Consider the following 288,358-nt stretch of genomic DNA (forward strand, 5'->3'; position numbering starts at 1 on the left):
GGAGTCTGGGGGGTGAGTGCTCTTGGGATCTGACTATAACTGTTTACCCTACCCCTGTTTCCCAAGCCCAGACCGTGCCGCTCGTGCTTCTGCTGGACCCTACAAGGTACTTTGCCCTTGGATATCGTTGGATAACAGTGCTCGTTTGGGTCCATTTATATACTGCTGCGCTTCTCGCAGTCGTTGCTGACCCTTTAATGCTGCCGTTAATGCACACAGACGACCTGCATAAGTACTGCAATGGGACACCCCGTCCTGGGGGAACTTTAGGGTGCCCTCTCTTCGCCAGGCGAGGACCACTTATCCGTTCATGATTTCGCTCTGGCGCGGAGAATGAATCTTTAGGACTGGTTAGGTGGCTCCAGGCTCATGGTGCCATTTATTAGTTGCAACAGTAGCTTTCTAGGATCTGATTTTAGCCAGACTCACTGATTGATTGGTATGTATAAGCCGGGTTTAAAACTGACAAACCTCTTCGCGGGCTGTTCAATTTTTATTTGTATTACCTTGGTTGTTTAGGTTTTTTTTAATTTGTTCTATGTATTCCTAAGCTTACATTATAGGATCAGTCGTATTCAAGGTTTATGCTATTCTCACTAAATAATGTACTCTTTCCCTGATCTCTGTGTGGCACTGCCCGGGGCCGCATGCCCCCTCCCCCCAGCTGGGTTCTCTACGTAGCATGCTCGGGCCCTCATTGGCTGGGCTGGGCCTTGTCTGCTGCGGGATGGGGGGGTGTATGGCTGCTGGGCACGTGTCACAATTGGGGCTTTCTTCTGCGTATACTGCACTCATGCCTTCTAGGATGTGAATCACCTCTAGATTGCTGTTTTTTGTTGTTTTATCATTATTATTATTATTATTAACTGACTTACCCTATGTTATCTCTCGTAGCTGAATCTCCCCAGGTTCGCATTCTTATTCACGGTTTTGTTCTGGGGTGGCATGGGACACCATAGTTGTGTGGTTTATTTGTTTTATTGTCTTATCACTTCACTTAATAAGTCTCCTGGCAGGTTTAGGCCAACCCCCGCACAGTTGTGCTTAGAGGTGTATATTCCCCTTAGAGGGGTGTGTGTGCCCTGTGTACGCTGTACCTCTCCGATTTTTTCTTTCCTTCTTAGGAGGGGGTATTCCTCCCTCTCTCCTAATCGGTTATCTGTGTGTCGGTTTGACACTCTGACATACCATTAGATTTCCTTTGAGACTACAATCCTCCTGTCCCCTACCTAAAGTCTCCCTATTCCCTCCCCCCCCCAAACATGACGGATACTGCGTGCACGACCCCCTCTGATACGCCACGGTCCCTTCCTCCGTTTAGACTCAAACTATATTCGCTGAACATTCGAGGGCTCAACACCCCTGAAAAGCGCTCCGGCTTGCTCTACACCCTCCAAAGAGAGAGGCCACATGTTGTTCTCCTCCAAGAGACTCACTTTAGAGCGGATAGTGTTCCTGCACTCCGCAACCACTACTTTCCTACAGTCTTGCGTTGAGGTGGCAGGCCCAGATGCCACCCACTGTCAAATCTTGGGTTGAAACTATTAACACAATGATTTGGAGTGAGAGAGTGACACTTACTCGACAGGGGAATTATAGCAAGTTTGTGAGGATGTGGAAACCCTGGCTAGACGAAACAGGATGTTCTATATAAAAATCGCCATTCAAATTCAATAAATATCTTAACCCGTTATCGGGCATTCCTTTATGGGGAAGGCGTACTTAATGAAGTACATTAACTTCAAAAACCTGCTCAAGGTGTGATGGGAGGGTGGGAGGGTGGGTGAGGGTTTGCGGGGTGGGGGAGGGGAGGCGAGGTATGACAGTTCAGAAACAAGTGTTTCTTCATTTATTCACAATGTCACAAAGAATGAGGGTAGGAAAAGATAAGGGGAAAACAGGGGAAAATGTATGGTTGTGTATTGTTTATAATATGTACGATGATGTATCACTTTTTTGTATTTTTTTATACGCAAACAATAAAAAAATCATTGAAAAAAAAAAAAAAAAAAAAAAAAACTTTCCTACAGTCTATCATGCTACGAACGACACGTCCAAGTCTAAAGGTGTCTCTATTCTAATCTCGAAGCATTACCCTCTACAGGTTGAGGATGTCCATCGCGACACACAAGGCAGGTACCTTTTTTTTTTTTTTTTAAAGTGTATTTTGTGCGTGTACTCGAGAGAGGAGCCGGACTGCAGGAGTTGGGAGTAGGCAGGCCTCCCCCAGAGGCAATCTGCCACCTTTCTCCATGCCCGGGTGGCAATGGCGGGTGTGTGAGGGGGTCCTCCCACACAGCCCGCCCTACCTGCTCCGCTTTGAAGCCCAACGGGGCAGAGGGACTCCCTATAAGGGAGTGAGAGGATTAGCCCGCTCAACCAGCCCCATTAGTCCTTCGCCTCTCTTTAGAGACCGCGTGGTCAAAGTGCGTGTGTTAACCCAATTTAGAGTGCGTGTGTAGGTGTGGTGGTTTTTGTGGGAGGGGGGTGGGCATACTAAGCACAGGCTTACCTTGCATAGCACACCCACCGGGAGCCGGGCTGAGACCACCAAACTCAATTCACATGAAGCCGAGACCTTTTTATCAAAGGTAAGCTACATGGCTCGCCCCTCATGATTGCAAACATTTATGCCCCTAACTCACAACATGTACCGTTCTTCCGCAATTTGTTTCAGCACTTGACAGCATTCCAAGCAGGTACACTCATTGTAGGAGGGGATTTCAACGTACCATTGGTTCCCCTGCTAGATGCATCAAATGGGTCCACATGCCTAACCTACCGTGCCCTTCGGGCTATTAAATCCCAACTGAACCTACTGGCTCTACATGACACTTGGTGTACCCTGCATCCGAATGTGAAAGACTTCACCTTTTTCTCACCAATGCACAACAAATACTCGTGAATTGATCACTTTTTTGTTATGCAGAACGACCTCACGCTACTCACTGATGCCACCATTGAACCCATGGTGCTGTCGGATCACCATCCAGTCACTATGTCCCTGTCATGGCCGAGGAATCGCCCTAGGTCCGGGATCTGGAGAATGGATGATTCCCTACTGTGTAAATGCGTCGTTAGGGGAGAAATTATCTCTTTAATGGCAAAACGACACAAACTCAAGAAGGCCCGCATCACAGAACTGTCTAACCGGGTGAAGACCCTTGAGAGGGCTCACAAGCGCACTCTTGCAGCGGACTCCCACGCTGCTCTTCTCTCAGTTAGGGAGGAACTGTTAGGTGAATTACAAATACGGTTGAAACATAAATTTGCCCTTACCCATAAATTATACTACAAGTTTGGTAATAAGGCAGGGAAGTTACTGGCCAATGCCCTGCAAAAGAAAAAAGCGAAAAGAGAAAAAAACACATAGCCCAACTCTTTGTCCGATACCTCTCCTCCCTTTACAAGCTGCCTAAACCCCTTGTGACCGAAGACACTCCTAGCTTTGATGCAACTGAAAACAAGGAAAAGCCTGGGTCCGGATGGCCTGCCCTCAGGCTACTATGAAACCTTTTCGGCGATATTGATTCCCAAATTCGTAAAAGCGTTCAATGCACTCCCCCCCCCCCAAACCAGTACTAACCTGCTCGAAGCGCATATTTCCTTAATCCCAAAACCGGGTAAAGATACCATGTTAGTCTCTAATTACCGGCCCATCTCCCTACTTAACGTTGACGTAAAGCTTTATGCAAGGATTTTAGCTAACAGACTGCTCCCTTTTCTACCTGACCTGATATCGACTGATCAAGTGGGTTTTGTCCCAGGCAGGGAGGCCAGGGACAACACCATTAAAGCGATCAATATACATCACTGGCTAACCACAACAAACAACAGCGGCTTTTTCCTGTCCCTTGATGCAGAGAAGGCGTTTGACAGGGTGGCCTGGGACTACATGTCCGCAGCCTTACACAAGACAGGTCTTCCTCTACATCTTATCCAAATGATCGTGGCACTATATTCCGCCCCTAATGTTAGGGTTAGGGTGAATGGTCAACTGTCAGACGCCTTCTCTGTTCACAACGGCACCAGGCAGGGCTGCCCCCTTTCACCCATACTTTTTATTCTCTCTCTGGAGCCGTTCCTTCGCAGGTTAAGAGATAACCAGGACATCAGAGGCATCACTATTGAGCAGAAACAGCAGAAGGTCGCTGCGTATGCGGATGACATTTTGTTGTTCTTGACCAACCCCATTATGACCCTACCAAACCTACTTAAAGATTTTCAGACATTTAAGACCCTTTCTAACCTCCAGATTAATTTTAGTAAATCCACAGCACTTAATATCACCCTCCCCGAGACAATGGTTACGCTGTGCCAACAAGATTTCCCCTTTAAATGGGAGCAACACAACATCACGTACCTAGGTATCAAACTTTCCTCCCGTCTAATTGAACTTTATTCCAAAAATGTTTTGCCTGCCCTTCAGAAAATACAGGGGGACCTGCTGAACTGGACCAAGGGAAATTTCTCATGGTTCGGCAGGGCTGCGATACTTAAGATGAACATCCTCCCTAGAATGTTGTACCTGCTTCAAGCCATCCTGATTAAGCTTCCACCTTCATTTTTTATCTCATTTAAAAATATGTGCAGAACCTTCCTTTGGGCCGGCCGCTCCCCGAGACTGGGATGGAACAGGCTTATCCTCCCTAAGCAAAAGGGGGGAATAGGCCTGCCTGATTTGCTTTTATATCACAAAGCATGCCAACTTGCGAGAATAGTGAATTGGCATGTCCACAGGGACCACAAGGATTGGGTCCGAGTGGAGGACACATTTTCGCAGACACCCGTTTCACACTTCTCGTGGATTACGCCACAATCCATCCCCAAACCCTGTTCAAGCCATTCGCTGATAGGCCCGACTTTGACCAATTTTAGGGAGTCTGTAGATCTTTTACCACAATTCCCTCCACGGGTCCTATGACCCCCCTGACTCTCAACCCTGACTTCCCGACTGGCGTTCAGACCCGGGGACACGCAGTGAACCAATCTGACTCTACGCTATGAGCACACCTCTTTTTTGATCGTGGCTCGCTTCTTTCCCATTCAGATATGACCTCCAAGTTTCTGAGATTTAACATACCTTTCTTTAAATTCTTACAACATTTTTTCATAGTGCTCCACTGCTTACACATTGGCATAGAGACCTTACACCCTTTGAACAGTTGTGCAACGCCACTGAACCCCAGAAACACCTGATATCTTCCCTGTACTTCCTACTCATATCGAAAGTGTCTCCAAACTCTGACATCCACCGGTTGTGGGACTCTGATCTCTCCACTGTCCTGTCCGATGGCGAATGGGAGTCTGTGTGGGAACACACTCACACGGGTTCCATCAAGGTCTCCGCTTAAGAAAACAGGTTCAAAATCTATTCCCGTTGGTATCGGACCCCTGACAAGCTACACAAAATCTTCCCGAGTGTCCCATCGACATGCTGGAGATGTAACTCGGATACAGGTTCACTCCTCCATGTTTGGTGGGATTGCTCAGTACTTCAGCCGTTCTGGAAAGGAGTACATGATCCAATTTCCCGAATCACCACGTATACTCCTGACTTCACACCGGCACAGTATTTATTTCACCACACCTCCTTGCCACAATCAACCTACCGTAAATCCATGATGCTACACCTTATAAATGCGGCCACCCAATGCATACCCGTTCGTTGGAAAAATTCTTTCCCTCCCACAATTACTGATTGGCACTCCCGAGTCAACAAAATTGAAGAGATGGAAAGGATCATCCATCAGGCTAAGGATATACACGACAAGTTTAGGTGTTGTGACAGGAAGTCAGGTAAATCTGTGGGTGTTGTCACAGACGGGACATACATTTCTGCCTTGTTTAGACAATACACCAATTGTTATTAGGCGTCGGCTGCAAGTAGCCAGAAAATGTCTAAGGGCGTTGGAAAACTTCAGCTGTTCAGAATGAGGCAATTAAGGCCTCTATAAGTAATCCAGAGGATTACCACTGAATTGCTTCATCCTGAGGCTTTGTGAGTAAGGAGAGCAGTGTACTGAAAGTCTTCTGAGGAGGTGAGGAGAGGATTGATTTTTCTGTGTGAAAAAAATCAAAAGACTATTGTTTTTCTGCTGTATGACCAGCAGTGTCTGCCCAGCACTAGCCAGACTCCATAGATAGGTTCCTGTGTGGTGAAGATAGACGCCCCAAGTGGCCAGGGTTTATTTTATGTTTGATTTTGTTTATGCTGTTTGGATGCTTGCACTTGTTTCCAGCAAGATGGAAGAATAAACCAAAATCTTTGTTTTCAACCGTCTTCGACTGCCTGTCTGTATAAATTTAGTGTGTAGTGAACCCATCCAAGGGGTCACACACCCCGCTACCGAGCTAACCCCTTAAACATGGTGGAGTGCCGCGGGCAGTTAAAGTAAACCCAAAATGGAGGAGATACTGAAACAGCTGGCCAAGGCAAATGCAAATCAACAACAGATGAATGCAGGTTTGCAGCGGAGCATTGCAGCTCAACAACAGAGCCTTGCAGCTCAACAACAGGCTCATGCAGCTCAACAACAGGCTCACCAAGAAAGCATTGCAGGCTTGGAACAGAGACACCAGCAGCAAATGGAGGCCATCGTGAAACAGCTTCAGAGACAGCAGACCGAGGCTGGGAGTCAGGCCAGTAACATACCGACTTTTCGGGTAAGACACTTATTGCCAAAGATGACTGCAGATGAGGACCCTGAGATGTTTCTGACCACGTTTGAGAGAGCAGCGGAAAGAGAGAGTTGGCCTAAAGACCAGTGGGCTGGACTAGTGGCCCCCCTATTATCTGGAGAAGCCCAAAAGGCATATTTTGATTTGGTGCTTGCAGACGCAAAAAACTATGATCGATTAAAAGAGGAAATATTGGCACGTTTCGTGTGTAACCCTGGATGTCTGTGCTCAGCAGGTCCATAATTGGAGTTATAAGCAGAGGAAGCCACCTCGGTCGCAGATGTATGACCTCATCTATTTGGCTAGGAAATGGCTGCAGCCAGAAACTCTGTCCAGACCAAAAATTTTGGAGTGAGTAGTCACAGACAAATTTCTTAGGTCTCTTCCTAACACCCTGCAGAAATGGGTGAACCATGGTGGTCAGGAAACCGCAGACAAACTTATAGACATGGTCGAAGGGTACCTAACAACAGAGAATTTGTCCTCTTACACCAGAGACGCACAGACTTTTCACCCCAAGACCAGACCCTCCCCACCTATAGATAAGACTGCATCAAGGAATGGGGGTGAAGAGAGGTACCAAGGAGCAACTAGAGGAATTATCGGGACTACTGCTAATATTTGGCGAGAGCGGCCTGGAAGACCCATCCTACAGGAGAGGACTGGAAGGTTGATTTGTTACCGTTGCCGGGAAGAGGGACATGTAGCAGCGGTTTGCCCAGCGGGTGATGAACCCATGCAGTGTGACTTTCTGACAGAGAGACGACAGTCCCTTTTTGCAACCACATGCACTGCAGTAAAGGGAAATGAGAAACCTTTATATAGAATGTGCTTAGATGGTAAAAATGTTGTGGTATTGTTGGATTCATGTAGCCTGGTCACCTTAGTGAAAAGTGATCTTGTGGTGGGAAAAACCTTACATCCGAGGAAAATGGCTGTAGTTTGTGTACATGGGGACACTCGAGAATATCCGGTGACTACGGTTTCCTTTGAAACCTCCCTCGGTAACTTGTGTCACCAGGTGGGTTTAGTTCCCAAACTACCACATGACGCCATTGTGGGAAAGGATTTCCCCAAATTCTGGGAACTCTGGGACTGCCCAGATTCCCCAGTAGGTGGTTCTTCTGAGTCTGAACCATCTACTCCAGAAACCTATAACTGTGAGGATTCTCCTGAGTTTCCATTCTCAGTATTAGCAGGGGAAACACCAGTCCCTAGGGAGGAGCCTGCTACCTCAGAAGAGGAACAGCGGCCGATAGGGTTTGATGACCCCCGAGGTGCACAGAGAAAATTTTGTCACTGAGCAATTGAGGGACCCCACATTGCTAAGAGCCCGGGAGAATGTAGTGAAGATAGATGGGGAGTTAGTTAACCCTGACGAGAGGGTTGCCCTCCCTTACTTCATTATTGAAAGGGACCTGTTATATTGAGTGTCACAGAGGCTGGAGGACACCATTGAGCAACTGGTAGTGCCTAAACCGTACCGCAAGATGGTTTTGGAACTGGCCCATGGGCACATTCTTGGGGGACATTTGGGAGCAGAAAAAACCCGGGAGAGGATCACCCAGAGGTTTTATTAGCCTGGGATCACTAAAGAAGTGGAATTGTACTGCTCTTCCTGTCCAGTGTGTCAGATTACTGCACCCATGCCACATTTCCGCAGTCTGTTGGTACCCCTGCCCATTATCGAGGTCCCTTTTGAGAGGATCGCCATGGACTTGGTTGGCCCCTTACTGAAGTCCACTAGAGGGCACCAGCACATCTTGGTAATAATGGACTATGCCACCGGGTACCCAGAAGCAATTCCTCTCCAAAACACCTCTGCAAAAACAATTGCCAAAGTTATTTCAGGTTTTCAGCCATGTGGGTCTTCCTAAGGAAGTCCTAACTGACCAGGGCACCCCGTTTATGTTCAGGGTGACCAAAGAACTTTGTAAACTCCTGAAAGTGACCCAATTACGTACATCAGTATATCACCCTCAGACAGACGGGTTAGTGGAAAGGTTTAAGAAAACCTTAAAACAAATGTTGAGGAAGGTGGTGGATAAAGATGGAAAGAATTGGGATTATCTGCTCCCTTATCTGATGTTTGCAAAAAGAAAGGTTCCACAATCACCCCCAGGGCCTACTGGACATTGCCTGGGAAACATGGGAGAGTGAGAGTTCCCCTCATCGAAGTGTGATTGAACATGTGGCCCAAATGCAAGATAGTGATGCCGATTGTGAAGGAACATTTAGCCCAAGCCCAATTGGCTCAACAAAGGATTTACAATCGTGGGGCCCAGGTCCGTTCCTTTGCACCTTGTGATAGGGTGTTGGTGCTGGTCCCTACGGTCGAAAGTAAATTCCTAGCCAAATGGCAGGGTCCCTATGAAGTGTTGGAGAAAATGGGGGTGGTGAATTATAAAATTAGCCAACCGGGAAGACGAAAACCTGAGCAGCTCTATCACGTGAACTTGCTGAAACCATGGAAGGATAGAGAGTCTTTGGTCGCTAAGACTACCCGATTTTCTGCTCCATTTTACCTGGCTGTCCCTGAAGTTGGGATAGCGGAGACTCTATCCAAAACTCAGAAACAGGAGGTTAAAGAATTTGTGCTCTGTAGGAGAAGTTTTCAGACCTGCCAGGTTGGGTCTCCGGAGTTGAACATGACATTATCCCCACACCAGGGGATAAGGTCAAGTTGAAGCCTTATAGAATTCCAGAAGCCCAGCAAGAGGCAATTCGCCAGGAAGAAAAAAATATGCTTGAGCTGGGGGTGATAGAAGAGTCAAATAGTGATTGGTCCAGTCCCATTGTCTTAGTGCCCAAACCAGATGGAAGTTGGTGGTTTTGTAATGACTTTCGCCGCCTGAATCAAATCACTAAGTTTGACGCCTATCCTATGCCCCGCATAGATGAACTGATTGATCGCCTAGGCACTGCCCGGTACATGACAATGTTAGACCTGACCAAGGGTTATTGGCAAATTCCTCTCTCGGAGTCGGTCAGGGAAAAAACAGCGGGCCGTATTCTCGTACTTTCTGCGGCGGCATCGCGTAAGCTATTTACACTACGCCGCCGCAACTTACTGGAGCAAGTGCCGTATTCCTCAAGCACTTGCTCCGTAGTTTGCGGAGGCGTAGTGTAAAAGGCCCGGCGTATCCCTGCGTATTTCAAAGGGGGTGGCTTATATTTAAATTAAGCGCGCCCCCATTTCGATCGAACTGCGCATGCGCCGGGCTAAAAATAGCCCAGTGCGCATACTCCAGTTCTCGGCGGAAAACGTCAATGACGTCGACGTGTGCGTCATTGACGTAAAGTCGTATTCAAGAACGACTTAGGAAAACGACGTCCCCGACGGGAAAAGACGACGCGGACCCGACGCCATACTTAACATGGCATACGTGGGACTGGCGTTAGGTTACCCCTCATATAGCAGGGGTAAACTTACGCTTACGCAAACAACATAAGTGACGGTTACGCGACGCGATTTCGTTTGTGAATCGGCGTATCAGGCTCATTTGCATAAACAAATGAGACCTGAACGTAAACGCCACCTAGCGGCCGGCGGCGAATTACATTTAAGATCCGACAGTGTAAGTGACTTACACATGTCGGATCTTCAGCGTATCTATGCGAAAATGATTCTAGGAATCACTCGCATAGATACGCGGGTCAAAAAAGAGAGATACGACGGAGTTTCCTGAGATACTCCGTCGTAACTCTACTGAGAATATGGCCCAGCATTTGTAACTCCAGACGGATCTTTCCAATATCGGAGGATGCCTTTTGGGTTACAAAATGCTCCCACCACATTCCAACGCACCATGGATAAGACCCTTTGGCGTCATCGAGCCTATGCTGCTGCATACCTCGATGACGTTGTCATCCACAGTGAGGATTGGGAATCACACTTGCCAAAAGTTCAGGCTGTGTTGGATTCCATCTGGAAAGCCGGGTTTACAGCCGGCGAAGTATCTGGGGTATACCATTGGAAGAGGTCTAATCAAGCCCCAAATAAACAAAGTTGAGGCTATTCAGGATTGGCCCCGTCCCACCAACAAGAAACAGGTTCGTGCATTTTTGGGGATCGCAGGTTATTATCGCCGCTTTATCCCCCTATTTTGCCTCACAGGCTGCTCCCCTGACCAATTTGACCAAAGGGAAGGAGTCTGTAATGACCAAATGGACTCCCGAAGCAGAAACAGCTTTTCAGGCTTTAAAACAGGCCTTATGTAGTCAGCCAGTTTTAAATTCGCCTGATTTTTCACGGGACTTTGTGGTTCAGACAGATGCGTCACATGTGGGCTTAGGAGCTGTACTGTCCCAGATTATCAAAGGGGAGGAACACCCTGTTATGTACCTCAGCCGGAAGTTGAAGGCCCATGAGGAGAATTGTGCCACCATTGAGAAAGAATGTTTGGCGGTGAAATGGGCTTTGGATTCTCTCCGGTACTACCTCGTGGGTAGACAGTTTGAACTGGTGACGGATCATACCCCATTGAAGTGGATGGCACAGAACAAAGAGACCAATAGGAGAATACATAGGTGGTTACTGGCCCTCCAGGAATTTAGTTTTGTGGTAACGCATCGCCCTGGTGCTAAAATGGGGAATGCAGATGGGTTGTCCCAAGTGCATGCCTGCCTGGCAACCTGTGTCCCAACCCTAGGGTTGAAACAAGAGGGGGGGTATGTGACAGGAAGTCAGGTAAATCTGTGGGTGTTGTCACAGACGGGACATACATTTCTGCCTTGTTTAGACAATACACCAATTGTTATTAGGCGTCGGCTGCAAGTAGCCAGAAAAGGTCTAAGGGCGTTGGAAAACTTCAGCTGTTCAGAATGAGGCAATTAAGGCCTATATAAGTAATCCAGAGGATTACCACTGAATTGCTGCATCCTGAGGCTTTGTGAGTAAGGAGAGCAGTGTACTGAAAGTCTTCTGAGGAGGTGAGGAGAGGATTGATTTTTCTGTGTGAAAAACATCAAAAGACTATTTTTTTTCTGCTGTATGACCAGCAGTGTCTGCCCAGCACTAGGCTGTGCCAGACTCCATAGATAGGTTTCTGTGTGGTGAAGATAGATGCCCCAAGTGGCCAGGGTTTATTTTATGTTTGATTTTGTTTATGCTGTTGGGATGTTTGCACTTGTTTCCAGCAAGATGGAAGAATAAACCCAAATCTTTGTTTTCAACCGTCTTAAACTGCCTGTCTGTATAAATTCAGTGTGTAGTGAACCCATCCAAGGGGTCACACACCCCGCTACTGAACTAACCCCTTACAGTGTACATGGGCTTGCTGGATACACTACAGGGAATCTTTGGGATCCGTGTCCCCCTTGGCCCCCCTGCATCCCCAGTGGCGCCAGATGGGGTCAATGTTACATGACCCAGGGGGAAGCACCGTCATGTCTAATCCCCTTTGTCCCCCCCTCTCCCTTTTTAGTATTGAACATCCCTGCTTCATACTTGCACAGACATGCTGGCTGTTAGATTTGTGGGCCACACATCCAGTCGCTTGGTCCCTCAGGCGACCGATATTGTAAGCTGCCTGATCATGCGCGCCATCACCCCTCTCCCTTCTGGCTTGCCCTGCCCTCCCCGGAGACGTCATGTTCCTTTTTCTTATAGGACCGATCATATCCTCCTATATTATCGTGCTTCCTAAGGTCCCCTTCCGATCACAGTATGTTCCCTTTTGGGGTGTTCGGGTATTGGGCTGACCTTTGCTGGTCCACTACCTTCCAGTTTACATTCATGTTTCTCAGGACCCCCCTTTTCAACTGTACCATTGCTGTACTTAGAAAAATTTTCTCTTGCTTCAGTAGGTGATTAGTCACATGTATGTAACATTGTTGAAATGTTTGCCTTCCTATGCTTACTATGTTTCACACATATTTGCATTGAATACTTTGTGAAGATGTTCTGTATGATGTTTATGTCATGCTTCTGTACCTGTTTAAAATCAATAACATTTAAAAAAAAAAAAACATGGGGAGGATGTCCCCATGTTTATGGGGATAAGCGCCTCATCCCCACATCCCTGGCCGGTGGTTGTGGGGGTCTGCGGGTGGGGGGCTTATCATAATCTGGAAGATCCCTTTAACAAAGGCGACCCCCAGATCCTGCCCCCCCTATGTGAATTGGTAATGGGGTATGTAACGAGACCCCTCGCTTCCGCTCTCCCGACACTCCTCTACTACTATTGAGTCAGCTTGCAGATCGCAACGTTTGATGGTTCGGTCATCCAAGGCTCCGGGATCCGAACTACAGCTACGTGCCATTCGGGATCCATAGGAACAAAACACCAGGCAGGCTGTATGTAAGTTCAAACAGGAAGACCTTTATTGGAAGTACACAACACACTTTTAAACAGAATTTGGAACATCCCGCCCCCAACAATCGCTTTCCTATTGGTCAATTCTAAAGTACATCGAGTTCTCCTTCAGGTCCTCATAACCATGCAAATGAGGACTTGAACATGAGTCAGCCGGGATTGGTCCGATAGCTTGAATGGAGGGACTGTTATGTGTATTGAGACAGAAGCTCCAGGGGGCAATCAATGCACACAATAGCCAGACACAGAACAATGGAGCCGTCTGGCCTTAAGACAGAGCAGAAGACCCCCCACTGTGTAACAGATTTCAAAGAGATACACTTCAGCATTCCAAGGTCCATGACAGGGTACATTGTACCCCTAGCATTTCACGAAGGAAGTGTAAATAGTTGTAAAAAACACACACACACATCGTAGAAAAAAGTCCTTTATTAATAAAAAAATAAAAAAATAAATCCAGCAGTGGTAATCCACTCTCGGTCCGGCTCCCAGCTCCAACGTTGTCTGTATCCAGTGACTGGTGATCTCCTCTCCGGTCCAGCGATGAGAAGGTCATCCGGGATCCAGAGCGCAGCATCGCCCGCCTCCTCTTTCTGCCGGACACAGCCCGGCAAATGGCGCGGCTGAAGCTGTGACATTTATTTTATTGGTGAGGCTGGGCCACCTGACCCCGTCCCCCTCTGACGCACCCTCTGCTACGTCACTGGGGAAGCCTGGCTTTCCCCTTGCATCAGAGGGGGCGGGGTCACGTGACCGGTGGCCCCGCCTCACCAATAAAATAAATGGCACAGCTTCAGCCGCGTCATTCGCCGGGCTGTGTCCGGCGGAGAGAGGAGGCGGGCGATGCTGCGCTCTGGATCCCGGATGATCTTCTCATTGCTGGACCGGAGAGGAGATCACCCGTCGCTGGATACAGACAACGTTGGAGCAGGGAGCCGGACCGAGAGTTGATTACCACCACTGGATTTTTTTTTTTTTTATTATTAATAAAGGACTTTTTTCTACTGTGTGTGTGTGTGTTTTTTACAACTATTTACACTTCCTTTGTGAAATGGTAGGGGTACAATGTAGAAAATATACACACATCCCCCTAGTAGCGCTACAACATGGTATAGTAACACACAGTTTTCTGTGAAAAATAGTATAAAAAACACAGTGCTGCTGTCAACCACTTGGAGAATGGGCAAAAAAACATACAACGACCCCTGGATATTCGGACTTATTTCAACAACAAGACTGGTATTTTTAGGTGCTGTAAAAGGGGCTGTTTGACATGTCAATCCATTCCTAAAGGTGGCACTAATATCATCAAAGTTAATGACCGCACGTTCCACATTAAACAGTTTCTTACCTGTTCTACCGAATACATTGTGTATGTACTACGATGCCCTTGTAATCTGGTGTATGTGGGACGGACGATCCGCACCCTTCGTATAAGGGTAGGTGAACATCGACGCCTTATCCAAAAAGTTTGTGATGAACATAGCGTCCCAAGACACTTTCTTTATGCACATAAGAAAGATTTTAAGGTCCTAGAAGTACTGGCCATAAAGTCTATTCCGACGGGGACTCTAACTGATAATGAGAGGTTTTCCCTCCTTTGCAAGAGGGAAACCTTCTGGATATACCAGTTAGGATCTTTGACGCCGGGTGGGTTGAATGAGGAACTTGACATTTTGAGTATTACTAGCTAATTAATTAACTATATGCGTGTACATTATCGTAGTTCTTTCATTTATTCATTTATTCATTTTTTCATCTTTTTCATTTATATTTTTTTCATTTTTTTCATTTTTTTCATTATGTCTAGAGTGGTTCTGTTTTGTGCGTGTGCACATAAGCGAGCACGCACATAGGCACAACAGATGTGCGCATATATATGCGCATATATATCTTTATATTTCTGCTGTCATCATAGATAAATTATATATTAATTTTTATAACTTTATAATTTTTTTATAATAATCTTAATTTTATTTTATCTTATTTATTTCATGTGTATAAGTTTATGTTATGTACTGTTTTTTGTTTGTTATATCAGATCATTCTTTTGCTATGCGCTGTCTATTGCTGAAGTTTAATTATGGAAGGGTAAAATCTATTTAAACTCGATAATCCCTCCCCTTCCCTCATTGTCCAATCACAGTGTTATTGGGTCTTTATTATAACTGTGGTGAAGCCGTACCGTGACTTTGACAAAGCGTCAGTGACGCGAAACATGTCAGTCACGGCTCTTCCCAAACAACAACTGATGTCCACTGATGTCCACCATTGCATCTAATTGCATTTTCATCTTCAAACCGATGTCCTGTTATCCCATACAGCGACGCTCGTGTTTGCTAACATCACTTGCCATCCGCTCTCTTGATTGGCTACAGCAGTCACGTGACTTTAGGAGGTCGGCGTCCGGACACTGTATCCTCCTCCTTCAGTGACGCTGCGGGTGTTCCGCCCTTCATCTGAACAGCTGACGCGGCTGCGTCACAACTTCAGCAGCGCTGTGCCTGGGCTTCCCCGCCGATTTACATTGCGGCGGTGATGGGGATTCCACCTCCATTGGTTCCCTGCAGTTGTCTGGGACCATCCTGCACCTCCCCAACGTTTAAACCTCCAAAAGCACTACGGTGGTGTGGACTGTTCCCCACGGGACAGTGTTCCCTCTAATTGATTGACTCCACCTTGTGGTTCTTCCACAGCACATCAATTGGAGTTCCCTTGTTGAGGTACTGTATACCAACTTCCCATACTACGATTTGCCTACTGTTCTGGTATGCACCTTGCTATCCTATCACAGTGTGACCATCATATTTAATCTTTCCATCATAAGACTGGCTCTGTGGACTCATTGTGGACTGTTTTATATTCACGTTATTCAATTGTTATTCAATTGTACTTTTTATATCAGTCTGTGCTTATACCTCCGTTATTTTATGTTTATTTAGACTATAAAGTGTTATTACAATTTTACCTATTGTACGCTGCATTTTTTGTTTGTAGGAGTACAATGTACCTCATTACCAATTCTCATAGGGGGGCAGGATCTGGGGGTCCCCTTTGTTAAAGGGGTCTTCCAGATTCTGATAAGCCCCCTGCCTGCAGACCCCCACAATCACTGGCCAGGGTTGTGGGGATGAGGCCCTTGTCCCCATCAACATGGGGACATCCTCCCCATGTCGAGGGCATGTGGCCTGGTACGGTTCAGGAGAGGGGGGCGCACTCTGTCCACCCCCTCTTTTCTGCGGCCGGCCAGGTTAACGTGCTCGGATAAGGGGTCTGGTGTGGATTTTTGGGGGAACGCCGTTTTTTTTAAAAAATTGGGGTGGAGTTCCCCTTAAAATCCACACCAGACCTGAAGGGTCTGGAATGGATATTTGGGGGGAACCCCACGTAATTGTTTTTTAAATCGACAGCGGGGTTCCCCTTAATATCCATACCAGACCTGAAGGGCCTGGTGATTGAATTTGGGGGACCCCCACGCTTTTTTTTTTTATGAATGAATTCTCTCTGAATTGCCGGGAGCCGTCAATTTATTATAGCCGCGAGTCCGGTTTTAAATGACTTTTTTTCTTTCAGAAATGACACTTTGTGCAGGGACAGTTCTAAGTACAGGAAACATGCTCTTATTCACATGCATACTTTACAGCCCCCTAGGTACAAAATGTAAAGGAATATTTCACTTTTATTGTTTCACTCTAAGAATTATTAAATTCACTGCTCCCGACATTTTTTAAACTTTTTTTTTGCATTGATACATGTCCCCTGTGGCAGGACCCAGGTCCCCAAACACTTTTTAGGACAATAACTTGCATATTAGCCTTTAAAATTAGCACTTTAGATTTCAAATGTTCGAGTCTCATAGACTTTAACGGGGTTCTAAAGTTCACACGAACATTTGGTGTGTTCGCAGGTTCTGGTGCGAACCGAACAGGGGGGTGTTCAGCTCATCCCTAGTCAGAGTAATAATGCTCTGCTGGGACATGGGTGTTTATCACGCCAAATGAATCTGATACATTTTGAACGTATGGCAAGAAAAAACATCTGTTTTTTTTTTCACAGGCAGTGCCTGCAATAAGTACAAAAGTGTAGGCATTGCATTCATTTTGAGTCTGACAAGGAGACATTCAGGACCTCTGACTTTTGCAGATTAACCATAAAATTAGACAGGGTACCATAGCGCTTCAGCTCTAGTGACAGGGAAGGTAAAGAAGTAAGAGGCTTAATAATAATAAAATAAAAGGTCATTGGCTTTGGTCGCCACTTTGTGTTGGTATTGGCCAGATTGAATACCTTAATGGACTGATTACCTTTGATATGGTGTAAAAAAGGTTCCAGGCAAAGAACGAATAGCAAAGGAGATGGGGGCAGCCCTGCCTGGTGTCGTTTGAAATGGAGAAAGGGTTGAAGTTGTAGCCATTTACCTGTACTGTAGCTGTGGGATAAATGGCCAATATCCATGACAGGATGGGATCCAGCATTCCCATGCATTTGAGCATCTCCTGGAGAAAAGTCCAGTCTACCCTGTCAAAAGCCTTCTTGGCATCTGTGGACAGGAGTAGAAGGGAAATACGGGATCGTTTTGCATTTTCGATGATGTTTAGTTTCCAAATAGTGTTTTCCCTGGCCTCACTAGTCTGGATAAAGCCTACTTAATCTGTTACAATTAGACATTGCAATAAGACATTCCTCCTAGAGGCAAGGATTTTAGTGAATAGTTTCACATCACAGTTCAGGAGTGAAATGGGCCTGTAACTGGCACATTGTAGTGAGTCTTTACCCAGCTTAGGGATCACGGATATTGAGATGTGCAGAAAACCTGCAGGAAAACTGTGTCCATCCATCACAGTATTGAAGGCTGCAAGAAAGTAAGGTGCTAAAGAGTCATGGTACATTTTATTGTAAGGGAGGGTGAATCCATTAGGTCCGGGTCCCTTGCCGGACTGAGTGTCAGCAATGGCAGATGCAAATTCCTCCACTGTAATAGACTTAGACAGGTCTTCTTGCTCTTCTGTCGTCAATGTAGGAAGTTTGGTTTCTCAAAGATAATTGCAGATATCTAGAGAGTTTAAAGGCATCATCCGGGAAGTAGAAGTTGGGTCCAAATTATATAATTTGGAGTAGATAGCAGGAAAAGTGTCTGCTAGTTCTGGAGAAGAATGGACTTTGGAGCCTGATGACAAGAGAAGTGTGGGAATGTATGTCTGAGAGCGCTTGGCACGTAAAGCATTGACCAGTAGTTGACCACATTTATCACTATTTTCGGAGAATGAACGACAGGCCTTTAACAGCACATGTTTCACTTAGTACATGGAATGATCCCTTATAGCCTCCCGAAGACAAACCAGTTCCGCTTCGATAGTACTATCTGGCCGAGTCTTGTGTTGACATTCTAAAGTGTGAAGTCGCGCCAGGAGGTCAGATTTTTCACATTGTCATTTTTCACGTTGTGAAAAACGTTCGTGTGTAGACTTTAACGACGTGAAAAAACGTGCATGCTCAGAAGCAAGTTATGAGACAGGAGCACTCGTTCTGGTAAAACTAGCGTTTGTAATGGAGATAGCACATTTGTCACGCTGCAACAGACTGAAAAGCACGAAGACTGAAAAGCGCGAATCGTCTCTCACCAAATTTTTACTAACACAAAATCAGCAAAAGCAGCCCAAAGGTTGGCCCCATCTGAATAGAACTTCTGCTTTATAGTGCAGTCGTACGTGTTGTACGTCACCGCGCTTTGCTCGAGCATTTTTTTCACGATCGTGTTTATGCAAGGCAGGCTTGACAAGAATCACGTAGAAAAAAACTTATTTTTTTCTAGAACATTAAAAATGGTGGCATAACAGACAATGTAAGAGACAAGTTATGAATTGTGTCAAATATTTGAAGCATAAAAGAGGCCTCCACTCATCAGCGAACCAAGGTAAACTGAAGATCAATTTAGAGGGGCCCCAGCTCGTAGGCCCAACACACAGTGTTATGATACCCAGAAATAACAATAAAGGTAATTTGACTCTAAAAGTTCAAACCTCTTCTTTCAGGGGTTGGAAACAGGGATCACACACCAGTCTTGCTTGCAAAGGGCCCCCATGACCACAGCAATTATAGCAAGCCCTTTGTGGTCTACCCGGGGGTTCCTGATGCTGAGGATCTTTGGAGACAACTAGTATGAGCCAGTCAGGTACTGAAATTGAATCAATTTCAGCAAAGGCAAACAAGCCTGGAAACTCCAAGGGATGACACAAAAAGAAGGTATCTGGTTATTTGCGGACTATGAGGTGAAATGGGTGACCCCACTTGTAGGTAAGACCTTTCTCGCCAAGGCCATCGGGGATAGGTTTGAGTGAAAAACACACCTCATCTCCCCGGGTTGGTAAATTGTTTGGCTGGCCTGCTGCTTGCATTGATCTATTTCAGACTCATAGCTATATAGTAAGTATGGGTGGATATTTTCCATACTTTTGTGTTTCCTCCCCCTTCCCTGCCCTGTTACATTGAGATTATTAATGTGTACAACTTATTAATTATAGATATATATCAAGCCTCTGCTTCTGATGAGTGGAGGTCATCCACGAAACGCAGAATACTAAGTTGATGCCACTATCATGTTTACAGTCAGGACCATTCCATCAATTTTATTCTGTTTTATTGCAATATGTTGTAACAATCATGTACTTTTATATATGTATTGTGTGATACATGGGTTATGTGTCTGACTTTATCATTATTATTATGGATTATTATTCTATCTTATTATGATGTTTTGATTGTACACATCATATATGGAATAAAATATTATATTATACTCTTTATGTGCATTTATTGAAATTTTGTAATTACAGTTATATAATGTTCTGGTCATACACAATTTGCATCATGGTCACCCCTCACCCCCGGCTGTATGTTTCATACAAAGTCCCAAACCTCTTTCTTTAATAAATTCACCAAGTTAATACAAAAGGATGAGCACATATTTTAATGTGGCAGTTGAATTCAATAGGGACTAAAAAAACAGTAACATTGCTAAAATAAAAGCTAATTTCCATTGTGTTAAAAGCTAAGTTCACCTTTTGCAGGCAGAATCGATTTTTTTTTATAATAAATAGAAGCCTTTTCTGTTATTTTTGGCCCAGAAATCCCAATGTGCTTATCTCTCACTTACCTCACCTACGAAAGCTTTAACATTTCATGTGTGTTTAAAACATTTTGTTTTTGCTTCCATAATCTCCTCTAGGTCATGTGACATCCAGGAAACTTTAAAGTCCAGAATGCACTGCCTTGCTGCATCACAGAAAAGGGCGTGATGGGGCCCCTCTGGACCACACCTCTCTCATTACTATACCACCTTCCACCCACTTTATGTACAATCGCCTTTAGATCTACTTCAGATAAGTAGTGCAAGAGCCTGTTTAATGTGATACAAATTGATAGATTGTTCAGGTGGTTAATCCTATTACATAGTTCTGGTAAATGGTTAACCTATCGTGTGTACGAGGCCTAAGACGAAACGTGTGATACCACTGTCACTGCCTTTTTACTACAAGCACTTTCTTATCTGCTGAAATGTGAGTATAACACCTTCATTTTTATAATAAATATTTGTTGGCTTTCTAACAGAATTACACTATGTGCCCTTTTTCTATAAATCATTTATTGGATCAATCATCCCTTTGTTTTTTTTGTCTATAACTACATCATTTGAGGTCCACCGTCTTAAATCTACCACTTATCTGGAGGTCGTGTCTGCTGACATAGCTTCCCCTGAGTTTAATATACCACAAGTCTGATTTACTCACTAGGTGTACACCTATTTGAGTTCAATCCCTCTCGTAAGCCTTTGGATTTTCTGGTGGTGGATCTTCTATCAACTTTTTGGCACAATAATGCCTAGTTTACCACTTTTTGGACAATTTTCCACTAATTTAATGTGTATGTGTTGGAATATTCTTAAGCCGCGTACACACAGTCCGTCAAAACCGATGAAAATGGACTGAAGGACCTTTTCATCGGACCAAACCGACCGTGTGTGGGCCCAATCGGTCAGTTATCCTTCGGTCAAAAAATGTAGAACTTGCTTTAAAATTGAACCAATGGACGCCTAACCGATAGGTCAAAAACAACGGTTAGTATGTAAAAGCATCGGTTAAAATCCACTCATGCTCAGAATCAAGTCGACGCATGCTTGGAAGCATTGAACTTCGTTTTTTTTCAACACGTCGTTGTGTTTTACGTTACCGCCTTCGGTTATTTAACCTATGGTGTGTAGGCACATCAGACCATCAGTCAGCTTCATTGGTTAACCGATGAGAACGGTCTGATGGACCGACCGTGTGTACACGGCCTTAAGGATTGTTTTAATATGAAGGATATATTACTTTGGGCTCTAAATATTATCACTTAATGTTTTTGTGCACATGTATAAAGTTGTCTCAAACTGTACACATATTATTTACATGCAACTTTAGTCCCAAATCGTTCTGAGACTATCCATTTTAGTGCTGCACTTATTCACCTTTACGCCATATTTTGCAATTGATCCTCTGCTGTGCTAGCTGCTACTTTGTTATTTTGAAAAGTCAGCACGGTATATGTGTTTCTCATTTCATAAAGTAAGTGGAATGACAAGGTAATAATTATTACCAATATCAGTATATCGGATTGGTGCAAGGTTTTGTGAGACTGAAAGCATGTACAAAATGACTCTTCATTGGGATCTGGCCCATAATCTAACAAAGGAAAGGCTTATTGATTTGTAGGCATTTCCTTTTTTTTGGTCAGGGCCAGTATCTATAGTTTTCATTTAGGTAAATATGAATTATTGCAAATTATAAATATACAGTCTTAAAGTCAGCTATCATATGGATCTTTGGTCTGCTTTTCACATATTTAGCTTTATCAACTTGCATTTGTACTTGGAGAGTACATCCTGGGTTAATGCCTAAATGTCTTTATTTTGTTATTACTGTTACTTTTCTTGAGTTTTGTTCAACCGTTGACTGCAAGCTGTATGAGCCATCTGGTCTGTTGTTGTATCTGATGTACTGTATACATTGCTTTACAAGGTGTTATACTTGAATTTGATATCTGATACACTGTATATCACTCTGTATCTATGTAAAAAATCTAATAACAAAACTATTGTTAAAAGAAAAAGCTTCAAAACATGTTTTACTTTCTGAGTTGTCTTTTTAGCTAACTCATAGTGCTTCAGGAATTCTTTGTGATTTATTTCATATCTGTTTGTTTTTAAAGATAATATTGTATACATTTTGAATAAAACAGATATAATATTGCATACATTTAGCAAAAACAATATAAAAAAATAAAATATAACGATCCAAAATTATAATCGTTTCCCCTGTACCAGTCTACAGCCTAACCCAAACTATAAAACACAAGGAAAATTATAACAATTTGTGGTAATTTTTCAAAAAGAATGCCCATTGCAAGTTCTTCATTTGTTGAATGCTCTATACCTGGAGAGGAGGTGTGAGTTATTTAGTTGTGTGAGTGTAACTTGCTATTAGCACCTACAACATACTGGCTTTAATAGGGTAAATATAAATTTAACATTAGAATATTTATTTCTGAACATAATGCATACATTTAAATAATAAAAATTAAAAAAACATCCATCATCCACATTAACAAAACCTTTAAGCAACTGTTTCAGTTGTGGGGAAAACCAGCACTGTCACACAGAGTGAGTGTTGTTTGTCCACATGCAGAAGTATTAATTTGTGCCTGCATGGTAAATTGACAGGTCTGCTTTAACCCCGCCCCCCCACATTTACATTTAACTTTGAGTGCTGCTTTACATTACAGTAATGAGAAGAATTTTGAGACACTGCTACTCAGTCTCCCAACTGCTATACTAGTTTCTAGGGTAGTGAACACCTCAGATGGTGAAAGGAGAAGAAGGCAGGTATAATCAAATTCCTCTAAAACACTAACACTGATATTTACTTCTTCTGAATCATTGCACTAGCATGGCAATGCAGGATTACTGATTATGGTACCATTGCATCATTCTATTAATAGCTGTAAAAATGTAATATGGACATAGAATATGTAAGGAGCTCCATGCCTAAGGCAAATTCTCTTAAGGGTATTTTCCAGTGGAAATAGCTACAAAAAGAATAATTATGATGAACTTAAGGGGAAAAAAAGATCATATAACACTAAAGCTAATCTGCATGTTTGGTTGTTGAGATTTCTCCATGACCAGTAGATGCTCAAGTTAAATCAAATCTCCAAGGGATCTTCTCTCAAAGCTCTGAAAAGAAAACTACTACTGTATATGTGTAAACTTGATGAGTACTGAAAGAACTTCCACTAATGAAAATGTTATTAATATTGGAAAAATAACTGATGCAGTAAAAAGTGACCAAGGGCCAGATTCACCAAAGAGATATGACGGCGTATCTCCTGATACGCCATCGTATCTCTGTTTCTATCTATGCGACTGATTCATAGAATCAGTTACGCATAGATATCCATAAGATCCGACAGGTGTAATTGTTTTACACTGTCGGATCTTAGGATGCAGTGCCGCAGCCGCCGCTGGGGGGGGGGTTCGCGTCGTAAACCAGCGTCGGGTATGCAAATTAGGAGTTACGGCGATTCCCGACGGATTTTCGCGTTCGCTATGTCGCTGCTAGTCTAGTTTCCTGTCGCAAAGTTAGTCGTTGTTTGACCTGCCCTAACTTTACTCAGCAATCGTATTGCTGTTTAAAGTATGGCCGTAGTTCCCGCGTCGAAATTTAAAATTTAACGTCGTTTGCGTAACACGTCCGGGAATACGGAAGTACGCTACGCGCGTCGCCGTTCGAAAAAATGACGTCACGGCGCGCAAAGCACGACGGGAATTGCGAAACTGAGCATGCGCAGTAGGTCCGGCGTGGGAGCGCGCCTAATTTAAATGGCACACGCCCATTTGAATTGGCCCGCCTTGCGCCGGAGGCTGCCTATGGAGTTTTCATCGCAAATGCTTTGTGAATCAGGCACTTGCGATGAAAACTTGCGGCGGTGTAACGTATCTACGATACGTTACGCCGCCGCTCACCTACGTGAATCTGGCCCCAAGAGCCTATATTTGGCCACACACCAGGAATTGAGAATCTTTTTCCAATTTAGTGAAAAAAAAAAAAAAAGCACAATGGAAAAAAAAAATTAACAGGGAATGTTTTTTTTTTTTTTTCAGTAAAGCTCATTCATCCCTAAATTAAATGTTCAAGCAAACAGAATGTTAAGGTACTTTCAAAGTACATTTGTCTAGTCTGGGATGGCATTATCAAACGCACAGTTTTTTTGTACAAACGGTCATAGACAAATCTACCAGTGTATGACCAGCTTAAAGTAGAACTAAAGGCACATTTTTAAAAAAAAATATTTTGGATATGGTAAGGAATAGTTTTAACCCCTGTCAGTTTTTTTATTTAGTTTGTGTCCCATTAGAGAGACTTCCCTTCACTTCCTATACCTTAGCTAAAACAGGAGGTGGCTGGAAATCCCTCCAAAGTAAAGGAACCCCTGGTTTTCACCATGGCCACCAGAATGAGTGTCCCAATTGGAAAATTTCCCCTTTGATATTGTCCCAGGGAACAACCCAACATGTGGGATTTTATTTTATTTTCACTTTTAATGATAACAGTAAACTTGATGAATAGGAAAAGTGAATCTTACTAATGGGGGCATAGACAGCAGTAAAAACCTGACATGTTTTCTAATCCCTCTCTATTCTCCAATCTAAAATGAAAAAAACATTGTTTTTCCTTCAGTTATACTTGAGGTATATAATGCTTTGTGAGTTTGCAGATATTCTTTAAATTAATTCCATATGAAGAAATCACTTTTATGGCTACTGGTCTGCAAACTGATAAAAAATATTGTCAGTACTTGTAGAATGCTGATAGGTACTAATTAATCATCTGAGATGACAAAGCCAGTTCTGGACATTCCATACCATCTGCATTCTTGCTTAGTGGAAATTAATTATTCTACTGGATTGTCAACAATTGTGACAACAAAGGGTTGATGCCGCTGACCGTGTTCTTGCTTTGATAGCTTTTGAAGGCATATTGCCTTCTAAGTAAATATCATTCCCCATGACATTCCCATGTAACCTGTTATTGATTAGGCAGTCTAATTAAATCCTGTTTTCATCTTTCACATGTATGCCAGGATGAATAAGATAGGCATATCATTCAATGGTTAAATGTATTCACAGTGGAAAGTGTAGCATCTGTTAGAAAAGCACAATGGTACCCTTCACAGATCTAGAATTATAATTGAAGATACATTTAAATACCTAACAGCTGCAGTAAGTTATACAGCACACATAGTTTGCATAATGCAAAATTTCCCATAGATCCACTTTGTGTCATAAAGTTTATTGTGTGGGACACAGAATCTAAATGCATTCTCCTTAAACTTGCTTTGCCACAAATTGAAAACCTAAATTTTCAATTTTTTTCTCTTGGGGACTTTTTTCTTGAAGTTTAGCTTTTCATAATACAGAATAAAGACACATCTAACCATCTGCATTCAGATGTTGCATTATATTGTCTGCATAATAATATCTCCTTTTCTTTTAACTAGCTCTAATAGGGTTCCAGATCTGAAAATAAAGACAAAATGGAAAATACAATTGAAAAAGGAAATGAGAAATTAGGAACCAACAACATACGGTAGCATTCTAAAATAACTCAAAATAACAGGTATTGTACTGATATTGTTTTATGGTCATGGTACTTCTCTTGAATGTGAAGATGAAACATAATGATGGAATGAATCTGAGTTATGCCTAGCACTATTAGAAAGTAATCTAGCCCTCCCTGCATTAAACAAAAAAAAAAAATCTGTGCCATTGAAAATGAACAAGCAGTATACTTCACAATCTAAAGCGTTTTCAAGTTTATGGCATTAGAAGATACACAAAGTGTCTAAGGTCAATTGCCGCAAGCTTCAAGAAATGTTATCATATCTGAGAATATAGCTTGATTTATAAAAAATAAAAGGAAACATTTTATCCATTATTTACTAAGGATGACAACATCTATCTACCTGAGTCAAAATGTGGTTCTTTTGTTTTTTCACCAGTTTTTGTGGATGATGCATGATCTTCAGTGCTTGAACTAGCAACATTTTTGGGGCATGTAGGTTAGTTGTTATATTTGTTGGATTCTGAATAATTCTTATAATTTGCTCTGAACCAAGAAACATTTGGTTAAAGTGCGTGGATACTCTCTCCTAGAAAAACCGAGCATGCAGACGCAGGTCCAATATTAAAATTTTGATAAAACAATTAAAGGTATGCAACCAATCCTAAGAATTATACAAAATAGATAAACAAAATAAACAAAATATGTAAATGTAAAATTGTGCATTTGGGCAGAACAATTAAAATAAAAGGTATATAAAGCTACAACTAAGTAGCAATAGATTCCAGTACATCATCTATTTAGTATTGTAATAAAATAAAGCCACAAAATGATTCCCAAACCTCTAACATAGGTGAGGATTCCAAATATGTGTAGTACAACAGAGGTCTGATGTATATGCAGGTATCGTAATGATACCATACATTGTGTGCATGAGACAATCATGAACGCAGAAGAGCGGAAGCCGCCTGGAAAAGAAGCTCCTCAGAGGAAAACCACGCCATCTACAAGCTAATAACAAAAAAATACCACAAAGAAATCTTCAAAGCCAAAAAAAAATCACTTTTCCAATGCCATCACAAATGCCCTAAACCGCCCCCGCGAACTCTTCAAGCTTGTCACCCAGACCATGAATCCAGTCTGTCGTGAAGCCCCCAATTCTGATACCCAAGAATTTTGCAATGAATTATCGGATTATTTCATTAACAAAATTGAAAGAATCCGTGAAAGCATTCGGCAAAACAGTACCCCCCTCAACCCCCCCATCAATCATTCGCCCAATACCCACATAATTTCACCGCAATCAATGAAGTTCACTCTTAAACCCATCTTCATCGATGCCACAAAAAATATCATTAGTGCTCTGCGAAATAGCACAGCGCCTAATGATATCTTCCCCACCAAACTGCTAAAGGAGTGTGCCGGTATTCTGGCACTGCCTATCACGCAGCTTATAAACCAACGAAGACATAGTGCCATCCCAGATGAAACAAGGTATAATCAAACCCATCTTAAAAAAACCCACCCTTGACCCCAAAGAGGTCTGATGTATATGCAGGTATCGTAATGATACCATACATTGTGTCCATAAGACAGCTATGGAAAACATCTATAAACATGACTAAATACTTTTTGTGTCATAAAGTTTATTGTGTGGGACACAGAATCTAATAGCCAGATTCACAAAGAGTTACGCCGGCGTATCAGTAGATACGCCGTTGTAACTCGGAATCTAAGCCGTCGTATGTTTAAGTGTATTCTCAAACTGAGATACACTTAAACCTAGCTAAGATACGACAGCCTGCGCCGTTGTATCTTAGCTGTCTAATTCCGCCGGCCGCTAGGTAGAAAGCGTAAATCAGCGAGATACGCCGATTCACGAACGTACGCTTGCCCGTTGCAGTAAAGATACGCCGTTTACGTAAGGCGATTCCCGGCGTAAAGTTAGTCGAACAAATAGCTGGCCTAGTCGATGTTAAGTATGGCCGTCGTTCCCGCGTCAAAATTTGAAAAATGTACGTTGTTTGCGTAAATGTCGTCCGTGAATGAGGCTGGACATCATTTACGTTCACGTCGAAACCAATACGTCCTTGCGGCGTACTTTGGAGCAATGCACACTGGGATATGTCCACGGACCGCGCATGCACCATTCGTAAAAAACGTCAATCACGTCGGGTCACGAGTAATTTACATAAAACACACCCCCCTCATCCTCATTTGAATTAGGCGCGCTTACGCCTGCCCATTGATGCTACACCGCCGTAACTTAGGAGGCAAGTGCTTTGTGAATACAGCACTTGCCTTTTGACTTACGGCGGCGTAGCGTATATGCGATATGCTACGCCGCCTCAAAAGTAAGCCAGTCTATCTGTATCTGGCTATAAATTATTTTCTAGTCAACTGTTACCAATATAATATGGTATGTTAATGGTTCTGATTCACAACATTGTGATAACATTTCTCATACACTGTCATGTTTAGTCAGGAATTGTCAAAATTGTTTCCTTGTTGCATAAAAAATGCTGGAGTTTGTTAGAGACTAAGGCCCATATTCTCTCTAAAAATCCACGGGCTGCGCTTAAGGCACTTACACTCCGCTGTCCCAACTTACAGGAGCAAGTGTTGTATTCCCCAAACACTTGCTCCATAAGTTGGGACGGCGGAGTGTAAATGCCCCGGCGTAGCCTGGTGGATCTCCAAGGGGGCGGCTTGTATTCAAATTAAGCGCGCCCCCGATTCTAATGAACTGAGCATGCGCCGGGCTTCAAAAAGCCCAGTGCGCATGCTCCAGTTCTCGGCGGAAAACGTCAATGACGCCGACGGTTGCGTCATTGACGTAAAGTCGTATTCAAGAACGACTTACGGAAACGACGTACCCGACGAAAAAACACGACGCGGACCCGACTCCATCCGTAACATGGCCTACGTGGGACTTGCGGAAATTTACTCCTCATAATAGCAGGACTAAATTTCCGCTTACGCAAACGACGTTAGCAACGGTTACGCGACGCAAACTCGTTCGGGAATCGGCGTAGAAGGATCATTTGCAAATGAGTCCTTCACGTAAATGCCATCTAGCGGCGGCCGGCGTCATTACATTTAAGATCCGCCAGTGTAAGTGACTTACAGATGGCGGATCTTAAGTGTATCTATGCGAAAATGATTCTAAGAATCAGTCGCATAGATACACGGGCCAAAAAAGGGAGATACTCCATCGTAACTTCTATGAGAATATGGCCCTAAGCTAGTTTTTAACTATAAATTATAACCGTTGTGCTATTTAAGCTAGATGAATCATTTACAATTTGCAAATGAAAGCCTAATATGAAGTATCATTAAACATTAAATTGTGGGAGCTGATGAAGAGTTTAATTTAATTTTATAAAGTGACAATTAGTAAAAGTTGCAGTAGGTATAGATACTGTTTCATAATTAGCAAATATGTACTGTATGTAAAAGATCCCAAACATTGACTTAGCCTAATAAAATGCACATCGTTCCAATGTTGTCCAAGTACAAAAGACCCTAGCCACAATCAGTGGAATTTACAAAGGGTTTCAAAGACACTATAGCATTCCACCAGACTTTTTGGTGCTTGTTACAGATTCACGTAATCCAGGCACAGGTGCATGGATTCATCCCAAGAGGTGACCGGCATTGAGCGGCTTTGTACAGAGGATGCGACTGATCATCTATCTGAATACAGGGATCAGAGATGCACTGTGCTTATAATATAGGGATCAGAGATGCATTGTTCTCAGAATACAGTGATCATCTCCACTTACACCCTAAACAGCAAACATCTTTTGCTGCTTGGGGATTTCAACCTGTGGGCCAACTCCTCACAGGATCCCGTGGCCGACGCTTGCATCGACCACCTGGAAGGACTAGGGCTGCAACAGCTAGTATGTGGGCCCACACATGCTTTTGGTCACACGCTCGATCTCATTTTCAGACAATGAGCCGTTACCATGGACAGACCACCATGTAATCAAATTCATTAGTATCAAAAATGCCCCTTTAGTAAAAACATTAAAACCAGTGACAACGCACTGGACGAGATCTCAGAAGAAGCTGCATTCTGAGCTCTTCAAAACAACATTAGGGAACAAAATAAAAACAATCCAACTACATCAAACAGCCACAGAAACCCTGGATGCTATCAACATGGCACTACTACAGTCAGCCGACGTAGTAGCGCCAAAACGCAAAACGTGCATCCGAAAAACAACTCCAGCTGGTTTAATGACCAGCTGTCATTGCTGAAGCAAGAACGCAGAAGAGCGAAAGCCGCCTGGAAAAGAAGCTCCTCAGAGGAAAACCACGCCATCTACAAGCTAATAACAAAAAAATACCACAAAGAAATCTTCAAAGCCAAAAAAAAATCACTTTTCCAATGCCATCACAAATGCCCTAAACCCCCCCGCGAACTCTTCAAGCTTGTCACCCAGACCATGAATCCAGTCTGTCTTGAAGCCCCCAATTCTGATACCCAAGAATTTTGCAATGAATTATCGGATTATTTCATTAACAAAATTGAAAGAATCCGTGAAAGCATTCGGCAAAACAGTACCCCCCTCAACCCCCCCATCAATCGTTCGCCCAATACCCACATAATTTCAACGCAATCAACGAAGTTCACTCTTAAACCCATCTCCATCGATGCCACAAAAAATATCATTAGTGCTCTGCGAAATAGCACAGCGCCTAATGATATCTTCCCCACCAAACTGCTGAAGGAGTGTGCCGGTATTCTGGCACTGCCTATCACGCAGCTTATAACCCAGTCTTTCAACAAAGGCATAGTGCCATCCCAGTTGAAACAAGGTATAATCAAACCCATCTTAAAAAAACCCACCCTTGACCCCAAAGACCCAAAACACAGTCGCCCCATAACAGGCCTAAATGTCCTCTCCAAGGTAATGGAGAAAGTAGTGGTACAACAGCTACAACAGCATTTAGATACCCATAATTTGCTTGATCCATTTCAATCAGGTTTCCATCCTGGGCATGGGACGGAAACAGCATTTCTCAAAATATGGGATGACGCTCTCGAGGCTGCAGATGAAGGAGAATCTTGTCTTCTAATACTGCTGGACCTAAGCGCAGCTTTTGACACGGTAGACCACAAACTATTACTGACTAGGCTAGCTGAAGTAGCCAGAGTTGCGGGATGTGATTTATCTTGGTTCTCCTCCTTTTTGGAAAACCGATCACAAATAGTGAAATTGGGACCGTTCACTTCTGAAAAATGCACAGTGTCATGCGGAGTCCCCCAGGGATCCCTTCTGTCGCCTGTGCTGTTCAATATCTATCTCCGCCCTCTCTTTGAAATCATCAGCAGCCAAGAGTTAATGTACCACTCTTATGCAGATGACACACAACTCTATTTTCGCATTTGCAACAAAAAGGATCATCATCTCGATCTAGAGAAATGCCTCTCTTTGATTGACAACTGGAAGACAAAGAGTTATCTCAAACTCAACGGTTTGAAAACAGAACTTATCCTGTTTCACGCCAATCAAAAGAATAAACTGGCAACAACCTGGACACCTCCGCCCATTATGGGCAAAATCATCGCCCCTAGCACCAAAGTCAAAAGTCTCGGAGTCATCTTTGACACCAACATGACAATGGATGCACAAATAGGGTCAGTAGTCAGCGGATCCCACCATCTGCTACGCCTACTACGCAGACTTACCCCTTTTTTTCCTAAAGAAGACATAGCAGTTGTGGTGGGAACAATTGTTAACTCCAGGCTGGACTATGCAAATTCCCTCTATCTCGGACTCCCAAAGTACCAAATCACTCGTCTGCAAGTCGTTCAAAACACGGCTGCTAGACTTGTGACTGGGAAAAAAACATGGGAATCAATCTCACCTTCGCTGAGATCCCTTCATTGGTTTCCAGTAAAAGACAGAATTACTTTCAAAGCACTCTGTCTGATGCATAAGTGTATTCGGGGAAACGCCCCCCAATATCTATGCGAAAAACTAAAAGCTTATAACCCCAATCGCATTCTGCGATCCACCAATCAAAATCTACTCCAAATACCCAAAGCCATATACAAGTCCAAAGGAGAGCGTAGATTTGCGGTCCAAGGACCCAGACTATGGAATGCTCTACCAGCCAGCATTCGGTTGGAGGAGAATCACTTGACCTTCAGGAGAAAGATCAAGACCCACCTCTTTTGAGTCCAAAGGAGAAATGAACAACATGCGCCCAGAGGCGATTCAGTTCACATGTGTAGCGCTATATACATTTTTTCACTCACTCACTCAGAGATGCATTGTGCTCAGAATACAGGGATCAAAAATTAATTGTGCTCAGAATACAGGGATCAGAGATGGACTGCGCTCAGAGTAAAGGAATCAGAGATGGATGCATTGTAATAAGAATACAGGGATCAGAGATGCATTGTATTTAGAATACAGGGATGGAGGGGGGGTGATGTGAAGGCCAGTAGAGTATACTGCTATTAGAGACAATTCTCATTTCCTTCAGTTGTGTTATCTGCAAGATAGAGGATTTTTTTTTAATTTGTCGCAGCCATAGCAACACAATGTGAAAGTGGCAGAAGCAATAACTACCTGAATTTGTTGTATAATGTATGTCAAAATTATTAAATAATCTGTCACACAGCTTCCATGACTTAAGTGCAGGAATTTCTAATGAATCAACACTGCTAGAAAAGTGTTGCAAACCCCTGGTTTAAAGGTAATTTGCATGAAGCAAAATACCACTATTTCATTTAATTTCCTTTGCTGATGTTAACGCTGAATATGAAATTGATCAACCTGTAAGCCACAACATTTCACAATTAGTAAACAAAAAAATCTCTTCAGTTGTTTTTCTATTAAGTTTTGTAGCCATCAAGTCCTGGGACTCACACAGCTCTGCCACAAAGCACAAATGCTTGTGGAAGGACAAAGACAAAATTGTATAGAACAGTAGTTCACTGCATTCATTTTAGTGCTACATCCAGTATTTGAAGCTAGCAAACAAAAACCCCTTGTGGTGGACTTTTTAGGCATGTAAAGAGTATAAGGCCTCATACACACGATAGGTTAACCAGAGGACAACGGTCTGATGGAACTGTTTTCATCGGTCAAACTCGATCGTGTGTGGGCCCCATAGGTTATTTAACCTCTCGGTTAAAAAAAGCCAACTTGCTTTAAATTTAACACGCATGCTCAGAATCAAGTCGACGCATGCTTGGAAGCATTGAACTTCGTTTTTTTCAGCACGTCGTTGTGTTTTACGTCACCGCGTTCTGACACGATCGTTATTTTAACTGATGGTGTGTAGGCGCGACGGACCATCAGTCAGCTTCATCGGTTAACCGATGAAAATGGTCTATAAGTCCGTTCTCATTGGATGGACCGATCGTGTGTACGCGGCTTTAAACTATTTGACTACAAATTAGTTTATTAAGTATATTGTATATAAAGTTTTGACATATAACATATGGAATGCATCTAGGACAGTATCACCATCTGTACATACTAATATACAATACTCTTGCACCCAATGCGTTTCAGAGTACACGTATCTCCTTCCTTATGTTATATTTATGGTGAATTTGTAAGTTAACATTCCATGGTATTGTAGTTAAAAGCAACAAAGGTTTTAGAGATAGGTGTGCCAACCAAATTCTCGGTTCTACAAGCTTTTGGTGCAATTTTTTAGAAAAAAGGGTTTGCATCCATGCCAAACAAAAAAATTTAAGGAAAAGGTGAAAAGCCCACAGCTGTCTCTGCCCCCCTGCATAGGCAGGGAGTGGCCTGAATATTCACTGGGGCCAAAGGGCGAGTCCTGAAAGTGGTAGTTGAAAAAAAGTCAGCAAACAGCAGCTGTATTATATAATGGCTGATTACAGCTTTACAGTGGGAGCTTGCAAAGTCCTAACAGCATGTCTCGGCATCCAGTAGCTGATGGATATTTGCTAGCTTCTGGAAGGACAAAAGACCTGATTTTTGTGAAAATTGCACTACCTCGTCATGGTTCTCTGCATGGTGTGGTCCATAACTTTAATCTAACAGAACCCCATTCTGGGGACATACACAGTAGTACAGTATGTAGACAGTAGAAAGTGTTTCCTCAGCCTCCACTACCCCAGTGATTAGAATGCAACACTGTAACTTTGTGGCAAGTCATGGTGAGAGGCTGCCACAAGGAACTGATGTGTGTCAGCTATTTACAAAACACCTGAAATGTTTAATCATCTCATCTGGCCATGCACTACAGTACTACAATCCAGGAGCAGAGTGCCATTACTAATGGCACACTTCCTGGGTACAACCTGCTATTAAAAATCCATGAAGCAGGAACTAGATATGTGCATTCCCGTTCATACGAATGTTATTTTCGTACGAAAATGTTCATTTTCGTACCCGCAGAATAATGTGTACATACGAAAAAATTAAAGCACCAAAATATGAAAACAACGGAATTACGAATGAGCCGCATAACGAACAACCGCAAATACGAACAAACGATCCGACGAAAATACGACAAAACGAAAACGGCAAAAGAACGAAAATGACATCTATAACAAAAGACTTGCATTCTGTATTTTGTTTGAATCCTTGTTCTGTTCGTATTTTGATTTTCAGTCGTATGTTCATTGTTCATATGACATCTAACAAAAGATTTTCATTCTGTATTTTGTTTGAATCCTTTTTCTGTTCGTATGTTCATATGACATCTATAACAAAAGATTTGCATTCTGTATTCTGAATTCCTTTTTTCTGTTCGTAATTTGGTTTCAAAATACAGAATGCAAATCTTTTGTTATAGATGTAATTTTCGTTTTTTTGAATGGGCAGTGAGTGTAGTTAGTTAGTGAAGCAGCTTCTCTTTTGTGCTGAGTACAGTAGTACAGTAAAGCCAAATAAACTTTTCTGTGGATTTTCGTCTGAAGGGAGATCAGTTGGCCAGACTTTTGAACCTGGAACCCAAAAATGGTTTTCTGATGGAGTTTAACCACTTGCTTACTGGGCACATATACCCCCCTCCTGCCCAGATGAAATTTCAGCTTTCGGCACTGCGTCGCTTTAACTAACAATTGCGCGGTCGTGCGACGTGGCTCCCAAACAAAATTGACGTCCTTTTTTCCCCACAAGTAGAGCTTTCTTTTGGTGGTATTTGATCGCCTGTGCGGTTTTTATTTTTTGCGCTATCAACAATAAAAGTGCGACAATTTTGAAAAAAATACAATGTTTTTTACTTGTTGCTATAATAAATATCCCAATTTAAAAAAAAAAAAAACATTTTTTTTCTCAGTTTAGGCCGATACGTATTCTTCTACATATTTTTTTGGTAAAAAAAAAAACGCAATAAGCGACTGGTTTGCGCAGAAGTTATAGCGCCTACAAAATAGGGGACAGAATTATTATTTTTTTACTAGAAATGGCGGTGATCTGCGATTTTTTATTTTTTTTTATTTTATTGGGACTGCGATGTTATGGCGGACACATCGGACACTTTTGACACATTTTTGGTGCCATTCACATTTATACTGCGATCAGTGCTATAAATATGCACTAATTACAGTATAAATGTGACTGGCATTGAAGGGGTTAACACTAGGGGGTGAGGAAGGAGTTAAATGTATTCCCTGCATTGTGTTCTAACTGTAGGTGTAAGGGGGGTGACTGGGGGGGGGGGGGTGACCGATCTATGTCCCTATGTACAAGGGACACAGATCGGTCTCCTCTCCAGAGACAGGACGCTGTCTCTGTGTAAAACGGCAATGAGAGATGATCTCATATGTTTACATATGAGATCATCTCTCATTGGCCGCACAGATCGCATCACAAACGGCCACTCTGATTGGCCGTTCACGGCGATCTGTAATTGGCTGTGTCCAAGGGACACGGCCAACACAGAGTTTCCCCGTTGCGCGCTCTGGAGCGCGCACGGGGAACACGCAAAGGGGCGGACGTCAATTGACGTCCAGTTGGATTTTCAGGTCCGCGCTGTAGCCGTCATTCGGCTATAGCGCGGGTCTGAAGCGGTTAAAAACGGTAAAACAATCGTTTTTATGTTTGTTGTTAAAAAAGTCTGACCAAGTGTATGGGGCTTAAAGTGGAGTTCCACCCATAAATATAACATTACATCAGTAGTTTTAAAAAAAATGTCATTAGTCCTTTACGAATTTTTTTTTTTTTTAGATGCCTTTAAAGTGTTGTTGCTAGGCAGAATAGTTAATCTTCCCACTTCCTGCACCTAGGTGCTTAATGCTTCCTAACCTACACCGCACAGACTCCTGGGAATTAGTGGGTGTAACTTTCCAGGAGTCTGTGCACTCCCCAGTCTCAAAGAATCATGTGACTTGGACAGCACAGGTGCTGAAACCTGATCTGACACTGCTTGTGCAGCACTGAGCATGTGCGAGATTTGCAAGGCTGAAATCCAGGAAGTCATACAGTCTGGCTTCATGATGCACACACTTAAGATGGCCCCAGTCAATTTCTATTGTATAAAGTGTCTAAATGCTGTAACAACCTAACAAAACGGACCTTAGTTTACAGACTAACTTTACTAGAATACATTAAGCTTGTGTATTACAGGGGTATTTATATTTAAAAAGTGAAATTGTGGCCGGAACTCCACTTTAACAATAGTTAATATGGATGAGCCGCGTGTTGAAAGTGCCGCGAATCCCGCGATATATTTACGAAAGTACAAAATGACGAAAATTATTGTCTAACAAGTAACGAACATGAATTAAACAGAATAACGAACCATCCCGCATGTACGAAAATAAAACGGTAACCAAAATACGAATCGATCGGAATACGAAAAAATCGCATCGTACGAAAAACGAACGGGAACGAACAGGAAAAAGGGCGTCTTACGAAAAACGAACGGAAACGAACCTACGGAACGATACAAAACGGAACAAAAAAAAAACAATTTTTTTTTCTGTGCACATGTCGAGCAGGAACCTTGTTCCAAATGAACAACATGCTTTATTTACACATACACAGCTAAGATAAGAGTCTCCCTTGCTGTCACATTTCGGACAGTGTTGACCTCAGTTGTAGACACTGAGCCAACAGTCTGAGAGGTAAAAGCAGATGAGGGCATTGTCAAGGGGAGTACTGAGATCTCTTGGAAAATTATTAAATATCTGTAAGTGTATTGCCACGTACACACAATCGGTCAAACCGATGAGAACGTTCTGATGGACCGTTTTCATCAGACCAAACCGATCGTGTGTAGGCCCCATCGGTTATTTATCCATCGGTTAAAAAAATTCAGTCTTGTTTTAAATTTTACCGATGGATACCTAACCGATAGAAAAAAAACGTCCATCATGTAGGCACGTCCATCCACACACAGCTCCCGATCCTGTCAGGGGGAGAAATGCCTGACCGTCTGTTCATACAATGTATGAACAGCGATCTGTCATTTCCCCAAGTCAGTCTCACCCCCCTTCAGTAAGAACACACACAGGGAACATAATTAACCCCTTCCTCACCCCCTAGTGTTAACCCCTTCCCTGCCAGTGGCATTTTTATAGTAATCAATGCATTTTTATAGCACTGATCGCTATAAAAATTCCAATGGTCCCAAAAATGTGTCCGAAGTGTCCGCCATAAGGTCGCAGTACCGATAAAAATAACTGATCACTGTCATTACTAGTAAACAAAAAAAATGCCATAAAACTATCCCCTATTTAGTAGACAATATAATTTTTGCGCAAACCAAACCTCCCGCCGCTTATAAGAATGATCAAGTGGCGGAACTGCCGCTATGATCGTGCTTGTGGTGCGAACAATCGCTGCCTGTAAAAAAGGATATCTGAATGATGCCTGTAGCTGCACCCATCATTCAGATATCCCCCACTGAAGTTCAGGATGTCATATGACATCCTACGGTACGGAAGTGCTTAAAATTTGCCTTGGAGTCAGGGCCGGTGCTACCACTAGGCAGCTGCCTAGGGCGCACTGGAGAGAGGCGGTGGCACTACCACTCAGGGCGCCCGGCCACCAGTGATCCTCCCCCCTCTCAGCAACTAACTCAACAGGCAGCTGCTCCACTATAGAGTCCCTCCATACAGTGTTAGAGGCGCTGGCACAGCAGCGGTGGAGGAATGGAGGAAGGAAAGAAAACATCCCCTGCGTGCCCCTGATCATCACAGTGCCACTGGCAGTGAGTGTGACCTGTCTGTGTACCTGCGGTCACATCCTTACCGTCCACCACCAGTCTGCCTCTGATGTACTGCTCCGCCTCCGCTACAGCCAGCCAGCTCTGCCTCTGAGCCTCTGCCTTTCTGCCCAGTGCTGCCTGTGCCCATACGTCGCATGCCCCCCCCCCCTTCATCATGGAGGCCACTCTCTCTCCTGTGTTTTCCTATTGTGGCAGCAAGCGCAAGATTTACAGTACCCTGTCGCTGAGAACCAGAGTGATGAGATCACGCTGAAAGTACAATAACGGCGGCAGGTACTCTATGTTCCTTAGGTGGGACCTGGGCCCCCATACCCATTTTAAGGCCAATTACTAGAAGACAAGCCAGCCAAGTGGGGTCTAGCAAAATGAACAAGTCAATTCCCATAGACTACAATGGTATTTATGGTATACCTTTTGCCCACATTAGGCTCTTTGTTTGCCCACCCGGACCAGGGGGTGTTTGTCCCATTTAGGGTGTTCACTTTGATGTATTTGCCTGTGCTGCATTATTTTGCTAAATATTTCTCAAGATGTTGTGACTAATTAATGTTTCAATCCTTAATAGATGTCTGAGTCTATTTATCCTGTTATATTTCCAAAGCATAAACCATATTATGTTTACTGTCTCAAATGAACCTATGTTTATTTTTATTTTTTATATTTATTTATTTTTGTTTGATTTTTTTTTGTTTGTTTATTTTTGCTTTCCTTGTTTTGTTGACCAATAAAATTACTTTCAAATTTTGAAGTTTGTTTTTTTGTTACTTTTTCATGCTACAGATTTTGACAGCTGCAGCTGAAATAGGCCTGATTGGCCTAACAAAACAGGTGTGATTTTTGTCTCGGAGCTCCTTTCCTGGTGCGTATGCATGGATTGTTTGCTGCCATGCCAGGAAAGGAAAATACAGAGCAGTAAGTATTTTTTCCTTTTTACTGCAGTGGTTCTCAAGTACCCCCGACAGGCCACGTTTGTGGATTTATCTTATCAAGAACTGCTGTCCAGACTGTCTTTTAAAGCACATGTGCAAGGTGAAGGAAAACCTGCAAACATAGCCTGTTGGGGGAGGTATTGGCGGACAGGCTTGAAGTGCTGATTTACAGCACTGTGCTTAAATCTAGCGCAAGGCAATCCTATTCTAATTGTGGGTGTTTGAGGGAAGCCAAGTCAGTGTTAGAACCCCTGCTTGTGTTTTTTGGGTTGAGCTTTGTGTCCCTTTTCTTAAAATTGGCTTCACTTCTTGTCACACAGCTGAACAGGAAGTGAGGTTAAAACACTACCAATGTCTTTTCTTGGGGACTCACAGGTCAATCTAACTAGTGTCCCCATTAAGCAAATTGCACTCCAGCACTGCTGTGTACACCCCAAATGATTAGTTAGTTTTGGGTTTAGTAAAGGCATAGCCACTCTGCAGTACAAGCGTAGTCGCTGAAAATTCGGAGGGGAAGCACTGATGATTTTAACATCCAATCATGTAGAAGCAAAGGTGTTTTTTTTGTTCTTTTCTTCCTTGCTTATCCACTTGTAGTGAAAATTGCATTTGCCTTTAGTAAATGGACCCCAAAGTCCAAGATCCCTAATAATTTGGGGTGTACACAGCAAAATGCTAGAGTGCAATGTACATAATGGGAAACTATTTAGATCGATCTGTCTGTCCCCAAGAAAACTGAAATTTAATACCTACCTTTCTGTAATTTTCCTTTCCTGGTGCCTATCCATGGCAGTATACATATGGTTGGTAGCTCCGCCCCATCCAACCCACAGGACCAAGTATAACTCTTTAAAAGAGAGCGACAGCCTCCCATCTGACATTCTTGTAACTAGACTCAAACAATTAAGGATTTTAAGAAAGGGAGGGCGTATGCTGCCATGGATAGGCACCAGGAAAGGAAAATTACAGAAAGGTAGGTATTCCATTTTCCTGGTGCGTTCATGGCAGCATACATATGGTAAATAACTCGCTTACAGGGAGGGTTGCTGCAAAAAGTATTTTAATCTTTATTAAGAGAAGACAGCTGAAAAGACTTTCCCCCTATGTCACTATGAGTAAGAGTAGACCCCACTGGGTCATGAATGCGGTGTAGAATGACCGGTTGCCCAATAACAGAGCGTTTGGAAGATTTAGTGTTACTGTAGCCCAAGAAGATGCCATTCCCCGCACAAGTATCTTTGACTTTGGAGCGGAGGACCACTAGCCCGGTATGTTCTCTGGATAAGATGACCCATCCTACTTGACAAATTTGTCCTTGGTGTCTACAGCCTTCCCTTTTTTTTTTTTTTTGCTTTAAGGTAAGCTGGTAGCATGCCTGTCAGGTCAAAAGATGCCTGAGGAGTTTTTCTTCTATCTGGTTCGGGCAGTCAGGAGTTGTTGGAACACACCGATAGATTTGGGACTACCAATTCCTAGTTGAGATGGCTCGCAGAGGGAGCTCTGGACCTGAACTGGTAAGACTGCCAGATGACCAATTTGTTTAAATAGATTGAAATATCGGAGTTCTCAATCCTGAGGCTTGGGTTTTTGAGGGCCTCTGGACAGATGATGCTTAGGAATATGGATAAAAAGGGAAAATTGTTTAGAGAGTAGCGTCTTACAGAGAAGATTCTTTTGTGTATGTGAAAGGAAAAGCTGCGAGTACACCGAATAGCGGAGGCAGATCCCGCCTTAGACATAGCCAATCCATTTGGAAAAAAAAGGATTGCTCTTGAGGAACGTTCTTATTGTGAATTCAGGGTCCATCTGATGTCTGCCAGGGCTAAAAAAAGGCTGAAGCCTGAATCTCCCAGTGCCAAGAATTCTATCTTTAAGATAGTTGGATTTCACAGGCCTGAAACACCATGAACAAAAGCTTTCTTCCTAATCCTGTCATAGGCGCCAATGGAGGAAGACTTTCTGGATTGAAGCGCCATTTATCTTGTGGGAGAAACTGAACTCTTTTTGTTTTTTCCTGCTCAATCTTTGATGATTAACTCCAGGGACTTCCGAAGGCGGGTTGGAGTGATCTCTCCCGGATATGCGAATGTGCGCAACTGGAAACAGAAAAAGGACCATATAGGAATGGCTCGACTAGCAGCATGTAACAAGATCTTCTAGACCAACCGAGGCTCTGTAGTTGAGGAGGTGAAACAATCCTCTATTAGGCGCTGGCAATTAGCTGGATAGGAGGGTGTCCACCCGTATTACTCTTGAGATTGGGAAATTTTGTGAAGGAATGGTGTGCCTTTGGATATGCACCAAAAAAGGGAGAAGAGGTTTTAATCAGCGGAATGACCTATGAGGACAGTCCCTTGGAAGGCAGGCTGAACCAAGAGTCGCGTATTGGAGTTGGTATTTTTCTCCATAGGTAATTGACCAGATGATTTTCTCTTTTTCTTTAAAACATCAACTGCTTGAGGCTGGTGAGATTCCCTCGGCCTTGAGCCTTATCAGGAATGTTTAAGGCTCAAGGTTAAGGCCAACTTGTTGCTTATCTGTAGGGGAATGGACTCGTCCCTCAGAGGGAATGTTCTGGCAGAATATTGATATGTCAGCGGTACCTGACTCCCGAATGTTGGATACTGAACTTTCCTTATTTAAATGCCAGTTGCCTTGGTTAACTGAGTCCCCTAAGGACGCTCCAATTCAGGTGAACTGTCACTGCTACAGGGATGGACCAAGAGGTGGGAACCAACTGGTAGTGGCTCCACCAACCTTGAAGATTTGATTATAGCGTAGGACCAGTGCTACTCGTGAAAAGTAGAATTCTCTGAGATACGGACCTTTCCTTTAGGAAAGTCTGTTGTAATGAAGTGTAGAGGTGTTGATGTTCCCACCATGCTGTCGGAGTTCAGGAAAAGGATGCTGGAGGATCCAGACATTCTGTTGTTGATATGGCTCCGTTTGTCATGTTCCCGCTTAGGCTGTGGTTGGAGAATTTCTTCTCTTTAAGGAGAGACATCACCCCCTTAGAAATATAGGGCCAGATCCACATACATAAGCCCATATATAGGCAAGCGTAGCACATCTCATTTCCGCTACGCCGGCTCATCTCAGAGAGGCAAGCACCGTATCCTCAGAGCATTTTCTTCCAACGTTGCGCCGGCGCAACATAAATTCGTAGGCGTAAGCCGGCGTAATTCAAAGTAGGAAGGAAGTGGGCGTGTACTATGATGCTCATTCCTGATGAGCAGGTGGTTGCCCAGTGTCTCCACAGGCATCAAGTGGAGGGAGTGGAGGGCTTTGACTCCATTGAGGATGCCTTGAGGACAGGTAAGTGTGTGTTTTATCTCCTATCTGGTGTGTAGCATGTGGGGGGTGGAAGGGAACACGTGACAAGTGTGTGGCTCCACCAACATGTGAATGTTTTGTGTCATACACAGATGTGCTGGAGGGAGCTGGGCCATCTGATGCTGGTGGCCAGAGGCGGCTCTCTAATTAGGCAAATTAGGCGGTCGCCTAAGGCCTTGCACTCACAGGGGGCTCGCGGCTGCCTAATTTGCCTGTGATTATACTAATGTCGGCGGCATTGGATCTCTCTATTACCCCTCTCTCTTTCTCACCTCCCCCTCTCTTCCCCCTCTTGCATTGGCTGAATATGTCTGATGGGTGAGGAGGGTGCTCTGGAAGTGGTGCTGATCACCTGTGAGCTAGATCCGTGCATTTTATGCAGCCATTTTTCTTGCTTGAATTATTTTTCTCATTATGGGTGTGAGTGGGGCCTCATGTCTAAGTTTTGCCTAGGGCCTCACAAAGCCTAGAGCCGCCTCTGCCGGTGGCCATCCCACACCATCCCCCGAACATCATTCCGAGCCTGACCCCCTGGGAAGCCATGAGTCATCGGTGGAGGGGAGTGGCCACACCTCTCCTCAGGAGGTGGTTTAGGAGGAGACAGTGAACATTGACACTGATGTTTGCCTCTACTTGGAGGAGTCTCCCCATTTGGCCGGGCCCTCTCAGACCTCCACCTCCATCAGGGGAAGCCGCTCTGGGTCCTCCCCCAACAGGTCACCCCCCTCAAGGGCCTCCCCTTATAGATGGCCCCAAGCCTCTTCTGGCCACAGAAGGCTACCAGGAAGACTAGGGGGGTGCCTGAGTTCCTCCCGGAACATCTCAAGAGGGAACAGGCCCACCAGACACGCCATCTGAGTGAGGTTGCCGTCCAGATGCAGCGAGTGGCAGACAGCATGGCTTCCTCTGCCAACATCAATGACAGTATCCTGGATGTCAGTGCCAACTGTGCTGCTGTTGTCACCTGCCTGGGGGATCTGCAGGCCACCACAGCAGGCCTCGTGGCAGAGGTTCAGACCCTGGCAGAGGCCGTACGGGACAATACTGCTGCCATCCAGGCGGAGGGGAGGCAGTCAAGGCTGCTGCAGGCCGAAACCAATGCGGTCCTCACCCGCATCGCCCTGGCATTGGAGGGCAGGCAGCCAGCCATGGAGAGACCAGGGGATGCTCCTCCTCCTCCTGATTTCCCCCACCACCTGAGGCTCCCACCATGCAGTTAAGGAGCCGGGGCCGTGGCACCAGGCGTGGGCTACGACAGGGCAGATGAGTGCGTTTTTTTTGGATGCTCAGGTTATGAGCATCCAACTGCCGCCCAAATTTTTTGGAAGCGTATCATCACCGCAGACCCAGCAAGTTTTGGGGGTGGCGGGGCGATGAGGAGAGGGATATTTTCCAGCTGAATGCAGGGAAGACCTACGGCTGTGAGGTGCGTGGGCTGAAGCAGAGTGACCACTCTTTGGGGCACCATGAGCTTTGGACCTCTTCTCCTGTGCCTCTCTGCCACTTGACTGAGGCTGTGGGATGCAAAAAAAGGAAAGGACAGAAACTCTGTTTTTCCTCCATATAAGGTACCCAAGTGCTCATTTATGTTGAACTTACCTGGTAGTTGCAGCCACTTACCTAGTGGTATGTTGAGGATCTTTTTGTAATACTGAGCTGCGGGGAAGGGCTGTTAAAGAGGAAAACCAACGGGGTTAACCTTCTTGACTTTTTATTGTGCGTTGTTGAAAATAAAATTATTATATACACACACATACACCTATACACATGTACACACACACACACCCACATTTTTTTTTTAAAACACTATGTCCCAGATTCACATAGATCGGCGCATCTTTGTGCCAGGGTAGCGCATCTCATATGCGCTACTCCGACGTAACTCTGAGAGGCAAAAGCAGTATTCACAAAGCACTCGCTCCCAAACTTGCGTCGGCTTAACGTAAATTGGCCGGCGTAAGCCCGCCTAATTCAAAGTAGGTTGAAGGAGGGAGTGATACATGTAAATGAACCATGACCCCATGCAAATGAATTGGCGAACGAATGGCGCATGCGCGCGCATGCTCAGAATCATGTCGCATATACTCCCTAAGACGTGCCTACGACATGAACGTAACCTACGCCCAGCCCCATTCACGTACAACTTACGTAAACAACGTAAAATACGACGGTTGTTCTGTCGCTGTTCCATCGTCCATACCCTAACATGATTTACCCTTGCTTTTGGTGGAATAACTTTACGCCGGACGTACGCCTTACGTAAACGGCGTAGATTACAGCGACGGGCGCAAGTACGTTCGTGAATCGGCGTATCTCGGTCTTTGCATATTCAACGCATTAAATCAATGGAAGCGCCCTTTGCGGCCAGCGTAAATATGCGCCCAAGATACGACGGCGTAGGAGACTTACATCGGTCAGATCAAGCCAAAATTCAGGCGTATCTTGTACTGAGAATTAGGCGTATAGATACAACGGCGCATCCGTGGACTTACGCGGCGTATCAGAAGATACATTGGCGTAAGTCCTTTCTGAATCTGGGCCTATATATATATATATATATATATATATATACACAGATGATATGAACCTATATATCCATATAGGCTGAAATCCATAAGGTATCGTGGATACCCTACATAAGTATAAACATACATATATACACACACATATATATATATATATATATATACATACACACCCATGCACATACCCATATGTACACATACACACTCACCCATTATATGCCCATGAATATATACAATCTATATAAACATGCACAAACCTATCTGATCAAACATGATCCTCTACATAATTTACCTTGGGCTGGATTCATAATAGGGTGAGAAGGGAAGAAAGATTATAGAAAATAATCTTCCCTAACCGAGGATGTGTTCTGCAGTGAAAAGCTGTCTCCACAATGAGGGTAATCATACTCATTATATACAGACAGCTTCCAGGTGTACCAAGATGGCCGCCATCGGCTTCCAGAGGCTACCACGCATGTGCCTGATGACGTCATATCCCTGCGACACAGCACTGTCCTAGGAAGGGATAAGTTAAATGCGTAAGGCGCGTGCGAAGCGTCGCAGAAGCTATCCAGCAGGGGAGGCGGGTCCCCCACCATGAGTGTTCGGGTGCTTGGACCGCCAAGCGAAGCTAGAAAGCCTAAAACCCTGCCATGCTGTGGCCGAACTATAGCCCAGGTATCTGCCAGACTAGGGCGGCAGCCGTGCACCCGGAAGACAGAGACAGAGGGGTGAGTCTCAGAGATAGACTGGGGGTCTAATAAAACCGGCAACATTTTTTATTATTTTAAAGGTTGGTCAAAACTCGCCCTGTATGCAGCTGTAGAAGGCATAGTAGCCATCTGTCCCAAAAGGCCATATTCTTCAGCAGTGAAAATAGCACTGTAAAATTTGTAATAAGCCATCTTTTACCTTGAAGCAGTTTTTTCAGTCACGTATGGAGAGAAATTCCTGAACTCCAGACCCAGAAAAGATCCACAGAAAAATGGGCTCCCAAACTTTTCGGCGCCTTTAGCAGCCTAAAGATATGAGACTTCATATACAGGAGAGCATGAACCTGTAATGGTTGGGCTAACACAGTGGCATAGTAAGGGCTGAATCCAGGTGATCCATGATCCTGCAGGTTTGAGGACAGAAAAAAGAATGTCAGATGGGAGGCTGTCGCTCTCTTTTAAAGAGTTATAATTGGTCCTGTGGGTTGGATGGGGCGGAGCTACCAACCATATGTATGCTGCCATGAAGGCACCAGGAAAACGGAAAATTGTATACTCACCTTTCCGTAATTTTCCTTTCCTGACGCATTTTCATGGCAGCACACACTGGGTTGTGACTCTGCCCCCACAACCTGACAGGGTTGGTTAGCTATAAATTAGAAGAGGAGACGCCCCGCACCATTCTCTGTATATATCATCACTAAACAGTAGGGTGGGCATCTCTGTGCTGTCATGAAGATGCGTCAGGAAAGGAAAATTACGGAAAGGAGTATACAATTTTCTGTTTTTCTGATGCATTCATGGCAGCACACACTGGGAAATAACTCGCAAGTCGGGAGCGTGCAAGAAAACAGTCATATTTATTCTTTATAGCACTGAGGAATTTGCTCTAACAACAGATCTGCCAAAGTCGGCAGTAGCCAAGTGAGCAGAATCCACTCTGTAGTGAGAAATGAAGGCGTGCCGGGAAGACCAAGTTGCTGCTCTGCATATGGTTTCCAGGAAAATCTCGCAATATGCTGCCCATGAAGTGGCCACTGCCCTTGTCGAGTGAGCCCTGATGCCCTCCGTAGCCATAAGTTGCTGAATGGAATAGGCCTCTTTGATAGCTTTCACTAGCCAGGAAGCGATGGTACAGGAGGTAGCTGCCTGACCTGGTCTTCTCCCGTGTGGGATAATCAAGAGATAATCTGTCTTCCTCAAATGAGATGTAGCTGTGAGGTAACTAGAGATGGTTGGCTTGACATCCAAGGCATGGGGTTTGCCCTTCTCATTAGTGAAAGATGGAAGGACAATGTTCTGGTTATAATTAAAGGAGGAAGCTACCTTTGGTCTAAACCGGTCTGAAGGCTTCAGTACCACTCTGTCAGGGAAAAACACTAAATAGGGTTCCGTAGCCATAAGTGTACCCTTGTAGCTGAAGTGATAGCAATAAGGAAAGTCAGCTTTAGAGTTAGGTTCCATAGTGAGACTACGTTGAATGGAAAAAAGGGTGGATTTGACAAGGCCTCTAGTACTACTGCAAGATCCCATATTGGAAAGGCTGGCTTCCTAGGTGGTCTGATCTTCATGCAGGCCTTCCGAAATTGAGTGACCAGAGGATGAAAAGCCCATCTAGTACCTGTCTTGGCGGAAAGGGCGGCTACTTGAACCTTCAGGGTACCCGAGCTTAGGCCTTTGTTAAGCCGTGACTGAAGAAATTCAAGAATTTGAGATGGTTCTGTGAGATAGGATTCCACTCTCTTTGCTGTGCCATCGACATGAACCTCTCCCAGATCCTAGTGTAGGTGGCATTAGTGGAGCTCTTTCTAGCTTGCATTAGGGACGAAATTACTACTTGGGAGCATCCTTGTTTCCTTAACCTAACCCTCTCAACTTCCAGGCTGCCAGATGCAGCTTCTCTGGGGCTGGATGGAAGAATTGCCCTTGATATAGGAGATCCCTGGTTACTGGAAGATGAATTGGAGGCTGCGTGCTGAGTTGTAGCAGGGTCGTAAACCATGGCCTCCTCGGCCAGAACGGTATAACTGCTATAACCGTGGCTGAAAACTTCCGCAGTCGGGACAGGAATCTCGGGATCAGAGGAGTTGGAGGAAAAGTGTACACCAGTTCGAAGTTCCATGGGTGGACTAGGCAGTCTGTTCCTTCGGCTGATGGAAAGTGGGCTCTGGACAGGAACCTCAGACACTTGGAGTTTTTCGGCGTGGCCACTAGGTCGATTTCTGGTACTCCCCAAGTTTTAGTAAGAATGGAGAAGACCTGTTGGTTCAGGAACCACTCGTTGTTGGAAAGTGTTTCTCGACTTAGGTGGCCAACAGATTCTGTGCTGCCGGGACATACACTGCCCTCAGATCTGACAGGTGCACTTGTGCCCATTCTAGTATGGGGCGGACTTCCTCCAGAAGCATCCGACTCCTGGTGCCTCCTTGTCTCTGGATATATGACACTGCTACTTTGTTGTCCATCCTGATAAGGACACTCTTCCCCTCTAGAAGAGGCGCGAAGGCCATGAGAGATTGAAAGGCCCGGCTTGAGCTCTAAAATATTCGACACTATGCCCTGAGCTCGAAAGTGCCACTGGCCTTGGACTACTTGGTCCAGGTAATGTGCTCCCCATCCCCTCTGGCTGGCGTCCGACGTTACTACTTCTGGACTTGGGGGAACTATTGGTCTGAACTTCCTGAGGTTGGACGGGTGCGTCCACCACCATATTGATTGCTTTACCCAACTTGGTATGTGAATAGTCTAAAGCATTGACGTTCCCTTCCACTGGCTGAGGAAGGAGCTTTGTAAGACTCGCATGTGCCATGGGTATGGTCGCAGACATGGATCCCAGGATACTGAGGCATGCTCTGGCCGGTATGCGTCTGGATAATAACAGATTCTGTACCTTCTGGACTAAGGGCTTCAGCTTCTCTAGAGGGAGTTGTACCCGGTTTCGTCTGGTATTTAATTCTGCCCCTAGGAACACCATGACTTGCTTGGGCTGGAGGCTGCTTTTTATTTTTTTCGTTGACTAGCCACCCAAAGTCTTGCAGGGTCGTAAGCAATGTCTTCCGGTGATGAGTCAAGGTCTCCTGATTTTCTGCCAGGAAAGTGCGATCAGGGGTAAGAGAACTTTGGTGAATGTTCTGGGTGCTGAGGAGATGCCGAATGGTAGGCACCGAAATTGGAAATTACACTGATTGATTGAGAACCGAAGGAACTTTTGGAAGGCGGGATGTATCGGGACGTGAAGGTAGGCGTCCGATAAATCTACCAATAACATCCAGTCTCCCACGTTCACCGCCAGCAAAATGGACTGAAGGCTTTCCATTTTGAAGGCCTCTATTTTGATCTTCTTGTTGAGCCTTTTTAGGTCCAGGACTGAACGTAGGTCCCCTGTATTTTTTTTTTTACCAAAAATAAAGGGGAATAATTATTATTGCCCCCTTTTGTAACAGCTCTGTTATATATTGTAAAAGTAACCTTCTTTTGTCTTGGGGAAGATGGTACTTTGGTAGGCTGGAATGTGATCTCCGGCAATGTGCCCATGAATTTCCATTTGTGACCGGTCCTGATAGTGTCCATGGATCTGATATGTGACTTGCCCATATCTGATCGAATCTCTTGAGCCTGGCGCTCACCTGAGCTGGGTGGGCGGGCGAACCCTCAAAAGGACTTCTGCTGTTCCCCGGCTGTGATAGCCTTGGTCTTCTGTACCCTCGTGAAGGAGGGTCGAGTATGAATTCCCTGCCGGGGCGGTAGGATCCAACATCCCTGTACTTGTCGGGGAGATTACGCCTGAAAGCGGGACCTTTCTGGGACCTAGGTTTCCTATCGGAGGGGATCAGCCCCGATTTTTCTCTGGTAACTTTGGAGATGGCTGAGTTCAGCTTTGTGCCAAATAAATCTGGGCCGTCATATGGAATTCTGCACCAGTTTGATTTTGATGATGCATCCGCTATCCAGGGTTTCAGCCATAAGGCTCTTCTTGCTATAAGTGAGGCTAGCATTGCCCTTGCTGAAGATCTGATAATGTCGACTGAGGCTCCTGCCATGAAGTCTTCTGCCAACTTAATTTCCTGCAGGGAGGAAATTATTTTTTCCTGGTCGGCTCCTTCTAGAATGGACTTCTCAACGTTAGCTGCCCATGCAGAGATGGCTTTAGCTACTGCAGCCGTGGTGATAGCCAGTCTACAGTCCTGCCGTGGAGTAAGCTTTTTTCAGTTCTAGATCGATTTTACGATCAAGTACGTCCCGGAAGGTAACTGCATCTTCAATCGGCAGGGTCGCGTGTCTAGCGAGTCGCATTAAAGATGAACCGACCGTAGGTGCATTGACCAAAGAATTGATTTTGACTAATTTAAGGGGTGCAATTTTGCAACTTGCTGCTAAGACTAGGTTGCTTATTCGACCTCTCCTTGGGGTAGGATCGTGCACTAGAGGAGCCGGAGTTCCCAAAATTGACCCCTGTGGTGACTCTCTTAAGAGCTCTGTAGCTACTCTGGCATTCGATTCCTTCTCTTCATTGAAGCAAGAGCAACAAGCCAATTTTCCTGGCAAGACCCGCATACCCAGCAAGCGCTTGCCGCTGGGCGGGTATGATAGCTCCGTTCATGGTGGGATGAAGGTGATCGTCTGCGGTGGGACCGACTATGACGGGAGCAGCTGTGACGCGAGCGGCTATGTCTTGAGCGATGATAGAGCGAGGACGCGGCGGTGACCCAGAAAGTATGGGCGTGCCAGAGGAACCACAGGGCTCAGCGAGGGCTGATCCAACACAAAAAAGGTACCAAATATGAATAACCCTGGATGGTAAATACATTCGTTAAAAATACATTCATGACAACACATACTGGAGAGAAAAGAGAAGGAAAGTGGGGGCCACTGCGAGAATTGAAGCTACTTTAAAGCTTGCTACAAATGTGCCAGTATATTTCCATGTGCCCCTGAGACCATCAGAATGGGGTTCCTTCAGTAAAAGCTCCTTTAGAGACTGTACAAGAGGGACTTCCAAACAGGAGAGGCATGAACCTGCTGGGGCGATGTGTGGTAAGAGGCATTACTTGCGTGTCCGTCCAATCCGTCAGGTGAGGATAAAAAAAGAGAATGCTGCGGGGCGTCTCCTCTTCAAATTTATAGCTAACCAATCCTGTCAGGTTGTGGGGGCGGAGTCACAACCCAGTGTCTGCTACCATGAATGCATCAGGAAAAGACATTAGTAAGGTTTTACCCTCACTTCCTGTTTGGCTATGTGACAGGAAATGAATGAATTTGAAGTAGAAAGTGACAAAATTTGTGAGGTGTTTTGACCCTATCAGGGGTGCAGACATCCCCAAAAAATTAGCAGATGATACTTATTTGCAAATTAATAAAATTGTTTATTTAACATTGGGTGGTGTTTGTGGGGGGTCCCTAACACACATTCATACGTATTAGCAATGCTGTATCCTGGCCTATTGGCATGGTTATATTTTCTTAGTCCTCTCAATAAAATTATCAGAAATTTGTGCTTAAAGTAGAACTATAATCAACACTTTTTTTTTTCCTTTTTTATAGAGTGAGGGAGGGAGGGTTATAGCTCCTGTCAGTTTATTTTGTACCATCCCTGTCCAATTGCGAAGATTTGCCTTCACTTCCTGCCCCATAGCCAAACAGGAAGTGAGAGAAAAACTATGCAAATTAAGGGAATCCAGTGCCCCCCCTCCCCCCAGAACTAGTGTGTGTCCCCCCCTAAAAATTTCTGGGCGGGTCATAAAAAACAGGGTGTGGCCTTGACAGGAAGGGGTGGGTCATTTTTCTATTAGGAGGTGCAGAAGTTTAGGTCGGCCTAGGGCAGCACAAAACCTAAATATACTACTGCATATTAGGGCTTATTTAGACAGGATCCGATTTACAGCATGTTTTTAGATTGTGGGAGGAAACCCACACAGGCACAGGGAGAACATGCAAACTCCAGGCAGATGGTGTCATGGGCGGGATTCGAACCAGCGACCCTTTTTGCTGCTAGGTGAAAGTGCTATCCACTACACCACTGTGCTGAACGAACATGATTGCGGCTGAAAGCATGAGATCAGTGTTTTTTTTCCGATCTCATGCTTTCCAGCCTGGAGGACAGATGTGGGGTCTTATTGACCCCGCCTCTCTCCATAAAAAGAACCTGTCACACACTAGTCCTATTACAAGGGATGTTTACATTCCTTGTAATAGGAATAAAAGTGATAAAAAAAAAGGAAAAAAAAGTGCAAAACTTAAAAAAAATCCGCAAAAAAACGCCCCTGTCCCTGGTAGCTCACACTCAGACGCAAATGCCCATGTAAGGTCCGTCCACATATGTAAACGCCGTTCAAACCACACATGCGAGGTATTGACGCGTGCATTAGAGCAAGAGCAATAATTCTAGCACTAGACCTCCTCTGTATCTCTAAACTGGTAGCCTGTAAAAAAAATTCAAGTGTCGCCTATGGAGATTTTTAAGTCCCGAAGTTTGGCGCCATTCCATGAGTGTGTGCAATATTAAAGCGTGACAAGTTAGGTATCAATTTACTCGGTGTAACATTGTCTTTCACATTATCCCTAAAAATTGGGCTCACTTTACTGCTTTGTTATTTTTTAATTCATGAAACCGTTTTTTGGGGGGAAAAAAAGGCGTTTGAAAAATTATTGCGCAAATACTGTTGGAAATAAAAAAAAATAATGACCGCCACTTTATTCCCTAGGGTGTCTGCTAAAAAATATATATAATGTTTGGGAGTAATTTTCCAGGAACAAAATATAATTTTTACATGAAGGAGAGAAGTGCCAGAATAGGAGCAGTATGGAAGTGGTTAAAGTGAAACAATAAAAGTGAAATATTCCTTTACATTTAATACGGGGGGGGGTATAGTATGCCTGTGAAGTAGCACATGTTTCCCATGCTTAGAACTGTCCCTGTACAAGATGTAATTTCTGAAGGAAAAAAAAAATAATTTAAAAGTACTCATGGCTATAAAAAAATACAGAGAGGGGGAACTCCACCTCAAATTTAAAAAAAAATGGGGGGGGGCAGGGCCCCCCCTCTCCTGAACCATACCAGGCCACATGCCCTTAACATGGGGAGGGTGCATTGGGGTCCCCCCCAAAGCACCTTGTCCCCATGTTGATGGGGACAAGGGCCTCATCCTCACAACCCTGGCCGCTGTGTGACGCTCCTGTGACCCCGCCCCCCTCTGACACCACAGGGAAAGTCATGAGAAAGTCTCTGTGTTGTACATGTGCGTCAGAGGGGGGCAGGGTCATTTGAGCATCACACAGCGGGAACTTCAATTGGAAGCGGATTGTCCGCATCTTGCATGGCTTCTTCTTCCCCGGATGATCGCTTGCAATTGAAGTTCCCGCTGTGTGACGCTCCTGTGACCCCCGCCCCCCTCTGATGCACAAGTACCACACGGGGACTTTCTGTTTTAATAAACCCTTTTTTAGGGGATGAACATGGTGGTGTCACAGCATCTACTAGTACACCTTTCTCCAGTGCTAGTGCAAAAATTGTGATACAAGAAATAATGTAATGCAGTAGTGAAATGGACATTATAAGGAATAGGATGAATGTCATTGAACAAAAATATAAAAACATAATTGACATGATGGGCCGTATAGTAGACTGACCCCCCCCCCCAAACATTTTTCTATATTGTGTTTTGCGCCCAAATTTGCATTGGATAATCCACAAGCCAAAATTTAAGATGCACACAGTGGGCCAGATCCTCAAACGAATTACGTCGGCGTATCTATGGATACGCCACGTAATTTTAAAGTTCCCCCGTCGTATCTGTTTTGTATCCACAAAACAAGATACGACGGAATCTGGGCTCGATCTGACAGGCGTACGTCTTAGTACGCCGTCGGATCGTAGCTGCATAACTATGCTGGCCGCTAGGTGGTGTTTCCGTCGAATTCTGCGTCGAGTATGCAAATTAGCTAGATAAGGCGATCCACGAACGTACATCCGGCCGGCGCATTTTTTTACGTTGTTTGCGTTTTGCTTTTTAGGGCGTATAGTTACCCCTACTATATGAAGCGTATCCTATGTTAAGTATGGTCGTCGTTCCCGCGTCGAATTTTGAAAATGTTACATCGTTTGCGTAAGTCGTTCGCGAATAGGGCTTTGCGTAGAATGATGTCACCGTCGTAAGCATTGACTTGTTCCGGTTTAATTTCGAGCATGCGCACTGGGATACCCCCACGGACGGCGCATTCACCGTTAAAAAAAACGTCATTTACGTTGGGTCACAACGTATTAACATAAAACACGCCCCCATCACATACATTTGAATTGCGCGCCCTTACGCCGCCTAAGTTTGTACATTTAAAAGTGAGTGATTATTGTGACAATTGTGGTTATTTACTAAAACAGAGAAATACATTTGGTACGACAAGTGCACTAGTAGGAGAACCAGGGAGACAGATAAAAGAAACCCAAGCAAGAATGACAAAACTGTAATTTCAAAGATCAATTTTTTATTTAATTTTTTTGTATTTTTTGGTTAAATTAAAAAGTAATATGCTCTGGCATAGCAATGGCCCCCCTACCCGTGAAGTACTCAACATATCTATCACGGGCATCTCGAGCAGTTCAGGGGGGCTAAGCCAGTATGGCCAGTGTCCAGGCCAGTAAGGTTCTCAGATGATTGTCTGGCCTCAGGCCCAATGTTGGAAATATAAGTCTCGGAATGCCTGCGCAAATAATTATAAAGAATGCATCAGGCAAAAACAACAATGTTCAGTTTATATTCCACCATGTGCATGGCTGTCTGGAACAGGCGGAACCAGCTGGTCATTATCCCAAAGGCATTCTCGACAACCCTCCGGGCTCTGGCCAGCCGAAAATTAAAAACCCTCCTTTCCCAGGTGAGGGTCCTTTGGGAAAACAGCCTCATGAGGTGTGGTCCCAGGTCGAAAGCTTCATCCGCAACAAACATGAAAAGGAGTCCCTCCACATTGCCAGGCCACCAGTCTGGAGACGTAGGAAAAACTCTGTCTGCGCGAATACTCTGCCGTCGGACATCCGGACGTTCTTCCCCACGTCCACATACATAAATTCATACTGTGCCGACACCACCGCCATCAACACAATACTATGAAAACCTTTGTAGTTAAAATAGTATGACCCCGAATGGGGTGGCGGCACTATGCGGACGTGTTTCTCATCTATTGCCCCTCCGCAGTTCGGGAAGTCCCACCGCTGGGCAAATTGGGAAGCCACAGTCTGCCATTCCTGTGGCGTGGAAGGAAACTGTCAAACAAAAAAAAATAGTACTTTGGCACATAAACATTGCAATCACAATACAAAATACATCCTTGTCCAACATCAGTATAACATTTATTATTGGAGTGAGTATTTCATGCCAAATAAAAAATAGGCCCACTTATCAGACTCCTCACCCCTCTAATGGGCCATTAAACATTTTAAGGGGGGGGGTCTAGCTGAGTTTGGGCCCAGAAAAAAATCCCTCTAGCACTCTGCCAAAATAGAATGAGAAAAAATACATTGGGACACATTTTAAGGGGGGGGGGGGGGGAGAACTACAATGGAGCAGACAAAAAACAAGTTGGAAACAGACTAGGCTAGGTGTGTTTGGGCCTAGGATAGCATGCTGGACAGGTTACTGAAGGGAAATATGCATGTAGGCCAAAAAAGGATCATTCAAAGCTTACAACATGCATGGGGACAAAGGGGACATTCATAGCATATTACAATCATGGAAAGTAGGCAAAGATGCAAGACATAAAAGACATTAGCATACATTAAAGACATAGATTGTGATGTGAAAGGAGAAAACTTACCTTAATATAGTCCTTCTGCATCACTTGTATGATGGCAGAACACGTCTCCGGGATGATGATCCTAAGCGCCTGGAGGGAGATGCCTGTTGAGAACTTGAGGACCTGCAGGCTCCTCCCAGTCGCCAGGTACCTCAACGTGGCAATGAGCCTCTGCTCGGCCGTGATGGCTTGGGCATCACAGTGTCCTGCCTCATTATATAGGGGGACACAATATCCAAAAGACGGTGGAAAACGGGGTCCCTCATACGGACAAAGTTCCTGAAATCATCAGGGTTATTCTCCTGGATTTCCCTAAGCAGAGGCATATGAGAGAATTATTCACGCTGGCGCAACCAATTCTTGGCCCATGAACGCCTCCTCGCCCTGTTCACGGCCAGAGATCTGGAAACATTATGAACTGCAGAAGACACCCCATACGCAGCACGAACTTGATAATGAGAACGCGCTTCCAACATGGCTTCAAACCAGTCGGCTGGTCAGAACGCACTTAAAACAGAAAGCAACTAAGTACAGCAAGGCCTGTAAAGAACGAACTGAAAAACAGAAAACGAGCGGACAGGAATGCACTGCAAAACAGATATGACTTGACTGCAAGCACTGAAAGACAGATACGAACCCACAAGCACAAACTGAACCCAAGAAAACGATCTTCAAAGCACGGAGACTGAAAAGCGTGAATCGGCTTTAACTAAACTTTTACTAACATGCGGTAACATGGAATCAGCAAAAGCGCCCCAAGGGTGGCGCTATTGGATTTGAACTTCCCCTTTATAGTGCCGTTGTACGTGGTTTACGTGACCGCGTTCTGACACAATAGTTTTTTTAACCGATGGTGTGTAGGCACAACTGACCATCAGTCAGCTTCATCGATTAACCGATGGAAAAATCCATCAGACCGTTTTCATCGGATGGACCGATCGCGTGTACGCGGCATTACACTTACACAACACTTACCATGCATGCACATACTGTTACAAGAAAAAAATATGAAATATTCTTATTTCATTTGAAATTGGTATTAAAGCTTCAGTAGATGATAGTGTAAGAACAGTTTATGCAGTTAGTTCATTTGCTATAAGATCTGATGCATCACACATTACCGTAGATGTATTTTGATATATTTTGATGGCGCTGAATTGATTCCTGTTTCTCAGTATGAGTTCCTATTTGAAGGAACAATTACAATGGGTACACACTTCGCTGCACATAACATATGGGGATAACATGGGTTAGATGATTAAATTGTTTCTTTCTTTACCTGAGCTGTTATGACAGATTTTCGGTACAGGAGAAATAGTACAAACGCCTTAAATTTACCAGATTAAAACATTACATTCAGTAAATATTCATATGTAAAATATGATGACATTGCTTGGTGCCTGTGTGTTACCTGTAAGGCATATTTTACAACTACATAGTTTATTCTTTAGTTTAGTTTAGTCTTTGCTTTGATACACAGAGGAATATTGCCATTGAGAACAAGTTAAAGTTGTAATTTTCCTAACTGCCTCTAACTTGTAAACTTCCCCTCACTTTATAGCAGCCCAACTACACTTACTGTAACATTATAAACCTCACTTCTCATGCATCTGAGGATGAATCCTTAGTCTTACACCTAGGTTTGGGCTTTTGCCCTCTTGATCCTTTGAAAGTCACAGATACGATCAAAGATCTTTATTCATTTGCTCGTAACCTTACGTTTAAGTTTATTTTTGATCATGACCGCACTAAAATCAATTTGGAGCATGAGCTTGCAGAATGCACGAAACAGTTTACCATGGAGGAGTTTGGGCCTTTGTACGGGCTACCATTCGGGATCTTAAGCAGCAAGAGTGGCAGAACATTTCCAATAACTTGACCACTAATCAAACCAAAGCTTTAAAATCTTTACAGAAGTGTTCAGATCTGGTTATCAAGCAATCAGATAAGGGTGGGAATATCATCATTATGACACATGATTTTTACCAAAACATGTGTTTCTCCATTTTGAACAATTCTGATTGGTATAGTCCCTTTTTTTGGGCCTCATTGACAAGGACACTCTGGAGTTCCTTATTCCTAAATTCCCTCGCACTCCTACTTTTTATTCATTACCTAAGATGCACAAACTTACCACATAGGATCGGATCACTTCAAATCATTGAAGGCATTATTAAAAAAGATAATCGCACATAACGTTGTCACTGCTAATGGAATCAAGCATCAAGAGGGTTCCGATCCAAGCATCAATCGGAACCCTCTTGATGCTTGATTCCATTAGCAGTGACAACGTTAAGTGCGATTATCTTTTTTATTCTTGCCTTCAATAATTTGAAGTGATCCGATCCTATGTGGTAAGTTTGTTTGTGCCATTGTTCTGCATCTCTCTATATATGTGATCTTACTATATATTTTATCTGCTGTTATGAATTACCATTGCTAGCATTATCTAAACATATATTGTTATATGCTGTGCTGTTACAATTTGCACCTATATTTTTTCATTAATGTTTTTCAATCTTTTGTATCCCCCCCCGTTTTGATATTTTGTAGTATTCACCTGTTCAAGCTCCTGAAGAAGCTCAATTTTGAGCGAAACATGTAGAGTGTGCAAATACTACAACAGGTTTTCTTACATTCATGACTTTGAAGCAAATTATTCAACATCTATTGGATGGTTTTTATATATATATTTATTGTTTATAAAATAAAATTACTTATTTTTCTATATTTTTCTGCTATATCGATGACCTGTTCCTGATTTGGACCGGGACTAGTGAACAATTATTGGAATTTGTCAATGCACTCAATGAGAACAACTTGAACTTAAGATTCACAGTCCAGTTTTATGATGTCCAGGTCCCTTTTTTGGACCTCGTCATCATCAAATAATTGGACGGCACCCTGAGTACTAACCTCTACCGCAAGCCAATGGCAGGTAACACTCTGCTATATGCAACTAGTGCCCATCCCAAACCACTGATATGCAGCATTCCCTTTGCGCAATATTTGCGCATTCGTAGAAATTGCACACTACAGAGTGACTTTAAGATCAAAGCCAATGTTCCACGTGCGCGCTTATTGGGCCAGATCCTCAAAAGAGATACGCCGACTTAACTGCTGTTCAGTCTGTGTGTAACTTTGGAAACGATCCTCAAAAGGCTTTTTCCAAAGTTAGGCAGAAGATCCGGCATGTGTAATTGAATTACACTGCCGAATCTTAGGATGCAGTACCGCATCCGCCGCTGGGGGCATTTCGAGTCGAAATGCCGTTTCTAGTATGCAAATTAGCACTTAAGGCGATCCACAAAGCTTTCCAGCTTAGTTTTTTCGCCGTAAGTGTTATTTTGCAAGTGTAAAATTAGGGCTGGTTCTACAAAGTGTAAACTAGTCACACCATGTAAAAGCCCATTCCAGCGACGGCATTTGGTATGCATTCCCGAGGGAGAACTCCACGGCAATTTGTAAAGACAAAACCGGCATGGGTTCCCCCCCAGGAGCATACCAGGCCCTTAGGTCTGGTATGGGTTGTAAGGAGACCCCCCCACGCTGAAAAATTGACGTAGGGGGTCCCCCTACAATCCATACCAGACCCGTATCCAAAGCACGCTACCCGGACGGTCAGGAAGGGAGTGGGGATGAGCGAGCGCCCCCCCCCTCCTGAGCCGTGCCAGGCCGCATGCCCTCAACATGGGGGGGTTGGGTGCTGTGGGGCAGGGGGGCGCACTGCGGGCCCCCCCACCTCAGAGCACCCTGTCCCCATGTTGATGAGGACAGGACCTCTTCCCGACAACCCTTGCCATTGGTTGTCGGGGTCTGCGGGCGGGGGCTTATCGGAATCTGGGAGTCCCCTTTAATAAGGGGGCCCCCAGATACCGGCCCCCCACCCTAAGTGAATGGATATGGGGTACATCGTACCCCTATCCATTCACCTGTAGGCAAAAAGTTAGTTAGTAAACACACAACACAAGGTTTTTAAAATATTTTATTATTCTGCTCCGGATGCCCCCCCTGTCTTCGTTATTAGCTCAATTAGCAGGGGGGGCTTCTTCCACTCTCCGGGGGTCTTCCGCTCTCCGGGGGTCTTCTCCGCTCTCTTCCGCTCTCCGGGGGGGGCTTCTCCGGACTCCGGGGGGGGGCTTCTCCGGACTCCGGGGGGCTTCTTCCATCTTCTCCCCTCTTCCGCTGTTGACTCGGCGAACCCCGGTTCTTCTGCAGCTCTCCGGTGCCTTCTTCTTCAGCGCTGGCTGCCTGCTATGTTTGTGTGTTAGCTCGATTTCAAACAGGCAGCCAGCGCGGTCTTCTGTGACGTCAGGGTCTTCTATTCTGTTCTTCTCCCCTCTTCCGATGTTGCCTCGTCGCCTGTTGTCGCTGTAATGATGGAAGCGCGCCTTGCATCCCATTTATATAGGCATCACCGTCCCATCATGCTCCGGTAGGTACCCACGTGGTGGGTGCACGTGGGTAGGCACCCACCACGTGGGTACCTGCCAGAGCATGATGGGACGGTGATGCCTATATAAATGGGATGCAAGGCGCGCTTCCATCATTACAGCGACAACAGGCGACGAGTCAACATCGGAAGAAGGGAAGAGAAGACCCTGACGTCACAGAAGACCGCGCCGGCTGCCTGTTACTAATTGAGCTAACACACAAACATAGCAGGCAGCCAGCGCTGAAGAAGAAGGCACCGGAGAGCTGCAGAAGAACCGGGGTTCGCCAAGTCAACAGCGGAAGAGGGGAGAAGATGGAAGAAGCCCCCCGGAGTCCGGAGAAGCCCCCCCGGAGTCCGGAGAAGCCCCCCCCGGAGAGCGGAGAAGACCCCCGGAGAGCGGAAGAAGCCCCCCCTGCTAATTGAGCTAATAACGAAGACAGGGGGGGCATCCGGAGCAGAATAATAAAATATTTTAAAAAGCCTTGTGTTGTGTGTTTACTAACTAACTTTTTGCCTACAGGTGAATGGATAGGGGTACGATGTACCCCATATCCATTCACTTAGGGTGGGGGGCCGGTATCTGGGGGCCCCCTTATTAAAGGGGACTCCCAGATTCCGATAAGCCCCCGCCCGCAGACCCCGACAACCAATGGCAAGGGTTGTCGGGAAGAGGTCCTGTCCTCATCAACATGGGGACAGGGTGCTCTGAGGTGGGGGGGCCCGCAGTGCGCCCCCCTGCCCCACAGCACCCAACCCCCCCATGTTGAGGGCATGCGGCCTGGCACGGCTCAGGAGGGGGGGGCGCTCGCTCGTCCCCACTCCCTTCCTGACTGGCCGGGTAGCGTGCTTTGGATACGGGTCTGGTATGGATTGTAGGGGGACCCCCTACGTCAATTTTTCGGTGTGGGGGGGTCTCCTTACAACCCATACCAGACCTAAGGGCCTGGTATGCTCCTGGGGGGGGAACCCATGCCGGTTTTTTCTTTGAAAATTGGCATGGAGTTCTCCCTCAGGAATGCATGCCGCTGTAATTTTTTTTTTCCCGACGCAACTTTTTTAAGCCGTCGCGATCCTCAAAACTCGGCGTAACGTAACTTCGCGCATGCGCAGTACGGCCGGCGCGGGAGCGCGCCTCATTTAAATGGGACTCGCCCCATTTGAATAGGAACGCCTTGCGCCGGCGGAATTTTAGTTACACAGCCTGAAATTTCTAGATAAGTGCTTTGTGGATCGGGCACTTAGGTAGAAACTTTAAGGCAGTGTAACTTAAATGGGATTTTTTAAGTTACGCCAGGTTTTTGTGGATCTGGCCCATTGTTAAGAGGATATTCACGCACCAACCTGAAGAAAGCCTATAACAAGACTTGTCTTCGTTACAGACACTCGTTGTTATACTGCCCCCCCAAACCCAAATCCACTAAAGAGTCAGTGAGATTTATTACTACCTTTTCTGCCCACCACAATACACTCCAAACTATTTGAACTGAACACTGGCATATACTCACTGAACATAATACTCTCCAGAAACATGTGAAATCAAATCCAGAACTAGTTTTCCGTAGAGCCCATTCATTAAGAGATTGCCTTACCCAAAGTCATTATTCAGCTCAGTGTGCTCCCAGACTCGGTTCCAATGGTACTTTCCAATGTGGTGACTGTCTGCGCTGCCCCTGGGTGTTGGAGGAAGGAAGTTTCATTCTCCCCAATGGGAAACACTTCTGCCCCTCCACGTATGCCGATTGCGGCACGAGGGGTGTTATCTACCTTATGGTATGCAAATTCCAAGCCTTTTACATAGGCAAAACTATCAGGGAATTTAGACAACGCATTGGCGACCATTTATACTACTCTGGGATTGGAAAACTTACCACCATTGAGCGAAACATTGGCCTGTACCATCGTTACAACTTATCTGTGGTTCAGTTTTTAGTACTGGAGGTTGTTGCACCAAGCCCGAGGGGAGCTGACTGGGATGGGGCTATCTTACAGTGGGAAACCCTGTGGATAGAACATCTCAATGCCACCATACCCCTGGTTTTGAATGAAATGATTTCATATAAGCCCTTTCTATAAATTCCATGGTCTTTCTTCTCCCTGTTTCCCCCCTCTCCCCCCATTTTTCCTACCCCCTTTCCCCCCTCCCCCTTAATGTTCTTCACTCTCTTTCCCTCCACCTCTTTCCCCCCTCTCCCCCCTACCCTCCCCCTTCCCCTTTGTCTTTTCTTTTCTTTTTATCCCCCTCAATTCCTTGCTACGTTCCTGCTGCTGCGATTCACCTTGTGGATGTCCTGTGTATATGCCCTTATGTTGTTCTCCAAGTGCATTATAGGATCTCCGGTCTCTTTGTTTCCCTTGTATATACCCCCCTTTTCATTTCCCAATAGTTTTTTGGTGATTTTTAGAGATTATTTCTCTAACGATATCAATGGCTAAATTATAGATTACTTTTTTCCTTGTATTTGTGTAATTATATATTTATATAACTGTCTGCAGCTTTTGTTATTGTTTACCTGCTCCCGCGTGTGACCTTGCCTCAGCTCTGTGTTTTACCCCATTCGTGAACGAGTGTCCATCCTGGTTGGGAGACCCAATAGCTACTCCCCACTTGCATCAGCATATCCGGCCTCTGTGCCAATGGGTGTCGCTGCTGCGCACATGCGCACTAGGTTCACTTACGTCGCGCAGTGTGGATGGGCTGGCCCCGCCTACGTCACATGCCGCACGTCTGAGCGGCGTGATGCACGGTGGGGCTGGGGATCTCACATTTAAACGGCTCCTCTGAGCTGTTCATGTGAGCGGTGATTATTCCCCTCCCTGGGGCTTCATTTTACACACTTCTTATCACACTAATTATCACTTGTATAGCACTACTAATGCCGCGTACACACGATCGGTTCTGGACCGTTTTCATCAGACGAACCGATCGTGTGTGGGCCCCATCAGTTTTTTTCCCATCAGTGAAAAAACTTAGGGCCAGATTCAGGTAGAAGTGCGGCGGCGTAACGTATTGTAGATACGTTACACCGCCGCAAGTTTTAATCGCAAGTGCCTGATTCACAAAGCACTTGCGATGAAAACTACGCCGGCGGCCTCCAGCGTAAGCCTGTGTAATTTAAATGGGCGTGTGCCATTTAAATTAGGCGCGCTCCCGCGTCAGACCTACTGCGCATGCTCCGTTTCGTAACTCCCACCGTGCTTTGCGCGAAGTGACGTCATTTTTTTGAACGGCGATGCGCGTAGCGTACTTCCGTATTCCCGGACGTGTTACGCAAACAATGTGAAATTTTAAATTTCGACGTGGGAACGACGGCCATACTTTAGACAGCAATACGTTTGCTGACTAAAGTTAAGGCACCCAAAACGACAACTAACTTTGCGACGGGAAACTAGACTAGCGGCGAAAAAACTTTGTGGATCGCTGTAACTCCTAATTTGCATACCCGACGCTGGTTTACGACGCAAACTCCCCCCAGTGGCGGCCGCGGTACTGCATCCTAAGATCCGACAGTGTAAAACAATTACACCTGTCGGATCTTAGGGATATCTATGCGTAACTGATTCTATGAATCAGTCGCATAGATACTCTGAGAGATACGACGGAGTATCTGAGATACTCCGTCGTATCTCCTTTGTGAATCTGGGCCCTAGGAACCTGTTTTAAAATTATCTGATGATTAAAAAACCAATAGAAAAAAACGATCGTCTGTGGGGAAATCCATCGGTTAAAAAATCAACGCATGCTCAGAATCAAGTCAACGCATGCTCGGAAGCATTGAACTTAATTTTTCTCAGCACGTAGCTGAGCTATGACTAAGCACTGATTGTTTGTGTGAAACGCGTCAGTTTTTTACCCCACTGCTGTGCTTTGTAGTGCTTTTTATCCTTTTTACATCAATAAATGTTACCTTTTTAGGTTTATTTTGGTGTGCGGCTGTCAATGAATTATTTTCATTGACTCAAACCAAGTTACTCTTGAACCAAGGTTTTACTATATCTGAAATGTTTCTATTGTGCTGTTTAAAGCGGTAGTAAACCCGCTGCCGTCTTTTTTTCACACCTGAAAAGCAAAAGCCATAATAAGCTAGTATGCACAGCATACTAGCTCATTATGAAATACTTACCTTGGAACTAGGTGTGAGGAACTTACCTGGTCCACGCCGAGGGAGATGTCATCTTGCCTCGGCGTGTCTTCCGGGTATCGCCGCTCCAGCGATTTGATTGGCTGGAGCGGCAATGTCGTCAATCCCGCGCATGCGCGAGGGAGACTTCTTTTCGGCAAGGTCCGGCGGCTGTAGTACAGAGTTTACTACCACTTTAAATGAAATTTGTTATAATGGTTTACACCTGAGAAACAAGAGTTATCTCCAATATAGGAAGATGGAGGAAGCTTTTTTGACCTACCCTAAAAGGAAAAAACAACCGAGTATCATATGGCAAAAGCCAACACCATTTAAAATTCTCTTTGGTAGAGAGTTTGGCCACTGGATGAGGTAAGGTATTTTGTGTAAGGGCCATTGCTGATTGTATTTTTTTTTTGTCACACTGGGGGTAATTTAACCAGTTCCCTACCGAGCCATAGTAATATGACATCGGCAGGAACTGTCTCTCCCTCCGGGTGGACGTCATATGAATTCCTTTGCATCGCAGCCGCTAGGGGGCGCGCGGCAATGCTCGCGACCCGGTGCGCGTACTTGGCTCCCGCGATGTCCGCCCGGCACCACCGATATGCGGCAATCACGGCAGGAGTATGGATCTGTGTGTGTAAACACACAGATCCACCCTCTGTCAGAGGTGAGGAGACCGATGTGTGTTCCCAGTACAGAGGAACACACATCAGTCTCCCCTTGTGAGTCCTCCTCCCCCTACAGTTAGAATCACTCCCAGGGAACATATTAACCCCTTCAGCGCCCCCTAGTGTTAACCCCTTCCCTGCCAGTCACATTTACACAGTAATCAGTGCAGTTTTATAGCACTAATCGCTGTATAAATGTGAATGGTCCCGAAAACATGTCATAAGTGTCCGATATGTCTGCTGCAATAAAAATCGCAGATCGCCACCATTATTGGTAAAAAAAAAAAAAAATGCCGTAAATCTAGCCCCTATTTTGTAGACGCTATAACTTTTGCGCAAACCAATCAATATACGCTTAATGCGATTTTTTTTACCAAAAATATGTAGAAGAATACGTATCGGTCTAAACTGAGGAAAAAAAATGTTTTAAAAAAATAAAAATAAATGATATTTATTAAATAAAAAAGTAAAAAATATGTTTTTTTTTCAAAATTGTTGCTCTTCTTTTGTTTATAGCGCAAAAAATAAAAACAGCAGAGATGATCAAATACCACCAAACGAAAGCTCTATTTGTGGGGAAAAAAACATAAAGATTTAATTTGGGTACAGTGTTGCATGACCGCGCAATTGTCATTCAAAGTGTAACAGCGCTGAAAACTAAAAATTGGTCTGGGCAGGAAGGGGGTGAAAATGCCCGGTATGGAAGTGGTTAAGAAAGGCAAATCCACTTTGCACTACAAGTGCACTGCAAGTGCACTGAAAGTACACTTGGATGTGCAGTCGCTGCAGTCTTATTTTACTTTTTATTCTTACACTGTCCCTTTAATTTTTTTTTCATCAGTTTTATTTCTATTACAAAGAATGTAAACATCCCTTGTAATAGATATAAGGGTGAAAAGTTCGCTTTTTTGGAGCGATCTAAAAAAAGATAAAAAAAACAAATCTCTCTTCTACTTTTAAAAGCAAAAGATCAAAAAAGCTTTCATTTTTTAACCACTTGCTTACTGGGCACTTAAACCCCCCTCCTGCCCAGGCCAATTTTCAGCTTTCAGCGTTAATGTACTTTAAATGACAATTGCGCGGTCATACAACACTGTACCCAATTTTTTTTCCCACACAAATAGAGCTTTTTTTTTTTTTTTGGTGGTATTTGATAACCTCTGCGATTTTTATTTTTTGTTAAAAAAAAATAAAGACTGAATTTAAAAATATATATATATGCTCTAGTCTTAATGAGAACGCCAGTTCCCTAATAGAAAGTTATCTCTCTCCCCATGTTACATCACTGGGGTAGATTCAGTAACATCTGCACTTTTTTTACGTAGGCGCAGGGCACCGTTTTTGCCCTGCGCCCCCGCAAATTTTCTGTGCTACCCGCGATTCACGGAGCAGTAGCTCCGTAAATTGCGTGTGCGCTCCGGCAAAATGCCCGGCGTAAGCGCGCGCAATTTAAATGATCCCTTAGGGGGCGGGAATCATTTAAATTAGGCGCGTTCCCGCGCCGAGCGTAGAGCGCATGCTCCGTCGGGAAACTTTCCCGACGTGCATTGCGGTAAATGATGTCGCAAGGACGTCATTTGCTTCAAAGTGAACGTGAATAGCGTCCAGCGCCATTCACGATTCACTTACGCAAACTACGTAAATTTTAAATTTCGCGACGCGGGAACGACGGGTATACGTAACATTGGCTGCCCCTGCTAATAGCAGGGGAAGCCTTACGCGAAAACCGCCGTACGCAAACAACGTAAATTGCGTACACAGGGCTCGCGTAACATTGTGAATCGGCGTTAGTATGCAATTTGCATACTATACGCTGAGCACAACGGGAACGCCACCTAGCGGCCATCGCAAGAATGCAGCCTAAGATATGCGGGCATAAGAGCCTTATGCCACGCATATCTTAGGCTGCAGTCGGCGTAACGAGGTTCCTGAATCAGGGGCATTCGTTACGCCGTCGCAAGTAAGCAATTGTGCTGCGTAACTATGGTTACGCAGGCGCAATTGCTCTTTGAATCCGGGCCACTGAGTTTATATGTCAAGGACACCATTGACCTATTGAAAATCATTGAAGGCATTTATCTCCCAGTCAACACTTGGCTGGTAGCACTCGACATTGAGAACTTATATAACACGTTACGACACAAAAAAGGCCTGGAGGTCATTGAAAGTTTCCTTGTCGAAAAAGGCCCTTTGGCTCTAAAGTATAACACTTTTGTTTTGGATTTGTTGGGTTATATTCTGAAGCATAATGTTTTCTTATTTGGATCCTCCCACTACCTCCAGGTGCAGGGGGTTGCGATGGGGACTAAGTGTGCCCCATCGTATGCCAACCTGTACCTGGGGGGTGGGAGAGAGATTTATTTTCAAGAGACGACCTTGCCCCCTATTTGGACAAGGTCGTTTTTTGGCACAGATATAGATGATGTACTCTATTCTGGACGGGAAGTGAGGCACAACACAATGAGTTTGTATCACTTATCTCATCCAATGCATTTAATCTCAAGTTCACAATGGAGTATAGCCAGACCAACATAAATTTTTTGGATCTGACTATCTCCATTGATGAGGAAGGACAGATCGTTTCTTCACTATTTAGAAAACCCTCAGTAGGCAATACGGTGTTACACACCAGTAGCTCCCACCCGGAGCCTTTATTGAAAAGCATTCCTTACAGCCAATATCTACGCCTTAAATGTAACTGTAGTCGCGATATAGATTTTCAAAAATCTTCCCAAGATCTGTATTACAGATTAAAAGCAAGGGGATGCAGTCATAAGTGCCTTAAACGTGCCTATAACCAAGTTAAAACTCAAGCGAGAAATTCACAAATTTTTCTCTGTGAAGGATCACAACAAGCCTAATACTGTTTGAATTATCACTCGGTATTCCAACCAACACAAGGAAATGAGAACTATTCTCAAAAAATTCTGGCCCCTTCTGGCCGCAGATCCTATAGTAAAGAAGTATGTAAAAGAATACCCAGAGATAACGTTTCGACTAGTACAGTCGCTCAGAGATCGCTTGGTACATAGCCACTACAATATGGCCCCAACAACACAAATATCAGTGAAGGGAGGTACCTCGCCATGTGACAAATGTGATATCTGTGGGTTTGTTCAAAACAAGGAGAAGTTCAAATTACCTAATGGCAAGTGGCATTCCACTAGAACATTAGTTACCTGTCAAACTACAGGAGTTGTTTCTTTAGGAGGATTAGGGACCATATCAGACCTATCCTCAAAAAGAAAATTGTTATGGCTGTCAACAGACATGTAGCCATTTCTCATAATTTCAACCCCAATGTTATTTATTTTGTAGCTCTTGATCATATTCCACCGGACTCCGGGGGGGTAGCGTGGATTCCGCCTTGCTTCAACTTGAAGCCCGGTGGATCTATGTTTTAAAGGCGACCTGTCATCCGGGGTTTAATGAAAATTTAAGTTTTAAACCTTTTCTTTAAATGTATCTTTATGTCAGGACTGTCATTTTGCTGTGTCCACATGTTTCCTCCTTGGCTCCCCCTGTTTTTAGGAGACCGGTGCTCAGTTCCCCCTCCTTTCCCCCGCTCCCCTTTTTTTATTTATTTTTATTTCCCAGTGTTTTTGGTCTCTCAAGACAACTGGGTCTCGGTGACCCGGTGTAGTTCAAATATAATTTTGAACGCTTTTCCAGATTTAAAGTTATGCCTACAGTATCTAGTCATTAAAAATGTTCTATGTTATTTTATGTATATTTTTGTTGATTCTGGTAATTAATAAATTGATATAAGAACATAAATTAATAACTTTCATTGCATGACTTCTGTCATTGTATTGTAAAAATGTATTGTACATACATATTTTTGTTGGGTGGCTCTAGTGCTCCCCAGCCGACCGGCAGGGTGTTCTCTGGCAGCTAATGGTCTGGCAGCCTAGCCCCCTGTTTTGCTGCCCTTCATTTCCCTGTTCGTCCCTGGCATGTGTCTCCTTCTTGTGACGTGAATGTGATCTCTCCCGTCTAGTGTCTGTTCTGATCACAAGGGCACTCGGGGAGCATCCCATCCTCCAGGTATCTCCCTCATCATGCCTGCTCTGATGCTCTGATCATCACCACAACCTACGTCATCCATTCAGTATGTTTTTGGCTGTATTTCATCTAGCCTTTTCCCACATTGGGTACATTTCTATCTTTCAATACCCCGCTTTATTTATTTTTTCCTTTAACTCATCCAGCGGATGACCGGTTTCTGTTGCTGGCCATCGGTTACTTGCTGTTGAGTATCGGGCCCCGCTGACGCACTGATTTATGGGTCTTGTAGTATAGATGGTCGCTGGGGGTGTTGGGCGGACGTTCAGGCTTTGATTGGCCCGCTCGGCTTCCGATGACGTCATACGTCGGACGCTAAGTTCAGGACGCTATATATTTTAGCTCACACGGCACTTGATGTGCAGAGAGCGGTGGGCTGTTTGTATGTTGGAACGTGGAAACCGGCATTATTAGGCTCTGCAGTATGTATATTCTATTGGCTTTAAAGCACTACGATTATACTTTGTTTCTAACCATAATCTTTAACCCTTTTTAGTTATACTCCCTTTTACTTAAAGTACTGCTTGCCACTAACCCTATTTATTTTGAGTTCCGTGCAAATTGTCTACAATGTCAGTGCAAAGGATATAATATAGTGGAATTTAGAGACCTTTGTGTCCACGGAATTTCCATCATTATGGAGATTTACTATATAACAAGTCCCCTTGGTTGTCATCAATGTGCATTGACTATACTACATGTCTATCCCTCACCCATCGGTGAAGGTAATATTTATCTGTACACACATAAGGCTTCCAGTTTGCCTTTCATTAATTAATGTACCCTGGAACTTTTAAATTCTCTATTTCATTCTCTGCCCCTTGTGGAGGAAAACGGCAGTTTACTAAAAATTGATATATATATATATATATATATATATATATATATATATATGTATTTATTTATTTATTTTTCATGCAGCATACATACCTCTTTGCCCTCCCTTTAAAGGAGTCAGCAGGTGATTGACGCTGTCACCGCGTCTCTTTTTCACCTCTACACTATTTATACCTTTTTCTGTAAGTATATCTGTTTATGTATCGGTATATGTGGTTCTGATTTCTAGACTGCTTATACGCTATTGTGCTAGGTTTCACTTTGCATTATACATTAATATGTATACATTTATATATACACTTATATATGCCTTTTTTGATCCATTATCCTTTTTAAATTTATAACATTTTTTATTGTTGTTTGCATATAAAAGGTACAAAAACGTGCATAGCCTTATCATAATAAATACACAAACATACATTTTCCCCCTTTTCCCCCTATCTTATCTTCCCCTCTTTCTTTATAACATTGTGAATAAGTGAAAAACCTCTTGATTCCAAATTGTCTTCCCTTGTTTCCACCCCCTTACCCACCCCTCAATCCCTCGCCCACCCACCCACCCTACCTCCCATCACACCATAACCAGTTTTTGAAGTTGATATACTTCATTAGATGAATCTTCCCCAAGAAGGGATGCCCGATAGCGGGTTAAGATATGTATTGAGTTTGAAATACGACTGTCATCTTCTTATATAGAACATCCTGTTTCATCTAGCCAAGTTTTCCACATCCTCACAAATGTTCTATAGTTGCCCTGTCTAGTGAGTGTCACTCTCTCACTCCAAATCATTGTGTTAATGGTTTCAACCCAATATTTGACAGTGGGTGGCGTCTGGGCCTGCCACCTCCACGCAATTAGCTCCATTTATCCATTATCCTTACATTGGCCCCATATAGCGTTATTTTTGTGATCCGTCCCTGGACACTTTTTGTCTCTCCACCCGAGGGGTTTCACACTTTGACCTCACGTCTCTGAAGATGGTCCACTGCTTGGTCCAGCGGGTATTTGTGGGTAAGCATACAGTAACTGTGCAGCTTGTGGAGTATTCTAGCTACCCATTATGCATTCTTTACATATGTATTTCTGCTTATATACATTTTTGCATCCATGTAGTCTCTGTATGTGACTCTATATGGTTAACGGAATGTTTTTCTCATCTAGTTGCAATTATACAAATGGATATCGCTTTCCCCTGAAGAATCGAAAATCGCGAAACATGTCGGGAATATGAGATTTCTGTATGATTTAAAATTGTAACCTTGTTATCTGATGACCACTATTATTTATTATATTGACTGGACCATAGATTTTAATGTCTTTTGTATATAATAAAAATAATAAAAGTAATTTTTATGAAAAGTAGACGATTCTCTTCTCATCATTCCCGCAATATCCAATGCACTGTAATATATCCCATTTTTCCTTTTCCTTATTTCAATATATATATATATATATATATATATATATATATATATATATATATATATATATATATATATATATATATATTTGTTATAAAACAGGTATTTTTTTCTCCTTCATTGATGTACGCTGATGAGGCTGCACTGATGGGCACTGATAGGCACCAATGGGCTGCACTGATGGGCACCAATGGGCTGCACTGATGGGCACCAATGGGCTGCACTGATGGGCACAGATAAGGCGGCACTGGTGGGCACTGATAGGTGGCACTGATGGATGGCACTGGAGGGCATTGATAGGTGGCACTTATGGACACTGAGAAGTGGCACTGATAGGTGCTACTGATAGCTGGCAGTGATGGACACTGATGGGTGGCAGTGATGGGCACTGATCAGCTCTGCTAGGTTAAACTGATAGGCATCACTGCTAGGTGGCACTGATGAGGCACTGATTGGCACCAATGGTGAGCATTGATAGGTGGCACTTGTGGGCATTGATAGGTGGCACTCATGGGCATTGATAGGTGGTACTAGTGGGCACTGTGGACACTGGCAAGTGGCACTGGCAGGGGGTACAGGTTGGCATACATGAGGCAGATGTGCCTCCTTCCTCTTCGGGACCGATGTCCCTTGCACCTATGTCAGTGATCGGCTTTTTTTCTCCTCACGCTGTCACGTGAGCAGAAAAAAAATGATTACCGAAATTTGTTTTTGTTTACATCGCATGATCAGCTCTCTTTCGCTGACAGTTGATCACGTGGTAAGGGGCCAGGATCAGATCTGTGATCACCCGAGTCTCAGCCTGGCCTGGAAGTGACATGACATTGCTCCAGTGCTCCAAAGTCATAGAGGTGATCAAAGAGTATCTACGCTTTGACCACCTATGGGACCAGTCGGCCACATCGTCGGATCCTTTCTTAGGCAAACCGACATAAATCGTAAGACCAAGAGACACCAGTCAGCCGCCAGCTGTACAAAACAAATGATATCTTCAGACATAATCCCCGTAAATGGCTTCAAAGCCAAACATGTATATATATATATATATATATACATATTGCGGTCTTGAAGTGACTAGAATATATTTTCAGCAAAGAAAAATTGGAAGAGACCAACCAGATACTTTTTTCAGTGGAAAATTTGAAAATGCTGAATCTTTATACAAATAAATTATTCATTTAACCTAGAAATCTTTGGAACCTAGTAAAAGTGTTCAGTGTTCATAAAACCCTCTTTCACTTTAGGCCTAATAACTCAGTAACACAGCTAAATATATCAAAATAAAGCAGTATGCTCAGTCAATAAAAGAGCGTTCCTTGTATATTAAGGAGCCAATAACTGAAATGCTACATACAGTATGTATTGCTTCTGTACTGATTGGCTATTATTTATACAAATGTAGAAATACATTTAATGGCTTTAACCTTAGCTTTGTGATATCAGTTCAAAGTTATGCAATGAATTATTTAGTGAATGTATTCTGAAATGCTGCCCATTGTTAATTTTAATTTATGTACTGTACCTAGGGACTGAGAAAGTTTTGTACCTTTGTCAATCATGGCAATAGCTACCATTATGCAAAATCAATAGCACACTAAATCACCATCATTGCCCTTTTAACTGAGACAAGATCCGTGTAGTCATCACTTGTTTCCGCACAATACACTTTACCTGTGTGATCTTTACCTTGATGTTTAAATTATAATTACACTTAGATAGATCATTAAATCTATGAGATTATTACCAGCTCAGTCACTCCAGACAATTGATTTCTACATTCAGGTATACGTTAGAATCATTATTAAAAGCATGCATTCCTTTTTTGGAAATGTGGATATTTTACAACCAGTTTGTGAATGGTTGTCTATTTCAAGCAGCTTATCAGTGTGAAATAAATAAAAAAGCAACAAATGACATACTAAGAAAAACTGTAGGTAATTTAAGCTTTGGAATTTGAATGCATATAATTACATGGCATAGATTTAAGCCCTTTAGGAACCTATATCTACCACTTACACAGGACCCCCCCCCCCCCAGTCCCGCTAACTTGTTGCGCATTGATCTCCCATTCTGAGCCCCAGTATAGCTGCCTCACGGGTCCGGGGCTTAGATAACCCCTCTTCATTCACGCGTCTTCTTCCCTGCTGACAGGACTATGTTGGTTCTGAGTGGTCGGCGCCGCCCATGTGATGGTGTCAAACAATTAGAATGCTTTGAAATTTCTAAGCCTCGGACCACTGACGCGGCTATACTGGGGCTCAGAATGGGAGATTGCTGTAATCCAGGTCCATGGGACTGGAAGGGGGGCGAGGAGGGGGTCCTGTGAAAGTTTTTTCTGTAAAGGTGAACTTACCCTTGAAGCACTGGCCACACCTTGCAAGGGTATAATTTAGGTATAATTTGTCTTTATAATTGGGTATAATTTGTCTTCCCTGGGTTAATCAAAGAAGGTTCTATGAAAAGAGAAAAGCAAGCTATGAGGGAACGTGTTTGTAGGACTGGAGCAGACCTAGTGAGGTCTATTTATTAGCCAGGAGGCTTAAAATTGTTTTACTGGACTTTATTTTTTTGGGACTGTTTAAAACTGTGTGGGAATCGGTTTGTTTGATGTACATACTGACCAATAAATAAGGACAGGAAGCCCTTAACCTTACAAGCGACGTGGATCACCTCTCTGAGAACTCTCCACTTGAAGCTGAGCCCCACAACTAATACTGAGAATATTTTTCATGACATCAGAGCCCATTACTTGTGTGTCAGTCAACATACATAATTCTTTTTTGGAATGAAAAACAGTGGCACAGGCACTTTTATGAGGATAGTGATGTATTCAAAGCAGAACAGATCTAAAACTACTTTTGGCTCTGGTGTGTTCAGCAACTAAATGTGAAGTTGTTGCACTGCAATACATTGCAAATAGATGTTCTTTTTGAATCTTATATACAGGTATGTATTGCTGTACATGCCAATATACAGTATGTCTGCTGGAAGCAGGTGCTGTTATATTTTGGTGCAGGGCTTTCATTACCAAAAACAAATCAGGTCAAATATTATATTTTATTATAGATATCTCTGGTTTTAAACCTCACTCTTAATGTATTGCTAAATTTACCGGAAGACTATAATGGTTTGGGACATTTATATTTTTTGCTAGGTTTATAATATTTACACTTATGTGAAAAATGCCAAACAAAGACATACATTAACTTTGCTTCCAATGTATTTAGATTTAGATTTAGATTTAAATTGGATTCAATCAAACTGAGTTGATTGACAATGTTGGAATATTATCAGTCGTGTTCCATTCATTGGCAGCACTGAGATGCTTTGTTTAGGAGTTTGATTATATTTTGACTGATCAGATTATGAGATTGTGTGGTGAAAACAGAGATGTGATTGATAACTTACTATCATATCCTCCAACTACACTGCACAAACCATTTTTACAGGTTTTTCCTCTTGAAAACGTGTGGTCTTTATGCTAGACCCTTTCAATTGTAACACAATTTAATTTCAAAGTGATTGCATCACAAAGGAATATTGAATATTGAGAAATATGAAATGAAATATGAATGACTAAAATGTATTTTGTTTCCAATGTTCTGCATGAGTTTACAATGATAAAGGTGCCTTCTGCTGATTCAATGTCTATAAATGTAAATCTCTGCACTGGTCTGAACTGAAGGAACAGCTGCTACTTAAGACCAGAAAGGAATCAAATAAATACTAACAATATAAATGGTGTGCTATTCCCTGTTTTAAAGTATGTAACACAAGATATTGTATGAACAAAGAGTGACTGATGTGTACACAATAGTATGCAAGGTAATTGCCTTGATAAATTGAGACTGATACTAAATAGATTGGTGCATACGTGATACTCTGAGGTGCTCAAAACAGTATATATAAATATACAATCTATGTATGAAAAAATTGTGCCTTGTGTGATAAACAATTATATCGCACACAATTCATATTTTATGAGCAAAGATGCAGCATGTGGAATCTTTTCAGACAGAATCCTGCATTAATCTCCTATGCTGAAAAGCGCTGAAATTTTGCAAGATGTCTACTGGATTCCACTTGTAAGCAAGGCTGGACTGGGACAAAAATTTGGCGCTGGACTTCACCCTGACTGGCCCACTTTAAAGGGGTTGTAAGGTACAATTTTTTTCCTAAATAGCTTCCTTTACCTTAGTGCAGTCCTCCTTCACTTACCTCATCCTTCGAATTTGCTTTTAAATGTCCTTATTTCTTCTGAGAAATCCTCACTTCCTGTTCTTCTGTCTGTAACCCCACCCCACTGTTGTCGTTTTTCAGAACCCGAAAAATGATGTGAAGCCCACACACGATCATTTTAAATTACATTTTTTTAAAACAACGTTTTTTTCATGCCGAAAAATTATCGTGTGTACGCGGCATAAGGAAAAGAAAATTAGTTCATGCTAATACTGCTCTAATTAGACTTGTCAGTAGAAAGCAGATCATTTATTCCTGTTCTTATATCAATTTACTGCAACTTTACATGACAAAGAAAAAGAAAGAAAAAAGAAAAAAGAAAAAAACAGTGCAGCGCTAGTGAGTGATATTGTGCTCATATAAATTAATAATAAACAAAAAAAGTCATTCTGGAATAAACTGAAAATATAGCCAGAATAGGAAAAAACATAAAAATGCAGATGGATATATGAAGAAAAAGTCTTAAAAAGCCACGAAACAAAGTTCATATGACTCTATCCAGTAATTTTCCTTGTGAAAGAGAAGTGGATTGTGCAGACAATGTGAAAGACTCTTGATTGATGTGAGGTAAGCTGTCACCAATACACCCGTGAGGAAGGATAAGATTGCCTGCTTACCAGATGAAAAGACTGTTTTGCATCAGTCTAATAGGGCCTGTGGGAAGTCTGGTCTCCCAATACCTTAGCCGTCAAGATAACCACGGTATAGCTCAGCATACAATCCAAAGAGTCATAAACCAAAAAAAAGAGAAGAAGGACCTCTCATAGCGTATAACGTTTAAAAATAAAAGAGGGTTTAATAAAAATTGCACTTACAATTAGGCAATATAAATACAGCATGGATAGCAAAACGTCTCCGATCTCTTGTTCCGATGCTTCTCGCTACTCGGTCAGGAAAACACAGCCGGCGTTCAGGACGGAACGCGATGACGTCACGGCACCCTACGATCGTTTCGTCGCTAATGGACTTCAACGGGGGAGTAAGCCGGATGTTGACGTCAGCGCGCTAGGTGTTTAAATACCCACGGGTTCCATACTGGAAAACTCGGGGAGAGTCCTCATAGTGACTGAGGGCAAAATAATTGAGTAGCGAGAAATGGAAAAGTGTTCTAATCATGTTGTACATAACGTATCAGATTAAATAACGATATATATTAGTACAGAACGCGGGGGTGTTTAATAACTGGTAGCGGAGCATCGAATAATGAAAATAAGATCGGAGGTTAACAATATATGCAAAAAGATTGTATCATAAATTTGCATAATCATAAAAATCAATCTATATTTAATTAGAAAAGATCTATATCATAAAAATCATCTATATTTAATTAGAGAAGATCTATAAATTAATTTAAATTTTGATAATGATTATGATAATTAAAATTGGAATAAAAAATTAATAATTTTTTTTTTTTTTTTTTTTTTTTTTTTTATTATGAATTATTTAAAAAGCAGTTTATATCCCAATCTACGTTAAGTCCGAATGGAATAAAAGATTTCATAGAAAAAATCCAGCGAGTTTCGAGCCTAGATATGGCCCGAACCATATTAGTACCACGCCAATGAGGACGAATGTTATCTATGGCAAAAAAACTTGTCCCCTTTAATTGTCTCCCATGGAATTTATCGTAATGTTTCGAGAGGTTATGTTTAGGGAACCCGCTTTTGATCCTGCCCACATGCTCACTAAGACGTATATGCAGTTCTCTCTTAGTACGGCCGATATATTGCTTTGAGCATGGACATTGAATCATGTAAACAACGTATTTTGTTGAGCAAGTCATAAATGAATCTATGTCATAAATTGTACCAGTAGCTGTTGATTGAAAATTAGTACATTTCCGTTCCCTAAAGGAATTTACCTTGCAGATATTACATCTGCGACATGGGAAAAAACCTTTAAGGGACTGGAAAAATGACATAGTTCTTGGTGGATCTATAGCATTTGGTGCAATTTTTAGCCTTAAAGCAGGTGCCCCCTTAAAAATCACGATTGGATTATCAGGGATAAGTGATCCAATAATCTTATCACTTTTAAGAATGTCCCAATGCTTTTTTAAGATTTTTTTAATTGAAAAATGCTGATTTGAATATTTGGTAGTTAGGGACCAGCTAAATTTTTCTGAAGGAATAGGGTTCTTACTACTGTTTTTTACCAATAAGGATTCTCTATCCATCTGTTCCACCTTTCTCATGGTTTCGTTAATCAAAACTTCTTGATATCCTTTAGTCAAAAATCTTTGTTTCAGAACGTGTGCTTGTTCATGGTAGTCCTTAATATCAGTGCAGTTCCTCCTTATGCGTTGAAATTGACCTTTAGGTACTGCGGCTAACCATGAGCTATGATGACAGCTTGTGACAGGAATAAAAGCGTTCCTATCTGTCTCTTTGAAGAACGTGTTGGTAATCAGTTTATCTTCTTTTACATAAATGTTTAGATCCAAAAAATGGATGTGGGAGGTGCTAATATCATATTGAAGAGAAATACCCCTCGTATTGGAATTTAATTTAAAAAAGAATTCCTCAAGTGATGTTGTGTCTCCCTCCCATATGACTAACACGTCATCTATATAGCGTTTCCAAAGTCGTAATTGTGAGGGTGGTTGATCATCAATAGCTTCTCGTTCCCAATGAGCCATAAATAAATTGGCTAGGCTGGGGGCGAATTTAGCCCCCATCGCCACGCCACAGATCTGAAGAAAAAAGGTACCACCGAACCAAAAATAGTTATGTGTAGTTGCAAATCTTAACAACTCCAAAATAAACTCCTTCTGTAAGGGTGGTATATCAGATTCTTGCTGGAGGTAAAAGTCCACTGCCTGCAGACCATGTTGATGTGAGATAACCGTGTATAAAGAAGCCACATCAGCAGTGGCAAGGATATAGCCATCCTTCCATTGGACCTCTTTTAATAGATTCAAGACTTCAGTGGTGTCTCTAAGGAAAGCAGGAGTCGATTTCACTAAGGGTTGTAAAAAACTATCTACATATTTACCTATCCTGGCCGTGACGGAATCTATTCCGCTTATAATTGGACGGCCAGGGGGTTTAACTAAACTTTTATGAAGTTTAGGTAAATAGTATATCACCGGTACTCGCGGTGTGATGGGTATGAGATGGGCATGTTCTTTTTTGTTAAGAATCCCCTTATGTAGGCCTTGATCCACAAGATTGGATAACAACTTCCTATATTTTACTGTAGGATTCGAAGGTAGGGGGGTGTATGTTGAACTATCAGACAATTGTCGATTCATTTCTTCAACATACTGGGACTTGTCTAAAATGACAATCCCCCCCCCTTTGTCTGCAGGTCTAATTACTATCTCATTCCGCTGACAGATCTTCTTGATGTTAGTCTGAATAGGGAAAACACCTCTAGGTTTAGTAATTTTAAGAGACAGAAGATCTTTTGTAACCAGTTCTTTAAATACTTGTATCGCAGGAGCAACAAAGCCTGGTGGATTGAATAGTGATGCATTCCTCAGATTGCTATGTTGAATAGGAGCACAAATGGTAGGTGGAACGTCGTCTGAATTGACTCCAGATCGTCGAATAGAAGATGGGGGAATCCTATGGATAACCTGAGTGCCATTTCCAATTGGATTTAAAATGAAATGTCTTTTAATATTCATCTTGCGGATGAATTTGTTAACATCAATAAAGGTCTCAAATTTATTGAGTTGATGTGGGGGGGCATATTTAAGACCGTGACTCAAAACATTTTGCTCGCCAACTGTTAATGAGGCTGAGCTAAGATTGAAAATACCAGCTAGGTCCGTGGTTTTCCTCTCTTTGGCCCGAATTCGCCTCCCCCCTCTGATGCCTCTCTGTCGTCGTACTCCTTTTTGCTCTGACTCCGTGTCATGGGAAAAAAACGAGGAGGACTAGTAATCCCATACTCCCGTGGAGATTCAATATAGTAGTCTCTCTGAACTGGGAGGCTATTTTGATATTCCGGATGCTGAGTAATAACATAATTATCTTCATATGTATCCAATTGATGGTTGGAGAGCGCAGCAAAGCGGTTTTCGAGGGGAATGCATCCTGGAGTTTGATTTCTTCCTTCAGCTCTTTGATCCCTATATCCCTGTATTGCTGGTTTGAGGTTCCAGCGATCCCGTGGATCTGTATGATAGTCTCTGGAATCATTAACTGAATTGGTGGAATTATAGGGATGAGGTCTAAAATGCCAGGTGCCTCTAACTTCTCCCCTCTGTTCTGAAGAATTCAGATGTGGCTGAGATTCTCTAGGGACATAGTAGCCATTATGAACATTGTCTCTAAAGTTAGGATCTCTCCCTGTAGGAGGTCCCTTAGGGCGAGCCCCTTGAGGAGGGCCCTGTGGATAACCCTTTTTGGTTAGTTTAGGAGGTTTGGATGAAAAAGGAGCATTACCAGTCGTCTGATTTTTGTTATTTATTGGGCCCTGTGTTGGTCCACGGGGAGGGGGTCGGTTATCAATAGAGGAAGCAGGTTGCCGGGAAGAGGCTCCACTTTCAACTTTATTGATTTCTGCATTCTCCAAATTGGTCTGCCATTTAAAGACCACCTTGTTAGAATAATCCGACAGATCGCGGTTAAATTTCTTCTTTTTCTTATTTTTTTGGTCCAAACCTTCCTTCTCTATAATTTCTCTCAGTTGATCAGATTTGGATATATATAAATCCTGATCCTTGAATAGATTGAGTTTAGTTTTTATTCCCCCAATTTCTTCATTCAGGGATTTTATTTTATCTTGTTTCTTATCTAGAAGAAACTGGAGAAATTTAACCCCTATATCATTAAAATAGGTGTGCCAGCCCTCTAGGTCAGTCTCCCCTTTCTGAGGGGCTACTTCCCATCTGAGACTGCGGGGTACCATTTTTTTATCAACATAATGCTCTAAATATGCGATATCCCAAATAGTGTGCAGTTCAGAGATCAAAAGATTTTTAAGTCTAAGGAACAGGCCACCAAGAGCATCATTATGCTCAATACTACCATCAAAAACTCCTTCTGTGTTAATATTATATTGTGATCTGAAATCAAAAATGTCCATAGTGAATGGTGAGCAGCAACGTCTAAGTACAAAGGACAATAGAAATAAACAAAAACCAAAAGGTTGACGCTGCGCTAAATTAAATATTGAATTATAAATGTAAATAGCTGCTAGCACTAAATTGTGTACAACAACTTGGTAACATAAAAAAGAAAAAAACAGTGCAGCGCTAGTGAGTGATATTGTGCTCATATAAATTAATAATAAACAAAAAAAGTCATTCTGGAATAAACTGAAAATATAGCCAGAATAGGAAAAAACATAAAAATGCAGATGGATATATGAAGAAAAAGTCTTAAAAAGCCACGAAACAAAGTTCATATGACTCTATCCAGTAATTTTCCTTGTGAAAGAGAAGTGGATTGTGCAGACAATGTGAAAGACTCTTGATTGATGTGAGGTAAGCTGTCACCAATACACCCGTGAGGAAGGATAAGATTGCCTGCTTACCAGATGAAAAGACTGTTTTGCATCAGTCTAATAGGGCCTGTGGGAAGTCTGGTCTCCCAATACCTTAGCCGTCAAGATAACCACGGTATAGCTCAGCATACAATCCAAAGAGTCATAAACCAAAAAAAAGAGAAGAAGGACCTCTCATAGCGTATAACGTTTAAAAATAAAAGAGGGTTTAATAAAAATTGCACTTACAATTAGGCAATATAAATACAGCATGGATAGCAAAACGTCTCCGATCTCTTGTTCCGATGCTTCTCGCTACTCGGTCAGGAAAACACAGCCGGCGTTCAGGACGGAACGCGATGACGTCACGGCACCCTACGATCGTTTCGTCGCTAATGGACTTCAACGGGGGAGTAAGCCGGATGTTGACGTCAGCGCGCTAGGTGTTTAAATACCCACGGGTTCCATACTGGAAAACTCGGGGAGAGTCCTCATAGTGACTGAGGGCAAAATAATTGAGTAGCGAGAAATGGAAAAGTGTTCTAATCATGTTGTACATAACGTATCAGATTAAATAACGATATATATTAGTACAGAACGCGGGGGTGTTTAATAACTGGTAGCGGAGCATCGAATAATGAAAATAAGATCGGAGGTTAACAATATATGCAAAAAGATTGTATCATAAATTTGCATAATCATAAAAATCAATCTATATTTAATTAGAAAAGATCTATATCATAAAAATCATCTATATTTAATTAGAGAAGATCTATAAATTAATTTAAATTTTGATAATGATTATGATAATTAAAATTGGAATAAAAATTGGAATAAAAAATTAAGTAGTAAGAACCCTATTCCTTCAGAAAAATTTAGCTGGTCCCTAACTACCAAATATTCAAATCAGCATTTTTCAATTAAAAAAATCTTAAAAAAGCATTGGGACATTCTTAAAAGTGATAAGATTATTGGATCACTTATCCCTGATAATCCAATCGTGATTTTTAAGGGGGCACCTGCTTTAAGGCTAAAAATTGCACCAAATGCTATAGATCCACCAAGAACTATGTCATTTTTCCAGTCCCTTAAAGGTTTTTTCCCATGTCGCAGATGTAATATCTGCAAGGTAAATTCCTTTAGGGAACGGAAATGTACTAATTTTCAATCAACAGCTACTGGTACAATTTATGACATAGATTCATTTATGACTTGCTCAACAAAATACGTTGTTTACATGATTCAATGTCCATGCTCAAAGCAATATATCGGCCGTACTAAGAGAGAACTGCATATACGTCTTAGTGAGCATGTGGGCAGGATCAAAAGCGGGTTCCCTAAACATAACCTCTCGAAACATTACGATAAATTCCATGGGAGACAATTAAAGGGGACAAGTTTTTTTGCCATAGATAACATTCGTCCTCATTGGCGTGGTACTAATATGGTTCGGGCCATATCTAGGCTCGAAACTCGCTGGATTTTTTCTATGAAATCTTTTATTCCATTCGGACTTAACGTAGATTGGGATATAAACTGCTTTTTAAATAATTCATAATAAAAAAAAAAAAAAAAAAAAAAAAAAAAAATTATTAATTTTTTATTCCAATTTTAATTATCATAATCATTATCAAAATTTAAATTAATTTATAGATCTTCTCTAATTAAATATAGATGATTTTTATGATATAGATCTTTTCTAATTAAATATAGATTGATTTTTATGATTATGCAAATTTATGATACAATCTTTTTGCATATATTGTTAACCTCCGATCTTATTTTCATTATTCGATGCTCCGCTACCAGTTATTAAACACCCCCGCGTTCTGTACTAATATATATCGTTATTTAATCTGATACGTTATGTACAACATGATTAGAACACTTTTCCATTTCTCGCTACTCAATTATTTTGCCCTCAGTCACTATGAGGACTCTCCCCGAGTTTTCCAGTATGGAACCCGTGGGTATTTAAACACCTAGCGCGCTGACGTCAACATCCGGCTTACTCCCCCGTTGAAGTCCATTAGCGACGAAACGATCGTAGGGTGCCGTGACGTCATCGCGTTCCGTCCTGAACGCCGGCTGTGTTTTCCTGACCGAGTAGCGAGAAGCATCGGAACAAGAGATCGGAGACGTTTTGCTATCCATGCTGTATTTATATTGCCTAATTGTAAGTGCAATTTTTATTAAACCCTCTTTTATTTTTAAACGTTATACGCTATGAGAGGTCCTTCTTCTCTTTTTTTTGGTTTATGACTCTTTGGATTGTATGCTGAGCTATACCGTGGTTATCTTGACGGCTAAGGTATTGGGAGACCAGACTTCCCACAGGCCCTATTAGACTGATGCAAAACAGTCTTTTCATCTGGTAAGCAGGCAATCTTATCCTTCCTCACGGGTGTATTGGTGACAGCTTACCTCACATCAATCAAGAGTCTTTCACATTGTCTGCACAATCCACTTCTCTTTCACAAGGAAAATTACTGGATAGAGTCATATGAACTTTGTTTCGTGGCTTTTTAAGACTTTTTCTTCATATATCCATCTGCATTTTTATGTTTTTTCCTATTCTGGCTATATTTTCAGTTTATTCCAGAATGACTTTTTTTGTTTATTATTAATTTATATGAGCACAATATCACTCACTAGCGCTGCACTGTTTTTTTCTTTTTTATGTTACCAAGTTGTTGTACACAATTTAGTGCTAGCAGCTATTTACATTTATAATTCAATATTTAATTTAGCGCAGCGTCAACCTTTTGTTTTTTGTTTATTTCTATTGTCCTTTGTACTTAGACGTTGCTGCTCACCATTCACTATGGACATTTTTGATTTCAGATCACAATATAATATTAACACAGAAGGAGTTTTTGATGGTAGTATTGAGCATAATGATGCTCTTGGTGGCCTGTTCCTTAGACTTAAAAATCTTTTGATCTCTGAACTGCACACTATTTGGGATATCGCATATTTAGAGCATTATGTTGATAAAAAAATGGTACCCCGCAGTCTCAGATGGGAAGTAGCCCCTCAGAAAGGGGAGACTGACCTAGAGGGCTGGCACACCTATTTTAATGATATAGGGGTTAAATTTCTCCAGTTTCTTCTAGATAAGAAACAAGATAAAATAAAATCCCTGAATGAAGAAATTGGGGGAATAAAAACTAAACTCAATCTATTCAAGGATCAGGATTTATATATATCCAAATCTGATCAACTGAGAGAAATTATAGAGAAGGAAGGTTTGGACCAAAAAAATAAGAAAAAGAAGAAATTTAACCGCGATCTGTCGGATTATTCTAACAAGGTGGTCTTTAAATGGCAGACCAATTTGGAGAATGCAGAAATCAATAAAGTTGAAAGTGGAGCCTCTTCCCGGCAACCTGCTTCCTCTATTGATAACCGACCCCCTCCCCGTGGACCAACACAGGGCCCAATAAATAACAAAAATCAGACGACTGGTAATGCTCCTTTTTCATCCAAACCTCCTAAACTAACCAAAAAGGGTTATCCACAGGGCCCTCCTCAAGGGGCTCGCCCTAAGGGACCTCCTACAGGGAGAGATCCTAACTTTAGAGACAATGTTCATAATGGCTACTATGTCCCTAGAGAATCTCAGCCACATCTGAATTCTTCAGAACAGAGGGGAGAAGTTAGAGGCACCTGGCATTTTAGACCTCATCCCTATAATTCCACCAATTCAGTTAATGATTCCAGAGACTATCATACAGATCCACGGGATCGCTGGAACCTCAAACCAGCAATACAGGGATATAGGGATCAAAGAGCTGAAGGAAGAAATCAAACTCCAGGATGCATTCCCCTCGAAAACCGCTTTGCTGCGCTCTCCAACCATCAATTGGATACATATGAAGATAATTATGTTATTACTCAGCATCCGGAATATCAAAATAGCCTCCCAGTTCAGAGAGACTACTATATTGAATCTCCACGGGAGTATGGGATTACTAGTCCTCCTCGTTTTTTTCCCATGACACGGAGTCAGAGCAAAAAGGAGTACGACGACAGAGAGGCATCAGAGGGGGGAGGCGAATTCGGGCCAAAGAGAGGAAAACCACGGACCTAGCTGGTATTTTCAATCTTAGCTCAGCCTCATTAACAGTTGGCGAGCAAAATGTTTTGAGTCACGGTCTTAAATATGCCCCCCCACATCAACTCAATAAATTTGAGACCTTTATTGATGTTAACAAATTCATCCGCAAGATGAATATTAAAAGACATTTCATTTTAAATCCAATTGGAAATGGCACTCAGGTTATCCATAGGATTCCCCCATCTTCTATTCGACGATCTGGAGTCAATTCAGACGACGTTCCACCTACCATTTGTGCTCCTATTCAACATAGCAATCTGAGGAATGCATCACTATTCAATCCACCAGGCTTTGTTGCTCCTGCGATACAAGTATTTAAAGAACTGGTTACAAAAGATCTTCTGTCTCTTAAAATTACTAAACCTAGAGGTGTTTTCCCTATTCAGACTAACATCAAGAAGATCTGTCAGCGGAATGAGATAGTAATTAGACCTGCAGACAAAGGGGGGGGGATTGTCATTTTAGACAAGTCCCAGTATGTTGAAGAAATGAATCGACAATTGTCTGATAGTTCAACATACACCCCCCTACCTTCGAATCCTACAGTAAAATATAGGAAGTTGTTATCCAATCTTGTGGATCAAGGCCTACATAAGGGGATTCTTAACAAAAAAGAACATGCCCATCTCATACCCATCACACCGCGAGTACCGGTGATATACTATTTACCTAAACTTCATAAAAGTTTAGTTAAACCCCCTGGCCGTCCAATTATAAGCGGAATAGATTCCGTCACGGCCAGGATAGGTAAATATGTAGATAGTTTTTTACAACCCTTAGTGAAATCGACTCCTGCTTTCCTTAGAGACACCACTGAAGTCTTGAATCTATTAAAAGAGGTCCAATGGAAGGATGGCTATATCCTTGCCACTGCTGATGTGGCTTCTTTATACACGGTTATCTCACATCAACATGGTCTGCAGGCAGTGGACTTTTACCTCCAGCAAGAATCTGATATACCACCCTTACAGAAGGAGTTTATTTTGGAGTTGTTAAGATTTGCAACTACACATAACTATTTTTGGTTCGGTGGTACCTTTTTTCTTCAGATCTGTGGCGTGGCGATGGGGGCTAAATTCGCCCCCAGCCTAGCCAATTTATTTATGGCTCATTGGGAACGAGAAGCTATTGATGATCAACCACCCTCACAATTACGACTTTGGAAACGCTATATAGATGACGTGTTAGTCATATGGGAGGGAGACACAACATCACTTGAGGAATTCTTTTTTAAATTAAATTCCAATACGAGGGGTATTTCTCTTCAATATGATATTAGCACCTCCCACATCCATTTTTTGGATCTAAACATTTATGTAAAAGAAGATAAACTGATTACCAACACGTTCTTCAAAGAGACAGATAGGAACGCTTTTATTCCTGTCACAAGCTGTCATCATAGCTCATGGTTAGCCGCAGTACCTAAAGGTCAATTTCAACGCATAAGGAGGAACTGCACTGATATTAAGGACTACCATGAACAAGCACACGTTCTGAAACAAAGATTTTTGACTAAAGGATATCAAGAAGTTTTGATTAACGAAACCATGAGAAAGGTGGAACAGATGGATAGAGAATCCTTATTGGTAAAAAAACAGTAGTAAGAACCCTATTCCTTCAGAAAAATTTAGCTGGTCCCTAACTACCAAATATTCAAATCAGCATTTTTCAATTAAAAAAATCTTAAAAAAGCATTGGGACATTCTTAAAAGTGATAAGATTATTGGATCACTTATCCCTGATAATCCAATCGTGATTTTTAAGGGGGCACCTGCTTTAAGGCTAAAAATTGCACCAAATGCTATAGATCCACCAAGAACTATGTCATTTTTCCAGTCCCTTAAAGGTTTTTTCCCATGTCGCAGATGTAATATCTGCAAGGTAAATTCCTTTAGGGAACGGAAATGTACTAATTTTCAATCAACAGCTACTGGTACAATTTATGACATAGATTCATTTATGACTTGCTCAACAAAATACGTTGTTTACATGATTCAATGTCCATGCTCAAAGCAATATATCGGCCGTACTAAGAGAGAACTGCATATACGTCTTAGTGAGCATGTGGGCAGGATCAAAAGCGGGTTCCCTAAACATAACCTCTCGAAACATTACGATAAATTCCATGGGAGACAATTAAAGGGGACAAGTTTTTTTGCCATAGATAACATTCGTCCTCATTGGCGTGGTACTAATATGGTTCGGGCCATATCTAGGCTCGAAACTCGCTGGATTTTTTCTATGAAATCTTTTATTCCATTCGGACTTAACGTAGATTGGGATATAAACTGCTTTTTAAATAATTCATAATAAAAAAAAAAAAAAAAAAAAAAAAAAAATTATTAATTTTTTATTCCAATTTTAATTATCATAATCATTATCAAAATTTAAATTAATTTATAGATCTTCTCTAATTAAATATAGATGATTTTTATGATATAGATCTTTTCTAATTAAATATAGATTGATTTTTATGATTATGCAAATTTATGATACAATCTTTTTGCATATATTGTTAACCTCCGATCTTATTTTCATTATTCGATGCTCCGCTACCAGTTATTAAACACCCCCGCGTTCTGTACTAATATATATCGTTATTTAATCTGATACGTTATGTACAACATGATTAGAACACTTTTCCATTTCTCGCTACTCAATTATTTTGCCCTCAGTCACTATGAGGACTCTCCCCGAGTTTTCCAGTATGGAACCCGTGGGTATTTAAACACCTAGCGCGCTGACGTCAACATCCGGCTTACTCCCCCGTTGAAGTCCATTAGCGACGAAACGATCGTAGGGTGCCGTGACGTCATCGCGTTCCGTCCTGAACGCCGGCTGTGTTTTCCTGACCGAGTAGCGAGAAGCATCGGAACAAGAGATCGGAGACGTTTTGCTATCCATGCTGTATTTATATTGCCTAATTGTAAGTGCAATTTTTATTAAACCCTCTTTTATTTTTAAACGTTATACGCTATGAGAGGTCCTTCTTCTCTTTTTTTTGGTTTATGACTCTTTGGATTGTATGCTGAGCTATACCGTGGTTATCTTGACGGCTAAGGTATTGGGAGACCAGACTTCCCACAGGCCCTATTAGACTGATGCAAAACAGTCTTTTCATCTGGTAAGCAGGCAATCTTATCCTTCCTCACGGGTGTATTGGTGACAGCTTACCTCACATCAATCAAGAGTCTTTCACATTGTCTGCACAATCCACTTCTCTTTCACAAGGAAAATTACTGGATAGAGTCATATGAACTTTGTTTCGTTGCTTTTTAAGACTTTTTCTTCATATATCCATCTGCATTTTTATGTTTTTTCCTATTCTGGCTATATTTTCAGTTTATTCCAGAATGACTTTTTTTGTTTATTATTAATTTATATGAGCACAATATCACTCACTAGCGCTGCACTGTTTTTTTCTTTTTTATGTTACCAAGTTGTTGTACACAATTTAGTGCTAGCAGCTATTTACATTTATAATTCAATATTTAATTTAGCGCAGCGTCAACCTTTTGGTTTTTGTTTATAACTTTACATGACAGCATGGAGTAAGGACCGGTTCACACAGCTGCGATGTCAGAGATTGGATGTGATTTGCACCGCACTGCAGTAAAAACCACATTCGATCTCTGTGCGATGCAATTTCAGCCATAAAGATAGTATGGCTGAATTTGCATCAAACGCACACAGGACCCCTTTTTGTCCGCAACAGAATCGGATCACATGGGTGTTCACACCCATGCGATCCGATTCCTGTCTGAGTTTCCAGATCGCACTGCGATTTGCGAACTGATTTGGGGATGTCATTAACTTTAATTGACACTCCCAGCAGTTTGCTTAGGGCAGTGTGAACTGCCGCTGGGAAACATGCAGTGCGAAAACCCGTAGTGGATTTGCAGGGTTCCCGTGTCGCAGCAGCGTGAACCGCCCTAATAGATCATTGGATAAATAAGCGGTTTAAACATATAGCACATTGTTAGAATGTTTATACTGAAATATTAAAATAGTATTGTATTTATGGAAATATGCAAATCTTGTTTTTGAGAGATGTATAACTTTCTACAATATCAAACAAGAAATTCTAAGTTCTTAGATCCGTGCTAGTTTGAGACAAGTAACACAAACAAATATTTAAAACATATGTATTTATTAACTGCTTGCCGACCGCCCACTGTAGATGATATAACAAGTACACAGCATCACCACCGAACACGATGACAGCATGGATCAGATGGTATCAAACCGGTGCATGGCTGACGCATTTCAGAGGCGAACCCCTTTCATCAGAACCTTGGTGGTCCGTAGTTGCTCCCTCATACAGGTGCTCTCACATATTTATACAGGTGAGCATGTGCAGGGAAGCCCAACCATAGGCCAGCCCCAATCTGCTAGTCCCACCCTTCTCCTCCCCCTTTGGCCAATCCTGTCCCAGGGGGTGTGTGGCTAATGAATACTTACTAGCTGTAGTGGCCTTGGTATGGTACAAATTGTACACACCTCACCAACCACTCATATAGCACCATAAATGGGGAACATACCAGCAGGCATGGCCAATGCACATGGAGCATCCCCCCCACTCGGCAAAACCAGCTCCTCCTCCATACCGATGGACCGGCAGCTGAACAGGTCACCCAGCCTAGCCCCCTCCATCCATAGTCAACAGATAGGGAAGTGAATGCGTTCCAGCCCTCTCTGTGGGTGGGCCAGAACGTCACTTCCACTCGTGCACATGCGCACGACACGTGGAGCACACTTTTGCCGCGATCACGGAAGAGCCGGTGTATGTGTGTTCCACCCGCTACTTCCAGTTCGTCTATTGTCGCACAATAACGAGATGGGCGCACAAGTGATTTAATATTAGGTGGGGGCATAGAGCTGCAGCTAGACTAATATTGGTTGTTATAATAGCTGTCCCTATAAGGCCAAACTCATATATACTGGTGCATAGATTCCTATACGGCAGTGCTCCCCTAGTGGTCAGATACGGAAAGTGTCCAACAAGTTAATTAACAAGGGAAGCTCATACACAGTGGCCTATATAACCTCTCTACACATGCTCACCTGCCCAGAGAACCTATATGCATGTGGTGAGTTGGGCAATATGTATAAATACACTATAGAAGCATACACTGCACTCTAGCTGGATAAATAAAATCTTTACCATATATAGCAGCCTTAACTGAAATGGTATTAATATAAATGTAAATACATTAATTTAATAAAATTTAAATTTAAATTTAAATTAAATGGCCCTATTTGTACTAGTCTACTATGCATAGGCAGAAGTAATAACAATGCTATTAATAGTTTTCAATATTGCCATATAGTAGAATAGATCAGTACAAACTCTATTTTAGATATAGATTGAGGGCTGGATTCAGATACAATGGTGTATCTATCCGCCCAGTGTAGCGTATCTCAGATACGTTACGCCGCCGTAATTTTGGGCGCAAGTTCTGTATTCAGAAACAACTTGTGCCCTTAGTTACGGCGGCGTAACGTATCTGTGTCGGCTTAAGCCCGCCTAATTCAAATGTGGATGATGTGGGCGTGTTTTATGTATATTAACTGTGACCCCGCGTATTTGACGTTTTTTAGGAACGGCGCATGCGCCGTTCGTGAAAAAATCCCAGTGCGCATGCTCAAAATTCCGCCGCAAATCGTCATTGCTTTCGACGTGAACGTAAATTACGTCCAGCCCTATTCGCGAACGACTTACGCAAACAACGTAAAATTTTCAAAACTGGACGCGGGAACGACGGCCATACTTAACATAGGATACGCCTCATATAGCAGGGGTAACTATACGCCGAAAAAAGCCTAAAGTAAACGCCGTAAAAAATGCGCCGGCCGGACGTACGTTTCTGAATCGGCGTATCTAGCTCATTTGCATATTCCTCGCGTAAATATACGGAAGCGCCACCTAGCAGCCAGCGTAAATATGCAGCCTAAGATACGACGGTGTAAGACACTTACGCCGGTCGGATCTTAGGGAAATCAATGCGTAACTGATTCTATGAATCAGGCGCATAGATACGACCCCGCACACTCAGAGATACGACGGCGTATCTGGAGATACGCCGTCGTATCTTCTCTGTGAATCTACCCCTTAGAATTTAAAAAATAGATAGATACATTTTTAAATCCATTGTATATTATGAATTATAGATTACACATATAATCCATATATATCCGCACATTTCTGTAGCCATACGCGCCAATATATACAACACATAAAGTATTATATTAAGATAGTATAAAAATGTGTGAAATCATTGCACATATACAAATCCATATAAAATCAATGCATTGCAAACAAACCCAAACCCACTGCATGCCAGAACCGCATACTCCGTATGTGATGTCTGAGACATCTCGGCCCTGCAGAGAGGCTACTGATCACCTATATACAACCAAATGAGGCACAATTAAGAAATTAAATTGTTACAACCTCCCTCCACATTAATCTAAATATATAATTTCCCTTAAATGAGGGATTTTCTCAAAACTCAAGCCCCCCCATGCTAGCTGATAGGCGACCCCATCGTGCCCAGCACAACGGGGTAACAACCACCAGACCCAACATAAGAGGCGCCCTCCCTAATAAAGTGGAGTATATCCATGGCCCAGGAGGCATGACAAGTTCATACAAAATCAACCAGGGTCAATGGCTAAACCCCATTACCAAAAGCTCCCTGCTGCTCTTATTGCTTCACACTATGTTGTGTAGTTCTATCTCCTCGTTCAAGCCTTGCGGGGCCATGTGTCAAGGAAGCATGAATCAGACGTACAAAACAGATAAATTAATAAGAAGATTTTATTGGAAACCAAACAGCAAGGTCAAAGTCCACACAGACGGTCGGAGCAGCCAGAAGAGCAGTCCAACGGTGCCAGGGTCGATAGCCAGGGATGGGAGTCAGCCAAGCCGGAGTCTGTAGCCAGAGACGGGGTGAAACGAATCCGGGAATCAGGAACCAGAAGGAACGTCCGTAGCCGGGTTGGTGTCCAGGAGCAGGCAGCACGATCACAGAAGGGGTGTCAGACAAAAGGCCCAAGCAAGGAAATGCTGCAGCTGCCGTCATATATATATGCTGAGCAGCCAGCTCCTCCCAGTGGGAAGGAGGAGCCGCAGGGTGTGGCAGGTTACAAGAACTCCATGAAGCAAGATGGCTGCTAGCACAGGTCAGTGATGAGAAGCCTGCAAAGAGGTAAGACCATGACAGTACCACCCCCTCAAGGGCCCCTCCTCCGCGGCGCAAAATACGGCTTCTGGGGAAAGTGCGCGTGGAAGGCTCGGAGGAGGACAGGAGCATGGACATCTGCGGAAGGAACCCAGGAACGCTCCTCAGGACCATACCCACGCCAGTGGACCAAAAACTGCAACTGGCCACGGACCGAGCGTGAGTCCAGGATATCGCTCACCTCGTATTCTTCATGATCGCCCACCTGGACAGGACGAGACCGAGGAGGTGAAACGATTGCATATTAGTGGTTTCAACAGGGAAATGTGAAACACATTGGAAATCCGCATACCAGGTGGAAGCGCGAGAGCATAGGCAACTGGGTTCACCCTGCGGAGCACACGGAAGGAACCAACAAAGCGAGGAGCCAGCTTAGGAGTGGGCACTCGGAGGTTGAGATTGCGAGTGGACAACCATACACGATCTCCGACCTGGTAGGAAGGAGCAGGCAACCATCTGCGATCAGCCTGGAGCTTCTGGCGCTGCGCAGAGACCCTGAGGGACCTCTGGATCTGTACCCATGAAGCACGTAGGGCAGAAAGGTGGTTCTCCACAGCCGGAACATCTTGGGGAGAGAATGACTCCGGTAATACCGCAGGTTGGAACCCATAATTGGCCATGAAGGGAGACATCCCAGAGGAAGAGTTAACCGCCGTGTTCCTGGCAAACTCAGCCCATGGCAGAAGGTCAACCCAATTGTCCTGATGATCGGAGACATGGCAACGAAGAAAATGCTCCAGGGCTTGATTGGATCGCTCTGCGGCCCCATTGGACTGAGAGTGGTAAGCCGAAGAGAAGGAGAGTCGAATACCCAACTGAGAGCAAAAGGCACGCCAGAACCTGGACACAAACTGACTCCCTCAATCCAAAACTATCTCTTTAGGCAAACCGTGCAAAAGGAAGACCTCCCTGGCGAAAACCGTGGCCAACTCCTGTGCAGTGGGTAACTTCTTGAATGGAACACAGTGGCACATTTTGGAGAACCGATCCACAATCATGAAAATGACCGTATGGCCTCGGGACACAGGAAGGTCCACAATGAAGTCCATCCCCAGGTGTGACCATGGGCGCTCCCCATTGGTAATGGGTTGTAGAAGTCCCAACGGAAGATGCTGAGGGGATTTATTCTGGGCACAAACAGAGCATGCCGCTACATATGCCGCAATGTCGGACCGTAGAGAAGGCCACCAGAACAAGCGTGAGACAGCCCAGGACAGCTCATTCTTTCTAGGATGACCCGCTGTCTTGGAGTTATGGTAGGTTTGCAACAGCCGGGTGCGCAACTCCTCAGGCACGAAGCACCTACCATTGGGTCTCCCAGAGGGAGCACCAGATTGAGCCGCCAGAATCTGCTCTCCAAGGGGAGAGGTCAAGCTAGTGCGGATGGCGGCCAGGATCTGATTTGGAGGTATGACCGAAGTCAGTATCGAATCCTCTTTGGACAGCTCGGAGTATTGACGTGATAAGGCATCCGCCCTGACGTTCTTGGAACCGGGTAGGTAGGAGACCAAGTAATTAAAGCGTGACAGGAACATAGCCCATCTAGCCTGATGTGGTGTCAATCTCTTGGCCTCCAAAAGGTACGTCAGATTCTTGTGGTCCGTCAGGATGAGAGCCGGAACCACAGAACCCTCGAGCAAGTGCCTCCATTCTTTGAGAGCCTGCACGATAGCTAACAGCTCTCTGTCACCAATCTGGTAGTTGCATTCCGCGGGAGACAGTTTCCTGGAGTAGAACCCACAGGGAAGCAGAGGTCCCTCTGGTGTCCAACGCTGAGACAGAAGGGCGCCTACTCCCGTCTCAGACGCATCCACCTCAAGGACAAAGGGCAACCCAGGATTGGGATGAGACAGTATTGGAGCCGAAGCAAAGGCTGATTTTAGAGCCTCGAAAGCCAGGATGGCCTCGGCCGGCCAATCATGGGAATTACTGCCCTTCCTGGTCAGATCCTTTAGAGGCTTGGTCAGCATGGAGAAGTCCCTGATGAACTTCCGACAATAATTGGCGAAGCCCAAAAAGCGTTGCAGGGAATGAAGACCAGTGGGCTGTGGCCACTGTAGGACTGCCGAAACCTTCTCAGGGTCCATGGAGAACCCCTCCGCGGAAATGATGTAACCTAAGAAGGTTACCTGGGACCGGTGAAATTCGCATTTCTCAAGCTTACAGAAAAGCTTGTTCTCTCGTAACCGTTGCAACACTCGCTTGACGTCCAGAATGTGGACCTCCATGGATTCAGAATATACCAAGATGTTGTCCAAGTAGACCACTACACACTGCTGCAACAGGTCACGAAAAACATCATTGATAACCTCCTGAAAGACTGCGGGCGCATTGCACAACCAAAAGGGCATAACCAGGGATTTGTAATGACCGGTCCTGGTGTTGAACACGGTCATCCACTCATCACCCTCCCTGATCCTTACAAGGTTATACGCAGCCCTCAGGTCGAGTTTGGTAAAGACCGTTGCCCCCTTGAGACGGTCGAACAACTCGGAAATCAACGGAATCGGGTATGCATTCTTAATCCTGAAGCGATTCAGGCCCCTATAGTCGATGCAAGGCCTCAATTCTCCACCCTTCTTATTTACAAAGAAAAATCCTGCCCCCGCTGGGGAAGAGGATTTGCAAATGTGCCCCCGGGAAAGCGCCTTCCTCATGTACTCCTCCATGGCTTCATTCTCAGCAACCGACAGAGGATATACCCTGCCACGAGGAGGAATGGCACCAGGTTGTAAATCTATGGCACAATCGTATGGGCGGTGCGGAGGCAGGGCACCAGCGCGCACCTTATCGAATACATCCAGATACTCCCTGTATTCAGAGGGCAACATGGAGTCTGAGGAGGCACACAAAACCTTGATGGGCCCATGGATGCAACTAGCCCCACACTGTGGGGACCATGAGAGGATCTCAGCCGATCTCCAATCGAAAGTCGGATTATGCCTCTGGAGCCCGGGGTACCCCAAGACGAAATGAGGAGACAAAATGACCTAAAGACAGACCGACTCCCTGTGAACGGCCCCAATGGCTATCTTCACTGGAAGGGTCTCATGAGTCACCTGCGACGGCTGAAGGGGTCTGCCGTCAATCGCCTCAAGAACCAGCTGAGAAACTCGAGCCTGCAGAGGAATGAGGAAAAAGACCACCAGCACCAGAATCCACCAACGCCTGGGCCGTCACCGAGCCCCCGGCCCAGGAGAGGACAACGGTGAGCAGTGAGAGAGAAGATCACCGCTCAAGGTAGGTCTATTGTAGGGTCGTTTCAAAAATATAGGACTCCAAGGGTGCAGGCAATGCACTAAGGCAAATATTGGTAAAAAGATGAGGGATGGACAGCCGCACTCCAAACCAAACAGGTTGTCTTTATTCAAATCAACAGCAAGAACACAGCAGATCACAGCAATAGGAACAGGAGAATACCGACGTTTCGCACTGGCTTCAGTGCTTATTCATGGCTGAATGAATAGGCACTGAAGCCAGTGCGAAACGTCGGTATTCTCCTGTTCCTATTGCTGTGATCTGCTGTGTTCTTGCTGTTGATTTGAATAAAGACAACCTGTTTGGTTTGGAGTGCGGCTGTCCATCCCTCATCTTTTTACCAATATTAACGGTGAGCAGTGGTTTATCAGCACAGAAAACTGGTGTCAATCAATATCAGGAAAGAAATGAGAGCCTCGAGCTCCACAGGTAGGTCTTTAGCCGCAATCTCATCTTTCAAGGTGTCAGAGAGACCATGGGAGAAGGCAGCCACCAGGGCCTCGTTATTCCATCCCACCTCTGCTGCCAGGGTACGAAACTCAATGGCGTATTCGGCTACCAATCGTGAACCCTGTCTGATGGACATGAGGAGCTTCGCAGCAGAGGCAGAGCGAGCCGGCACATCGAAAACCCTCCAAAGAGAAGCAACAAAACTGGAAAACTCGGCAACCACCGGATTGTTGTTCTCCCATAAAGGACTTGCCCAGGCCAAGGCCTTGTCCGAGAGCAACGAGATCAGGAAGCCCACCTTCGATCTCTCAGTGGGAAAAGCATGTGGCAGCAACTCGAAATAAATGCCCACTTGGTTGAGGAAGCCTCGGCACTGAGTAGGCTCACCCCAAAGCGCTGTGGGAGGGGGGCAGAACCGGTCATACCCCGCGACACCGCAGGCGCAACAACGGGTGCCGGGGTAGACTCTGGCGCAACAACCGGAGCGGCAGTGGAAGCGGTAACAGGAGCGACAATCGGCCTAGCAGCAGCAGGAGCAAGATGAGCAGTGCGTGCAAGCAGGGTTTGCAATGCCTGAGCGAACTGACCCAGCAGGTGATCCTGCTGATCAAGTCTGGCAACCAGCATGGGTAGTGAGGATGGCCCTGTACCGTCAGGATTCATGGCTTGGGCCTAATGTCAAGGAAGCATGAATCAGACGTACAAAACAGATAAATTATTAAGAAGATTTTTATTGGAAACCAAACAGCAAGGTCAAAGTCCACACAGACGGTCGGAACAGCCAGAAGAGCAGTCCAACGGTGCCAGGGTCGATAGCCAGGGATGGGAGACAGCCAAGCCGGAGTCTGTAGCCAGGAACCAGAAGGAACGTCCCTAGCCGGGTCGGTGTCCAGGAGCAGGCAGCACGATCACAGAAGGGGTGTCAGACAAAAGGCCCAAGCGAGGAAATGCTGCAGCTGCCGTCATATATATATATGCTGAGCAGCCAGCTCCTCCCAGTGGGAAAGAGGAGCCGCAGGGTGTGTCAGGTTACAAGAACCCCATTAAGCAAGATGGCTGCTAGCACAGGTCAGTGATGAGAAGCCTGCAAAGAGGTAAGACCATGACACCATGGTACCCAATGTGAAAACCCAGAAGGCCTCTCTTTTACAAAGGATTTGATATTTCTTACCACTATCAAAAGTGCTTGAAATGGCCTCTATGCCAAACACTCTAAGACCGTCCACTTTGCTATCATGGACTTCCTTAAAGTGTCTAGGCACTGAGCATTTATTCTTTTCTTTTAGGATACTACTCATTCATTCTGGTCCTCATTGGTCGTGATGTTCGACCTATATACAAGAGACCACATGGGTATAGGATGCCATATATGACATATGCAATGCCACAATTAATAAATTGTTTTATCTTGTGGCTTCTTCCATCTACCCCAATTACAGCTTTTTTCCTATGGCACATGTGTATGCAATTCCCACAATTGCTTACTCCACAACTATAACTGCCCTTTTGGTCGAAAATTGTGGTCCAAGGGCCATCTAGTCCCTTATTTCTTTTCTTTTTCTTACTTACTTCTTACTGCAATGATACTTCAAGTCTTTGGGCCTTCTAAAGACTAAATTTGGGTGTGGCAGAAGACAAGTCTTCAAAAAGGGGTCTGATACCAGAATCTTCCAATTCTTCTGAAAGATTTTCTGTATTGTTGGAACTCTGTTATTATATCTAGTGCAAAATCGTACCATTGGTGTTTCATCTGTAGCCTGCCTTGCGATTTTGTCACTTTTAGGTCCATCTTCTTCATATAATTAAAGATATTTTTGGAAGGCTTCCTTGATATGCACTTCTTTATACCCATTCTCCTTGAATTTGTTCCTTAGGATTAGACTTTGGTCCTCATAGTCCCTTTTTAAAGTACAGGTCCGCCTGAGTCGGCAGAACTGACCAAATGGGACGTTTTTGATCCATCTTGGATGATGATGGCTGTGGGCATGTAGGTATGAATTTCCAGCACTAGGTTTAAAGTGGGTTCTCGAGTAGATCTTGCCACTGTCATCAGCCCTCAGCTCTAAGTCAAGGAATACCAATAAATCTTTATCCACTACATATGTGAATGAAATACTGAATGGATTGTTCTCACAATGTGCCAAAAAGCCATCTAATTCTTCATCACTATGTATTGTGAATAGAGGACCAGGTTCCTCCCAAAGGGGTTATTGGCCCAAATATATTTGGACTCCCAATAGCCCATGAATAAGTTGGCATAGCTGGGAGCAAACATGGCCCCCATTGCAGTACCCCTCACTTGTCTATAGAAGCAGTCCAAAAAGGAAAAATAATTGTGGGTTAGAGTAAACTCAATACATTTGTGTATGAACTGTGCCTGCTGTGGGCTAAACAAGTGTGCCTCTGCCAGATAATACTCAATGGCTCTGAGCCCAAACTCATGTTGATTAGACGTGTTGAGAGATGCTATGTCAAGTGACAACCATCTATATCCCCTCTCCCATTTATATGTAGTCAGTATCTCCAGGGCATGACTCGAGTCCTTGATGTAGGAGGGCAGGTTTGTCACAAGGCCTTGCAAGAAATAGCTGTAACTGGGATAGATGGAAGAAGCCACAAGATAAAACAATTTATTAATTGTGGCATTGCGTATGTCATATATGGCATCCTATGCCCATGTGGTCTCTTGTATATAGGTCGAACATCACGACCAATGAGGACCAGAATGAATGAGCACATGAGTAGTATCCTAAAAGAAAAGGATAAATGCTCAGTGCCTAGACACTTTAAGGAAGTCCATGATAGCAAAGTGGACGGTCTTAGAGTGTTTGGCATAGAGGCCATTTCAAGCACTTTGGATAGTGGTATGAAATATCAAATCCTTTGTAAAAGAGAGGCCTTCTGGATTTTCACATTGGGTACCATGGCCCGCAAGGCTTGAACGAGGAGATAGAACTATGCAACATAGTGTGAAGCAATAAGAGCAGCAGGGAGCTTTTGGTAATGGGGTTTAGACATTGGCCGTGGTTGATTTTGTATGAACTTGTCATGCCTCCTGGGTCATGGATATACTCCACTTTATTAGGGAGGGTGCCTCTATATATGGTAAAGATTTTATTTATCCAGCTAGAGTGCAGTGTATGCTTCTATAGTGTATTTTTACTTATTGCCCAACTCACCGCATGCATATAGGGGCTCTGGGCAGGTGAGCATGTGTAGAGAGGTTATATAGGCCACTGTGTATGAGCTTCCCTTGTTAATTAACTTGTTGGACACTTTCCGTATCTGACCACTAGGGGAGCACTGCCGTATAGGAATCTATGCGCCAGCATATATGAGTTTGGCTTTATAGGGATGGCTATTATAACAACCAATATTAGTCTAGCTGCAGCTCTATGCCCCCAAGTAATATTGTTCGCCTCTGAAACGCGTCAGCCATACACCGGTTTGATACCATCTGATCCGTGCTGTCATCGTGTTCTGTGGTGATGCTGTGTACTTGTTATATCATCTGTTAAGCGCTGTTTACAACTCATTTTGTGAGTATGACCATTGTTTTAATATATTCAATAAATAATTTTTAAACGGTAAAACACTAGGTCGTGTGCCCGCTTTTCTTTTTTCTTCTTTTAGTTTTATGATTTCCCATGATTCTGATGAGGGCTGCAAGACCATTGAATTTACCTTGGAATTTAATTACGTTGCCCTATAGCAAGAAACACCAGAGATCAGGAGAATTGTTTGTGTGTGAACAGCGATCTGTCATTTCCCCTAGTCAGTCCCACCCCCCTTCAGTTAGAACACAATGAGGTAACATAATTAACCCCTTCCTCGCCCCCTAGTGTTAACCCCTTCCCTGCCAGTGAAATTTTTACAGTAATCAATGCATTTTTATAGCACTGATCGCTATAAAAATGCCAATGGTCCCAAAAATGTGTCAAAAGTGTCCGAAGTGTTCGCCATAAGGCCGCAGTACCGATAAAAATTGCAGATCGCCGCCATTACTAGTAAAAAAAAAATATTCATAAAAATGGCATAAACCTATCCCCTATTTTGTAGACGCTATAACTTTTGCGCAAACCAATCAATAAACGCTTATTGCGATTTTTTTATGAAAAATATGTAGAAGAATACGTATCGGCCTAAACTGAGAAAAAAAATGTTTTTTTATATTTTTGGGGGATATTTATTACAGCAAAAAGTAAAAAATATATTTTTTTTTTCAAAATTGTCGCTCTATTTTTGTTTATAGCGCAAAAAATAAAAATGGCAAGGGTGATCAAATACCACCAAAAAAACTTGTCAGTTAAAGCGTCGTCAGGAAGCTTCCTGACGACGCATTAAGTTGCGAAATGCATAGAGGCTGCGGGACCATTGCCAGTTCGTCATGTCCAGTCTGAGTATAACGAGGCTGAGAACGCAGGCGACAAAGTGAGGCATCACATGTGCGGACCAGGACACACTTGTACACTTGTATACTCCTATTTACGGCTGGATTAGCTCAGTGCCGGCTCTCAGGCACTTTTACATGTGAGTGGAATAACTATATATGTTTTAATCATAATACATTCTTTGATATACTACACCATGATAGTCTTTAATGCTACATGAGTGGATATAGAACAAGACTACAGCCAAAGCATTGGGAGTGATTGCTGACAAACCTGAGAGAGGGAGTGGTTATCCATATGAACCAAAGGCAGACTTCTGGGTCCATCTGGTGAGTGGCCATTTTATCCGGTGACGGTGTAGGCACTATTTGCGGTGAAGGTGGAAACATAGCTGGGCATCACTGCAAGAAATCATCTATTAAGGACTTTCTTAGCACATATACATATTTTTTTTTGTTTTTTGTTTTTCTTGCTATCCTGGGGCACATTCAAGCTGTGGATTGTAACAGTAGAATATTTGAAATCTTTTTGGATTTATTTCAATTTTTTTTGATGGATTGAGGAATTCATATGTTATAGTTTGGCACAGGGCACTGTACTGGTATTCATTGCCACTTACTCTTATCTTAAATCAGAGGTACAAACTTAACCCCATCAGTCACTATGGAGGGTAACTGACCACACTGTTACTAAGTTAACACCTATGGGTTCACAGCTTTTATTCAGAACTAGAACTAGTTTTGTTTAATATTACAGAGCAATAACATTGCCTTGTACAATGATTTAATCTGGGGTTACTGATGTCCTCTCAGGCTCACTTGTCATATTTCCTGCTGCTTTCCACTTTTTTCCCCATTGGTCAAAACTGTGCTGTAGTTCGGGAGCTAGAATGGGCATGCCTGATATCACCTGAGATAGTGACAGCTGCCTGCAGATCCCGAACAGCAACAGGTAGCAGGGAAACGAGCAGTGGGGACACAGCAGGCATAGGAAGGTCTGCTCTCCCTCTTGGGTCCCTAAGTCAACACTCAGGCAGTGCAGAAAAGTCGGGCATGGGCAGCAGAAGAAGAGAATCACACACAGCACTCCCTCTCTGAGAGCATGTCACTGAACCGGAGTAGAGGAAGAGGTGGGTGGAGCGAAGCACTCGGCGTGGAGGAGGAGAAAGTTATATCCTGCTCCACTGTGAATGCTGAGGCTGTCTCAGCCTCCTTCTGTGTTAGTGTGCCTGATGTCAATGGTTGCTACACGCTAGGCGGCAGCCGGCTAGTAACCAGTTTGTAAATCTCACTTGAGAGACCCAATTTGTGCCTGTGTCAGCTATGTGGCGGCCGGAGGAAGATGTGGGGTCTCGAGCACCCGCTACACAAAAAAAAGGGCATTTCTGAAACTGAAACCGGCCCACTGAGCCATCGGCCCACCGGGGAAACACCCGGTAGTCCCGATGGCCAGTATATGCCTGCTTGTATGTAATCAATGACTTGAAATATGATGTTTCATAAAGTAACATTGGCCTTTTACCAGATATGGTGGATCCCTATATTAAAGAGAGCAGACTTGCTGTGGGATTTGACCACTTGTGTGGATATCACTCTCCTAGGTTTTTTCACAACCAAACACCTTCAAAGATTAAAATCAGGTGATTCAAATACAAGGAACTGACTCACTTCCATAGGTGGTCAGTTCAACCACGTCACAGCAATTAGCCAGTGTAAAATTTTGCATCTGTTTAAATGAAGCTGGAACTGTAAGATCCAGGAAATCATATATAAGGAAAGAAAAAGCCTCATACTGTAAAATCGCATACATTTATTAAAATGCTTGTAAAGGTTACACTTACAGCAAGGCAGAAAATTCAGGCATGAAAAAATTGTCTGGTGATGATGTTATTCGTCCAACCAGTGGAGCTACAAGTACTCTCTGAACTGACGCCTTTTCCCAAAACTGTCATCTGCTGGGAGACTACTGGTCTACTGTCGTCCATTCCCAGTAGATGACAGTTTTGTGGAAACGCATCAAAGAGTCCTTGTAGTGCCACTCAACTGGTTGGAGGAATGACAATGATTTTTTCATGCCTGAATTTTCTGCCTTGCTGTAAGTGTAACCTTTACAAGCATTTTAATAAACCTATGCGGTTTTACACTATGAGGCTTTTCTCTTTCCTTATAAATGATTTCCTGAATCTTGGAGTTCCATCGTCATTTAAACGGATGCAACAGTTTACATATCATTGCACCTGAGAAGTTGAAACTGGCTAATTGCTGTTATGTGGATGAGCTGAACACCTATGGAAGTAAGTCAGTTCCTTGTTCTTTGAATCACCTGAGTTTAATCTTTGGAGGTGTTTGGTTGTGAAAAAACCTAGAAGAGTGATATCCACACAGATGGTCATATCCCAGAGCGAGTCTGATCTCTGTAATAGGGATCCACCATATCTGGTAAGAGGCCAACTTTACTTTATGAAACATCATATTTCTAGTCATTGGAGATTACTTACAAGTGGAATCCAGTAGACATCTTGCAAAATTTCATCACTTTTAAGCATAGGAGATTAATGCAGGAATCTGTCTGAAAAGATTCCACATGCTGCACCTTTGTCCATGAATATGAATTTCTACACTACAATTGTTTATCACATAAGGCACAATGTTTTCATACATAGATTGTTTATTTATATGTACTGTTTTGAGCACCTCACCTTTGCATGTCACTTATGCACCAATCTATTTAGGGTCCAACAATAGTCAGCCTGCATTGATGCCTTGATACCATTTTTCTATTGTGGCAATATCCTGGTGAAACCTTTTACCATGTTCATCACTGACTGTACCTAGATTTTTGGGAAAGAAGTCAAAGAGCAATTTCAGAAAATTAATCTTCAGTGACATGTTGCACTTTATGGTTTTGTTTGCTGTAAGAAATGTGCCAACCAGCTAAATGTAGTTTGGTGCTCTGCCAAGACAATTCTCAATGACATCCTTAAATGCTTTCTAAGCAATTTCCTCTGGCCCCATTACCAGATCTTCAAACCACTTTTCATTGAAAGCATATCTGATCTGTGGACAAACAAAAATGCCCCCCTTATCTTGTCATCAGTTATTCTTGGAAACATTTGTTTCAAATAACAAAAAACTTCTTCTCCCTGTTCACAAAATGTTTCAATACATTTTTTGTGAAGTGGAGGCAAACATATATTTGCTGGGTTTCTGCACTTGAACCAAATTTCTCTTTGGAATGGTCATTTATTTTTAAAGTCATGTGGCTCTCTTGTATGACTCTCCAATTTATGTATGTAACAACAGTAATTGGTATATTGCAGCGGCAGTCTAGGCAGCAGAGACCCAATTTTTAGATCTCTACAAATATTTCTCTTGTATTTGATGTTCTAGATGTGATTCAACAACAGTTGTGTGTTTCCATATGTTTATTTTATATGTTCAACATAGCCAGCGGGTATTCAAGGGTGTACAATGCCATTGTATAACAAAACAACCTTGATGCTTAACACAAATGATCAATAAAGATATACTATACCAGTGAACTATGCTCACAACCCAAGACTTTGAATAAACCATCAATGTCAGTACAGAAAATGAGGCTGTCAATCTTGGCAAAGAAATGTATTAAATCATCTTGGTAGCTTCAAAAGACAGAAATTTTTGCACATGATGATATGAAGCACCATCCTTGCACTCTTGAACCCAGTAGTTCTGCTTTTGATTTTAACAAAAATAAGCCCCTGATCAAGTCTTTTTTTTTATTGTGTTATGAGATGAGGCTTACCAGACATACAAAGTTCAAAATCCTGATCATGTTCACTGTCCATTTCTGTCTAATACATTGCAAGCTCTTTTTCTTTGGTGTCTTCAGTACTGACATATTGAGGGTTATTTATGACTTTGCACTACAAGTGAAAACTACAAGTGCAAAGTGCACTTGAAATTGCATTGAAAATGCACAAGTGTACTTGGAAATGCAGTCGCTGTAGATCCGACGGCAAGGAAAATAAATAAAACAGCATTTTAGCTTGCACATGATTGGATGATAAAATCAGCAGAGCTTCCCCTCATTTCATATCTACCCCTCAGATTTACAGCGACTGCACTTCCAAGTGCAATTTCAAGTGCACTTTGCACTTGTAGTTTGCACTTGTAGTGCAAAGTGGATTTGCCTTTCGTAAATAACCCCCATTGTATTCATGTGACACTGGTCTCAAGGCTTAAGGCAGATTGGGGTGTTCAATTGATTTCTTACTTTAGCAGAGAAACCAGTGACATTTGTCTGACAGAAGTACAATTCTGTATTGTGATCATTCTGTTCTTGCTATATAATCAGGACAGCAAATGGCATTGACTTTTGAGTTACTCTGAATCAAGCTCTAAGATTGATAGAACATCATGTACAACAAACATAAGGAGCCCAGGCCTTGTCTTGATCACCAATCTTACAGCCATAGTACTGTTAATGTGCTTTCTTAACCACTTCCCGACGGCCGTACGAATATGTGCGGCCGCAGGGTGGTTCTAAATCTCTAACAGGACGCATATATGCATCCTCCGCTCTTCCAGGCCACTAGAGGGCGCGCGAGCGCCGCCGGCGGCGCGCGCGTGCCCGCCGGCGGCGCGTGCCCGCCGCATTCCTGAGATGCCGATGCACGTGCCTGGCGGCCGCGATGTCCGCCAGGCACTCGCGATCGGCGGCTACAGGGACAAGACGTGGAGCGCTGTGTGTAAACACAGAGCTCCACGTCCTGTCAGGGAGAGAGGAGACCGATCTGTGTCTCTTGTACAGAGGGACACAGCATCGGTCACCTCCCCCAGTCACCCCCCTCCCCCCACAGTTAGAACACACCCAGGGAATACATTTAACCCCTTCCAAAAATGTGTCAAAAGTGTCCGATGTGTCCGCCATAACGTCGCAGTCCCAATAAAAATCGCAGATCGCCGCCATTACTAGTAAAAAAAAATTATAATAAAAATTAATAATAATTCTGTCCCCTATTTTGTAAGCGCTATAACTTTTGCGCAAACCAGTCGCTTATTGCGATTTTTTTTTTTTTACCAAAAATATGTAGAAGAATTCGTATCGGCCTAAACTGAGAAAAAAAATATTAAAAAAAAAAAAAATAATGGGATATTTATTATAGTAACAAGTAAAAAATATTTTTTTTTAAAAGTCGCTCTTTTTTTGTTTATGGCGCAAAAAATAAAAACCGCAGAGGTGATCAAATACCACCAAAAGAAAGCTCTATTTGTGGGGAAAAAAGGACGCCAATTTTGTTTGGGAGCCACATCGCACGACCGCGCAATTGTCAGTTAAAGCGACCACTGTGCCATGCCATTAAATGCAGCCACTGTGCCATCCATTGTCACCACTGTGCCATGCCATTAAACGCAGCCACTGTGCCATCAATTGTCACCACTGTGCCCTTTAATGGTCGCCGCTGTGCCAATTGTCCCCACTGTGCCCTGTAAATTGCTTTCTCCCCCCCCCCCCCGCCCGGCACTTACCTTTACTGGAGTCAGGCATCCACGTCCCACGATGTCTTCTCCCGCCCTCGATGACTGACAGGCATCTCAGCCAATCAGGTTACCGGTAGCCAGAACTGGCCAACCTGATTGGCTGAGACGCCTGTCATCTTATCCAAGGGGCGTACAGTCTGTGCGCTCCGAGAATAAGCTTCCGGGACCCGAGGGCTGTATTGGGAAAGCCTATGAGAGCTGTTGGCTTTGATAGACATTTCCGTACAGCCAACCAGCTGGCGTTATTCAGATGGCCGGACATGAGCGCCGACCATCTGAATAACAGCGGCGATAATACTATAGATTCGTGCAATGCATGAATCTATGTTATTTCAGTGGCGGTGAGAGCCAGAGGGGGCGGTGCTCCAGCACCCTCTATGGACGAAACGCCACTGGTCCCAATAACCCTCCTCATTACATCAGGGTCCCCAGAGAGCCTTCCCTTCCATCAGGGTCCCCTGAGAGACTCCCCTTCCATCAGGGTCCCCAGAGAGCCCCTACCTTACATCATCCCCTTCCTTACATCAGGGTTCCCCTACTCATTCACCAAAAAAGTGTCAAAAATAAAGACATGAGGCAGTTTTTGACAATTCCTTTATAAAAAATAAAATAAAAACAATAAGGGTCTGGCAATTTCTTTTTTACATTTTAGGGGCTGGTATGGATTGGGGGGGGAACTCCCAAGCCATTTTTTTTATTCTACTGCCAGAATTTTTTTATTTTTTTTTGCAGACAGGAAAATCTATTTAAATGTATTTTTCTTTCTTTATATATGTCACTTTTTTTTCATCTCTTTATTGAATATAAAGTACATACAGTATTTCAATCACAGTCGAAATAGCCTGTACCGGCCCAATTTATACAAAAATACTTAATTTTCCGGTTTTAAGAAAACCCATCCCTAAACCTACCCCCCCTCCCCATCCTACCCACCCTCTTCTCTCCGACCAACTATCTTGTGTCGTGTCTCCTTTTACCTATCGTCCTTCCTGCTCTATACCATCCTTTCTGCAAATCTCTGTGTCTTCTTATATTTTAGCCAGTCTTGCCATTTCAGTTTGAATCCCCCTTCTCCTCCCTCCCCAATAAACCTTAGGTGTTCTGTATAATAGATATTATTTAAAGCCAATTCCTCACCGTAGGGCTCTTGGGATCCTTCCACTGTGTGGAAGAAAATGGGGAAGTAAAGTTCTCATGTACTGTTTGATAGGCATTTTGGCCCCGTCAAACAGGCATACCCACGGCTCCTCTGTTATTTTAATTTCAGTAATTTCCTCTATTACTAATATCACTTTGTTCCAATATGTTTTAATTTTTGGGCATGTCCACCATAAGTGCGACATATTTCCCGGTTCCGAACAGCCCCTCCAACAACATTTTGAGGTTTCCCTTTGGTAGTGGTGTGCTATGTCCGGGGTTATATACCAGCATGCTAGGCATTTGTAATTCATTTCTATCAAACTACAGTTGGTTGATGTGGTATGTGTCAGCTTTAGTATTTTCCCAACATCTATCTCAGTTTCACCTGTTCCCAACTCCTCTTCCCACTTTGTAATATACGGTGGTGGCCCCAGTATTTTTAGGCCAATCAGAATTTTATAAATCGGGGAGATCCCTCCCTTTCCGTCTGCCGCTGAGCACAAGCGCTGAAGTGGGAGCAAATTACCCTCCGGCCTAATCGCATAAGGGAAGGATTCCACGAAGTGCGTACCTCCACCTGTTTAAAACAAATATTTAATTTTCAAATCCTCATAAGTGCGTATTTTACCCTCTTTTAAAAAATGTCCTTTAATTGTGCATCTTTTTTTTTTTGCCAGTTACCAAACAAACTTGCTTTCCCCGGTGCAAAATAATTTGTGTCGTTTAGTGGAATTAGTGGGGAATTATATCCCCATGTTTCCTTTTTGTGTACCGTATACCAAATTGACATTGATGTCAGTGTGATCGTGTGCGTGTACACATTTAAGTGTCTAAAATGTGCCGGGATCCAAATCTCTTTCCCTAATATAGCCTAATGCCGCGTACACACGATTGGTTTGTCTGATGAAAACGGTCATCAGACCAAACCAATCGTGTGTGGGCCCCATCGGTTATCTATCCATCAGTTAAAAAAATGGAACCTTTTTTAAAATGATCTAATGGATACCTAACCGATAGATAAAAAACGATCGTCTGTAAGCACGTACATCGGTTAAAAATCCACGCATGCAATAACTAAATTAGGGGATGGGAGCGCTAGTTCTGGTAAAACTAGCGTTTGTAATGGAGCTAGCACATTCATCACGCTGTAACAGACAGAAAAGCGTGAATCGGCTCTAACCAAACTTTTACTAACACGCGGTAACACAGAATCAGCAAAAGCAGTCCCAAGGGTGGCGCCATTGAAATTGGACTTCCCCTTTATAGTGCGTCGTACGTGGTTTACGTGACCGCGTTCTGACATGATTGTTTTTTTAACCGATGGTGTGTAGGCACGACTGCCCATCAGTCAGCTTCATCGGATAACTGATGGAAAAATCCATCAGACCGTTTTCATCGGATTGACCGATCGTGTGTACAGGGCATTATTCATACTCTGATGAAGTCACGTGAGATACCTCTGATGAAGTCATGTGACGCAACGCGTAAGGTTTTAGATGTGACCGGAAGTGACGTGTTACCCCGACCGTCCCACCGGAAGTGCCTATGTTTGGCGTTTTTTAAACTGTTTTTCATGTTAGCAAGTTTTTAGCTTCATTAAACCATTTGAGCTTTACATGTTTCACGATGAGAGTTTATATTTCTTCACTCCATCTATGATTCACTCATGGTTGTCGTGGTGAGCTGACCTTATCGTTTTGAGGACCGGGACTGCTTCCATTTACAGAGGACGCTCCAAATCCCATTCCAGTGGCCCAAGGAATTCGTTGAGGCGCATTTTCTACTGTTTGGAGGTAAGCGCTCTGTGAACTCAATACCTGTGAAGACCTTCCCAGATTGTTGCAGTATCATCTATTGGCAGAAGTTTTTGAATCAGTTGTTATACCAATTTGTGCACTCACCCAATTTTGGACTTTTTTCCTTAATTTTTGTTTTTTTATTGAAAGGACTATTTTCACCGTTTGTTTCTTATGGTTATTTGTGATATTTATCACTTATATGACCTCCTATTATAGATTGTGATCACTGTAATATTGCTACATTGTTTTCTTTCACTATTTCAGTTTGCGCTCATCACCCAATTTTTATACCATTATTCATACTACTTTCCAATTTAACCCACCTTTTCTCTTTATTTTTTTGTACCCAATCAACCACCCGTGCCCCATGAATTGCCTTGTAGTACGTGTTAATGTCCGGTACCCCCAAACCTCAATGTTCCTTATCTTTTGTTAATATTACCATACTTATGCAGGGTTTTTTATTCTGCCATACAAACCTACCTAATAGCTTTTTTAGTGTTTTAAAGTATGCTTCCAGAAGTGAGATCGGTAACATTTGCAGTTTATATAAAATCTTGGGGAGGGTTAGCATTTAAAACTATTCATTCTCCCTATCATAGACCTCTGTCTGGATGCAATTTTATTTAAATCCATTTTAATATCAGTAATGGAATGTAGTTATGTTGGTAGATTGACTCAGGAGATGATGTAATATTAACCCCTAAATAAATTAACTCGGTATCTCTCCAAATATATGTCACTTTTAATGCAGCAGGTTCTATAGATGGTACAAATGCATCACCTTACAGGCAGACAAAGAGGACCCCCCAGGCACAATATTGAAAAGATTTTTTCATTTTTATTGTTTCACTTTAAGCATCATTGAAATCACTGCTTCTTTAACGATATTTAAAAAAATTATAATTTGTGTTCATAGTATTAATGCAAATATTAGTTTTTTTAAATGGTGTGGCCCCCCATGCATACCAGGCCCTTTGGATCTGGTATGGATTTTAAGGGGAAACCCACGCCAATGTCCTCTAATGTAGATCCATCATTAATCACGACCACACTTGTTGGCCTCGCCCCCTTGTGAAGTCACTGACCTATCATGCACTGGTCGGTGACATCACAAGGGGCGGTGCCACCAGGTGATGTCACCAGGTGGCCCCGCCCCTTACCTACGTAAGACATTTTTGATGGAGGAGCAGGATTTTGGCGGTTATCTTTCATCTCAAGCAGAGAGTATTTTTGCTTATTTTTTTCCCAGGACTGGCGGCAAAAACAGCCTCCTGTTTTTTTGTTTTTTTTTTGACACTTTTTTGGTGAATGAGTAGGGATACAATATACCCAATACTTATTCACATAGGGTGGGGGCTGGAATCTGGAGTCCCCTTGTTAAAACCCTGGGTTGTCGGGAAGAGACCCTTGTGGCCATCATCATGGGGACAGGGTGCTTTGGGGTGGTGGAGCAGAGCACCCCCCATGTTGAGAGCATGTGGCCTTGTATGGTTCAGAAGGGGGGTGCTAGCTCATCTCCCCCTTTCCTGGCCTGCCAGTTTGCATGCTCAGAATAGGGTCTGGTATGGATTTTGGGGGGACTCACACTGTTTTTTTTTAAATGTTGGCGTGGGGTTGCCCATTAAATTCATACCAGACCCCAAAGACCTGGTATGCATGTTTTTTTTTTTTTATATATATTTTTTTATTGCTGGCAATAACTTGAGAATCAATTTAAATGTTTTTTTTCCCTTATATATGTCAGTTTTTCTGCAGCAGGTTCTAGACACAGAACTGGTGCACCACTTTACAGGCATACTAAGGGGACTCCCCAGGCACTATACATTATACATAGACACAATACATTTTTTACATTATTCTGCATTGATACATGTCCCCCAGAGCAGTACCTGGGTCCCCATAACCTTTGTATGGTCATATAAGCCTTCAAAATAGGGACTTTTTCTCTGTTTGGGAGTTCTGGTGCAAACCGAAATAGGGGGTGTTTGGCCCATCACTACTAAATTTGCTTGAGAACAAACATCAGCCTGAGCACTTTACCCCTCCCTCCGACTGTGGTATGGGCCAGTGTGCTGCACGATTCAGTGCACCACACAGCTCTTTTTTTTTACAAACTTTATTTGAATTATAAAAAAGTACACATCATGCATGGTGCTGTACTGCAATGCGCTGCTGCACTGTGTCATGCAGTTTTGTACAGTGTGCTGCAAAAACATGCAGCATGTCTGCATTTTAGTGCAGCTTTGGGCTGAGTTGCAGTGTGAATGCAGTGTGAATGGGACACACAGTCAACAGGTGTTTTGCAATGCAGTAAAATGCCTGTCACCACACCATGTGTGAATTTATCCTTAACTTATCAAATAAATTGAACATTTCCTTTATCTATAACCCTAGAACTCAACCCCCTACGTAAACTTTAACTTGACCCCTTTAACTTGATCCCTCTGTATTGATTTGTATTGTTAGTGTACTGTCTGCCCCCATGTTGTAAAGTGCTGCACAAACTGGCACTATATAAATCCTGTATAATAATAATAATAAAGTTGATTTACGCCCCAAAAAAACAAAATTCATATCTTATTCGAAAATAGATGCAAATGCAAGAAGCTGTGTTCCTACTAGCACTAATATATCAGGGTTGAAGCCTACTGATCCTTGAATATTGCATTGCCTTATTAGCGAGATGTTGCTAAACCCTCAATGGTCTACGATCTCCACCGCTGTATCACAACACAACTGATGCTGTAAGTGCCCGTTCACACTACCGCGACTTGAGATCCGACTTGTGACGCTCCAAGTTGCGCGACATGAGAAATTACATTAAAGTGAATGAGAGACGTCTTAATGCACACTACTGAAGTTGCTCCGACTTCATAAAAGGTTCCTGTACTACTTAAAGGCAACTTCTAGGTCAATTTTACCCATTGATTTCAATGGAAGTCACCCCCAGGTCAGATCAGTGTCTTAACTGAAGCAACTTTACAGGAAGAGAATTTTTTTCTCAGGCAAACCCCTCCCACAGAGCTGATTATTGTTTGATTGGCCACTGGCAAAGTTGCCTGTTCTGGAGGCGACTTGAAGTTGCCTCGAAGTTGCCTTGAAGTTGCCTCAAGTTGCCGACTTTCATGTCGCTGTAGTGTTAACTGGCACTAACTGGCCTAGGATTTCCATTGTTTACAAATCTGAATGCACTGTACCACAAAACACCATATTTGCCTGTGAAATGAAAGCAGGAGGCATAATACCTTTAGATAAATAAATACTATTGCTTAATAAGGGCACCAACTCTGAGTATGCAACTGCTCTTATTTGCTTAATCAGCTTTTTCTCCTACTAATGAGCCCTTTATCATAAGTAGTAACCCCTGGTTTGAATTGTAGGATTACAATTGTAACTAGAAAAGATACAATTTCTGGGGAAATTGTGCGGTGTGGTCTTGCCTCCACCAATACTCCTGACTGGAGACGGTGCCCCTGGAGATGTAAATGTGATCCAACAGTGTGTCGATCCAGTTCGGTCCATTGCCCCATCAAAAACTGCTCCATAAAAAACTACCCCATCAAAACAGCACCATCCTATTTGCCCCATCAAAAACTGGTTGCTATGGAGGGTTGCTATGGACTGGTTGTTATGGACGGGTTGCTATGGAGTGGTTGCTATGGAGTGGTTGCTATGGAGTGGTTGCTACGGAGTGGTTGCTATGGACTGGGTGCTATGGACTGGGTGCTATGGACTGGTTGCTATGGAGGGTTGCTATGGACTGGTTGCTATGGAGGGTTGATATGGACTGGTTGCTATGGAGAGTTGCTATGGACTGATGGCTATGGACTGGTTGCTATGGACGGGTTGCTATGGACAGTTGCTATGGACTGGTTGCTATGGACGGTTGCTATGGATGGTTGCTATGGACGTGGACGGTTGCTATGGACTGGTTGCTATGGACTGGTTGCTTTGGACTGGATGCTATGGAGGGTTGCTATGGAATGGTTGCTATGGACGGTTGCTATGGAGTGGTTGCTATGGAGTGGTTGCTATGGAGGGTTGCTATGGACGGATTGCTATGGACGGTTGCTATGGACAGGTTGCTATGGACTGGTTGCTATGGACGGTTGCTATGGACGGTTGCTATGGACTGGTTGCTATGGACTGGTTGCTATGGATGGGTTGCTATGGACTGGTTTCTATGGACGGTTGCTATGGACGGTTGCTATGGACTGGTTTCTATGGACTGATGGCTATGGATGGGTTGCTATGGACGGTTGCTATGGAGTGGTTGGTATGGACGGTTGCTCTGGATTGGTTGCTATGGACTGGTTGTTATGGACTGGTTGCTATGGACGGTTGCTATGGAATGGTTGCTATGGACTGGTTGCTATGGACTGGTTGCTAAAGACAGTTGCTATGGAGTGGTTGCTATGGAGGGTTGCTATGGAGGGTTGCTATGGAATGGTTGCTATGGACAGTTACTATGGACTGGTTGCTATGGTGTGGTTGCTATGGAGTGGTTGCTATGGACGGTTGCTCTGGATTGGTTGCTATGGACTGGTTGCTATGGACTGGTTGCTATGGACGGTTGCTCTGGATTGGTTTCTATGGACTGATGGCTATGGATGGGTTGCTATGGACGGTTGCTATGGACTGGTTACTATGGACTGGTTGCTATGGACGGTTGCTATGGACTGGTTACTATAGACGGTTGCTATGGAGTGGTTGCTATGGAGGGTTGCTATAGAGGGTTGCTATAGAGGGTTGCTATGGAATGGTTGCTATGGACAGTTACTATGGACTGGTTGCTATGGAGTGGTTGCTATGGAGTTGTTGCTATGGAGTGGTTGCTATGGACGGTTGCTCTGGATTGGTTGCTATGGACTGGTTGCTATGGACTGGTTGCTATGGAGTGGTTGGTATGGACGGTTGCTCTGGATTGGTTGCTATGGACTGGTTGCTATGGACTGGTTGCTATGGACGGTTGCTATGGACTGGTTGCTATGGACTGGTTGCTATGGACTGGTTGCTATGGACGGTTGCTATGGACCGGTTGCTATGGACCGGTTGCTATGGATGGGTTGCTATGGACAGTTGATATGGAGTGGTTGCTATGGACTGGTTGCGATGGACTGGTTGCTATGGACTGGTTGCTATGGAGTGGTTTCTATGGACAGTTGCTATGGACTGGTTGCTATGGACTGGTTGCTATAGAGTGGTTGCTATAGAGTGGTTGGTATGGATGGTTGCTCTGGATTGGTTGCTATGGTCTGGTTGCTATGGACGGTTGCTTTGGACTGGTTGCTTTGGACTGGTTGCTATAGACGGTTGCTATGGAGTGGTTGCTATGGAGGGTTGCTATGGAGGGTTGCTATGGAATGGTTGCTATGGAATGGTTGCTATGGACAGGTTGCTATGGACTGGTTGCTATAGAGTGGTTGCTATGGAGTGGTTGCTAGGGACTGGTTGCTAGGGACTGGTTGCTATGGACGGTTGCTATGGACTGGTTGCTGTGGACTGGTTGCTATGGACTGGTTGCTATGGACTGGTTGCTATATGCAGAGCATGCAGAAGTTACGCAGAGCCAAAAAAACTGAGCCATATCACCTCACAGTGTGTGGGAGGAGCTATAGAAAGCCCTCACAGATATGTGTATGAAGGTTTTTACCTCAGCGTCTCCTAGGAAACCAATGTAAACATATGCAAACACACTCTAAGCAGAGGAAAGTTCCCTCAGCCTTGTGTGGGAGGAGCCAACTCACCTCACAGCTGTTTGTGAGGTGTTATTAAAGTCCTCAGCGTCTCCTAGGAAACCAATTGTTTGGTTTGCAGGCTCTCTGTAAACACAGCAGAAATTGAGGATTTTTTTTGAATACTTGTCCTTCAAATGAAGGCATTTACCTCACAGAAAACACCTCACAGAAAACACCTCACAGAAAACACCTCACAACTACCTCACAACTGTGTGTATGAAGGTATTTACCTCACAGAAAACACCTCACAGAAAACACCTCACAACTACCTCATAGCTGTGTGTATGAAGGTATTTACCTGACAGAAAACACCTCACAGAAAACACCTCACAGAAAACACCTCATAACTACCTCACAACTGTGTGGGAGGAGCTATAGAATCCCCTTACAGCTGTGTGTGAGGAGTTTTAATTACCTCAGCGTCTCCTAGGAAACCAATGTAAACATAAGCATGCAGCCTCTAAGCAGAGACTCAGATCCTGGATTTTTTTTTTTTTTCACAAAGAATCTTTATTGGGTGAATAATAAAGCATAATACATCGTACACTTACAGAAGCACAATAACTGTGAAGGATTGTATACATCAACAAATTAACAATCATAAAGAGGTTGCAAATAATCAATTCCATATAGGCATATATGTAGCAAAAGTGCCTTCATTTTAGAACTAAGATGAGAGAATATAGTTGCTAAGTCAAGCAAATTTGTGAAGGGGGGGGGGGTGGGGACAGGAGGGGGAGGGGGGGAGGGAAAGAGAAAAAAAAAAAAAGTTATAAGTCCTGAAATGTTTCAATATCTACTCCTATCTATACCTTTATTTTATAATAGATTTGTAATGTTGAGAGTCTTTGAATGTTGACCAGTTAGACCAGGTTGCATAGAATTTAGTAATTCTTTCTTGGGAAATACTAATGAGTTCCTCAACTTTTTCCATGCTATTTATTCTCCTGAACCACTCAGCTTTCCTTGGAGTGTTAGAAGACCGCCAGTGGGAAGGGATACAGTGCCGTGCTGCATTAATCATGAACATGGGAAGTGATTTCAAATACTGATATTTAGGCAAAGAACTAAAATGTAAGAGATACTGGGCCGGGGTAAAGCTTAGGTTTGACGATGTAACTAATTTAACTGTTTCATGTACCGATACCCAGAAGGACTGAATTAGAGGACATGACCACCAAGCGTGTAGCATAGAGCCCTCCTCTCTTTTACATCTCCAACATCTGTCAGACACCAGGGGTGAAATTTTATGAAGAATTGTAGGGGTTCTATACCATCTGGTGATGATCTTGAAGCCACTTTCTTGTGTGGCCACATTTAGTGATCCTTTGTGTGCGTAAAGATAAATTGTCTCCCAGTCATCTTCAGTCAATTCTATGTCGAGATCTCTTTCCCATGCTTTACAGGATGAGCTGGAGAAGTCATTGTCGTCTTCAAATAGAGAGTTGTAAACAGTCGAGATAATATGTCTGTGTGGGGATGTTTTAGTGCAGAGATTTTCTAGCGAAGTGAGGGGCCTTTTCCAGTGAAGGACGTTCTCGTTATTGGTTAAAAAGTGTCTAATTTGAATATAATTCCATTGAGATAAGAGGGACGGTTTGATATCATTTAAGATGTCCTCTCTAGAGAGGAATTTCCCATTTTTAACAAAGTGTTTTGCCAGGATCTCTTTGTATGGCCATTGATGTGTTGGAAACGATTTTTCCATGCCTGGGGGAAAGTCAGGGTTGTGTCGTAGCGGCGTAAGGGGGCTGAGCCATGGAGACTGATTTTTGACTTTAAAAGTATTACGGAAGCTTTCGAGTGTGGGTCCAATAAGTGGATGTGTTTTTAGGAAGTTTGGGTGATACTTGGGATTGATCCATGGTAAAGTTTTTAGCTCATGAGGGTATTGCGCTTGTTCTAGGGAGACCCAGTCTTTCACTGTGTGATGTATATTCCAGTCTACAATTCTCGTCAGTAGGGCAGCTTGATGGTACTTCCTAAGGTCGGGTAGGGCTATTCCACCTCTGCTTTTGGGTAAAATTAGTCGCGATAATTTGATTCTAGGGGATTTACCCCTCCAAATGAATAAGGAGCACGCTTTTCTGAATGCGGCGAAAAATGACAAGGGGATTTTGATTGGGATTGTCTGCATAATATAGAGAAACCTTGGTAGGATGGTCATTTTTATCAGGGAGGCTCGACCGAACCAGGATACATTTAGGGCGTTCCATCTTTTCAAATCTTCCTGTGTTTCTCTTAGGATGGGTTTGAAGTTGAGACGGAAGAGGTCTTTCATGTTTGATGAGATTTCAATTCCTAAATATGTGATACTGTGGCTGGCCCACCTAAATGGGAAGTTTTTCTTGCATAGTTCTACCTTATCATTGGGTAATGAGATGTTGAGGGCGTTGGATTTGGAGTGGTTGATTTTGAAATTTGACAGTAAATGGAAGTGATCTAGATCTTTTAGAAGGTTAGGTATGGAAATATGAGGATTCGAGAGAAAAAGAAGCATATCGTCAGCGAAGGCTGCTATTTTATATGTTTTGTCATGAATCTCGATTCCCACAATGTCTCTATTTGATCTAATTTTATTAAGCAGGGGTTCAAGTGTTAGAACAAATAATAGTGGAGATAGGGGACATCCCTGTCTGGTTCCGTTGCGAAGGTTGAAGACGTTCGATAGGTGGCCATTGACCCTGACTCTTGCTGTTGGATTAGAATACAGGACTTTAATATATGATCTCATTTGGGGCAAAAAACCTATATGTTTTAGTACTGCATCGATAAAATCCCATGCCACTCTATCGAACGCCTTTTCGGCGTCTAGGGACAAGAAGAAGCCTTGTTTCCGCTTAGAGGTTAGCCAATGGTTTATGTTAAGAGCTTTTATTGTATTATCGCGACCCTCCCTACCCGGGATAAATCCCACTTGATCTAAGGAAACCAAAGAAGTTAATAAGGGGAGGATCCTATTTGCAAGGATTTTAGCATAGATTTTCACGTCTAAGTTTATTAAAGAGATAGGCCTGTAATTGGTAACCTGGGTCGCGTCTTTACCTTCTTTGGGTATTACCGTAATATGTGCTTCTAAAAGTTGTTTGGGGGGGTGTTGTTCTGAGTGAAGAGATTGGAACGTCTTTAAGAACCTCGGTTTCAGTATTTCAGTGAAAGTTTTATAGTATTGTAAGGGTAGGCCGTCCGGGCCTGGGGCCTTGCCTATCTTCATTTATTTGATAGCTCTGTCGAATTCTGGGCCTGAGATGGGATTTTCTAGTTCTTTTGCAGCATTCCCTGAAATTTGGGGAGGGCCATATTTTTTTAGGAAGTCTTGTATAAGTTTCGCTCTTTTATCTGATTTCTGCGGGCATTTAGGATTGGAAGGAATGTTGTAGAGGTTTTGGTAATAAAGTTCGAACTGCTTTGCAATCTCGTCATTCGAGGAACGCATCACGCCTTCTTTGTCCCCTATCTGATAAATGGTGTGAGCGGTTTTCTTGTTTTGAACTGCTTTTGCAAGTAATCTGCCGCATTTATTTCCTTGCTCGTAGTATATCCTGTGTCTCAATATATACTGTCTTTTAATTTTCATGTTTAGCTCATCAGACAGGAGTGCCCTAGTGTGCGTTAGCTCGTCGAGTGTAGAGATTGCCAAGGTTCGCTTGTGTGTAAGTTCTAACTGGTGGATGCATTCTAACAGGGATCTTATTTTGGATTGTTGTTCTTTTTTTATGCTTGTCAGTTTTTTAATAAACTCTCCCCTTATGACACATTTGTGAGCTTCCCATTGTGTAGTCAGTGAAGTATCGTCATTTTCGTTGCGCATAAAGTAATCGTTTAATGTCTCCTTAAACTCTAATGTGTCAGAGGGGTTTTTCAGTACTGCTGTGTTGAGTCTCCAGGTCTTGGTTATTTTGTTCTTTTCTGGGAAAGTCAGAGTCATGGTCACTGGGTGATGATCTGAGAAAGTCATAGGTTCAATTATTGAGTCCGTCAGAAGTGGAAGGTCAGGCTGTGAGAGGAGGAGGTAGTCAATTCTGGAATACTTTTGGTGTATATTGGAGAAGTATGTGTAATCTTTAGTCTGAGGGTTCAGGATTCTCCATGTATCATGAAGCATGAGGTCTTTAAATTGAATCTTGATTTGTTTTAGGGCCCTAAATGGTAAACTCGATGAACCATTTGAGGTATCTATAAGAGGATTTAAAGGAGTGTTAAAATCCCCTCCAAAAATAAGGGTTCCTGAGGCAAACGTTGTTAAGAGATCTTTGATTTTGCGGAAGAAGGCTACCTGCCTCACGTTTGGGGCATAGACATTGGCGATAGTAATGGGGTGCTGATTCAGCTTCCCTTTCATAAAAATATATCGACCTTCGGGGTCAATCAAAGTGTCCACAATTTGGAATGGAGTCTGTCTGGATATCAATACCGAAACGCCTTTTGTCTTACCTATCGGATTGGTAGCGTGGAATGAAGTTGGAAATCTTTTATGTCTTATTATTGGAATCTTATCAGATTTAAAGTGGGTTTCCTGTATAAGAATGATGTTGGCTTTTCGTCTGGAAAATTCGTTGATAAGTTTAGTTCTTTTTTCAGGGATGTTGAGGCCTTTTGCATTTATGGATGATATTTTAAGCGATAAAGGAACAGAGTGAGCTTTGTCAGGAGGAATTTTGTTGACTTGTGAATATCTAGCTTGATTGTCTGAGAGACAGACAAAGACAAAGACAAAAAAAACAAAACAAGGGAGAGTGGGGGTAAGGGGATGGAAATGGAGGGGTAGGATGTGGGGGGAAAGAACCGGGGATAGATGTAGTCTCACTAATCTATCCTAAGTTTGAGGGTCCGGTTGGATCAAAGGGTGAAGTGGTAATCACCCCTTGTGTGGGTGCGAGGACTGTATAGAACCTGATGGAGCTATATTAAAGATCGTTTTTTAATTTGTTTTAATTTGTTTTTATCCTTTCCTTTCTATTTCTATCTATCTTTTCTTACTTTCTTTTTCTATAACTCCTGATTAGCCTGGCAGTAATTACAGGCACTTTGGAGCTGCAAGCATAAATAAAGCAATTGGCCGTTAATGAAACATCTGGGGCATATATAGAGAAGATGTACTAGTAAATATTCACGTAATCTATTTCTATCCTTTATCTGTGTTTTAAGTGTAAGTCTTGACAGATACTCATGTTTAAGGTGTGAGGTACATATGAATCCTATTGCCGTGCAAACATTTCAATAACTTGAGAGATAACTTATTTTAACTTAACTATGCAGTAATGAAGATCCGCCACTAGATGGCAGTATTGTAACAGAGACATCAAACTTGTCAATAAGAATGTGAACACCAAAGCTTATACTATGGACTCAAGATAGAGTGCCTCTTCCTACGACGACAATGCAGCTTCAGACACTGTAGGTGACGCTTTCAGAACCTTTTGGTTAATAAATGTAGACTACTTCAAAGTTGCCTGTGGTTGATTGCATAACTGTTTAGTGATTACAGTGTAACATAGATCGTGTTATTTACCCCAATCGTGCTTTCAAACCAGAAACCAAGGTGAGTTACACCCCACATGGGTGGCTCCAATGTATTATAAAAAGATATTGAGGCCCTCTCTCTGGCCAGTGTGTAAACAGAGTGTTGAGCCATTAGGTGAATGAAGCTGCATTGCATTTTCCCTGGTCTGTCTGTAACTAGATAAACCAAACAGTTGAACAAAATGGGCCAATGGTGATCTTCCATACCCTGGGCTGGAAGGGCTACATGAAACACACAGAACTATATCTGGCTTCAGATCTTGGGTAAAAAGTATATACAAAAAAAAAACATACAAAAAGAAAACTGGTCCTTAATTCCCTTTGGAGCTAAGTGGTTAGGAAAAAAAAAAAAGCCCTAGGAAGCCAGGCCCAAGAATTACCCCACCTCACCAGATGGCTTCACATTATGCTACGGTCATATATGTAAAAGACAGCATTGCTTAATGACCATACCGCTGAGAATATGGGCAGGTTCCAACCACCCTTTAGTGTTTCACGTAGAGGGGTTAAAAAGTTCTCCACATGAAGCAGAATATTATTATGAACGACATCTTGTATGTATGGGACTTGCAGTCTCATATAGTCCTACCTAAGCAATGAAGTATTCTCGCTTGTCATGGTGGACGAGTTAAGAGCCATGCTGGATATGCATTGTATCCTGTCTTTTCCAACATTGCCCCTCCTCCAGCTCAATTAGATAAAGTGTATAGTTCCTGTAGCTGAAAAAGTGAAAAAAAAACAAAAAAAAACAATGCTACCTGAGATTGTGAAGTGGAGGAGGAGGAGTCTTGTATCAGTAGGTGAGGTGGTATGTCCTGGCGCTGTTCTACATATATCTGGCGAAAACTTTGTATGTACCTGTGTTTCAAACAAACTGAAAAACTTTGGAAGACAGTTGTCCATGTGATCTTGGCGATCCATGCGATCTTTGCGTCTGGGTGGCGAGTCACCTTGATTTCCCCGGGCGTCATTTCTTTTGGTGCGTTGAGGAGTTAGTGATCTGCGTCGACGGTCTCTGTTTCGTTGTGCTCTTGGCGTGTCGCTGCCGGAAACTGCAATCCAGGAGTCATTCGTCAAAAAGGAGTCGTACCATTCCGGAACCTTCACCACCGGGATATTCAACATATCACAGAATGGTCTGATGTCTTCGGGTGTGCGCAAGAGCGCGGTATGTCCCCTCCATGTCGCTGATAGGCAAAAAGGGAATTTCCATCTGTATGGAATTCCCCTGGTGCGTAGCTGATCTGTCATCGGGCGTAGAGCCCTGCGTTGCCTCAGCGTGATATTTGACAAGTCCTGGAATCATTTTATTTCGATTCCATTAAAGATGATTCTGTTTTTTACTCTCACTTTTTTGAGAATAGCTTCCTTCAGCCGAAAGTTCACTAGACAGCATATTATGTCTCTTGGCGGGTCATTATCTCTCCCCCTGGGTCTGAGGGCTCTGTGGATCCACTCATATTCAATGGGGGATTCTAGGGGTCTGTCAAGCACATCATTGAATATTGCTGTAGCTGTTTGTTCAACAGGGTTTTGGTCTGCCATTTCAGGGACCCCCCTAATTCTTATATTATGGCGCCTCCCCCTGTTGTCCAAGTCTTCTAGGTGGCGGGTGATTTCAATCAAGTGGGTCAGATGCATGTCAGTGTGTCTTTGTATCTGTTTGATAGCCTCAGCATTTCTCATTGTGGCCTGTTCAGTCGCCCCTGTCCTTGCAGCAATGCCCTGGATGTCAGCCCTGATCTCTGTGATGGCTGCAGAGAATGAGGCCTTAATGTCATTTGTCATTGCCTGCAGGTTTGCCTACAGGTCTGTGAGGCTGAGGGCTTGTGGGGGCTGCAAGGGTGGATGATGGGGGCTCTGGGTCCCGCAGGCGGCGATCGCGCCGCTCGTATTGAGGCCTGGAGCGCCGTGCGGGCCGGATGGCTTAGGCGAGGCCGCGGCTTTTGGGCCTTCTTCTGGCTGGGTCCGGAACATCGCTGGAATAGTGGCTGCGGGCGGATGATTCGGCTCCATCTGGAGCTGGGGCGATGGGGAGTTGGTCTGACCTGTTTTAAATGCCCTGGTGATTCGTTTAGGCGGCCGATGGCAGAAGATTGCAGCTCCTTGTGCCTGGGGACTCGGATTAGGCGTCCATCACAGTCCGATGCCAGGCCACGCCTGATTTTTTTTAAATACTTGTCCTATTCAAATGGTTGTATTTTAAAAACTATAAATCGTACAGCGAATATCTTTATATTTTACGAATCACAAGACCCAGACCTACATTTTGATGTATAGTATGCCTCTAAAATAATAAAATTGAAGGCACAGTCGCAGTTTACAAATTCCCCAGCAAATTTTAGTTTTCTAAACTTTGACCTCCATTGACTTCCATTGAAATAATGGATGGCGTAGGTTGCAAACAAATTATCATATTGTGAAAACGGTTTGATCAATCACTTAGCCGTGAACACATGTGGTGGCAGCAGGGATAGCTGAACGTTTTGATATACAATTTGTGTAGGTCGGCTTGAAAATGAGGGAGTGGTCGCAGTTTAAAAATCATGTGCTGATTTTTCAGTTTTTGACATTTCACACTCTAGCTCTCCCCATTCATTCCTATGGGAAAATTTTGCCGCAAAAATGATGATATTTCGCGAACGATTCGGCGAAACGTTCCACAAAGTAATAGCCCACCGAACGGGAACAATCTGCACGATTCGATATATTACTCGTCTATGTAGTGTAAAAACTGTGGGAGGAGTTAGGGGGGCAAATTTGGCTATAAGAATAATAATATATATGTGAGATAACAATAAGTGCTCTTGCTATGCAAGACCACTTAATTAGTAGACATGTGCATTAATTTTCGTCCAAATGCATTTTCGTTCGAATTTCGGGAATTTTCACATTCATTTTAACAAATGATAATGAATGTGCAGAATCCAAAATCCGAAAGATCCGACATAAAAAACGCTTTATTTTCATTTCGTTGTGACAACAGTTCGATATAGATAGAAGATTCAACATGCCGGTGACAAAAGCGATCGGTGTCTATCGAATCTGCGGTTGAATGTGCCTAACCTAACTCTATTAGTCCGAGATTATTCAACATAGGGAGAAAAGAGTCGACATAGAGAGAAAAGATCCCAGAAATACATCCTTGCTATTCCTGCCCCATAGAGAGAAAAGAGTCGACACAGCAGCAGCTAAAAACATACGATCGCCACGAGCGGACATTTATGGTCAAATTCTCCGCCCATAGGCTATAAAAGAATTCTAATGTTGGTTGACTAGTAATAATAATTAATAAATCTAATTATTACTAGTCATAAAAAAAATTGAATTCTACTATAGCTTGTGGGAAGAGCATTCGACCGGAAATGTATGATTGCGGTGTCATACAGTTTAGCTGCTTCATCGAATCTTCTTAGTACATTCAACAGACACCATAACACTTCAATGACAGATTTGACCTTAATTGATTTTCGAACTAATGCATTTTTTAACTAAACAAAATAAATAAAAACTAATTTCGGGAGTAACAACATTATTTAATTTTTCAGAAATTCCGAAACAAAATATTTCAGTGTGCACATGTCTAGTAATTAGTAGATACAACTTTTTGGGAAATGTGCATATAAACAGATGCATGACCCTGCACAAATGCTTCCTATGATCATTAGGGAATCATGGATTACATTATGCAGTAAAAAGTACTGTAAATATGTCAATGTCCTATCTTATCTCCTATGCTTCATCCTTTAATTATTTTATTTTTTTAGCACTACTGCTACCCAGAACACTATCAGTTTTAAAACGTGTAGCATACTGTAAGTTATATAATCATTTTACTGTGTATACACCAGTATCAGGACAAAGTTTCTCAGGGGCAGATCCACAGAGAGAGTACGCCGGCGTCCGTGAATCGCGGGATGGATGTAATTTACGTCCAAGTCTAAACAATGACGTCCTTGCGACGTCATTTCGCGCAATCCACGGCGGGAAATTTAGAGACGGCGCATGCGCAGTTCGTTCGGCACGGGGACGCGCTTCATTTAAATGAAACACGCCCCCCTACTCGCCGATTTGAATTAGGCGCCATTACGCCGCAAGAGATACACTACGCCGCCGTAACTTACGGCGCAAATTCTTTGTGGATTCAAAGCTGCCAAAAGTAAGTTACAGCGGCGTAGCGTATCTCACATACGCTGCGCCCATCTAATTGTATGTGGATCTGCCCCCTAGTATCCAGGGTGAAGATGTCTAACTGCACCAACCCACAATTCTCCCTATTCTCCTTATGCTGGAATCCCACTCCCAGCTGCCAAAACACTTCTCATACACTGTGTAGCCTTTGGTCCACTAAGTGGATTTCACATAAACCTAGGAATGTGCAGTGACATAATGAGATCTTCTTGCCATGTGATCTCTACCTCTGGTCTCTGATTGCGAATAGTGCCAGACTGGCCAGAGGTAAAAAAAAGGCAGGGCACCAGTGGCATAACTAGAAATCACAGGGCCACATAGCATACCCATTTTACTTCTATGAAAAGTTTCCAGGTCTCTTGGTTCTGGCTGAAACAGAGATCACATAGACCAGTTCCTGAGTAATCCACAGTCTTTTGATGCAAGTGTGTTCATATTAAGGTCATCATGAAGTACAAGGAGGCACTCATTGGGGTCACTTTACTATTGGTACATACAGTAGACTGTGCACTTTGAAATTGCAGTTGCACTCATTTTCCCCAGAGGATAGGGAATGTGGTGAAGTATCACATTGCAAAGAATACCCAATTAGGTACAAAGAAAATAAAAAAAAACAGCATTCTTGCTTGCACATGATTGGAGGATGGAAATCAACAGAGCTTCACCACATTCACTTAGCTCTATGGAAAATGAGTGCAACTGCACTTGCAATGTGTACAGTCTATGGCCTAGATTCACTTCCCCCCGGCGTAAGTGTGGGCGGGCGTAGCGTATTGTATTTACGCTACGCCGCCGCAACTTAGAGAGGTAAGTGCTGTATTCACAAAGCACTTGCATCCTAAGTTACGGCGGCGTAGCGTAAATGTGCCGCGTAAGCGCGCCTAATTCAAATTGGGAAGAGGTGGGTGTGTTTTATGCAAATAAAGCATGACCCTACGTAAATGACGTTTTGAACGTACGGCGCATGCGCCGTCCGTGGACGTATCCCAGTGCGCATGCGTCGGATAGAATGCCTAAGATACGTCGAACACTGCCTACGACGTGAACGTAACTTACGCACAGCCCTATTCACGTACGACTTACGCAAACGACGTAAAAAGATACGCTGATTCCGACGTCCATACTTTGCATGGGCTACGCCACCTAGAGACCTGCTTTATCTTTATGTGGCGTATGTCTTTTACGTAAACGGCGTAACTAATTGCGACGGGCGTACGTACGTACGTACGTACGTACGTACGTATGTACGTTCGTGAATCGGCGTATCTTGCTCATTTGCATATTCGATGCGGAAAACAACGGAAGCGCCACCTAGCGGCCAGCGTAAATATGCACCCTAAGATACGACGGCGTAGGAGACATACGCCACTCGTATCTTAGCCAAATTTAAGCGTATCTGGTTTCCAGAATACGCTTAAATATACGACGGCGCAGATTCGGACTTACGACGCCGACATAAGTCTCTGAGAATCTGGCCCTATATGCCTTTAGTAAATCAACCTCTCAATACAGAAAGAAAAAGCTGTGAAATACCTCCTCAGGAGCTAGTTTCATCATGCTCAATTTGTGCATTGCTTTACAAAATAAAGTATAACACTATGGTTACAATACAATTCAAGACAATAATGTTAAGATGGCTTTGCATGTGTAAGCTTAAAAAAGATGGATGTATTTCTATGTGCTCAAATATAATTAGTAGGACTGTTACTGATTAAAATTTTCGTGTTAGATCAATCAATTTTTTTTAATCGATTAATCGACTAATTTGATAAATTACAACGCACATACATTTTTCGGATAACCACCATATATAGTCCCCACTGTAATATCCACAGACATCTCCCCCACTGTAATATTGTTACGGAACCATGAACCAGACGTACAACAAGTGATAAGTGAAAATAAGAAGGCTTTATTGAAAAACAAGCTGTAAAGCAAAAGTCCAACGGATGGTGAAACCAGAGGTCAGGAACCAGAAGGGTAGTCAGACGAAGCCAGGATCAGGAACCAGCAGGGAAGTCAGACGAAGCCAGGATCAGGAACCAGCAGGGAAGTCAGACGAAGCCAGGATCAGGAACCAGCAGGGAAGTCAGACGAGGCCAGGATCAGGAACCAGCAGAGAAGTCAGACGAAGCCAGGATCCGAACCAGAAGCAGCAGCAGTCTAGAAGCATGTGCACACAGGAGGACCAAGCAAGGAACTGAAGTCACAGACCTCCTATATATGTGAGCCAGGCATCCAGCTCCTCCCAGTGGGAAGGAGGAGCCGCAGGGTGGGAGGCTACAAGAGACCTAGAAACCAAGATGGCCGCCAGCACATGTCAAACGAAGGAGACAGGAGAGAGGTAAGACCATGACAGTACCTCCCCCTCAAGGGCCCCTCCTCCGCGGTGCAAAAAACGGTTTCTGAGGGAAGCGTGCGTGGAAGGCTCGGAGCAAGGCAGGAGCATGGACATCTGCGGAGGGAACCCAGGAACGCTCCTCAGGGCCATAACCACGCCAGTGGACCAAAAACTGCACCCGACCGCGGACCAGGCGTGAGTCCAGGATATTGCTCACCTCATACTCCTCGTGATTGCCCACTTGGACCGGACGAGGCCGAGGAACCGAGGAAGTGAAGCGATTGCACACCAGTGGCTTCAACAGGGAGACATGAAACACGTTGGAGATCCGCATGCCAGGTGGAAGCGCAAGGGCATATGCTACCGGGTTTACCCTGCGAAGCACTCGGAAGGGACCAACAAAGCGAGGAGCCAGCTTGGGAGTGGGCACTCGAAGGTTGAGGTTGCGGGTGGACAACCATACACGGTCTCCGACCTGGTAGGAAGGAGCAGGCGCTCGTCTGCGATCAGCCTGGAGTTTCTGGCGTTGCGCAGAGACCTCAAGGGACTTCTGGATCTGTACCCATGAAGCACGTAGGACGGAAAGGTGATCCTCCACAGCCGGAATATCCTGGGGAGAGAATGCCTCCGGTAACACGGCAGGTTGGAACCCATAATTGGCCATGAAGGGAGACGTCCCAGAGGAAGAGTTCACCGCCGTGTTCCTGGCAAACTCAGCCCAAGGCAGGAGGTCAACCCAGTTGTCTTGGTGATCGGAGACATAGCAACGAAGGAATTGCTCCAAGGCCTGATTGGATCGTTCTGCGGCCCCATTGGACTGAGGGTGGTAGGCCGAGGAGAAGGAGAGATGAATCCCCAACTGGGAGCAAAAGGCGCGCCAGAACCTGGACACAAACTGACTCCCCCGATCCGACACAATCTCCTTGGGCAAACCGTGCAACCGGAAGACCTCCCTGGCAAAAATCGTGGCCAACTCTTGTGCAGAGGGTAACTTCTTGAGAGGAACACAGTGGCACATTTTGGAAAACCGATCCACAATCATGAGAATGACCGTATGGCCTCGGGATGCAGGGAGGTCCACGATGAAATCCATCCCCAGGTGTGACCATGGGCGGTCCCCGGTGGCTATGGGTTGCAGAAGGCCCAACGGAAGGTGCCGAGGGGACTTACTCTGGGCACAAACAGAGCATGCCGCTACATATGCGGCGATGTCGGAACGTAGGGAAGGCCACCAGAACAGACGTGAAACAGCCCAGGACAGCTGATTCTTTCCAGGATGCCCCGCGGTCTTGGAGTTATGGTAGGTTCGCAACAACCGAGTGCGCAACTCCTCAGGCACAAAACATCTGCCGTTGGGTCTCCCAGAGGGAGCACCAGATTGAGCCGCCAAAATCTGCTCACCCAGGGGAGAGGTCAGGCTGGTGCGAATGGCGGCCAGGATCTGATTCGGAGGTATGACCGAAGTCGGAATCGATTCCTCCCTGGACAGCTCGGAGTACTGCCGTGATAAGGCATCCGCCCTGATGTTCTTGGAACCGGGTAGGTAGGAGACCACATAATTAAAACGTGACAGGAACAGAGCCCATCTGGCCTGACGTGGTGTCAATCTCTTGGCCTCAGAGAGGTAGGTCAGATTCTTGTGGTCCGTCAGGATGAGAACCGGAACCACCGAGCCCTCGAGCAAGTGCCTCCATTCTTTAAGGGCCTGCACGATGGCCAATAACTCCCTGTCACCAATCTGATAGTTGCATTCCGCAGGAGACAGTTTCCGGGAGTAAAACCCACAAGGAAGCAGAGGACCCTCTGGTGTTCTACGCTGAGACAGAAGAGCGCCTACTCCCGTCTCAGACGCGTCCACCTCGAGGACAAAGGGCAACCCAGGGTTGGGATGCGACAGAATCGGAGCCGACACAAAGGCGGACTTTAGGGCCTCAAAAGCTCGGATGGCCTCGAGCGGCCAGACCTGGGAATTACTGCCCTTCCTGGTCAGATCCGTGAGAGGCTTGGCCAGCATGGAAAAGTCCCTGATGAACTTCCGATAATAATTGGCGAAACCCAAAAAGCGCTGCAGGGAACGAAGACCACTGGGCTGGGGCCACTGTAAGACAGCCGAGACCTTCTCAGGATCCATGGAGAACCCCTCAGCAGAAATGATGTAACCTAGGAAGGTTACCTGGGATCGGTGAAATTCGCATTTCTCAAGCTTACCGAACAGCTTGTTCTCTCGTAACCGTTGCAACACTCGTTTGACATCCAGAATGTGGGCCTCCATGGATTCAGAATATACCATGATGTCATCCAAATAGACCACCACACACTGCTGCAACAGGTCACGGAAAACATCGTTGATGAATTCCTGAAAGACTGCGGGCGCATTGCACAACCCAAAGGGCATAACCAAGGATTCATAATGACCGGTCCTGGTGTTAAACGCGGTCTTCCACTCATCGCCCGCCTTGATCCTTACCAGGTTATATGCCGCCCTCAGGTCGAGTTTGGTAAAGACCGTGGCCCCTTTCAGGCGATCGAACAGCTCTGAAATCAAGGGTATCGGGTAAGCGTTCTTGATCGTGATGCGATTGAGACCCCTGTAATCGATGCAAGGCCTCAACTCACCGCCCTTCTTTTTCACAAAGAAAAATCCAGCCCCTGCCGGGGACGAGGATTTGCGAATGTGACCACGGGACAGCGCCTCCATCACGTACTCCTCCATGGCCTCATTCTCCGCAACCGACAGTGGATAGACCCTGCCGCGAGGAGGAACGGCACCAGGTTGTAACTCTATGGCACAATCATAGGGGCGGTGCGGAGGTAGGGCAACTGCGCGTACCATATCGAATACATCCCGGTACTCCTCGTATTCAGGAGGCAACAGAGAGTCCGAGGAAGTACACAGCAACTTGACAGGCCCATGGATGCACTTAGCCCCACACTGTGGTGACCATGAGAGGATCTCGGCCGATCTCCAGTCGAAAGTCGGATTATGCTTCTGGAGCCAGGGGTACCCCAAGACCACCGAGTAGTGTGGAGACGAAATAACTTGGAAGCAGACCGACTCTCTGTGAGCGACACCAATGGCTATCCCCACTGGAAGGGTCTCATGAGTCACGTGTGACGGCTGGAGGGGTCTGCCGTCTATCGCCTCTAGAGCCAGCGGGGAACCTCGAGCCTGTAGAGGAATGGAATTGGCGGCAGCGAACTCACTATCAATGAAAAAAACACCAGCACCAGAGTCCACCAACGCCTGGGTCGTCACCGAGCCCCCGACCCAGCAGTGATCAGTGGTTTATCAACACGGGAAACCGGGGACGAGGAGACTCCACCCAAGATCTGCCCCCGACAGGATCTCAGGTGCGAGCGTTTCCCGGACGGTTCGGACATGCCAACCGAAAATGCCCACCGAGACCACAGTACATGCATCGGCCCTCGCGTCTCCGGAGTACCCTCTCCCCCTCGGACAGGCGAGCAAACTCCAGCTGCATGGGTTCACCCCCAGACAAGTCAACACCAGGAGGCGTGGGAGGAGAGGGAGGCACGGGTGGGACAGCAAAAGTAGGCGCCAAACTGTTAGGAGGCCTCCGCAGGCGCTCCTTAAAAGAAGGTCTCTCCCTGAGTCTGGTGTCAATCAAAATCAGGAAAGAAATAAGAGCCTCGAGCTCCACTGGTAGGTCCTTAGCTGCAACCTCATCCTTCAAGGCATCCGAGAGACCATGAGAGAAAGCAGCGACCAGAGCCTCATTATTCCAACCTACCTCTGCTGCCAGGGTACGAAACTCAATGGCGTATTCGGCTACGGATCGTGAACCCTGTCTGACGGACATAAGGAGCTTCGCAGCAGAGGCGGCACGAGCCGGCACATCGAATACCTTCCGAAGAGAAGCAACAAAACCGGAAAACTCGGCAACCACCGGATTGTTGTTCTCCCATAAAGGGCTGGCCCAGGCCAAGGCCTTGTCCGAGAGCAGCGAGATCAAGAAGCCCACCTTTGATCTCTCAGTGGGAAAGGCATGTGGCAGCAACTCGAAATAAATGCCCACTTGGTTAAGGAAACCTCGGCACTGAGTTGGCTCTCCCCCAAATCGTTGTGGAAGGGGGGCAGAACCGGACATACCCCGAAACACCGCAGGCGCAACAACAGGTGTCGGGGTAGACTCTGGCGCAACAACCGGAGCGGCAGTAGGAGCGGGCCCAGGAGCGACAACCGACCCATCGGCAACGGGAGCGACATGAGCCGTGCGTTCAAGCAGGGTTTGCAACGCCACGGCGAACTGACCCAACAGGGACTCCAGCTGATCAAGTCTGGCAACCAGCGTGGGTAGCGAGGATGGCTCTGTACCGTCAAAATTCATGGCTTGGTCCTAATGTTACGGAACCATGAACCAGACGTACAACAAGAGATAAGTGAAAATAAGAAGGCTTTATTGAAAAACAAGCTGTAAAGCAAAAGTCCAACGGATGGTGAAACCAGAGGTCAGGAACCAGAAGGGTAGTCAGACGAAGCCAGGATCAGGAACCAGCAGGGAAGTCAGACGAAGCCAGGATCAGGAACCAGCAGGGAAGTCAGACGAAGCCAGGATCAGGAACCAGCAGGGAAGTCAGACGAGGCCAGGATCAGGAACCAGCAGAGAAGTCAGACGAAGCCAGGATCAGAACCAGAAGCAGCAGCAGTCTAGAAGCATGTGCACACAGGAGGACCAAGCAAGGAACTGAAGTCACAGACCTCCTATATATGTGAGCCAGGCATCCAGCTCCTCCCAGTGGGAAGGAGGAGCCGCAGGGTGGGAGGCTACAAGAGACCTAGAAACCAAGATGGCCGCCAGCACATGTCAAACGAAGGAGACAGGAGAGAGGTAAGACCATGACAAATATCCACAATCACTTTGCTGTAATATCCATAATCACCCCACTGTAATATCCACAGACATCTCCCCACTGTAATATCCACATCATCCCCCCACTGTAATATCCAAAGACATCTCCCCCACTGTAATATCCACAGACATCTCCCCACTGTAATCCACAGACATCTCCCCACTGTAATCCACAGACATCTCCCCACTGTAATATCTACAGACAACTCCCCCACTGTAATCCACAGACATCTCCCCCACTGTAATATCTACAGACATCTCCCCCACTGTAATATCCACAGACATCTCCCCACTGTAATATGGTCCACAATCTCCCCCACTGTATAGGAAGATTAGTGCTTGCTTTGTCTTACCAGAAAAGCCAGCCGAACACGAGCAGTTGAGGCCGGGTGATGACGTCAGCATGCCGCTCTAGGCTCACCTAACCCGCAGCCGGGTGGACCAAGATGTCCGCCGCTCCAGGAGCTAGGCCGAAGCCGCAGCCTTTCCTATGGCCGAGGCAGCAGAGGAGCTCCGCGGATCACATGGTGTGCCGATCCGCATATGGTGACCCATTCGGATCACGGATCATTTACGATCCTTTGCACCACTAGTACCGATCAAAAAAATTAACGATTAATTGAAGAATTAATCTTTAATTTCCACAGCCCTAATAATTAGCTATCAATATTTCATATTAATAAAAAAAAAACACAATGATTGTTAATCCAGGGAATATATAATTGCTTTAGAATCAGTAAGGAATGTTTTTTCCTGTTGAAGCAAATCTTTTTTATTTATTTTTTGCTTTCTCTGGATCAAATGTAAGTTTTTGTATATGCAGATTTTCAATTTCTTGATGTATCCATTTTCCTGTTGGTTGAATTGGTGTAGTTGCACCTATTTACAACTTGACTTACTATGTAACTATGTTTTCAGGGAAACTACAAGCTCTAACTATAGTAAATTCAATAATTAAATTCACATTAAATTATAATAGCCAGTAGGGAGGACATCAAAATCTCTGACACCTCTGCAATGCATAGTTTCTGATGGGGAAGGTAATTAGGTGCTAAGAAGGAGGAATTAGTGGTGATACTATGAGAGGGGTCTCTTAGGGAGGCATTGTTAATCTTCATTTATTTTGATCACCTTTTTTGTATTTTTAGACTGTACCTGAAATGTTTTTTTTCCTGTAATTGTCTGTTCATGTGAGACATGATTTATGGTTTATATTTGTACAGATTAATTGGTGGTTGAAAAAAAAATATGCTGCATATCCCTACAGGATTACCTTTTTTTGTTCAAAAAGTCAGTTTGAAAATTCTGCAGTGTTTACAAACATACCCATATAATGTGTGCACTTTACAACATATTGTTTTTTTTTTGTTTTTGTTGGTAAATTCAGAAATCACTCAGGTATTCATCAACAAACAAAAAGCAACATACAATACTGTTCACTTCTTTAACTTATGTTTTTGACTCAAGATGTGCTTTTTAAAATGTTCAGGTCATTGGTGGAAGAGTATAGCCGAGAAGCTATTATGTCTTCCCCCTTTCAACCAATGTTGCACTTGAATTGTTGTTCTTAGTTGCACTTAACTGTTTAGTTCACTGTTTCTATGTTCTTTGAGACTGTTGATGTTGATATAAATAATAATGAGAGCACATGCTTGCCAGCATACAATCTAAAAGTGTCTTTTGTTATCCTCTATTGCTAAAGTATGTTTGAACCTACAGTAGAGTGTAAGAGAGGTCAAGAGGCTTGCAAGGTCAGGGCAACAACTGGGACAAGCATAATCTACAGGGAAATGTCTTAAAAAAGTTAACTTTTGTATGTCCTCTTAAAGTGCAATTGCTTTAAAACATGGGTCTTCAAACTACGGCCCTCCAGTTGTTCAGGAGCTACAATTCCCATCATGCCTAGTCATGTCTGTGAATGTCAGTGGGGCTGATTTACCAAGCCTTTACTCCATGACTCATGGAGTAAAAGCAGGAGTAGCAGCCGTTTTGCCATTTACTAAAGAAATACGCTGCTAGTGCAGTGTATTTCCCTAGTTACTAATGTGCTCCGTGCGCCCAGGAGAGGGTGCATTGTGCACCAGTACAGACCTGGCGCACGGCACATTAAAATGTAAATTGCGGGTGTTTGGGTGGGAGTTTATTAGGGGGGGAGGTGGGGGGATGCAGGGGAAGTGAAGTGACATGTGTTTGAATGTGTTTGGCGGGCCGAATTGAAAGGGAAAGTGTTTTTGGAAAACAGATCCCCGTACGCTTGCACAGTGCGCCTGAACCTCGGGAGGTTCATTTGCATACTGGGCATGCGCAGAGAGAAATTTCGGCGCTTCCCGTGCGCCTTGTCAGTACGCCGTGAAAATCTTGGTAAATACCAAGCGGCGTACCCGTGAATGCGCTGCGTGACACGGCGCACGGGAATCTCCGAGCTGTTTTCAGCCATGAAGGGGAACTCCGCGCCAAATTTCAAACTTGAAATCGGCGCGGGTCCCCCTCCAGGGGTACATTAGGCTCTTAGGCTTGGTCCGGAACGTGAGGGGTTAAACCCGCGCCGATTCGGCGCGGGGTTCCCCCCCAGATCCAAACCAAGCCCTCATCCCAAGCACGCAGTCTGGCCCGGACAGGAATGGGGGTGGGGACGAGCGAGCGCCCCCCCCCTCCTGAGCCGTACCAGACCGCATGCCCCCAACATGGGGGAGTGTGTGCTGTGGGGGAGGGGGGCACTGCCCCCCCACCCCACAGCACTCTTGTCCCCATGTCGATAGGGACAAGAGCCTCTTCCCGACAACCCTTGCCATTGGTTGTCGGGGTATGCGGGCGGGGCTAATCGGAATCTGCGAGCTCCCTTTAATAAGGGGGCCCCCAGATGCCGGCCCCCCACCCTATGTGAATGAGTATGGGGTACATCGTACCTCTACCCATTCACATGGGGGAAAGTGTAAAGTAAAATAAAACACCACACAATAAAATATTTTATTAATCTGCTCCGGAGCCCCCCCTTTCTTCTTTAGCTCTCTTACAAGGGGGGGTTTCTTCTCTCCCGATCTTCTGCCGGGACCCTGGGCTTCGGTGATTTCTGCCGGGGGAGGGCGCCATCCCTCGGTCCTCTCTGGAGCCTTCCGCCGGATGCCCCCACCCCATTTAAGCTCTTTTACATTAGGGGGGGCATCCGGACTTCGGGGGATGGCGCCTATCCCCCGGTCTTTCCGGTGCCTTCCGCCAGGGTTCCGGTCTTCCTGGTCTTCTGCCGGGGGTGCGCCAACTCCCAGGTCTTTTCTCTTCTGTCTTCTCTGCTCCCTCTTCTGCCTGGCTCCCCCGCGGAGCCAGGGCTTTCTTCCGTCTTCTTTCTTCTCTCTTCCTTCTTCTGCCTGTCTCCTCCGGGAGCACAGGGCTTGTCTGCGCTGTCCTCTCCCTTCTCTTCCATTCGATGTTGACACGACGAGGTTCCGCGCTGACATGCCGTGTCAGCGGCGGGCATGGACTTATATAGGGTAATGCCACCATGTGACCTCAACCCATGTGACATCACATTCCCATCATGCCCAGGGAATGTGATGTCACATGGGTTGAGGTCACATGGTGGCATTGCCCTATATAAGTCCATGCCCGCTGCTCAGACGGCATTCCAGCGCCGGACCTCGTCGTGTCAACATCGAATGGAAGAGAAGGGAGAGGACAGCGCAGACAAGCCCTGTGCTCCGCGGAGGAGACAGGCAGAAGCGGAAGGCATCGCAGAAGCCCGCGGGTGTCGCACCCCGGCGGAAAACACCGTAGAAACCAGGAATGAATTACGGCGCTGAAGACGGGGGTGGGGTGCCAGTGCACCCCCCCCGCAGAAATCGTCGAAGCCCGGGACCCTCCCCCAAAGGCAGGAGCCTCACTGGTGAAGGGGGTCCCGGTGAATTACGGCGCTGAAGACGGGGGTGGGGTGCCAGTGCACCCCCCCCCGCAGAAACAGTCGAAGCCCGGGACCCTCCCCCAAAGGCAGGAGCCTCACTGGTGAAGGGGGTCCCGGTGAATTACGGCGCTGAAGACGGGGGTGGGGTGCAAGTGCACCCCCCCCGCAGAAACCGTCGAAGCCCGGGACCCTCCCCCAAAGGCAGGAGCCTCACTGGTGAAGGGGGTCCCGGTGAATTACAGCGCTGAAGACGGGGGTGGGGTGCAAGTGCAACCCCCCGCAGAAACTGTCGAAGCCCGGGACCCTCCCCCAAAGGCAAGGAGCCTCACTGGTGAAGGGGGTCCAGGTGAAAGACGGCGAAGCCCGGGGCCTAATGGGGTGGTGGTGGGGGGCCCCGGTAGAAGACCCCCGGCAGACTAATAAATTAATTTATTCATGTGTGGTGTTTTATTTCTTTACATTTTTTTCCCCAGGTGAATGGGTAGGGGTACAATGTACCCCCATACTCCTTCACATAGGGTGGGGGGGCCGGAATCTGGGGGCCACCTTATTAAAGGGGCCTCTCAGATTCTGATAAGCCCCCCGCCCGCATACCCCGACAACCAACGGCCAGGGTTGTCGGGAAGAGGCTCTTGTCCCTATCGACATGGGGACAAGAGTGCTTTGGGGTGGGGGGCAGTGCCCCCCTCCCCCACAGCACACACTCCCCCATGTTGAGGGCATGCGGTCCGGTACGGCTCAGGAGGGGGGGGGGGGCGCTCGCTCGTCCCCGCCCCCATTCCTGTCCGGCCAGACTGCGTGCCTGGGATGAGGGCTTGGTTTGGATCTTGGGGGGAACCCCACGCTGGTTTTCGGCGCGGGTTTAACCCCTTATGTTCCAGACCAAGCCTAAGAGCCTGGTATGCACCTGAAGGGGAACCCACATTTTTTTTTTTGGTCTGGAGATTTTTATTTTTAAAACTACGACCATAAAAAAGTTAATATACAAAATAAACTAAATAACACAAAACAAACAACACACACAAACCAACATACCACCCTCCAAGAAAATAACTGCAAAAAAAAAAAAAACCACAACAACATTAGAACGGGTATTTACAACAGGCTCACTGGTACAAGAAAAAGTATTTACAGTCCATCAGAAAAAGCTTGTCCAGATCATTGCCAACAAAAAAAAAAGAACAAAACCAACTTAAAACGGCTCACTGGTACAGTAGGGAAATATTAAAGTCCATAAAAACCACTACTGTCCAGATCATCGCCAACCCACAACACACCTCACCACCAGAACAACAAATACCTACAACCCACGTATGAGCGAGAACATGATAATCAGACATGTCTGTAGCCTTATTTCAAAAATAAACTATAAACAAAATCTAAGGGGGGTGAGAAAGGAAAGTTGCCCCTACCCGTGGAGAGGGGCAGGGTCATGGCCTAAGGGGGCTGGAAGAGGAACCCCCTCCATAAATGGGCACACCTCTCAGGCCCGACCCTGCTCCTTTCCAGATCCCGCACCTTCACCAACTCCCGAAAGATATCGCCCACCACCTCATGCACAGACAGGATTTTGTCCCTAGTGGACACCAAACACCGAGCGTGCCAAGTGTAGTAAAGCACAACTACGCTGACTAAATAAAGTGACGATAACTCAAAACCCCTGCGGACCCCGAAGTCACCATACACCCGCTCAGCATAAGTCAGGGCCGGAAGGCGGGGGTAGCCAATGGCACCCCCTACCCCCGTAAGAACCTCCATGTTGAAGGGACATTGGACCAGAAAATGGTCCATGGTCTCCAATGTCCCTCCACATTCCCGTCGGGGACAGCCCCTGTCCCCTAGGTTCAGATATATGAGATTTGCACGGACGTACAGTCGTCCATGGAACGACCTCCATGCAAGATCCCAAAACTTGTTCGGAATTCTGGAAGAATTCAAGAGGGCTAACCCCTCCGTGAGGACCCTCTCAGGACAGTCCCTTAAAGACAGGGGCTTCAAAATGTCCGAGGCCATGACCCTCAGGTACAGCTCACGCCGACCCAGAGAGCCCACCTCAAGGGCAGTTATCCGCCACTGCCTCAGTACCTTCAATGCCAGGGGGACGTAGGATGGGAGATACACCGGGTTGACCATGTCCAACCCTCCTTGCCTTCGCTGGCGGTATGTGACCTCCCTCTTGATCAGGTTCAGTCTGTTTCCCCACAACAGCAGGAAGAACAGACCAGAGACCCGAGCATAGAGAGATGCTGGCAAAAGACACACGTAGCTCACAAAGAGAAACTCAGGCAGTAAGTACGTCTTGACCAAGCATACCCTTTCCCTCAGGGAAAGTTTCCAACCTTTCCAGGCCTTCACCTTCCGAGTGGCACTCACCAGCCTGCGCTCCCAATTTAGCTTGGGATAATCACCCGGGCCGAAATGAATGCCAAGTACTCGAATCTCTGGTACGGGCGTGGGGAACACGTCCGGAAGGGGGAACTGCTCCCCCTCCTTCCCCATCCAGAAAACTTCACTCTTGTCCCAATTGACCAGCGAACCTGACGCCTCAGAGTAGCACCCGATCTGGGATTCCACATAATGGGCCTCCTCACGACCAGATACCACCACCGAGACGTCATCCGCGTAGGCCACGACCTTCACTGCCGAAACCGGACCCCCGACAGGTCCCACCGGAACCCCCACAAGACGCTCGCAGTCTAGCCTCCTTACGAAGGGGTCAACCGCAAAGACGTACAGGAGGGGGCTCAACGGGCAGCCCTGCCGGACGCCAGAGTCCACAGAAAAGGCCCGACCCACCCAACCGTTGACAAGAGGGAAGCTCTCAGCTCCCCTATACAATACCTGTAGCCAATCAACAAATTGATCAGGCAGACCGTATCTCCTCAGAAGCAGCCAAAGGTACTCATGGTTCACCCGATCAAACGCCTTAGCCTGATCCAGTGCAAGCAGATACCGCTCGCTGCCATCAGCCCTGCACCTTTCCACAGCCTCCCGGACGTTCAGGACGGCACCAAAAGTGCCCCGGCCAGGAATTGTGCAGTGCTGAGAGGGAGACAGCATCCTGCCCGCCAAAGCAGACAGACGTGTAAACAAGATCTTTGCCAGTATCTTCCTATCTGTGGTAAGAAGGGCGATCGGACGCCAATTCTCCACCACAGACGGGTCTTTCCCCTTTGACAGAAGGATCAGAGCTGACCTTCTCATTGAGGGAGGCAGCAGGCCATAGGCCAAACATTCACGGTACACGTCCCTCAAATAAGGAGCCAAGAGGCTCTTAAAGGTTTTGTAAAACTCTGCCGTGAGCCCATCGGGCCCAGGCGACTTTTTAGATGCTAAAGAGCTGATAGCCTGCTCGACTTCAGCCACCGAGATCTCTTCTGTCAGAGAGTCAGGAAGGTCAGACCTCACTTCCAGTGGGGTCTCATCAAGGAATTCCCTGACTTTCTCCATGTCTAGAGGCCGCTTCTTCAGGAGGTCCGAAAAGTGGTCTCTGACGACACCCAGGATCCCCGATCTGGACCGAACCAGAGATCCCGAGGCATCCTTCAGGCCGTGTACGACCTTCGAACTCGCCGCCTCACCACAGCTCCTGTAGGGATCAGGAGAGATAAACTTCCCATAATCCCTCTCAAAAACCAGGGAGGCGAGACGGTCGTACTGACACTCCTTCATCTGCGCCTTCAGACCGGATATCTGTTCCCGAGAGCCCCCAGAGGACACCAGGCGGTCAAGCTGCCTGCGTAGTCTCTGGTAGGCCTGGTACTTGGAAGCTGCCCTGTACCCAGAGATTTCCCGGAAAAAGTCACCAGACCTCTTTTTAACTACTTCCCACCATTCAAGGCGGGAGCAGTTGCCCTCAAGGAGCGAGGTCTGGTCCAGGAAGAAAACCTCATAGGCTTCCCTAACCTCAGGATCCTCCAGTAGCGACCCATTCAGGCGCCACAAACCCCTCCCTTTCTGAGGAGTGTCGGCGACATTCAGGGCCACAGATACCATACAGTGATCGGAGAACTCCACCGACTGCAGCTCTGGAGCCGAGCAAGCAGAGTCCCCCTTTAAAAAAAACCTATCTAATCTACTCTTAGAACTACCTCGGGAAAATGTGAAACCAGTGAGGTTGGGGAGGTGACGAACGTGCACATCCACCAACCCGGCCTCCCTCACTACGCTATTCAAAAAAGTACTATCATATCCCAGAGGGTTGGCGGCACCTGCCCGGTCTTTGGGCCTAGTGATCATATTGAAGTCACCACCAAAGATCACCTGCTGGGATGTAAAAAGATAAGGCTTAACCGCCGTAAGGAGGCTCTTCCTCTCCCTCTTGGTTTGAGGCCCATAAAAATTAATGAGCCGGAGGAATTGCCCCCTCACGACAGCGTCCACCACCAGACATCTACCAATCTCCACTTCAATCACTCGCCGGCAAGCCACCGAACCAGTCTTAAAAAGGACCGCAACACCACTGCAGGGCTCGGCCGCAAGAGACCAGAGGGAGGGCCCACATCTCCACTCCCTCTTTGCTAGATGCATCTCTGCCACAGATGCCAGCCAGGTCTCCTGCAAAAACAAAATGTCAGCTTCAACACGGCTGAGAAAATCAAAGGCCATAAAACGAGCTCGTGCAGAACGAATACTTGCGACATTAATGGTCGCAAGCCGTATTGGAGAGGGTACCGCCATCAAAATGATTGAAAGGGTCACGTTCTCCTTCATACTACAAACACCAAAACATATTTACATATTTACACTCCCTCCTCCTCCTCTGAGTCCGAGGAGGAGGAGAGGACACCAAACGGGTTCCCCAGGGACACCCCACTTCGTGCCCCTGGGGGAACCCCACCCTTCACAGGGGACCTCCCGCCCCCAGATTTTACAGCCTTCCCCTTCTTCCTGCGTCTCACCTGCTCCCACTCCTGCCATCTCTCTGAGGTGACTACGCCACCCCCCTCCTCGGACCCGCTGCTCGAGATTTCCCTCTTAGATGAGGCTCGAGCAGCTTCCGTCTCCATGGCCACAAGGCCAGAGGAGACTTTGGGTCCAGAAGGGGGGGGATGGGAGAGGCAGGAGGGGGGCCAGAGACAGGGGGGGGGACAGAAAGGGGATCGGCAGAAGAAGGGGGAGGGGGGGGACGGGACTTGGGAGGGGGGGGGGACGAGGGGGGGGGGGGGGGGATGGGAAGATGAGGGGGGGCTGCATGGGGAGGCAGATAGAACAGGTGGAGGGGGGGGATCGGCCCTGCAACTAAAGGAGGGGAAAGCCGGGGCCCCGGACCCTCAGGCCCGGGACCCCCAGGCCTCCCCGACTCCTCCCCACCGGCTTCGCCTTCCGGAGGATCGGGAGCCTCCTGGCCAACTGAGCCCGTATCTCCCGGGGGGGAGCCCCTCGCCCACGCCTGCTCCGCCTTCTTTGAGGCTGTGGGCCTGTTGGTCCCTCCGGAGGGGCATTAGGGGCCCCAGGATCCCCACTCCCCCGGCCATCACTCGCCGGGGGGGCTTCGGCCGCTCCCGGCCCGGGAGGTCCCCCCCCTGAGAAAGAACCCCGATATGCTTTGGGGCACCGACTGAATGGGTGCCCCATCTCACCACACAGATTACAACAGATCTTCCCACATGAGTCGGACTGGTGGCCAAACTCGTGGCACCGGCCACATCTGACCACCGTGCAGTCCGAGCTCATGTGGGTCGGGCTGCCGCACTTGAAGCAACGACGGGGCTGTCCCGGGTAGAAGGCCAGGATCCGGTCTCTGCCCAGGAAGGCACTGCCAGGGAGGTGGGCAACACTGTTGCCCTCCCTCTTAAGCCGGATCCTGGCCAACCAAGCCCCGGTCCAGACCCCGCGCTCATCGAGGTTCTTTCTCAGGGGGGTTTGCAACTGCCCGTACCTCCCAAGCCAGGTGGCAATGTCCTCCGGAGGGAGCGACTCATTCCTCACCAGGATGGTGATGTTCTTAACCTCCTCCTGCCTGGAGATGGGAATGAGCCTGTACCTCTTCCAAGGGTCAACGCCCCTCACCAGCCCAAAGCTGGTGATGAAGCGTTCCATACACACGGGAGTGACAAAACTGATGTCAAACTCCCGTGTGTTGGTGGGGTGGATGACAGCAAAAAGGTCACCCACCCCAAAACCCAAGGAGAGTACCAGGTCCACCACCTCACCTCGGGCGGGGCAGGGGTCCGGACCCTCGTACCGAAGCTGGACAACATTCCTACGCCTCCTCTCTGGACCACCTGTACCCCTCGTCCACGCCGACCCCTGCGTCCTCTCCTGGTCAGCAGGGGGGGCGCGGAAATTCTGGGCGCCAAACCGGCTGTACAGGTGGTCCAGAGGGGCACGAGAGCCCGCCACCTGGGCGAAAGAGCGACCCCCCTTTAGGGCAGATAATAAGTTGGCCTCCGGAGACCCCCGAAAGATGTTCTCCGGAAGCGGGGCACCCCCTCAGCACCCCCAGAAGTGGGGGGGAGCGGGGGGGCCCCCATCCCTGCCGGTGGTGTTGCACCCACCCCCACTGAACTACCCTGACCTCCCTGACCCACCACCCTTGGCCTGACTACAGGCCCCTCCCCCCCTGGGGCCACAGCAGAGGGGGGTACCTCCCCCACCAAACTCCCCCAACCAGACCCCTCTGCGACCTCACCAGCCCCTTGGGACTCAACCCGTATTGGGGGGATGCCCCCCTGGGACCCCTCCAACTGCCGGATAAAGTCATAAGCTGCACAGTCCACCGGGAGGGGTCCCACCTGACATTCCCCCCACCCCGCCTGTCCTGCAGGGAGCCCCTCGGGGCTTGTGGTAATGTCCATGGGGACCTGGGGGGGTGGCAGCTTACCGTCCATGTTACCGTCCATATTACCGTCCATGCTGTCCATTACTTGCCGGGGGTGCCTGGAGGTGCCTGCTGCAGCATCCGGGACTAGGCAGCCCCGCACCCCCGGCCTCTCATCCCCCAGGTCCTCCAAGCCGGTGACACCAGCCGCAGATTCGCAGGGGGGCAGTTCTGATCGTGGGGGGTCACTTCCGGTCGCGGGGGGTGTACTTCCGGTCGCAAGGGGGGGGCACTTCCGGTCGCCTTCAGACCGGATATCTGTTCCCGAGAGCCCCCAGAGGACACCAGGCGGTCAAGCTGCCTGCGTAGTCTCTGGTAGGCCTGGTACTTGGAAGCTGCCCTGTACCCAGAGATTTCCCGGAAAAAGTCACCAGACCTCTTTTTAACTACTTCCCACCATTCAAGGCGGGAGCAGTTGCCCTCAAGGAGCGAGGTCTGGTCCAGGAAGAAAACCTCATAGGCTTCCCTAACCTCAGGATCCTCCAGTAGCGACCCATTCAGGCGCCACAAACCCCTCCCTTTCTGAGGAGTGTCGGCGACATTCAGGGCCACAGATACCATACAGTGATCGGAGAACTCCACCGACTGCAGCTCTGGAGCCGAGCAAGCAGAGTCCCCCTTTAAAAAAAACCTATCTAATCTACTCTTAGAACTACCTCGGGAAAATGTGAAACCAGTGAGGTTGGGGAGGTGACGAACGTGCACATCCACCAACCCGGCCTCCCTCACTACGCTATTCAAAAAAGTACTATCATATCCCAGAGGGTTGGCGGCACCTGCCCGGTCTTTGGGCCTAGTGATCATATTGAAGTCACCACCAAAGATCACCTGCTGGGATGTAAAAAGATAAGGCTTAACCGCCGTAAGGAGGCTCTTCCTCTCCCTCTTGGTTTGAGGCCCATAAAAATTAATGAGCCGGAGGAATTGCCCCCTCACGACAGCGTCCACCACCAGACATCTACCAATCTCCACTTCAATCACTCGCCGGCAAGCCACCGAACCAGTCTTAAAAAGGACCGCAACACCACTGCAGGGCTCGGCCGCAAGAGACCAGAGGGAGGGCCCACATCTCCACTCCCTCTTTGCTAGATGCATCTCTGCCACAGATGCCAGCCAGGTCTCCTGCAAAAACAAAATGTCAGCTTCAACACGGCTGAGAAAATCAAAGGCCATAAAACGAGCTCGTGCAGAACGAATACTTGCGACATTAATGGTCGCAAGCCGTATTGGAGAGGGTACCGCCATCAAAATGATTGAAAGGGTCACGTTCTCCTTCATACTACAAACACCAAAACATATTTACATATTTACACTCCCTCCTCCTCCTCTGAGTCCGAGGAGGAGGAGAGGACACCAAACGGGTTCCCCAGGGACACCCCACTTCGTGCCCCTGGGGGAACCCCACCCTTCACAGGGGACCTCCCGCCCCCAGATTTTACAGCCTTCCCCTTCTTCCTGCGTCTCACCTGCTCCCACTCCTGCCATCTCTCTGAGGTGACTACGCCACCCCCCTCCTCGGACCCGCTGCTCGAGATTTCCCTCTTAGATGAGGCTCGAGCAGCTTCCGTCTCCATGGCCACAAGGCCAGAGGAGACTTTGGGTCCAGAAGGGGGGGGATGGGAGAGGCAGGAGGGGGGCCAGAGACAGGGGGGGGGACAGAAAGGGGATCGGCAGAAGAAGGGGGAGGGGGGGGACGGGACTTGGGAGGGGGGGGGACGAGGGGGGGGGGGGGGGATGGGAAGATGAGGGGGGGCTGCATGGGGAGGCAGATAGAACAGGTGGAGGGGGGGGATCGGCCCTGCAACTAAAGGAGGGGAAAGCCGGGGCCCCGGACCCTCAGGCCCGGGACCCCCAGGCCTCCCCGACTCCTCCCCACCGGCTTCACCTTCCGGAGGATCGGGAGCCTCCTGGCCAACTGAGCCCGTATCTCCCGGGGGGGAGCCCCTCGCCCACGCCTGCTCCGCCTTCTTTGAGGCTGTGGGCCTGTTGGTCCCTCCGGAGGGGCATTAGGGGCCCCAGGATCCCCACCCCCCCGGCCATCACTCGCCGGGGGGGCTTCGGCCGCTCCCGGCCCGGGAGGTCCCCCCCCTGAGAAAGAACCCCGATATGCTTTGGGGCACCGACTGAATGGGTGCCCCATCTCACCACACAGATTACAACAGATCTTCCCACATGAGTCGGACTGGTGGCCAAACTCGTGGCACCGGCCACATCTGACCACCGTGCAGTCCGAGCTCATGTGGGTCGGGCTGCCGCACTTGAAGCAACGACGGGGCTGTCCCGGGTAGAAGGCCAGGATCCGGTCTCTGCCCAGGAAGGCACTGCCAGGGAGGTGGGCAACACTGTTGCCCTCCCTCTTAAGCCGGATCCTGGCCAACCAAGCCCCGGTCCAGACCCCGCGCTCATCGAGGTTCTTTCTCAGGGGGGTTTGCAACTGCCCGTACCTCCCAAGCCAGGTGGCAATGTCCTCCGGAGGGAGCGACTCATTCCTCACCAGGATGGTGATGTTCTTAACCTCCTCCTGCCTGGAGATGGGAATGAGCCTGTACCTCTTCCAAGGGTCAACGCCCCTCACCAGCCCAAAGCTGGTGATGAAGCGTTCCATACACACGGGAGTGACAAAACTGATGTCAAACTCCCGTGTGTTGGTGGGGTGGATGACAGCAAAAAGGTCACCCACCCCAAAACCCAAGGAGAGTACCAGGTCCACCACCTCACCTCGGGCGGGGCAGGGGTCCGGACCCTCGTACCGAAGCTGGACAACATTCCTACGCCTCCTCTCTGGACCACCTGTACCCCTCGTCCACGCCGACCCCTGCGTCCTCTCCTGGTCAGCAGGGGGGGCGCGGAAATTCTGGGCGCCAAACCGGCTGTACAGGTGGTCCAGAGGGGCACGAGAGCCCGCCACCTGGGCGAAAGAGCGACCCCCCTTTAGGGCAGATAATAAGTTGGCCTCCGGAGACCCCCGAAAGATGTTCTCCGGAAGCGGGGCACCCCCCTCAGCACCCCCAGAAGTGGGGGGGAGCGGGGGGGCCCCCATCCCTGCCGGTGGTGTTGCACCCACCCCCACTGAACTACCCTGACCTCCCTGACCCACCACCCTTGGCCTGACTACAGGCCCCTCCCCCCCTGGGGCCACAGCAGAGGGGGGTACCTCCCCCACCAAACTCCCCCAACCAGACCCCTCTGCGACCTCACCAGCCCCTTGGGACTCAACCCGTATTGGGGGGATGCCCCCCTGGGACCCCTCCAACTGCCGGATAAAGTCATAAGCTGCACAGTCCACCGGGAGGGGTCCCACCTGACATTCCCCCCACCCCGCCTGTCCTGCAGGGAGCCCCTCGGGGCTTGTGGTAATGTCCATGGGGACCTGGGGGGGTGGCAGCTTACCGTCCATGTTACCGTCCATATTACCGTCCATGCTGTCCATTACTTGCCGGGGGTGCCTGGAGGTGCCTGCTGCAGCATCCGGGACTAGGCAGCCCCGCACCCCCGGCCTCTCATCCCCCAGGTCCTCCAAGCCGGTGACACCAGCCGCAGATTCGCAGGGGGGCAGTTCTGATCGTGGGGGGTCACTTCCGGTCGCGGGGGGTGTACTTCCGGTCGCGAGGGGGGGGCACTTCCGGTCGCGGGGGGGGGGGGGGTTTGGCCACTTCCGGTTCACGGGGGGTGCACTTCCGGTTCGCGGGCGGTCACTTCCGGGTCCCGAGCACTGGATGGGAGCTGGCCACATCCCCCTTCCCTGAAAAGGGGTTGGTTCCCACTGGGGAATGTGGCCTCAGCTGCTCCTCCCCCAGCAGCCGGCGCCATCTTGGTCACACTACACACCAGCTGTTTGCCTGAAGCTGACTTTGTTATTATACCTCCACCATGTACCTGCCTCTCTCCCGGTGACATAGCAGCTGCAGGAGCAGTCCCTGACACTTTCACTGCCAGATCATCCCGCTCTACTGCACGCTGAGGGGTCATGGAGGCCGGCACATGGTGGGCCCCAGCTGTGGCAGCGTGACCATCCTGAGGGAGCCTGGGCATGCTGACCCGAAGACACCGGGGGGGTACCTCCGGCGGCGCCTGGGCCCTGCGGCCTCCTGGATCACTGGGCTCCCCTGTCATAGCCAACCCCCCAGCCCCTTTTTTCACGGACCGAGGGATCGGCTCTCGGGAGCCCTCCCCAGGTTTTATGGCCTTACTGGGCCCTGCACCACCAGAGCTTCCACCCCCCCCACTACACCCAGGCTCTCCTGACTTCCCCGGCTGCTTGGAGGGTTGGGACCCCGACCGCCCGCTGCTCCTCCTTGCCGTCTGACTTCCTGATTGGTTGGCCTGCTGGAGGGTCTTCCGGAGCTCCTCAAGAAAGCACACCTCTCCAGCCCCACGTTCGAAAAAACCTCCCAGGTAACCCCAGATTTCATTAACCTCAAGCTTGAGGGTATTGATGGCCCCCCTATACTCCGACCTCTTACTACTAGAGCACCTGCCCCTCTTGTCCCTCAGGCCTGCGAGAGCTGTCATTTTTTCCACGCAGGCCTGGGCTATCCTAACCAGCAGGGACTTGATCTTATCACACCTCTTCCTGGCTTTGGCCTCAGTCTCACCTGGTAGTGTGGTAGTCCAGTCTAAGAGACCCTGCTGGGTGCCCAGGAAGAGGCGGTCATCCCTGCTGATCTTCGTCTGGCTGGAGGAGGGCAGGTGCTGCTGGTTACTCCGGAGGCCGGATGCTGGTCCTTCACCTGGGCTGAGGGAGGCCATCCCTCCCCTCTTCCGGGGCCAGGGGCTGGGGCTGGGGCTGGGGCTGGGGCTGGGGCTGGAGGCTGGTCCTGGTGGCTGGATCCTCTGGAACACAGGAGCTCTGGAAGACAGGTCTTCTCTCTACTCCAGCAGGAAGTGGAATGACCAAACTGGGAGGAGCTGGAAGCTTTTTGGTCTGGAGATTTTTATTTTTAAAACTACGACCATAAAAAAGTTAATATACAAAATAAACTAAATAACACAAAACAAACAACACACACAAACCATCATACCACCCTCCAAGAAAATAACTGCAAAAAAAAAAAAAAAACACAACAACATTAGAACGGGTATTTACAACAGGCTCACTGGTACAAGAAAAAGTCTTTACAGTCCATCAGAAAAAGCTTGTCCAGATCATTGCCAACAAAAAAAAGAACAAAACCAACTTAAAACGGCTCACTGGTACAGTAGGGAAATATTAAAGTCCATAAAAACCACTACTGTCCAGATCATCGCCAACCCACAACACACCCCACCACCAAAACAACAAATACCTACAACCCACGTATGAGCGAGAACATGATAATCAGACATGCCTGTAGCCTTATTTCAAAAATAAACTATAAACAAAATCTAAGGGGGGTGAGAAAGGAAAGTTGCCCCTACCCATGGAGAGGGGCAGGGTCATGGCCTAAGGGGGCTGGAAGAGGAACCCCCTCCATAAATGGGCACACCTCTCAGGCCCGACCCTGCTCCTTTCCAGATCCCGCACCTTCACCAACTCCCGAAAGATATCGCCCACCACCTCATGCACAGACAGGATTTTGTCCCTAGTGGACACCAAACACCGAGCGTGCCAAGTGTAGTAAAGCACAACTACGCTGACTAAATAAAGTGACGATAACTCAAAACCCCTGCGGACCCCGAAGTCACCATACACCCGCTCAGCATAGGTCAGGGCCGGAAGGCGGGGGTAGCCAATGGCACCCCCTACCCCCGTAAGAACCTCCATGTTGAAGGGACATTGGACCAGAAAATGGTCCATGGTCTCCGATGTCCCTCCACATTCCCGTCGGGGACAGCCCCTGTCCCCTAGGTTCAGATATATGAGATTTGCACGGACGTACAGTCGTCCATGGAACGACCTCCATGCAAGATCCCAAAACTTGTTCGGAATTCTGGAAGAATTCAAGAGGGCTAACCCCTCCGTGAGGACCCTCTCAGGACAGTCCCTTAAAGACAGGGGCTTCAAAATGTCCGAGGCCATGACCCTCAGGTACAGCTCACGCCGACCCAGAGAGCCCACCTCAAGGGCAGTTATCCGCCACTGCCTCAGTACCTTCAATGCCAGGGGGACGTAGGATGGGAGATACCCATGCGATCTCCTCAGATCGCCGGGCCTCCCCCCCTCCTCCCACCTCCTCAGGAACAGCAAGAGCCAGTCCTTGCATGAACATTCCCACCAGGAAGGCGCATCCACAAACATGGACTGCAAGTTGTACTTTACAAAAATGATGATGAAGAACACCACCGGGTTGACCATGTCCAACCCTCCTTGCCTTCGCTGGCGGTATGTGACCTCCCTCTTGATCAGGTTCAGTCTGTTTCCCCACAACAGCAGGAAGAACAGACCAGAGACCCGAGCATAGAGAGATGCTGGCAAAAGACACACGTAGCTCACAAAGAGAAACTCAGGCAGTAAGTACGTCTTGACCAAGCATACCCTTTCCCTCAGGGAAAGTTTCCAACCTTTCCAGGCCTTCACCTTCCGAGTGGCACTCACCAGCCTGCGCTCCCAATTTAGCTTGGGATAATCACCCGGCCGAAATGAATGCCGAGTACTCGAATCTCTGGTACGGGCGTGGGGAACACGTCCGGAAGGGGGAACTGCTCCCCCTCCTTCCCCATCCAGAAAACTTCACTCTTGTCCCAATTGACCAGCGAACCTGACGCCTCAGAGTAGCACCCGATCTGGGATTCCACATAATGGGCCTCCTCACGACCAGATACCACCACCGAGACGTCATCCGCGTAGGCCACGACCCTCACTGCCGAAACCGGACCCCCGACAGGTCTCACCGGAACCCCCACCAGACGCTCGCAGTCTAGCCTCCTTACGAAGGGGTCAACCGCAAAGACGTACAGGACTACAAACACCAAAACATATTTACATATTTACACTCCCTCCTCCTCCTCTGAGTCCGAGGAGGAGGAGAGGACACCAAACGGGTTCCCCAGGGACACCCCACTTCGTGCCCCTGGGGGAACCCCACCCTTCACAGGGGACCTCCCGCCCCCAGATTTCACAGCCTTCCCCTTCTTCCTGCGTCTCACCTGCTCCCACTCCTGCCATCTCTCTGAGGTGACTACGCCACCCCCCTCCTCGGACCCGCTGCTCGAGATTTCCCTCTTAGATGAGGCTCGAGCAGCTTCCGTCTCCATGGCCACAAGGCCAGAGGAGACTTTGGGTCCAGAAGGGGGGGGGATGGGAGAGGCAGGAGGGGGGCCAGAGACAGGGGGGGGGACAGAAAGGGGATCGGCAGAAGAAGGGGGAGGGGGGGGACGGGACTTGGGAGGGGGGGGACGAGGGGGGGGGGGACGGGGATGGGAAGATGAGGGGGGGCTGCATGGGGAGGCAGATAGAACAGGTGGAGGGGGGGGGATCGGCCCTGCAACTAAAGGAGGGGAAAGCCGGGGCCCCGGACCCTCAGGCCCGGGACCCCCAGGCCTCCCCGACTCCTCCCCACCGGCTTCGCCTTCCGGAGGATCGGGAGCCTCCTGGCCAACTGAGCCCGTATCTCCCGGGGGGGGAGCCCCTCGCCCACGCCTGCTCCGCCTTCTTTGAGGCTGTGGGCCTGTTGGTCCCTCCGGAGGGGCATTAGGGGCCCCAGGATCCCCACCCCCCCGGCCATCACTCGCCGGGGGGGCTTCGGCCGCTCCCGGCCCGGGAGGTCCCCCCCTGAGAAAGAACCCCGATATGCTTTGGGGCACCGACTGAATGGGTGCCCCATCTCACCACACAAATTGCAGCATATCTTCCCACATGACTCGGACTGGTGGCCAAACTCGTGGCACCGGCCACATCTGACCACCGTGCAGTCCGAGCTCATGTGGGTCGGGCTGCCGCACTTGAAGCAACGACGGGGCTGTTCCGGGTAGAAGGCCAGGATCCGGTCTCTGCCCAGGAAGGCGCTGCCAGGGAGGTGGGCAACACTGTTGCCCTCCCTCTTAAGCCGGATCCTGGCCAACCAAGCCCCGGTCCAGACCCCGCGCTCATCGAGGTTCTTTCTCAGGGGGGTTTGCAACTGCCCGTACCTCCCAAGCCAGGTGGCAATGTCCTCCGGAGGGAGCGACTCATTCCTCACCAGGATGGTGATGTTCTTTACCTCCTCCTGCCTGGAGATGGGAATGAGCCTGTACTTCTTCCAAGGGTCAACGCCCCTCACCAGCCCAAAGCTGGTGATGAAGCGTTCCATACACACGGGAGTGACAAAACTGATGTCAAACTCCCGTGTGTTGGTGGGGTGGATGACAGCAAAAAGGTCACCCACCCCAAAACCCAAGGAGAGTACCAGGTCCACCACCTCACCTCGGGCGGGGCAGGGGTCCGGACCCTCGTACCGAAGCTGGACAACATTCCTACGCCTCCTCTCTGGACCACCTGTACCCCTCGTCCACGCCGACCCCTGCGTCCTCTCCTGGTCAGCAGGGGGGGCGCGGAAATTCTGGGCGCCAAACCGGCTGTACAGGTGGTCCAGAGGGGCACGAGAGCCCGCCACCTGGGCGAAAGAGCGACCCCCCTTTAGGGCAGATAATAAGTTGGCCTCCGGAGACCCCCGAAAGATGTTCTCCGGAAGCGGGGCACCCCCCTCAGCACCCCCAGAAGTGGGGGGGGAGCGGGGGGGCCCCCATCCCTGCCGGTGGTGTTGCACCCACCCCCACTGAACTACCCTGACCCCCCTGACCCACCACCCTTGGCCTGACTACAGGCCCCTCCCCCCCTGGGGCCACAGCAGAGGGGGGTACCTCCCCCACCAAACTCCCCCAACCAGACCCCTCTGCGACCTCACCAGCCCCTTGGGACTCAACCCGTATTGGGGGGATGCCCCCCTGGGACCCCTCCAACTGCCGGATAAAGTCATAAGCTGCACAGTCCACCGGGAGGGGTCCCACCTGACATTCCCCCCACCCCGCCTGTCCTGCAGGGAGCCCCTCGGGGCTTGTGGTAATGTCCATGGGGACCTGGGGGGGTGGCAGCTTACCGTCCATGTTACCGTCCATATTACCGTCCATATTCCGTCCATTACTTGCCGGGGGTGCCTGGAGGTGCCTGCTGCAGCATCCGGGACTAGGCACCCCCGCACCCCCGGCCTCTCATCCCCCAGGTCCTCCAAGCCGGTGACACCAGCCGCAGATTCGCAGGGGGGCAGTTCTGATCGTGGGGGGTCACTTCCGGTCGCGGGGGGTGTACTTCCGGTCGCGAGGGGGGGCACTTCCGGTCGCGGGGGGGGGGGGGGGGGGGATCACTTCCGGTTCGCGGGGGGTGCACTTCCGGTTCGCGGGCGGTCACTTCCGGGTCCCGAGCACTGGATGGGAGCTGGCCACATCCCCCTTCCCTGAAAAGGGGTTGGTTCCCACTGGGGAATGTGGCCTCAGCTGCTCCTCCCCCAGCAGCCGGCGCCATATTGGTCACACTACACACCAGCTGTTTGCCTGAAGCTGACTTTGTTATTATACCTCCACCATGTACCTGCCTCTCTCCCGGTGACATAGCAGCTGCAGGAGCAGTCCCTGACACTTTCACTGCCAGATCATCCCGCTCTACTGCACGCTGAGGGGTCATGGAGGCCGGCACATGGTGGGCCCCAGCTGTGGCAGCGTGACCATCCTGAGGGAGCCTGGGCATGCTGACCCGAAGACACCGGGGGGGTACCTCCGGCGGCGCCTGGGCCCTGCGGCCTCCTGGATCACTGGGCTCCCCTGTCATAGCCAACCCCCCAGCCCCTTTTTTCACGGACCGAGGGATCGGCTCTCGGGAGCCCTCCCCAGGTTTTATGGCCTTACTGGGCCCTGCACCACCAGAGCTTCCACCCCCCCACTACACCCAGGCTCTCCTGACTTCCCCGGCTGCTTGGAGGGTTGGGACCCCGACCGCCCGCTGCTCCTCCTTGCCGTCTGACTTCCTGATTGGTTGGCCTGCTGGAGGGTCTTCCGGAGCTCCTCAAGAAAGCACACCTCTCCAGCCCCACGTTCGAAAAAACCTCCCAGGTAACCCCAGATTTCATTAACCTCAAGCTTGAGGGTATTGATGGCCCCCCTATACTCCGACCTCTTACTACTAGAGCACCTGTCCCTCTTGTCCCTCAGGCCTGCGAGAGCTGTCATTTTTTCCACGCAGGCCTGGGCTATCCTAACCAGCAGGGACTTGATCTTATCACACCTCTTCCTGGCTTTGGCCTCAGTCTCACCTGGTAGTGTGGTAGTCCAGTCTAAGAGACCCTGCTGGGTGCCCAGGAAGTTACTGGTTACTCCGGAGGCCGGATGCTGGTCCTTCTCCTGGGCTGAGGGAGGCCATTCCTCCCCTCTTCCGGGGCCAGGGGCTGGGGCTGGGGCTGGGGCTGGAGGCTGGTCCTGGTGGCTGGATCCTCTGGAACACAGGAGCTCTGGAAGACAGGTCTTCTCTCTACTCCAGCAGGAAGTGGAATGACCAAACTGGGAGGAGCTGGAAGCTTTTTTTGGTCTGGAAATTTTTATTAAAAGACTGCTACCATACATTCCAAAAGAAACAGATATACAAAAACATGCCACATTTGGCCATAAACACAAAATGACATAATCCATCTTTACAATATTATAACACTGATCACTACTCAATATATTAACACCAACACAATACTACTAACTTTCAAAAGACAAACTTATAACACATTTAACATATGCAAGAAAAATATTATATATTTTTAAATTTTTCCTCTTTTTTTTCAATTCTATTTATTAATTTCCAACACTCACCCCAGTATCCATCCCCTCACCGGGATCCCCCACGGGATCCAGGGCTGCAAACATATTTTGCACAGGTATTACAAGGGATGCATGGGCCTGAGTACCACTAGGCACCCCAGCCCCTGGACTTGGGGGAACAACGCCTGGGCCAGGACCAGAACCGGAGCTTGGTAACACAGTAGGCTTAGAGCCTTTCTTACCCACAGTCACCCACATATTGCCCTTGCTCATTTTATCTGGCTGGATAGGAGATTGGGCAAGTGGCTGGGTAGGTGGTTGGGTAGGTGGTTGGGCAGATGGTTTTACTTCAGACTGGGAAGCTTTTTTAACTGCTTTTTTCCTCCTTCTCCCTTTACGAATCGGGGCAGCATCTGGGGAGTCAGACTCCGAAAGTTGGCCAACGTCCACATCCACCCCAACTTGGGTCCAAGTAGGGATGGGTTGCGAATCCTGATTTTGTGGAGGACGCCACACCTCCCCAGGCTCCTGAACCAATCTTATTTTACCCTTCTGGGACACTTTTTTAATAGGATCCTGTTTAGGGAGAGAATCCCTGGAACAACCAGGCTTTGGAGTCACTCCCTTGTCTGATGAAGACTCCAAATCTCTGGAGCCTATCACAAACATCTGGGCTTGAACTGGCAAAGCACCGGCAAGCTGAAGTGGGGGAAGGGAAACAGTTGGTACAGTGGTTGGAGGCACAGGCCCACCAGACCCTCCAGACGCATCAGGCGTCCGAAAAGCCGCAGGGCAGCGACTGAAAGTGTGTCCCAACACCCCACACAGATTGCATTGTATCTTATTGCACCCATCCGCCAGGTGCCCCACCTCGTTACACTTTGAGCAGCGAGACATCTTACAGCTTGCACTTAAGTGCAAAGGACTACTACATTTGAAACAGAGTTTCGGCTGTCCCATGTAAAAAGCCAAGATCCTGTCCCTCCCAATATACCCTGACGATGGTATGTGGGTTACAGACAGGCCTGCACGTTTGAGTTTCACTGGGACAGACCAGCCTCCCGTCCAAATACCCTTAGAGTCCAAGTCCTTTTTTGGTGGGGACACTATTTGGCCATAACGCCCCAAACAGGTGACAATATCTTCAACAGGTATAGATTCATTTCTGACCAGAATCGTAACCTTCTTTATCTCCTCTTGCCTAGACAGAGAGATCAATTTGAATGGCTTCCATGCTACCTGAGTCCTCACCACCTCCCGCTTGGAAATAAAACTCTCCATTAACACAGGAGTGGTGAAGCTCACGTCATACTCCGGGGAGCCTGCAGGGTGGATAATGGCAAAAATATCCGGCGCCTCGAAACCGAGCGCCAGCACCATATCCACCACTGCATCCCTCCCCGGAGCACGACCAGGATCTCCCTGCCACCGCAACTGAACCACATTGCGCCTCTTCCTCTCAATACCCGCCACCCTAGTGGCAGCTGGCACCGAGCCCCTGAAGGTCATGGTGCCATGGGCATCATAAAAGCGCCCAAGCTGTACCCGACCACCAGTGACATCAGCAAAGGATCTGCCAGCTTTTAAAGCGGCCATCACCCCTGCTTCCTGGGACCCACTGATGTGAGGGGGGGACAAGGAGGGGGCAAGGGGGGAACCAGGAGGGGGGGAAACAGGGGGGGAGGGACCAGAGAGTGAACCCGGGGGGTTCCTTCTTCTAGGGAGGGGGACAGGAACAACTGGGGAAACAGGGGACACCACAGCATTCACCACATTATTACCAATAGCACATCCTATAGCATTCCTTATAACCGCATTTGATGACATAACAGTACTCTGGTCATTCCCAGGGATCACAGGTTCAGCAGGCTCAGCAGGAGCATCATTGCCAGGAGTACCCTCAGTAAAAGTGTTAACCACCAGAGGGGTCCCTGCACCACCAGATTGACCCATTTGGGGTTGACCAGCATTCAATATAACATTTTCCATAACTGACATATTCATAACTGTACTCTGGTCATCCCCCGGGATCATAGGTTCAGCAGGCTCAGCAGAAGCATCATTGCCAGGAGTACCCTCGGTAGAAATACTGACCACCAGAGGGGTCCCTGCACCACCTATTTGACCCATTTGGGGTTGACCTAGACCCTCTGAGGCCCCTAGGGGCAAAACAATGTCCTGGATAACAGCGCTCTGATCCATTCTGTCTGGCTCTCCCTCCAGCAGCCTAATGGAGTTTATAGTGAAATCCGAGCAAGATGTAACACCCGGTTCACAGCCACCCCACTCAGCCCGCTGGGGGGTCATTGCCACAGCCTGGGGTGTCAAGGCTGGGGACACAGAGGCCGGTGGATCAGGGGGGGGAACAGCAGTAGACACATCACCAGCCTGAGGCAGTCCAATCATGGGCAGCGGCACTCCAGCAGCCACCTCACCCGCAGCCACCGCACCTCCACCCTGAGAGTCCATAACAAAGGCAGCAACGGGTATCTCACCTCCTGAGGTATCCACAGCAATAGTCCCGCTCCCGCTCGCGGCTCCACCCGTCATAGCATTGTCCTCCGTAGCTCCGACTTCCATCGCACACTCCACTGCATCCTCGGCGGCCATCGGACCCGCTACTTCCGGTTCCGCGGCGATCGCGGGAGCTCCGGCCAGACCTCCGGACTGTGCGCCCCCTGCTGGTTGAAGAGAAGTTGACACTCCAGGTTGGGAACGACGAACAGCTTGGCTACCTTTGCGACTAGCAACCGCCAAACGGTGAAACCATTCCTCCAATGCAGGGAAAATTGTATCAGCCGCACTAGACACACTGTTCATCACTGCAACATGTTCACTGAGGGTCGCCTTGAGCGTCAAAATACTCTGCCGGTACCCCCTCCGTCTGCTTTGACCGACCAAATCCCTTGCAGTCCTCAGCCGGGCCAATTCGCTATGCACCATCTCCAGATAGGTCACGATCCTGTCCATGGCTTCATGGACAAACAGGATACGGTCCTCAGTCTGTTCAGGCCTCTCTGCTGGCCCGGGTCTCTGCCAACTAGTCCTCCCCTGGGCCTCCAGGAAGAGAATATCCACATCATTAGGTTTCAAACTCTCCACTGCTGCCGAAATTGCATCAGACCTCACCGCTGGTATGATCCTAGGCACAGGCTGGGGACTAGGGCCAACCCCTGGGCTTACAGCCTCCATAGCTCCTGGAAGTCAGAGAGCACTCCTGCAGCACGTCCACTCCCCAATCAATTACCGCGGGTGTGGCACCAGACTTTTTTTTTGGTCTGGAGTTCCCCTTCATGAACAGCGATCTGTCATTTACCCATGTCAGTCCCCCCCCCCTTCAGTTAGAACACACCCAGGGAACATATTTAACCCCTCCCTCGCACCTAGTGTTAACCCCTTCCCTGCCAGTGGCATTTTTAGAGTAAGCAATGCATTTTTAGAGCACTGATCGCTAGAAAAATGCCAATGGTTCCAAAAAAGTGTCCGATGTGTCCGCCATAATGTCGCAGTACTGATAAAAATCGCTGATCGCCGCAATAACTTAAATAAAAAATACAACAAAAATGCCATATTTTGGAGACTTTTGCCAAAACCAATCAATAAACGCTAATTGCGGGTTTTTGGGAACCAAAAAGATGTAGAATATGTATCGGCCTAAACTGAGGGATTTATTTATTTTTTAGAATATATATTTTAGGGGATATTTATTATAGCAAAAAGTCAAAATTACTCTTTTTGGTTTTTTAAATTGTCGCTCTATTTTTGGTTATAGCTCGAAAAATTCAAAAAACGCAGAGGTGATCAAATACCACCAAAATAAAGCTCTCTTTGTGGAAAAAAAAAAGGTTGCCAATTTTTTTTGGGAGCCACGTCGCACGACTGCGCAATTGTCAGTTAAAACGACGCCGTGCCGAATCACAAAAACTGGCCCGGTCATTGACCAGCAATATGGTCCGGGGCTCAAGTGGTTAAAAATTCACAAAACACTAAAGTTAGCCCAATTTTTGGTGATAATGTGAAAGATGATGTTACACCGAGTAAATAGATACCTTACATGTCACGCTTTACTATTGAAAACACTCCTGCAATGGGGCCAAAATTCATTACTTAAAAAAATCCCCATAGGCGACCTTTTTTTTTTTTTCTCAGGTTACCAGTTTATAGCTACAGAGAAAGTCTAGTGCTAAAAGTATTACTCTCGCTCTAACGCACGCGTCACTACCTCACATGTGTGGTTTGAACGGTGTTTACATATGTGGGCGGGACTTACGCAAGTCCCGCCCACATATATAAACATCGTTCAAACCACACATGTGAGGTATTGACGCGTGCGTTAGAGCGAGAGCAAGACTTTTAGCACTAGACCTTCTTTGTAACTATAAACTGGTAACCTGAAAAAAAAAAAAGGTCGCCTATGGGGAATTTCAAGTACTGAATTTTGGCCCCATTCCAGGCGTGTTTGCAATAGTAAATCGTGACATGTAAGGTATCTATTTACTCGGTGTAACATCATCTTTCACATTATCAACAAAAATTGGGCTAACTTTAGTGTTTTGTGAATTTTTAACCACTTGAGCCCGGACCATATTGCTGGTCAATGACCGGGCCAGTTTTTGTGATTCCTTGTTTTGTTGACCAATAAAAATTACTTTAAAATTTTTAAGTTTGTCTTTTGTTACTTTTTCATGCTACATATGTTGACAGCTGCAGCTGAAATCGGTTTGGGCCTAACAAATTATGTGTGATTTTTGTCTAAGCTTCTTTCCTGGTGTGTAATCATGAAATGTTTGCCATGTTGTTTATTCTCCATGACTTTAAAGACAAAGTGGTAAGTATTTTCTTTTTTCTGCAGTGGTCCTCAGCCCTCAAGTACCCCCGACAGGACATATTTTGTGGATTTCTCTTATCAAGAATTGCTGTCCAGACTGTCTTTTAAAGCACATGTGCAAGATGAAGGAAAACCTGCAAACATGGCCTGTTGGGGGGGGGGGGGGGGCTATTGGTGGACAGGCTTGACGTGCTGATTTACAGCACTGTGCTTAAATCTAGCGCAAGGCAATCCTATTCAAATTGTGGGTGTTTGAGGGAAGCCAAGTGAGTGTTAGAACCCCTGCTTTGTGGGTTTTTTTGGGTTGAGCTTTGTGTCCCTTTTCTTAAAATTGGCTTCACTTCCTGTCACACAGCTGAACAGGAAGTGAGGTTAAAACCCTATCAGTGTCATTTCTTGGGGACACAGGTCAATCTAACTAGTGTCCCCATTAAGCAAATTGCACTCCAGCACTGCTGTGTACACCCCAAATCATGGGTCTTCAAACTACGGCCCTCCAGTTGTTCAGGAACTACAATTCCCATCATGCCTAGTCATGTCTGTGAATGTCAGTGCATTACAAGGCCTCATGGGATGTGTAGTTCTACAACAGCTGGAGGGCCGTAGTTTGAGGATCCCTGCCCCAAATGATTATTTAGTTTGGGGTTTAGTAAAGGCAAAGCCACTCTGCAGTACAAGCATAGTTGCTGAAAATCAGAGAGGAAGCACTGATGGTTTTAACATCCAATCCTGTAGAAGTAAAGTTGTTTTGTTTTCTTTCTTCCTTGCTTTGCACGTATAGTGCAAAGTGGATTTTCCTTTAGTAAATGGACCCCAAAGTCCAAGATCCCTAATAATTTGGGGTGTACACAGCAAAATGCTAGAGTGCAATTTACATAATGGGAAACTATTTAGATTGATCTCTGTGTCCCCAAGAAAAGATATTAGTAAGGTTTTACCCTCACTTCCTGTTTGGCTATGTGACAGGAAGTGAATGAATTAGAAAGGGTGAAGACACCTCACAAATGTTGTCACTATCAGGGGTGCAGACATCCCCAAAAGAATGAGCAGATAATACTTATTTGCAAATTAATAATTTTTTAGTTAACATTGGGTGGGGTGCTCTAACACACACATTCATACATATTAGCCACGCTGTATCCTGGCCTATTGGCATGGTTATATTTTCTTAGGCCTCTCAATAAAACTCTATGAAATTTGTGCTTAAACTAGAACCAGGGGCGGACTGACAACTCATGGGGCCCCCGGGCAATAGAAGATTATGGGGCCCCTCTGGCTTACAGATGGCCACCACGCCAGGAGGCAGTGCAGAGGCGTGGCAGTAACCCCCCCCCCCCAGTAACCCCCTCCCCCCCCAGAACTAGTGTGTGTTTGTGTGCCCTGAAAATTCCTGGGCGGGTGATACAAAAACAGGGTGTGGCTTTGACAGGAACGGGTGGGTCATTTTTCTATTAGGAGGTGCAGAAATGTAGTCAGGCCTAGGGCAGCACAAAACCTAAATATACTACTGCATATTAGGGCTTATTTAGACCGGATCCGATTTACAGCATGTTTTTATAGTGTGGGAGGAAACCCACGCAGGCACAGGGAGAACATGCAAACTCCATGCAGATGGTGTCACGGGCGGGATTCGAACCAGCAACCCTTTTGCTGCTAGGTCAAAGTGCTATACACTACACCACTGTGCTGAACGAACATGATTGCAGCTGAAAGCATGAGATCTTTTTTTTCTCCAATACCATGCTTTCCAGCCTTATTGACCCCGCCTATCTCCATAAAGAGGACCTGTCACACACTAGTCCTATTACAAGGGATGTTTACAAGTGGTTAAAGTGAAATAATAAAAGTGAAATATTCCTTTAAATTTCATACAGGGGGGAGGGGGTTTACACGCATGTTTCCCGTGCTTAGAACTGTCCCTGTACAAGATGTCATTTCTGAAGTGAAAAAAAAGTAAGTTTAAAGTACTCATGGCTATAAAGATTACAGTCATTGCTCATTAAAACAAACAAAAAAAAAATGTATGGGGGTCCCCCCAAATTAAATTACCAGGCGCTTCAGGTCTGGAATGGATATTAAGGGGAACCCCGCCGTAAAAACCCCCCAAAAAAATGGCGTGGGGTCCCCCCAAATATCCATACCAGGCCCTTCAGGTCTGGTGTGGATTTTAAGGGGAATCCCACCCCAAATAAAAAAAAAAATGGCGTGGAGTTCCCCTAAAAATCCACACCAGACCCTTATCTGAGCACGTTAACCTGGCCGGCCGCAGAAAAGAGGGGGGGACAGAGTGCGCCCCCCCCCCTCTCCTGAACCGCACCAGGCCACAACCCTTGCCCGGTGGTTGTGGGGGTCTGCGGGCGGGGGGCTTATCAGAATCTGGAAGACCCCTTTAACAAAGGGGACCCCCAGATCCCGCCCCCCCCCCTGTGTGAAATGGTAATGGGGTACATTGTACCCCTACCATTTTACAAAAAAAAAGTGACAAAAGTGTGAAAAATGACAGTAGCCGGTTTTTGACAATTCCTTTAATAAAATCTTCTTTCCGCGGTTCCTTCTTCTTCTTTCATTCGGGTTTCTTCCTCTGCTTCTTTCTTGGGTCTTCTCGTCCACATCTTGCCGTCTTCTCCCATCTTCTTCTCTGTCCGTCGACCTTCTCGTCCACATCTTCTTGATCTTCTGGGTGCTGCGCTTGAAATTGAAGATCCCGCCGTGTTCCTGCTCCTGGGACCCGCCCCCCTCTGACGCCACAGGTTAACTCATCTGAAAGTCCGCGTGTGGTATATGTGCGTCAGAGGGGGGCGGGTCACATGAGTGTGACACGGCGGGAACTTCAATTGGAAGCTGCGGCGGGTTTTTCTTCTCCGGACGTCGCGCTTCAAATCGAATTCCACCGCCGTGTGACGCTCTGTGACCCCGCCCCCCTCTGACGCACATGACCTTCTAAGGAGTTTACTTGTGGCGTCAGAGGGGGGCGGGTCCCAGGAGCAGAACACGGTGGCCAATTCAAATTCAAGCGCTGGCGGACCGAGAAGAAGACAGGAGAACACACAAGATGCGGACGAGGAGGCCGACGGAAGGAGAAGAAGATAGGAGAAGACACCGGGCAGACGACAAGGCTGAAGGACGGAGAAGACAGGAGAAGACACCGGGCAGATGAGGAGGCTGAAGGAGAACAAGATAGGAGAAGACACCGGGCAGACCAGGAGGCTGAAGGACGGACGGAGAAGATAGAAGAAGACGTCGGGCAAGATGTAGACGAGAAGACCCAAGAAAGAAGCAGCGGAAGAAACCCGAATGGAAGAAGAAAAGAAGATTTTATTAAAAGATTTGTCAAAAACCGGCTACTGTCATTTTTAACACTTTGACATTTTTTTGGGGGTGAAATGGTAGAGGTACAATGTACCCCATTACCATTTCACACAGGGGGGGGGCCGGGATCTGGGGGACCCCTTTGTTAAAGGGGTCTTCCAGATTCTGATAAGCCCCCCGCCCGCAGACCCCCACAACCACCGGGCAAGGGTTGTGGAGATGAGGCCCTTGTCCCCATCAACATGGGGACATCCTCCCCATGTTGAGGGCATGTGGCCTGGTGCGGTTCAGGAGAGGGGGGGGCCGCACTCTGTCCCCCCCTCTTTTCTGCGGCCGGCCAGGTTAACGTGCTCGGATAAGGGTCTGGTGTGGATTTTTAGGGGGACTCCACGCCATTTTTTTAATAAATTTGGGGTGGAGTTCCCCTTAAAATCCACACCAGACCTGAAGGGCCTGGAATGGATATTTGCCGGGAACCGCACGTCTTTTATTTTGTTTTGTTTTACGGCGGGGTTCCCCTTAATATCCATTCCAGACCTGAAGGGCCTGGTAATTTAATTTGGGGGAACCCCTACACATTTTTTTGTTTGTTTTATGAATTAATCCTGTCAGAATTGTCAGAGCCGACAATTCATTATAGCCGCGTGTGAATTTTAAATGGCTTTTTTTCCTTCTGAATGTCACTTTGTGCAGGGGCAGTTTTAAGTGCGGGAAAAAAGCCCTATTTCACATGCTGACATTACACCCCCCTAGGTACGAAATTTAAAGGAATATTTCACTTTTATTGTTTCACTTTAAGAATTATTAATTTCACTGCTCCCGAAAAAACGGCCGTTTTTAAAAAAAAAAAAAAAACATTGATACATGTCCCCTGGGGCAGGACTGAGGTCCCCAAACACTTTTTAGGACAAAACTTGCAGATTAGCCTTTAATAATAACACTTTTGAATTCTCCCATAGACTTCTATAGGGAGATCGGCGCGGCTTTACATATTACTTTCAATGCGCCGGCTGCTACGCTGGTTCATGCGCCTAATTAAGGCTTCACCCGGCGCATCTAATTAAGGCATGAACCAGCGCAGCGCACAGAGCATAGTAAATCAACCCCAGTGTGTTACAATGCCTCATGGGGATGTGTAGTTCTACAACAGCTGGAGGGCCGTAGTTTGAGGATTCCTGATTTAAAATGTAATGATTAAGGAGCTTTTGTTTTAAAATAAATGTCATTATTTTTTTTATTTTTTTATACAAATCTCTTTATTGGAGAAATGTCATTATTTTAATTTTGCAGTTTTCTCTGCAAAATGTTGGACTTGGCAACTTTATGGCAGCTATTTATTGAGACCAGGTCTAATTATTTTTCAACTATTAACCGCTTGCTTATTGCCTTACTGCCTTATGTAGGGAGATTTGGTATCATCTGAGGCTGTTCACTTCACTGGGTGTATGGAGGGTTTACATCCACTTTAAGTTGGTAAAAAGGTTAATTAAGGGTAAACAGAGGCATAAATGCAACACTATTTGGATGTTTACTGCACTATAGTACTTTTAATGCTACAGGGCAGCAGCTGTGTGTAGGATCACATATGTGTATGTAAATATTTTATATATATAATTGTGCACTTTTTCCTGCAGAGCACTGTGATTATTCACAGCGGGTACTCGATGACAGGGGGGGGGACAGGATGGATTCTTTGTTCCTCCAAAGCAGGGACTCAAATCCATCTCTTCCCCTAGTAAAAGCAACACACATTGCAAACACAAACACTGGATAGATACACATTTAACCCTTTGATTGCCCTAGATGTTTAATCTATTCCCAGCCAGTGTCATTAGTACAGTGAGAGTGCATATTTTTATCACTGATCACTGTATTAGTGTCACAGTGTCAGTTAGTGTCTGATTGTCCGCCACAATATTGTAATCCCACTATTAGTCCCTGATCGCTGCCAGTACTAGCATAAATAATTGAATACAAATTCCAGTTTGAAGACACTACAACATTTGTGTGAACCAATCAATATATGCTTACTGGGATTTCTGTACCAAAAACCTGTAGCAGAATACATATTGGCCTATATGTATGAAGATTTTTTTTTTATTGTATATGTTTTATAACGGAAGGTAAAAAATATTGTATTTTTTTCAAAATTGTCAGTGTTTTTTGTTTAGGGCGCAAAAAAAAAAACACAGTGGTGATCAAATACCACCAAAAGAAAGCTCTATTTGTGGGGAAAAAAATACATATTTTTTATTTGTCTACAGCGTTGCATGACCGGGCAATTGTCAGTTAACCGCTTGCCGACTGGCTCACGCTGATATACATCGGCAAAATGGCTCTGCTGAGCAAAACCCCATTTGGGTATGTTGTACCCTTTAAGAGCCGTCAGAGGGTGCACACATGCCGTTTACACACACAATTTCCTGTTCTGTCAGGGGAGAGGAGACAAATCATTTGTTCCTACTAAGTAGGAACAACAATATGTCTCCTCCCCTAGTCAGTCACATCCCCAAACAGTTATAAAGCATCTAGGTAACACTCATTTAACCCCTTGATCACCCCCTAGTGTTAACCCCTTCCCTACCATTAAAACTTACACAGTAATTAGTGAATTTTTATAGCACTGATCGTTGTACCGCTAAAATTTGCAGATCACCACTATTACTAGTAAAAAAAGTGCCATAAATATTTCCCATAATTTGTAGACGCTATAACTTTTGCGCAAACCAATCAATATACGCTTATTGTGATTTTTCCCCCCAAAATATGTAGAAGAAGATGTATTGGCCTAAACTGATGAATACATTTGATTTCTAAAAAACATTTTTGGGGATATTTATTATAGAAAAAAGTAAAAACATCGTTTTTTCTGTTTATAGTGCAAAAAATAAAAACTGCAGAGTTGATCAAATACCACCAAAAGAAATCTCTATTTTTGGGAAAAAAAGGAACAACAATATGTCTCCTCCTCTAGTCAGTCACATCCCCCAAACAGTTAGAACACATCTAGGGAACACAGATTTAACTTCTTGATCACCCCCTAGTGTTAACCCCTTCCCTATCAATGACATTTACACAGCAATCAGTGCATTTTTACAGAACTGATCACTGTATAAATGTCAATGTCCCCAAAATTTTTCGATATGTCCGCCACAATTTTGCATTACTGCCAAAATTTGCAGATCACCACCATTACTAGTAAAAAAATGCCATAAATCTTTCCCATAGTTTGTAGACGCTATAACTTTTTGCGCAAACCAATCAATATATGCTTATTGTGATTTGTTTCCCAAAAATATGTTGAAGAATATATATTGGCCTAAACTGATGAATAAATTTGATTTTTAAAAAAAAATTTGGGGATATTTATTATAGAAAAAAGTAAAAACTTTTTTTTGTTCTTAAAATTGTTGCTCTTTTTTTGTTTATAGCGCAAAAAATAAAAATGACAGAGTTGATTAAATACAACCAAAAGAAATCTCTATTTGTGGGAAAAAAGGACGCAAATTTTGTTTGGGTACAGCATTGCATGACCGCGCAATTGTCAGTTAAAGCGACGCAGTGCCAAATTGTTAAAAGTGCTCTGGTCAGAAAGGGGGTAAAACCTTCTGGGGCTAAAGTGGTTAAAGTAATGCAGAGGCATATTGCAAAAAGTGGCCTGGTCATGAAGGGGAGTAAATCTTATGGAGGTCAAGTGGCTAAATTTAATATTTTAATAGTAATACAAATATTTCTGTAGAATTTATTGGATAAATATGGTTCATTAAACTGCAAATACTTTTTATTTTTCACATGCTGAACTGATTGCTTTCCAGTGTGTTGTAATGTTTTATACACTAACATACTATTGTGAAAAAAGTAGCATTTAAACAGTCATATTTGTGTTTGAACCTTATACATTTCCAATTTTTTCTGGTAAAACCAGGGTCTCAGTGGTTTCGATCTTTTTTCATCATAAAGTGACATTTCACTAGCAGCAAATACAAACCAAGTCTTTCTTTGCTAAAGTTTTTATACTTTCTATTCATACATTTCCCATGAGCACTGTGAAGCACTGTGAAGTTTTTTCAACAAAACAGCAGACTTGTGAAAAATGTACATTATGTTACTTGTAGTCAAACAAGTTACATGTGAAGAAAAATAATGTTTTTTTTCCCCCTAAAGCAGTGGTGAAATGGAATGTATATATCCTATTAGATTCATAACTCACACTTGTTATGGTCTTTTATTTTACTTTTTTTTAAATCAGTTTCTTTTGGCATTATGATTCTATTAGATGAGAGCAAACAAATGTACTGTACAATTATAATGTAAATACTTGTATATATGCTGACTTTTAGCCTTTTAGCTTTCCGTGTTTCTTTGCTTAGGGACAGGTGAATTATTTGTTTTATATTTAAACTTTTTTAACTTATCATTTTTTGTCGTGAACATTCCAAGATGTATAATAAAGAGACACTCTGACTAGCCAATTAAATTCAACAAAAAGTATTTCCATGGGAATATACAGTATTTGCATTTAACATATTTTATGTATGTTATTTCCCTTTAAATGTCTCCCTTGTGTATACATCCAAAAAACTCTACAGACTCAGAACTGTCAATCAAGTCACAATTTATAGTATCCCCTCCACTCCTCCTCCATTAGATGCATACAAGGTTATGTAAAGAGGTGAGGGGAAACGTGGAAGACCTTGGCCAGCACAGAGAATAATAAGACAACATCATAGAGGGAGAGGGCTGTGCTAGAAAAGTGATTGGTTAAATGGTCTAGCAACTTCAAGGGTTCAGTGCAACTCCATAAAAAAATGTTTTATAAAAAGGGAAAGCACTGCAATTAAAGTGGATGTAAACCTAATTCATGACATTTGAGCTGTACACAAATTTCTGCAGTATTTAGTTATCTCTCTTCAAAGAGCTAAGTTCCATAGCTTTCTCCTGAACCGTTCCTCTGTTATCAGCCTGATAACTCCTGACAAATTCTCGGTCACATCAGATAAAAGCAGCTTGAAATTTCTGTCCAGGGAGGTTGCTATAAATAGATTAGCAGGCAGCTGGCTCTGTTACAAAACACCTCTGAGACTCTCTGCCTATGTGGAGAGGGGGTGTGTACCTTTTCTCCAATCAGCAATTTTAGCCATCTTGGCTGTATGCCCAAACATTACACGCTGTGTTAAACAGGAAGAGAACATTTTCTAACACAATCTGAACTTTCTAAATAGTATATAAATGTGAAGACAGCAGATATACATGTAAAACTTATGTAGGGAGATTTGGTATCATCTGAGGCTGTTCACTTCACTGGGTGTATGGAGTCTTTACATCCACTTTAAGTTGGTAAAAAGGTTTCTTAAGGGTATAAATGCAACACTATTTGGATATTATTGGTGCATGGCAAACTATGAGTGCACCACACACATTAAACAGCAGTGCAGAAAATAGACTAATATATAACAAACATGTGTGTGGGCAAAGGTTTTCATATGTTTGCTTGCATATACAGACAGCCTGATTCTTAAGCCCTGTACACACGGGCCGGAAATCTCGTCAAGAAAAAAACGTTGGTTTTCCTGACGAGATTCCTGGCAAGCTTTCTTGCTCGCTGAGTGTACACACACACCATTCAAAAGAACCGCTATTCTTTTGAATGGCAAGAGTGCAGTGACATCATCGACTACGACAAGCATGTGCTAGTCACATTTGATGTTGTCGCCGCCATCTTGCTACATCCTACACTATGCCTTGGAAGCTACCAAAGTCAAAAGTCTCATCGAGCATGCACAGGTTTCCATGGAGGCAGGTAAGTATACACACGCTCTGGTTTCTCGGCAGGAAAACACTGCCGAGAATCCCAACGAGAAAATAGAGAGCAGGTTCTCTATTTTTCTTGTCAAGATTCCAGGCAGTTTTCTCGATGAAAAAGCATACACACGCACGGTTTTCTCTGTAAAAAGCTCTGCCAGCAGTTTTCTTGCTGTTTCTTGCTGAGAAAACCGTGCCACACTCTCATACTCTTTTCCTTGCTCTTGTTTATTTTATTTAGTAAATCAACTTCGCCATGTTCTACCTTGCCCTGCACTGTATATTTCACATTTAAGGTATAACATTGGTCAAGCAATTTCAGGAAGGAAAACTCTCATATTAGAGAATATGCTACAGTTGTGGTATGAGTCCTGTTCTAAAAGGAGATAAAAGGATGTGAAATTACGTTGTAATAATGTTATGTTGACAGTAGAGATGATAAAAGACATGCACAGATTTATGGTAGGTAATGGAGAAAAAATAGATGAAGGGGCTTGGGCTTAAAAAATCTTTATGGCTCTAATGTGCCTTGCCATCATATGGAAGCCGTTCAGTAATTTTGTTGTGAAACTAAATGATAACAAAGCAATTTTAAATACATTTCCTCATATATAAGCAAGGCAGCTTTTGCTATCCCTCTGCATTTGTTTTACTATGCGGTTACTGTACATGTTTTATAGGAACGCACAAGCAAGGCATAGATAAAATATAGCTGCTATGCTTCAGTGGCCACAGTAAGAATAACATTAGGATGGTACTGTAACATTTTACAATTATTTCTCAATTGGTAATACTATGGATATTTTCCCAGAGACATTGGCATCCTACTTAGATATATTTTGGGATTTAGGTCTTGAAAATGAAAAATATATAGATGAAAAAACATAATTTAAGAGAATTTCAGCAGAAATAACTTGCTGTATAACATGCTATAAACATCTTTTTTACAACCTAAAAAGTAGTCTTTTATCTAAATAAAATAATCTATAAAAACTATTGTTCAGTCAAGCCAAGAAGACAGCTTTTGTGTTATATAAAATAATTGAATATTGTTCTGCACTACTATACTAAAGCAGTTTCTTCTCTGAAATTACCCCAGTAGCTCAGGTTTAGACAATAAAAGGTATGCATGGATACGACATGGAACTACTGTCAGATAAATGCTTTATTAAAGTTGATGTAAACCCTGACTCAATAATATTTTGTTTACTAAAGGATTGCATCATTAAGGAAAATTCTTATCCTTACTTACCGTTATTTTTCTTTCCTGGGTCTTCAATGTCAGCCTACTATGGGTCCGCTCCGCCCTCTCTGACTCCTCCAGGACTACCTTTTTCTTAGTTCATATAGGGCAGCTGTCTGCCCACACCAGTGTTCTAAAATACCTGCCTCTCGATGGAAACACCGGGTGGGAATCCCCGGCTGACATGGGGAGGACCCAGGAAAGGAAAATTACGGTAAGTATGGATAACAATTTTCCTCCCCATGTCAGCCTACTATGGGATGTAGCAATCAATATTAACCACTTCAGCCCCGAACCATTTGGCTGGCCAAAGACCAGAGCACTTTTTGCGATTCGGCACTGCATCACTTTAACTGACAATTGCGCGGTCGTGCGACTGCCAGCACACATCATCCATGGTATACTCTTGCACAGTAAAGCGTATACTCAATAACAGGCTGCTGGAATCGAAATAAAGGAATGGTAAAGGGGGGGGGAGAAGGGGAGGGAGAAGGGGAGTGGAGGGAAATCATAGTATGTTGTTCACATAAAGAGGGATTGTATGGAGGGGTAATCCATAAAATCCTTGCTGCAGTCATCTCTTACCTGCTTAAAGAATGTCCACCATGTCTGCCCCCAGGAGAGTCAAGCTGCTTACGCTCACGGTCCAGATCTGGGCCGTTTAAATGAGCTCCCTGATTCTGCGATCGTCAGGTCACGTCGCTGAGAGCGACGTCTGATGTCACAGGGTCAGCTCATCCACACAGGTCAGATGCGCAAAGCACTACTGTACATGTGCACACCCACAGAACCCATTGGCTGTAGGCCGTTTTTTTCGGTACAAGCTTGGATTGGCTGAATAGCGTTCCTGCCAGGATGAGCTCATGTCCGCCAATGGGGGGAAGAGAGAAGAGTCCACATGGTAATTCGCCCACCAGAGGGAGCAGGTCCCTTAAAAACAACAACATAACCTTTGTTTTTACATAAAAAAATATACATAAGCGTAATCTAACCGATTAACCACTTAAGGACCCCTTCACGCTGATATACATCGGCAGAATGGCATGGCTGGGCACAATCACGTACCTGTACGTGTCTCTTTAAGCCCAGCCGTGGGGTCGCGAGTGGTCCTAAGCTCCGTGTCAAAATTGTCCGATGTGTCTGCCATAATGTCGCAGTCACGAAAAAAATCGATGTTCGCACATATATCTGGAGTTTTTGATGGTGCCTGTTAATGCTTAATGGTGCTTAATGTGTGCTGGAATGGCCACTAGCCCATATGACAGGGTGAAAAGTATCTGAGCCAGGACCTTTACCGCAAGATCACCATTTTTTTTATTTTTATAAAAGTTGCATATATAAAAATAATATAAATTATTTTTGAAATAGCATCGATATCTTAAAGCTGTTATGAGATTTAAGTGTTAGGACTTTGAATATACTTTAATTGCATTTTAAATTTTGTCTGGGCCCAATTGGAGTAGCTGAGGGTGCTGAGTAGTAAAAATTCAATTGATATATTTGAAAGTTAAAGTGCTTGGACTTGGGGCAGTTGGTTATTGTTATCCAGTGTTTGTTTCCCCAGACTTCCCCAGAAATACTTACAATGATTTAATTAGAAAAAGTAAAGATACCAAAGTATTATTTAATTTATAGGTGGAAGCTGGCAGGCAAACTTTTCACCAAGGTTCCTAATGATGTTGCCACTTACCTTGTAGTTCACTCTTCCTGCTACAAAATAGGCATTTTTTGCTGTTGTAGATACATGTCTTATTTTCATTAGTTAACTATTTTGTTCTTTAATCCTTCTATGCTGACTGAAGCAAGCACTTTATGCCTAAATCTTGTAAGCGTGGCTTTCAATCTTGCCACACACTAATTGGCTGCACAGTGCTGATGCCATCACAAGCCCTGCCTACTGGCTCCTGCTCATGAATAGTTGACAGTGAGTTGTTGATGACAGCCCATTGACAATTCTTTTTTATGCATTTTTTATTTAAAAATTATTTTTCATTTTTTGACTGTCAGTAAAAAAAAAATAGAAACCAGAAAAAAAAAAAACAGTATAGATTCAAGCCACCCCGTGCTGGGTATAATGAAAACCAAACAAAATTTACATCAAAAATTGGGCCACATGGCCCATGAAACAGAAGTTTAACTTTTAAGTGACAATAAAAATAACAGGGCGGCCACCCATAGCTACGCTATGCAGTGCGGCTGACCATGCATGTGGGATGAGTCACTTCTCTGGACTCTGTTGGGGGGTGTTATACCATCAAGAAGAGACTCCAAGGGACAAAGAAACTTCAGGGAGCAAAAACAAAAGAACACCCCCCCTCCCCCAAACAACGGGATGAGTTAGGAAAGAACAGGCTGTTGGCCCACCAAGATACACCCAAACTCATCAGTGCAGGAATACTCCAGCCAGTAAAACCATGTCCTATTAAATTTCTTTTCTGTCCTTTTTAGAACAACAGTCAGACTCTTCATGTATCAGATATCCTCAACCTTATGAGCTACTCTAACCATTGATTTCTTGTACACCTTTACCAGCATTGGGGTTTGGTGTAAAAATAAAGAAAGCAGGCATATAGGGAACATGGAAATCCATACATGCACAATAGCATGGATTTGTTTCCAGAAGGCCTGAAGGGAAGAGCATAACCAAAATATATGTAACATATCTCCTCTTTGCGAATCACAATGCCAACATCTGTCTAAGGTGACAGGGTACATTTGGTGTAGTGTAGCAGGAGTATGATACCATCGTGTCAAAAGTTTGCATCCCGATTCCTGGTAATTCCTGCTAAAAGAAGGATTTATATAACAGTTTTAGGATTTTAGAACGGTTTTTGGCAGACAGCTCTATATTGTATTCCCGTCAAGTGGTGGGTGAGAGGCTTCGGTAAGTAGAAGTTTGTAGGTGAAGGAGAAAGTACAATATGTCTGAGCGGGTCCATCAGGTGGCACTCCCATTTGTAAGATGTCAATGGACAGTCATTTGATGAGACACTAGGAAATGATTTCAAGAAATGGGAAAGTTGAACAGCTCATGCCTGCAAAACGTTGGTCTTGAGACAATAGGGAGGCATACAGCCAGGTTTGGGAGCACACCCAGGGGTGCTGGTGAGAAAGTCTGTTCCATAGTGATCCACTGTTTGAATTTACCATGATTGCTCCAGTCAAGTGTCCTAGTTAGGTGTGTGCCCTAGTCAGGTAATCTAGCTGGTAAAAGTGAGTCTGGTAATGTCATCCCCCCATCTACCTTTACCCTATTGAGGATAGAATGTTTAATGTGGGCTGGTTTATGTGCCTGAATGAAATTGCTTCAAGTGGTCTGGACCACCTTTAGATTCGGGAGGGGAACATGAATAGGTAACATTTAGAGAATGTACAGGAATCTGGGCAGAAAATTCTGCTTAACCACTTGCCTACTGGGCACTTTCACCCCCTTCCTGCTCGGGCCATTTTTCAGCTTTCAGCGCTGTCACATTTTGAATGACAATTGCACGGTCATGCAACACTGTACCCAAATAAAATTGTTATCATTTTTTTCCCCACAAATAGAGCTTTCTTTTGGTGGTATTTGATCACCTCTGCGTTTTTTATTTATTGCGCTATAAACAAAAGAAGAGGGACAGGTTTGAAAAAAAAACACAATATTTTTTACTTGTTGCTATAATAAATATCCATTTTTTTTTTAACCACTTAAGCCCCGGACCAATATGCAGCCTAAAGACCCAAGGTGTTTTTACAGTTCGGGACTGCGTCGCTTTAACAGACAATTGCGCGGTCGTGCGACGTGGCTCCCAAACAAAATTGGCGTCCTTTTTTCCCCACAAATAGAGCTTTCTTTTGGTGGTATTTGATCACATCTGCGGTTTTTAGTTTTTGCGCTATAAACAAAAATAGAGCGACAATTTTGAAAAAAAAGCAATATTTTTTACTTTTTGCTGTAATAAATATCCCCCAAAAACATATATAAAAACATTTTTTTTCCTCAGTTTAGGCCGATACGTATTCTTCTACCTATTTTTAGTAAAAAAAATCGCAATAAGCGTTTATCGATTGGTTTGCGCAAAATTTATAGTGTTTACAAAATAGGGGATAGTTTTATTGCATTTTTATTTTTTATTTTTTTTTTACTACTAATGGCGGCGATCAGCAATTTTTTTCGTGACTGCGACATTATGGCGGACACTTCGGACAATTTTGACACATTTTTGGGACCATTGTCATTTTCACAGCAAAAAATGCATTTAAATTGCATTCTTTATTGTGAAAATGACAGTTGCAGTTTGGGAGTTAACCACAGGTGGCGCTGTAGGAGTTAGGGTGCACCTAGTATGTGTTTACAACTGTTTGGGGGTGTGGCTGTAGGAATGACGTCATCGATCGTGTCTTCCCTATAAAGGGAATGACGCGATCGATGCGCCGCCACAGTGAAGGACGGGGAAGCCGTGTTTACACACGGCTCTCCTCGTTCTTCAGCTCCGGGGAGCGATCGCGACGGAGCGGCTATAAACAAATAGCCGCGCCGTGGTCCCGGATCGCTCCCCGAGCGGACCCGACCTCCGCATGTAGCGGGGGGGGTCCCGATCGGACCCCCCACCCGCTAATAGGCGAGGACGTACCTATACGCCCATGTGCCTGTACGTGCCATATTGTGGACGTATATGTACATGGGCTGGTCCTTAAGTGGTTAAACAAATTTTTTCTCACTTGAGACCGATACATATTCTTATACATATTTGTGGTAAAAAAAATTACAATAAGCGTATATTGATTGGTTTGCGCAAAAGTTATAGGGTCTACAAAATAGGGGATAGATTTATAGCATTTTTATTATTATTTTTTTTACTTGTAATGGTGGCGATCAGCGTTTTTTCTCATGACTGCGATATTGCGGCAGACACATCGGACACTTTTGATACATTTTTGGGACCATTCACATTTATACAGCGATCCCTGCTATAAAAATGCATTGATTGCTGTATAAATGTGACTGGCAGGGAAGGGGTTAACACTAGGGGGCGATCAAGGGGTTAATGTATTCCCTAAGGAGTGATTCTTACTGTGGGGGGAGGGGAGTGACTGGGGGAGGTGACCGATGGTTGTCCCTATGTACAAGGGACACACCATCAGTCCCTTCTTCCTGACAGGACATGCATATGTGTGTTTACACACACAGATCCATGGTCCTGCTCAGTTACTGGGCAATCGCTGGTGACGCGGCAATGGCGGGCGCGCCCCCTAGTCGATTAAAAGGGTGCCACGTCATATGACGTCCACCCAGAAAAATAGGGTCTGCCTCCCGCCGTCATTTGACGGAAGGCGGTAGATAAGAGGTTAATGATATTAGACCTGCCCTTTCAGGAAAATGTTTGTCTTGCCCAGCTTTCAGCGATGTCCACGAGTGCTTCGGCCTTCCGTGACTCTCCTTCCTGATTGGCTGAGAAATAGCAGCTATGCCATTGGCTCCTCTTGCTGTCAATCAAAATTAGTTAGCCAATCAAAATAGAGGAACAGGGCCGAATCACAGCTCTGTGTCTGAATGGATACACGGGGCTGAAGCTCAGCTCGGGTGCCCCATAACAAGATCCTTGCTGTGGTGGAGCTTGAAAAGAGGGAGGAGCCCAGAGCTCTTGTAAAACCACTGCACAGAGCAGGTAAGTATAATATGTATGTTACGTTAATAAAATAAAAAACAAGACTTTACAATCACTTTAAAAGTTAGCCCACTCAAAACTGGCTATTCAGTTTTAGTTGACACTGCAGGGATAAATCCCCGGTTTGTAGGTTTCTTAGAGGCTCTGTTTTAAAGATATGGTAAGTCTCCATGCTTGGAGACTGGAGACCATTGTGGTGGGCGGAGCTGTCTATGTGACGTCCCTCTGCCATACCGGTCTCCAAGGTGGCAGTGTTTTTACTTGAGTGAAAGAGTGGCTTTGGGTTTTATCAATATGCTGGCTGATTAGTGACTTTTTTAGCTGCTACATTTGGGTTAAAGCGGTTGTATAGTCTTTTTTTTTTACCTACAGGTAAGTCTATAATAAGACTTACCTGTAGGTAAAAAAAATATGTCCTGAACTTTTACGGTTTAGGAGATATTCCCCTCGCAATGAGCCACTGACTGCAGCCGCGGGAGTGGCGACATTTCGGCTCCAGCCACTAACAGCTGAGATAACATGAAGACACGCAGAGGCAATACATCAGCTACCTCGCCGTGGACCAGGTAAGTTACCGATGCCTCATTCTAAGGTAAGTATTTCATAATGAGCTAGTATGCGGTGCATACTAGCTCATTATGCCTTTTGCCTTACAGGTGACAAAAAATAAAAAAAATCTGGGACTATACAACCGCTTTAAAAAATTACTACACTATAATACCTTATCTTCGCTGTTTTGTGGTATCATTTGACTGAATTAGTGTTTAATTTATCTTTCATCCATCCTAAAAAGTGTGTTAGCTGCATACTACATGGCAGCACATGAATTTTGGTAAGTGTGTGCTGCATGTGAAGGAGACACTTTGAGTCATAAATGTACACTGTTTATCATTTTTGGCACGGGTGTTCAATTCTATTACTTTATATATAGTAATTACTAAATACTACACTATAAGAGCCTTTTTATTTTTATATTATCTCATGTAATGCTACACCACAAAGTCCTGAGAAGGAGTTAATACTACTTGATATTGGATTCTGATGAGTTTATCACTATTCTTCTATACAAAGCGTGTTTTCTGTACTTTTGGTTGAGACAGTAAATTTTTCTGGTGCGTTGCCACTTCTCTCAGTTGTTACACATGACTGGTGTAAGGCTGATATGTTAGCTGCCCTGACCACTACTCCATTTAAAACCCCAATTAACTAATGAAACACATAACACTGCCTGGATTGTTGGCCCCTTTTATTAATTCCAAATAACAAAATTGTATAAAAATAACTTTCTTGTTTTAACATATATATAGATATATATATATATATATATATATATATATATATATATATATATATATATATATATATATATATATAGTGGGGATCGAAAGTTTGGGCACCCCAGGTAAAAATTTGTATTTATGTGCATAACGAAGCCAAGGAAAGATGGAAAAATCTCCAAAAGGCATCAAATTACAGATTAGACATTCTTATAATATGTCAAAAAAGTTAGATTTTATTTCCATCATTTACACTTTCAAAATTACAGAAAACAATAAAATGGCGTCTGCAAAAGTTTGGGCACCCTGCACAGTTAATATCTTGTACTGCCCCCTTTGGCAAGTATCACAAGAGTCTTTCAATTCTTGTTTGAGGTATCTTTGCCCATTCTTCCTTACAAAAGTCTTCCAGTTCTTTGAGAGTTCTGGGCTGTCTGTCAAGCACTGCTCTTTTAGGTCTATCCATAGATTTTCAATTATGTTGAGGTCAGGAGATTGTGAAGGCCATGGCAAAACCTTCAGTTTACGCCTCTTGATGTAATCCCCCGTGGATTTTGAGGTGTGTTTAGGATCATTATCCATTTGTAGAAGCCATCCTCTCTTTAACTTCAGCTTTTTCACAGATGGCATCAAGTTACCATCCAAAATATGCTGAAATTTTATTGAATCCATTTTTCCTTTTACTCGTGAGATGTTCCCTGTGCCACTGGCTGCAATACAACCCCAAAGCATGATTGATCCACCCCCATGCTTAACAGTTGGACAGAGGTTCTTTTCATTAAATGCGGTGCCCTTTCTTCTCCAAACGTACCTTTGCTCATTCTGGCCAAAAAGTTATATTTTAACCTCATCGGTCCACAGAACTTGTTTCCAAAATGCATCAGGCTTGTCTATATGTTCATTTGCAAAGTTCAAATGCTGATTTTTGTGGTGAGGACGTAGAAGAGGTTTTCTTCTTATGACTTTTCCATGAAGACCATATTTGTACAAGTATCTCTTTATAGTGGAATAGTGTACCACAACTCCAGTGTCTGCCAGATCTTTCTGGAGGGATCGTGCAGTCAAACGTGGGTTTTGAATTGCCTTTCTCAAAATCCTGTGAGCTGTCCTGTCTGATATTTTTCTTGGTCTTCCAGATCTTGCTTTAACTTCCACTGTTCCTAAAGACTTCCATTTCTTAATTACATTCCGAACAGAGGATATTGACATCTGAAAACGCTTTGCTATCTTCTCATAGCCTTCTCCATCTTTATCAGCGTCAACTATTTTCAGTTTCAGTTTTCTAGACAACTGCTTAGAAGAACCCATGGTGCTGATTGTTGGGGCAAGGTCAGATGAGTCTGGGCATTTAAAACCTTAGAGATTGACATCACCTGGTCTTCCCAGACGATAATTGAGAACAATCCATTACACTGGCAGGTCTCAGCTTTGCAGAGGGGGCAGTGCATGCTATAAATTCTGCAGGGTGCCCAAACTTTTGCAGACGCCATTTTTTTGTTTTCTGTAATTTTGAAAATGTAAATGTTGGAAATAAAATCTAACTTTTTTTGACATACTATAAGAATGACTAATCTGTAATTTAATGCCTTTTGGAGATTTTTCCATCTTTCCTTGGCTTCGTTATGCACATTAATTATTATTATTATTATTATTATTATTATTATTATTATTATTATACAGGATTTATATAGCGCCAACAGTTTGCGCAGCGCTTTACATCAGGGAAGACAGTACAGTCACAATACAATTCAATACAGGAGGGATCAGAGGGCCCTGCTCGTTAGAGCTTACAATCTAGAAGGGAGGGTCAAGTGGAACAATGGGTAGTAGCTGTGGGGGATGATCAGATGGACTCAAATGCAAATACAGTTGTTAGGTGTGGGTAAGATAGGCTTCTCTGAAGAGGAGGGTTTTCAGGGATCCTCTAAAAGCTAGTAGAGAAGGAGATAGGCGGATAGATTGGGGTAAGGAGTTCCATAGGCTTGGAGAGGCTCTGGAGAAGTCCTGGAGATGAGCATGGGAGCAGGTGATGAGAGAGCTAGAGAGTAGGAGGTCTTGAGAAGAGCGAAGAGAACGATTAGGTTGGTATTTAGAGACTAGGTCAGTGATGTAGCTGGGGGCAGAGTTGTGGATGGCTTTGTAGGTAGTAGTTAGTAGTTTGAATTTAATTCTTTGGGTGAATGGAAGCCAATGGAGGGATTGACAGAGAGGGGAAGCAGAGACAGAGTGTTTGGTAAGGTGGATGAGTCTCGCAGCAGCATTCATGATGGACTGAAGGGGGGTTAGAGTATGCAGAGGTAAGCCAATGAGAAGGGAATTGCAGTAATCAAGGCGAGAGATGACCAGGGAGTGAATTAAGAGCTTTGTGGTGTCATTGGTTAGAAAGGGGCGTATTTTGGAGATGTTGCGAAGGTTGAGGCGGCAAGATTTGGACAGTGATTGAACGTGAGGTTTAAAGGACAGTTCAGAGTCCAGGACTACACCTAGGACCTTGACATGTGGGGATGGGCTGATAGTTGTGCCATTAATTTTGACAGAGAGATCAGGGGAAGAGGCACGTGGGGGAGGGAAAATGATAAGTTCCGTTTTAGATAGATTGAGTTTGAGGAAGTGGTGCGACATCCAAAGTGAAACATCTGATAGTAAATTAGTGATATGTGAGGAAAATGAGCTAGTGAGTTGAGGGGTAGAGAAATACATTTGAGTGTCGTCAGCATAGAGATGGTATTGGAAGCCGTGGGAGGCTATCAGCTGACCCAGGGAGGAGGTGTAGATTGAGAATAGGAGAGGTCCAAGAACAGAACCTTGGGGGACCCCAACAGAGAAAGGAGGAAGTAGAATTGTAAGTAACGCTAAAGGTACGGTTGGATAAGTAAGTAGAGAACCAGCGAAGAGTACAGTCACGGAGACCAAAGGTGTGAAGTTTTTTGAGGAGGAGTGGGTGGTCAACCGTATCAAAGGCGGCAGAGAGGTCCAGGAGTAGGAGCACAGAATAGTGTCCCTTAGTTTTGGCCGTTAGTATATCGTTTGTAAGTTTTAGGAGAGCAGTTTCTGTGGAATGTTGAGGATGAAATCCAGACTGAAAGGGATCAAGAAGGTTATTATCAGCAAGGTGTACGCTCAGTCGGTTGTAGACTAGACGTTCAAGGAGTTTGGATAAAAAGGGGAGCAAGGAGATGGGACGTAGGTTGTCAAGATTGGATGGGTACTGTGAGGGCTTTTTAAGTATGGGGCTGACTAGTGCATGTTTCAAAGAGTTAGGGAAGATGCCAGAAGAGAGGGAGAGATTGAAGATGTGGGTTAGAGAATGTAGAATAGAGTCAGAGGGTGAACGTAGCATTTGCGAGGGAACAGGGTCCAGAGCGCAGGTGGTAAGATGGACGTTGGCAAGTAATTTAGCGACCTCGTCTATAGTGGTGGGGTTGAAAGAGGGAAGTAAAGATTGTACCTGTGGGCATGAGGTGGGAAGTGTGGAGGGTATCTGAACAGTAGAGATCTCCTTGCAAATTGTGTCAATCTTCTGTTTGAAGTGATTGGCGATCTCCTGGGCAGAGAGTGAGTTGGTGGGTGGAGGCAGTGGGGGACGAAGTAGAGAGTTGAAGGTAGAGAAGAGTTGACAGGGACGGGATGATACGTTTTTAATGAGGGTGATGAAATAGGTCTGCTTGGCAGTGAGGAGGCTGGAATTGTATTTTTGGAGGGCAGATTTATACTGGACGAAGTCTTCCTTGGACTTGCTCTTTCGCCACTGGCGCTCAAGAGCACGGCTGTGTTTTTTCAGACTTCTGGTATCATCTGTTTGCCAGGGTTGAAGGGGGGCGTTGTCTTATTCTGCGTGTAGTGAGGGGGGCAAGTCTGTCCAGTGATGCTAGAAGTGAAGTGTTGTAGACAGAAGTGGCTAGGTCAGTGCAGGACAGGGGTGCAATCTTGTCGTAGAGGTGGTCAGTCGCAGAGTATAGAAGAGAAGGGTTGATATGGTGAAGGTTTCTACGAGAAACCATTAGGCGTTTGGGTGGAGAGGAGGTGGAGGAGAAGGAGAGAGTGAAGTTAATAAGGTAGTGATCAGATAGGGGGTAAGGATAGTTGGAGAGGTTACGTGGAATGCATAGGTGGGAAAAGACAAGGTCAAGGGTATTGCCTTCGGAGTGAGTAGGAGCCTGTATCCATTGCTTCAGGTCAAAGGAGGAGGTTAGACTGAGAAGTTTTGAAGTTGCAGGAGTGCTAGCATTAGTAGGGATGTTGAAGTCGCCAAGAATGATTGTGGGGATTTCAGAAGAGAGAAAGTAGGGTAGCCAGGCAGAGAAGTCATCCAGAAAGGATGATACTGGGCCAGGGGGCCGGTAGATCACAGCTATCCTTAGAGAAACTGGGGAGAAGAGACGAACGCAATGCGCCTCAAATGAGGAGAGTGACAGAGAGGGAGGTGGGTGAAGTACCTGAAAGGTGCTATGTGGGGCTAAAAGGATTCCAACACCCCCTCCTTTGCATCCACTGGCTCTGGGGGAGTGAGTCCAAAGAAGACCACCGTGAGATAGAGCAGCAGAAGACGCAGTGTCGGATTCGTGAAGCCAGGTTTCGGTAACGGCGAGAAGATTAAATGATTTAGCGATAAAGAGATCATGGAGGGAGGTCAGTTTGTTACAGACGGAGCAAGCATTCCAAAGGGCGCAAGAGAAAGGGAGTCTGGTCTTGGGAAGAAGAATAATGGGAACTAGATTGTGTGCATTGCAGCTGCAGCCAGAGGGTGTAGGGTAAAGGGTGTGTTGAGCACAGTTAGGAGGCCCAGGGTTTGGTGATACATCACCAGAGGATAGGAGAAGCAGAAGGGTGAGGGAGGTAATGTGGGAATGTGATTTATATGAGGGGACATTCCCCAGTGGTTTGGAGTATTGGGCGTGTAAATTTAGAGTTAGCCAGAGTTGGTGAGCGCAGTAATAAGGGGAGGACAGAAGTGAGGGTGATATATACAAGGTGTGGGGTGGAGAAGAGGGATGAATGAAAGCCAGTTTAAGGATTGAAGATGCAGCTGTCAGAAGGAGTGGTAGACAGAGCATTTTAGAAGGGGGAGGAAGAGCAGAGAGTGTGAACAAGGTTACCTGTCTAACAAATCTCAATTTTTCTCTTCCTACGCTTTGTGCATTCGCTGAAGTGCAGGCTCAGAAGTGCTACCACTTAGATAAATCCCCCCACTTTGAGAAAGAACCCCATTTGCAAACGTGCCACCCCTAGGCAAACGTGCCTTTCCCAAGAGATGGTTAGATATATACTGTTAGGAATGGGGGGTGTGTTCTTCCAATTACTAATTAGGAAGGTAATAAAATGGCTGGCTATGCAGAGCAGAATTCTCACTTAAGAAACAGATTTACAAGTGGACAGCTAATAGAGATAAGGAAGGGCCATAATTTAGAGGTAAAGCAAAGGGAGGAAAGGAAAACAAAATCAAGGTATGTGGATAGTCTACAGATTGTTAAGCAAAAGGCATAAGCAAAAAAGTTCACATTATTTCAATTAAAGATGACGTTTCATCAGTGCAAACATACCAGCAATTTAGACTATGGGGAATTAAACACGTTCAATATTCAATTCTGGGCGGATTCAGCTGCAAACATACCAGCAATTTAGACTATGGGGAATTAAACACGTTCAATATTCAATTCTGGGCGGATTCAGCTGCAAACATACCAGCAATTTAGACTATGGGCAATTAAACACGTTCAATATTGAATTCTGGGCGGATTCAGCTGCAAACATACCAGCAATTTAGACTATGGGGAATTAAACACGTTCAATATTAAATTCTGGGCGGATTCAGCTGCAAACATACCAGCAATTTAGACTATGGGCAATTAAACACGTTCAATATTGAATTCTGGGCGGATTCAGCTGCAAACATACCAGCAATTTAGACTATGGGGAATTAAACACGTTCAATATTAAATTCTGGGCGGATTCAGCTGCAAACATACCAGCAATTTAGACTATGGGCAATTAAACACGTTCAATATTGAATTCTGGGCGGATTCAGCTGCAAACATACCAGCAATTTAGACTATGGGGAATTAAACACGTTCAATATAAAATTCTGGGTGGATTCAGCTGCAAACATACCAGCAATTTAGACTATGGGGAATTAAACACGTTCAATATTCAATTCTGGGCGGATTCAGCTGCAAACATACCAGCAATTTAGACTATGGGCAATTAAACACGTTCAATATTCAATTCTCAGGTCAAGGTCAAGGGTATTGCCTTCGGAGTGAGTAGGAGCCTGTATCCATTGCTTCAGGTCAAAGGAGGAGGTTAGACTGAGAAGTTTTGAAGTTGCAGGAGTGCTAGCATTAGTAGGGATGTTGAGATCGCCAAGAATGATTTACCTGGGGTGCCCAAACTTTCGATCCCCACTGTATATATATATATATATATATATATATATATATATATATATATATATATACATATATATTTATAAACATATATTTATAACCAAAAACATTTTACTGCTACCTACATCTGAGGTTCCTGAAAGAAGTTAACACTATCTCATGGGCTGACCACCACAGCAACCTGGCCCCTAGCCGTGAACCATCCAGCACAGGTACAAATGCTTACCACCTTCTTGCACCTTCAATGATAGTCCATATTACCAGATAGGGAAGGTACCCATACCAAGATAGGTCCCAACCCGTACCACACCATATATTATATATCCATATAAATATATGTATATATATATATATATATATATATATATATATATATATATACCATCACCATTCCGACATTCAGGAACCAGAGACCCCTGTCACCAGCACCTGAAACAACAAAAACATAAAAAAACACATCCATAAAGCTGTCTATAGGGAGGGAAAACACTCAGCTTGCGTGTGACCTCTTCCACATTTCTTCCCGAATGAATAGCTCCGCCCCCCCCCCACTCTAGCCTCATGCACTAAAAGACTCCTGGCACTGCCCAGAGTCCCACCAGCTAAGGATCCCCACTTCCTGCCCCACTACTTCCTGGTGCACCTAGCCAGCTACCCCCCATTTATGCGGAACCTCCACTAAAGTTCCTTCTGCTCCATGCTGATCTTGAGGAAGCATTGGCAATCAAAACCTGTGGAAACATTTGTGAACAATTCACTGATATTTGGACTAAATATTTTATTCTTTGAGTGCTGCAATTTTTTTTGTTACTTAAGTTTTGTGGAGGATCATATATTTCTCTTGTTGCTAGCAGCAACTATTACTTTGTGATTAGTTTGGGTGTTGCATTGACTTTATTTATATTTATTCCAGTCTGTTGTGTTCCAGCTGCTAGAGAAGACACAAACAGATCATGGAGCCCAACAGCAGACACATAACATGTATTACTTTTAATCATACTGGACTACAATAATACATCTTCAACCAAGGCAGGTTGCCTCAATTTTACCAGCTTGCTCTGGTGGCGCTTTATCAGACACATTTACTTTTGTATTTCAAGCTTTTGCAGGCTGATTTAACCCCTTACCAAGATCATACTTAACATTAATGGACTGCACCAACAAACTCTCACTGTGTGGTCCACTATTTTCCATTAGGGCAACATCAGGGCGGTCGTTGCAATGTTCATTTGAGAGTCTCACCTCTGTGGTATTTTCACCAGCTAAATCCCCCCATACAGCCACAGGGTGAAATTACAGCCATCTTTGTCTCTCCAACACCCCCTGCAGGCCAAACAAGTTTCCTATTGCCAGGGGTAACCACAGACCTAAACACATGGTCATTTCAGGATGCTGGAGGCTGTGCCATCTTCTCTGTGCTGAACACTTTACATAAGCAGCCATAATATAATTGCATATGAAAGCACATGTTTTTCGAACCCACATATGAGCTTGCAGCCTGGCTGGCCAGGAAAGGGGGATGAGACATGCATACCCTCCAAAACAATACCAGTCTACATTTCATCAACATGAAAGTAGCATATCATTCTAACCCCATTTTGATGAGGGCAAGGTTATGTTCCCCACAACCCTGGCCTCGTGGTTGCAGGTGGAAGGGCTTATTGGAATTTGGAAGTCCCCTATATAAATAAGGGAGCTCCAGATACTGACTTCCTCACCTACTTAAATGAATAAGGGGTGCATAGTACCCCTACTTATTTATTACAAAAATGCAGTAACCAAAATAAACACAACACATACTTTGGCAGGTTCTTTATTTAAAAAAAAGTAAGCCCTACAATGTAAGTCAATTATTAATCGCATCATCCAGTGATGCAGATGCTGATGAACGATACCCACAAATAAAAGAAAACATGCCAGCCTGCCGACACGTCCACTCCCATTGCTAATCCTCACCGGCAGATTTCCAGGTGACAGCTGGTTTGTAAGAAAAGGCACAAGGGTGGTGACCTGTATTATAGAATAAACATGGTCATGGCTATTGCACAAATATGACCATATCCATATTTGGTCAGTGATGTCAGCCACCATGCCTGTCCTTTTTTATAATATTAAACTGTCATAGGGGAATCCCTGACTGATAGCTAAATGGGCTAGGCAGGATCTATCACTGGTTCCTAGGAAGCCAGTTGCTGCTGGCTGATTTGGCTCAGAGGGTGGGAATGTGTCACTGATTGCTAGGAAGTCAATAGCTTCTTAACAACCAGCCTGGTCTGGAAGCTGTAGGATTTTGCAAGGGTAGTAAAACCTCTGCTAAATGTATCACTTACTGTTGCTGCTAGAGGTTTAGCTTAGTGGGTGAACACACCATCCAGTTCATTCATATGTCCAATGCCAGATAGGCAAAGTTTGGAATTAATTCTACTTCAGTACAAACTCAAAGATCATCCCTAATAGAGGGCAGCTCTGTAAATCACTTTCCCTGCATATTCCTTTTTTTTTTTATAGAAGTTGTAGTATCTGCAACTGCTCGCATGTCAAAGCAGAGAGATGTGTGGATGCTATTATAAAAAGCATTTTAAATTTAGTAGAATACTACTTCCATTCTCTCCTAATTATTTGTAATCAATGATATATAATGCAGAACAAACAGTAATGAGAGTTCAAGCAAGTCACATGAATGAGTGAATGTATACCACCATTAGTGATGGACAACATCTAACGGGGCGGTTCGCGAACGCAAACCGCAAATGTTCTCAAATGTTCACGAACTGCAAGTTTGCGGCGGGCCCCATTGACTTTAATGGCTGGCGAACATTAAAAACCTGCAGGTCATATTTGCAGCCACAAAATACTTACTAGCTGTGCACAAATATTCCCACAACATGGACACTGACCTACTAGAAGTATTAAGCGAAAAACCGGATACAGAAGTAAGTGTTGGCCATTACAGGCCCCAAAAATTAGCCGACAGGCATTCACCTGACAGCAAACAACTTTGTATTGTGTGGCTGGTGGTACATTAGGCATTCACCAGATACTGAAGTACCGTATTTATCGGCGTATACCACGCACTATTTTGCCCTGAAAATCAGGGCAAAATCGTGGGTGCGCGATATACGCCGATACCCGCTTTCCCGCCACGAGTTTGAATACTGCGCCGGCATATACCGAGCGCAGTACACTCGTGAATCTTCAGGCAGTCTCGGCGCCTCTCGCACTGACGTCCTGTACGTACAGGACATCAGCGCGACAGTTGCCGAGCCTGCCCGAAGATTCACGAGTGTACTGCGCTCGGTATATGCCGGCGCAGTATTCAAACTCGTGGTGGGAAGGACGCGAGGACGCCGCAGAAGGACGCCGGACCCGCCGAAGAGGACGCCGGACCCGCCGAAGAGGACACCGGACCCGCCGAAGAGGACACCGGACCCGCCGCAGAAGGACGCCGGACCCGCCAAAGAGGACACCCGAAGCCGAAGAAGGACGCCGGACCCGACAAGGCCACAGATGGACGCCGTGCAAGACACCAAAACTGTAAGTACAAAAAAACAAAAAAACTTTTTTTCCACAGGTTAGGGGGCCACTTTAGGGGATAAATACGGTAAGTCCAGGAAATTACCTCTCATTGGACGAACCCCCATGTCAATATACTCTATACAGGTTATCTAATAAAACACGTATATTTATATAAAAGCAAAAACATATTAAAAGAACATATTAAAAAAGAAAGAAAAAAATAAGGATAATTCGAACTGATTAGGATACCTATGTCAATGGAACGACACACCATATCCATATAACTCCTAGGATTTATTGATAAAGGAATTGATATCCCATTCCACATTAAGTCCTGACGGTGTGTGTGTACCCAGTTCATAGATCCAAAAAGTTTCAAGTTGAGACACCCCCCGAGTTTTAGGGGCACCCCTCCATGGGAGAACAAATTGGTCAATGATGAGGAACTGGGTACCAGTTGGATTTCTAGCATGATGTGTTTTATAGTGCCTAGGCACTGTATGATGGATGTCTCCAGCCAGGATGAGAGCTATATGCTCTGCTACCCTCACCGAAAACTTGCAGATGGTGCGGCCTACATATTGCTGGCCGCATGGACAAGTGATAAGATACACCACATACTTTGTTGCGCAAGTACAAAATTGTTTAATAGGATAAACTTTCCCTGTGGTTGAGGAACGGAATTCAAGACTCTTTGTTCTCCCGGAAATGTTATATTTGCATACCGTACATCTCTTACATGGGTGATATCCTACTAACTGGTGAAAAAAAGTTAGACGTGTTGGGGGATTAATGATGTTAGGAGCGATTTTACTCTGAAGTGTCGGTGCACCTCTGAATACTACTTTGGCCCGTTCTGGTAGTACTGCACACAAAACACAGTCATTCCTTAGTATATCCCAATGCTTACAGATGATTGATTTAACCTGTTTATGCTGCGTGGAGAATGATGTGAGTAGAGCCCATTTGAAACTGTTGTCCTGCTCTCGCTTAGGCTTAATCTCAAGCAGAGAGCTTCTGTCTATCTCTAGGGTAGTTCTGAGATCTAATTCAACAGATATGGGGTCATACCCTTTATCAATAAACCTCTCTTTGAGGACATTAGCCTGCGCACAAAAAGTATCGGTGTCTGTACAATTTCTGCGTAGTCTAAGAAATTGGCTTTTAGGTATAGAATTAAGCCATGATGGGTGGTGGCAGCTGTCATTTGGAATGAAGCCATTCCGGTCAGTTTAAAAAAAAAAAAGTTTTAAATTGAAACTGACTGTCCCTAATACTAATCTCCAAGTCTAGGAACTGAATTGTTTCTTGGCTGGCTGTATAGGTAAGAGCTATACCCCTATCATTACAGTTCAAATAATTCATGAATTCATGAATATGTGATATCCAAAGGCCCCGGGTGAGCAGCGGTGAAGTGGCAGCATCAAGACAGCGACTGGAGCCGAATATTACTGAACCACTCGTTACGGTCAGAGGTCCCTGAAGGAGGAGCCCAGGAGATCGCATCGAGCAAGGGAGTTGGTCCCCGTCTATGGTGCGCTGTGCTGTGTATCCCAGGACTCCAGGACTGTCCCAGGGTGAGATCGCTGAGCCCCAGGATCTGGTAGGAGTAACTTATGACAACCTGCTGAGGGGAAAATGTGGTTCTCTGGAAAGTCTAGAAGCCTTGATTGACTGATCAGTGAGAAGTTAAGAATATCCTACCCCTCTGGGGGGGGGGGGATGGTCCCTTGCCGTATAGATTTTACATATTGCTGGACTGAATTAAGAAATTTACCTCTTACCTTTTACACAAAGAAAAAACCCCCATTAATAAATTAATAAACCCCCGCAGTAATCAAGGGGTACTGAGTAAATTAAAATTTGGGGAAAATCCAGGACAATTACCAAATGCCAATATACAACATAATATTCTAGTAAGCCAAGCAGGGGGTAGAGATGCGGAATCAGATATATCATAGCAAATGACCAAAGTGACCTGATAATATTGAATGCTGTGGATCTTTCACATACTGCTAATATACAACTGTTCATCTGTTGATTTCCTCACTTTCCCGGTTGTTTTTTTTTTCTTTTTTTTTTCTTTGGACAGCATCAAAAAACTTAGTAGGACAAAGAGGAGGAAGGCGCTCTCTCTTTTTTTTTTTTTGCATAAAGAGCCCTGTATTTGATAATCCTTACAAAAAAACGAACTAAATACGAACTGGACATCTGAATCTAAACTAACCCCTCTCCCCCCCTTTTTTTTTGACACGTCCACGTGCTACAGGGGTGGTAGTTTTTTTTTTTATACAATTGGATGGTTAACTGCATAACTATTGTTATAATTGTATATATATGTATATATATATATATATATATATATATATATATATATATATATATATATATATATATATATATATAAGTGTCTAATTTAATTACATTTATTTTGATTTGACTTTTAAATTTATTTAATTATTTAATTGTATTTATTTTTTTCTTAAGAGGATTGTAAGTGGAATATTAATAGATATAATTTTAGGGCGAGTGGTATTAGATAGATAAAGGGTTGGGATATCTAGCACTGTAGAGGGTAGTATTGTATAACACAATACTGGTTACATAGGTAAACACATAATAAAATAGATATTTACAGATAGATATTTTCAATTTGAGATTGATTAATTAAATTCACTAATTAATTTGAGTACAAGTGGGGTTAGTATAGGACAAAATTAGTAGAGGCAACACTTAGTGAAGGACAGGGAAAGGAAGATCTAAATATAGTAAGAAAAGTACGAGAAGAGAGAAATGAATAACTAAACATTAAGCTACGAAATAAAACAATGGGGAAGAAAGGTCCAAAAGTTACAGAAAGTGGGAAAGGGAATTCTATAAAGACGTATATGGTACTGGACAAAGTAGATCAAAGGGTAGAACAGGAGACGGAGGAGATGGAAGAATCAGCCCCCCCCCCCATTAGAGAGCTCAACAGCTGGACATTTTAATAGGGAGGAAAGAAAGTCCCCACAGAAAAATCAAGAAGAACAACAGCAAACATTGGACAAGGAGAGAAGAAAAGAAACAGATAACTCCCAAATGCCGTCTACCAAACAAGACATGGCAGAGCTGATGACATATTTGGAATGCATGATTAAAGGTGAATTGAATGCAACCAGAGCAGATATTAAAAGCGTATTAATACGAGTTGAAGAATCGGAAGCACAATTAGATGAACATAAATAAAAGCCAGAGCGGACAGGGACTGGATAGAAATGAGGAACCTCTGATATAAGCTTGAGGATCAAGAAAATAGAAGTAGACAAAATAACCTAAGGGTCCGAGGTTTGCCAGAATCGGTAGAAAGTAAAGATTTAGAAGATGTGATTCGGGAAGTATTTAATAAAATAAGGAAAAAAGAAGCGCAAACGCCGTTAGCCTTCGATAGAATACACAGAGTACAGATATCTATGAAAGCCCCATCCGAGATGGCGAGAGACGTAATAGTGAGATTCTCCCAATATAAAGAAAAACAACAAGTTCAATATGGTTCGAGAAACTCTGAAGATATTGAATATGAAGGATTTAAGCTACTTCTTTTTACTGATCTATCACTAGAAACACTCTCACGAAGAAGAGCTCTGAAACCCCTGATCAATCAGCTACAAGAGAAAAAGATCTTCTATAGATGGGGATTTCCTGCATGCTTGACAGCCAAAAACCAAGGAATATCAGCTGTTTTGCGATTCCCAGAAGATCTGAAGGAATTATGTAGTATGTTGGAATTGCCATACATCAATATAGAAAATTGGGGGAAAAAAACTCCAGAATGGGGAAAGCTAAAGAATCAGCCATGGAATAGGGTGTAACGGAGCTAGGGTTGAAAATAAACAATAGATTAGTAGATAGGTAGAGTCTGGTTTACTGAGAAATAGATCTGCTTTGGGGTGGGAGGAGGGGATGGGGAGGACTTGGCGGTGCCCGCCTGTGCTCACGGGCCCACTCCAGAATAGGGGGTGGAGCTTGCGGGCCCGGGCAGGCATCTACAGGCCCCCTAGAAAGGTCTGGCCAGGTTTGGAGGCTAGTAATAGGCCCCAACTCGGCCGATCGTAGTATTGATTTTCAATGGAGGGTGGGGAAGGGGGAGGGGAGAGGTACACTATGTTTTGTTTAGTTATGTTTGTTATTGTCTGGGTACACTGAATGGTCCATCCTTGAGAAAATACTATATAAAATGCTTTATAGATTGTGGGTATAAGCTTTGCAATGTATACACTTGATCTTTCTGAAAAATGCCACCTCTAAAAATTATTACATATAATGTTAGAGGGTTAAATAGTCCCTCCAAGAGATACCAAATACTGCAGGAATTGAAAAACTGGGCATCGAATATTGTTTTTTTTTTTACAGGAGACTCACTTTAAGTGGTCTTCTAGGGTTGGATTAAACTCTAGACATTTCCCACTATGGTATCATGGATACTCGCCTAACAAGAGATCTAAAGGTATAGCAATATGATTTGACAGGAATACCCCCTTTGCTCTAAAAGCTATGGAATCAGATTCTGAAGGGAGTTATTTATTTATTAAAGGTTCCCTGTTTATTAAAATGTATACACTAGTTAACATCTACTGCCCTAACACCCACCTCTGTCCTTTTTTTGGAAAAGTGTTGAACAAATTGGAAACATTTAGAGAAGGGGGGGGGTGATTATGACAGGCGATCTTAATTTTGTGTTTGATCCAGTCCTGTATACTCAACCCCTTTCCTTACGTTCAGGAGGAAGGGATCTTAAGGCAATTCAAAGAAAAATACATCAACAACAATTAGTGGAGGTTTGGAGGGTTTTTCACCCTAAGGGAAGGGATTTCACATACTATTCTCAGGCACACTCCACTTACTCAAAAATTTACTATATTTTTCTAGATCACCAGCTCATGGAAAGGGTAATGAAAGTAGAGGTGGAATCTGTAACCCTATCGGATCATGCCCCGGTCATGGCCATATTAGATTTAGAGGATATACCGGATAGTCAGAGATCCTGGAGGATAGACGAATCTCTCCTACATGATCATAATGTTAGTGATGCCCTAGAAAGGAATTTAAATATATTGTTTGAAGAAAATAATGTAGAAAATATTGCACCATCTATATTGTGGGAAACCCATAAAGTATTTATGAGAGGGATATTAATAGCAGAAGGGGCAAACAGAAGGAAAATATGGGTAGCAGAAAAACAACTGATTCTACAAGAAATCCAGGAGCTAGAGCAGATACATAAAGAGTCAATCGAAAGTAAAATAATGGAGTTAACAAGAAAACGTGAATCACTGAGGAATTTGTTGGAACAGGAGACAAAAAGAGTATTTTTGAAAACGGCTAAAAAACAATATGAATTTGGTAATATACCTGGGAGACTGTTGGCAGGGGCAATTAAACCTAGACAGAATCGAAATTATATCGCAAAAAAAAAGACAAAAAGGGAATGCTGAAACATACAACTAGAGATATTAGCAAAAATTTTCCTGAGTACTATCAATCACTATATAAAGTAAGGATAGTCAGGATAATGAGGATATACAGAATAGGAAAAAATAAAATTGAACAATATCTCAGGAAGATAAAACTATCAAATAAACTAAAATGCAAGATATCTAGGGGCTGGGGCCCCTTGGGCCCCAGCCCCCCCCTTTTTCCCTTTTTTTTTGGCAATGGGATGGGTGTAGGGGGGTGATCGTGTGTGGATATACGTAAAAGTATGTTTCCAGATATGCTCTCCTCTCTCTTATTCCCTCTTCTCATTTTTTTTGGGAGGTGGGGTGGGTTTTTCTTTCCCCCTTTTTTTTCACATAATATGAAGGGATATGGGGGAGGACGAAAGATCTCCCATTTCAGTTCTCTAAAAGTAAGGATACACATATGGGCACCGAGATAGAAATGGGACACACGCTAAGAGGGGTAAACTTTTTTATTTCCTCTCTCTTGGTTTGAAGACAAGAGATATATAGGTATACATATATGGTAATGGGATGGGTGTAAGGGGGGTGATCATGTTCCCCTCTCTCTCGTTCCCTCTTTTCACTTTTTTTGGGAGGTGGGGTGTTGTTTTTATATATATATATATATATATATATATATATATATATATATATATATATATATATAGGGGGGAGGCGGTTGGGCGGGCTGCTCTGATCTCTTTGTCTCCGGGAGGTTTCTATTTCCCCCTTTTGAGGATAAAAGAGAAGGTGCCATGGTATAAAGAGACCCATTTTAGATGCATGATTTAGAGGATGGAACCAACTATGTACCCACACATGTATTTCTGTATTATTGTACATGTTCTATGTATGAATGTATTTATGTGAACTTTAAAATGGTTTTTGATTTTAAAAAAAATTCTGAAAAGTTTGTAAAGTTTTTTTATGTGAAAAAGAATAAAAAAAGTAATTGAAACCATTACAGGCCCCAAAAATTAGCCCACAGGCGTTCACCTGACAGCAAACAACTTTGTATTGTGTGACTGGTGGTACATTAGGCATTCACCGGATACAGAAGTAAGTGCCTCCCATTACAGGCCCAAAAAATGTGCCCACAGGCGTTCACCTGACAGCAAACAACTTTGTATTCTGTGACTGGTGGTACATTAGGCATTCACCGGATACAGAAGTAAGTGGCCATTACAGGCCCCAAAAATTAGCCCACAGGCGTTCACCTGACAGCAAACAACTTTTTATTCTGTGGCTGGTGGTACATTAGGCATTCACCAGATACAGAAGTAAGTGCCGCCAATTACAGGCCTAAAAAATTAGCCCACAGGCGTTCACCTGACAGCAAACAACTTTGTATTCTGTGACTGGTGGTACATTAGGCATTCACCGGATACAGAAGTAAGTCCCACCCATTACGGGCCCCAAAAATTAGCCCACAGGCGTTCACCTTACAGCAAACAACTTTGTATTCTGTGGCTGGTGGTACATTAGGCATTCACCAGATACAAAAGTAAGGCATTACAGGCCCGAAAAATTAGCCCACAGTCGTTCACCTGACAGCAAACAACTTTGTATTGTAAGGCTGGTGGTACATTAGGCATTCATCGGATACAGAAGTAAGTGCCGCCCATTACAGGCTCCAAAAATTAGCCCACAGGCGTTTACCTGACAGCAAACAACTTTGTATTCTGTGGCTGGTGGTACATTAGGCATTCGCCGGATACAGAAGTAAGTGCCACCCAGTACAGGCCCCAAAAATTAGCCCACAGGCATTCACCTGACAGCAAACAACTTTTTATTCCGTGGCTGGTGGTACATTAGGCATTCACCGGATACAGAAGTAAGTGCCGCCCATTACAGGCCCCACAAATTAGCCCACAGGCGTTCACCTGACAGCAAACAACTTTGTATTGTGTGGCTGGTGGTACATTAGGCATTCACTGGATACAGAAGTAAGAGCCGCCCATTACAGGCCCCAAAAATTTGCCCACAGGTGTTCACCTGACAACAAACAACTTTCTATTCTGTGGCTGGTGGTACATTAGGCATTCACAGGATTAAAAAGTGCAGGCCCCAAAAATTTGACATTCAACGGACATAAAAGGCTTTTTATGCCGCTGTATTTACCTAAGACAGGGACCATGAATTGTTATGGGTGGTGGCAGATATTTGTGGCCTGTCATGAGGAATTTGAATCAAACATGGTCTACTGGTCACAAGTGTTGAATTCCTCCGAGATCCATGCCTCATTCATTTTTAGAAATGTGAGGTAGTCAACACAGTTGTGAACTAGGCGAGTGCGCTTATCGGTCACGACCCCCCCTTCTGTGCTGAACATCCTTTCGGACAGGACACTTGATGAGGGGCAAGCCAACAGTTCCCTTGCAAATTGTGCAAGCTCTTGCCAGAGGTCAAGCTTGCCCACCCAGTAGTCCAGGGGTTCATCATTTCTCAGTGCGTCCACATCGGCCGTTAACCCGATGTAGTCGGACACCTGTCGGTCTAGGCGTTCCCTGATGCTGGATCCGGTGGACAGCTGTCGATGGGTCGGCTGAAAGAATGATCTCATATCATTAGTGACCAACACATCTTCAAACCGCCCTCTTCTTGCAGGCGCTGTTGGATTGATACCCGCAACTGTTTCTCTGTGAGTGGAAATTCCTCTTCCAGCGCACACAAAAGCAGAATGCAGCATTTCTCGAAGCAAGGCCTGGAAGTGCTGCATTCTGATAGCCCTCTGTGATGGTGGTAACATTTTCGCCATGTTTTGTTTGTATCGGGGGTCTAAGTACGTTGCCACCCAGTACTGGTCCTTGCCCTTTTTGCTTTTTATACAGGGGTCCCTTTTAAATCACTGGAGCATGAAGGCCCCCATTTGCACAAAACTGGAAGTGGTGTAGTGGCCTGGCTCCTGCTCATCATCCAGGATAATGTTGTCCTCGTTCTCTTCCCCATCCACGGACAACACCAGGGATCCCAGAAAGTTTTAAAGCATGCTCTTCTTGCTCCTCCTCATCTGCCACGACACCATCCTCCTCTGACTCCTCTTCAGACTCCCATTGTTAACTTATCTCAGGTGGAGTAGCCCCCTGGGAATTCATCCAGCATTGCAACTTCCTCATCTTCCTGCTCCTCGACGACTTGATCAATGACACGAAGCAATGCACGCTCCAGAATAAAGGCGTAAGGTACGATGTCACTGATGGCGCCCTGTCTGCGACTGACCAGTTTGGTGATCTCAACAAATGGCCGCAGAAGTCTGCATGAGTCGCGAATGAGCAGCCACTGGCGCAGTGAAAAAAAAACAAGCTCCCCAGAACCTGTTCTGCCGCAGAGTTCATACAGGTAGTCTTTCTGCTGGACCAGCCTATCAAGCATATATAAGGTTGAGTTCCATCGCGTCGGGCAGTCACAAATAAGACGTCTGACGGGCAGGTTGTGTCGCCGCTGAATGTCAGCAAGGCGAGCCATGGCCATGTAAGATCTTCTGAAATGGGCCCGAGATTTTCCTGGCCTGCCGCAAGACATCCTGGACCCCAGGGTATTCTGGACGTGTGCAATGCATGGCACGTGTGTAATTTTGCCCTGTTTCAGCACGCTCAGCAGATTGGCACCGTTGTTGCACACCACTTTACCAACTGTCAAATTGACCGGTGTTAGCCACTGATCTGCCTGTGAATGCAAAGCTGAAAGGAGTGCAGGACCAGTGTGGCTCTTGTCTTCCAGGCACAACAGACGCAGCATGGCAACGTCTCACCTGGTATGTCGAATAGGTTCTGGGGATCTTGGGCAGCACAGCGGAAGAGACAGTAGCATCGGAAAAGGAGGAGTCAGCCGAGGAGGAGAGGGAGGATGGAGTAGGAGGAAGAGGAGAAGAAGAGGCAGGCAAGCATGCAATCGGTGGCGGTAAAACCAAATCTACATGGGTGCCACAGGTTACATACTTGACGGCCATCAGAAGGTTCACCCAGTGGCAAGTAACAGTTACATACCTACCCTGCCTGTGTTTGCTAGACCACGTGTCTGTGGTCAGATGTATCTTGGCACCGACACTGTGTGCCAGAGATACATTCACTTGCCGCTGAACATGGCCATATAGCTCTGGGATGCCCTTCTGTGAGAAAAATTTCCTTCCTGGGACCTTCCATTGTGGTGTTTCAATGGCCACAAATTTTCGAAAAGGCATCCGAGTCCACCAGTTTATATGAAAAAGTGTCTAATGCGCTACTGTGAGTAAACAAAAATATATAAATTAAGTGTGCATAAGTAGAGTCTGGGGCAGCTATATCTAAAAGTGTTTACCGTACACAAATCAAAATATAACTAAAAATATGATAAGCGCTCCAGATAGCCGTATGCAATGGGTGACCACAGCACAGAAAATATAAATAATATATAAAATAAAAATAAAAACAATATATGATAGCCTCCAAATGGTGGCATGAACTAATACTGAGTACAAAGACTCAGATCAAATGAATAGCCAGTGATTCCAAAAAGTGAAAGTGCATCAAGTGCTAAATTCATAAGAAGAAATGTACATAAATATATAGATAAGAAATTCAGAGTTCATAAATGTAAAGGTCAGAAAAATGCAGATGGATCGTTCTGATGGGATTGATGTAATGGTGAGATCTTCTCTATAATGAAAAATGACATCCAAATAGCGGTCTCACTATGCCCTTACCTTAAGAGTGCTATATATAAGCATATAGTGCAGATGACAGCCTCTCCAAGGACCTTCCTTCTTGCGGATTGCGATCTCTGGCTGGTTCCTATTGTGGCAGTATGACAGGACCTAAACCAGGCTCACGTGAGACCTGCGCAAGCCGGAGGCCAACGGATAGACGTAAGACGGCGTTTCATTCGCCGCGTCCTGTCACAGCTGATTTTAAACTTCTACCTCAATGTAAGAGTCCAATGTTTACATAATAAAGAACCCCCTGTTTCAACGTACTTCACTATTGGTGGCATCCACTCTCTCCCACCTTCCTTCTCTCACCGCTTGATTGCATGGAGCATTGAGCCTGGTTTAGGTCCTGTCATACTGCCACAATGGCCTTCACAATCTCCTGACCTCAACATAATTGAAAATCTATGGATAGGCCTTAAAAGAGCAGTGCGTAACAGACAGCCCAGAAATCTCAAAGAACTGGAAGACTTTTGTAAGGAAGAATGGGCAAAGAATTGAAAGACTCTTGACTGGCTACAAAAAGCGTTTACAAGCTGTGATACTTGCCAAAGGGGGCAGTACAAGGTATTAACTCTGCAGGGTGCCCAAACTTTTGCAAACGCCATTTTTTTGTTTTCTGTAATTCTGAAAGTGTAAAATTTAACATTTTTTTTGCATATTATAAGAATGTGTAATCTGTAATTTGATGCCTTTTGGAGATTTTTCCATCTTTCCTTGGATTTGTTATGCACATTAATACAAATTGTTACCTTGGATGCCCAAACTTTCCATCCCCACTGTACACCTTTACCAGTCCTTAAAAGGACTTTTGTTTGACCTGTTAGCTAACGATTTGTGTCACTACTACTACAGCCTGTCCCTGCTCCACACAGCACAGCAACCTCTCCCTACACTGACAAACAGCAGAATGTAAAATGGTCATCAGATCAGGTCTATTTATAAGGTAGGGGGTATGTCCATGTGCTGAAATGTCTCAATTGGCTGTCCTGTACCACCTGATGGATGTGTCATGGCTCCAAGTTCTTCTCAATGTAAAATGGTGGACTGCCACGAATATCGCCAGATGGGTGAACCCCCATGCCATCTCTAACCACCATTCCCAAGACACAAGAATCTCCTCAAGTGACTCCAGCGTCATGCCATAATTTTTGGTTGGTCTGATACTTTAAGAAATAAGTAAACAGTACTTTAGGGAGAAAAAAATGTGAGAAGTACTATAATTTTTTATGTATTTTTTTTTATTTTTTTTATATATAATAATACCACACTTTGCACTATTAAGGTTTTTCTGAAGAATAGCAGTCCCTCAAAAGTGGGTATATATATATATATATATATATATATATATATATATATATATATATATATATATATATATATATATATTTTTTTTTAATGATACACCCAACTCAGCAGGCTACTGGGCTTATGTTTTATATTCTTTTTCAAACTATGTATGCTCTAAGCATTTCATTAAGATAAGGGTCTCTAGATCATTTATTGGAAATGCCTAAATGTGTTAGGCCCCGTACTCACGACCAAACATGTCTGCTGAAACTGGTCCGCAGACCAGTTTCAGCAGACATGTTTGGCCGTGTGTTGGCCCGAGCGGACCATTTTGGGACGGATCGGACAGGTTTCCAGCGGACAACTGTTTCCCGGACTTGTTTTAAAACAGTCCGCTGGAAACCTGTCCGCCCGGACATGTACGGTCGTCTGTACAGACCTACCGTACATGTCCTGCCGCCCGCATCCCTCGCATGCGTCGAATGACTTCGACGCATGCGTGGAAGCATATTTAAGGCGGCCCGCCCACGTCGCCGCGTCATTGTCGCGGCGACACCGCGTCATCGACGCGGCGACACCGCGGACACGCCCCGCGTAATGTTTACGCGCGGGCTTCTGTTCGATGGTGTGTATAGCCATCGAACAGAAGTCCCCGGGCAGTCCCCGGCCAGACATGTCCGATGGAAACGGTCTGCAGTTTTTCAAGAATACTCCCTTAATGTGGATGTTATAAGTAAAAATTAATGATGTAAGATATTCTTCTTCATAGACACATTTTTTCCCCTTTCCCAAAGACAGCAATTTGAAAATATGTGTAAAAAGATATCATCTTAAGAGTTTAGAAAATATTACACCTATGTTGATATTCAGATCTCACAGAGAGGTTTTGCCATTGAAAGACTGAAAGAAATATTCATACAAATAGCTACCATGAGCATAAATTAGGCAGTATATGCATCAGTCTTCAAAATCAGTGCCATCTGTCTTTGAAAACAGTTCATTTATTGCTATCAAGACTTAAAATTTCAGAAGAGTGAACTGTTCTGTCATTCACATAATCATACATGATTGTTGCATTAATGCAGTCAGTCAGTTAGCCAGGTGGCTGTGACATTGCAGAATATAATCTCTATGCAGATAGACATACATTCTGCATATAGAATTCCCATAACATTTCTGTAAAATATAGCTTTCCTCCAACCCCCATTTATGTTTATCAAAACCTTTGATTCCAATACAGGTGTTTTTTTTTTTTTTTTTTTTTTTACATTGTCTATCTGAAAAGAGTATTTTAATTGTAAAATTGACACCTTCATTATTTGTCACCGAAACACACAATTACATTTGCATTTTTGGCTTATAGCTGCCTTGTGGGATATTAGAGAGCCACAAAGAATGCACAATAAATAACAATATACCATAAGGCATAACAAAGCAACTGTATCAAAATAACATACAATCCGCATTGGTGAAAACAAGCTACGCTTCAAATGTGTGTTAAAAAAGCTTTGCTTATACTCACCTTAAATTTGCAGAAAACTGGCACGGTATATTTTCTCTGCAATACAATGTCCTTAGTCTCCTTTGTTGAATGATGCTCAACATAACACAACCTGAAAGACTGAGAACCTACTGTGAGTGCAAAGCATCATGGACCTACCACTATGCCACAGTACCCTTAGTTTACAATGCGCTGATGCTAGCAAAGCCGATCTCAGCATTAGTGAGGAATACCCAGCCAGGAAAGCAGTTAAAGAGGAGAACCCTGCAGCATAATTTAATTGCCCTGAATACATTTGGAAAAGGTAAATATAAAAAAGCAAAAAAGTTAAGGGTTGGGGTGGGAGCATGGAGTCTGACATAAAGACATGTGGTACAAAGATCTTTCCATATATGAGCATTCAAAAAAAATAATAATACAGGAGACCTGCATACAGTATGTCACATATACAGAATATATACAGCAGAGATGATCTCAGACTGTGAGTTCTTAAAGTGTAACTCCACTTTTGTAGAGAAAAACAAAACACTACCCCCTGGGTGATCTATGTAGATTACAAGGAGTATAACAAACGTTGTTGCAGATTCCAACTTGTTGTTATTGTGATGATATCCATGTGTGTTTTTCTGTGCCTCTGTTCTAAATGGGTCTAATGGGAGTGGTTTCATAATTATCTGTCAGGTGTGGCAGCAGCAGAGCACTAATAAGGAAAGCTGCTGGGCCTGCACCCCTTTAAATAGGTTCCTATTGAAAGTATGTCTCCAAAAATGACATTTTTGTTGAAGGTGATGCCTGAAATCTAGGAAAATTGGTGAGCCAATCACACAAGCATAAAATTATGTTTCCGGGAGTGGTCAGTACACACTCTGGGCCAGATCCACATAGAAATAGATCGGCGCTACGCCGCAGTACCTTACCTGGCGTAATTTCCAATCTTTAAAAATTTTGCGCCGAAAGTTACGACGGCGTAGTCTATCTCTGGCGGCGGAATTCAAATCGGCGATTAGGGGGCGTGTTTCATTTAAATGAAGCGTGTCCCCGCGCTGAATAAACTGTGCATGCTCCGTTTCTAAATTTCCCGCCGTACATTGCGCTAAATTACGTTGCAACAACGTAATTTTTTTTAACTTAGACGTGAATTACGTCCATCCCGAATCACGGATGACTTACGCAAAAAAAAAAAATGTAATTTCGACACGGGAACGACGGCCATACTTAACATGGCAAGTTTAACTATACGCCGCAAAACAGCAGCTTTAACTATACGCGTATGTTCGTGGTTCATTGGAAATAGCTAATTTGCATACCCGACGCGGAAAACGACGTGAACGCCACCCAGCGGATGCCGAAGTATTACATTTTAGATCCGAAGGCATACAAGGACGTACACCTGTCGGATCTAACCCAGATGCCGTCGTATCTTGGCTTGAGGATTCAAACCAAAGATGCGACGCGGGTAATTTGAAAGTACGCCGGCGTATCAGTAGATACACCGGCGTACTCGCTCTGTGGATCTGCCCCTCTGTTTGCAGAACAACCCCAGGTAGCCATAATGCATTCTCAGAAAATTGCAGAGCTTCAGGTTGAAAAGGAAAGGTAATTTTTAATAACAATCAATTACAATATGATTAATGTCACAATTATATGCACTAAATTATTTTTACTTTATTTGCAAATTTTTTCCCCACGAAAGTGAAGTTACCCTTTAAAAATATAGTTAACGTAAGGTGAAATGTGTAAACTATTCTATCAGTTAATTGTCACAGCCAGCTATAGGCATAAGAAAAAGACTGGTTTACTATTTATATCAGGTTTAAAATTTTACTTACATGTCAGTTTATTTTTTACAAAAAGTCCAAGATTATGTGACAAAACTTGTTAGTATTCACGGCACATACATGGTAAAATTCCCGTTTTATGTTGGTACACAAAAGTTCCAATGTTTTGTGCATCATATATTGCTGTGTTATCTCTTTGATAATTACGGTACATTGGGTAGTATAAAGTAGGTGAAAGGAGGTCATGCCCAAAATGTTTTTATAGAGAAAGAAATAAGAGTTTTCTTTTGTTGTAGCTTGCATTAGGGTACATGTGGTTTTGACTAGAATTAGATGTCTACTTTCAGCTGAGATTAGACTCTGTGGGAAAAACACTTATCAAAGAATAGCTAGAGATTCTTGTGTCACTGGTCAATTGGTTTGTCAATGTGAGTTCTACATGTACTATAAAAATGTTTTTTGCTATGCAGTTTGAAGAAAGAAGTATATAACATTGTAATTAGGGATGAGCTTCGAACATTGCCTGTTTGCCGAACAGCGAACAATTTGGGGTGTTCGCAGCAAATTTAAAAAGCCACAGAACACCCTGGAAAAGTCTATGGGAGAAATCTAAAGTGCTAAATGTAAAGGCTTATATGCAAGTTATTGTCATAAAAAGTGTTTGGGGATCCGGGTCCTGCTTCAGGGGACATGAATCAATGCAAAAAAAGTTTTTAAAAAAACGGCCGTTTTTTTCGGGAGCAGTGATTTTAATAATGCTTAAAGTGAAACAATATAAGTGAAATATTCCTTAAAATCTCGTACCTAGGGTGTGTGTAAAGTATGCCTGTAAAGCAGTGCTTGTTTCCCGTGCTTAGAACTGTCCCTGCACAAAATGTAATTTCTTAAGGATAAAAAGTCATTTAAAATCACTGCTCCCGAAAAAACTGCAGTTTTAAAACTTTTTTTTTGCATTGATTCATGTCCCCAGGGGCAGGGCCCGGGTCCCCAAACACTTTTTAGGACAATAATTTGCATATTAGCCTTTAAAATTAGCACTTTAGATTTCAAATGTTTTAAAGTTCACACAAACTTTTGGTCTGTTCGCAGGTTCTGGTGCGAACCGAACGGGGGTGTTCGGCTCATCCCTAATTGTAATTAATATAATACAGTACTTCCAGTGTTTTCCTTTACAGTACATTTGTCGCTGTTTGCTTGTGCTTATGATTAGGGATAAGCTTCAAGTTCGAGTCAAACTCATCTTCGACTCGAACATTGGCTGTTCGCCTATTCGGTGAACAACGAACAATTAAGGGTGTTCCCGGCAAATTCGAAAAGCCCGGAACACCCTGTTAAAGTCTATGGGAGAAATCTAAAGTGATTATTTTAAAGGCTAATATGCAATTTATTGTCCTAAAAAGTGTTTGGGGACCTTGGTCCTGTCCCAGGGGACATGTATCAACGCAAAAAAAGTTTTAAAAAACGGCTGTTTTTTCGGGAGCAGTGAATTTAATAATGCTAAAAGTGAAACAATAAAAGTGAAATATTACTTTAAATGTTGTACCTAGGGGGGGTGTAAAGTTAGCATGTGAAATAGCGCATGTTTCCAGTACATAGAACTGTCCCTGCACAAAGTGTCATTTCTGAAAGGAAAAAAAAGTCTTTTAAAACCGGACTTGGGGCTATAATGAATTGTCGGCTCTGGCAATTCAGAGAGAATTCATTCATAAAAAAAAAAAAATAGCGTGAGGGTCCCCCCAAATTCCATTACCAGGCCCTTCAGGTCTGGAAAAGATATTAAGGGGAACCCCGCCATCAATTAAAAAAAAATGATGTGGTGTTCCCCCCAAATATCCATTCCAGACCCTTCAGGTCTGGTGTGGATTTTAAGGGGAACTCCACCCCAAATTTTAAAAAAAAATGGCGTGGAGTTCCCCCAAAAATCCACACCAGACCCTTTATCTGAGCATGTTAACCTGTCCGGCCGCAGAAAAGAGGGGGGACAGAGTGCGCCCCCCTCTCCTGAACCTTACCAGGCCACATGCCCTCAACATGGGGAGGATGTCCCCATGTTGATGGGGACAAGGGCCTCATCCCCACAACCTTTGCCCAGTGGTTGTGGGGGTCTGCGGGCGGGGGGCTTATCAGAATCTGGAAGACCCCTTTAACAAAGGGGACCCCCAGATCCTGGTCCCCCCATGTGAATTGGTAATATGGTATGTTGTACCCCTACTATTTCACAAAGGAAGTGTAAATAGTTGGAAAAAACACACACACACACCGTAGAAAAAAGTCCTTTATTAATAAAAAAAAAAAAAAATCCAGCGGTGGTAATCCACTCTCGGTCACGGCTTCCTGCTCCAACGTTGTCTGTATCCAGCGACGGTCGGTGATCTCCAGTCCAGCGATGAGAAGATCCATCCAGAGCGCAGCCACGCCGACCTCCTCTCTCGCTGGACACAGCCCAGCGAATGACGCAGCTGAAGCTGTGACATTTCTTATATAGGGGAGGCGGGGCCACCCGTCACGTGACCCCGCACCCTCTGACACACCCTCTGCTACATCACTGGGGAAGCCCAGCAAGGGGGAAGAATGGGCTTCCCCAGTGAAGTAGCAGAGGGTGCCACGGGAACACCACGGTGCCAATTCCCTAGAAATAGGGGACACAAGATCGTGGCGAATAGTTCTCCACCTTATAGATAGGAGCATAAGAGCGCCAAAGGGGGTGCAGGAGGAGATGCTCCATAATAAGACCAGAGGGTCAAGGTTCCATCAAGGGGGGAAGGGGGTGAGGGGGGGTAGGGGGGAAGATGGAAGGGGGGTGAGGGGGAGTGGGAAGATCAGGGGGAGGAGGGAGGGGATTGGGACTCGGATCTGTGTGCCTTATAATAAAAAATATAAATCTGCCTGAAAAGGAAAAAAAAAAAAAGAAAGATATGACTAATATAAACTTTATAACATATAATGTAAGAGGCCTCAGCTCCCCGGAAAAAAGGCATATGGTATTAAGAGAGGTGGAAAGGTATTCTGCAGAAATAGTCTTCTTGCAGGAGACACATATAACGTTGGATTCCAGTGTTAGACTTTATTCTCGGGCAGTCCCAACCTGGTATTATGGTGATTCTCCAAAGAAGAGAGCTAAGGGGGTCGCCATAGCAGTAGGGAAGAACATTTCTTTTAAGGTAGAAGATAGGAAAGTTGACCCAGAGGGTCGCTATTTGTTTCTGAGAGGGGTCCTCCAGGGGAAAAAATATACACTTGCAAACATATACTGCCCTAATAGACAACCTCAAAAATACCTTAGGGGGCATATGGAAAAAAGATCTGGGGGGCGTGGTCAAGGGATGACTGAGTGAGAGACACGCTGCTTGGAGCTCCGGGCTCTCTCCACGGGAAATCTAGCGAGCACTGAGAACTATCCCAGAAGGTCGTGCAGGTTTAGCAGATGAAGCCCTATAGCGTGGTATGCCTAACGGCCGCAAGTACGTAACGCGGGCGGATCTAAAGAAGACTGCCCCGGCGACGAATAATCTATCAAACAGCCCGGAAATCGGATTACAGAGTGACATCCAGAGTTACTTTACCTCGGCTTCTCCTGTGACTATAGCCGCGAGTGGGTCCATTAACAGAGGTGCCCGAGGACGAGGAGGCGGAGGTTAGAGCTGTGTCAGCAGAGAAAGGTTGGCCCCGCAATGAAGATCTTCCGGAGTAGGAGGCTCCCTAACACAGACACAGGCACAGACAGTGGCGGTGGAGATCGCAGCGGAGACCCGGAAGCAGCTGGGATCTACGGAGATGGAATTGGCAGAAATTAAAACCATGCTGGCAGCTCTCCCTACCCGACAGGATATCGAGAAGTTACCCACCAGACAAGGGATTGAGGCACTGATACTTCGGGTGGAGGAGACGCAACGTCAGGAGATGCAAGCGGTAAGGCATGATTTGAATGCGCTGACGGAAAAAGTAACGCTGAGAGAGGAGACTATTGTGTCTATTACGCAAAGAGTGGGGGCTATGGAGAAGTCCTTAGAAGCGAGACAGCATACAAGGGCAGATATGGCAGAAGAAGTAGTAATTGACCTACAATTACAGGTGGAGGTTCTAGAGGACAGGAGCCGTAGGAAGAACGTACGGATAAGGGGGGTCCCTGAACTAGCAGAAAATGAGGACTTGGAAACTAAAATTAGGTCTATTTTTGAGATGATTCTGAAAATACCGCAAAAGGAGACTGAAATAGAGAGGGTCCATAGAACCCCTGGTCCGAAATCTTTAAACTTAGAAAGGCCAAGAGACATAATTTGTCGGTTGTACAGGTACCAACAAAAATAAATGATCCTTAGGATGGCATGGGACATGCGGGACGTGGTGTATGAGGGGGCACATATCAAAATCCTCCCGGACGTGTCCCGGGCTACGCTTCAGAGAAGAGCATGTTTGCGCCCAATGTTAGACCTGGCCAGAGAGAATGGGTTTACATATAGGTGGGGGTACCCTCTCAATGTAACGTTCCGTAAGTCTGGGGCTGCGTTCACGCTTAGAACTCCTTCGGAACTACCAGATCTGTTCCTGTTCCTTGAAGCACCACCTATTCGGATACCAAATTGGCTATTCCCTATGTCCTACATGGGGAATAGAGGAAGACCCCCAACAAGGTCAGGACACAGACAAAGAAAGCCCCCACAGACTTATACCCAAGAGGACACCAGCAGACAAGGTGACCCTGTAAATGGACAAGTAGAGTAAAGGCACAGACCTTCAGAAGAAGAAGAGGAAATAACGAACAGAGGGGCTGGAAGGAGTTAATGAGTTAAGGAGAGGAGGAGAGGAAGAGGTATACACGGTGTCAGGGCACAGACCTTTTACGGTCTCTTTCCCTAGTTGGTCCTGGGTGGAATCGAACCCAGGATCTCTCCATTGAAGGTCCAGCTCTTTTGTTTCTGAGCCACTGCTCAGTTCTATTCTGTGTGCTGTCCATTGGAGCCTGGTTCTGAAACCTGTACTTCTGTGGACCAATCAGTGGCCAGTGCGGCCTATTTAAGCCAGCCCCTTCCTCCTTGCAAATTGCTGGTTCGTTGTCAGTGTTTGGAGTATTTGCTACTGGAAACCTTATCTGTGGATATCCTGTTTTACCTGACCTTTGGCTTGCTCTCTGGATTGCTGCTCTCCTCAACCCTGTGACCCCGGCTTGAACTTTGGACTATCTGACTTCTCTACCCCTGACCTTGGCTTTGAACTTCGGATACCCTACCTGCTCCAACCCCTTGACCTCGGCTTGTTCTCTGGATTATTCTTCAGTCTTGTTCCTGTTTGAGCACCTTCTGTTTGGACTATTTCCTGTGTGCTTCTGAACAGCCTCCAGTGAGCTTCGGCTATCCAGTTCCCGGTCCACCTTGGATTCCCTCCTGCCACTGGACCCGGTGCCTCTTGGTGCGTCCTTCCTTCTGTCTCAAACCCCAGCGGGTGGATCGCATCGAGTCGCAAAGGTGAGCCGCCCTTGGCATCTCGGCCTCGGTAAGTAACGTTCCTGACATTACGAACCAGCCTAAATGTCCGAGACCGACAGGGTGCGCTCACCTTTTGAAACCCTGTGCCAACAGGTGTCTGTTTTGTCTAGTGCCGTTCAAAACCTCCAAGAAGATAAGCCCTTACATAATGGACTGACTGATAACATGGAGTCCGCAGACTTGTTCAAAATGCTCACTTCCTTGGCTCTGCAAGTCTCCAGCCTGAACCATACCATTCTGGAACTTAAACAAGAAGTTCAAATATTTAAAGGGACAGCACGCCCAGCCCCGGAACCAGCATGTTATGAACCATTTGTCGTCATGCCAGAAAAATTTGATGGTAGCCGTGCATCCTTCTTGTGCTTTAAAACCGACTGTGAGCTATTGTTCACCCTTAAACCTAGGACCTATGCTACGGACTATATTAAGGTTAGAGCCTCCGTCAACTTGCTAACCGGGCAGGTCAAATCGTGGGCTCACCTGCTGCTGCGGGAAAAAAGTCCAGTCTTGGACAGCTGGGAGACGTTCATGTCTGCTCTGGACTCATATATTCCTGCTTCCAAGAGGACCAGCACTCCCAGGTCTGCTCTTACTCCACGGGGCCTACGGGTACCCAGGGACAGGAAGCCCCAGTACAGTTATGACATCCAGCCAGCCCAGTGTGTGCCAAATTTTGAAACTCTGTATGTGCCCAGCCATGAAGCTCCCACACCACCAAGCCTTGACGCTCCTGTGGATGCACACACGCCTACCTTGGAGGATGAGGAACCCATGCAAATCGGGGCCATCCGGTCCAGCCTATCTAAGACAGAAAGAGAGCGGAGGAGAGGCTTTGGACTCTGTTTTTATTGTGGTGCTAGCGGGCACTTAATATCTCTCTGCCCAACTCGCCCACCTCGGCCAAAGGTTCTTCAGGTGGGTACTATTGGGAGTTTTTTCTATGCCTCAGAACCTGTACCTACCTTTCCAGTGTCCCCAGTTCCGGTTCCTGTGTCCCCAGTTCCAGTGTCTTCGGTTCCAGTGTCCCCAGTTCCAGTGTCTTCGGTTCCAGTGTCCCCAGTTCCAGTGTCCCCAGTTCCAGTGTCTTCAGTTCCTGTGTCCCCAGTTCCAGTGTCTTCGGTTCCTGTGTCCCCAGTTCCAGTGTCTTCGGTTCCTGTGTCCCCAGTTCCAGTGTCTTCGGTTCCTGTGTCCCCAGTTCCAGTGTCTTCGGTTCCTGTGTCCCCAGTTCCAGTGTCTTCGGTTCCAGTGTCTTCGGTTCCAGTGTCTTCGGTTCCAGTGTCTTCGGTTCCAGTGTCTTCGGTTCCAGTGTCTTCGGTTCCAGTGTCTTCGGTTCCTGTGTCCCCAGTTCCAGTGTCTTCGGTTCCTGTGTCCCCAGTTCCAGTGTCTTCGGTTCCTGTGTCCCCAGTTCCAGTGTCTTCGGTTCCTGTGTCCCCAGTTCCAGTGTCTTCGGTTCCTGTGTCCCCAGTTCCAGTGTCTTCGGTTCCTGTGTCCCCAGTTCCAGTTCCTATGTCTTCAGTTTCTGTGTCCCCAGTTCCAGTTCCTATGTCTTCAGTTTCTGTGTCCCCAGTTCCAGTTCCTGTGTCTTCAGTTTCTGTGTCCCCAGTTCCAGTTCCTGTGTCTTCAGTTCCTGTGTCCCCAGTTAAAGTTCCAGATCTTATCTCCCCAAGTGAAGTTCTCCCTCCAGACTGCACATATGCCTCAAATGGTACTATGGTCCGTAAACAGGATCTGGAGATATTGGAACGAGCTTTACAAGCAAGGAGGGCGCCCCCTACCAGAACTTCAGGATCAAAAAAGCCAAAAAAGAAAAAGTGACAATCTACATGCTCCCCGTTTTATCCACGCTTCCCATCAGGAGCTTCCGGAACTAACGGACAGGTTGGGCGTCCGGAGTCCGCCCCTAGGGGGGGGGCACTGTCAGGGCACAGACCTTTTACGGTCTCTTTCCCTAGTTGGTCCTGGGTGGAATCGAACCCAGGATCTCTCCATTGAAGGTCCAGCTCTTTTGTTTCTGAGCCACTGCTCAGTTCTATTCTGTGTGCTGTCCATTGGAGCCTGGTTCTGAAACCTGTACTTCTGTGGACCAATCAGTGGCCAGTGCGGCCTATTTAAGCCAGCCCCTTCCTCCTTGCAAATTGCTGGTTCGTTGTCAGTGTTTGGAGTATTTGCTACTGGAAACCTTATCTGTGGATATCCTGTTTTACCTGACCTTTGGCTTGCTCTCTGGATTGCTGCTCTCCTCAACCCTGTGACCCCGGCTTGAACTTTGGACTATCTGACTTCTCTACCCCTGACCTTGGCTTTGAACTTCGGATACCCTACCTGCTCCAACCCCTTGACCTCGGCTTGTTCTCTGGATTATTCTTCAGTCTTGTTCCTGTTTGAGCACCTTCTGTTTGGACTATTTCCTGTGTGCTTCTGAACAGCCTCCAGTGAGCTTCGGCTATCCAGTTCCCGGTCCACCTTGGATTCCCTCCTGCCACTGGACCCGGTGCCTCTTGGTGCGTCCTTCCTTCTGTCTCAAACCCCAGCGGGTGGATCGCATCGAGTCGCAAAGGTGAGCCGCCCTTGGCATCTCGGCCTCGGTAAGTAACGTTCCTGACACACGGTTAGCTGGGAAAACAGGGGGGCCAGGACTAAACTCCCCTACAACCTACTTTTATTTCTTTTTTTTGCTCCCTCTCCCGGAGGAATTCCATCCATGGCCCTGGCTTCCTTTCCCCCCCCTTTTTTTTTATTCTCATCGGGGGGGGTGACTTATTTTTATTTTTTTCTCTTGGGGGGGGGGGGGGGGGGGGTTAGGGTGAAGAGGGACTGGTCGATATGAGCTGAAAGAAAGGGGGATTCTCTCCTTAATACCTTGAAGTAGAATCACTGGGGCGGACAAGAAAACGGACTAAAATTTTTCCAACTGGGGTGTAATAAATAACTCGAGGGTTAAATAGGCAGAGGGCGGTTGTTGGTGAAATTACGTGAACAAGGGGTAGAACAAAGAGGGCATATTAAGGGGAAGTAAAGGTGGTAGTGGGCAGGTGGACGGAGAGGGAGGATTATAGAGGATTATTTTTTTTATTTTTTTTAATTTATCCCCATTTTCTTAGTTTTTTTCTTAGTTTGCCTGGCACTGGTTCTGGCATTAGGGTTAGTAGCAATATAAAATAATGACATTAAATAACCAAAATACACTTAAATACACTTTACTATTAAGATACAAACACACACAGCACATAATGCACAATACAACAGAAAATAACACACAGACTATAAACATCAACATTAAACATTAACAGGTCACATTAAGGGCACAACAGGCCACAATAGGCCGCTGTGGGGCCCAAGGTGGGGGGGTCTGATTGTGGGCCCAATGGCGGGGGTTCCACTCTTTTTTCTTTCACCTGCACTAATGAAACACTACACAGGAATATCACGAAAATGTATACGCCCGAATTGGGGGCCGCAAATGAGGGCTAATGGGATGCGGCTTTTATAGGGGGCACATCACATTTCCTCTAGAAGGTTTTTTTTTTCCCCTCTGTTTCCCCTTTTATGCGGTATATGAAGGTGTATATGTTCGCGTGTAAATGCGTGAATATATACACACAATTCCTGATAAGCCACCACCTGTCATGACCATATAGAAGTTAAGACCCAGTTGTGACGAAGAAAAGCCCCCCCCTTTTTTTTTTTTTTTGGTATCCATATTATCTTATCTGTACACCCCCCCCCCCTCGGTTAGGAGGGGGAGTGGGGGAAGAGGGGAGAAATTGGGGCATGTATATGAGTGCACATAAATGTATGTAAATGCAAATTTATTTAAATATGTACCCCATAAAGTTAAACATATAAATGTACTAGTAAGGGGATCGGGGGGGGGGGGGGGTAAAGGCAGAACATGTAAAGGAGGGGAAGAAGTAGCAGAGAGCAAAGTGAATGTAATGACTATTATCTGAATGCCTGGATGGTGACTGTTTTCATGCTCTTTTGTGAATTTTGCTGACCCCCATCTTGTACTGTCCCTCTACGTCATCCGGGTATGCTGACATGTAAGAAAAATGTATTTACCTTCTTCTCTTTTTTTTTTTTTTTTTCCCTATTAGTACCCTTAGAATAAGGGTATGGGAGCCGGCCCCTCAGTATTTTTTTTCAGTATATTTTTTCTTTCTTTTTTCTCTCTCTCAGATGAAGCGAGGAATATAGAGCAACATAGCGCAACACAGTGCATTATTAGGCCATTATGGCCTTTTTTTTAAGGAGTCTAGAAGGGTACCGTGGAGAGGCCCGGAGCTCCAAGCTTTCTTTTTTTTTGTGGCTTGCCTGAATGGTGGTTTTGTTTTCTTTTTCTTGTTTTTTGGTTTAGAGTCAGGGGAACTGCTGTTTTTCTCTGGATTTTTATCTTCTCTTTTCCTCTTTTGTCCCCTCCTGGGGAAGAATACCTGTGCACGCCTGTGTTCAGAGGTCCTCGGATACCCGTTCAGCTTTATGGTGCGAACGGGCTCCCTGAGGGGGTTGGGACGCAGGAGGGTATAGGATCTACCTGGGGTACACGCCCCTAACCATAGGCCGACGCTCAAATACCGTGTACACGGTGAGTGTTAATTAGCAGATTGCTAAATATTAGAGATTGACCCTATTTTTGCCTTTTTTTTTTCTCTGTTTTTTTTTCTTTTCCCCTTCTCTCTCTCTCCCCACCCCCACCCCCCCCCCTACCGTCCCTCTCCTCCCCAATACGATTAAGTATACGATTAACATTTAAGAAACAAAGGGAAATGAGATGGAGGCTTTAAATATATTGTCTTTGAACGCAAAAGGATTGAACTCACCAGAAAAAAGGAGGGTCCTTATGCATGACCTGCAAAGACTAAGAGTAGACATGGCATATATACAGGAAACCCACTTTAGAGAAGATAAAACCCCGATCTTAAAGAACAGGTTATACCCAACCGTATATCACGCTACAAATCAAGAGTCAAAGTCAAAAGGGGTATCTATCCTTATAGGAGGGAGAATTAAGTGGACATACATGGATTTGATGAGAGACACGAAAGGGAGATATCTATTTGTGAAAGGTAAAATAGGAGGAATCGGGGTAACATTTGCCAACGTATATGCACCAAACGAGCAACAGGAAACCTTCCTGGGTAAAATGATTAAATGTCTACAAGACTTCTCAGAAGGTCACTTGATATTCGGAGGGGACCTGAATATTCCGTTAGATCCCAAAGTGGATACATCAACGGGAAAGTCATCTATCTCTTGTGGGGTTAGAAACCGTTTCAATCAAATTCTATTTAAAAACCAGCTGACTGATATATGGAGATTATTACATAACAAAGAAAAAGATTATACATTCTACTCTACACCACATAAAACCTATTCTCGAATAGATCTTTTCCTAATCCCACATGCCCAATTACACTCAGTACGATCGGCCAAAATAGGATCTATTACATGGTCAGACCATGCCCCGATTTTTATGGAATATGAGATACAAGACTTTAGACAGACTAGACCCAACCAGTGGAGACTAAATGAAAGTCTATTGCAAGATAAAAAGACTCTAGAAGAGGTAATTAAAGAACTGGAATGTTATTTCAGTACCAACGACACCCCAGAGTGCGATCCCGGAATTATCTGGGAAGCACATAAGGTGGTCATTAGAGGGGTGCTAATTAAACATGGGTCTAGAATAAAAAGGGAACGCACGGAAAAACTGAAAAAGTTACTGGAGTAATTAGCTACGCTGGAGAGCAGGCATAAGCAAGCAGGATCTATAACAGGAGAGGAAGAGGTGGTTAGGAAAAGAAGGGAAATTACAGATCTTTTGTACTATAAAGCTCAAGCAGCAATACAGAGGTGTAAAAAGTATGCATACGAATCGGGAGATAAGTGTGGGAAGGGATTGGCTAGATTATTACGTGAACAGAAGACGAGTAATTACATTCCGTGTATCAAATCATTAAAGAAACAGAAGGTTTTTAAACCAAAGGACATAGCGAAAGAGTTTCAAGAATATTATTGCTCTCTCTATAACATAAAAAGTAAACCTTTGATCAAAGAAAAGATCGATCAGTATCTTATGGAATCAGCAATACCAAAACTACTGGAAGCAGATAAAGAGAAGTTAGATGCCCCTATAGCTGAAGAGGAAATCAAAGTGGCAGTTAATTCAATGAAACGGGGGAAAGCGCCTGGGGCCGGCGGGTATACGGGTCAATACTGCAAAACCTTACTCCCCCCGCTACTGAAATACATGACGAAATTTTTTAACGCATTAGGGACATCGGCTAGTTTTACGAAGGAAACTCTATTGGCCTATATTTCAGTGATACCGAAAGAGGGGAAAGACTTGAGCTTATGTGAAAGCTATAGGCCGATTTCTTTACTAAATTTAGATGTAAAAATCTTCGCCAAGGTTCTGGCAAACAGGATACAACAATATATCCCAGAACTGATACATCTGGACCAGGTGGGATTTGTCCCCACGCGGGAAGCACGCGACAACACGATAAAAACCATCAATTTGGTACAGATTGCAAACACAACACAGACACAATGTGTATTATTAAATACAGACGCAGAGAAGGCCTTCGACAGGGTGAACTGGAGCTATATGAGGGCAGTTCTACAACACGGAGGCTTTGGAGATAAAATAATAAAATGGATACTGTCTATGTACTATGGCCTAACGGCCCAAGTTCGGGCTAACAGAATATTATCAGAGCCCTTTCAGATATTGAATGGTACAAGACAGGGGTGTCCCCTGTCCCCGCTCCTCTTCGCCCTGTCGTTAGAGCCCTTCCTGTGTACCGTGCGTTTAAACAAAAATATATCAGGAATACACATAGGAAAGAACCATATGCAGACGATATGCTGTTCACACTAAACCACTGATCTCTATCCCGAACCTAATGAGGGAATTTGAGAAATATGGCTCTCTCTCGAACCTAAGTATCAACTTCAACAAATCAGAAGCAATGGGAATTAACGTCCCACAAACATTAATAACCCACTTAAAACAAAAATGTAAGTTTAAATGGACAGAAAGAGCATTAACATACCTGGGCATACAACTAACAGGGAGAGTAGACAAGATTTTTTAATTAAATTTTCCACCATTACTTCAGAAGGTGAAGATACTACTGGATAAGTGGAACCAGGGGTTCCACACCTGGTTAGGCCGATGTAATGTTATTAAGATGAGTATACTTCCAAAAATCCTCTACCTACTGCAAACATTACCAATCCATATCCCAGCGCAGTTTTTTAAACAATGCCAGAGAGTCATCTTCGAGTTTATTTGGGCACACAAAAACCCCAGAATACAAAGAAAACAACTAATGTATACCAAACAACAGGGAGGACTGGGGGTGCCAGATATACGGAAGTACTACTATGCTGCCCACTGGAACAGGTTAATAGACTGGAACAGGCACTCAGATATTAAACTTTGGGTACAAATTGAACAATCCCAATCTAAAACGCCACTAGAAAGGGCACCATGGTGGTATGCTTCACTACCTAAAGAAATTAACAAAAACCTGATACTGGGAAATACAGTGAAGACATGTGTAACAGCTTTTTCCATGATGGGTATGGACCCTAGGACTTCCCCACTATATCCAGTACTGGGTAACCCCCTTTTTCCCCCGGGAGATGAGGACGGAGCTTTCCGAGACCTAAGGGAGGGGGGGTGTAGACAGGTAGGGAGTTATATACGAAAGGGAAGATGGCTCACAATAGCTGAATTGATGGAACAAGGGGTGGGATTTCACCTAAAGTTTTGGAATGCACTCCAGATGGTTCACTTTCTGAATACACTACCAAACCCGGGGGTTTTCGAAAGACCAATTACGAGAATCGAAAAAATGTGTAGCGAGAGGGGAAGATTACAACACACACTATCAATAAGTTATGATATACTGGCACAGTCAGGGAATCGCCCTCTGAAGTGTGTCCAGGATTGGGAACAGGAACTAAAAAAGGTATTTAGTACGGAACAGCGACAACGCATGTATAAACGAATGCATAAAACATCAATATGCGCAAGGACACAGGAGACAAATTACAAGATTTTCGCGAGGTGGTATAGGACACCGGAGAGATTAAACAAAATCTTCCCAGAGGTGTCAGATAAATGTTGGAGGTGCCAGGGCAGTAAAGGGACGATGCTACACATATTCTGGGACTGCCCTTTGTTAAGGAGTTTTTGGCTGGAGATTAAAAGGATACTTCAGATGTGCTCAGAATATGAGATACCTGAAGATCCAGAATTTTACCTTTTACACGTGAACCAAATACAAGAGAAAGCATATAGGGAGACAAGTCTAGGTCATCTATTAGATGCTGCAAAAGTGTGCATAACAAAAAAATGGAAGTCACCAACTCCACCCACAATAGAGATGTGGATAAATAAAGTAAAAGAAATCAGTAAATTAGAAGAATTAGTACAAACAGCACAACACCAAAAGGAAAGATACTTAAGAATTTGGACCTCCTGGAAATCCTTCTTAGACTCCAGGGTTCGAGGGGGGGGAGAATGGGAGTGTGGGATAACGGAGAGAGCCTAGGTTATTTTTTTTTCTTTTTTCTTTTTTCCCTTTTTTTTATATTTCTTTTTTCTCTTTTGACGTTTTTTTTTTTCTTCTCTTTTATATTCTTCTTTTTTCTTTTGACGTTCAGGTTTCTTTTATTTTTTATTTTTTTATTTTTTTTTTTTTTTTTTTTCCAACAGATGTGTAGGAGTGCTTAGGATCGCATTCATAGGTTAGAGGGGATACACTACAGTACGCAGTGGCATGGCTAATTTACGTGAATTGTATATATATTGAAGTTGTGTATGACAATAGTATCTTAACAGTAATAAGCACTGCTACAATTGTATAATGTATTATTAATGTGTATCTAAATAAAACAATAATACCGAAAAAAAAAAAAAATACCTTAGGGGGATTTTGAATGCTCTAATAGAATTACATAGCCCTGTTTAAAATCCAACAGGAGATTTCAATTTCTCAATGGAACACCATCTTGACAGTACGTCCGGTGCACAGAAGCGAGACAATAAACAACTTTGAATACTAAGAAAAAAAACGTTTAGCCAGTGTTTAATAGATCCGTGGAGGATCACACACCCAAACAAAAAAGATTATACATATCACTCGTCTGCGCACGGAACATACTCAAGATTGGATTATATGATGGTAGACCACAAGTTATTGGAAGATGTAGTTAAAACCTCAATAGGTGTAATAACAATTTCAGATCACGCTCCGGGAATAGTGAAAATAAGATTCAAAGAGATAGAGCAAAGAAAAGGAACATGGAATCTAAATGAAGAACTCATAGAGGACACAGAGGTAAGCAAGACAATAAAAAATGACTTGGAACAATACTTTATTTTACGCAACACATCTGATGTAAGCGCGGCTACTGTATGGGAGGCTCATAAGGCATATACTGTATTAGAGGGAAATTAATTTCCATAGGAGCAGGGAAAAAAAAGACAAGAGAATTAAATATGAAAAAATTAACAACGCAGTTATATGAACTGGAGCAAGCACATAAAGAACGAGGAGAAAGCGAAGTACATCAGAAAATAGTGATAAAGAGGGCCCAGCTCAGAGATTTGATGAAATTTTAAACTAGAAAAACATTCAAAAATGTCATAAAAGAAAGGTATAAGTGGGGGAACAAACCAGGGAAATACTTAGCCAGAGTATCCAAGGAAAAAAAAAAAACTATATAGAAAAAATAAAAAATCATTGAAGGGCAGATGAAATATAAGACCTCTGAAATCGCAGGACCGTTTCAGACTTTTTATAGTACATTATATTCAATTCGAATCAACGAAACTCAAGAGCAAGAAGACATCAGAAAAAGAAAAATTAAAGAATACCTAGAAGAAGTTAATCTGCCAAAGATATCTCAAATGGATATTGAATCCCTAGAGGACCCAATAACTCAGGAGGAGATCTATAAAGCCTTCCAGGAAACATCAGGGGGTAAGAGCCCAGGCCCGGATGGTTTGCCGATTAACCAGTTCCCGACCCCCGCATGTACATATACGTCCACAATATGGCACGTACAGGCACATGGGCGTACAGGTACGTCCCCGCCTTACTTGGGTTCGGGGGTCCAATCGGGACCCCCTCCGGTACATGCGAGGGTCGGGAACGGTGTACGGGAGGTCCGGGAGGAGGGGGCGGCTATTGGTTTCCAGCCGTCCCCTCTCGATCTCCGTCAGCGAATGAGCTTCCAGCTGAGCCCTCCCTGCCTGTGTAAGTGTAAACACAGGCAGGGAGGAAGTGACGTTTTCTCCCCTCTGGCGGTCTTTTCGTCCGGTTCCAGAGGAGAGAAGACGTCAGTACTGTGAGTTGCACCAACAGCACACTGACACAGCACACATAGGCACATAACCCCCCCCGATCACCCCCCCAGCACCCCCAGATCACCCCCTGTCACAGTGTCACTGATTGCAGTGATCATTTATTTTCTGATCACTGCTTTTAGTGTCAGTGTGACAGAAAAAAGTGTCAGGGCAGTTAGGTTTAGGCCCCTATAGGTCCAGGGTAGCCCCCTACCCCCCCCCCAATAAAGGTTTAACCCCTGATTGCCCCTAAAGTTAACCCTTTCACCCCTATTGCCAGTGTCACTAAGCGATCGGTTTCTGATCGCTGTATTAGTGTCACTGTTGCCGCTAGGCAGTTAGTTTTTTTTTAGGTTCGCCGCCAGGTTTATATAGCGTTAGGTACCCCCATAAATAAAGGTTTTAACCCCTGATTGCCCCTAGAGTTAACCCTTTCACCCCTATTGCCAGTGTCACTAAGCGATCGGTTTCTGATCGCTGTATTAGTGTCACTGTTGCCGCTAGGCAGTTAGTTTTTTTTGAGGTTCGCCGCCAGGTTTATATAGCGTTAGGTACCCCCATAAATAAAGGTTTTAACCCCTGATTGCCCCTAGAGTTAACCCTTTCACCCCTATTGCCAGTGTCACTAAGCGATCGGTTTCTGATCGCTGTATTAGTGTCACTGTTGCCGCTAGGTAGTTAGTTTTTTTTGAGGTTCGCCGCCAGGTTTATATAGCGTTAGGTACCCCCATAAATAAAGGTTTTAACCCCTGATTGCCCCTAGAGTTAACCCTTTCACCACTGATCACTGTATAAGTGTCACTGGTGACGTGGTTAGCCAGTTAGTTATTTAGTTATTTTAGGTTCGCCACCAGGTTTTTAGAAAGCGTCAGGTACCCCCATATATTACCGAATAAAGGTTTTAACCCCCTGATTGCCCCCTAGTTAACCCTTTCACCAGTGATCACCGTATAAGTGTTACGGTTGACGCTGGTTGGTTAGTTTGCTGTTTATAGCATCAGAGCACCCGCCGTATATAACCCAATAGGTTTAACCCCCTGATCACCCGGCAGGTGATATAAATTTAATTTTAGCGCCAGTCAGGGTCTGCGTCGCCCCAGGCAGCGTTAGGTTAGAGCCAGTACCGCTTACACCCACTCGCTAAGCATACACCCCCCTTAGTGGTATAGGATCTGAACGGATCGATACCTGATCTGATCAGATCTATACTAGCGTACCCAGCAGTTTAGGGTACCCAAAAACGCATTGTTAGCGGAATCAGCCCAGATACCCGCTAGCACCTGCGTTTTCCCCCTCTGCCCAGCCCAACCCACCCAAGTGCAGTATCGATCGATCACTGTCACTTACAAAACACAAGACACATAACTGCAGCGTTCGCAGAGACAGGCCTGATCCCTGCGATCGCTTACAGTTTTTTTTGAAGCGTTTTCTACGTTTGCTTTTCTACAGATCAGGTGCTTTTTTTACCTGTGAATCCTTACCATTGTACCACTAAATTTAGAGTCCAAAATGGCAAACCGAAGGTACAATGATAAGCAGGCCTTGGAGTTCATGTGCATGTCAGATAGTGAAGAGGAGGAGGTCACGCATCTGACAGATTCTGGCTCAGAATACGAACCCGTTTGCGACAGCGGCTCCATGTCAGATAGCTCGCACGACGAAGTTGAGGTCCCTGCTAAGGCCAGGCGTACCCGATCCCATTCTGATGTTGTTGAGCAGCAAGAACCGCAGGACCCTCGTATGGAGCAGAGATCCAGTACTAGCGCCGCTATTCCTTCTGGTGAATTGGCAAGCACCAGCGGCCTAGTACACCCTGGTCGTTTATCCAGCACTGCAGTAACACTTGGTGACGTGGCGAGTCCCATAAGTGCAGTTGAAGCTGGCGATGTGGCAAGCACAAGTAGTGTCCCGCTGCCACCAAGAAGAAGACAGAGACAGGCCCGTCGTGCCCATAGTGCCCTTCCTGTAGAATTTGCCTATCCTGATTGGGTCCCCACCACTTCTACAGCACCTGTACTTCCCCCATTCACTGGCCAACCCGGTATTCAGGTGGATACAGCGAACTTTACGTCACTTGATTTTTATTCGCTGTATTTCACGGAAGATCTCTATAGATCTATTGTGGACCAGACTAATTTATATGCTGGTACTTACATCGCCGCTAACCCCCAGTCTCGCCTTGCCAAACAATGGAAACCTCTCGAGGTTTCCGAATTTAAGACCTTTCTGGGCCTTACCCTCAACATGGGCATACACAAATTTCCGTCATTGCGGATGTATTGGTCCACACATCCCATTGACCATATGTACATTTTCTCTGCTCACATGGCCAGGAAACGATACGAGGCGATCCTGCGGTTCCTGCATTTCAGTGACAATACACTTTGTCGTCCACGTGGAGACCCTGAATTTGACCGGCTCTACAAAATTCGGCCCCTCGTAAACCATTTCAACGAACGTTTTGCAGCCTTGTTTAATCCCCAGCAGGTTGTATGCGTTGATGAGTCCCTGATTAAATTTGCTGGCCGCTTGTCTTTCAAACAGTACCTTCCCAGCAAGCGTTCCAGATACGGGGTCAAGCTCTATAAGCTCTGTGACAGGGCCACAGGCTACACATGGAGCTTTAGGGTTTACGAGGGAAAAGATAGTCAGGTAGAGCCGGAAGGATGCCCAGATTACATGGGGAGCGCTGGCAAGATTGTTTGGGACTTGGTGTCACCCTTATTCGGAAAGGGGTACCATTTGTATGTGGACAATTTTTACAGCAGCGTGCCACTTTTTAGCCACTTATTTGATCAACAGATTGGAGCATGTGGCACCGTGCGACCTAATCGCCGGGGCTTCCCCCAGCGGCTTGTAGATGCCCGTGTTAGGCCGGGGGCGAGAGCCTGCTGCAGATGTAAAAATTTGCTCGCTGTGAAGTGGCGGGACAATAGGAATGTTTTCGTTCTTACCACCCTTCACGCAGACACGACAGTCCAAATTCATACGGCGACTGGTGTTGTGGAGAAACCCCTCTGTGTCCACGAATATAACCAAAACATGGGAGGGGTGGACCTCAACGACCAGTTAATGGCGCCGTATCATATTGCCCGTAAGACGAGACGCTGGTACAAAAAAGTGTCTCTACATTTATTTCAATTGGCTCTACTGAATGCTCATGTCGTATACAGAGCTTCAGGACGGAATGAATCCTTCCTTCAATTCCAGAGGGATATCATCACAGAACTCCTGTATCCAGGCGGTACTGTACCTCACCATCTCCTACCAAATGCAGTAAGCCGACTGCATGAGAGGCATTTTTCTTATGTCCTCCAGAGTACCCCTACCCAACGAGCCCCCCAAAGAAAATGTCGTGTCTGTACCAAGCGCGGATTTAGGCGTGACACCCGTTATTTTTGTCCCAAATGTCCTGGCAATCCTGGTCTTTGTATTGGTGAATGTTTTGAACGCTTCCACACACACGTTAATTATTAGTGTAGGGTGAAACATTTCACAGGCTAGGCACACTCACACAGGGTCTCCCAAGATGCCATCGCATTTTGAGAGACCCAAACCTGGAACCGAAAAGTTGAAGTTACAGTTCACAGTTACAAAAAAAAGTGTTAAAAAAAAAAAAAAAAAGTAAAAAATAAAAACACACAAAAAAATATAAAATAAAAAAAACAAAAATAGTTGTCCTTTTATTGTTCTCTCCCTCTCTATTCTCTCTCTATTGTTCTGCTCTTTTTTACTGTATTCTATTCTGCAAAGTTTTATTGTTGTTATGTTTTTTCATGCTTGCTTTTCAGGTATGTAATTTATTTTACTGTTTTCAGGTACGCCATTCAGCTGTTGCGCGGACTTATTTATCTTGACAGCAACAGCGTTTGCTCCCACGATATATAAAGCCGCGACTCCAGTGCTGTAGGAGGTGATTTCACCACCACAGTTAAAAAAAAAGCATATATGCCGAAGCATGCGGGCAGCAGGGGCGGAGGAGCGATTTTGCTCCTAATGCCGCGTACATACGGTTGACATTCCTACGGAGGCTTTCCCGTGGAAAAGTCTGACCATGTGTACACGGCATAGAAAAGTCCGACCGTGTGTACGCGGCATAGAAAAGTCCGACCGTACGCGGCATAACTTTTTTGCGGGAGGATGCCCCCATGCTTTGGCATATATATATTTTAGGCACAGGTTGCGTTAAAAAATGTTTTATTTTTTACTATGTTTTTTTATAGGTATTTGCTTTGCAGGTATGGTATGATCTTACTGTTATACTGGAATGTTACTTTGTTTTAATGTTAACCATCATTTGCTTAGCAGGTACGCCATTCAGTTGCAGTGTGGATTTATTTAGCGTGACAGCAACAGCGTTTGCTCCCACGATATATAAAGCCGCGACTCCAATGCTGTAGGAGGTGATTTCACCACTACAGTTCAAAAAAGAGCATATATGCCGGAGCATGGGGGCATTAGGGGCGGAGGAGCGATTTTGCTCCTAATGCCGCGTACATACGGTTGACATTCCTACGGAGGCTTTCCTGTGGAAAAGTCTGACCATGTGTACACGGCATAGAAAAGTCCGACCGTGTGTACGCGGCATAGAAAAGTCCGACCGTACGCGGCATAACTTTTTTGCGGGAGGATGCCCCCATGCTTCGGCATATATAAATGGTGCATGTATGCCCATCATTAGAAGTGGGTGGATGAAGGGAGGTATTCTAATGGTGGGCATACCCACCGATCAATCTTTTTTTTGTTCAGCCAATACATGTCCAACAAGAACCATCAACGTACTGGTATGTTGCAGGACTTTGAATGGTTATACCAGAATGATGCCTGCGGGTTTAGGCATCATCTTGGTATCATTCTTTTCAGCCAGCGGTCGGCTTTCATGTAAAAGCAGTCCTAGCGGCTAATTAGCCTCTAGACTGCTTTTACATTCAGTGGGAGGGAATGTCCCCCCCCCCAGATATAAACGGCGCCATTGAGAATATGGGAAAGCATTTTATCACACCGATCTTGGTGTGGTCAGATGCTTTGAGGGCAGAGGAAAGATCTAGGGTCTAATAGACCCCATTTAAAAAAAAAAAAGAGTACCTGTCACTAACTATTGCTATCATAAGGGATATTTACATTCCCTGAGATAACAATAAAAATGGTAAAAAAATAAATAAATGGAAGGAACAGTTAACAAATAAAATAAAAAAAGCGAAATAAATATATAAAAAAATAAAAAAATAAAAAAAAGCATCCCTGTCCCCCCCTGCTCTTGCGCAAAGACGAACGCAAGCGTCGGTCTGGAGTCATATGTAAACAGCAATTGCACCATGCATGTGAGGTATCACCGCGAAGGGCAGATCGAGGGCAGTCATTTTAGCAGTAGACCTACTCTGTAAATCTAATGTGGTAACCTGTAAAGGCTTTTAAAGGCTTTTAAAAATGTATGTAGTTTGTCGCCACTGCGCGTTTGTGCGCAATTTTAAAGTATGTCGTGTTTGGTATCCATGTACTCGGCCTAAGATCATAATTTTTATTTCATCAATAATTTGGGCAATATAGTGTGTTTTAGTGCTTTAAAATAAAAAAAGTGTATTTTTTCCCCAAAAAATGCGTTTGAAAAAACGCTGCGCAAATACTGTGTGGAAATTTTTTTTGCAACACCCACCATTTTAATCTGTAGGGCCTTTGCTTTAAAAAAATATATAATGTTTGGGGGTTCAACTTTACTTTCTTGCAAAAAAATAATATGTTTTTATGTAAACAAACAGTGTCAGAAAGGGCTTTTTCTTCAAGTGGTTAGAAGAGTGGGTGATGTGTGACATAAGCTTCTAATTGTTGTTCATAAAATGCCAGGACAATTGAAAACCCCCCCAAATGACCCCATTTTGGAAAGTAGACACCCCAAGCTATTTGCTGAGAGGCATCTTAAGTCCATGGAATATTTTAGATTTTGACCCAAGTTGCGGGAAATATAAATATATATATATATATATATATTTTTTTTTGCGCAAAGTTGTCACTAAATGATATATTGCTCAAACATGCCATGGGCATATGTGGAATTACACCCCAAAATGCATTCTGCTGCTTCTCCTGAGTACGGGGAAACCACATGTGTGAGACTTTTTGGGAGCCTAGCCGCGTACGGGACCCCAAAAACCAATCACCGCCTTCAGGCTTTCTAAGGGTGTAAATTTTTGATTTCACTCCTCACTACCTATCACAGTTTCGAAGGCCATAAAATGCCAAAATAGCACAAAAAAAACCCAAATGACCCCATTTTGGAAAGAAGACACCCCAAGGAAACTGCTGAGAGGCATGTTGAGTCCATTGATTTTTTTTTTTTTGTCCAAAGTGATTGAATAATGAGAAAAAAAAAAGAAAAATGTGTCACTAAATGATATATTGCTCACACATGCCATGGTTATATGTGGAGTTGCACCCTAAAATACATTCTGCTGCTTCTCCTGAGTACGGGGATACCACATGTTTGGGACTTTTTGGGAGCCTAGCCGCGTACGGGACCCCGAAAACCAAGCACCGCCTTCAGCATTTCTAAGGGCGCAAATTTTTGATTTCACTCCTCACTACCTATCACAGTTTCGAAGGCCATAAAATGCCAAAATAGCACAAAAAAACCCCAAATGACCCCATTTTGGAAAGTAGACACCCCAAGCTATTTGCTGAGAGGCATGTTGAGTCCATGGAATATTTAATTTTTTTGCCCCAAGTGATTGAATCATGACCAAAAAAAATTAAAATAAAAAAATGTACAAAACATTGTCACTAAATGATATATTTCTCACACATGCCATGGTTATATGTGGAATTGCACCCCAAAATACATTCTGCTACTTCTCCTGAGTACGGGGATACCACATGTGTGGGACTTTTTGGGAGCCTAGCCGCGTATGAGACCCCGAAAACCAAGCACCGCCTTCAAGATTTCTAAGGACATAAATTTTTGATTTCACTCACACAAATCTTGAAGGCAGTGCTTGGTTTCGGGGCCCCGTACGCGGCTAGGCTCCCAAAAAGTCCCACACATGTGGTATCCCCGTACTCAGGAGAAGCAGCAGAATGTATTTTGGGGTGCAATTCCACATATAACCGTGGCATGTGTGAGAAATATATCATTTAGTGACAACGTTTTGTATTTTTTTTTTTTTGGTCATTATTCAGTGACTTGGGGCAAAAAAATTAAATATTCCATGGACTCAACATGCCTCTCAGCAAATAGCTTGGGGTGTCTACTTTCCAAAATGGGGTCATTTGGGGGGGTTTTGTGCTGTTTTGTGCTGTTTTGGCATTTTATTGCCTTCGAAACTGTGATAGGTAGTGAGGAGTGAAATCAAAAATTTATGCCCTTAGAAATCCTGAAGGCGGTGATTGGTTTTCGGGGTCCCGTACGCGGCTAGGCTCCCAAAAAGTCCCACACATGTGGTATCCCCGTACTCAGGAGAAGCAGCAGAATGTATTTTTGGTCATTATTCAATCACTTGGGGCCATAAAATTAAATATTCCATGGACTCAACATGCCTCTCAGCAAATAGCTTGGGGTGTCTTCTTTCCAAAATGGGGTCATTTGGGGGGGTTGTGTGACATCTTGGCATTTTATGGCCTTCAAAACTGTGATAGGTAGTGATAGGTAGTGAGGAGTGAAATCAAAAATGTATGCCCTTAGAAATCTTGAAGGCGGTGCTTTGTTTTCGGGGCCCCGTATGCGGCTAGGCTCACAAAAAGTCCCACATATGTGGTATCCCCGTACTCGGGAGAAGCAGCAGAATGTATTTTGGGGTGCAATTCCACATATAACTATGGCATGTGTGAGCAATATATCATTTAGTGACAACTTTGTGCAAAAAAAAATCAGTTTGTCATATTCCCGCAACTTGTGTCAAAATATAAAATATTCCATGGACTCGACATGCCTCTCAGCAAATAGCTTAGGGTGTCTACTTTCCAAAATGGGGTCATTTGGTTTTTTTTTTTGCTATTTTGGCATTTTATGGCCTTCGAAACCTTGATAGGTAGTGAGGAGTGAAATCAAAAATTTGTGCCCTTAGAAATGCTGAAGGCGGTGCTTGGGTTTTGGGGCCCCGTATGCGGCTAGGCTCCCAAAAAGTCCCACACATGTGGTATCCCCGTACTCAGGAGAAGCAGCAGAATGTATTTTGGGGTGCAATTCCACATATAACCATGGCATGTGTGAGAAATATATCATTTAGTGACAACTTTTTGTAAACATTTTTTTTTTTTTTTTTTTCGTCATTATTCAATCACTTGGGACAAAAAAAATTAAATATTCAATGGACTCAACATGCCTCTCAGCAGTTTCCTTGGGGTGTCTACTTTCCAAAATGGGGTCATTTGGGGGGGTTTTGTACTGCCCTGCCATTTTAGCACCTCAAGAAATGAGATAGGCAGTCATAAAATAAAAGCTGTGTAAATTCCAGAAAATGTACCCTAGTTTGTAGACGCTATAACTTTTGCGAAAACCAATAAATATACGCTTATTGCGATTTTTTTTACTAAAGACATGTGGCTGAATACATTTTGGCTAAATGTTTGACTAAAATTTAGTTTATTCGATTTTTTTTTACTTTTTGTTATAAGAAAAATCATTTTTTTTCAAAATTTACGGTCTTTTTGCGTTTATATCGCAAAAAATAAAAATCGCAGAGGCGATCAAATACCATCAAAATAAAGCTCTATTTGTGGGAAGAAAAGGACGCAAGTTTCGTTTCGGTACAACATTGCATGACCGCGCAATTACCAGTTAAAGCAGCGCATTGCCAAATTGTAAAAACACCTTGGGTCTTTAGACAGCGTATTGGTCCGGGGCTTAAGTGGTTAAATACTATAAAAAATTTAAAGAACTGTTGGTCCCAGAGATGTGCAATTATTTTAATAAAATAGGATAGGAAGAAGAAATAAGAAAAGAATCGCTTTGTGCCAATATTTCTATTATCCCTAAAATAGGAAAAGATGGAACTTTGTGCTCCAATATCGACCAATAGCATTGCTGATGCCGATCTAAAGGTATATGCAAAAATACTGGTAACAAGGATAAAAAGTTTAATGCCAGACCTGATAAATACAGATCAGGCTGGTTTTGTAAAAGGCAGGAAAGGGAGAGATAATAGCATAAGGACCATATTGTTATTACAGCAAGACAAAAAAAAGAAACCCCAGTCGTACTCATGTCAATAGATGCTGAAAAAGCATTTGACAGAGTCGACTGGGGGTTTATGATGGAAACCTTACAAAGCATAAGCATGGGACCAAAATTTTTGAAGTGGGTAAGGAATCTGTATAGCCATCCGACGGCTAGGGTTAAACAGGGCTGCCCGCTCTCGCCCCTCCTATATGTAATAACACTGGAACCACTATTAGCAAAAATCAGGGAAAATCCGGACATAGGGGGGGTGAGAGTGGGCGACGACGAACACAAGGTGGCGGCATATTCAGACGACATACTCCTATATCTGACCAAACTTAGAGTTTCACTGCCCAACGTTATAAAGGAAATAAAAATATATGGCGACATAGTGTTGAGCGGAATACGCCATATTCGATTTCGCGATATATCACGAATATATAGATGAATATTCGTGAAATATTCGCTAAAATCGAATATTCGAGATATTTTATCAAAAAAAAATTTTTGCGAAGTTTCGCTAATGCGAAATTGATTGCGAAATTCTGAAACATTCAATTTCACCTGCCCTTTGGAAAAAGTGTGGTTTTACGTAATGGACCCTGCAACTAACAACAAGGTATTAATAAAATAAATACATTATTATATAGATTTGAGGGTTTACTTTGACCAATTTGTATATTGATTAGTTTAATAAATATTGAATAACAATAGATTTGGAAAATACAGATCTCTCCTCTAGACTGACCTGTATTGAGTTAGGTAAAGATCAACCGCACACTGGGGCCCCTGATTCTGTTGAGTTAAAAAAAAGCCAAGTAAACCGTTTACGTTGACATCTCTTAAATGTCTTTATGTTAAACAGTTATTATTCTCATTAAAGAGGTGAAATGCAAATGATGACACGGGACAAAAGATGGAAAATTCTTTGAAGATATGATACACTGGAAAAACGCACAGAAAAAATCCACTCTCTCTAGCCACCTTGTGGATCTGCACTGAAATACTGCTGGGAGTGATCTTATATACTGGTCGTGCAGGCAGGTTCCTATTGGTTGCTATGGAGGTTGCTAACCTCTGACAACTGTGGCAGGAGAACTCCGATTGGCTCTGATGCAAAAGAAGGGCGGAGAAAGTATTCGCGAATATTCGTAATATGAATATTCGCGATATCGAATATTCGTCAACATAAAAGGATCGCCTCAGCTTAGCTACTCGGCCCAGGGTCTCTAATCATACCAGCAATGCTTTTAGACGTCGATGGAGATCACAAGGATGTGATCTGTTTTAAAAATACATTTTACAGAAAAAAATTACTGTAGCTGCCAACTTTTAATATTAGGAAACTTGCCTGTCCATGAATCCAGCAGTGTTTCAGTGCCTTTTCAATCTGCTTTCGAAAGCTGCCGCCACCATCTTGGGTAAGGCAAACCTGCAATGAAACCTTGCAGCATTACAGCTTGATCCCTACTGCGCTTTGTGAATGTGGGAAGGAGGAGGGGGCTAAACTTCCAGATGAGTTCACTGCACCAAAGTCAGACAGAAGTGGGAGTGGGTACCTGTCAAAACCAGGTACCTGCTCTCCCCCCGTAAAGTGCCAAATGTGGCAGCGGGGGGACAAATACGCGGAGCTTTCCCTTTTGGGTGGAGCTCTGCTTTGAAGAGAAAAGGAATAGCATTTTGTCACAGTCCTCTTTCTTTACTGACTGTGTTAAAAAAAATATTTTTAGACACTATGCCATTATGTTCTTTTTAGCAAATAATTGTTTCTTAAGAAAATAAAAAATATGTCAACCATATAGTCAAGGATACACAGAATATCTTTGTAAATTATGCTTGGGTAGTTAAATGTTGTATAGTGCAAAAATATAAATGATTAGCATTTTATTCAAGAAATTTCTCTGATATGTGATAAAACAAATGTTCATAATTACTGTATATTTGCAAGTCTTGCATAGAATTTAAAGCAAATAAGGAAATCCTTGAAATTAGACTCTTTTTTGGCTTATTTAACTAGATCTGACAAATCTGAGACTGTCAAGAATTAATCATAAAATCAACAAAAAATAACTTAAATGCAGCTGATTTCCATTGTTTACATACTTCTGTTACCATGAAAAGGAGCTGAACGATAATTAAAGAAAACCTGCCATGAAAGCAGGGCACTCCTGGGAGATTTCTGTAAAAGCTAAAATTCCTGTCATATGTGACTGCTGTTTGTACTGATCATAATTAAGGGTAGGTTCACATCTTTGCGGTTGCAGTTGATGTGGTTTCCCAGCGCATTTTGAGCTGTGCTTTGCGTTTTTGACCCTTTGGGTCTGGTAATGACCATGCCAGACCACATGCCCTCAACATGGGGGGTCTCATGGGGACAAGGCCCTTTACTCCACAACTCTGGCCAGTGGTTGTGGGGGTATGCGGACAGGGGGCTTATCGGAATTTGGAAGCCCCCTTTTAGTACCCCTATTCATTCACCAAAACAAATAAAAAAATGTAGTGTAAAAAATGATAGTAGTTTGTTTTGACCTTTATTATTATTGACAGCTCTGCCATCTGATGGTTCTTGAATAACTGAGGGGTGGGGCCACCTGGTGATGTCACTGGTGATTCTGTCCTTGTGATGTCATCGGCTAGGGGCACAATGTGATATTTGGTCAAATGGTTATGTGTCATAGCCACAGTTTCTCTCCACATGATGGATATTGTGTTCTTGTAGCCAGTTCCTTATTCAGGGGATTCGGGTTGCTTTCCAAAATGTATTAATTGGGGACTTGGCTGCATTAAGAAGTTCTTGTAGCCTTTATATGAGCATTGAAAAATATGCAGTAAGCAACAGGCTGCATCTACTGTCAAATAAGGAGAACCCCGCGCTAGGGTTAAAACAATAAATGAGCTGCTCCCCTCAAAGTGCAAGGTGCTGACTTTGTGAAATGTTGGTTTTATTGTATCAGGGGGCGCTTAAACAATAAAAAACAGTGTACACTGAGGTTGGATACCATGAACAGTAAAGTACAAACTGCTTGATATTTCATAAACATCACTAATACATAGTATTAAAAATACAATAAAGATAGAGTGCAAAGTGAAATAACAGCAATCAGGATGAATAATAAGGCAAAACAGTCCATAAAAGATGTGAGGTACTTCAGGTCTTTACACCGTCACCACTGGAAACTATTATGGAAAATGACACCCGGTGAATAAGGGTAAGTATCCTACTTACCAAACCACCATGACCTCTTTAATTAAAGACGGGTCAGGTGGAGCTTATCTGGTTTAGGTACTGTGGTCTGTGCTGATGGACACCAAAGGGGTAAGCCTGGGAAAACACTCCACTTCCAAGTTTACTCAGAAAAAAATATAGGCAGAAGCAGGACCATATCATAATTCTGTTTTATTAGAAATAAACAAGTAAAAACAGCAAGCCAAGTGGCCTCTTACTTTAAAAGTGCCTTGCCTCGGCACTGAAGGAAACAGCATAAAATACCAGGTAGGTTGTGAAGTAGCGCTGTGTTGTGATCGGCTTGTGTTCCACTGCCTGGGGATGCCAAAACCGGAAGTGGTCGGATATTAGACCGTGACCAGGGATGCGCCTCGATGTACGTTTTGTTGTAATAACGTCATTAGGAAGCATCCCGGTCAGTGAATAGTGTGTGTTTATATTTACCCAGGTCCAATATGATTGGCCGAAGCTAAAAAAACTCCATAAAAATGAGAATTGATGCCATCTAGTGGATTTAAAGAATACTACCACTGCAAAACAGATGGGTGCAGCTGTTCACAACCCACCAGTTAGGCAACAACAATGTATTATAACAGATGACAATGAATTTAATTAAATTAGAAGAATAAATATAGATAAAAAAAACAAGGAAAATAGAAATCCACAGTTTAACAAGCCAGATAATTTACGATCCCATTTAAGATGATTAATCGTTTGTTAAAAAACAATTTACATGCTTTGCACTATGCTAGAGGCATTGTTTTCCTAGTCTCAGGGCCTTTGAGACATATAGCAGTTTGAAAGGTAATTATACAGCTGGAAGTAGGCCCAGTTAAGCACTATGGTGCCACCACAGATGTCCCCCAATGATTCTCAAGATAGCATCTCATTTTGTGTAAAATAGTGAGTAGCTAATAAGGGAAGTCCTTTTACAGGATGTGGTATTAAGTTGGTATGTAAGCCAGGTGTAAACTCTATGGGTATCAAAAGATCTGTTACAGTTGCCAAACCCCATGTGTGTGTTAAGATATGAAAAACCTCTTAAGTGGCACCAATTATTGGATGCTGCTTAACCTGTTTGGGATAGAAGAATTGACCAATCCAACTTAATGTGAAGAGGAATCAAGGAATCTTCTAAGGTTATCCATTCTTTGTTCCTTATGTGACAATATAAATCCACCACTCTGGCCAGATGTGTGGCGTAATAATAAAGTTTAAAATCAGGAAGGCTCTGCACCGTCTGGGACCACAAATTGTATCAATCCTCAACCCGCCCACAGTGCCTGTCACATACCTGTGACTCCCGGGCGCATTCTGACAGTATGCACAGTGTGAAGAAAACAAAGCTGAAACCACAGAAGGCTCAGGAAGCACTGACTAAAACTGCAGCTAAAATGCCAGCCTCAGCATCCCCTCATACAGCACGCTCACATTCACAGCTGCAGCTCCGGTCTCCTTATTCCATGTCAAAAGGTGAGCTCCTCTCTGACCTTGGGGTGACCCCCACAGATATACAGAATGCTAGGTGGGCCACCGCACCACTAACCTTGAACAAAGGATGGATGAAGTGTATGTCACTACCTCTAACCAGATGGAAGAACTAGAATCCCTCAAGGATGAATATTCTCTTCTTCAAAACCGCATTGAAGATTTTGAGAACAGGACAAGGAGGTGCAACCTACGGATACGCGGCATCCCTGAGATAATTGAGGATCTTCAATCAACAGTTACAGCACTTTTTCAAGAACTTGCCCCATTTATTCCTATATAATGCTTAGAAATGGATAGAATTTATAGATCCCTGGTTCCTTGCAAGGATTCTGGACCACCCAGAGACATAATCATAAAGTTGAATTATTTCGGTACTAAGGAGCAATTATTGGAAACTGCTCGCAAAAAAGAATGCCTTACATTCCAGAGTCATAAATACCAAATATTCCAAGATCTGTCTCAACAAACACTCATTAAATCTAAAGCAATAAAACCACATCTACAAGTGCTTTAGCATCATCACATTTTTTATAGATGGGGGTTTCCCTTTGTTGTCCGCTTTTCTTAGAAAGGAACTTCATATGTCTGCAAACAACTGATGACCTAAACATCATAGAAGACCCCAGATGCCTAGAACCCTATGGTCTTTCTCAGAATTTACAAGACTTCCCTGATCATCAATCCCCCCCCCCCCCAAGAGAAGTCGCATTGCTTCATCGCCCATTGCAGAAGGAGATCTAATAGACTGAAATACCGATAAACTGATGAATCCTGTAAAAATTATATTCTATTAAGGGCTTACCCCTTTCACACCTAATACACTATATCCTCTTGACAACATTCTCAAGAATCATACTTTCTCTATTAGGAAATTTACCAATAACTAAAATTATAGATTAGGTTCTCTATATAGTTAGCTTATCTCATAGTTATTTGGTTCATTCTGTTATATGGTTTTCCTCTAATCAAATGTAAGAGATATATCAAATTTAATTCATAAAACCTCTGACTTACCACTTTAGTTATGAAATTCTTAGGCCCCGTACACACGACCGGATCTATCCACTGAAACTGGTCCGACGGACCAGTTTCAGCGGACAAATCCGGTCGTGTGTAGGCCCGAGCGGACAATTTTCCGGCGGATCGGACAGTTTCCAGCGGATCAAAATTTCTTCATTTCAATAGGTTTTTATTGAAGTTTTATACAAACAAGAGGATAATAATAATAAGATAAAGTAGACCATAAGCAAATTCTGATCTGCATAGTTTTACGTTATACAGTCAAAACACATGGAACAATGTAGTGCTCAGCTAAATTTTTAACAAGGCCTCTTAATAAAGCCGCTGGTTGGTACACCGCCCCCTCCCCCACACACCCCTTTGGGAGCATTCTGTGCGCCGGGGGAGTCGGCGGCGACCCACCTACATGTCTACTCGGCCATATAACCAATGGCGTCTGGAGCCAGCAAGATCGATGTGGACCATGAACCTAGGCTCCGGAGGCCCATATTCTACGGAGTTAGAACCCACACAGCATGAGCGTCTCATATATACAGTACAACAGATAGTATGGTCGAGAAGGTCAAACAAACTGAAGGAAATTGACAAAATAAAAATAGAACAGAAAGTAAACTAAAACTTTAACGTGTAAAGTGTTGTTCCTCCTTCTTTCTAGCAAACAAAAGCAATCATCATGAATAATAATGAATCGATTACACACAACTTCTATAAACCGAGTTATACCACCTCCTCCACCCAGACCATTTCCTTTCCATATTAGCAATTTTACCTTGAGATGCAGCAAACATTAGTTCATAAGAGGCATGGGTGTTAGTTGTTTCCACAATTTCACTCATTGAAGGCGGACCCGTATCCCTCCAGTGTCGTGCAATACTCAGTCGAGTGCTGAGAAGTAAATGAGTGACTGTAGTTCTTGAGGAGAACGGGACATTATCTAATCCCAAGGACAGAAGAGCCGCCCCCGCCGAGGGAACAATTCGAACTCCTGCAAGCTGGGATATTAAATTAAATACACCAACCCACAGGTGTTTTAGGGAAGGGCAGGACCACAAGATATGGTGCAGCGTCCCCACTTCTCCGCAGTTCCTCCAACACAAGGGGGAGGCTCTGGGGTCAAATTTAGATATACGGTACGGCGTTAGGTACCACCTTGTTAGAATTTTGTGAGATACTTCCCACAGGTTTACGTTTCTAGATGCAGAAAACGTGCTACGCAGAGCTGTTTGCCACTGATCATCAGAAAACGCTGCACCCACCTCCCGCTCCCACGCCTCCATATTCGAGGTTTTGATGAAAACGTTTTTATTGTTTAAGAGATTATAAAATAATGAAATCCCCTTGATGTTAGTTGTGGGGTTGGAGAGATATAGCATAGCTCGCCAGGGTATGGTGGTTGACGTGTGAGGTGATTTTTTGAGGAAATGAGCTATTTGGAAATATCTATATAAATCAGTGTCCTCTAATCCAAACTCAGCCCGCAGGTCCTGGAATGTTTTAAGTACATGGCCTGACATCAAGTCTTCTACCACCCTGATGCCTTTGGTCACCCAGTGCGCAACAGAGAAGCCTGGAATAATTAAGGGTAAACTGGAGATGGGGAGGGGCATACATTTAACTTCTTGGCCTATAAAGGTATGGGAGGCAAACTTCTCCCATATGCTAATAGTAGCAACCATTGTGGGAGAGAGTTGAGTAAGGGCCTTTTTACGGATACGACTAGAGAGTAGGATGTCGGATAAACAATGGCCCGGGGACTGCGCTGTCTCTAACTCTAACCATCTAGGGGTGTGGGACTGCACGAACCACAGCCTAGCCTGCAAGAGTATTGATGCCGAGTGGTAGTCCTTCAAAAGGACATGGCCGATACCTCCAACTTTCCTGCCCGCTACCAGTTTTTTAAAGGAACATCTCGCTTTCTTGCCCTGCCACAAAAATTTATTTAGTTGGGATTGGAGTTTGGATAAGAAGGAAGCGGGGACAGGGATCGGCAATGTCCTGAAGAGATATAATAGCTGTGGTAGGACTATCATTTTAAATGCTGCTAAGCGGCCAGTCCAGAGTAGTTCAATTTTAGATATGTCCTGTAAAGATTTGTTCATAGAGCAGATTAGCGGGGCGTAGTTAGCTGCGAACAGTTCGCTATTTGTAGCCGTTAGAGATATACCTAGATACTTCAAACCGCTATCTTTCCAGGTGTAAGGAAACTTGGCAGCAAGTCTCCTCCGCAACGGAGGATCAATACCCACCCCCATTAGGTAGGACTTACTTTCATTGACCTTGTAGTAAGACAACTTATTAAACATTTCTAGAGCCTTATGTGCCGAAGCCAGGGAGGTCTCCACATCTGTAAGGATTAAAATTATATTATCTGCGAACAAACTGATAGTGTGAGTGGATTTTAGGGCAGGGAAACCTTTAATGTCTGGGTGGGAACGAAGGTATATAGCAAGGGGTTCCATTAGCAAGTTAAAAATTAGGGGGGATAGTGGGCATCCCTGTCTAGTACCATTAGAAATTAAAAACGGACTAGATAGGACTCCTGATGTGAGTACCTGAGCGGAAGGGTTGGAATACAGGGCCAGGATCGCGGACAGAATAGGGCCTACGAAGCCGAACCTCGTCAAAACCTGAGCCATATAGGTCCAGTGGATTCGGTCAAAGGCCTTCTCTGCGTCTAAGGCTAAGAGCAGAGAAGGCCTTTTGTGCAGGTTGGCCAGATGAATGATGTTAATCAGTCTGCGAGTGGTGTCAGAGGTTTGACGGCCCTTAGTGAGTCCTGTCTGGTCGGGATGTATAAGCAGGGGAAGGATGTCTAGTAAGCGTGTGGCAATAATTTTGGCGTAGATTTTCAGATCTATATTAAGCAGGGATATCGGCCTAAAATTTGGAGGTGACGTAGGATCTTTCCCCGGCTTCGGCAGAGTCACAATAATAGCGGATAGCATTTCAGGAGGGAAGGCGGCTGAGGTGGCGGCAGCATTGAACACTCTCTCCAAATATGGAGTCAGAATTGGGTTAAAGGTTTTATAGTAATCTCCTGTAAACCCGTCAGGGCCAGGGGCCTTATTGTTAGGGAGGGATTCTATAACTTTACAAATTTCCTCTCTGCTAAAGGGCATACTCAGTGTACGTAGTTGATCCGAAGATATAGAGGGAATATTTAAACTCTGTAGAAATTTACCAATTTCCTCAGGGTCAGGTTGATAGGTATCTGCATTGTTTTTTAAGTTGTACAGGGAGCCATAGTAGAGGCTAAAAGCCTCCGCTATATCTTGGGGGTGGTGGAGTTTACAATTACTGATAGGATGAATAATATAAGGTATCTTGGATTTGTGTCTCATCCCTTTCACCTTGTGGGCTAGTAATTTACCTGCCTTGTTTCCTGTTGCATAGTACGTCATTTTCAATCTACGTGATGATTTTTCAAACGACTCTAATAACAAATGCCTGAGATCATGTCTCAGTATGTTTAATTTTTGGGAGATTACCGGAGATGTTTTTTGTTTGTTAGATGTTTCAAGCAGGAATATTTCTTTGGTCAGATCCGTCAGTCTCTGCTGCCGCTGCCTCTTAGCCCTCGCCCCTAGTTGAATGAGAATGCCTCTAATATACGCCTTATGGGCGTTCCATAAGACAAATTGATCCTGAACAGAACCCTCATTGTTGCTGAAGAAATCCTTCAAGTGTCTTTCAATGTGACTTCTAGTCTCGGCCTGTTGCAAAAGAAATGAGTTGACCCTCCATAGAGACGGTGCATTGTCAGCCATACCATCCTCCAGGGTGAGAGTGATGGATGCGTGATCCGACCATGTTATTGAGTTGATGGCAGTGGCCGACACTTTAGAAAGAGTAATTTGGTCAACTAAAAAGAGGTCAATTCTGGAGTATGCCCCATGGGGCGGGGAGAAAAAAGCAAAATCCCGTTCTCCAGCGTGGAGACACCTCCATGCGTCAAACAGGTCGTGACTATGGATTGAGGCTGACAATGATGGGCTCGAGCGCTTGGCACCTGAGGAGGAGTCAATACCCGGATCTGGGGTTGCATTGAAATCCCCGCACATGACAAGCTTACCCTTCTGGTGAGCTGCAACTTTGACCATTAGCTTACGGAAGAAACATATTTGATGTTTGTTTGGGGAGTAGGCATTCACGATAGTGAACGTGGAGGTGTTAATATCACAGACTAAGATAATGTAACGGCCACTAGGATCAAGGACAATCTTGTGTAGAGTAAAGGCAACCGTGTCTCTGATGGCCGTGAGGACCCCCTTTGTTTTGTTAGGCGAATTAGCTTTGAAGATATGAGGAAAGCTTCCATGAGAACAAGGGGGAGGTGACAGTGAGGAAAAGTGTGTTTCTTGGACACATAAAATGTCAGCTCGATTGGAAGTAGCCTCCTTCCACATAGACTTCCTTTTAACGGGATGGTTTAGTCCATTGGAGTTGATAGAAAGAAATTTTACCCCCATTGCAGCAGTAATAGGACAGTCGGTGTTGAATTACTACAGGAATACATTTTTGAGAGGAGGGCTCCCTCCAGTGGCCATTCTGAGTATGGCATGTAGAGAATTACTTGTACTAAAAAGAGGTTAGCAAAGTACTCACAATTAGTTGAAAAAATAAAGGTGTTCTGTACGAAGTTGGGTAAGCTGAAGATGTCAGTTTCTTCTCCTACACTTTGCGGAGGGAGTCTTCTCATCTGTATACGGTGATTGCGGTACTGAAGCAACACTTGGTGGTGAGGTGTAGAAAAAAAAGGAGGAACACAAGAAAAAAAAGATAAACACGAAAACATAATAGAAAAAAAAAACAGTCAAGCAATTGGCATGTAACCAACATGAACTGGGTATGAGCCCTTTGATCCCTAGAAAGAATACCTGAAAGCAGCGGGGCGCTGCACAGGTTAAATTGGGGATGAGTCTAGGCCTAAAGGTTCTCCGCACACTCCTGCTAGGAGAGAACAAGTAGGCAAGTGCTCCATCCGGATTTAGTTGTGTGATTTGGCGTTCCTAGCGGTGACTGTTTTCCACGCAGGGTCAGACCGTGGCCTGGATCTGGAGGAGGGTTTTGGAACATCTGCATCTTCCGGGAGAATCCCCCACTCTTCCAGCAGAGAGATGCCTTTATCCATCGAATCCACAGTGTGTGTGTGGCCATCTTTGGTGACAGACAATTTAGCAGGGTAACCCCATCTGTAAACGATCTTATGGTTTCTAAGCGCCTTAGTGATGGTGTTCAAATTTCGCCTTTTTTGCAGAATATACTGGGATAAGTCTGCGAAAAACTGCAGATTCTGGTACTGTGAGGGAATTTGCTCTCTTTTGCGCATAACCGCCATTAATTGCTCTTTGGCGTGGAAAAAGTGGAATCGCAGGATAACATCCCTGGGAATCTGGTCAGGCAGGAAGGCTGGTTTGGGCAGTCTATGTATTCTGTCCACGGTGAGCTCAAGTTCAGAAAGATCTGGGAGAAGTTCCTTGAACAGGGCGGAGGCGAAGGAGCGCAGGTCCGATTGCAAAACAGACTCAGGGACCCCCCGTACCTTCATGTTGTTGCGTCTGTTTCTGTCCTCAATATCTGCGAGTTTCGCTTTAATCCATTCTGTATCCCCTTCTCTCTCGTCATGTGAGTCGACTAGGTCATTGATAGTGACAGCGTACTCCCCCATTTTGTGCTCAATGTGCTCCACTCTGGCTTCCACTGCCTGTATATCAGTGTGAAATCTATGCATACACTGCATCATGTCTGATTGTAGGGAGCTCCTTAAGGATAGCAGCATATCTTTTAATACAGTGTCTATTACCGGTTGATGAGTTGTGGGGAAAGATTCGATGGAGTCTGGCAGCTCTCGTGTGTCATCCCCTGACTCATGTACAGGGCTAACTGCCTGCGTGGATCCCTCCCTGTCCAGCCTGAACCTAGCTTTGGCCGGGCTGCCTGATGCTGAGGAGGGAGAGGGAGTTTGTCGAGTGTCAGGGGAGCCTCTGTCCTGGGGGCCACATGACATTCCAGGGCTGTTAGTATGCACTGGGTGTGCTGGGGTGGACGCTGCCTCGGCGCCATCTTGCCTACCTCCACGCTGGTGAGGGGAGAAGAAATCCGTCAGCCGCTGGGGTTTCCTCTGTTCCTTCCGCTTTCTGGACATGATCCCAGGGGTCTCCAAAGCTGGAACGCCGGGTGTGGTGGTCGGATAACGGGTCCGGAGGATTGTTATGAGCCGCTGGTTCTCTGCAGGCTACGGAGCTCCGGGACTAAGCCGCCATTCAGCTCCGCCGCAAGTCACGCCCCCGGATCAAAATTTCTTAGCATGCTAAGAAATCTATCCGCTGGAAACCTGTCCGTCGGACGTGTTCGGTTGTCTTTACAGACTCACCGGACACGTCCGACTGACCGCCATCCCTCGCATGCGTCGTACTGATTCGACGCATGCGTGGAAGCTTTGAACTTCAAGGCTGCCCACGTCGCCGCGTCATCGTCGCGGCGACGGCGCGGCCACGCCCCGCGTATTGTTTATGCGCGAATTTCTGTCTGATGGTGTGTACATTGTCCGTCCGTGTGTATGGGGCCTCACTCTACATTATAACTTGCTTCCTGAAAGTTATTTCAAAGTTTATTAAAATTTGAAATTCGTTAGACTTCTAACCTATTATATGTATAATTTATTTGTTGGTTGTCATTAGGGATGAGCTGAACATACCCGCGTTCAGTTCGAACCAGAACTTTCGAACGGACCGAACGTTCGTGCGAACATTTAGAACCCCATTGAAGTCTATGGGACTGGAACGTTCGAATTCAAAAGTGCTCATTTTAAAGCCCAATATTCAAGTTATTGTTGGAAAACGTCTTTGAGAACCCGCGTCTTGCCCCAGGGAACATGTATCAATGGAAAAACAACTTTTAAAACTGTAGTTTTTTTGGAGCAGCGATTTTAATGATGCTTAAAGTGAAAAAAAATCTAAAATTCCTTTAAATATCGTACATGCTGGGTGTCTATAGTAGTGGCACGTGTTTAGAAATGTCCCTGCACAACATGAGATTACTATAAGAAAAAAGAAATTTAATACTGCTTGCGGCTTTAATGTAATGTTTGGTCCCTGCAATATGGATAAAAATCATTGAAAAAAATAGCATGAGTTTCCCCGCCACCACTCCCCCCAGGTCATTACAAGACCCAGTGCCGATCCTGACCTCCCTTGGGCCCTAAGCAAAATGACATGGCACATTAAAAATGAGAATTGGGGGGGGGGCGCTGACGACAGTGACATGTCACATTAAAGAAAGTTGAGAAGCGGGGGTAGGGGGTGTTCTGCTGTCGTAAATGACTCAGGCCAGCCAGCAAGTTTAGAAGCGGGGTGAGGGTGCGAAAATGACTTCTCACCAGGCGGGGCCTCTAGTAATTTGGGGGTCCTTTGCAGCTTTAAGAGCGACTGCGTTTATGGGCAAATAAATAGCACACATGCAGTAAGAGCAAATGCGTTTATGGGCAAATAAACAGCACACGTGCAGTAACAGCAACTGCGTTTATGTGCAATTAAATAGCACATGTGCAGTAACAGCAACTGCATTTATGTGCAATTAAATAGCCCACGTGCAGTAACAGCAACTGTGTTTATGTGCAATTAAATAGCCTATGTGCAGTAACAGCATCTGCGTTTATGTGCAAATAAATAGCACACGTGCACTAACAGCAACTGTGTTTATGTGCAAATAAATAGCACACGTGCAGTAACAGCTAATGCGTTTATTGGCAAAAAAACAGCACACATGCACTAACAGCAACTGCGCTTATGTGCAATTAAATAGCACACGTGCACTAACAGCAACTGCGTTTATGTGCAATTAAATAGCACACGTGCACTAACAGCAACTGCGTTTATGAGCAAATAAATAGCACACATGCAGTAACAGCTAATGCGTTTATGTGCAATTAAATAGCACACGTGCAGTAACAGCAACTGCGTTTATGTGCAATTAAATAGCCCACGTGCAGTAACAGCAACTGCGTTTATGTGCAAATAAATAGCCTACGTGCAGTAACAGCAACTGCGTTTATGTGCAAATAAATAGCACACGTGCAGTAACAGCTAATGCGTTTATGTGCAATTAAATAGCACACATGCACTAACAGCAACTGCATTTATGTGCAATTAAATAGCACACGTGCAGTAACAGCTAATGAGTTTATGTGCAATTAAATAGCACACGTGCACTAACAGCAACTGCGTTTATGTGCAATTAAATAGCACACATGCACTAACAGCAACTGCGTGTATGTGCAATTAAATAGCACACGTGCACTAACAGCAACTGCGTGTATGTGCAATTAAATAGCACACATGCACTAACACCGAGTACTATGTTTAGGTGTAAACTAAACAGCATATAGGCAATACAACATGTTAGAGCACTGCAGCTAGCACAATCTACTGCCTGACAAATAGGAATAGCTGATCTAGCTAAGCTATACAGTGTATAAATATATGTACAACGCCTAGAATGTGTATATATATATCCTCTACACACTGTAAATTTAACTAAACTGACTAGCTATCTATCTATCTATCTATCTGGTAGAAAAGACACTGTGTCTTTCTCTATCTCTCTCTCTTTAACTGACTGACTGTCTGATGTGGTCTGTAACAACGCGGCCTTATATAGTGTGGGGCGTGTACTAAACCCCCTGAGCCATAATTGGCCAAAGCCACCCTGGCTTTGGCCAATTATGGTTCTCTGTTTTTTGCGCGCTGTGATTGGCCAAGCATGCAGGGTCATAGTGCATGCTTGACCAATCATCAGCGCGCAATGCCGCAGTGAATTATGGGCCGTTGCGCATCACTCGAATTTGGCGCGAACGACCGATTTTGTTCCAAATTCGTAGAACGTACGAACAGACAATGTTCGAGTCGAACATACGTTCGAATCGAACACAAAGCTCATCCCTAGTTGTCGTAGTCCTGGAGAAAGCCACTGCACCTCCACCGTTTCCTTGAGTGCCCAACTCAGGTGTTTGGACCCCCCAATAGACTTTGTTGTATCCTCAGGCTAGTGAAGAACACTACCCTTTAAGTAGTTGCTCCGCTTAATTCCCCCCTTTATATATATATATATCTATATATATATATATATATATATATATATATATATATATATATATATATATATATATATATATATATATATATATATACCCAATAATCAGACTCTCTGTCCTGTCCTTACCTCTTTTTGAAATGACTTCCCTAAACCTTTTGACTCTCAATGTTCAGAGTTTCAACTCTCCTCCTAAAGGTACCAAAGCTTTCCGATCCTTTTCTAAACTCTCAGCTCATGTTGTTTGTTTACAAGAAACACATTTCACAACACAGTCCTCTCCTAAATATTTTGGTCAAAAATACCCACAGGTTTTCACTGCATCAGCGAACACTAAGCAAAGTGGAGTATTGATTGCTTTCCATCATACTACTCCGTTTACTCTGGCAAGAACTCAAAGGGCCAGATCCACAGCCAGGCGGCGTAACTTAACTTTTCCCATTTAAGTTACACCGCCGCAAATTTCCCAAGTTAGTGCCCGATCCACAAAGCACTTACCTGCATGCTCCCGACGTCATTTTCCCGACGTGCATTGCGTGAAATTACGTTACGCCGAGCTTTGTGAATCGCGCCGGGTAAAAAAAGTTGCGTTCCAAAAAAAAAAAGATACGGCGGAAAAAAAAAAAAAAAAATAACAGCGTCGCGGGAAAGAAGGGTCTACTTTTACAAGGTGTAAATAGTTTACACTTTGTAAAAGCAGCCCTAATTTTGCGTTTGCAAACTAATACTTACGGAGAAAAAACGAAGCGTAAAAGCTTCGTGGATCTCCATAAGTGCTAATTTGCATACCCGAAGCGGCATTTCGACGAGAAATGCCCCCAGCGGCGGCCGAGGTACTGCATCCTAAGATCCGACAGTGTAAGTCCCTTACACATGTCGGATCTTCTGCCTATCTATTGGAAACTGATTCTGTGGATCAGTTCCAAAGATAGAAACAGGGATACGACAGCGTATCAGTAGATACGCCGGCATATCCCTTTTGAGGATCTGGCCCAAAGATCCTGAAGTCACTATAGTTTCTTACTATGCTCCCAATAAGAACCCCTTATCTTTCCTCTCACATTTTTTTATCAGTAGTAACACATACAGCCAGATTCAGGTAGCTTTGAATCTACGCCGTCCTAAATTTAGGCGTATTCTGGAAACCAGATACGCTTAAATTAGGCTAAGATACGAGCGGCGTAAGTCTCCTACGCCGTCGTATCTTAGGGTGCAATATTTACGCTGGCCGCTAGGTGGTGCTTCCGTTGAGTTCGGCATAGAATATGCAAATTACTAGATACGCCGATTCACGAACGTACGTTCACCCGTCACAATTAGTTATGCCATTTACGTTAGAGATACGCCGGCGTAAAGATAAAGTTGCTCCCTAGGTGGCGCATCCCATGCAAGGTATGGACGTCGGAACAGGCCTATCTTTTTACGTCATTTGCGTAAGTCGTACACAAATAGGGCTGTGTGTAAATTACGTTCACGTCACAGGGATTGAGCCAACGTATCTTTGGGCGTAAATACGACGTGATACTGAGCATGTGCGCGCATGCGCCGTTCGTTCGGCAATGCATCTACATGGGGTCAAGCCTCATTTAAATACAACACGCCCCCTACAGCCTACTTTGAATTACACGCACTTACGCCGTCCCATTTACGCTACGCCGTCGTAACTTAGGAGGCAAGTGCTTTGTGAATACAGCACTTGCCTCTCTAAGTTGCGGCGGCGTAGCGTAAATACGGTACGCTATCCCCGCGCAGCGTAGATCGACCGTACCTGAATCTAGGCCATATACTTGGTGGTAATTCAAAACTAATATTAAACCCATTTCTGGACAAATCCCCAATCCCAATTATGGCGCTTTGATTCTCTTATCAAAGACTCCTTAACCACTTGCCGCCCGCCAATGACAGATTGACGTCGGCAAAGTGGTTGTAGAATCCTGACTGGACGTCATATGACGTCCTCAGGATTCTGAGCCGCTGCGCACCCCCGGGGGCGCGCATCGCGGCGATCGTTGTTGCGGGGTGTCAGTCTGACACCCCGCAACACCGATCTCGGTAAAGAGTCTCTCACGGAGACTCTTTACCACGTGATCAGCCGTGTCGAATCACGGCTGATCACGATGTAAACAGGAAGAGCCGTTGACGGCTCTTCCTCACTCGCGTCTGACAGACGCGAGTAGAGGAGAGCCGAACGGCTGCTCTCCTGACAGGGGGGGTTCGCGCTGATTGTTTATCAGCGCAGCCCCCCCTCGGATCGCCACATGGACCACCAGGGAAGCCCACCCTGGACCACTAGGGAAGGGCAGATAAAAAAAAAAGGCTCAAAAAAAAAAAAAAAAAGGCTAAAAAAAGGCTAAAAAAAAAGGCTAAAAAAAAAAGGCTGTAAAAAAAATGCACAAAAAAAAAGATGCCAATCAGTGCCCACAAATGGGCACTGACTGGCAACATAGGTTAATGAGTGCCTCCCCAGTGTCCATCAGTGCCACCCTACAGTGTCCATCAGTGCCACCCCACAGTGCCCATCCATGCCCAGTACCCACCTATCAGTGCCCACCTGTGCCACCCATAAGTAGCCATCAGTGCCACCCATAAGTGCCGCCCATGAGTGCCCATCTGTGCCGCCTATGAGTGCCCAGTGCCGCCTATGTGTGCCCATCAGTGCCGCCTATGTGTGCCCATCAGTGCCGCCTATGTGTGCCCATCAGTGCCGCCTATGTGTGCCCATCAGTGCTGCATACAAGCGCCGCCAATCAGTGCCACCTCATCTGTGCCCGTCAGTACTACCTCATCGATGTCCATCAGTGCCATCTCATCAGTGCCCATCAGTGCCATCTCATCGGTGCCCATCAGTGCCGCCATATCAGTACCCGTAATTGAAAGCGAAAACTTACTTATTTACAAAAAAATTTACAGAAAAAAATAAAAACATATTTTTTTTCAAAATTTTCAGTCTTTTTTTAGTTGTTGCGCAAAAAAAAATCGCAGAGGTGATCAAATACCACCAAAAGAAAGCTCTATTTGTGGGAAAAAAAGGATGCCAATTTTGTTTGGGCACAGTGTAGCATGACCGCGCAATTGCCATTCAAAGTGCGACAGTGCTGAAAGCTGAAAATTGGCTTGGGCAGGAAGGTGTATACGTGCCCTGTATGGAAGTGGTTAACCAATACTCTCTCTTAGACACATGGAGAGAACACAATTCAGACAGAAGACAATATACATATTATTCCCATCCCCACAAACAGTTTTCCTGAATAGACTACCTTTTGGTGAATATTAGTACCTCAGCACTTATTCTTAACTCAATTATTATGCCTTCTACCTGGTCAGGTCATAATGCAGTTCTAAAAACTCTTTCTACTTTGGTTTCCAGATCCAAACTTCACGCTTGGTACATAAGTCATAGTTTATTGACAAAACCCATATATTGATTACAAATAGAAACAACCATACAAGATTATCTCCCAGGTAGTGTTACCCACTGTGTCTCCGACTTTGTGGTGTCTCATAGCAGTGACACCAATGCTGAAATCAGGAGACAGAGTCTGCTTCAGCCCCTCCCACCTCACAATCCTCACCAGTCAGCGGACCTCTAGTCTCTGCCTCCCCAGCCATGCCGTGAACTGAATGGGCTACTGCGAAGAGGCTGAGTGGGTGGCCGTGGGCTCCAGGAACAGTCCATCTGGGCGGCCACAGGCTCCAGGGACAGCCCTACTTGGCAGCTGCATAAAAGCTGAAAGCGGTGCGCGCTTCAGGAACAGCCCAGGATTTGGTGACCCCTGGCAAATCATCATTTGACCCCCGAGGGGGTCCCGACCCCCAGGTTGAGAACCACTGGTCTATAGCCTTATGTATTTCCCTTTCATCAAAAGACATATTTGGGGATTGAAGCTGTTCTGGTGACAATTTAGGTATGGATAATTTTTCTAAGAATTGATTAATAGTTTCGGGAGTGGGTTGGATAGTGGAAGCTTCATCTTTTAGGTTGTATAAAGTTCCATAATAGTAGCTGAAGGCGTCTGGCCAAAAAAAAACAATTCGAACATGCTCTATTTTTTCTCAACGTTTTTAACGTAGTCGTTTTGAAAGGGTTGTAAAAAATCGTCGTGTGGGGGCTTTAACGACATGAAAAATCTGTGCATGCTCAGAAGCAAGTTATGAGACGGGAGCGCTCCTTCTGGTAAAACTACCATTCGTAATGGAGTACGCACATTCATCATGCTGTAACAGACAGAAAAGCGCAAATCGTCTTTTACTAACACAAAATCAGCTAAAGCAGCCCAAAGGGTGGCGTCATTCGAATGGAACTTCCCCTTTTTAGTTCCCCTTTTATTCACGATCGTGTGTAGGCAAGGCTGTTTTAATGATCGGGTTGAAAAAAATGTAGACCCGAAAAAGGGTCGTGTGTACGCGGCATTAGTCTTTTGGTTGTTTTTTCAAAATTTTCTAGTAGGTGCAGTCTAAGGTCAGATCTAAGTTTTGTCAATTTTTGGGAGAGGGCTGGGAAAGAGTTATGTTTATTGTGGGTTTCCAAGTCAGAGATTTCTTTTGTCAATTCAGTAAGTCGCTGCTGCCTCTGCCTCTTAATTCTCGCTCCCATCTGTATGAAAATATCCCTTAAGAATGCCTTGTGAGCATTCCACAACACAAAAGGGCTTTGTACCGAGCTTGCATTATCAGCAAAATATTCTGTCAAGTGGTTATGGATCTTGTCCTTCGTCCCCTGTCATTGTAGCAAAAAGGTGTTTATTCTCCAAACTGGGCTTAATCTAGAGGAAGCAGGATCATTTATAGATAGAACTATTGATGCGTGGTCAGACCATGTTATGGAGTTGATAGTAAGGCCTCGTACAGACGGAAAGACATGTCCGCCCGGAGATTTCTGCCTGACAGACAGAAATCCGCGCGTACACGATACGCAGTGACGTGGCCACGCCGTTGCCGCGATGATGATGCGGCGACGTGCACGGCCCTGGAAGTTCAATGCTTCCACGCATGGGTCGAATCCCTTCGACGCATGCGAGGGATGGTGGCCGATCGGACATGTACGGTGAGTCTGTACAGACGACCGAACATGTCCGACGGACAGGCTTCCAGCGGACATGTTTCTTAGCATGCTAAGAAACATTTGTCCGCCGGAAAACGGTCGGCTGAACAAATGTCCGCTGGAAACCTGTCTGGTCGGCCGTACATACGAGCGAACATGTCTGCTGAAACTGGTCCACGGACCAGTTTCAGCAGACATGTTCGGTCGTGTGTACAGGCCTAACTGATTTGGTTTGCAATAAAACTTGTTGGTCCACTAAAAAAAGGTAAATTGTGGTATATATCCCATGGGGTGGAGAAAATAATTAAAGTCCTTTTTGCAGGCGTGAAGGCAACGCCAGGCGTCATGCACATTTTGCTTGTGGAGGGACAGCAAAAGTGTTGGATGGTGGCGGGTGGTTTAAGATGTGGAGTCCATCGTGGGATCAGGGGTGGCATTGAAATCCCCACAAATTATAAGTAGGCCTCATTGATGCAATTTGACCTTTTTCATTTGTTTATTGAAAAAGTGCACTTGTTGGGGGAATAAACATTCACCAGCGTGTAGGTAATTGTGTTCAAGTCACATATTAATATTAGTAATCTACCAAGAGGGTCCTGGATCTGTTCGTGTAGTGTACATGCTACAGAGTCTCGAATGGCTGTTAGGACTCCCTTGGTTTTAGAATCCACGTTGGTAGTAAATACATGGGGGGAATTTTTCTGAGAGCATTTTGGTGGTGCTTGGTTGCTGAAGTGCGTTTCTTGGGCACAAAGAATGTCGCTGTGGTGCAAGATTGCCTCCCTCCACAGTGACTTTCGTTTTATGGGGTGGTTAAGCCCTTTAGCATTAATAAAAAAACAAAGCAAAGGTTTGCGCTAGTATTACCCCCTAGTGAGGTGTGTAATTATTTCATAAATAGATATGTGACTACACCTTTAAATTCCTAAAGAAAAAGAAATATACAAAAATAAATAAATGAATAAATAAATTAATTTAAGTGTCAATGTCCCAACCGGGCCAAGGCTGGCACACCTGGAACAATTACCAAAAATAAATTGTAAATTAATATATATATATATAAATCCTGTATGAGCAGGATCAATATCACACCAAAAACGTTAACCTTGTGCAACCTTGTGAAGGCAATCTGCAAATACAATTAATGTGATATTAAGCAAATCACGACAATAAGCAAAGTGACATGTCTTAATTAAAAAAAAAAACATAATAACAAAATAGAGCAAAAAAAAATCGTACGCCCGTGCTTCCGGGTAACGTACAGCGCGGTGACGTCAGTGCATAGCTCCAACCTGACATGTTTCGACGTAAAAGTCGTTATCAAAGGGCACGGGCGACGCACTGAACCATCACCTTTTGTAACCACATGGAGACAACCAAGCCTCGCTCTCATATAAACAAGAGAAAATGTGAAACTGCGCTAGACTAACTAAATAAACAACAAATATAAATATATGTAAATAAATAAGCTGCAACAAAAATTGTGATATACACACAATATAAGATCAAAAACAAAACAAATAAGTTGCGCTAACCATAAGTGAGTATAAATTATCAATTTGATTGATAATAAATAGTGTCCATAAGTATACAAAAAATCATGAATGAAAAAAATATATAATAAAAAGTTCAATTTTTGAGTGAATAAATTGTTGAATGAAGTTGTGCCCGTGACTAAACAAACAAAAATCCTCCACCGGTGCAATAGATGAATAAATGTCTATGCGCTTACCAGAAGGGCAAGCAAACAAGGCTTGCAGCTGAAATCCCCCAGCAAGGATCTTTAACAGAAACCGCCACTGGAAGTCCGGATGGTATTCCTCCAATGTAGGTGGATAGATCCGAGATCCAAGGAGCATGAAAGTAAATATATAGGCAACAAATGGTGATGTACCGTAGATAAAACGAACATAGGCACACCAAGGGAAAGCCTCCACCAAAAAGAATCACCAAATAAGGGGGACTCTTACCAGATATAAGTTATTAGAGAGCTTGTGGCCAAACCCAGCCAGGGCCTTTAGGGGTTAACTCCAAAAAGCATCAGCCAAAGCAAACGACTCTCTCACACAGCATAGCCGAGTAAATCACCATAAAAAAGATAAATTCCACATAGTGATGTACCGTAGGTAAAGAGATTTAATAAGGTAAATTGCACTTACATAGGAACAGATAAAATCAGCATATAAAATTTCGAGCCGGCCGGCTACTACGAACGCCCGTCCTTCGGGACCTAGACGCAGCACGTCAAAGCGTCTCCTCCTCCCGACGTACGTTTCGTCAGTATGTGACGTCATCTGGGGAACGGGCGACGCAATGACGTGTCGCGCTTATATACACAATATAAAAACCAAGCCTCGATATGAGTACAGTCCCGGCTAACACGCGGCAGGAAACAGCCAATCGCGGAAGCCGCAACACATAACAAGACGAATACTGCATAGACGCCGCAGAATGATCGTTACAGCATCGAGGCAGTATTTGAAATCGTACCAAAAAATGACATAATAATAAGAATAGCAATAACATGATAATAGAATAATAATAACATGATAATAAAATCTATATATATCAGGGCTATGTACACTCTCGAGTCGAGCCAACCACTATGGCTCTCATATGGTTCCGACCAATGGGAGCAAACCCATGCAGGTCTGTAGACTCGATGCGAAACGCTCGTAAAAACCAGGGCGGGGATGTAGCGGAGGTGGGAACCAATCCCGTACAGATACCACGACCCGCGTCAGATTGCCGAAAAACAAAAAAAATGCAGAGGTGATCAAATACCACCAAAAGAAAGCTCTATTTGTGGGAAAAAAAGGACGCAATTGTCAGTTAAAGCGACGCAGTGCCGCCATAATGTCGCAGTCATGAAAAAAATCGCGATCGCCGCCATTAGTAGTAAAAAAAATATATATTAATAAAAATGCCATAAAACTATCCCCTATTTTGTAAATGCTATACATTTTGTGCAAACCAATCGAAAAACGCTTATTGTGATTTTTTTTTACCAAAAATAGGTAGAAGAATACGTATCGGCCTAAACTGTGCAAAAAAAATGTTTTTTTTATATATTTTTGGGGGATATTTATTATAGCAAAAAGTAAAAAATATTACATTTTTTTAAAAATTGTCGCTCTATTTTTGTTTATAGTGCAAAAAATAAAAACCGCAGAGGTGATCAAATACCACCAAAAGAAAGCTCTATTTGTGGGAAAAAAAGGACGCCAATTTTGTTTGGGAGCCACACCGCACGACCGCCTAATTGTGCAGTGCCGAATCGCAAAAGGGGCAGGGTCCTTAACCTGCATATTGGTCCGGGTCTTATCCGGTTAAAGGTGATTGCCAGCTAAAAAAAATAATTAGACCAGGTTCATGGCTGCAGCTACCATGGGATGAGTACCATCAGGGCACATTGCTTTATTAAGCTATCAGTGAGCCAATTCATCTGCTAACTTTGAAAATAGGTTTTTACCTTTTATACATTTAAACCAATTTGATCCCCCAAATTGTTTAATTAGAAGAATAACAAAATAATGAGCCCCAGAATTAAACACAAGCAAATATTTTAGATTAATTAGATTTGTACTAGTACAGAAACTCACTGAAAACACTACTGCTTTGAAATAGTTTTAGAACTTAAATGTTCAAATAATTCTTTGAACTATACCTGAGATAGCATAGTCTTTTGTCATAACCACACTTCGCAATACCAGGAAATCAGCAGTCCAGTAGAGTCAGTTGACAGGAAAGTATCTCAGTCTCTTAAATTTATTTTAGGTAGGCAGCTACCTAACTGACAGGATATCTGTATCCTGTCAGTTAAGATACAGGGGCAGATCCTCGTACAGTGGCGCATTTATGCGCCGGGCGTAGCGTATCTAAGATACACTACACCGCTGTAACTTACTTTTTTTTTTAATCCACAAAGAATCCGCCCAGTAAGTTACGGCGGCGTAGTGTATCTTTGGCGGCGTAATGGCACAGAATTCAAATGGCTGTGATGGGGGCGTGTTTTATGTAAATACGTCGTGACCCGACGTAAACAACGTTTTTTTTTAACTGCGCATGCGCCGTCCGTGGGGGTATCCCAGTGCGCATGCTCGAAATTAACCCAGAACAAGCCAGTGCTTCTGACGGTGACGTCATTCTACGCAAATCCCTATTCGCGAACGACTTACGCAAGCAACGTAAAAATTTCAAATTTCTACGCAGGAAGGACGGCCATACTTAACATTGAGTACGCCTCATAACAGTAGCTTAAACTATACGCCGGAAAAAGCCGAACGCAAACAACGTAAAAAAATGCGCCGGCCGGACGTACGTTTGTGGATCGCCGTAACTAGCTAATTTGCATACTCGACGTGGAATTCGATGGAAACGCCACCTAGAGGCCGCCGAAGAATTGCAGCTTAGATCCGATGGCGTACTAAGACGTACGCCTGTCCGATCTAGTCGAGATGCCGTCGTATCTTGTTTTGAAGATACAAAACAAAGGGGCAGATTCACGTAGAGCCGCGTAAAATTGTGCGGGCGTAACGTATCTGATTTACGTTATGCCTCCGCAACTTACACGGGCAAGTGCTGTATTCTCAAAGCACTTGCTCCGTAAGTTGCGGCGGCGTAGCCGGCGTCAGCCCGCCTAATTCAAATTTGGATCAGGGGGGCGTGTTTTATGCAAAACTACTGTGACCCCGCGTGATTGACATTTTTTTGGAACGGCGCATCCGCCGTCCGTGGAATTTCCCAGGGGGAATTTGCTCCGAAATAAGGCGCAAGGACGTCATTGGTTTCGACGTGAACGTAAATGACGTCCAGCCCCATTCACGGACGACTTACTCAAACGACGTAACTTTTTCAAATTTCGACGCGGGAACGACGGCCATACTTAACATTGGCTGCGCCTCATATAGCAGGGGCAACTTTACGCCGGGAAAAGCCTAACGTAAACATCGTAACTTTACTGCGTCGGCCACGCATACGTTCGGGAATTTGCGTATCTAGCTAATTTGCATACTCAACGCGGAATTCGATGGAAGCGCCACCTAGCGGTAAAAAAAAAAATGCAGTTAAGATCCGACGGCGTAAGAGACTTACACCTGTCGGATCTAATGGGTATCTATGCGTAACTGATTCTAAGAATCAGGCGCATAGATACGACAGCGCAACTCAGAGATACGACGGCGTATCTGGAGATACGCCGTCGTATCTCGGTTGTGAATCTGGGCCAAAGATACGATGCGCAAAATTTGAAATTACGCGGCGTATCAAGAGATACGCCGGCGTAATTGTTCTGTGGATCTGCCCCACAGTGTTTATGGTACCAGGACAAGCACACAAGAGAGGGAGTTAAATTATCTTTATCTGTACTTAATACTGTATTTCTGTGGAGGTAGTGGAGCTTAGTGGAGTTTATATGTGGACTAGGGGCAGCTTAGACATTTTATCGCCCCAAGGTTCCTGCCTCAGTTGTTCTGAAGGAGATCTGTCCATGTCACCTAATACCAGGAGGAGACTGTGAGGCCTCGTACACACGACAGAGTTTCTCGGCAGAATTCACCGAGAAACTCGGTCAAAACCCGGATTCTGCCGAGAAACTCTGTCGTCTGTACAGTTTTGGCTCGATGGAGCCGCCGAGGAACTCGACGAGAAAATAGAGAACATGTTCTCTATTTTCTCGTTGTCCTCGTTCTTCTATGGGAGAAGCCGGCCCGCCGAGCTCCTCGGCGGCTTCATCCCAAAACTCGACGAGGAACTCGACGTGCCAAGCACGTCGAGTTCCTCTGTCATGTGTACGGGGCCTGAGAAGTGATCTAGCAAAAAGAAAATATCTAAATCATTAACATGTTAATGGCATGCAATAGCTAAACATATATGATATTGAAAAGTAAAGCAGCTAAATATGAATGCAGTCTGAGTTTAAGAATTTTGCTCTATAAGGAAGATAAACAAAAGAAAATTACTCTGTTCTGCCAGCAGCAGCAATATGGCCCATTTAATTCAATGGAATTGATTTTATGGCTTTATATTAGTCTTCACACATTTAGGGCAAACCCTGGGGTCTTTCATTCTTTTTATGGAAGAGTATTGTGCTACAAATTAAATCTTGTATTGGAGAAAAAGAGAAAAACTTTCCACAGACATTTTCTATAGTTCTCCCGGACATTACTTTTATAAAATGATATTTCTGTTGGCTTCTTCTCCTCTCTTTGTTTTGTTAGTATAGAAAGCCACTTGTCAAGGGTGTTCTTTCATTTTTTCCCCCAATAATATCATTATCCTAAATACATAGTTACAAGGTTCATTTACCTACAACATTGAGCTGAAAAAAGATGCCCAATTGGCCATCATGTTTTCTTTATTACAAACTATACCTGTTTTTTTTTTACCTATCAAATTTCTGAGTATCTTATCGCATGCTCCACCCACCTACAATGCAAGAATTTAGTAATAATATTGTTTTCTCCAAAATGTCCACTGGAACACATTCCAAACCTTGGGAAGAAGACTGAATTGGGTTAAGCCTTAAGCCTTGTACTCGTACGGCTTTCCTGACGGACTTTTTACCACCGGGAAACCCGAGGGGAAAACCGAGATCCTGCTCTGTAACTTTTTCCCCCTACACATGACCGGGTTTCCCGACAGAAAAACTGCCACGAGAACTTTGGTCGGGAATTCCGGCCGTGTGTATGCACCAACGCAGTGTTTCCCATAGGAAAACTGCCGGGTTAAAAAACGCCGGGAATCCCAGCAGGAAAAAAGAGAGCTGGTTCTCTTTTTTTTCCCGGCAGTTTTCCTGACGGGAAAACTGCGATGGAGCATACACATGGCCGGGTTTCCTGGCCAAAAGCTTGTGTGTAGGAGGCATAAGGCTTGTCGTGGCTTCATTAATCACTGTTCTATCCACTTTGAACTTTCCAGCCACCATTTTCCAACATATTGCATCAAAGTGGCATATATCATCTCCCTCCTTAATGGTGATGCCTTAACTTGGGCCTCCCCACTCTGGAAATGACACGATCCTATCACCTCTGACCTCCAGGCCTTTTTGGGTGCATTCCGAAAAACTTTTGATGAGCCCGGCAGAGTGTCTTCTGCTGTTGGGGCCCTCCTTCGCCTTCATCAGCAAGGAATGACAGTCGTCCAATATGCAGTTCAATTCCGTACATTCGCCGCTCAACTCAAATGGAATTATGAGGCTCTTACCTCTACCTTCTGGCAAGGCCTATCTGAGTGTGTAAAGGATGAACTCACTGGATGCACCATACATAACACACTCGATGATTAATCGCATTGAGCATTCAAATAGACATTTGTTTCCAGGAGCGGGCCCTGGAAAGATCCAAATCCAGTCATCCTCCTGCTGGCCATCCAGCACAGATAGTGCAAAGACTTATGAAACCCTCTCCGTCTCCAATCTTTCAAATGTTGGAATAACCTATGCAGCTTGGGCAAACTCGCCTCACTCCAGGGGAACGTGCCTGGTGCATGGGTTTGAGCTTGTGCCTTTATTTCTCATCCCGGAAACTCCAGGGTCTAGGTCACTCTGAGGGAGGTGATCTAGATCGATCCTTTATTTCTGTCATATTCTCTTGTTTCACCCTACCCGTGTCTATCCATTGGTCTCAAAATGCCTATCAACCCAGTTTACCCCCTACTAATCGCAGTTTGTAGTTATCATGAACCTCCTTTTGTTCTCCTGGATGATTAATGTAATTTGCCTATTTTTATTATGTTGCTATTTCATGTTTCATTGTATTTCTTGGTACATGATTAGACAATTTTTTATTATGCAAGTGCACTATCAATTCTGCAGCTAGAATTCTTTTTCCGGTGTCACAGGGTTCATTCCGTGACCAGGATGCTGTCATTTTGGCCACTGCCTTTGTTGTTGCACCATTTCTGTTTCGGGGAGTGCTGCTTTGTTTGGCTCACCGGAAACAACTAAAATGGTGGCCAGTCCACTTACGGTAAAATGAAGTTTGGACTTCCGGCTGGAAGTTGCAGTAGTCAGGGAATTACCAGTAGTCAAAATAGTGGATGAGGTGCTTCCTGTTGTACGAAGCAGATGATAGGATAACAAGTAGCACAGGGAGGTTATAAAAAGACTGACGAGCACCAATGAGGCAGCTTCCTGATGACGCATTAAGTTGCAAAATGCATAGAGGCTGTGGGACCATTGCCAGCTCGTCATGTCCAGTCTGAGTATAACGAGGCTAGGAACGCAGGCGACAAAGTGAGGCATCACACGTGCGGACCAGGACATACTCGTACATTTGTATACTCCTATTTACGGCTGGATTAGCTCAGTGCCAGCTCCCAGGCACTTTTACATGTGAGTGGAATAACTATATATGTTTTAATCATAATAAATTCTTTGATATACTACACCATGATAATCTTTTATATGTTACATGAGTGGATATAGAACGAGACTACAGCCAAAGCATTGGAAGTGATTGCTGATAAACCTGAGAGAGGGAGTGGTTATCCATATGAACCAAAAGCAGATTTCTGGGTCCATCTGGTGAGTGGCCATTTTATCGGGTGACGGTGTAGTCACTATTTGCGGTGAAGGTGAAAACATAGCTGGGCATCACTGCAAGAAATTATCTATTAAGGACTTTCTTAGCACATATACATATTGTGACAGGAAGTCAGGTAAATCTGTGGGTGTTGTCACAGACGGGACATACATTTCTGCATTGTTTTAACAATACACCAATTGTTATTAGGCGCCGGCTGCAACAGTAGCCAGAAAAGGTCTAAGGGCGTTAGAACTTCAGCTGTTCAGAATGAGGCAATTAAGGCCTCTATAGGTAATCCAGAGGATTACCACTGAATGGCTGCATCCTGAGGCTTTCTGAGTGAAAGAGAGCAGTAGCTGAAAGTCTTCTGAGGAGGTGAGAAGGTGATTGATTTTTCTGTGTGATAAAAATCAAAAGACTATTGTTTTTCTGCTGTATGACCAGCAGTGTCTGTCCAGCACTAGGCTGTGCCAGACTTCATAGATAGGTTCCTGTGTGGTGAAGATAGACGCCCCAAGTGGCCAGGGTTTATTTTATGTTTGATTTTGTTTATGCTGTTTGAAAGCTTGCATGTGTTTCCAGCAAGATGGAAGAATAAACCAAAATCTTTGTTTTCAACCGTCTTCGACTGCCTGTCTGTATAAATTCAGTGTGTAGTGAACCCATCCAAGGGGTCACACACCCAGCTACCGAGATAACCCCTTACACATGGTGGAGTGCCGCGGGCAGTTAAAGTAAACCCAAAATGGAGGAGATACTGAAACAGCTGGCTTTAGCAAATGCAAATCAATAACAGGCAAATGCAAATCAACAACAGACGAATGCAGGTTTGCAGTGGAGCATTGCAGCTCAACAACAGGCTCACGCAGCTCAACAACAGGCTCACCAAGAGAGCATGGCAGCTCAACAAAAGGTTTACCAAGAGAGCATTGCAGGCTTGGAACAGAGACACCAGCAGCAATTGGAGGCCATTGTGAAACAGCTTCAGAGACAGCAGACCGAGGCTGGGAGTCAGGCCAGTAACATACCGACTTTTCAGGTACGACACTTATTGCCAAAGATGACTGCAGATGAGGACCCTGAGATGTTTCTGACCACGTTTGAGAGAGCAGCGGAAAGAGAGAGGTGGCCTAAAGACCAGTGGGCTGGACTAGTGGCCCCCCTATTATCTGGAGAAAAGGCATATTTCGATTTGGAGCTTGCAGACGCAAAAAACTATGTTCGATCAAAAGAGGAAATATTGGCACATTTCGGTGTAACCCTGGATGTCCGTGCTGAGCGGGTCCACAGTTGGAGTTATCAGCAGAGGAAGCCACCTCGGTCGCAGATGTATGACCTCATCCATTTGGCTAGAAAATGGCTGCAGCCAGAAACTCTGTCCGGACCAAAAATTTTGGAGCGAGTAGTCATGGCCAAATTTCTTAGGTCTCTCTAGACATGTGCACAGAAAAAAAAATCGTACATTTTTGTTCTGTTTCGTATCGTTCCGTAGGTTCGTTTCCGTTCGTTTTTCGTAAGACGCCCGTTTTCCTGTTCGTTCCCATTCGTTTTTCGTACAACGAGATTTTTTCGTATTCCGATCGTTTCGTATTTTCATTACCGTTTTATTTTTGTACATGCGGGATGGTTCGTTATTCTGTTTAATTCATGTTCGTTACTTGTTAGACAATAATTTTTGTGAATTTTCGTCAATGATTTGCATTCTGTGTTTTGGATTCCTTTTTCTGTTCGTGTATTCGGTCGTGTGTTCGTGTGACATCTATGACAATTTGTTGTGGATGTCATGTGGGCATGTGACTGAAGATACGAACAGAAAAAGGATTCTCGTCATTTTGTACTTTCGTAAATATATCGCGGGATTCGCGGCACTTTCAACACGCGGCTCATCCATATTAACGATTGTTAAGCCCCATACACTTGGTCAGACTTTTTTAACAACAAACATAAAAACGATTGTTTTCCGTTCGTTCTCAGAAAATTTGTTCGTTTTTAAACTTCATCAGAAAACCATTTTTGGGTTCAACAGTCTGGCCAACTGATCTCCCTTCAGATGAAAATCCACAGAAAAGTTTATTTGGCTTTACTGTACTACTCAGCACAAAAGAGAAGCTGCTAACTACACTCACTGCCCATTCAAAAAAACGAAAATTACATCTGTGGCAAGGGATTTGCATTCTGTGTTTTGGGTCCTTTTTCTTTTGGTGTTTTCGGTTGTGTGTTCATGTGACATCTGTGGCAAAAGATTTGCATTCACAAACAGAAAAAAGGAATTCAAAATACAGGGTGTGGGTCTTTTGCAGAGAGGGGATTCAAACAGGATACAGAATGCAAATCTTTTGTTGTGGATGTCGTGTGAGCATGCGACTGGGGATGCGGACAGGGAAAGGATTCAAACAAAATGCAGAGTGCGGGTCTTTTGTTGTGGATGTCATATGAGCATACGACTGAGGGTGCGAACAGAGAAGGGATTCAAACAAGATACAGAGTGCAAATCTTTTGTTGTGGATGTCGTGTGAACATACGGCTGAGGATACGAACAGAGAGGGGATTCAAACAAAATACAGAATGCAAATCTTTTGTTGTAGGTGTCATGTGGACATGCGGCTGAGGATACGAGCAGAGAGGGGATTCAAACAGGATACAGAATGCAAATCTTTTGTTATAGATGTCATTTTCGTTCTTTTGCCGTTTTCATTTTGTCGTATTTTCGCCAGATCGTTCCTTCGTATTTGCGGTTGTTCGTTAGGCGGCTCATTCGTAATCCCGTCGTTTTCGTATTTTGGTGCTTTAATTTTTTCGTATGTACACATTATTCTGCGGGTACGAAAATTAAAATTTTCGTACGAAAATAACATTCGTACGAACGGGAATGCACATATCTACTTCCTAACACCCTGCAGAAATGGGTGAACCATGGTGGTCCGGAAACCGCAGACAAACTTGTAGACCTGGTCGAAAGGTACCTAACAACGGAGAATTTGTCTTCTTCCACCAGAGACGCACAGACTTTTCACCCCAAGACCAGACCCTCCCCACCTATAGGTATTACTGCATCAAGGGATGGGGGTGGAGAGAGGGACCAAGGAGCAACTAGAGGAATTATCGGGACTACTGCTAATGTTTGGCGAGAGTGGCCTGGAAGACCCATCCCACAGGAGAGGACCAGAAGGTTGATTTGTTACCATTGCCGGGAAGAAGGACATGTAGCAGCGGTTTGCCCAGCGGGTGATGAACCCATGCAGTGTGACTTTCTTACAGAGAGACAACAGTCCCTTTTTGCAACCACATGCACTGCAGTAAAGGAACATGAGAAACCTTTATATAGAATGTGCTTAAATGGTAAAAATGTTGTGGTATTGTGTCAGAACCTGTACTCACCGAGACCGAGATGCTGAGGGCGGCTCACCTTTGCGACCCTGTGCAGACCACTCCCTGGAGTTGGGACAGAGGAGGGACGGCACAAGGAGGCACCGGCGCCGGGAGCTGGCAGGAAGACTTGGTGCAGCTGACAGAAGCAGGGCAGGTGCAGAAGACTGGAAACAAGCGTTGGTCAGGCAGGAACTGGTAGGTGAGTCTGGTAGGGTCCACAGGAGATGAGGGCAAATCCGAGTCACAAGCCGAGGGTCAAGGGCAGGAGAGTTCAGAGGGAGTCCATGAGAGCAAGCCAAGGTCAAGGGGCAGGAGACAACAGCAAGCCAGGTAACGTTAGCCAAAGGGTCAGAGGTTCCAGGTGAGAGGAGAGTCGTCAGGAATTCCTGGTCAAAACAGGCAGGTACGGCAACAGGTAAACACATAGGAGCTGAAGACAAACCAGCAACCTGTTCAGGGAAGGCTGCTGGTTTAAATAGGAATGTCCGGCCTCTGATTGGCCCCAGGGTTGCCGCATACGTGCACGTGCGCGCTTCCACGCACACGGCGCGCTGCCGTACCGCGCATGCGTGTGCGCAAACCACGCACAGGCATGCGCCGAAATGTCATTCTACTGGGCATGTGCGGGAATCTGTCAGAGATGGAGCTAGTACCCTGACAGTGCCCCCCCCAAGGGGCGGACTCCGGACGCCCAAACTGGTCATTAACTCCGGGTGTTCCAGGTGAAAGGCCCGAATCAGGCGAGGGGCATGGAGATTCCGGGAAGGCTCCCAAGAGTTATCTTCAGGGGGATATCCCTTCCATTTTATAAGGTATTGCAACTGCCTTCCTCTTTTTCTGCAGCTCAAGATAGCCTCCACCTCAAATTCTTTTTCACCCTCAATCTCCACTGGTGGAGGTGGCAGTTCTTCTCTACCGTTGAAGGGGTCAGACACAACGGGCTTAAGCAGAGAGGCGTGAAACACAGGGTGGATCTTGTAGGACCTGGGTAAAGCCAGCTCAAAAGCTACTGGGTTGATTTCTCGCCTGATCTCAAATGGCCCGATGAACCTAGGACCCAGCTTCCGAGAGGGAATAGGTAACTTGAGGTTGATGGCGGATAGCCAGACCTTCTCACCCACTTTGAAGACAGGGCAATCCTTCCTCCCCTTGTCATGGAACCTCTTATAGTCCTGCTGAGCTTGCTGCATGCTTTCCTGTAACTTCTGAAAGTTTTGCTGGATGCAGGTCACACGTTCCTGGACCGCTGGCACAGATGTTTCCGGGATGGAGTCCGGCAAAAAGGAAGGGTGGAAACCGAAGTTAGCCCAGAACGGGGTTTGGTTTGTGGAAGAATGTATGGAATTATTGTAAGCGAACTCGGCTGTAGATAACAAGGAGGACCAATCGTCTTGGGAGACTGAGCAAAAGCATCGTAGATACTGTTCTAGCGTTTGATTAGTGCGCTCTGTCTGGCCATTACTTTGAGGGTGATAGGCCGAGGACAGACAGATCTTCACTTCCAAAGCTCTGCAAAGTTCCTTCCAAAATTTGGATGTGAATTGAGTACCTCTGTCAGATACTATGCTTTTGGGCACTCCATGGAGCTTGATAATCTCTTTAAAAAAGATTTTGGCTGTGTCTGCCGTGGAGGGCGTACCCACCATGGGCAAAAAATGCGCCATCTTGGACAGACGGTCCACCACGACTAGGATCGTGGTAAACCCGGCTGAAGGAGGCAAATCGACAATAAAGTCCATGGAGATGTCAATCCAGGGCCGTTCTGGGATAGGAAGGGGTTTCAGCAGCCCCCAGGTCTTCGTGTTTGGCCCCTTACTCCGCTGGCAGCGAATGCAGGAAGAGACATAATCCTTGCAGTCGGACCTCCATTTAGGCCACCAGAAGGAGCGAGAGATCAGTTCGGAAGTTTTACGGGTACCAAAATGGCCAGCCAATTTACGATCATGGAAGGTGCTGAGGATTAACTGTCTAGCCTCTGTTGGAACAAAAATCTTCCCACGAGACCACAGCAGGTCGTCCTTTTTCTCCAAGGAGGAAACCTCATGATCAGGGCACCGTTGGCATGCGGTCTTTAGAGCAGTCAACAAATCTGTTTGAGGGAGAAGCAAAAAATTTTGAGGTGACAGGATCGTGCTGGGCTCGGAAGTATCGGGCGTCTCTGGAAACATCCTGGAGAGGGCATCAGCTTTTCCATTTTTTGCGCCAGGACGATAGGTAATATGGAAATTGAAGCGAGCAAAAAAAAGAGCCCAACGGGCTTGTCTGGGCCTAAGGCGTTTTGCAGACCGTAAGTATTCCAGGTTCCTGTGGTCAGTGAAAATGATAATGGGATGCGCTGCCCCCTCCAGCAGGTACCTCCACTCCTCCAGTGCAAATTTTATGGCCAGTAGTTCTCTATCGCCTACGTCGTAATTGCGCTCAGGAGGACTTAGTTTCCGAGAGGCGTAGGCTACTGGGTGAAGAAGCGACTTCGGTCCCTGTCTCTGGGAAAGAATAGCGCCTGTAGCAGATTCCGAGGCGTCCACTTCTAGAACAAAAGGTAACGTAGAATCCGGATGACAAAGTACAGGTGCCGAGGTAAAGGCCGTTTTGAGTTTGATAAAGGCCTCCTGAGCCTCTTGTGGCCACTGGAAGCGGTGCCCCTGGCGGGTCAACTTGGTGATGGGAGAAACAATTGATGAAAAACCGATGATGAATCGTCTATAAAAATTGGCGAAGCCAATGAAGCGCTGAACGCCCTTTTTGTCTGTTGGAGGTGCCCACTCCTGAATAGCACTGATTTTCTGGGGATCCATGGCTACCCCATGCACAGAAATGATAAATCCTAAAAATTGCACTGATGTCTTTTCGAACTCGCATTTTTCTGATTTGAGATAAAGCCGGTGTTGTCTCAAGATGGTGAGAACCTGCCTGACATGTTGCCGATGTAATTCTTTTGTGGCTGAAAAGATGAGAATATCGTCCAAGTAGACTACGAGGAAGTCATCTAAAAATTGTCGAAAAATGTCATTGACTAGATGCTGGAAGGTGGCGGGCGCATTACAAAGCCCAAAGGGCATGACCAGATACTCGAAGTGCCCGAATCTGGACCTGAACGCAGTCTTCCACTCATCTCCTGCCCTTATTCGGACCAAATTGTAGGCGCCCCGGAGGTCCAATTTAGAAAAAACCTGAGCTGATCGGAACCTTTGAAAGAGCTCGGGGATTAGAGGCAGCGGGTACCGGTTCTTGATGGTAATTTTGTTTAACTCCCTATAATCAATGTGAAGGGTGAATATTCGCGCCAAAAAAACTATATTAATAAAAAATGAGATATATAAATCTCAAAAGTGTATAAAAAGCTGCAATCTAAAAAATCTAGGGGGGCAACCCCAGTATTCAAGAGTGTGTAAAGGAAAAGAAGATGCGCTAATTAAATAAATGTGTTATAAAATACAATGAATCAACCTCAAATTTCTAAAGATGATAATAAATTATATAATGGTGGGATAGAGGTGAATAAATATACAATAATAAAAATATGAAAATAAAGTGCCCAAATAAATAAATGAATAAGACTCCTACTGAAGGAGATCAAAACAAATTATTGTGCACAAACAGTCCAAATAATAGTGAAAAGAGTTTTGCAGGGTAAGTCCATAGGTCTGTGTAGACTTTCTCCTCCACCAAGGAATGGAAAACAAAACACCGCAAACAAGTGCTCATGGATGGCACCTTACCGCAAAAAGTTGATCTCCTTAATCAAAAGGAGATCGCAATAAGCATAGGTTTGTATCACATCAAAATCCTCTTATGTTGATATCAGCAGATCCAGCATCCAGCCTCACATGAAATAAGCCAAAAGGAGAAATCGCCATAGTATAACACCGTTTTATTGAAAACAAAAGTTAAAAGACAGGCAACGCCAAATGGCCCCTTACTTGTAAGGTGCCTTAGCCCGGCACTGAGGCTGGTCTGCGTTGGATGATTAGGGGAAGAGAGATCCACGCTGTAGGAAGGATGCAGCGGCGTGCGTTCCACCTGTGTGTAAGCGAGGACCAGCGGAGCCGGAACCGGAAGTGCGTCCGTCCGTAGGAGATAGCGTGACCCGTAGGAGATAGGGTCACGCTATCTCCTACGGACGGACGCACTTCCGGTTCCGGCTCCGCTGGTCCTCGCTTACACACAGGTGGAACGCACGCCGCTGCATCCTTCCTACAGCGTGGATCTCTCTTCCCCTAATCATCCAACGCAGACCAGCCTCAGTGCCGGGCTAAGGCACCTTACAAGTAAGGGGCCATTTGGCGTTGCCTGTCTTTTAACTTTTGTTTTCAATAAAACGGTGTTATACTATGGCGATTTCTCCTTTTGGCTTATTTCATGTGAGGCTGGATGCTGGATCTGCTGATATCAACATAAGAGGATTTTGATGTGATACAAACCTATGCTTATTGCGATCTCCTTTTGATTAAGGAGATCAACTTTTTGCGGTAAGGTGCCATCCATGAGCACTTGTTTGCGGTGTTTTGTTTTCCATTCCTTGGTGGAGGAGAAAGTCTACACAGACCTATGGACTTACCCTGCAAAACTCTTTTCACTATTATTTGGACTGTTTGTGCACAATAATTTGTTTTGATCTCCTTCAGTAGGAGTCTTATTCATTTATTTATTTGGGCACTTTATTTTCATATTTTTATTATTGTATATTTATTCACCTCTATCCCACCATTATATAATTTATTATCATCTTTAGAAATTTGAGGTTGATTCATTGTATTTTATAACACATTTATTTAATTAGCGCATCTTCTTTTCCTTTACACTCCCTATAATCAATGCAGGGTCTAAGCGATCCATCTTTTTTCTCGACAAAGAAGATCCCCGCCCCCGCTGGCGAGGAGGAGGGACGGATGAACTTCTTACTTAAATTTTCTTCAATATAGACCTTGAGGGTCTTCAACTCAGTCTCTGACAAGGGGAATATGCGCCCAAAGGGAATTTCAGATCCGGGCAAGAGGTCAATGGGGCAGTCATATGACCGATGTGGTGGGAGACAATCGGCTTGTTTTTTGTCAAAGACATCCTTGAAGTCTAGGTAGGCTGGAGGAACATGCTGTAGGTCTTCAGGTGGAGTAGCTAGCGTGGAGCAGGCGACTGGAGCGGGTGCGAGACAGTGCTGGGAACAGTAGGTGGAAGGGAAGCTGACTTCTTTCTTGAGCCAATCAATGCAGGGCAGATGAACTTGTAGCCAAGGGAGACCCAGAATGATAGGGAACATGGGGGACGGGATCAAGTCCAAACAGAGGAACTCCCGGTGCCCAGAATCTGAGATGGCACAAAGAGGAAGGGTTTCCTGGGTAATCAATCCGGAACGGGGAAGAGAGCCATCAGCCAGATGAACTTGCAGCTGAAAATCCTTGGTACGGCAGGGGATACGCAGCTTTTGGGCCAAGGATGAGTCCAAGAAGCAGCTGCAGGCCCCGGAATCAATTATCGCCGGCAGACGTGTTGCCCCTTCCGGGAGCTGTAGGGAAAGAAAGAGGATAACATAAGTCTGAGGCAAACTGGTAACAGGGAAATTGATAGCAGATGGAGGTTTTCGACTTACAAGGCCTTACTGGGCAAGTGCGCAAAAAGTGTCCGGCGGCTCCGCAGTACAGACAGAGGTTAGATTGACGCCTCCGGAGTCTTTCTTCTGGAGTCAGAGGGGCCCGTACTATACCAAGCTGCATCGGCTCTGGGTCGGGTAATGAGGTGTTTGGTGGAGCTGGGTGAGGCGGAGGTACTGGAGCATATCTTGGTGGAACCCAGTTAGGCCGGTTGGACTGGAACCTCTCCGAACGACGTTCTCGAAGGCGCCTATCCAGCTGAGTGGCGGTTTGGATTAAATCCTCCAGAGAGGCAGGGGGTGCCGACCTTGCAAGCTCATCCTTTAGGTTCTCAGAGAGGCCCTGGCGGTATTGGTACCTGAGGGCCAACTCATTCCAGCCTGTGTCAGCAGACCACTTTCTAAATTCGGCGGTGTAGTCTTCCACCGGCCGTCTCCCTTGATTTAAGCTGTGCAGAGTACCCTCTGCGGTGGCTGCACGTAGGGGGTCGTCGTATAATTTCCCCATGTGGGTGAAGAAGGTGTCCATAGAGTCAAGTATTGGACTGCGTTGTTCCATTAAGGAGTGTGCCCATGCTTGAGGCTCCTCAGAAAGGAGAGAGATTACGAATCCAACCTTAACAGCTTCGGTCGCAAAAGTTCTAGGTTGCAAGGCCAGGTAAAGGGAACAGGCATTCTTGAAAGCCCGATATTTCCGGCGGTCGCCTGAGAATCGCTCGGGCATGGAGACCCGGGGTTCGGGATTACTCCCCATCATGGCAGGGCTTGCAGGAGCTTGGGCAGCAGAAGGTCCGGGTGAAGAGGCTAGGGCCGCAGTGGATGGACCTGGGGAACCGGCCAGTTGTTGGAGGCAGCCATCAATCTGGAGGTAGCCTTCCTGAAGCTTCTGGACTGCCTCTGTTAAGGCGGAGACCTGTTGGCACAGCGTCTCAAAGGGTGAGCGCGCCCTGTCGGTCTCAGACATCTGGCTGGTTTGTACTGTCAGAACCTGTACTCACCGAGACCGAGATGCTGAGGGCGGCTCACCTTTGCGACCCTGTGCAGACCACTCCCTGGAGTTGGGACAGAGGAGGGACGGCACAAGGAGGCACCGGCGCCGGGAGCTGGCAGGAAGACTTGGTGCAGCTGACAGAAGCAGGGCAGGTGCAGAAGACTGGAAACAAGCGTTGGTCAGGCAGGAACTGGTAGGTGAGTCTGGTAGGGTCCACAGGAGATGAGGGCAAATCCGAGTCACAAGCCGAGGGTCAAGGGCAGGAGAGTTCAGAGGGAGTCCATGAGAGCAAGCCAAGGTCAAGGGGCAGGAGACAACAGCAAGCCAGGTAACGTTAGCCAAAGGGTCAGAGGTTCCAGGTGAGAGGAGAGTCGTCAGGAATTCCTGGTCAAAACAGGCAGGTACGGCAACAGGTAAACACATAGGAGCTGAAGACAAACCAGCAACCTGTTCAGGGAAGGCTGCTGGTTTAAATAGGAATGTCCGGCCTCTGATTGGCCCCAGGGTTGCCGCATACGTGCACGTGCGCGCTTCCACGCACACGGCGCGCTGCCGTACCGCGCATGCGTGCGCGCAAACCACGCACAGGCATGCGCCGAAATGTCATTCTACTGGGCATGTGCGGGAATCTGTCAGAGATGGAGCTAGTACCCTGACATATTGTTGGATTCAGGTAGCCTGGTCACCTTAGTGAAAAGTGATCTAGTGGTGGGAAAAACCTTACATCCGAGGAAAATGGCTGTAGTTTGTGTACATGGGGACACTCGAGAATATCCGGTGACTACGGTTTCCTTTGAAACCTCCCTCGGTAACTTGTGTCACCAGGTGGGTTTAGTTCCCAAACTGCCACATGACGCCATTGTGGGAAGGGATTTCACAAAATTCTGGGAACTCTGGGACTGCCCAGATTCCCCAGTAGGTGGTTCTTCTGAGTTTGAACCATCTACTCCAGAAACCTAAAACTGTGAGGATTCTCCTGAGTTTCCATTCTCAGTATTAACAGGGGAAACACCAGTCCCTAGGGAGGAGCCTGCTACCTCAGAAGCGGAACAGCGGCCGATAGGGTTTGATGACCTCGAGGTGCACAGAGAAAATGTTGTCACTGAGCAATTGAGGGACCCCACATTGCTAAGAGCCCAGGAGAATGTAGTGAAGATAGATGGGGAGTTAGTTAACCCTGACGAGAGGGTTGCCCTCCCTTACTTCATTATTGAAAGGGACCTGTTATATCGAGTGTCACAGAGGATAGAGGACACCATTGAGCAACTGGTAGTGCCTAAACCATACCGCAAGATGGTTTTGGAACTGGCCCATGGGCACATTCTTGGGGGACATTTGGGAGCGGAAAAAACCCGGGAGAGGATCAAGCAAAGGTTTTATTGGCCTGGGATCACTAAAGAAGTGCAATTGTACTGCTCTTCCTGTCCAGTGTGTCAGATTACTGCACCCATGCCACATTTCCGCAGTCCGTTGGTACCCCTGCCCATTATCGAGGTCCCTTTTGAGAGGATCGCCATGGACTTGGTTGGCCCCTTACTGAAGTCCACTAGAGAGCACCAGCACATTTTGGTAATAATGGACTATGCCACCTGGTATCCAGAAGCGATTCCTCTCCAAAACACCTCTGCTAAAACCATAGCCAAAGAGTTGTTTCAGGTTTTCAGCCATGTGGGTCTTCCTAAGGAAGTCCTAACTGACCAGGGCACCCCGTTTATGTCTAGGGTGACCAAAGAACTTTGTAAACTCCTGAAAGTGACCCAATTACGTACATCAGTATATCACCCTCAGACAGACGGGTTAGTGGAAAGGTTTAATAAAACCTTAAAACAAATGTTGAGGAAGGTGGTGGATAAAGACGGAAAGAATTGGTATTATCTGCCGTTTGAGCTACTGTATGGGAGGCACCCTCGGGGCCTACTGGACATTTCCAGGGAAACATGGGAGAGTGAGAGTTCCCCTCATCGAAGTGTGATTGAACATGTGGCCCAAATGCAAGACAGAATTGCCCAAGTGATGCCGATTGTGAAGGAATATTTAGCCCAAGCCCAATTGGCTCAACAAAGGATTTACAATGGTGGGGCCCAGGTCCGTTCCTTTGCACCTGGTGATAGGGTGTTGGTGTTGGTCCCCACGGTCGAAAGTAAATTCCTAGCCAAATGGCAGGGTCCATATGAAGTGTTGGAAAAATGGGAGTGGTGAATTATAAAATTAGCCAACCGGGAAGACGAAAACCTGAGCAGCTCTATCACGTGAACTTGCTGAAACCATGGAAGGATAGAGAGTCCTTGGTCGCTAAGACTACCCGATTTTCTGCTCCATTTAACTTGGCTGTCCCTGAAGTTGGGATAGCGGAGACTCTATCCAAAACTCAGAAACAGGAGGTTAAAGAATTTGTGCTCCGTAATAAGGAGAAGTTTTCAGACCTGCCAGGTTGGGTCTCCGGAGTTGAACATGACATTATCACCACACCAGGGGATAAGGTCAAGTTGAAGCCGTATAGAATTCCAGAAGCCCGGTGAGAGGCAATTCGCCAGGAAGTAAAACAAATGCTTGAGCTGGGGGTGATAGAAGAGTCAAATAGTGATTGGTCAAGTCCCATTGTCTTAGTGGCCAAACCACTAAGTTTGACACCTATCCTATGCCCCACATAGATGAACTGATTGATCGCCTAGGCACTGCCCGGTACATGACAACGTTAGACCTGACCAAGGGTTATTGGCAAATTCCTCTCTCGGAGTCGGCCAGCGAAAAAACAGCATTTGTAACTCCAGACGAATCTTTCCAATATCGGAGGATGCCTTTTGGGTTACAGAATGCTCCCGCCACATTTCAACGCACCATGGATAAGACCCTTCGGCCTCATCGAGCCTATGCTGCTGCATACCTCGATGACATTGTCATCCACAGTGAGGATTGGGAATCACACTTGCCAAAAGTTCAGGCTGTGTTGGATTCCATCTGGAAAGCTGGGTTTATAGCCAATCCAAAAAAATGTACCCTTGGGCTAGAAGAGACGAAGTATCTGGGGTATACCATTGGAAGAGGTCTAATCAAGCCCCAAATAAATAAAGTTGAGGCTATTCAGGACTGGCCACGTCCCACCAACAAGAAACAGGTTCGTGCATTTTTGGGGATCGCGAGCTACTATCGCCGCTTTATCCCCCATTTTGCCTCACAGGCTGTTCCCCTGACCAATTTGACCAAAGGGAAGGAGTCTGTAATGCCCAAATGGACTCCCAAAGCAGAAACAGCTTTTCAGGTTTTAAAACAGGCCTTATATAGTCAGCCAGTTTTAAATTTGCCTGATTTTTCACAGGACTTTGTGGTTCAGACAGATGCGTCAAATGTGGGCTTAGGAGCTGTCCTGTCTCAGATTATCAAGGGGGAGGAACACCCTGTTATGTACCTCAGCCGAAAGTTGAAGGCCCATGAAGAGAATTAGAGAAATTGGTGGATGGTGCATGATTAAAAGAGCATGATCAGCAATTAGGATGAATAACGTATCATCATAAGGTCGATGTCAGAAAGAAGGGGGAACACAGGGGGAAAAAACAAATGTCCAATAATAGTCCAATAATAGTCCAAAGCACTAGCGGCAGCAATCCTGAAGCAGACGCAAGCTCTGGAAGATATACAGAAAAGAAGGAGATGCGCCAAACTAAGTGCAGTATGTAAAAGTTTAATTAAAAATTATGTCATAAACAATAAATTGGTTACTCACAAACAGAGTGATAACACAGGCAAAAATGGGACAAGGAGCAGGCCCGGTGTCACAGTGTGTCATAAGCAGGTCCAGGGGTTCAAGCTGGCGTTTCTCAGCAACAAGTGCTGGAAGAGATCAAAATCCAGGGTCTCACGGAGCCTTTGGGAGCCACAGGAGGACAAGGAACCATGTAAACTGCTTCAGATCGGCATGCGTTCCAGCATGGAGCGCAGTGTACCGTCGTTACACCGGAAGTGACGTGGGGAGTCGGGCCAGCCAATAGGATGTTGATCCTGGATTTTGTTCTCTTCCAGCACTTGTTGCTGAGAAAAGCCAGCTTGAACCCCTGGACCTGCTGATGACACACTGTGACACCGGGCCTGCTCCTTGTCCCATTTTTGCCTGTGTTATCACTCTGTTTGTGAGTAACCAATTTATTGTTTATGACATAATTTTTAATTAAACTTTTGCATACTTAGTTTGGCGCATCTCCTTCTTTTCTGTATACCATGAAGAGAATTATGCCACCGTTGAGAAAGAATGTTTGGCGGTGAAATGGGCTTTGGATTCTCTCCGGTACTACCTCGTGGGTAGACAGTTTGAACTGGTGTGACGGATCATGCCCCATTGAAGTGGATGGCACAGAACAAAGAGACCAATAGGAGAATAAATAGGTGGTTCCTGGCCCTCCAGGAATTTAGTTTTGTGGTAACGCATCGCCCCGGTCCTAAAATAGGGAATTCAGATGGGTTGTCCCGAGTGCATGCCTGCCTGGCAACCTGTGTCCCAACCCTAGGGTGGAAACAAGAGGGGGGGAATGTGACAGGAAGTCAGGTAAATCTGTGGGTGTTGTCACAGATGGGACATACATTTCTGCCTTGTTTAGACAATACACCAATTGTTATTAGGCGTCGGCTGCAACAGTAGCCAGAAAAGGTCTAAGGGCATTGGAACTTCAGCTGTTCAGAATGAGGCAATTAAGACATCTATAAGTAATCCAGAGGATTACCACTGAATGGCTGCATCCTGAGGCTTTCTGAGTGAAAGAGAGCAGTAGCTGAAAGTCTGAGGAGATGAGAAGGTGATTGGTTTTTCTGTGTGATAAAAATCAAAAGACTATTGTTTTTCTGCTGTATGACCAGCAGTGTCTGCCCAGCACTAGGCTGTGCCAGACTTCATAGATAGGTTCCTGTGTGGTGAAGATAGACACCCCAAGTGGCCAGGGTTTATTTTATGTTTGATTTTGTTTATGCTGTTTGGATGCTTGCATGTGTTTCCAGCAAGATGGAAGAATAAACCAAAATCTTTGTTTTCAACCGTCTTCGACTGTCTGTCTGTATAAATTTAGTGTGTAGTGAACCCATCCAAGGGGTCACACACCCCGCTACCGAGCTAACCCCTTACAATATACAGTATATATATATATATATATATATATATATATATATATATATATATATATATATATATATATTATATTTTTTTCATTTACAATATATTTTTCTTGCTTTCTTGGGGCACATTCAATCTGTGGATTGTAACAGTAGCATATTTGAAATCTTTTTGGATTTATTTCACATTTTTTGATGAATTGAGAAATTCATATGTTATAGTTTGGCACAGGGCACTGTATTGGTATTTATTGCACACTATTTGTTGATTGTTTGCACATTAATTAATAACCATAGATACATGTACATACTTTTTGTTTTTTGTTTTTTGAGTAACAAGTTCACAGGATCAGTTGTGGTAAGAATATTGACATCATCTTGGCGCTGGTAACACACAAAACTTTTTCTAGTTCCATTATTAGCCTCACTGTTCGCCGAGTCGCCTGGTAGAAAAGTCATTGAAGGCATAGCAAAAGAGAGACAACAGTAGGGTGCTAGATTTCAGAAGGCAAAATCCGCTTACTGTAACTGGGTTGCAAGTAAATGTTTCTATGGTATAAATCTAAGGCCCCATACACACGAGAGAATTTATCCGCGGATACGGTCCAGCGGACCGTATCCGTGGATAAATCCTCTCGAGGATTTCATCAGATTTCTATGCGATGGCGTGTACACACCATCGCATTGAAATCCGCACCGAAATCCTCTGGCGATGACGTGTCGCGCCGTCGCCGCGATTATGACGCGGCGACGGGCGCGACGCTGTCATATAAGGAATTCCACGCATGCGTCAAATCATTACGACGCGTGCGGGGAATCCCTTTGGACGGATGGATCCGGTGAGTCTGTACAGACGAGCGGATCCATCCTTTGGGATGGATTTCAGCAGATGGATTTGTTGAGCATGTCAGCAAATATTCATCTGCTGGAAATCCATCCCAGGGGAGATTTATCCGAGGATAAATATCCGCCGGAGTGTACACACCATAGAATCTATCTGCTAAACCCATTCGATGGGATTTATCTGCGGATAGATTCTATGGTGTGTATGGGGCCTAAGTGTCATTGCCCAGGGTCAAGCTGCAGCACCTTTAGAAATTTGTGAAATAGGATGTATGGAACTTTTCTCTATTCTTTGTGTTTTCCTTCCTACATAAAATGATAATAATAATAATAATAATAATAATAATATTTTCCAGTAAAAGTACAAGGAGTGACTTATCAGAACTAAGAAAACACTATATAAATATTCAGGTTAATACATACTCTATCCTCTGATCATATGACCTATATGATGGTATAAGTCAGAGGCAGAGCATAAACATTGGAGAAGGGATGATGTAGCTCAGCTTTAATGTGTTTTTGGGGTCAAAAATATCACAAATTAAATTATGTTTTAATTTAAATTATTTCAACACATGTTCACAAATATGTTTTTCTTGCATACATGTTCTATAAAAATTGCATTTCTAAAGAACATATCAGCCTAAAGCAACAAGCAATTTACCAAAGTCATGTCAGATGAAAGGAAATGTATTACAGGCATTTATTAGTACAAGACAGCCTTCCATTGCTAATCTATAAATATTTAAGACAGAATTACTTTATTTCACAAGAGAAAACCTAACAGTTTATTGATTGCATGAATAAGCAGAAGCAGTATGTTGGTGAAAGTGAATGAACTCAGTGCGTGAAGTTATTGCAGGAAAAGAACATAAAGGCCCTGAGTTTATAGATATATCCTGGTAAGAAGGCTTGTACTTGGTGACCTACCACCTGGTTAAATCTATAAATTCATCTACAAATGTATTAATCAATATTTTATTTTCCAAATTTTAGTATGGCTTATTTCTAGGATAATCAATTAATTTTAGCCTGAAATCTGGCATCAGTCAAATGGAATGGTGTATATGAATACATTTAAAAGCTAAGGTGAGCTACCATGCTTTACTCTCCTTTTTATTTTTTCATCAGGTGGCCTGGCCATTTTTGTAACTTTTCTTCTTTCCCCCTTCCTTTTTTCATTTTCCATTTAAAGTTTTCAGACTTTGTAAATAGAAAATAAAAACAATTCCCCCAAAACCATATATTTTTTTAAAAGCACTGGACTTATGGAAAAAAAACAACATTCTGCTACTGATTTTGTAGGTCTCATGATAGTTGCAAACATTTATCAAAACTGTGGATAGATAAAAAATGTAAAGTCAGCAGCTAGCACTAAAAGGTCAATAAACCAAACCTTCCCAGTAAAATAGCTAAAACAATGCTGTGATCAAGCAAAACAATGAATAAAATCAAGCAAAAAATATGTCACAAAACATATATCAAGTGAAGAATCCAAGTGAATAAATGGTTGCTGTCCCTTTAAATGACATGGGACAATAATGTGTGAATGGTTTTAGAAAAAGTTGTGTGTGTTACCGGCGCCAAGATAATATCAATATTCTTATTAAGTCTAGCTGCAATAAAAGTGCAACCTCAAAAGGTTGGATTTAGATTTGTGTATTTGTGAAGTAAATTGTGCTAACTTACAGTATATTTATATAAACATTTTACCACGACTGATCCTGTGAACTTGATACTCAAAAAACAAAAAGTATGTACTTGTGTCTAAAATTATTAATTAATGTGCAAACAATCAACAAATAGTGTGCAATAAATACCAATACAGTGCCCTGTGCCAAACTATAACATATGAATTTCTCAATCCATCAAAAAAATGTGAAATAAATCCAAAAAGATTTCAAATATGCTACTGTTACAATTCACAGATTGAATGTGCCCCAAGAAAGCAAGAAAAATTTATTATATACGAAAAAAATATAAAATAAAAAAATATATATGTATATGTGCTAAAGTCCTTAATAGATAATTTCTTGCAGTGATGCCCAGCTATGTTTCCACCTTCACCGCAAATAGTGCCTACACCGTCACCGGATAAAATGGCCACTCACCAGATGGACCCAGAAATCTGCCTTTGGTTCATATGGATAACCAATCCGTCTCTCAGGTTTATCAGCAATCATTCCCAATGCTTTGGCTGTAGTCTTGTTCTATATCCACTCAATGTAACATATAAAAGACTATCATGGTGTAGAATACCAAAGAATTTATTATGATTAAAACATATATAGTTATTCCACTCACATGTAAAAGTGCATGGGAGCCGGTACTGAGCTAATCCAGCCCTAAATAGGAGTATACAAATGTACGAGTATGTCCTGGTCCGCACGTATGATGCCTCACTTTGTCGCCTGCGTTCCTAGCCTCGTTATACTCAGACTGGACATGACGAGCTGGCAATGGTCCCGCAGCCTCTATGCATTTCACAACTTAATGTGTCATCAGGAAGCTGCCTCATTGTTGCTTGTCGGTCTTTATTTACCTCCCTGTGCTACTTGTTATCCTATCATCTGCTTCGTACAACAGGAAGCACCATATCCACCATTTTGGCTACTGGTAATTCCCTGACTACTGGAACTTCCGTCCGGAAGTCCAAACTCCATTTTATCGGAAGTGGACTGGTCGACCATTTTAGTTACTGGCTATTATTCACTGCCGCTGGTGCGAACCTGCTGGCAACATTTTATTTTATTTATTTATTTAATTTGTTTATTTATTATTATTTTTTTACATTTTACATAGCTCCCCCTCCCCCGCTTTAGTTCCATTGGTTTTATATTCACATTATACTTAGAAGGCTGCACCCCCCATTCCTGGAAGTAATACAACCTCTATTTTAACAACTGGTGGGTGTGTATTGCCCCAAGTGGGAGTGATTGCTGACACACCTGAGAGAGGGAGTGGTTATCCAAATATTTTGAATACCTTAGGTCCAAACTTATATGTTTTAAAATGTTTTTAATTGTGTTTTTTAATAGTCTTTTAACAATTAATTGTGAGAGCGATCCAGCTGTACAAAGGGGTAACTTGGTACACGCTTAAGGATAACTGAGGGGGTTAATGCATTATAATGATTGTGTTAAGTCTCCATAACAAAAATGGGGGGTTGCCAGCAGGTTTGCACTTGGGGCAATACACACCCACCAGTTGTTAAAATAGATGTTGTATTACTTCTAGGAATGGGGAGTGCAGCCTTCTAAGTATAATGTGAATATAAAACCAATGGAACTAAAGCGGGGGAGGGGGAGCTATGTAAAATATAAATAAAAAATAATAAAATAAATAAATAAAATAAAATGTTGTCAGCAGGTTCGCACCAGCAGCAGTGAATAATAGCCAGTAACTAAAATGGCGGCCAGTCCACTTCCGGTAAAATGGAGTTTGGACTTCCGGCCTGAAGTTGCAGTAGTCAGGGAATTACCAGTAGTCAAAATGGTGGATGTGGTGCTTCCTGTTGTACGAAGCAGATGATAGGATAACAAGTAGCACAGGGAGGTATAAAAAGACTGACGAGCACCAATGAGGCAGCTTCCTGATGATGCATTAAGTTGCGAAATGCATAGAGGCTGTGGGACCATTGCCAGCTCGTCATGTCCAGTCTGAGTATAACAAGGCTGGGAACGTAGGTGACAAAGTGAGGCATTACACGTGCGGACCAGGACATACTCGTACATTTGTATACTCCTACTTACGGCTGGATTAGCTCAGTGCCGGCTCCCAGGCACTTTTACATGTGAGTGGAATAACTATATATACTTTAATCATAATAAATTCTTTGATATACTACACCATGATAGTCTTTTATATGTTACATGAGTGGATATAGAACGAGACTACAGCCAAAGCATTGGGAATGATTGCTGATAAACCTGAGAGAGGGAGTGGTTATCCATATGAACCAAAGGCAGATTTCTGGGTCCATCTGGTGAGTGGCCATTTTATCCGGTGACGGTGTAGGCACTATTTGCGGTGAAGGTGGAAACATAGCTGGGCTTCACTGCAAGAAATTATCTGTTAAGGACTTTCTTAGCACATACTGTATACATATATATTTTTTTATTTTTTTTTATTTAATATTTTTTTCGTATATAATACATTTTCCTTGCTTTCTTGGGGCACATTCAATCTGTGGATTGTAACAGTAGCATATTTGAAATCTTTTTGGATTTATTTCACATTTTTTTGATGGATTGAGAAATTCATATGTTATAGTTTGGCACAGGGCACTGTATTGGTATTTATTGCACACTATTTGTTGATTGTTTGCACATTAATTAATAATCATAGACACAAGTACATACTTTTTGTTTTTTGAGTAACAAGTTCACAAGATCAGTAGTGGTAAAATGTTTGTATAAATATAAGTTAGCGCAATTTACTTCACAAATACACAAATGTGTGAATGGTATCTGTACAATTCAAAAGCAAAACAAATACATATTATCTTCTTTCCGTTTAAATAACATAAAGTATTAGTGTATAAGTAATATATTATTCAGTTCATCTATATATCACATTACCAGTCTGTGAAAAAAAAATATCATAAATGTAAAACTTATAAGAAATGTGGGTGTGTCTCCTGTAACTGGTTCAGGGCTGCCCTATAGCAGTTTTATTTCTGAGTAGGTGGAGTGCATGCATGCCGCCGGCGACTCTACCCTTTCCTACTCCATCCAAATTTAAAAAGTCTGGACTACAAAAAAAGTTTAAATATCCCATTGTAGACAGAAAGGCATAAAAAAACAAGTAATGCAGTAAAGGCAGAGGTGTAGATAATGGGGTGTGGAGGGGGGTCTGAACCCCCCTCAGAGCAGGGTTACCAACCATCCATTAATTTATGGACAGTTTGTAAAAAAAAACAGAGTGCTTTGCTCTTGACCATAATTGTGAAAACAGTTTCAATACCGCATCTTATACAGGTACACTGCAACTTTGCAGTTCTTATATCAGGCGATGTGTGATCAGCTGAGCTCTGGCAGTATGTTTCATGCTGCTGCTTCCACCCTCCCCTCCTCCTCCACTTTCCTCCTCCCTTCAGGCTGCTTCAATGTACATCTCTCCATCATGTGAATTCTGTATGCTGCTGTGTGGGGCTCTGTCTTGGTGACGAGGAGAACATGGGTGAGCCTCAGAGCAACATGCTGTGTTTGAAAGGTGGAAAAACAGGTGGTAAGGCAGGGAAGAAGTTACCAACCCTAAGTTTGAAAGAGAAAGAGAACTTGGCCTATGGGAGGGCATGAGAACAGCATACCAATTACATCACATAACAGCAGTAGCTCATCCTCACTGACTCGGGTGCTGATAATTAATGGAAGTGTTGCTAGCTTCCCTTCGGTCTACATGCATTTTCTACTACTCACACTTCGCTCACACAGCCTTACAGGGACAGATAGTTTGCTGTGTTCAGATGTGGCTAAAAGCACCTCTGGACTCAGAAACATTCTGTGCTATGGCCGCATACAAACTAAATGGTTACCTGCGACCAGTCTGTGAGCAGCCAGAACTCTAAAGAAACAGCAAACCTGGATGCACACTGGCTGTGTCCAAGGTCAGTTGGAGACGCTATTCAAATGAAATCACTCACATTAGCAGTTACATGTGAACAAATGCACTGGCCATTGATTTGTACATGCTAACTGATGTTTCTGGTCAAGCAGGCATCATGGGGAATGTAATTGCAACCCAGCTCCATGCTTCAAGGGGCATGTGCAGCTCCTATGTACACCTGGATAGGATGTGGGGCAGGGGTAGAATATAGAGGAACAGATCCCCTTCATTTTCCTCCTTCAGTCACTGAAAGCTTGTTTCTCCTCCTCTAGCTCCCGTAAGCATTCAGTGGCTGCATGAGAAAATGGAGAGGATAGGTTCCTATGTATGCCACCCCTGTCACCCCTCCTGTCCAAGTCCTACTGCCCCTGGGTCTCTATGTGCTCTCCTGCACCCCCATATCCCCCTGCAGCACTTCTAAAGTGTCTGGAGGTAGAGCAGGGAAGGGGCCAGTAAATATGTCATTTACAGACCCCTTCCTTTTCTGAATGGACGGAGTACTGTGTTTACTATTACTAAAGTGTTTACTATGCTTCAGTTTGTGAATGAACGGGAAGCTCTGCGCGGGCTATTCCTGTCCATTTATTCTGCACAGCTGTGGCTGCCCATAATCTCCTTTCTCTGGGGGGAAACATCACAGGTCTGTTTAGACCCCTGATATTTCAATAAAGCACCCCAAAAGGGCTCCTAAAAAATTGTGAAAAAATACAAATGAAATTGTAAAAATAAAAAAATTAAATGGTAAAAAAATAAGAAAACTACTGACACCAGTGGTGGAACTACCAGGGTCGCAAAGATCCCACTTGCAACTGGTAGTTCCACCTTGGCTTCAGATCACGTTGGTCCGGGGTTGTGATCTTCTGAGTGGGCCCAGTAAGAAGATTGGGCCTATGCTTTTGAGGGTGACTCTGTGCTGTCCATCCTGAGGGAGAAAGCTGCTCGATGAAGGACCTATCTTGGAGAGGACCGAGCACGAGGCTGGTGTCTCAAGAGAGGCCTTGAACTTCATTGAAGCATGCACCGTTTACTGAAAGGCTTTATGGTGATCGCCTGTCAGTTCCAAGCTCTATATAAAGTTAATCTGGAGAGATCCGGGTGCTGAATCCTGTACTGCGAGGATTCCGGACCGAAAAAGTATCTCCATCTGTGGGAAGGTCTGTGGCAGAGACTGTACCATAATCCGTGTGACATTCTGGCTACTAGGTTGGTGAGAGAGGCCTATCTGGGTGTGCAATACCCACTCTGGCTGGAGTGGCGACGAAAGCTGTGTCGCAGGAAACAGGAGTGTTTCCCGATTGAAATACCACACCTGAACCTATTTACATACTACCCTTCCACCCCTTCAACCACTTCTTTTATTCTTTTACCAAGTTCAGCAAATAAATCTTTAAAAAGGAAGTGTAAAGTGTGGACATTGAACTTTCTCTACTCTCATCCATCACCCTGGACGGCAAAGAAATAGAGGTAACATGCCGCCCGAAAATATCCAGAAGCTCCTTCAGGGGTAGTGCTACAAAAACATTTTTTTCCTCAGTTCAGGCCTATATGTATTCTTCTACATATTTTTGGTAAACAAAATTGCAATAAGCGTATATTGATTGGTTTCCGCAAAAGTTATAGCATCTACAAAATAGGGGATAGTTTTATGGCATTTTTATTATTCCTTTTTTTCTTGCTAGTAATGGCGGCAATCTGCGATTTTTATCATGATTGCAACATTATGGCAGACACATCGGACACTTTTGACACATTTTTATGACCATTGTAATTTATACAGCTATCAGTGCTATAAAAATGCACTGATTACTGTGTAAAGGACAGTGGCAAGGGAGGGGTTAACTACTAGGGGGCAATGAAGGGGTTAAGTGTGTCCTAGGGATGTGTTCTAACTGTGGGGGGAATGGTTTACCAGTGACACGACAGTGATCACTGCTCCCAATGACAAGAAGCAGTAGATCACTGTCCTGTCACTAGGCAGAACAGGGAAATACCTTGTCTCCAGGGGCGGACTGACCATTGAGTCACTCGGGCACTGCCCGAGGGCCCCATGCCACTAGGGGGCCCCATCCGGGTTGCCAGGCTCAGTAAAACCAGGGACAGTATGTAAAAATCTGTGTTTTTTTTAGATCTGTCCCTGATATGTCCGAAAATGACATGCTTTTAATGTGAATATCCCAAGATTTTAGCTGCCCGCCTCTGCACTACCTCCTGGCGTGGTGGCCATCTGTAAGCCAGAGGGGCCCCATAATCTTCTATTGCCCGGGGGCCCCATGAGTTGTCAGTCCGCCCCTGGTCCACGTTCTGCCTCTCCTGACTGCAATCGAGGGCCGCTGGAGAATATCCCGCTGGGCGGAAAATTCAAAGGGACATACAGGTACGCCCGTATATCGGTCTGTGGGGGGTTCTGGAAGAGGTTAAAGTGATTGTAAGGGCTTTTTTTGTTTGTTTTTTAATAACAAACATGTTATACTTACCTCCTTTGTGCAGTTTGTTTTGCACAGAGCAGCCCGGATCCTTATCTTCTCAGGTTCCTCTTTGCTGCTCCTGACCCCCCCCCCCCTCTTTGAATGCCCCTCAGCCAGCAGCATGCATTAGGATAAAAAACCTTCTGCCTTTACAACTCCCTTAAGGCAGCCAAAGAACTTTTCAGCAAATGACCAATGTTATGGTATTTATCTTGAGCCAGCCTAGCCCCCCAGCCTTAGGACTCATTCACAATAGAGGTTGACGGTAAAACCTCAGAGTGCAGCCATGCTTTTAACACCCCCAAATGCTACCCCCTTTAGCAGCAGATCCAGCGGCCAGGGGTGTACACCTGCCATGGCTGCTATGCTTTGCTTTGTGACAGAAATGATTCCCCTGTTGCTTTTAAGCAGGCATTACACTCACTGAACGCATCCCCTTTCAGTGAGTTGGGCTGCTCTGGAAGCACCCACAGTTGCTGTATGCTAGTGTGGCAAACAAGGGGTTAAAGCAATAATGGGTTAAATGAGGCGCTACAACAAATGCCCTCTTAAAATCATTCTAAATGCAGGTCACACTTAAGAGACCAACACTCGTGTGAATGAGCCCTTACAGTGCAATAGTGTGGTAAGCTGTGCATTGAGCATTCACAACTTACTTTTTTGTCCCCATCTGTCTTTGCTGCTTAAGGGCAGCAATTGGGGGTAAAAATTCAGCTCAGCCATAAGCCACAGATCCAAAAAATAAACTTTAAACTTCTGAATTGATGATTTAATATTAATCCCAAACTTCTTGTCCTCCTCCCAAATATAACAGCAAATTCCTTGAGAGGATGTAACACTGTTCTCACTGTTGGCGCACTTGTACAACTTTGTTGATTCTGGTGAAATTTGAAAACCTAATGGTCTATGATTTCTCAAACAAATCATCGGCAGTGACATCCCTTTAGATCCCTAGAGATGTATCTATTTCAAATGAGACAAGCAAGCCTTAAAGTTACAAAAGCTCAGTAATACCTTTTGTCTTTAATGCTGGGAAGAGCATAATTTGTAGGCACTGGACTAATTATAATTAAATGTTTTTTCAAAGATTGACCATCTGAGTCAAATGGAATACCTATCCCATAACTACAAAGACACACAGATATACTGTATGGGCTTGTTGGCTTTACTTTAAACAAACCCAGATGTCTGCACCCTGAGGAGATTTCATCCTTGAATTAAGGTGGATCGTACCCATCTAATCTTAATACTGGCGATGTCTCCTTACATTAATGTTATTATAAAGTTAGTATACTGTAGTCCCAACTGCCATGATGGCTAACTCAGCAACACATTTAACACTTTTGTTATTGTTTGTTATATGTAGAATTACTGTACTGAAGCAGGCTGTCAAATACCCACAGTTTGGCATGGCACAGTAGTGACAATTTATGGCACAGCGGCTGTGTTTGATAGCATGGCACAGTGGTGACAATTGATGGCACAGCGGCTGCGTTTGATGGCATGGCACAGTGGTGACAATTGATAGCACAGCAGCTGTGTTTGATAGCATGGCACAGTGGTGACAATTGATGGCACAACGGCTGTGTTTGATGGCATAGCACAGTGGTGACAATTGATGGCACAGTGACTGCGTTTGATGGCATGGCACAGTGGTGACAATTGATGGCACAGTGGCTGCATTTCATAGGCACAGTGAGGCTGCAATTAATTTTTTTCGTTTGCGCCCCCCCCCCCAAAAAAAAAATTGAGCACCAGCCGCCACTGTATATATATATATATATATATATATATATATATATATATATATATATATATTTAGCAAAGACTCTCGAGAATAAAATGGCGGTTATTGCAATATTCTTTGTCACACAGTATTTGCGCAGCAGTCTTTCAAACACAATTTGTTGGGGAAAAAAAAAACACTTCAGTAAATAAAATAAAAAAACTAAACAGTAAAGTTAGCACAATTTTTTGAATATTGTGGAAGATGATGTTACGCAGAGTAAAGAAATACTCAATATGTTACAGTTTAAAATTGTGCACACTCGTGGAATGGCGACAAACTACAGTACCTAAAATTCCACATAGGCGACACTTTTTTTTACGGTTACCAGTTTAGAGTTACAGAGAAGGTCTTTTGCTAGAATTATTGCTCTCACTCTTACGATCATGGGAATACCTCACATGTGATTTGAACACCGTTTACATTTGCGTTTTCTTTGGTGCATAAGCATGTGAAAACGGGCCACTTTATTTATTTTTTCCCTTATTTATTTATTTATTTATTAATTTTTACACTGTCCCTTTTAAAAAAAAATTTGGATCACTTTTATTGCTGTCACAAGGAATGTAAACTTCTGCCTTGTGGCAGTAATAGGCAGTGCCAGATACTCTTTATGGAGGGATCTGGGATCTAAAAAAAAAACAAATTCCTCCTTTAGTGTTTTTGAATACTAGCCATTTTTTTAAGTTGACACCATTGGCAGCCGAGTAAACCGTAAGGGAAGTTGTGACATGGCTTCTGAGTTACTACATCGGATACCTGATCTAAGCTGATTACAGCTTTGTTTGGGAGACAGGAGACCTAGGCGAAGTGGCGGAAAGGCGGCGGGAGTGGGATGTACCCTCCCACTGCTTGTGGTAATGGCTGAATGGCTGCTGAGTCGCATCGGTTGTGATCATCACAAAGCCGACCGTCCACTCTAGAAAATGGTACGGGGTGGACCTGGTACAAAAACGTCCTCAAAATTATGTACAGGCACTAGATATGTGCATTCCCGTTCGTACGAATGTTATTTTCGCAGAATAATGTGTACATACGAAAAAATTTAAGCACCAAAATACGAAAACGACAGGATTACGAATGATCCGCATAACGAACAACCGCAAATACGAACGAACGATCCGACGAAAATACGACAAAACGAAAACGGCAAAAGAACGAATATGACATCTATAACAAAAGACTTGCATTCTGTATTTTGTTTGAATCCTTGTTCTGTTCGTATTTTAATTTTCAGTCGTATGTTCATATGACATCTAACAAAAGATTTTCATTCTGTATTTTGTTTGAATCTTTTTTCTGTTTGTATGTTCATATGACATCTTATAACAAAAGATTTGTATTCTGTATTCTGAATTCTTTTTTTCTGTTCGTAATTTGGTTTCAAAATACAGAATGCAAATCTTTTGTTATAAGATGTCATTTTCGTTTTTTTGAATGGGCAGTGAGTGTAGTTAGTGAAGCAGCTTCTCTTTTGTGCTGAGTAGTACAGTAGAGCCAAATAAACTTTTCTGTGGATTTTCATCTGAAGGGAGATCAGTTGGCCAGACTTTTGAACCCAAAAATGGTTTTCTGATGGAGTTTAAAAATGAACGAACGTTCGGTAAAACGATCGTTTTTATGTTTGTTGTTAAAAAAGTCTGACCAAGTGAATGGGGCTTAACAATAGTTAATATGGATGAGCCGCGTGTTGAAAGTGCCGCGAATCCCGCGATATATTTACGAAAGTACAAGATGACGAAAATTGACGGAAATTATTGTCTAACAAGTAACGAACATGAATTAAACAGAATAACGAACCATCCCGCATGTACGAAAATAAAACGGTAACCAAAATACGAAACGATCGGAATACGAAAAAATCGCGTCGTACGAAAAACGAACGGGAACGAACAGGAAAACGGGCGTCTTGCGAAAAACGAACGGGAACGAACCTACGCAATGATACGAAACGGAACAAAAAAAAACGAAAAAAAATTCTGTGCACATGTCTAACAGGCACATCGTTTTGCAGGAAGTGGTTAAGAAAACTATGTAAGCATAGGACACACACCCTGCCATGCCTCCTTGAAGGAGAATTATATGGAAAAAAAAATAGTTAAACCTGCAAGTGCTTTTTCTTCCCACTACTATTTCTTTACAAATGCAACAATTTAGAAATTGGATGAAAGGTTTAGCACTGGGAAACACTTTTTTGAAAGATAAAACGTGTCTTTTACATACAAATACATAGATCAGACCAAAATGAGGGACACATGAGGTGGAAAGAGGGACAGAGAGACTTTGTTCCAAATCAAGGACAGTCTCCAAAAAAAAAAGTGCTGCCCTCTTTTCCTTTCTGTTGGCTTCTGTTTTGTTACTGCTGGCTTGTGTGCCATCTATACTTGTTGTTGCTGTTGTGCTAACTCAGCTATAGTCAATAACAGTACTAACATTACAAATTCCTGAACTTTGATGATGCATTCAAAGACAATTTTATGTGTCTAGTGATATGTTGTTATTCAGCCTGTGTCCAGCTCAGAGAAAAGATAAAACAAGCCAATATATCCAATAATGGCTCATTACAGATTCTATTTCAAATGTCACGTTAGGTGATGCACTGCCATACAATGAAAAAGTGAAAATGTTATTCTGTTCAATATTTAAAAGAGACCACTCATCCTATAATTTATGAAAAATTTGATATCTTCTGTCTCATCAGTAACATTTCTAAAGGTTAATCACCTTTCACTGTGATTGCAATATAGAAAAAAGAAGACATCTGTTAGGAATAGCTAGAACCAAAATATATTGTTTGGTTTGATTGTTAACCCTCTGCAGAAAGGAAAATTTACCATTGAGTTATAATCAAACAAACTGCCAGGTAGTGAAAACAAATGAAGTTAGAATTATGCCACGTACACACGATCGGTCAAACCGATGAGAACGGTCTGATGGACCGTTTTCATCTGACCAAACCAAATATTTCAGCAGGAGAATTTTACACTACGCAAATGTCCCTTCTGAGTCCCATACCTCTTTTGAGTCCCTATGCCAAACTGCCCCTAGACAGAAAGGCTTAATCTCCAGGCTGTATAAGTCTATGGAGATGGTAAGAGATTGTCCCAAAATAAAACATATGACTCAGTGGGAACGCAAACTAAACTTGGAATACAATATCAAAGACTGGGAATCTAACTGGCAGAATATGCGTAAATGCACCGAATCTCTTACTATTAGGGAAACAGCGATTAAATTGTTCACCCGCTGGTACTATGCACCTTTACTTTTGGGAAAGCTATACCCACAAATGTCTTCATCTTGTTTCTGAGCATGTGCTCTTCCAGACTATTTTTTGCATGTGTTCTGGGAATGTGAAGCTCTGTAACCTACCTGGAGGGAGACTCTGGAGATAATGGACAAGCTGGCGGGGAGGCACATGGCTCTGACACATACCCACTGTCTGTTATTTGAAAAAATCCCTGATACCCCTAAAACCCTAATGAAACTATTACACACTATCTTTATTGCACTCGATTGAGCAATCGCCCGTAACTGGAAGTCTAATGCCTAGTACACATGACCGGGATTCCCAACGGGAAAAGGTCCGTCCGAAATCCTGAGGGGAAAACCGAGAACCTGCTCTCTATTTTTCCCCCATACAGACGATCGGTTTTCCCGTCATAGAAAACTCAGATGAGAGCTTTTCCTCTGTAATCCCGACCGTGTTTATGCTCCATCTGAGTTTTTCCCCACGGAAAAACTGTCAAAAATGACCGGTTTCTGATACACACGGCTGGGTTTTCTGACAGGAAAAAGTCTGTAGGGAATTATGATGAGAAAAAAGAGAGCTGGTTCTCTTTTTTGTCCGACAGGTCTTTTTTCAGTTTTCCCGTCGGAAAAACTGCGAGGGAGCATACACACGGCCGGGATTCCCGGCCAAAAGCTCCCATCACAGTTTTCCCATCGGAAAACCCGGTTGTGTGTGTATGGGGCATATCACAGTCCCATTCTCGTTATCTCTCGAGTTGATCAAATAATGTTATCAGAAAATATATTTCACACACTGCATGATTCCATCCCTATCTACGACACTAAATGGAACCCTTGGTTCACTTTTTGCCTTCAAGAATGACCTGAGTTTCTGTTCTCTTTTTATTTTTGTTGTTTTTGACTTTCTGACTGCAGTCTTGTTTGACAAACCGTATAGTTGATAAGATCATATAACATTATGATTGTCATTTAGAACTTCGAATACTTATCTGCTTGGATGATCATTGTCTAACTTTGTAACTCAAATTATTTTTTGATAAGTAATTTGATATCCCATGTCATTTTGTACTGCAAACTTATTTTTCTCAATAAAAAACTGTACTTCAGTATTTCATACTGTGTACACCACCTGAAGTGTATTAGAAACTGTACACACTGTATTATATACTGTGTACACCGCCTGAAGTGTATTAGAAACTGTACACTGGCTGCACTGAATTATATAATATGTACACTGCCGGAAGTGTATATATATATCAATCAAATACACTACAACTAACTAAATAACCTGCCTAATCTAGCTCAAGCTATCTCTCTGTCCATGCCAACAACACTACAGGTGGCCGCTCTGTAAGCAGCCTTATATAGTGTGGGGCATGGACTTAGTCCCCCTGAGCACCCTGACTTTGACCAATTATGGCTCTCTCAGCAGAGTACACAGTGATTGGCCAAAGTATGCAGGTCAGGTGCATGTTTTGGCCAATCATCAGATGCTAATGCACTGCGGCACTCGAATTTCCCACGAACGCCCCATAATATTTGATGTTCGGCAAACGGGCGAACACCCAATGTTTACAGTCGAACTTACGTTCGACTCGAACATCAAGCTGATCCCTATTCAGGAACTATACAATGTTAAGTCCCAGTAGAACCATTAGTTATTTTTTATCAAATGTAAAGCAATACTAAAATATATAGACAAGAAGAATATTGTTTAAATTAGTGTTCACTCGTCAGGTGTTTCAGAGCTAGAAATTGCATGCTTCAGTGATATTCAGTAAATGTTCTTGGATCTGTAAAGTAATTTGCAATGCTATCAACCTAGCAAAAATGAAGGTACATTAAAGCACTCATTTAATATATGTTAACATTCATGCAAATGATGTTTTCAAGAGATTGTAATGGCATTTAGAGGTTGCTAAAACCTATAACAATTGGCTTCTACCAATTACACATCTGAATTAAAACTAATACACTGTATGTACAAAAGTGAAATGAGCTCATCAAGAATGGCAAAACGATGTTTTTAAATTAAATAACATGAAGCCTTGTTTTATTTTAACACTATTATCCCAGAATGCAGATTAAGAGAGATTTCGCTTGATAACCTTACTGTGTTGATACAAAAATATATATTGTATCTAAGTACATGAAATGAATGTGCAATTATTTGAAGGCACAATAAGAATGTAATATTCTGTGGTCATAAATTAACATAAAATAAACATAACATCAGGATTATTTGGAAAGGTTGCACTGTTATAATGTGTGATGTTAATTAGGGTTGAGCGAACCCGAACTGTAAAGTTCGGGTTCGGTACGGACTTTGGGTTTTTCCCGAACCCGGACCCGAACCTGAATAATTGGAAAAAGTCCGGGTTCGGGTTCGGAGTTCGGGTATGTTTTGGCGCGCTGCTTGGCAGCCAATCGCCATTCGTTTTACTACTGTGACTGGGAACTGATCACAGCCATGCCTACTTATGGCATGGCTGTGATTGGCCAGTGCAGCATGTGACCCATCATGTGACCAGCCTCTATATTAGATAGAGGCACATAGCACAGATTGTCACTCTGCTTCAGTTTATGATAGGGAAAGGCTGCTGGAATCTGCTGCTCAGGGACAGTGATAGGTGTATCTGGCTCGTTGTCACTGTGCTTCACTTATGACAGGGAAAGGCTGCTGAATCTGCTTAGGAACAGTGTTAGGTGTATGCTGCTCCAGAAATATCAAGAAGCACACTTTATTTCTTTGATATCTGCATCATCTTATGGCATCTGGCTTGTTGTCACTGTGCTTCACTTATGACAGGGAAAGGCTGCTGAATCTGCTTAGGGACAGTGTTAGGTGTATGCTGCTCCAGAAATATCAACAAGCACCCTATTCCTGTGACATCTGCTGTGCTTCATATAGTTTAGGAATTTTGTTCAGCTATAGGGGCAGTCAGCATTCTATAGGTGACTCTGAATATTTCAACAGCACTGCACCTGCCACACCACCTGTGCACCTGTGATATACTGTGTTTTTTTGTCAATTGCATAGTTCAGGGACATGTTCGAGAAATCATTTTCCTATAGGGGCAGTCAGCATTCTATAGGTGACTCTGAATATTTCAACAGCACTGCACCTGTCCCCTGTGATATACTGTCTGTGCAGTACATTGTTTAGGGCTGGGTTCCTGCTTCTTGCTATAGGTGGAGAAATATATAGGTGAATCTCAGCCTATTTCACCAGCTTACACTATTTTTTTATTTAAAATTTCTCAAAATTAGGGCAAGACCCTAAATTTGAGAAATATATAGGTGAATCTCTGCCAATTACATAGTTCAGGGACAGGTTCGAGAAATAATTTTCCTATAGGGGCAGTCAGCATTCTATAGGTGACTCTGATTATTTCAACAGCACTGCACCTGCCACACCACCTGTGCACCTGTGATATACTGTGTTTTTTTGTCAATTACATAGTTCAGGGACAGGTTCGAGAAATAATTTTCCTACAGGGGCAGTCAGCATTCTATAGGTGACTCTGAATATTTCAACAGCACTGCACCTGCCACACCACCTGTGCACCTGTGATATACTGTGTTTTTTTGTCAATTGCATAGTTCAGGGACAGGTTTGAGAAATAATTTTCCTATAGGGGCAGTCAGCATTCTATAGATGACTCTGAATATTTCAACAGCACTGCACCTGCCACACCACCTGTGCACCTGTGATATACTGTGTTTTTTTGTCAATTGCATAGTTCAGGGACAGGTTCGAGAAATAATTTTCCTATAGGGGCAGTCAGCATTCTATGGGTGACTCTGAATATTTCTTTTTTTTTTCATATTTAAATTCTTTATTTTTCTTTTTGTTTAGGATCAGGATTATACAAAATTAACATCACATTTAGCCTGTACATAAATTAAACATAGGGTTACACATATATTATCCCCTTGAAACTTCTAATTGATGGCTAATCATCTCTAGGGTTCCGAGGGAACCTTGTTTATGCCCCCCACTGATCCCTAATCCTCTTATATTCCCTTCCCACTCCCCACCCCCTCCCGTTTATTCAGCACATCTAGAGCTCCCCCAAAAAAAAAAAAAAAGGAAGACAAAAAAAAAGGGGGGGGGGGAAAACCCCACCCCCTTCTAAATTCCCATCTCTTCCCATCCTGCATCGGGGCTCGCCCCCCTTTGTTTCATCCACAGAACCCTCTTACCCACTTCTGGTCGGCTGGGCTCCCCCCTCTTCTCCCTACTCCTCCATTAGCCTCTTCCCTTCTTCCGTATTTATAAACTGGTTCCATTCCGTCCATGTTTCCACATACCGATCCCTTTTATTCCTAGAAAAGAGGATCAAATCCTCTATGGCTCCAATCTCTCTGACTCTATTAAGCCATCTTGCAATAGAAGGTGGTCTACTATCTCTCCACTGAAGTGTTATTCCCATTTTAGCTGCATTTATCAGGTGTCGTAATACCGACTTTTTATACTCCCCTAATGGGATTTGTGAGCTATGTAGTAAAAATAAAGCTGGATCGTCCGGGATCTGAAACGTCGTACATTTTTGAGCTATTCTCCGTACTTCCCTCCAGTAACCTTGCACCTTTACACAGGCCCAAAAAATATGCAGCAAGGTACCCTGCTCCAAACCACATCTCCAGCAGTACTCTGAATTTCCTCTAAACAGTTTATGTAACTTTACTGGAGTATAATACCACTGGGACAATAATTTGTAGTTACATTCCTGTATCCGTGTAGAAATTGAGGAGTTTAATGCTAAATACACTGCATGTCTCCGTTGGGTCTGTGTAAAGTTTCTCCCTAGGTCTCTTTCCCATTTAATAATTCCTGGTAGCTCCACATCTTCCTGGGGTGAATTTAATATTTTGTACATTTTTGAACTCACTCGCTGTATTGGCTCCTCTTCGTCACAGTATTTTTCAAATTTTGTTAACTGTCGCCGATTAACGGTTGTCCCAAATATCTTAAAAAATGTCTAATTTGTAACGCTTGCCAAAAACTTAACTCATAACTTCCCCCTATCTTCGTCAACTCCTCAATTGATGGCCACCTGTCTGTTTGTAAAAAATGGGATACCTGTACCTTGCCCCTCTCTGTTAATTTATTGAATATTGCTCCCACCATCCCTGGTGTAAATCCTGGATTTCCTAGTATAGGGAATATGGGATAGGAATTTGAAGAAAATTTGGGGTTTTTACAGGTTCTAGCTGCAATGGACAATGTTGGCCCAATTATGGGGTGTTTCTTCATCATACTTGGTAATAATTTATAGCACCAGGGAGCCCGACGTAGTGCTATTGGGCAAGTCTGCTGTTCTACCTCAACCCATCTTTTATATTGTCTGTTTCTACACCAATCTATCAGTCTCGTCAGATGGGCTGCCTGATAATATTTAGCTATATCCGGAACTGCCATCCCCCCAAAGCTCTTGGGTAGCCTCAGCACCTCTTTTTTTATCCTTGGCTTCTTCCCAGCCCAGATAAACCTCATCAGAAGTGTATCCAATTGCCGAAGAAAGGCCGGGGGTATTTTAATTGGTAGGGTCTGAAACAAGTACGTAATTTTTGGTAATATACTCATTTTAACTATATTGTTTCTACCAAACCATGTTGCCATTTCTCCAGAAGCCTTCTTATTGAGCTACAGAGGGGTAGGAAATTTATTTTAAAGGTTTCTTATATGTTTGCTGGAATATTTCAACAGCACTGCACCTGCCACACCACCTGTGCACCTGTGATATACTGTGTTTTTTTGTCAATTACATAGTTCAGGGACAGGTTCGAGAAATAATTTTCCTATAGGGGCAGTCAGCATTCTATAGGTGACTCTGAGTATTTCAACAGCACTGCACCTGCCACACCACCTGTGCACCTGTGATATACTGTGCTTTTTTGTCAATTACATAGTTCAGGGACAGGTTCGAGAAATAATTTTCCTATAGGGGCAGTCAGCATTCTATAGGTGACTCTGAATATTTCAACAGCACTGCACCTGCCACACCACCTGTGCACCTGTGATATACTGTGTTTTTTTGTCAATTGCATAGTTCAGGGACATGTTCGAGAAATCATTTTCCTATAGGGGCAGTCAGCATTCTATAGGTGACTCTGAATATTTCAACAGCACTGCACCTGTCCCCTGTGATATACTGTCTGTGCAGTACATTGTTTAGGGCTGGGTTCCTGCTTCTTGCTATAGGTGGAGAAATATATAGGTGAATCTCTGCCTATTTCACCAGCTTACACTATTTTTGTATTTAAAATTTCTCAAAATTAGGGTAAGACCCTAAATTTGAGAAATATATAGGTGAATCTCTGCCCATTTCACCAGCACTCCACCTGTCCCCTGTGATATACTGTCTGTGCAGTACATTGTTTAGGGCTGGGTTCCTGCTTCTTGCTATAGGTGGAGAAATATATAGGTGAATCTCTGCCTATTTCACCAGCTTACACTATTTTTGTATTTAAAATTTCTCAAAATTAGGGCAAGACCCTAAATTTGAGAAATATATAGGTGAATCTCTGCCCATTTCACCAGCACTCCACCTGTCCCCTGTGATATACTGTCTGTGCAGTACATTGTTTAGTGCTGGCTTCCTGCTTATTGCTATAGGTAGAGAAATATATAGGTGAATCTCTGCCTATTTCACCAGCTTACACTATTTTTGTATGCACTGGTCCTATGTCCACAACATGTTAATGCTAAATAGCAAGGAAAGTGCCAAAAATAAACATTTACCATTACCAACCAGGGTGTCTGCAGCTGTCCAGGCATGCTGGGAGTTGTAGTTTTACAACAGCAGGAGACACAATGTTTGGGAAATACTAAGATATGATCTTATGTACTAACTTTTAAACAAGTCTAAAATGCAGTTAAAGATAATGAAA

The sequence above is a fragment of the Rana temporaria genome, chromosome 1 (genome assembly GCF_905171775.1).
Source record: "Rana temporaria chromosome 1, aRanTem1.1, whole genome shotgun sequence".
Lineage (NCBI taxonomy): Eukaryota > Metazoa > Chordata > Amphibia > Anura > Ranidae > Rana > Rana temporaria.